The 264,339-nt window shown below is 42.6% G+C and overlaps 6 protein-coding genes across 10 annotated transcripts; 2 read left to right on the top strand and 4 right to left on the bottom strand.

Moving 5' to 3' along the window:
• The first annotated feature begins 48,924 nt into the window (after window positions 1-48,924).
• lrp2b (low density lipoprotein receptor-related protein 2b) lies at window positions 48,925-129,367 on the top strand. 3 transcript variants are annotated; one of them, XM_061707978.1, is made up of 81 exons: window positions 48,925-49,167; window positions 51,180-51,290; window positions 51,410-51,532; window positions 53,094-53,210; window positions 53,312-53,422; window positions 54,839-54,955; window positions 55,064-55,180; window positions 56,288-56,431; window positions 56,774-56,890; window positions 59,084-59,212; window positions 60,320-60,489; window positions 62,893-63,116; window positions 64,428-64,634; window positions 65,365-65,567; window positions 66,915-67,055; window positions 67,425-67,634; window positions 67,750-67,942; window positions 73,360-73,485; window positions 73,596-73,726; window positions 73,941-74,078; window positions 74,243-74,521; window positions 76,003-76,242; window positions 76,323-76,445; window positions 76,561-76,677; window positions 77,324-77,701; window positions 78,754-79,002; window positions 79,233-79,441; window positions 79,821-80,005; window positions 81,598-81,826; window positions 82,534-82,711; window positions 83,665-83,793; window positions 84,478-84,644; window positions 84,809-84,952; window positions 86,213-86,322; window positions 86,527-86,704; window positions 88,262-88,475; window positions 89,475-89,711; window positions 89,799-89,990; window positions 90,802-91,274; window positions 92,058-92,505; window positions 94,163-94,328; window positions 94,445-94,603; window positions 95,394-95,683; window positions 97,598-97,801; window positions 98,994-99,236; window positions 100,017-100,142; window positions 100,233-100,352; window positions 100,453-100,584; window positions 101,363-101,564; window positions 102,629-102,924; window positions 105,609-106,125; window positions 106,609-106,764; window positions 107,604-107,774; window positions 108,529-108,752; window positions 108,827-109,004; window positions 111,655-111,851; window positions 111,991-112,236; window positions 113,345-113,473; window positions 114,586-114,705; window positions 115,331-115,447; window positions 115,526-115,642; window positions 115,872-116,009; window positions 116,855-116,977; window positions 118,095-118,223; window positions 120,191-120,322; window positions 120,481-120,606; window positions 121,324-121,467; window positions 121,571-121,736; window positions 121,882-122,010; window positions 123,081-123,301; window positions 124,283-124,465; window positions 124,543-124,662; window positions 125,654-125,741; window positions 125,822-125,886; window positions 126,003-126,192; window positions 126,397-126,460; window positions 127,527-127,658; window positions 127,872-127,967; window positions 128,090-128,164; window positions 128,569-128,625; window positions 129,002-129,367. In XM_061707978.1, the coding sequence occupies exons 1-81, from the start codon at window positions 49,101-49,103 to the stop codon at window positions 129,038-129,040; spliced, it is 13,902 nt and encodes a 4,633-aa protein (XP_061563962.1). In that variant the 5' UTR covers window positions 48,925-49,100; the 3' UTR covers window positions 129,041-129,367. The 3 variants fall into 3 exon arrangements, with proteins under 3 accessions (XP_061563962.1, XP_061563963.1, XP_061563964.1); XM_061707979.1 differs by having other exon boundaries at window positions 128,572-128,625; XM_061707980.1 differs by having other exon boundaries at window positions 127,890-127,967.
• Window positions 129,368-131,832: 2,465 nt separating this feature from the next.
• LOC133419002 (MAGUK p55 subfamily member 3-like) lies at window positions 131,833-163,349 on the top strand. The gene is made up of 19 exons (XM_061707981.1): window positions 131,833-131,957; window positions 143,342-143,496; window positions 145,113-145,231; window positions 145,360-145,437; window positions 145,874-145,954; window positions 146,438-146,575; window positions 149,077-149,158; window positions 149,628-149,713; window positions 149,817-149,891; window positions 152,188-152,384; window positions 152,457-152,521; window positions 153,059-153,076; window positions 156,695-156,736; window positions 160,462-160,620; window positions 160,712-160,792; window positions 161,314-161,407; window positions 161,524-161,632; window positions 161,960-162,079; window positions 162,738-163,349. Exons 2-19 carry the CDS (start codon window positions 143,460-143,462, stop codon window positions 162,915-162,917), a joined length of 1,761 nt encoding a protein of 586 aa, XP_061563965.1. The 5' UTR covers window positions 131,833-131,957; window positions 143,342-143,459; the 3' UTR covers window positions 162,918-163,349.
• Window positions 163,350-163,366: 17 nt separating this feature from the next.
• On the bottom strand, window positions 163,367-168,220 carry psmc5 (proteasome 26S subunit, ATPase 5). Its single transcript, XM_061707983.1, has 12 exons — window positions 168,150-168,220; window positions 167,047-167,118; window positions 166,881-166,950; window positions 166,647-166,744; window positions 166,507-166,563; window positions 166,160-166,390; window positions 165,869-165,995; window positions 164,695-164,885; window positions 163,985-164,083; window positions 163,799-163,909; window positions 163,632-163,718; window positions 163,367-163,532 (listed from the first exon to the last, which is right to left on the bottom strand). Exons 1-12 carry the CDS (start codon window positions 168,171-168,173, stop codon window positions 163,479-163,481), a joined length of 1,221 nt encoding a protein of 406 aa, XP_061563967.1. The 5' UTR covers window positions 168,174-168,220; the 3' UTR covers window positions 163,367-163,478.
• A 4,746-nt stretch (window positions 168,221-172,966) lies between these two features.
• On the bottom strand, window positions 172,967-190,749 carry smarcd2 (SWI/SNF related, matrix associated, actin dependent regulator of chromatin, subfamily d, member 2). Its single transcript, XM_061708234.1, has 13 exons — window positions 190,185-190,749; window positions 187,732-187,952; window positions 186,831-186,873; window positions 185,993-186,115; window positions 183,810-183,929; window positions 183,011-183,106; window positions 182,164-182,265; window positions 181,912-182,073; window positions 179,745-179,842; window positions 179,215-179,350; window positions 178,976-179,098; window positions 173,949-174,050; window positions 172,967-173,861 (listed from the first exon to the last, which is right to left on the bottom strand). The coding sequence occupies exons 1-13, from the start codon at window positions 190,308-190,310 to the stop codon at window positions 173,808-173,810; spliced, it is 1,506 nt and encodes a 501-aa protein (XP_061564218.1). The 5' UTR covers window positions 190,311-190,749; the 3' UTR covers window positions 172,967-173,807.
• Window positions 190,750-194,471: 3,722 nt separating this feature from the next.
• atxn7l3b (ataxin 7 like 3b) lies at window positions 194,472-203,958 on the bottom strand. 3 transcript variants are annotated; one of them, XM_061707812.1, is made up of 9 exons: window positions 203,858-203,958; window positions 203,360-203,402; window positions 202,676-202,801; window positions 202,395-202,527; window positions 199,790-199,961; window positions 199,357-199,457; window positions 199,236-199,258; window positions 199,071-199,116; window positions 194,472-195,482 (listed from the first exon to the last, which is right to left on the bottom strand). In XM_061707812.1, the coding sequence occupies exons 3-9, from the start codon at window positions 202,724-202,726 to the stop codon at window positions 195,475-195,477; spliced, it is 534 nt and encodes a 177-aa protein (XP_061563796.1). In that variant the 5' UTR covers window positions 202,727-202,801; window positions 203,360-203,402; window positions 203,858-203,958; the 3' UTR covers window positions 194,472-195,474. The 3 variants fall into 3 exon arrangements, with proteins under 3 accessions (XP_061563796.1, XP_061563794.1, XP_061563795.1); XM_061707810.1 differs by having other exon boundaries at window positions 194,473-195,442; XM_061707811.1 differs by lacking the exon at window positions 203,858-203,958 and adding an exon at window positions 203,805-203,827 and having other exon boundaries at window positions 194,473-195,442.
• A 507-nt stretch (window positions 203,959-204,465) lies between these two features.
• Window positions 204,466-222,476, bottom strand: LOC133419015 (upstream-binding factor 1-like protein 1). The gene is made up of 17 exons (XM_061708001.1): window positions 222,334-222,476; window positions 222,057-222,232; window positions 217,432-217,500; window positions 215,099-215,245; window positions 214,951-215,015; window positions 214,782-214,851; window positions 214,582-214,631; window positions 214,314-214,461; window positions 213,639-213,680; window positions 213,499-213,564; window positions 211,067-211,122; window positions 210,770-210,959; window positions 210,589-210,636; window positions 207,300-207,368; window positions 207,091-207,159; window positions 206,847-206,909; window positions 204,466-205,336 (listed from the first exon to the last, which is right to left on the bottom strand). Exons 1-17 carry the CDS (start codon window positions 222,365-222,367, stop codon window positions 205,277-205,279), a joined length of 1,422 nt encoding a protein of 473 aa, XP_061563985.1. The 5' UTR covers window positions 222,368-222,476; the 3' UTR covers window positions 204,466-205,276.
• Between the last annotated feature and the right edge of the window lie 41,863 nt (window positions 222,477-264,339).

Raw genomic sequence — 264,339 nt, forward strand, 5'->3', positions numbered from 1 at the left:
CCAATAACTTTTAAATGGTTTGACATAGAGAGTCATGGGTGGTGTCATTGGACTCTGTATCGAATCCTTGACCTTCATTGGTGCAAATTAGCCCCGCAATCATCCGGCAGTAGTCCCGTGGCACTTCAAAATTTCCCGGGAATTTTGTCTAGTTATGGGCATGCCAAGTAGTGGCATGACCATATTGCAATCGTCCAGAATGGCCCAAAAGGCAATGTTGCTAGCGTTTCGCTAACATGCTAAAGTCGCAAAGGTCCCACTGCGCACCAGCGGGTGTAAAGCATGACCCCGCTCTGTTGTGGAAAAAAAAAATCCCCAAAAAATGAAACACGGCCGAGAAAACCAGAAAAATGAAGGCGTTAAATTAGTATCTAGAAAGGTTTCCCTTTTCTTATTATTATGGGCATGCCAAGTAGTGGCATGACCATATTGCAATCGTCCAGAATGGCCCAAAGGGCAATGCTGCTAGCATGCTAAAGTCGCAAAAGTCCCACTGCGCACCAGCGGGTGTACAGCATGACCCCGCACTGATGTGGGAAAAAAAAATCCCCAAAAAGTAAAACACGGCCGAAAAAATGAGGAAAAACATGAAAATGAAGGCGATATATTAGTATCTAGAAAAGGTTTCCCTTTTCTTATTATTATGGGCATGCCAAGTAGTGGCATGACCATATTGCAATCGTCCAGAATGGCCCAAAAGGCAATGTTGCTAGCGTTTCGCTAACATGCTAAAGTCGCAAAGGTCCCACTGCGCACCAGCGGGTGTAAAGCATGACCCCGCTCTGTTGTGGGAAAAAAAAATCCCCAAAAAATGAAACACGGCCGAGAAAACCTGAAAAATGAAGGCGTTAAATTAGTATCTAGAAAGGTTTCCCTTTTCTTATTATTATTATTATTATGGGCATGCCAAGTAGTGGCATGACCATATTGCAATCGTCCAGAATGGCCCAAAAGGCAATGTTGCTAGCGTTTCGCTAACATGCTAAAGTCACAAAGGTCCCACTGCGCACCAGCGGGTGTAAAGCATGACCCCGCTCTGTTGTGGGAAAAAAAAATCCCCAAAAAATGAAACACGGCCGAGAAAACCTGAAAAATGAAGGCGTTAAATTAGTATCTAGAAAGGTTTCCCTTTTCTTATTATTTTTATTATTCTTATTATTCCGCACTTTTTTTCGTCCGTTAATACGGCCCGAACCGCAACGTGCACCCATGCATGGCATACATCATTGGATGCGTCTCCATCGTGATTCGATGGGTATTACTTTTCTCAGTAATAGGGGTTACCGTGGCAACGCTAGTTGCCAAAAAGCAAAAAAAAAGGCGAAAATTCCCGCGCTTATTGCTCGGCCGAACTTTATCGTAGAGACATCGTTCAAACTTTGAAACACTCGGCCCGATAGTCTTTAAAGGACCATACAACTACATCATTCTAGTTATTACGGTTTTTGCGATATTTAACTTTCAATTTAAAAAAAAAATCTCTTTTATTTTGGACGTTTGTTGCTAGGCAACGGTTTATCGTACAGACATCATTACAACATTGACAAACCCGGGACGCTTTGTACTGCAACATATTTTAGTCTCGTCAAGCTAGCTATTACGGTTTTTGAGATATTCCATGTTGCTCATTTTGACGCTAACGGAATTTTGGACGCTTGTTGCGCGGCAACGCGATATCGTAGAGACTTTGATTCAACGTTAAAATACTCAGCTTGATGTGGACTACAACATACTGAGGTCTCATTACGCTGTCGTTTACAGCTTTTGAGATATTGAAGCCAAATTGTCCCATTCTATCCTATGGGGCTTGTTACTATGGCAACAAAAACCAATGCATTTGTATGGGGGACCATGTGAATAAACAATCTGTTAATGCTGCCCGAACCGGAACGTGCACCCATGCATGGCATACATCGTTGGATGCGTCTCCATCGTGCCTCGATGAGCATTACTTTTCTCAGTCAAAAGTGTTACCGTGGCAACGCTAGACGCCAAAAAGCAAAAAAAAAGGCGAAAATTCAGACGCTTATTGCTCGGTCGAACTTTATCGTAGAGACATCGTTCAAACTTTCAAACACTCGGCCCGATTGGCACTAACGGACCCTACAAGCTCATTATGCCAATTATTAAAATTTTTGCGATATTGACCTTTCATTTTTCTTTTTTATTTCCATTTGACTTTGGATGCTTGTTGCTAGGCAACAGATTATCGTAGAGACATCGTACAAATTTCCCCTGACTCGGCACGCTGTGGACTTCAACATACTAAAATCTCATGAAGCTGGGATTTAAGGAAATTTTATGTCAAAATCCAGGCCAAATGGCCCCATTCATTCGGATGGGGTTTTGTACCATGGTGAAAAAAAAAACCTATCCGTTAACGTAGCCTGAACCAGAACGTGCACTCATGCATGGCATACATCGTTACATGCGTCTCCATCTTGCCTCGATGGGCATTACTATTCTCAGTCAAAAGCGTTACCATGGCAACGCTAGATGCCAAAAAGCGCGCCCCATTAATAACTATTGGGAGCACAGGAATGAATGAAATACAAGCGTAAAAACACCTCAAACTGACATAGAACCACCCCGAACACAACCACTACAGCCCCAAACCAAAGCAGCGAGAGGGGACGAATGGGCGGTAGGGCATGCCCATATCAAAATTTCCAGAAATTTTCTAGTTATTATTATTCTTATTCCGCACTTTTTTTCGTCCGTTAATGCGGCCCGAACCGCAACGTGCACCCATGCATGCCATACATCGTTGGATGCGTCTCCATTTTGCCTCGATGGGCATTACTTTTCTCCGTAATAGGGGTTACCGTGGCAACGCTAGTTGCCAAAAAGCAAAAAAAAAGGCGAAAATTCCCACGCTTATTGCTCGGCCGAACTTTATCTTAGAGACATCGTTCAAACTTTCAAACACTCGGCCCGATAGTCACTAAAGGACCATAAAACTTCATCATGCTAGTTATTACGGTTTTTGCGATATTTAACTTTCAATTTAAAAAAAAAATCACTTTTATTTTGGACGCTTGTTGCTAGGCAATGGTTTATCGTACAGACATCATTACAACATTGACAAACCCGGGACGCTTTGTACTGCAACATATTTTAGTCTCGTCATGCTTGCTATTATGGTTTTTGAGATATTCCACATTGTTCATTTTGACGCTAACGGAACTTCGGATGCTTGTTGCGCGGCAACGCGGTTTCGTAGAGACTTGGTTCCAACGTTAAAAGACTCAGCTTCATGTGGACTACAACATACTGAGGTCTCATTACGCTGTCGTTTACAGCTTTTGAGATATTAAAGCCAAATTGTCCCATTCTATCCTATGGGGCTTGTTACCATGGCAACAAAAACCAATGCATTTGTATGGGGGACCATGTGAATAAACAATCTGTTAATGCTGCCCGAACTGGAACGTGCACCCATGCATGGCATACATCGTTGGATGTGTCTCCATCGTGCCTCGATGGGCATTACTTTTCTCAGTCAAAAGTGTTACCGTGGCAACGCTAGATGCCAAAAAGCAAAAAAAAAGGCAAAAATTCAGACGCTTATTGCTCGGTCGCACTTTATCGTAGAGACATCGTTCAAACTTTCAAACACTCGGCCCAATTGTCCCTAACGCTACGTACAACCTCATTATGCTAATTATTACAGTTTTTTGAGATATTGGCCTTTCATATTTTTCTTTATTTCCGTTTGACTTTGGACGCTTGTTGCTAGGCAACAGATTATCGTAGAGACATCCTACAAATGTTCCCCGACTCGGCACGCTGTGGACTTCATCATATTCAAATTTCATGAAGCTGTTATTTAAGGAAATTTTATGTCAAAATCCATGCCAAATGGCCCCATTCATTCGGATGGGTTTTTTTTACCACGGTGAAACAAAAACCTATCCGTTAACATAGCCTGAACCGCAACGTGCACCCATGCATGGCATACATCGTTAGATGCGTCTCCATGTTGCCTCGATGGGCATTACTTTTTTCAGTCAAAAGTGTCACCGTGGGGGGCGCTAGACGCCAAAAAGCGCGCCCCATTTTTAACTATTGGGAGCACAGGAATGAATGCAATACAACCGTAAACACCTCAAACTGACATAGAACCACCCCGAACACAACCACTACAGCCCCAAACCAAAGCAGCGAGAGGGGTCGAATGGGCGGTAGGGCATGCCCATATCAAAATTTCCAGAAATTTTCTAGTTATTATTCTTATTATTCCGCACTTTTTTTCGTCCGTTAATACGGCCCGAACCGCAACGTGCACCCATGCATGGCATACATCGTTGGATGCGTCTCCATCGTGATTCGATGGGTATTACTTTTCTCAGTAATAGGGGTTACCGTGGCAACGCTAGTTGCCAAAAAGCAAAAAAAAAGGCGAAAATTCCCGCGCTTATTGCTCGGCCGAACTTTATCGTAGAGACATCGTTCAAACTTTGAAACACTCGGCCCGATAGTCTTTAAAGGACCATACAACTTCATCATGCTAGTTATTACGGTTTTTGCGATATTTAACTTTCAATTTAAAAAAAAAATCACTTTTATTTTGGACGCTTGTTGCTAGGCAACGGTTTATCGTACAGACATCATTACAACATTGACCAACCCAGGACGCTTTGTACTGCAACATATTTTAGTCTCGTCATGCTAGCTATTACGGTTTTTGAGATATTTCACTCTTCTCATTTTGATGCTAACGGAACTTCGGATGCTTGTTGCACGGCAACGCAGTATCGTAGAGACTTGGTTCCAACGTTAAAAGACTCAGCTTGATGTGGACTACACCATACTGAGGTCTCATTACGCTGTCGTTTACAGCTTTGGAGATATTTAAGCTAAATTGTCCCATTCTATCCTATGGGGCTTGTTACCATGGCAACAAAAACCTAATGCTGCTCGGACCGCAATGTGCACCCATGCATGGCATATATCGTTGGATGCGTCTCCATCGTGCCTCAATGGGCATTACTTTTCTCAGTCAAAAGTGTTACCGTGGCAACGCTAGATGCCAAAAAGCAAAAAAAAAGGCGAAAATTCAGACGCTTATTGCTCGGCCGGACTTTATCGTAGAGACATCGTTCAAACTTTCAAACACTCGGCCTGATTGGCACTAACGGACCCTAGAACCTCATTATGCCAACTTTTAAAGTTTTTGCGATATTGACCTTTCTTTTTTTTTTAAATTTCCGTTTGACTTTGGATGCTTGTTGCTAGGCAACAGATTATCGTAGAGACATGATACAAATGTTCCCCGACTCGGCAAGCTGTGATCTTCAACATATTCCAATTTCATGAAGCTGTGATTTAAGGAAGCTTTAATGTAAAATCCATGCCAAATGGCCCCATTCATTCGGATGGTTTTTTTTTACCACGGTGGAAAAAAACCCTATCCGTTAACGTAGTCTGAACCGGAACGTGCACCCATGCACGGCATACACCGTTAGATGCTTCTCCATCGTGCCTCGATGGGCATTACTTTTCTCAGTCAAAAGCGTTACAGTGGGGACGCTAGACGGCAAAAAGCGCGCCCCATTAATAGCTATTGGGAGCACAGGAATGAATGCAATACAACCGTAAACACCTCAAACTGACATAGAACCGTCCCGAACACAACCACTACAGCCCTAAACCAAAGCCGCGAGAGGGGACGAATGGGCAGTAGGGCATGCCCATATCAAAATTTCCAGAAATTTTCTAGTTATTATGGGCATGCCAAGTAGTGGCATGACCATATTGCAATCGTCCAGAATGGCCCAAAAGGCAATGTTGCTAGCGTTTCGCTAACATGCTAAAGTCGCAAAGGTCCCACTGCGCACCAGCGGGTGTAAAGCATGACCCCGCTCTGTTGTGGGAAAAAAAAATCCCCAAAAAATGAAACACGGCCGAGAAAACCTGAAAAATGAAGGCGTTAAATTAGTATCTAGAAAGGTTTCCCTTTTCTTATTAGTGCCACGGCTGCGCCACGTGGCACGCCTCCTCCATTGAGCTGCGCAAGCTCAATGGAGGAGGAGTGCCTCGTGCGCAGCACGAGGCACTCATACTATTGCTCAGGCTTATTAGTGCCACGGCTGCGCCACGTGGCACGCCTCCTCCATTGAGCTGCGCAAGCTCAATGGAGGAGGAGTGCCTCGTGCGCAGCACGAGGCACTCATACTATTGCTCAGGCTTATTATTTATTAGTGCCACGGCTGCGCCACGTGGCACTCCTCCTCCATTGAGCTGCGCAATGGAGGAGGAGTGCCTCGTGCGCAGCACGAGGCACTCTTACTATTGCTCAGGCTTATTATTTATTATATATTCTTCCGTAAAAACTTCGGCGCGTAACTAGTCCCACAGCTTTGAGAAAACGCGAAAAGTAAAAACGTAGAAACGTGCGCCTTAATCGGGAATCGATGGGTATGACTTTTATAAGCAATTGGCGTGCACGTTTTTGCGCAACGTGCACAAACGTGCGCTTTTTGCCCCATCCGGAACGCATTGCGTGAACTTTGGGGCCTCACCACTCGCACACCGTTACTCGAAAAATTCTGAACCGATTTAGAAAGTTGTAGGCCCTGAATTTATCTACAGTCCTGTGGATTTTCAGAACGATGGCACGAATAGTTTTTGCACGAAGTGCAAAAACATTTCCAAATTTCCAAACTAATGGGGAAGATTTTCCCATGCATTTCAATGGCGCCATTATAAGCGGATGGGAAAATGTTGAGAAAAAAAAGACAAAATTCACCTTTTTTCCGAGTCACGTATCTTTCTCACACTTGGACGTAGAAACGTCATTCAAACTTCAAAACGGAGGAAAATTTCTCTTCTCTCTCCAAACCCCGGACTGTTTTTTGCTAAAATGTACACTTTTCAAGATATGAGCGCTCAAGCGAGGACTGGAAATCACTTTTTTGTCAAATCTACAGTGCGGTTCTAATTCATTAGAGTGTGGAAACGTTAAAAAAATTATCATAATTTTTATTTGTAACTCGAGCTCACGGGCAAACCGTAAAAGGTAGACAGATCATTTTTTGTCAGAATATAGACATAGGTGTTGTGATTTATAAAATGTGACTTTGACAGGCGTGGTGTGCACAAAATTTTAACGGGGGGCCCAACAGACGCGCCAATTCCTGTCTCGCTGTTCATTGACTCCCATGTTAAAAAACATTTTCTTAAAAAAAATCTCATTTTTGTTTTCGAATTGCCGTTACTAACACATTTTAAGGAATATCTGAATGAAAATAAGATTGACAGAATGTTCTGGGTTCTCTGTCTCTCACGATGTTTTCATATTTCTGCTAAGAGCTACGGTTTGACCGCAAAGTGGAGTGATTTGAGTTTTGTCACAACCGAAAATCTAGCTGTCATTCCCGCTCCCTCTGTATCAGGTTCTTGTTGCCCCTAACAACCAGAGCACAGCTGTGCTGATTAGACTGACCCAGACCTGGTCACATGACACAGTCATTACAGACTTCATGTAATATAACCTGGAAAATGGAGGAATCTGAACCCTGACCTTTTGACCTTACATGATCCCCAGTCCTGCTGGGAACAGGTTCATTGGATATATATGTATATTATTATTATTATACATATAAATATTTACATTTGTATATTATATATACAAATTAGCCCCGCCCCTTCTTCTGATTGGCCGATACGTTATTATCCAATATCTTTTGAATGGTTTGACATACAGAGTAATGGGTGGTGTCAAATGACTAAGTATCGAGTCCCTGACCCTCATTGGTGCAAATTAGCCCCGCCCCTTCTTCTGATTGGCCGATACGTTATAGTCCAATATCTTTTGAATGGTTTGACATAGAGAGTAATGGGTGGTGTCAAATGACTAAGTATCGAGTCCCTGACCCTCATTGGTGCAAATTAGCCCCGCCCCTTCTTCTGATTGGCCGATACGTTATAGTCCAATATCTTTTGAATGGTTTGACATAGAGAGTAATGGGTGGTGTCAAATGACTAAGTATCGAGTCCCTGACCCTCATTGGTGCAAATTAGCCCCGCCCCTTCTTCTGATTGGCCGATACATTATAGTCCAATATCTTTTGAATGGTTTGACATAGAGAGTAAAGGGTGGTGTCAAATGACTAAGTATCGAGTCCCTGACCCTCATTGGTGCAAATTAGCCACGCCCCTTCTTCTGATTGGCTGATACGTTAAAGTCCAATATCTTTTGAATGGTTTGACATACAGAGACATGGGTGGTGTCAAATGACTAAGTATCGAGTCCCTGACCCTCATTGGTGCAAATTAGCCACGCCCCTTCTTCTGATTGGCTGATACGTTAAAGTCCAATATCTTTTGAATGGTTTGACATACAGAGACATGGGTGGTGTCAAATGACTAAGTATCGAGTCCCTGACCCTCATGGGTGCATCCCGCGATCATCCGGCAGTAGTCCGTGGCACTTCAAAATTTCCCGGGAATTTTGGTCTAGTTTATTTATTTATTCTTCCGTATAAACTTCGGCGCGTAACTAGTCCCACAGCTTTGAGAAAACGCGAAAAGTAAAAACGTAGAAACGTGCGCCTTAATCGGGAATCGATGGGTATGACTTTTATTAGCGATTGACGTGCACGTTTTTGCGCAACGTGCACAAACGTGCGCTTTTTGCCCCATCCGGAACGCATTGTGTGAACTTTGGGGCCTCACCACTCGCACACCGTTACTCGAAAAATTCTGAACCGATTTAGAAAGTTGTAGGCCCTGAATTTAACTACAGTCCTGTGGATTTTCAGAGCGATGGCACAAATAGTTTTTGCACGAAGTGCAAAAACATTTCCAAATTTCCAAACTAATGGGGAGACCATTTTGCCATGTATTCCTATGGCGCCATTCAAAGCGGATGGGAAAATGTCGAGAAAAAAGACAAAATTCACCTTTTTTCAGAGTCACGTATCTTTCTCATACTTGCACGTAGAAACGTCATTCAAACTTCAAAACGGAGGAAAACTTCTCTTCTCTCTCTAAACCCCGGACTGTTTTTTCCTAAAATGTACACTTTTCAAGATATGAGCCCTGAAGCGAGGTCTGGAAATCACTTTTTTTCAAATCTAGAGCACGGGAGTCAGTTCGCTAGAGTGTAGTTACACTGAAAAAAAAACATGATTTCTTATTTGTAACTCGAGGTCACGGCCAAACCGTAAAAGGTGGACAGATCATTTTTGGTCAGAATATAGACATAGGTGTTGTGATTTATAAAATGTGACTTTCACAGGCGTGGTGTGCACAAAATTTTAACGGTGGAGCCAACAGACACGCCAATTCCTGTCTGTCTCTTCATTGACTCCCATGTTAAATGAAGTTTTCTTAAAAAAAATCTCATTTTTGTTTTCGAATTGCCGTTACTAACACATTTTAAGGAATATGTGAATAAAATTAAGATTGTCAGAATCTTCCGGGTTCTGTCTCTCTCACGATGTCTTTGTTTTTCTGCTAGGAGCTACGGTTTGATTACAAGGTGAAGTTATTTGAGGCTTGTCAAATCCAAAAAACTAGCTGAGTCATTCCAATACAATATACACTACCATACTTCCGGGTCATGTGACCCAGAACTGGTCACATGACACATCAATGCAGACTTCATAATACTTTACCTTGGATAATGGAGGAATCTGAACCCTGACCTTACATGATCCCCATTTTATTTTTATAGGATGTTAGTGTTATTATGGGATGGCAGGTGTTTTTATAGGATGTTAGTGTTATTATGGGATGGCAGGTGTTTTTTTTAAGGTTTTTAGCGTTATTATGGGATGGCAGGTGTTTTTATAGGATGTTAGTGTTATTATGGGATGGTAGGTGTTTATTATGGGATGGTAGTGTTATTGGTGTTAGCGGTCCCGTTAGCGGTTCTGTTAGCGGTCCTGTTAGCGATCCCGTTAGCGGTCCAGTTAGCGATCCCGTTAGCGGTCCAGTTAGCGACCCCGTTAGCAATCCCGTTAGCGGTCCCGTTAGTGGTTGTTAGCGATCCCGTTAGCAATCCCGTTAGCGGCTCGGTTAGCGGTCCCGTTAGCGATCCCGTTAGCGATCCCGTTAGCGGTCCCGTTAGCGATCCCATTAGCGGTCCCGTTAGCGGTCCCGTTAGCGGTTCCGTTAGCGGTTGTTAGCGGCTCGGTTAGCGATTCCGTTAGCGGCTCGGTTAGCGGTCCCGTTAACGGTCCCGTTAGCGGTCCCGTTAGCGATCCCATTAGCGGTCCCGTTAGCGATCCCATTAGCGGTCCCGTTAGCGGTCCCGTTAGCAGTCCCGTTAGCGGTCCCGTTAGCGGTTCCGTTAGCGGTTGTTAGCGGCTCGGTTAGCGATTCCGTTAGCGGCTCGGTTAGCGGTCCCGTTAGCGGTCCCGTTAGCGGTCCCGTTAGCGGTCCCGTTAGCGGTCCGTTAGCGGTTCCGTAAGCGATCCCATTAGCGGTCCAGTTAGCGGTCCCGTTAGCGGTTCCGTTAGCGGTTGTTAGCGGCTCGGTTAGCGATTCCGTTAGCGGCTCGGTTAGCGGTCCCGTTAGCGATCCCGTTAGCGATCCCGTTAGCGGTTCTGTTAGCGGTCCAGTTAGCGGTTCCGTTAGCAGTTGTTAGCGGTCCCGTTAGCGACCCCATTTGCGACCCCATTAGCGACCCCATTAGCGGCTCGGTTAGCGGTCCCGTTAGCGGTCCCGTTAGCGGTTCCGTTAGCGATCCCATTAGCGGTCCCGTTAGCGGTCCCGTTAGCGGTTGTTAGCGGCTCGGTTAGCGATTCCGTTAACGGCTCGGTTAGCGGTCCCGTTAGCGGTACCGTTAGCGATCCCGTTAGCGATCCCGTTAGCGGTTCTGTTAGCGGTCCAGCTAGCGGTTCCGTTAGCGGTTGTTAGCGGTCCCGTTAGCGACCCCATTAGCGACCCCATTAGCGGCTCGGTTAGCGGTCCCGTTAGCGGTCCCGTTAGCGGTACCGTTAGCGATCCCATTAGCGGTCCCGTTAGCGGTCCCGTTAGCGGTCCCGTTAGCGGTTCCGTTAGCGATTCCGTTAGCGGTTGTTAGCGGCTCGGTTAGCGATTCCGTTAGCGGCTCGGTTAGCGGTCCCGTTAGCGGTCCCGTTAGCGATCCCTTTAGCGATCCCGTTAGCGGTTCAGTTAGCGATCCCGTTAGAGGTTCCGTTAGCGGTTCTGTTAGCTATCCCGTTAGCGGTCCCGTTAGCGGTCTTGTTAGCGGTTCTATTAGCCTATTACATATTTTCTGTAATAACTTTTGAATGGTTTGACATAGAGAGTCATGGGTGGTGTCAAATGACTAAGTATCGAGTCCTTGACCTTCATGGGTGCATCCCGCGATCATCCGGCAGTAGTCCGTGGCACTTCAAAATTTCCCGGGAATTTTGTCTAGTTAGTGCCACGGCTGCGCCACGTGGCACGCCTCCTCCATTGAGCTGCGCAAGCTCAATGGAGGAGGAGTGCCTCGTGCGCAGCACGAGGCACTCATACTATTGCTCAGGCTTATTTATTATTTATTATATATTCTTCCGTAAAAACTTTGTCCGGCTACTCCTCCTACAGCTTTGAGAAAACGCGAAAAGTAAAAACGTAGAAACGTGCGCCTTAATCGGGAATCGATGGGTATGACTTTTATTAGCGATTGGCGTGCACGTTTTTGCGCAACGTGCACAAACGTGCGCTTTTTGCCCCATCCGGAACGCATTGCGTGAACTTTGGGGCCTCACCACTCGCACACCGTTACTCGAAAAATTATGAACCGATTTAGAAAGTTGTAGGCCCTGAATTTAACTACAGTCCTGTGGATTTTCAGAACGATGGCACGAATAGTTTTTGCACGAAGTGCAAAAACATTTCCAAATTTCCAAACTAATGGGGAGCTCATTTTCCCTATGTATTCCTATGGCGCCATTCAAAGCGGATGGGAAAATGTCGAGAAAAAAGACAAAATTCACCTTTTTTCTGAGTCACGTATCTTTCTCATACTTGCACGTAGAAACGTCATTCAAACTTCAAAACGGAGGAAAACTTCTCTTCTCTCTCCAAACCCGAAACAGTTTTTTCCTAAAATGTACACTTTTCAAGATATGAGCCCTCAAGCGAGGACTGGAAATCACTTTTTTTCAAATCTAGAGCACGGGAGTCAGTTTGCTAGAGTGTAGTTACACTGAAAAAAAAACATGATTTCTTATTTGTAACTCGAGGTCACGGCCAAACCGTAAAAGGTAGACAGATAATTTTTGGTCAGAATATAGACATAGGTGTTGTGATTTATAAAATGTGACTTTGACAGGCGTGGTGTGCACAAAATTTTAACGGGGGAGCCAACAGACACGCCAGTTCCTGTCTCTCTCTTCATTGACTCCCATGTTAAATGAAGTTTTCTTAAAAAAAATCTCATTTTTGTTTTCGAATTGCCGTTACTAACACATTTTAAGGAATATCTGTATGAAAATAACATTTAGATAATCTGGTAGGTTCTCTGTTTCTCAAAATGTTTTCGTTTTTCTGCTAAGAGCTACGGTTTGAGCGCAAAGTGGAGTGATTTCAGGTTTGTCACAACCAAAAATCCAGCTGAGTCATTCCCGCTCCCTCTGTATCAGGTTCTTGTTGCCCCTAGCAACCAGAGCTCAGCTGTTGACTGATTAGACTGACCCAGAACTGGTCACATGACTCACTCAGTACAGACTTCATAGTATAACCTGGAAAATGGAGAAATCTGAACCCTGACCTTTTAACCTTAGATGAACACACACACACACACACACACACACACACACACACACACACACACACACACACACACACACACACACACACACGATAGGTGTTATTATGGGATGTCAGGTGTTTTTATAGGATGTTAGTGTTATTATGGGATGTCAGGTGTTTTTATAGGATGTTAGTGTTATTATGGGATGACAGGTGTTTTTATAGGATGTTAGTGTTATTATGGGATGTCAGGTGTTTTTATAGGATGTTAGTGTTATTATGGGATGGCAGGTGTTTTTATAGGATGTTAGTGTTATTATGGGATGGCAGGTGTTTTTATAGGATGTTAGTGTTATTATGGGATGTTAGTGTTATTATGGGATGGTAGGTGTTTATTATGGGATGGTAGTGTTATTGGTGTTAGCGGTCCCGTTAGCGGTTCTGTTAGCGGTCCTGTTAGCGATCCCGTTAGCGGTCCCGTTAGCGGTCCAGTTAGCGATCCCGTTAGCGGTCCAGTTAGCGACCCCGTTAGCGGTCCCGTTAGCAATCCCGTTAGCGGTCCCGTTAGCGGTTGTTAGCGATCCCGTTAGCGATCCCGTTAGCGGCTTGGTTAGCGATCCCGTTAGCGGCTCGGTTAGCAGTCCCGTTAGCGGTTCAGTTAGCGATTCCGTTAGCGATCCCGTTAGCGGTCCCGTTAGCGGTCCCGTTAGCGGTCCAGTTAGCGATCCCGTTAGCGGTCCAGTTAGCGACCCCGTTAGCGGTCCCGTTAGCGGTTCCGCTAGCGGTTGTTAGCGATCCCGTTAGCGGTCCCGTTAGCGGTTCAGTTAGCGATTCCGTTAGCGATCCCGTTAGCGGTCCCGTTAGCGGTCCAGGCTGCGCCACGTGGCACGCCTCCTCCATTGAGCTGCGCAAGCTCAATGGAGGAGGAGTGCCTCGTGCGCAGCACGAGGCACTCATACTATTGCTCAGGCTTATTTATTATTTATTATATATTCTTCCGTAAAAACTTTGTCCGGCTACTCCTCCTACAGCTTTGAGAAAACGCGAAAAGTAAAAACGTAGAAACGTGCGCCTTAATCGGGAATCGATGGGTATGACTTTTATTAGCGATTGGCGTGCACGTTTTTGCGCAACGTGCACAAACGTGCGCTTTTTGCCCCATCCGGAACGCATTGCGTGAACTTTGGGGCCTCACCACTCGCACACCGTTACTCGAAAAATTATGAACCGATTTAGAAAGTTGTAGGCCCTGAATTTAACTACAGTCCTGTGGATTTTCAGAACGATGGCACGAATAGTTTTTGCACGAAGTGCAAAAACATTTCCAAATTTCCAAACTAATGGGGAGCTCATTTTCCCTATGTATTCCTATGGCGCCATTCAAAGCGGATGGGAAAATGTCGAGAAAAAAGACAAAATTCACCTTTTTTCTGAGTCACGTATCTTTCTCATACTTGCACGTAGAAACGTCATTCAAACTTCAAAACGGAGGAAAACTTCTCTTCTCTCTCCAAACCCGAAACAGTTTTTTCCTAAAATGTACACTTTTCAAGATATGAGCCCTCAAGCGAGGACTGGAAATCACTTTTTTTCAAATCTAGAGCACGGGAGTCAGTTTGCTAGAGTGTAGTTACACTGAAAAAAAAACATGATTTCTTATTTGTAACTCGAGGTCACGGCCAAACCGTAAAAGGTAGACAGATAATTTTTGGTCAGAATATAGACATAGGTGTTGTGATTTATAAAATGTGACTTTGACAGGCGTGGTGTGCACAAAATTTTAACGGGGGAGCCAACAGACACGCCAGTTCCTGTCTCTCTCTTCATTGACTCCCATGTTAAATGAAGTTTTCTTAAAAAAAATCTCATTTTTGTTTTCGAATTGCCGTTACTAACACATTTTAAGGAATATCTGTATGAAAATAACATTTAGATAATCTGGTAGGTTCTCTGTTTCTCAAAATGTTTTCGTTTTTCTGCTAAGAGCTACGGTTTGAGCGCAAAGTGGAGTGATTTCAGGTTTGTCACAACCAAAAATCCAGCTGAGTCATTCCCGCTCCCTCTGTATCAGGTTCTTGTTGCCCCTAGCAACCAGAGCTCAGCTGTTGACTGATTAGACTGACCCAGAACTGGTCACATGACTCACTCAGTACAGACTTCATAGTATAACCTGGAAAATGGAGAAATCTGAACCCTGACCTTTTAACCTTAGATGAACACACACACACACACACACACACACACACACACACACACACACACACACACACACACACACACACACACACACACGATAGGTGTTATTATGGGATGTCAGGTGTTTTTATAGGATGTTAGTGTTATTATGGGATGTCAGGTGTTTTTATAGGATGTTAGTGTTATTATGGGATGACAGGTGTTTTTATAGGATGTTAGTGTTATTATGGGATGTCAGGTGTTTTTATAGGATGTTAGTGTTATTATGGGATGGCAGGTGTTTTTATAGGATGTTAGTGTTATTATGGGATGGCAGGTGTTTTTATAGGATGTTAGTGTTATTATGGGATGTTAGTGTTATTATGGGATGGTAGGTGTTTATTATGGGATGGTAGTGTTATTGGTGTTAGCGGTCCCGTTAGCGGTTCTGTTAGCGGTCCTGTTAGCGATCCCGTTAGCGGTCCCGTTAGCGGTCCAGTTAGCGATCCCGTTAGCGGTCCAGTTAGCGACCCCGTTAGCGGTCCCGTTAGCAATCCCGTTAGCGGTCCCGTTAGCGGTTGTTAGCGATCCCGTTAGCGATCCCGTTAGCGGCTTGGTTAGCGATCCCGTTAGCGGCTCGGTTAGCAGTCCCGTTAGCGGTTCAGTTAGCGATTCCGTTAGCGATCCCGTTAGCGGTCCCGTTAGCGGTCCCGTTAGCGGTCCAGTTAGCGATCCCGTTAGCGGTCCAGTTAGCGACCCCGTTAGCGGTCCCGTTAGCGGTTCCGCTAGCGGTTGTTAGCGATCCCGTTAGCGGTCCCGTTAGCGGTTCAGTTAGCGATTCCGTTAGCGATCCCGTTAGCGGTCCCGTTAGCGGTCCAGTTAGCGATCCCGTTAGCGGTCCAGTTAGCGACCCCGTTAGCGGTCCCGTTAGCGGTTCCGCTAGCGGTTGTTAGCGATCCCGTTAGCGGTCCCGTTAGCGGTTCTGTTAGCGGTTCTGTTAGCGGTCCTGTTAGCGGTTCCGTTAGCGGTTGTTAGCGGTCCCGTTAGCGATCCCATTAGCGGCTCGGTTAGCAATCCCGTTAGCGGCTCGGTTAGCGGTCCCGTTAGCGGTTCAGTTAGCGATTCCGTTAGCGATCCCGTTAGCGGTACCGTTAGCAGTCCAGTTAGCGATCCCGTTAGCGGTCCAGTTAGCGACCCCGTTAGCGGTCCCGTTAGCAATCCCATTAGCGGTCCCGTTAGCGGTTCCGCTAGCGGTTGTTAGCGATCCCGTTAGCGGTTCTGTTAGCGGTTCTGTTAGCGGTCCCGTTAGCGGTTCTGTTAGCGGTTGTTAGCGGTCCCGTTAGCGATCCCATTAGCGGCTCGGTTAGCGGTCCCGTTAGCGATCCCGTTAGCGATCCCGTTAGCGATACCGTTAGCGGTCCCGTTAGCGATCCCGTTAGCGGTCCCGTTAGCGGTTCCGTTAGCGGTCCCGTTAGCGGTCCCGTTAGCGGTTCCGTTAGCGGTTGTTAGCGGCTCGGTTAGCGATCCCGTTAGCGGCTCGGTTAGCGGTCCCGTTAGCGGTCCCGTTAGCGATCCCGTTAGCGATCCCGTTAGCGGTTCAGTTAGCGGTTCTATATTTTCTGTAATAACTTTTGAATGGTTTGACATAGAGAGTCATGGGTGGTGTCATTGGAATCTGTATCGAGTCCTTGACCTTCATGGGTGCAAATAAGCCCCGCGATCATCCGGCAGTAGTCCGTGGCACTTCAAAATTTCCCGGGAATTTTGTCTAGTTTATTATATATTCTTCCGTAAAAACTTTGTCCGGCTACTCCTCCTACAGCTTTGAGAAAACGCGAAAAGTAAAAACGTAGAAACGTGCGCCTTAATCGGGAATCGATGGGTATGACTTTTATTAGCGATTGGCGTGCACGTTTTTGCGCAACGTGCACAAACGTGCGCTTTTTGCCCCATCCGGAACGCATTGCGTGAACTTTGGGGCCTCACCACTCGCACACCGTTACTCGAAAAATTATGAACCGATTTAGAAAGTTGTAGGCCCTGAATTTAACTACAGTCCTGTGGATTTTCAGAACGATGGCACGAATAGTTTTTGCACGAAGTGCAAAAACATTTCCAAATTTCCAAACTAATGGGGAGCTCATTTTCCCTATGTATTCCTATGGCGCCATTCAAAGCGGATGGGAAAATGTCGAGAAAAAAGACAAAATTCACCTTTTTTCTGAGTCACGTATCTTTCTCATACTTGCACATAGAAACGTCATTCAAACTTCAAAACGGAGGAAAACTTCTCTTCTCTCTCCAAACCCGAAACAGTTTTTTCCTAAAATGTACACTTTTCAAGATATGAGCCCTCAAGCGAGGACTGGAAATCACTTTTTTTCAAATCTAGAGCACGGGAGTCAGTTTGCTAGAGTGTAGTTACACTGAAAAAAAAACATGATTTCTTATTTGTAACTCGAGGTCACGGCCAAACCGTAAAAGGTAGACAGATAATTTTTGGTCAGAATATAGACATAGGTGTTGTGATTTATAAAATGTGACTTTGACAGGCGTGGTGTGCACAAAATTTTAACGGGGGAGCCAACAGACACGCCAGTTCCTGTCTCTCTCTTCATTGACTCCCATGTTAAATGAAGTTTTCTTAAAAAAAATCTCATTTTTGTTTTCGAATTGCCGTTACTAACACATTTTAAGGAATATCTGTATGAAAATAACATTTAGATAATCTGGTAGGTTCTCTGTTTCTCAAAATGTTTTCGTTTTTCTGCTAAGAGCTACGGTTTAAGCGCAAAGTGGAGTGATTTCAGGTTTGTCACAACCAAAAATCCAGCTGAGTCATTCCCGTTCCCTCTGTATCAGGTTCTTGTTGCCCCTAGCAACCAGAGCTCAGCTGTTGACTGATTAGACTGACCCAGAACTGGTCACATGACTCACTCAGTACAGACTTCATAGTATAACCTGGAAAATGGAGAAATCTGAACCCTGACCTTTTAACCTTAGATGAACACACACACACACACACACACACACACACACACACACACACACACACACACACACACACACACACACGATAGGTGTTATTATGGGATGGCAGGTGTTTTTATAGGATGTTAGTGTTATTATGGGATGGCAGGTGTTTTTATAGGATGTTAGTGTTATTATGGGATGTCAGGTGTTATTATGGGATGTTAGTGTTATTATGGGATGGTAGGTGTTTATTATGGGATGGTAGTGTTATTGGTGTTAGCGGTCCCGTTAGCGGTTCTGTTAGCGGTCCTGTTAGCGGTCCCGTTAGCGGTCCCGTTAGCGGTCCAGTTAGCGATCCCGTTAGCGGTCCAGTTAGCGACCCCGTTAGCGGTCCCGTTAGCAATCCCATTAGCGGTCCCGTTAGCGGTTGTTAGCGATCCCGTTAGCGATCCCGTTAGCGGCTTGGTTAGCGATCCCGTTAGCGGCTCGGTTAGCGATTCCGTTAGCGATCCCGTTAGCGGTCCCGTTAGCGGTCCCGTTAGCGGTCCAGTTAGCGATCCCGTTAGCGGTCCAGTTAGCGACCCCGTTAGCGGTCCCGTTAGCGGTTCCGCTAGCGATCCCGTTAGCGGTCCCGTTAGCGGTTCAGTTAGCGATTCTGTTAGCGATCCCGTTAGCGGTCCCGTTAGCGGTCCAGTTAGCGATCCCGTTAGCGGTCCAGTTAGCGACCCCGTTAGCGGTCCCGTTAGCGGTTCCGCTAGCGGTTGTTAGCGATCCCGTTAGCGGTCCCGTTAGCGGCTCTGTTAGCGGTTCTGTTAGCGGTCCTGTTAGCGGTTCCGTTAGCGGTTGTTAGCGATCCCATTAGCGGCTCGGTTAGCAATCCCGTTAGCGGCTCGGTTAGCGGTCCCGTTAGCGGTTCAGTTAGCGATTCCGTTAGCGATCCTGTTAGCGGTACCGTTAGCAGTCCAGTTAGCGATCCCGTTAGCGGTCCAGTTAGCGACCCCGTTAGCGGTCCCGTTAGCAATCCCATTAGCGGTCCCGTTAGCGGTTCCGCTAGCGGTTGTTAGCGATCCCGTTAGCGGTTCTGTTAGCGGTTCTGTTAGCGGTCCCGTTAGCGGTTCTGTTAGCGGTTGTTAGCGGTCCCGTTAGCGATCCCATTAGCGGCTCGGTTAGCGGTCCCGTTAGCGATCCCGTTAGCGATCCCGTTAGCGATCCCGTTAGCGGTCCCGTTAGCGGTTCCGTTAGCGGCCCCGTTAGCGGTTCCGTTAGCGGTTGTTAGCGGCTCGGTTAGCGATCCCGTTAGCGGCTCGGTTAGCGGTCCCGTTAGCGGTCCCGTTAGCGATCCCATTAGCGATCCCGTTAGCGGTTCAGTTAGCGGTTCTATATTTTCTGTAATAACTTTTGAATGGTTTGACATAGAGAGTCATGGGTGGTGTCATTGGAATCTGTATCGAGTCCTTGACCTTCATGGGTGCAAATAAGCCCCGCGATCATCCGGCAGTAGTCCGTGGCACTTCAAAATTTCCCGGGAATTTTGTCTAGTTATTATTATTATTATTATTCTTATTCCGCACTTTTTTTCGTCCGTTAATGCGGCCCGAACCGCAACGTGCACCCATGCATGCCATACATCGTTGGATGCGTCTCCATTTTGCCTCGATGGGCATTACTTTTCTCCGTAATAGGGGTTACCGTGGCAACGCTAGTTGCCAAAAAGCAAAAAAAAAGGCGAAAATTCCCACGCTTATTGCTCGGCCGAACTTTATCTTAGAGACATCGTTCAAACTTTCAAACACTCGGCCCGATAGTCACTAAAGGACCATAAAACTTCATCATGCTAGTTATTACGGTTTTTGCGATATTTAACTTTCAATTTAAAAAAAAAATCACTTTTATTTTGGACGCTTGTTGCTAGGCAATGGTTTATCGTACAGACATCATTACAACATTGACAAACCCGGGACGCTTTGTACTGCAACATATTTTAGTCTCGTCATGCTTGCTATTATGGTTTTTGAGATATTCCACATTGTTCATTTTGACGCTAACGGAACTTCGGATGCTTGTTGCGCGGCAACGCGGTTTCGTAGAGACTTGGTTCCAACGTTAAAAGACTCAGCTTCATGTGGACTACAACATACTGAGGTCTCATTACGCTGTCGTTTACAGCTTTTGAGATATTAAAGCCAAATTGTCCCATTCTATCCTATGGGGCTTGTTACCATGGCAACAAAAACCAATGCATTTGTATGGGGGACCATGTGAATAAACAATCTGTTAATGCTGCCCGAACTGGAACGTGCACCCATGCATGGCATACATCGTTGGATGTGTCTCCATCGTGCCTCGATGGGCATTACTTTTCTCAGTCAAAAGTGTTACCGTGGCAACGCTAGATGCCAAAAAGCAAAAAAAAAGGCAAAAATTCAGACGCTTATTGCTCGGTCGCACTTTATCGTAGAGACATCGTTCAAACTTTCAAACACTCGGCCCAATTGTCCCTAACGCTACGTACAACCTCATTATGCTAATTATTACAGTTTTTTGAGATATTGGCCTTTCATATTTTTCTTTATTTCCGTTTGACTTTGGACGCTTGTTGCTAGGCAACAGATTATCGTAGAGACATCCTACAAATGTTCCCCGACTCGGCACGCTGTGGACTTCATCATATTCAAATTTCATGAAGCTGTTATTTAAGGAAATTTTATGTCAAAATCCATGCCAAATGGCCCCATTCATTCGGATGGGTTTTTTTTACCACGGTGAAACAAAAACCTATCCGTTAACATAGCCTGAACCGCAACGTGCACCCATGCATGGCATACATCGTTAGATGCGTCTCCATGTTGCCTCGATGGGCATTACTTTTTTCAGTCAAAAGTGTCACCGTGGGGGGCGCTAGACGCCAAAAAGCGCGCCCCATTTTTAACTATTGGGAGCACAGGAATGAATGCAATACAACCGTAAACACCTCAAACTGACATAGAACCACCCCGAACACAACCACTACAGCCCCAAACCAAAGCAGCGAGAGGGGTCGAATGGGCGGTAGGGCATGCCCATATCAAAATTTCCAGAAATTTTCTAGTTATTATTCTTATTATTCCGCACTTTTTTTCGTCCGTTAATACGGCCCGAACCGCAACGTGCACCCATGCATGGCATACATCGTTGGATGCGTCTCCATCGTGATTCGATGGGTATTACTTTTCTCAGTAATAGGGGTTACCGTGGCAACGCTAGTTGCCAAAAAGCAAAAAAAAAGGCGAAAATTCCCGCGCTTATTGCTCGGCCGAACTTTATCGTAGAGACATCGTTCAAACTTTGAAACACTCGGCCCGATAGTCTTTAAAGGACCATACAACTTCATCATGCTAGTTATTACGGTTTTTGCGATATTTAACTTTCAATTTAAAAAAAAAATCACTTTTATTTTGGACGCTTGTTGCTAGGCAACGGTTTATCGTACAGACATCATTACAACATTGACCAACCCAGGACGCTTTGTACTGCAACATATTTTAGTCTCGTCATGCTAGCTATTACGGTTTTTGAGATATTTCACTCTTCTCATTTTGATGCTAACGGAACTTCGGATGCTTGTTGCACGGCAACGCAGTATCGTAGAGACTTGGTTCCAACGTTAAAAGACTCAGCTTGATGTGGACTACACCATACTGAGGTCTCATTACGCTGTCGTTTACAGCTTTGGAGATATTTAAGCTAAATTGTCCCATTCTATCCTATGGGGCTTGTTACCATGGCAACAAAAACCTAATGCTGCTCGGACCGCAATGTGCACCCATGCATGGCATATATCGTTGGATGCGTCTCCATCGTGCCTCAATGGGCATTACTTTTCTCAGTCAAAAGTGTTACCGTGGCAACGCTAGATGCCAAAAAGCAAAAAAAAAGGCGAAAATTCAGACGCTTATTGCTCGGCCGGACTTTATCGTAGAGACATCGTTCAAACTTTCAAACACTCGGCCTGATTGGCACTAACGGACCCTAGAACCTCATTATGCCAACTTTTAAAGTTTTTGCGATATTGACCTTTCTTTTTTTTTTAAATTTCCGTTTGACTTTGGATGCTTGTTGCTAGGCAACAGATTATCGTAGAGACATGATACAAATGTTCCCCGACTCGGCAAGCTGTGATCTTCAACATATTCCAATTTCATGAAGCTGTGATTTAAGGAAGCTTTAATGTAAAATCCATGCCAAATGGCCCCATTCATTCGGATGGTTTTTTTTTACCACGGTGGAAAAAAACCCTATCCGTTAACGTAGTCTGAACCGGAACGTGCACCCATGCACGGCATACACCGTTAGATGCTTCTCCATCGTGCCTCGATGGGCATTACTTTTCTCAGTCAAAAGCGTTACAGTGGGGACGCTAGACGGCAAAAAGCGCGCCCCATTAATAGCTATTGGGAGCACAGGAATGAATGCAATACAACCGTAAACACCTCAAACTGACATAGAACCGTCCCGAACACAACCACTACAGCCCTAAACCAAAGCCGCGAGAGGGGACGAATGGGCAGTAGGGCATGCCCATATCAAAATTTCCAGAAATTTTCTAGTTATTATGGGCATGCCAAGTAGTGGCATGACCATATTGCAATCGTCCAGAATGGCCCAAAAGGCAATGTTGCTAGCGTTTCGCTAACATGCTAAAGTCGCAAAGGTCCCACTGCGCACCAGCGGGTGTAAAGCATGACCCCGCTCTGTTGTGGGAAAAAAAAATCCCCAAAAAATGAAACACGGCCGAGAAAACCTGAAAAATGAAGGCGTTAAATTAGTATCTAGAAAGGTTTCCCTTTTCTTATTAGTGCCACGGCTGCGCCACGTGGCACGCCTCCTCCATTGAGCTGCGCAAGCTCAATGGAGGAGGAGTGCCTCGTGCGCAGCACGAGGCACTCATACTATTGCTCAGGCTTATTAGTGCCACGGCTGCGCCACGTGGCACGCCTCCTCCATTGAGCTGCGCAAGCTCAATGGAGGAGGAGTGCCTCGTGCGCAGCACGAGGCACTCATACTATTGCTCAGGCTTATTATTTATTTATTTATTTATTCTTCCGTATAAACTTCGGCGCGTAACTAGTCCCACAGCTTTGAGAAAACGCGAAAAGTAAAAACGTAGAAACGTGCGCCTTAATCGGGAATCGATGGGTATGACTTTTATTAGCGATTGACGTGCACGTTTTTGCGCAACGTGCACAAACGTGCGCTTTTTGCCCCATCCGGAACGCATTGTGTGAACTTTGGGGCCTCACCACTCGCACACCGTTACTCGAAAAATTCTGAACCGATTTAGAAAGTTGTAGGCCCTGAATTTAACTACAGTCCTGTGGATTTTCAGAGCGATGGCACAAATAGTTTTTGCACGAAGTGCAAAAACATTTCCAAATTTCCAAACTAATGGGGAGACCATTTTGCCATGTATTCCTATGGCGCCATTCAAAGCGGATGGGAAAATGTCGAGAAAAAAGACAAAATTCACCTTTTTTCAGAGTCACGTATCTTTCTCATACTTGCACGTAGAAACGTCATTCAAACTTCAAAACGGAGGAAAACTTCTCTTCTCTCTCTAAACCCCGGACTGTTTTTTCCTAAAATGTACACTTTTCAAGATATGAGCCCTGAAGCGAGGTCTGGAAATCACTTTTTTTCAAATCTAGAGCACGGGAGTCAGTTCGCTAGAGTGTAGTTACACTGAAAAAAAAACATGATTTCTTATTTGTAACTCGAGGTCACGGCCAAACCGTAAAAGGTGGACAGATCATTTTTGGTCAGAATATAGACATAGGTGTTGTGATTTATAAAATGTGACTTTCACAGGCGTGGTGTGCACAAAATTTTAACGGTGGAGCCAACAGACACGCCAATTCCTGTCTGTCTCTTCATTGACTCCCATGTTAAATGAAGTTTTCTTAAAAAAAATCTCATTTTTGTTTTCGAATTGCCGTTACTAACACATTTTAAGGAATATGTGAATAAAATTAAGATTGTCAGAATCTTCCGGGTTCTGTCTCTCTCACGATGTCTTTGTTTTTCTGCTAGGAGCTACGGTTTGATTACAAGGTGAAGTTATTTGAGGCTTGTCAAATCCAAAAAACTAGCTGAGTCATTCCAATACAATATACACTACCATACTTCCGGGTCATGTGACCCAGAACTGGTCACATGACACATCAATGCAGACTTCATAATACTTTACCTTGGATAATGGAGGAATCTGAACCCTGACCTTACATGATCCCCATTTTATTTTTATAGGATGTTAGTGTTATTATGGGATGGCAGGTGTTTTTATAGGATGTTAGTGTTATTATGGGATGGCAGGTGTTTTTTTTAAGGTTTTTAGCGTTATTATGGGATGGCAGGTGTTTTTATAGGATGTTAGTGTTATTATGGGATGGTAGGTGTTTATTATGGGATGGTAGTGTTATTGGTGTTAGCGGTCCCGTTAGCGGTTCTGTTAGCGGTCCTGTTAGCGATCCCGTTAGCGGTCCAGTTAGCGATCCCGTTAGCGGTCCAGTTAGCGACCCCGTTAGCAATCCCGTTAGCGGTCCCGTTAGTGGTTGTTAGCGATCCCGTTAGCAATCCCGTTAGCGGCTCGGTTAGCGGTCCCGTTAGCGATCCCGTTAGCGATCCCGTTAGCGGTCCCGTTAGCGATCCCATTAGCGGTCCCGTTAGCGGTCCCGTTAGCGGTTCCGTTAGCGGTTGTTAGCGGCTCGGTTAGCGATTCCGTTAGCGGCTCGGTTAGCGGTCCCGTTAACGGTCCCGTTAGCGGTCCCGTTAGCGATCCCATTAGCGGTCCCGTTAGCGATCCCATTAGCGGTCCCGTTAGCGGTCCCGTTAGCAGTCCCGTTAGCGGTCCCGTTAGCGGTTCCGTTAGCGGTTGTTAGCGGCTCGGTTAGCGATTCCGTTAGCGGCTCGGTTAGCGGTCCCGTTAGCGGTCCCGTTAGCGGTCCCGTTAGCGGTCCCGTTAGCGGTCCGTTAGCGGTTCCGTAAGCGATCCCATTAGCGGTCCAGTTAGCGGTCCCGTTAGCGGTTCCGTTAGCGGTTGTTAGCGGCTCGGTTAGCGATTCCGTTAGCGGCTCGGTTAGCGGTCCCGTTAGCGATCCCGTTAGCGATCCCGTTAGCGGTTCTGTTAGCGGTCCAGTTAGCGGTTCCGTTAGCAGTTGTTAGCGGTCCCGTTAGCGACCCCATTTGCGACCCCATTAGCGACCCCATTAGCGGCTCGGTTAGCGGTCCCGTTAGCGGTCCCGTTAGCGGTTCCGTTAGCGATCCCATTAGCGGTCCCGTTAGCGGTCCCGTTAGCGGTTGTTAGCGGCTCGGTTAGCGATTCCGTTAACGGCTCGGTTAGCGGTCCCGTTAGCGGTACCGTTAGCGATCCCGTTAGCGATCCCGTTAGCGGTTCTGTTAGCGGTCCAGCTAGCGGTTCCGTTAGCGGTTGTTAGCGGTCCCGTTAGCGACCCCATTAGCGACCCCATTAGCGGCTCGGTTAGCGGTCCCGTTAGCGGTCCCGTTAGCGGTACCGTTAGCGATCCCATTAGCGGTCCCGTTAGCGGTCCCGTTAGCGGTCCCGTTAGCGGTTCCGTTAGCGATTCCGTTAGCGGTTGTTAGCGGCTCGGTTAGCGATTCCGTTAGCGGCTCGGTTAGCGGTCCCGTTAGCGGTCCCGTTAGCGATCCCTTTAGCGATCCCGTTAGCGGTTCAGTTAGCGATCCCGTTAGAGGTTCCGTTAGCGGTTCTGTTAGCTATCCCGTTAGCGGTCCCGTTAGCGGTCTTGTTAGCGGTTCTATTAGCCTATTACATATTTTCTGTAATAACTTTTGAATGGTTTGACATAGAGAGTCATGGGTGGTGTCAAATGACTAAGTATCGAGTCCTTGACCTTCATGGGTGCATCCCGCGATCATCCGGCAGTAGTCCGTGGCACTTCAAAATTTCCCGGGAATTTTGTCTAGTTAGTGCCACGGCTGCGCCACGTGGCACGCCTCCTCCATTGAGCTGCGCAAGCTCAATGGAGGAGGAGTGCCTCGTGCGCAGCACGAGGCACTCATACTATTGCTCAGGCTTATTTATTATTTATTATTATTATATATTCTTCCGTAAAAACTTTGTCCGGCTACTCCTCCTACAGCTTTGAGAAAACGCGAAAAGTAAAAACGTAGAAACGTGCGCCTTAATCGGGAATCGATGGGTATGACTTTTATTAGCGATTGGCGTGCACGTTTTTGCGCAACGTGCACAAACGTGCGCTTTTTGCCCCATCCGGAACGCATTGCGTGAACTTTGGGGCCTCACCACTCGCACACCGTTACTCGAAAAATTATGAACCGATTTAGAAAGTTGTAGGCCCTGAATTTAACTACAGTCCTGTGGATTTTCAGAACGATGGCACGAATAGTTTTTGCACGAAGTGCAAAAACATTTCCAAATTTCCAAACTAATGGGGAGCTCATTTTCCCTATGTATTCCTATGGCGCCATTCAAAGCGGATGGGAAAATGTCGAGAAAAAAGACAAAATTCACCTTTTTTCTGAGTCACGTATCTTTCTCATACTTGCACGTAGAAACGTCATTCAAACTTCAAAACGGAGGAAAACTTCTCTTCTCTCTCCAAACCCGAAACAGTTTTTTCCTAAAATGTACACTTTTCAAGATATGAGCCCTCAAGCGAGGACTGGAAATCACTTTTTTTCAAATCTAGAGCACGGGAGTCAGTTTGCTAGAGTGTAGTTACACTGAAAAAAAAACATGATTTCTTATTTGTAACTCGAGGTCACGGCCAAACCGTAAAAGGTAGACAGATAATTTTTGGTCAGAATATAGACATAGGTGTTGTGATTTATAAAATGTGACTTTGACAGGCGTGGTGTGCACAAAATTTTAACGGGGGAGCCAACAGACACGCCAGTTCCTGTCTCTCTCTTCATTGACTCCCATGTTAAATGAAGTTTTCTTAAAAAAAATCTCATTTTTGTTTTCGAATTGCCGTTACTAACACATTTTAAGGAATATCTGTATGAAAATAACATTTAGATAATCTGGTAGGTTCTCTGTTTCTCAAAATGTTTTCGTTTTTCTGCTAAGAGCTACGGTTTGAGCGCAAAGTGGAGTGATTTCAGGTTTGTCACAACCAAAAATCCAGCTGAGTCATTCCCGCTCCCTCTGTATCAGGTTCTTGTTGCCCCTAGCAACCAGAGCTCAGCTGTTGACTGATTAGACTGACCCAGAACTGGTCACATGACTCACTCAGTACAGACTTCATAGTATAACCTGGAAAATGGAGAAATCTGAACCCTGACCTTTTAACCTTAGATGAACACACACACACACACACACACACACACACACACACACACACACACACACACACACACACACACACACACACACGATAGGTGTTATTATGGGATGTCAGGTGTTTTTATAGGATGTTAGTGTTATTATGGGATGTCAGGTGTTTTTATAGGATGTTAGTGTTATTATGGGATGACAGGTGTTTTTATAGGATGTTAGTGTTATTATGGGATGTCAGGTGTTTTTATAGGATGTTAGTGTTATTATGGGATGGCAGGTGTTTTTATAGGATGTTAGTGTTATTATGGGATGGCAGGTGTTTTTATAGGATGTTAGTGTTATTATGGGATGTTAGTGTTATTATGGGATGGTAGGTGTTTATTATGGGATGGTAGTGTTATTGGTGTTAGCGGTCCCGTTAGCGGTTCTGTTAGCGGTCCTGTTAGCGATCCCGTTAGCGGTCCCGTTAGCGGTCCAGTTAGCGATCCCGTTAGCGGTCCAGTTAGCGACCCCGTTAGCGGTCCCGTTAGCAATCCCGTTAGCGGTCCCGTTAGCGGTTGTTAGCGATCCCGTTAGCGATCCCGTTAGCGGCTTGGTTAGCGATCCCGTTAGCGGCTCGGTTAGCAGTCCCGTTAGCGGTTCAGTTAGCGATTCCGTTAGCGATCCCGTTAGCGGTCCCGTTAGCGGTCCCGTTAGCGGTCCAGTTAGCGATCCCGTTAGCGGTCCAGTTAGCGACCCCGTTAGCGGTCCCGTTAGCGGTTCCGCTAGCGGTTGTTAGCGATCCCGTTAGCGGTCCCGTTAGCGGTTCAGTTAGCGATTCCGTTAGCGATCCCGTTAGCGGTCCCGTTAGCGGTCCAGGCTGCGCCACGTGGCACGCCTCCTCCATTGAGCTGCGCAAGCTCAATGGAGGAGGAGTGCCTCGTGCGCAGCACGAGGCACTCATACTATTGCTCAGGCTTATTTATTATTTATTATATATTCTTCCGTAAAAACTTTGTCCGGCTACTCCTCCTACAGCTTTGAGAAAACGCGAAAAGTAAAAACGTAGAAACGTGCGCCTTAATCGGGAATCGATGGGTATGACTTTTATTAGCGATTGGCGTGCACGTTTTTGCGCAACGTGCACAAACGTGCGCTTTTTGCCCCATCCGGAACGCATTGCGTGAACTTTGGGGCCTCACCACTCGCACACCGTTACTCGAAAAATTATGAACCGATTTAGAAAGTTGTAGGCCCTGAATTTAACTACAGTCCTGTGGATTTTCAGAACGATGGCACGAATAGTTTTTGCACGAAGTGCAAAAACATTTCCAAATTTCCAAACTAATGGGGAGCTCATTTTCCCTATGTATTCCTATGGCGCCATTCAAAGCGGATGGGAAAATGTCGAGAAAAAAGACAAAATTCACCTTTTTTCTGAGTCACGTATCTTTCTCATACTTGCACGTAGAAACGTCATTCAAACTTCAAAACGGAGGAAAACTTCTCTTCTCTCTCCAAACCCGAAACAGTTTTTTCCTAAAATGTACACTTTTCAAGATATGAGCCCTCAAGCGAGGACTGGAAATCACTTTTTTTCAAATCTAGAGCACGGGAGTCAGTTTGCTAGAGTGTAGTTACACTGAAAAAAAAACATGATTTCTTATTTGTAACTCGAGGTCACGGCCAAACCGTAAAAGGTAGACAGATAATTTTTGGTCAGAATATAGACATAGGTGTTGTGATTTATAAAATGTGACTTTGACAGGCGTGGTGTGCACAAAATTTTAACGGGGGAGCCAACAGACACGCCAGTTCCTGTCTCTCTCTTCATTGACTCCCATGTTAAATGAAGTTTTCTTAAAAAAAATCTCATTTTTGTTTTCGAATTGCCGTTACTAACACATTTTAAGGAATATCTGTATGAAAATAACATTTAGATAATCTGGTAGGTTCTCTGTTTCTCAAAATGTTTTCGTTTTTCTGCTAAGAGCTACGGTTTGAGCGCAAAGTGGAGTGATTTCAGGTTTGTCACAACCAAAAATCCAGCTGAGTCATTCCCGCTCCCTCTGTATCAGGTTCTTGTTGCCCCTAGCAACCAGAGCTCAGCTGTTGACTGATTAGACTGACCCAGAACTGGTCACATGACTCACTCAGTACAGACTTCATAGTATAACCTGGAAAATGGAGAAATCTGAACCCTGACCTTTTAACCTTAGATGAACACACACACACACACACACACACACACACACACACACACACACACACACACACACACACACACACACACACACGATAGGTGTTATTATGGGATGTCAGGTGTTTTTATAGGATGTTAGTGTTATTATGGGATGTCAGGTGTTTTTATAGGATGTTAGTGTTATTATGGGATGACAGGTGTTTTTATAGGATGTTAGTGTTATTATGGGATGTCAGGTGTTTTTATAGGATGTTAGTGTTATTATGGGATGGCAGGTGTTTTTATAGGATGTTAGTGTTATTATGGGATGGCAGGTGTTTTTATAGGATGTTAGTGTTATTATGGGATGTTAGTGTTATTATGGGATGGTAGGTGTTTATTATGGGATGGTAGTGTTATTGGTGTTAGCGGTCCCGTTAGCGGTTCTGTTAGCGGTCCTGTTAGCGATCCCGTTAGCGGTCCCGTTAGCGGTCCAGTTAGCGATCCCGTTAGCGGTCCAGTTAGCGACCCCGTTAGCGGTCCCGTTAGCAATCCCGTTAGCGGTCCCGTTAGCGGTTGTTAGCGATCCCGTTAGCGATCCCGTTAGCGGCTTGGTTAGCGATCCCGTTAGCGGCTCGGTTAGCAGTCCCGTTAGCGGTTCAGTTAGCGATTCCGTTAGCGATCCCGTTAGCGGTCCCGTTAGCGGTCCCGTTAGCGGTCCAGTTAGCGATCCCGTTAGCGGTCCAGTTAGCGACCCCGTTAGCGGTCCCGTTAGCGGTTCCGCTAGCGGTTGTTAGCGATCCCGTTAGCGGTCCCGTTAGCGGTTCAGTTAGCGATTCCGTTAGCGATCCCGTTAGCGGTCCCGTTAGCGGTCCAGTTAGCGATCCCGTTAGCGGTCCAGTTAGCGACCCCGTTAGCGGTCCCGTTAGCGGTTCCGCTAGCGGTTGTTAGCGATCCCGTTAGCGGTCCCGTTAGCGGTTCTGTTAGCGGTTCTGTTAGCGGTCCTGTTAGCGGTTCCGTTAGCGGTTGTTAGCGGTCCCGTTAGCGATCCCATTAGCGGCTCGGTTAGCAATCCCGTTAGCGGCTCGGTTAGCGGTCCCGTTAGCGGTTCAGTTAGCGATTCCGTTAGCGATCCCGTTAGCGGTACCGTTAGCAGTCCAGTTAGCGATCCCGTTAGCGGTCCAGTTAGCGACCCCGTTAGCGGTCCCGTTAGCAATCCCATTAGCGGTCCCGTTAGCGGTTCCGCTAGCGGTTGTTAGCGATCCCGTTAGCGGTTCTGTTAGCGGTTCTGTTAGCGGTCCCGTTAGCGGTTCTGTTAGCGGTTGTTAGCGGTCCCGTTAGCGATCCCATTAGCGGCTCGGTTAGCGGTCCCGTTAGCGATCCCGTTAGCGATCCCGTTAGCGATACCGTTAGCGGTCCCGTTAGCGATCCCGTTAGCGGTCCCGTTAGCGGTTCCGTTAGCGGTCCCGTTAGCGGTCCCGTTAGCGGTTCCGTTAGCGGTTGTTAGCGGCTCGGTTAGCGATCCCGTTAGCGGCTCGGTTAGCGGTCCCGTTAGCGGTCCCGTTAGCGATCCCGTTAGCGATCCCGTTAGCGGTTCAGTTAGCGGTTCTATATTTTCTGTAATAACTTTTGAATGGTTTGACATAGAGAGTCATGGGTGGTGTCATTGGAATCTGTATCGAGTCCTTGACCTTCATGGGTGCAAATAAGCCCCGCGATCATCCGGCAGTAGTCCGTGGCACTTCAAAATTTCCCGGGAATTTTGTCTAGTTTATTATATATTCTTCCGTAAAAACTTTGTCCGGCTACTCCTCCTACAGCTTTGAGAAAACGCGAAAAGTAAAAACGTAGAAACGTGCGCCTTAATCGGGAATCGATGGGTATGACTTTTATTAGCGATTGGCGTGCACGTTTTTGCGCAACGTGCACAAACGTGCGCTTTTTGCCCCATCCGGAACGCATTGCGTGAACTTTGGGGCCTCACCACTCGCACACCGTTACTCGAAAAATTATGAACCGATTTAGAAAGTTGTAGGCCCTGAATTTAACTACAGTCCTGTGGATTTTCAGAACGATGGCACGAATAGTTTTTGCACGAAGTGCAAAAACATTTCCAAATTTCCAAACTAATGGGGAGCTCATTTTCCCTATGTATTCCTATGGCGCCATTCAAAGCGGATGGGAAAATGTCGAGAAAAAAGACAAAATTCACCTTTTTTCTGAGTCACGTATCTTTCTCATACTTGCACATAGAAACGTCATTCAAACTTCAAAACGGAGGAAAACTTCTCTTCTCTCTCCAAACCCGAAACAGTTTTTTCCTAAAATGTACACTTTTCAAGATATGAGCCCTCAAGCGAGGACTGGAAATCACTTTTTTTCAAATCTAGAGCACGGGAGTCAGTTTGCTAGAGTGTAGTTACACTGAAAAAAAAACATGATTTCTTATTTGTAACTCGAGGTCACGGCCAAACCGTAAAAGGTAGACAGATAATTTTTGGTCAGAATATAGACATAGGTGTTGTGATTTATAAAATGTGACTTTGACAGGCGTGGTGTGCACAAAATTTTAACGGGGGAGCCAACAGACACGCCAGTTCCTGTCTCTCTCTTCATTGACTCCCATGTTAAATGAAGTTTTCTTAAAAAAAATCTCATTTTTGTTTTCGAATTGCCGTTACTAACACATTTTAAGGAATATCTGTATGAAAATAACATTTAGATAATCTGGTAGGTTCTCTGTTTCTCAAAATGTTTTCGTTTTTCTGCTAAGAGCTACGGTTTAAGCGCAAAGTGGAGTGATTTCAGGTTTGTCACAACCAAAAATCCAGCTGAGTCATTCCCGTTCCCTCTGTATCAGGTTCTTGTTGCCCCTAGCAACCAGAGCTCAGCTGTTGACTGATTAGACTGACCCAGAACTGGTCACATGACTCACTCAGTACAGACTTCATAGTATAACCTGGAAAATGGAGAAATCTGAACCCTGACCTTTTAACCTTAGATGAACACACACACACACACACACACACACACACACACACACACACACACACACACACACACACACACACACGATAGGTGTTATTATGGGATGGCAGGTGTTTTTATAGGATGTTAGTGTTATTATGGGATGGCAGGTGTTTTTATAGGATGTTAGTGTTATTATGGGATGTCAGGTGTTATTATGGGATGTTAGTGTTATTATGGGATGGTAGGTGTTTATTATGGGATGGTAGTGTTATTGGTGTTAGCGGTCCCGTTAGCGGTTCTGTTAGCGGTCCTGTTAGCGGTCCCGTTAGCGGTCCCGTTAGCGGTCCAGTTAGCGATCCCGTTAGCGGTCCAGTTAGCGACCCCGTTAGCGGTCCCGTTAGCAATCCCATTAGCGGTCCCGTTAGCGGTTGTTAGCGATCCCGTTAGCGATCCCGTTAGCGGCTTGGTTAGCGATCCCGTTAGCGGCTCGGTTAGCGATTCCGTTAGCGATCCCGTTAGCGGTCCCGTTAGCGGTCCCGTTAGCGGTCCAGTTAGCGATCCCGTTAGCGGTCCAGTTAGCGACCCCGTTAGCGGTCCCGTTAGCGGTTCCGCTAGCGATCCCGTTAGCGGTCCCGTTAGCGGTTCAGTTAGCGATTCTGTTAGCGATCCCGTTAGCGGTCCCGTTAGCGGTCCAGTTAGCGATCCCGTTAGCGGTCCAGTTAGCGACCCCGTTAGCGGTCCCGTTAGCGGTTCCGCTAGCGGTTGTTAGCGATCCCGTTAGCGGTCCCGTTAGCGGCTCTGTTAGCGGTTCTGTTAGCGGTCCTGTTAGCGGTTCCGTTAGCGGTTGTTAGCGATCCCATTAGCGGCTCGGTTAGCAATCCCGTTAGCGGCTCGGTTAGCGGTCCCGTTAGCGGTTCAGTTAGCGATTCCGTTAGCGATCCTGTTAGCGGTACCGTTAGCAGTCCAGTTAGCGATCCCGTTAGCGGTCCAGTTAGCGACCCCGTTAGCGGTCCCGTTAGCAATCCCATTAGCGGTCCCGTTAGCGGTTCCGCTAGCGGTTGTTAGCGATCCCGTTAGCGGTTCTGTTAGCGGTTCTGTTAGCGGTCCCGTTAGCGGTTCTGTTAGCGGTTGTTAGCGGTCCCGTTAGCGATCCCATTAGCGGCTCGGTTAGCGGTCCCGTTAGCGATCCCGTTAGCGATCCCGTTAGCGATCCCGTTAGCGGTCCCGTTAGCGGTTCCGTTAGCGGCCCCGTTAGCGGTTCCGTTAGCGGTTGTTAGCGGCTCGGTTAGCGATCCCGTTAGCGGCTCGGTTAGCGGTCCCGTTAGCGGTCCCGTTAGCGATCCCATTAGCGATCCCGTTAGCGGTTCAGTTAGCGGTTCTATATTTTCTGTAATAACTTTTGAATGGTTTGACATAGAGAGTCATGGGTGGTGTCATTGGAATCTGTATCGAGTCCTTGACCTTCATGGGTGCAAATAAGCCCCGCGATCATCCGGCAGTAGTCCGTGGCACTTCAAAATTTCCCGGGAATTTTGTCTAGTTATTATTATTATTATTATTCTTATTCCGCACTTTTTTTCGTCCGTTAATGCGGCCCGAACCGCAACGTGCACCCATGCATGCCATACATCGTTGGATGCGTCTCCATTTTGCCTCGATGGGCATTACTTTTCTCCGTAATAGGGGTTACCGTGGCAACGCTAGTTGCCAAAAAGCAAAAAAAAAGGCGAAAATTCCCACGCTTATTGCTCGGCCGAACTTTATCTTAGAGACATCGTTCAAACTTTCAAACACTCGGCCCGATAGTCACTAAAGGACCATAAAACTTCATCATGCTAGTTATTACGGTTTTTGCGATATTTAACTTTCAATTTAAAAAAAAAATCACTTTTATTTTGGACGCTTGTTGCTAGGCAATGGTTTATCGTACAGACATCATTACAACATTGACAAACCCGGGACGCTTTGTACTGCAACATATTTTAGTCTCGTCATGCTTGCTATTATGGTTTTTGAGATATTCCACATTGTTCATTTTGACGCTAACGGAACTTCGGATGCTTGTTGCGCGGCAACGCGGTTTCGTAGAGACTTGGTTCCAACGTTAAAAGACTCAGCTTCATGTGGACTACAACATACTGAGGTCTCATTACGCTGTCGTTTACAGCTTTTGAGATATTAAAGCCAAATTGTCCCATTCTATCCTATGGGGCTTGTTACCATGGCAACAAAAACCAATGCATTTGTATGGGGGACCATGTGAATAAACAATCTGTTAATGCTGCCCGAACTGGAACGTGCACCCATGCATGGCATACATCGTTGGATGTGTCTCCATCGTGCCTCGATGGGCATTACTTTTCTCAGTCAAAAGTGTTACCGTGGCAACGCTAGATGCCAAAAAGCAAAAAAAAAGGCAAAAATTCAGACGCTTATTGCTCGGTCGCACTTTATCGTAGAGACATCGTTCAAACTTTCAAACACTCGGCCCAATTGTCCCTAACGCTACGTACAACCTCATTATGCTAATTATTACAGTTTTTTGAGATATTGGCCTTTCATATTTTTCTTTATTTCCGTTTGACTTTGGACGCTTGTTGCTAGGCAACAGATTATCGTAGAGACATCCTACAAATGTTCCCCGACTCGGCACGCTGTGGACTTCATCATATTCAAATTTCATGAAGCTGTTATTTAAGGAAATTTTATGTCAAAATCCATGCCAAATGGCCCCATTCATTCGGATGGGTTTTTTTTACCACGGTGAAACAAAAACCTATCCGTTAACATAGCCTGAACCGCAACGTGCACCCATGCATGGCATACATCGTTAGATGCGTCTCCATGTTGCCTCGATGGGCATTACTTTTTTCAGTCAAAAGTGTCACCGTGGGGGGCGCTAGACGCCAAAAAGCGCGCCCCATTTTTAACTATTGGGAGCACAGGAATGAATGCAATACAACCGTAAACACCTCAAACTGACATAGAACCACCCCGAACACAACCACTACAGCCCCAAACCAAAGCAGCGAGAGGGGTCGAATGGGCGGTAGGGCATGCCCATATCAAAATTTCCAGAAATTTTCTAGTTATTCTTATTATTCCGCACTTTTTTTCGTCCGTTAATACGGCCCGAACGGCAACGTGCACCCATGCATGGCATACATCGTTGGATGCGTCTCCATCGTGATTCGATGGGTATTACTTTTCTCAGTAATAGGGGTTACCATGGCAACGCTAGTTGCTAAAAAGCAAAAAAAAAGGCGAAAATTCCCGCGCTTATTGCTCGGCCGAACTTTATCGTAGAGACATCGTTCAAACTTTGAAACACTCGGCCCGATAGTCTTTAAAGGACCATACAACTTCATCATTCTAGTTATTACGGTTTTTGCGATATTTAACTTTCAATTTAAAAAAAAAATCACTTTTATTTTGGACGCTTGTTGCTAGGCAACGGTTTATCGTACAGACATCATTACAACATTGACCAACCCCGGACGCTTTGTACTGCAACATATTTTAGTCTCGTCATGCTTGCTATTACGGTTTTTGAGATATTTTATTATTATTATTCTTATTCCGCACTTTTTTTCGTCCGTTAATGCGGCCCGAACCGCAACGTGTACACATGCATGGCATACATCGTTGGATGCGTCTCCATCATGCCTCGATGGCCATTACTTTTCTCCGTAATAGGGGTTACCGTGGCAACGCTAGTTGCCAAAAAGCAAAAAAAAAGGCAAAAATTCCCGCGCTTATTGCTCGGCCGAACTTTATCGTAGAGACATCGTTCAAACTTTCAAACACTCGGCCCGATAGTCACTAAAGGACCATCAAACTTCATCATGCTACTTATTACGGTTTTTGCGATATTTAACTTTCAATTTAAAAAAAAAATCAATTTTATTTTGGACGCTTGTTGCTAGGCAACGGTTTATCGTACAGACATCATTACAACATTGACAAACCCGGGACGCTTTGTACTGCAACATATTTTAGTCTCGTCATGCTTGCTATTACGGTTTTTGAGATATTCCACATTGTTCATTTTGATGCTAACGGAACTTCGGATGCTTATTGCGCGGCAACGCAGTATCGCAGAGACTTTGTTCCAACGTTAAAAGACTCAGGGTGATGTGGACTACAACATACTGAGGTCTCATTACGCTCTCGTTTACAGCTTTTGATATATTAAAGCCAAATTGTCCCATTCTATCCTATGGGGCTTGTTACCATGGCAACAAAAACCTATGCATTTGTATGGGAGAGCATGTGAATAAACAATCTGTTAATACTGCTCGGACCGCAATGTGCACCCATGCATGGCATATATCGTTGGATGCGTCTCCATCGTGCCTCGATGGGCATTACTTTTTTCAGTCAAAAGTGTTACCGTGGCAACGCTAGATGCCAAAAAGCCAAAAAAAAGGCAAAAATTCAAACGCTTATTGCTCGGCCGGACTTTATCCTAGAGACATAGTTCAAACTTTCAAACACTCGGCCCGATTGGCACTAACGGAGCCTAGAACCTCATTATGCCATTTTTTTAAGTTTTTGCGATATTGACCTTTAATTTTTTTTTAAATTTCCGTTTGACTTTGGACGCTTGTTGCTAGGCAACAGATTATCGTAGAGACATCATACAAATGTTCCCTGACTCGGCACGCTGTGACCTTCAACGTATTAAAATTTCATGAAGCTGTGATTTAAGGAAAGTTTAATGTAAAATCCATGCCAAATGGCCCCATTCATTCGGATGGGTTTTTTTAAACCATGGTGGAAAAAAAACCTATCCGTTAACGTAGCCTGAACCGGAACGTGCACCCATGCATGGAATACATCGTTGGATGCGTCTCCATCGTGCCTCGATGGGCATTACTTTTCTCAGTCAAAAGCGTTACCGTGGGGACGCTAGACGGCAAAAAGCGCGCCCCATTAATAGCTATTGGGAGCACAGGAATGAATGAAATACAACCGTAAACACCTCAAACTGACATAAAACCGCCCCGAACACAACCACTACAGCCCCAAACCAGAGCAGCGAGAGGGCTCGAATGGGCGGTAGGGCATGCCCATATCAAAATTTCCAGAAATTTTCTAGTTATTATTATTCTTATTCCGCACTTTTTTTCGTCCGTTAATGCGGCCCGAACCGCAACGTGCACCCATGCATGCCATACATCGTTGGATGCGTCTCCATCTTGCCTCGATGGGCATTACTTTTCTCCGTAATAGGGGTTACCGTGGCAACGCTAGTTGCCAAAAAGCAAAAAAAAAGGCGAAAATTCCCACGCTTATTGCTCGGCCGAACTTTATCGTAGAGACATCGTTCAAACTTTCAAACACTCGGCTCGATAGTCACTAAAGGACCATAAAACTTCATCATGCTAGTTATTACGGTTTTTGCGATATTTGACTTTCAATTTAAAAAAAAAATCACTTTTATTTTGGACGCTTGTTGCTAGGCAACGGTTTATCGTACAGACATCATTACAACATTGACAAACCCGGGACGCTTTGTACTGCAACATATTTTAGTCTCGTCATGCTTACTATTATGGTTTTTGAGATATTCCACATTGTTCATTTTGATGCTAACGGAACTTCGGATGCTTGTTGCGCGGCAACGCGGTATCGCAGAGACTTTGTTCCAACGTTAAAAGACTCAGGTTGATGTGGACTACAACATACTGAGGTCTCATTACGCTGTCGTTTACAGCTTTTGAGATATTAAAGCCAAATTGTCCCATTCTATCCTATGGGGCTTGTTACCATGGCAACAAAAACCTATGCATTTGTATGGGGGAGCATGTGAATAAACAATCTGTTAATGCTGCCCTGACCGCAATTTGCACCCATGCATGGCATATATCGTTGGATGCGTCTCCATCGTGCCTCAATGGTCATTACTTTTTTAAGTCAAAAGTGTTACCGTGGCAACGCTAGATGCCAAAAAGCAAAAAAAAAGGCGAAAATTCGAACGCTTATTGCTCGGCCAGACTTTATCGTAGAGACATCGTTCAAACTTTTCAACACTCGGCCCGATTGGCACTAACGGACCGTACAAGCTCATTATGCCAATTATTACACTTTTTGCGATAATGACCTTTCATTTTTTTCTTTATTTCCATTTGACTTTGGACGCTTGTTGCTAGGCAACAGATTATCATAGAGACATCCTACAAATGTTCCCCGACTCGGCACGCTGTGGACTTCAACATATTCAAATTTCATGAAGCTGTTATTTAAGAAAATGTTATGTCAAAATCCATGCCAAATGGCCCCATTCATTCGGATGGGTTTTTTTTACCACGGTGAAACAAAAACCTATACATTAGTGTAGCCTGAACCGCAACCTGCACCCATGCATGGCATACATCGTTAGATGCGTCTCCATGTTGCCTCGATGGGCATTACTTTTTTCGGTCAAAAGTGTCACCGTGGGGGGCGCTAGACGCCTAAAAGCGCACGCCTTTAATCACTTTTGGGAGCACAGGAATGAATGAAATACAAGCGTAAAAACACCTCAAACTGACATAGAACCACCCCGAACACAACCACTACAGCCCCAAACCAAAGCAAGAGGGGTCGAATGGGCAATAGGGCATGCCCATATCAAAATTTCCAGAAATTTTCTAGTTATGGGCATGCCAAGTAGTGGCATGACCATATTGCAATCGTCCAGAATGGCCCAAAAGGCAATGTTGCTAGCGTTTCGCTAACATGCTAAAGTCGCAAAGGTCCCACTGCGCACCAGCGGGTGTAAAGCATGACCCCGCTCTGTTGTGGGAAAAAAAAATCCCCAAAAAATGAAACACGGCCGAGAAAACCTGAAAAATGAAGGCGTTAAATTAGTATCTAGAAAGGTTTCCCTTTTCTTATTATGGGCATGCCAAGTAATGGCATGACCATATTGCAATCGTCCAGAATGGCCCAAAGGGCAATGTTGCTAGCATTTTGCTAACAAGCTAAAGTCGCAAAAGTCCCACTCCGCACCAGCGGGTGTACAGCATGACCCCGCTCGGATGTGGAAAAAAAAATTCCCCAGAAAATAAAACACGGCCGGAAAAACGAGGAAAAACATGAAAATGAAGGCGATATATTAGTATCTAGAAAAGGTTTCCCTTTTCTTTTTATTATTATTCTTATTCCGCACTTTTTTTCGTCCGTTAATGCGGCCCGAACCGGAACGTGCACCCATGCATGGCATACATCGTTGGATGCGTCTCCATCATGCCTCGATGGGCATTACTTTTCTCCGTAATAGGGGTTACCGTGGCAACGCTAGTTGCCAAAAAGCAAAAAAAAAGGCGAAAATTCCCACGCTTATTGCTCGGCCGAACTTTATCGTAGAGACATCGTTCAAACTTTCAAACACTCGGTCCGATTGTCCCTAACCGACCGTACAACCTCATTATGCCAAGTATTACAGTTTTTGTGATATTGACCTTTATTATTTTTTTTTTTTTCCGTTTGACTTTGGACGCTTGTTGCTAGGCAACAGGTTATCGTAGAGACATCGTACAAATGTTTCCCGACTCGGCACGCTGTGGACTTCAACATACTCAAATTTCATGAAGCTGGGATTTAAGGAAATTTTATGTCAAAATCCAGGCCACATGGCCCAATTCATTCGGATGGAGTTTTTTACCGTGATGAAAAAAAAACCTATCCGTTAACATAGCCTGAACCGGAACATGCACCCATACATGGCATACATCGTTGGATGCGTCTCCATCGTTCATCGATGGGCATTACTTTTCTCAGTAAAAAGTGTTACCGTGGCAACGCTAGACGCCAAAAAGCAAAAAAAAAGGCGAAAATTCGGACGCTTATTGCTCGGCCAAACTTTGCCGTAGAGACATCGTTCAAACTTTCAAACACTCGGCCCGATTGTCCCTAACGGTACATACAAGCTCATTATGCCAAGTATTACAGTTTTTGTGATACTGACCTTTCAGGTTTTTTTTTAATTTCCGTTTTACTTTGGACGCTTGTTGCTAGGCAACAGGTTATCGTAGAGACATCATACAAATGTTTCCCGACTCGGCACGCTGTGGACTTCAACATATTCAAATTTCATGAAGCTGGGATTTAAGGAAATTTTATGTCAAAATCCAGGCCAAATGGCCCCATTCATTCGGATGGGGTTTTGTACCATGGTGAAAAAAAAACTATCCTTTAACATAGCCTGAACCGGAACATGCACCCATGCATGGCATACATCGTTGGATGCGTCTCCATCGTTCCTCGATGGGCATTACTTTTCTCAGTAAAAAGTGTTACCGTGGCAACGCTAGACGCCAAAAAGCAAAAAAAAAGGCGAAAATTCGGACGCTTATTGCTCGGCCGAACTTTATCGTAGAGACATGGTTGAAACTTTCAAACACTCGGCCCAATTGGCACTAACGGACCCTACAACCTCATTATGCTAATTATTACAGTTTTTGCGATATTGGCCTTTCATTTTTTTTAAATTTCTGTTTGAATTTGGAAGCTTGTTGCTAGGCAACAGGTTATCGTAGAGACATCTTACAAATGTCCCCTGACTCGGCACGCTGTGGACTTCAACATACTCAAATTTCATGAAGCTGGGATTTAAGGAAATTTTATGTCAAAATCCAGGCCAAATGGCCCCATTCATTCGGATGGGGTTTTTTACCATGGTGAAAAAAAAACCTATCCGTTAACGTAGCCTGAACCGGAACATGCACCCATGCATGGCATACATCGTTAGATGCGTCTCCATCTTGCCTCGATGGGCATTACTATTCTCAGTCAAAAGCGTTACCGTGGCAACGCTAGATGCCAAAAAGCGCGCCCCATTAATAACTATTGGGAGCACAGGAATGAATGAAATACAAGCGTAAAAACACCTCAACCTGACATAGAGCCACCCTAAACACAACCACTACAGCCCCAAACCAAAGCAGCGAGAGGGGACGAATGGGCGGTAGGGCATGCCCATATCAAAATTTCCAGAAATTTTCTAGTTATTATTATTATTATTATTCTTATTCCGCACTTTTTTTCGTCCGTTAATGCGGCCCGAACCGCAACGTGCACCCATGCATGCCATACATCGTTGGATGCGTCTCCATTTTGCCTCGATGGGCATTACTTTTCTCCGTAATAGGGGTTACCGTGGCAACGCTAGTTGCCAAAAAGCAAAAAAAAAGGCGAAAATTCCCACGCTTATTGCTCGGCCGAACTTTATCTTAGAGACATCGTTCAAACTTTCAAACACTCGGCCCGATAGTCACTAAAGGACCATAAAACTTCATCATGCTAGTTATTACGGTTTTTGCGATATTTAACTTTCAATTTAAAAAAAAAATCACTTTTATTTTGGACGCTTGTTGCTAGGCAACGGTTTATCGTACAGACATCATTACAACATTGACAAACCCGGGACGCTTTGTACTGCAACATATTTTAGTCTCGTCATGCTTGCTATTATGGTTTTTGAGATATTCCACATTGTTCATTTTGACGCTAACGGAACTTCGGATGCTTGTTGCGCGGCAACGCGGTTTCGTAGAGACTTGGTTCCAACGTTAAAAGACTCAGCTTCATGTGGACTACAACATACTGAGGTCTCATTACGCTGTCGTTTACAGCTTTTGAGATATTAAAGCCAAATTGTCCCATTCTATCCTATGGGGCTTGTTACCATGGCAACAAAAACCAATGCATTTGTATGGGGGACCATGTGAATAAACAATCTGTTAATGCTGCCCGAACTGGAACGTGCACCCATGCATGGCATACATCGTTGGATGTGTCTCCATCGTGCCTCGATGGGCATTACTTTTCTCAGTCAAAAGTGTTACCGTGGCAACGCTAGATGCCAAAAAGCAAAAAAAAAGGCAAAAATTCAGACGCTTATTGCTCGGTCGCACTTTATCGTAGAGACATCGTTCAAACTTTCAAACACTCGGCCCAATTGTCCCTAACGCTACGTACAACCTCATTATGCTAATTATTACAGTTTTTTGAGATATTGGCCTTTCATATTTTTCTTTATTTCCGTTTGACTTTGGACGCTTGTTGCTAGGCAACAGATTATCGTAGAGACATCCTACAAATGTTCCCCGACTCGGCACGCTGTGGACTTCATCATATTCAAATTTCATGAAGCTGTTATTTAAGGAAATTTTATGTCAAAATCCATGCCAAATGGCCCCATTCATTCGGATGGGTTTTTTTTACCACGGTGAAACAAAAACCTATCCGTTAACATAGCCTGAACCGCAACGTGCACCCATGCATGGCATACATCGTTAGATGCGTCTCCATGTTGCCTCGATGGGCATTACTTTTTTCAGTCAAAAGTGTCACCGTGGGGGGCGCTAGACGCCAAAAAGCGCGCCCCATTTTTAACTATTGGGAGCACAGGAATGAATGCAATACAACCGTAAACACCTCAAACTGACATAGAACCACCCCGAACACAACCACTACAGCCCCAAACCAAAGCAGCGAGAGGGGTCGAATGGGCGGTAGGGCATGCCCATATCAAAATTTCCAGAAATTTTCTAGTTATTATTATTCTTATTCCGCACTTTTTTTCGTCCGTTAATGCGGCCCGAACCGCAACGTGCACCCATGCATGCCATACATCGTTGGATGCGTCTCCATCTTGCCTCGATGGGCATTACTTTTCTCCGTAATAGGGGTTACCGTGGCAACGCTAGTTGCCAAAAAGCAAAAAAAAAGGCGAAAATTCCCGCGCTTATTGCTCGGCCGAACTTTATCGTAGAGACATCGTTCAAACTTTGAAACACTCGGCCCGATAGTCTTTAAAGGACCATACAACTTCATCATGCTAGTTATTACGGTTTTTGCGATATTTAACTTTCAATTTAAAAAAAAAATCACTTTTATTTTGGACGCTTGTTGCTAGGCAACGGTTTATCATACAGACATCATTACAACATTGACCAACCCGGGACGCTTTGTACTGCAACATATTTTAGTCTCGTCATGCTTGCTATTACGGTTTTTGAGATATTCCACATTGTTCATTTTGATGCTAACGGAACTTCGGATGCTTGTTGCGCGGCAACGCGGTATCGCAGAGACTTGGTTCCAACGTTAAAAGACTCAGCTTCATGTGGACTACAACATACTGAGGTCTCATTACGCTGTCGTTTACAGCTTTTGAGATATTAAAGCCAAATTGTCCCATTCTATCCTATGGGGCTTGTTACCATGGCAACAAAAACCAATGCATTTGTATGGGGGACCATGTGAATAAACAATCTGTTAATGCTGCCCGAACCGGAATGTGCACCCATGCATGGCATATATCGTTGGATGCGTCTCCATCGTGCCTCAATGGTCATTACTTTTTTAAGTCAAAAGTGTTACCGTGGCAACGCTAGATGCCAAAAAGCAAAGAAAAAGGCGAAAATTCGGACGCCTATTGCTCGGCCGGAGTTTATCGTAGAGACATCGTTCAAACTTTCAAACACTCGGCCCGATTGGTACTAACGGATGTTACAAGCTCATTATGCCACTTCTTACACTTTTTGCGATATTGACCTTTCATTTTTTGCTTTATTTCCATTTGACTTTGGACGCTTGTTGCTAGGCAACAGGTTATCGTAGAGACATCGTACAAATGTTTCCCGACTCGGCACGCTGTGGACTTCAACATACTCAAATTTCATGAAGCTGGGATTTAAGGAAATGTTATGTCAAAATCCAGGCCAAATGGCCCCATTCATTCGGATGGAGTTTTTCACCATGGTGAAAAAAAAACCTATCCGTTAACATAGCCTGAACCGGAACATGCACCCATACATGGCATACATCGTTAGATGCGTCTCCATCATGCCTCGATGGGCATTACTTTTCTCCGTAATAGGGGTTACCGTGGCAACGCTAGTGGCCAAAAAGCAAAAAAAAAGGCGAAAATTCGGACGCTTATTGCTCGGCCGAACTTTATCGTAGAGACATTGTTGAAACTTTCAAACACTCGGCCCGATTGGCACTAACGGACCCTACAACCTCATTATGCTAATTATTACAGTTTTTGCGATATTGACCTTTCATTTTTTTTTAAATTTCTGTTTGAATTTGAACGCTTGTTGCTAGGCAACAGATTATCGTAGCGACATCGTACAAATGTTTCCCGACTCGGCACGCTGTGGACTTCAACATACTCAAATTTCATGAAGCTGGGATTTAAGGTAATTTTATGTCAAAATCCAGGCCAAATGGCCCCATTCATTCGGATGGAGTTTTTTACAATGGTGAAAAAAAAACCTATCCGTTAACATAGCCTGAAACGGAACATGCACCCATACATGGCATACATCGTTAGATGCGTCTCCATCATGCCTCGATGGGCATTACTTTTCTCCGTAAAAGGGGTTACCGTCGCAACGCTAGTTGACAAAAAGCAAAAAAAAAGGCAAAAATTTGGACGCTTATTGCTCGGCCGAACTTTATCGTAGAGACATTGTTGAAACTTTCAAACACTCGGCCCGATTGGCACTAACGGAGGCTACAACCTCATTATGCTAATTATTACAGTTTTAGCGATATTGACCTTTCATTTTTTTTTTTTTTTTCTGTTTGAATTTGGACGCTTGTTGCTAGGCAACAGGTTACCGTAGAGACATCGTACAAATGTCCCCTGACTCGGCACGCTGTGGACTTCAACATACTCAAATTTCATGAAGCTGGGATTTAAGGAAATTTTATGTCAAAATCCAGGCCAAATGGCCACATTCATTCGGATGGGGTTTTGTACCACGGTGAAAAAAAAAACCTATCCGTTAACATAGCCTGAACCGGAACATGCACCCATGCATGGCATACATCGTTAGATGCGTCTCCATCTTGCCTCGATGGGCATTACTATTCTCAGTCAAAAGCGTTACCGTGGCGACGCTAGACGCCAAAAAGCGCGCCCCATTAATAACTATTGGGAGCACAGGAATGAATGAAATACAAGCGTAAAAACACCTCAAACTGACATAGAACCACCCTAAACACAACCACTACAGCCCCAAACCAAAGCGGCGAGAGGGGACGAATGGGCGGTAGGGCATGCCCATATCAAAATTTCCAGAAATTTTCTAGTTATTATTTTTATTCCGTACTTTTCTTCGTCCGTTAATGCGGCCCGAACCGCAACGTGCACCCATGCATGCCATACATCGTTGGATGCGTCTCCATCGTGCCTCGATGGCTATTACTTTTCTCAGTAATAGGGGTTACCGTGGCAATGCTTATTGCTCGGCCGGACTTTATCGTGGAGACATCGTTCAAACTTTCAAACACTCGGCCCTATTGGCCCTAAAGGACCGTACAACCTCATTCTTCCCATTATTACAGTTTTTGTGATATTGACCTTTAAATTTTTTTTTTTTTTCCGTTTGGACGCTTGTTGCTAGGCAACAGGTTATCGTAGAGACATCGTACAAATGTTCCCCGACTCGACACGCTGTGGACTTCAACATACTCAAATTTCATGAAGCTGGGATTTAAGGAAATTTTATGTCAAAATCCATGCCAAATGGCCCCATTCATTCGGATGGGGTTTTTTACCATGGTGAAAAAAAAACCTATCCGTTAACGTAGCCTGAACCGGAACGTGTACCCAAGCATGGCATACATCGTTGGATGCGTCTCCATCGTTACTCGATGGGCATTACTCTTCCCAGTAAAAAGTGTTACCGAGGCAACGCTAGATGCCAAAAACCAAAAAAAAAGGCGAAAAATCAGACGCTTATTGCTCGGCCGAACTTTATCGTAGAGACATCGTTCAAACTTTCAAACACTCGGCCCGATCGGCCCTAAAGGACCGTACAACCTCATTCGTCCCATTATTACAGTTTTTGTGATATTGACCTTTAAATTTTTTTTTTTTTTCCGTTTGGACGCTTGTTGCTAGGCAACAGGTTATCGTAGAGACATCGTACAAATGTTCCCCGACTCGACACGCTGTGGACTTCAACATACTCAAATTTCATGAAGCTGGGATTTAAGGAAATTTTATGTCAAAATCCATGCCAAATGGCCCCATTCATTCGGATGGGGTTTTTTACCATGGTGAAAAAAAAACCTATCCGTTAACGTAGCCTGAACCGGAACGTGTACCCAAGCATGGCATACATCGTTGGATGCGTCTCCATCGTTACTCGATGGGCATTACTCTTCCCAGTAAAAAGTGTTACCGTGGCAACGCTAGATGCCAAAAAGCAAAAAAAAAGGCGAAAAATCGGACGCTTATTGCTCGGCCGAACTTTATCGTAGAGACATCGTTCAAACTTTCAAACACTCGGCCCGATTGGCAATAACGGACCCTACAACCTCATTATGCTAATTATTACAGTTTTTGCGATATTGACCTTTCATTTTTTTTTTTATTTCTGTTTGAATTTGGACGCTTGTTGCTAGGCAACAGGTTATCGTAGAGACATCGTACAAATGTTCCCCGACTCAGCACGCTCTGAACGTCAACATATTCAAATTTCATGAATCTGTGATTTAAGGAAATTTTATGTCAAAATCCATGCCAAATGGCCCCATTCATTCGGATGGGGTTTTACCACGGTGAAAAAAAACCTATCCGTTAACGTAGCCTGAACCGGAACGTGCACCCATGCATGGCATACATCGTTAGATGCGTCTCCATCGTGCCTCGATGGACATTACTTTTATCAGTCAAAAGCGTTACCGTGGGGACGCTAGATGCCAAAAAGCGCGCCCCATTAATAACTATTGGGGGTACAGGAATTAATGAAATGCAAGCGTAAAAACACCTCAAACTGACATAGAACCACCCCGAACACAACCACTACAGCCCCAAACCAAAGCAGCAAGAGGGGTCGAATGGGCAGTAGGGCATGCCCATATCAAAATTTCCTGAAATTTTCTAGTTCTTCTTAAAGTAGTAGAAGTGCTGCTGTACTTTTTGACTCTTACACTAGAGGGCACTAACTCTTAATTAAAAATCCATCCATCCATCCATCTATTATTTTGCTGAAATATTGAATCTAAGTGGGTTGTGAGGAACCAAAGCATGTGTGCATTTATCATTTTTCCTTTCCAGACACAATTTTTAATATATGACCTCAAAATAAAATCCGATATTATTAGATTATAGATTGACAGCCTGCTCAGTTAGAGTATACTATTTCTCAGAAGCCCGTCAGTTCATCGTTCAGCAAACAGATGATTTCCATTGTTTTCTGATGCAATTTCCTCTCATTCTACTAAAAGTGATAGCCTGATACACCAGAAAGACTTCAGCTCTTTCATGCATACACTGTTTGTCATAAGTCATCAGGCATTGATTAAGCTAAAGTTTAAATTGCACAGGTAAAACATTGACAGATTCTTTTCTGCTGCAAAGCTATAAACAAACTGAAAGATATTGCCTTGACAATACCATACGCTGTAAAATCCAATAAAGAAGTCAGCAGAAGCTGCCCATCATCAGTTTCAGTCATCATAAATGTGATAATGTGTCAATAATGTGTCAATAAGCCGATATAAAAATACATCCGATATATATAACTATATATAATTTAACTGATCACCTCGAAAAAAAATGGAAATCGTGTGGATATCAAATATCTATACAGACGTAATGCAAAAAATGACACGTGTGGTCACTTCTAAGCAGAGCATGGGAATCTACATCTTCTTCAAAAAGCATGTCAGGTGCCAAAATGTCAGAGATATCTCTGGGAACCCAGAAAAAGAGTTGTTAAATTTCCGAAATTTGGGAAATTTTAAACAAAATAATTTCCAAAGTAGTTTTCTTCAGTCCTCGGGACTGAACTGCAGTGTCATGTTTTAGATGGTGCTCTGCTCCAACACAGCTGATTGAAAAGAACAAGGTTTTTACACGTCTGTAAATGAGTTGGACTGGATTTTCTTGTATTTGATTGATTTGAAGTTTTATGGTTTGGCGACGGGAAGGAAATGCACCACCTGTCGAACTCATCTGTGAAATAGAGGTGGAAGGATCATGGTTTGAGCCTGCTTTCTTGCCACGTTGCTAACACTCATTCCTAACAACATAGACAAACCTTGTTTCAAGAAAATTAGAAGACTATTTTATACTATTTTTCCAGTTTTTAGAATTATAGTCAAGAAAAAAATTCTTACCGCATTGGTAGAGAAATTCTGCTTAAAATAAGACAATTTTGGTCTTGATTTTTGATCAAGCAGGTATAGAAAATAAGTGAATGAATGATGGTTTTGACTAGATTTGGGAATGTAAGGCTTATTTCTAAAGGGGCTGTTTTTGCACTGCAGGTAGGCTTGGTATCTCTGATGAAACAGTCTGTTCTGAATATGTGTGAATTCTGAAGAAAAACAAACACCAGAAATTGTTAAAGAAACTGATATTAGGAGAAAGTGGAAAACATCCAAGCTCTCAAAGTTTTCTAAGAGTCTTTATCACAGACTGAGCTTAATGCACTGCGTTACTGCCTCTGTCCTCATCTGTTTGCGGTGAACTTCCCGTGATACTTTTACACAAATGTTAGTAGTTACTTTTTTAGCTGATGTAGACAACATCCCAAAAGGTAAAAGTTAATCTTAGATGAAGTTTATGTAAAGGAGGGAAGCCATAAAAAGCTGTTTCATTCCCAGTCACATTACTGACCTCCCGGCTTCCTGGAGTTGAACACCTCAATCCCAGAGTCATTACCTTCCTCACAGTCATTTGGTTTTAGAAAATGATTCGTGCAGATTGAGCATGAGAGCGCACACTTTGGTAAACTAACATCCAAGCAGCGAAACTCAAGTGCACCGAGGAGGAAAACTCGATGCTGAATTATGGACCTTAAAGGTCTCCATCTTCTGACTCTTCTGCTGGCGTCTCACGGACTACAACTTGTTCAAGGTAGGAATCTGCTTCGGATTTCGAAGCAGCTCGTATATGACACATGCTGATAGAAAATGTAAAAATTGAAACAAAGGAATTAAAGCCATGGTACCTGCAGAATATATCGATTTTTGTTGGGGTTTATTTTTTTGTTTTTGATATTTTATTCAAAGAGAGAATTTCAATGAAATAAGTTCATTGATATTACTGTAAATTTTGGGGTGTACAAAAAAAAATCATTAGCTCGCACTTTCATTTTAAATTGACTGTTACAAAAATAAACTTTGTTACATTATTGGCAATTTTAGCTCTTTTCGAATTACATCATATGTTGGCAAGTGTGGAAAAGCTGCAGATGGTTAGACCCCAAGTAGAAGGTTAAAGGTTGACCGAGGTGTATTTTGGACGGACGCTGAATCCTGCTTTTTCCCCCCAAACACAAAGGTTTCATGAGCAAGGGTTAACGTAGTTCTGGACTCTGGACTGGATAAACCTGGATGGTTGTGTCAGGAAGGGTCTCCAACATTATACCAATGGCAAAGAAATACATAGAAATCAGTGATCTGCTGTTGGGAAAAAAGCCTTTGTTTTCTTTTTCAAAGTCATGGAAATACATTTTTTAAAGAACTAGATGTATCAGTTCAGGTACAATGTACAGAAGTATACAGGACTGTCTCATAAATTAAAATATTGTGATAAAGTCCTTTATTTTCTGTAATGCAAAAATGTCATACATTCTGGATTCATTACAAATCAACTGAAATATTGCAAGCCTTTTATTATTTTAATATTGCTGATCATGGCTTACAGTTTAAGAAAACTCAAATATCTCAAAAAATTAGAATATTCTGGCAATCTTAATCTTAATGTGAAGCCATAATCAGCAATATTAAAATAATAAAAGGCTTGCAATATTTCAGTTGATTTGTAATGAATCCAGAATGTATGACATTTTAGTTTTTTTAATTGCATTACAGAAAATAAAGAAGTTTATCCCAATATTCTAATTTTCTGAGACAGTCCTGTATATGCATTTACAATAAAACCGAAAAGATGTATTGTAATATTTTAGCACACACTTTATTATATGATCTAGAACGACACTTGGAGAGCACGTCCCTTTGAAAGACAAGTGTCCCATTTTCTAACTGCAGGTTTTAAAGAAAAACCTGGATCAGCATCAAACTGTGTGTTCCTCTTTTGCCAGTGCAATAACTGAATTACCTTTAATTCTGTTTCAATATCTTCTTGAGAAGCACACAAACAGGCCATCAAACAGCACTAACGTGGAACTGATGAATAGATTTAAATCTGATGAAAGTTACAAAAAGAGAATACATTTTCTATTTTTTTGATTCCGATAATTGACTTTAAATGACAACTTAACATGACCCAAGGTCATGAGAAAGACTCTTCCTGCATGGTGAAGAATTAACTTTACTTTAGAGGCTAGATCACATGCTTTAAGGTTCAGATGCTGCATATGGAGAAAACATGAGTGTTTACGACAGTCATAAACATTGTCATTCATTTGTCAAACAAACTGCGGAATGTCACTTGTAACAGAAGCAAACATTTCAAAAGTGACATAAAACAGTCAAAAACACTGCAATTTCCTATTCTCCTGCAATGGTAAGTTTATACATTTTTGATTATTTTGCAAAAGCAATGTCTTTTTGCAGATCTTTGCAGACCTCATTCAAGAATTAATTTACTCCCATTAGCCACATTAGAATCTCTTGTTCAATTGATGTCCTTTTAAGCACAAAATGTGGCAAATTAAAGAAAAAGTATCCCTCTTAATCTGTAAACAGTCTTTCAGGTGAAAATGAAGTTTACACAAGTGATCAGTACCTTGTAGACCCTGATACCATCATTATATAGTCTGTGTGATTGATTCTGAATCAGCAATCAAACACTCACCAGCCACTTTACACCAGGCTTATCAACTCATCTCGTATAAAAGTAAAAAAAAAAAAAAAGGTTTGCATCTACAAATCTTTCTGCCTTTATGTGTATGTTGTCTGCAGGAAGTTGCGACAGTGACGAGTTTCAGTGCACCAGTGGACAATGCATTGACATGGACTGGAGGTGTGACGGGACCAAAGACTGCACAGATGACTCCGATGAGCTCAACTGTCGTGAGTATAACAACCAAACACGTGCGAATTGGCAGTAATTGGTTAAACTTGGTGAGTGAAAGCCGTAGCAGCATCAAGCCTCGTTGTAAAGGAGTCCACTGCTCTGTGTCACGTGACAGCGCCTGCGGCCTGCACCTCGCAGGAGTTCAAGTGCGTGACCAGCGGGGAATGCATCTCATCCGGGTTCGTCTGTGATGGGGAGGAAGACTGCATTGATGGTTCCGATGAGCAAAGAACCTGTGGTACAGTACACATGCCATCTTTCTTTTAAAGTTGGATTTTGAAGTAGGTCATGCTAATCTGTCATATCAATGGCACATGTTGTGTAAGTGTGGCCACTCCTGTTAAACTTAAAACTGAACTTCAGTAGAAGCAATATAGAAGTGTACAACTTAATAACATACATAGTACATTTTTGAGACAACAAGGAAGGGGAAAAACTTTTTCAAGTTAAAAGAACCGTCCTTGTTTGGACCATAGGTACGGATTTACGCCATCTTGTAAAAAGTCCGTACAAACGGACTAGAGTTCATGCTTTTCTTTTTTTTGTCTGCATACATATTAATGGTTGGTAAAAACCTAAAGCATATATATGCATTTTAATATATAATAAATTTAATATATATCAGATGTAATTTTTTTTAAATATATATATATATATATATATATATATATATATATATATATATATATATATATATATATATATATATATATATATAAATATATGGCTTCTTTTTCTGTATAACTAGATCAGTACTTGGATATTTATTTTAAACGAACAGGGACTTGCTAGAATCAACACTAACACTACGTGTAATGACATATTGAGTGCTGAGTCATTTCGACGTAGCCCCATAGGGGCTTAGTCAGCATTTTGATGTAAACAAATTGATCCAAAACTCAAATTAACGTTGTGTTGGTCCCCAATGAAAGTTTTAATTCCTACTAAATACTATTGGACCCAAGGTTGTTTTAGCTTTTTCTCTCAGATCTAAGTCGCTTTGGATAAAAGCGTCTGCTAAATGACAGTAGAAGTAGCTCCCAGATATAATAGAATAATCGTTAGAAAATGTATGATATATTTTCTTCTACCAACTGAGTTAAAACAAAAAAATATTTTCATTAATTTGTATTTTTTTTCCTGAATCACTGAAATGAAGTATTTTAGAGCAGTGGCCCTCAACCATTTTTCAGTGATGTTCCCCCTGTGAAATATTTTTTCAGCCAAATACCCCCTAACCAGCGCAAAGCACTTTTGGTTGTAAAAAAAGACCTAAAACAGAGCACTGTGCCATCAGTAACTGATTTATTAAACATACAAATATTGCTGCTACGCTTCAACCACGACTCCATCGTTGGTCCAAGTGATTGACAGGTGAAGCCAGGTGATTGACAGGTGAAGCCAGTGATTGACAGGTGAAGCCAGTGATTGACAGGTGAAGCCAGGTGATTGACAGGTTAGGTTGAACCATCCTGGTGTGGGGGATATTCTGCAGTTTTAGGATAATAAGTTGAATAGCCTACTCCTGAAGATAAAATTCATTTTATGAATTTAGACTTATATTTTCCTCAATTATTTATGAAATGATTATTTTTAAAGGATTTTTGTATGGATGCTACTTTTTAAGTATATGTATATTTTAAAATCTCTTTAACAGTAATAACGACGGCTCTCATCAAGTGTTTGCAGGCGTTGTGGGTCATCCTTACAATCACTGTCATGAATGCAAACACTGGTTAGAAATCACATTCCCATGCAGTACAACTTTTACAACAAGACCCACTCAAGTCTGGTTTCAGGTGGACGGACTTGTAGTCCAGACCAGTTCACCTGCCACGAGGGCCAGTGTATCCCCAGAAAATACACATGTGACCGTGTGAAGGACTGCCTGGACAACTCGGATGAGAACAGCTGCAGTAAGACTTCTGTTTGACCTCCCTGTACCGGACAGCTCAGAATCAGATCCCTCTTTCATGCTTCCAGTCTCATCGGTATAAAGTAAACTTGTCTTTTGCAGATTATCCAAGTTGTACAGAGAAGACATGTGCTAATGGGGCCTGTTACAATCACTCTCAGCATTGCAACGGCCTGCAAGATTGCAGGGACGGTTCTGATGAGTTCAACTGCAGTGAGTACACTGAACACAGCAAACCTCTTTGGGGAAACTTTCACTTCCTGTTGTTGAACTGCAGACACTTTTTTTCTTCGCCGTTACATGATTTATTGGCATTTTCATTTGTGCTAAAAAACAAAAACAAACAAAAAAAGCAAAAGGTGTGAATCGATGGAAGGCGGTGGATGAGAATGGCAGTGAGGACTTTTATGGCTTTAATCCCACACTTTTTTTTTTCTTTTGACTTTTTTGACACATGAATCTTTCATTTACTTAACTTTTGTGTCTTTGCAGAGGTTGCAGATATTAAGTTATTTGATTTTTTTTACCAGAAAAACCCATGGCAACAGATCATGTGTCTTATATATATATATATATATATATATATATATATATATATATATATATATATATATATATGACATTGGCTCCTCATTGCCTTTGAACACAAACTTAACCAACCAAATAGTTTAAAAGAAATATTCCAACAGAGGAAATGGATAACATATTGAAAAAATATACATTTAAATCAAATCAAATAATGAATAAATATACTCATTTGATACAAAAACTACGGAGCCCCTCTGGTGACATTTGAAAAAAATAAAATAACTCGTGGCCACGAGATAATCAATGCGTGGCCACGAGATTATTAATGCGTGGCCACGAGTTATTAATGCGTGGCCACGCATTATTTTACTTTTTTCAAATGTCACATGTTATTACTACACTCGCCATGACAATACTCTTGCTCTTTAATATAAATAGACTATAATTACCGTTATTAATGATGAATAACCATCCCACCAAGGAAGTTGCATCCAGAAAGTCCAGACAGTAGGTTATAATGCCATCCACGAGTAAAATAATGCGTGGGCACGAGTTATTAATGCGTGGCCACGCATTATTTTATTTTTTTCAAATGTCACCAGAGGGGCTCCGTAAATAACATTATTATTACAACAAAATAATTTACACCACAGCAACAAACTTGGAAAATATTTTGCAAATCAAATAAATAAAAAGTCAATAAGATCATGTAATTCTGCTGCAATTCATGAAACGCTAAATAAACAGACTGGAATAAAGTATGACACGAGATGATGTCTCTTCCGTGTTAAAAGCCAAGCTGTGTATAAGAAACACCTGATCCCTGAGGGGATCCACTAATGAACTCTTCAAACACTTCTGGTGTGTTTTTATCTCCACTCTACTTCAGAATGATCAAAACAACAATCCACACATTCGGTTACCATGGTTTCCACCAGGGTTTCCTGTCTTCTCAAGCTTATAAAGATCCGTCTCTATCAGTGAAATTGAAACCTGTTCATCCCTGTTGCTCTTCTTTTTCTTTAATCTATAGTGGTTTCTAATCATTTGAATTTTATAGTTTTGAGTTTTGTAAATTGTGTCACTATTTCTTATTTCCAGCAAACCAGCACTGCCCTCTGCACCAGTTTCAGTGTGCAAATGGCTACTGTGTCCCACATTCATTTGTGTGCGACCACTGGGATGACTGTGGCGATAACAGCGATGAGCAAGGCTGCGGTGAGGATAACAGCTGAACACTCAAATGCTTGCAACACAACTTATTGCTTTTATTTTGGAATGATCAACTGGTCCACTCAATGCGGTTGTGAACTATTGATCCTTTAGTGTACCCCAGCTGCAGTGGCAGTGAGTTCACCTGCACCAGTGGCCGCTGCATTCCTCAGAATTGGGTTTGTGATGAGTTCAATGACTGCGGGGACTTCAGTGACGAGAGAGGATGTGGTGAGAAAACTTGTTTGGACATCAGTTCTGTTCAGTGTGTTTGTGTGTCTGACATGTTTCAGTCATGAGCATCAAAACTTTATTATAAACATGATTTGAACGAATATCAAATTCTGAAAAAAAGGGATCATGGTAGGTGAATAGAAAAAAGGTAAAGATGGTATAATACAACTACTGTAGCAGTGTATATTATTAGGTTAAAGATGGTTTGCATATTCACATCTTTTAAAAAGTATAGGCAGTACTGGAGTTGAGGGGGGATGAGGGGGGATGAGGGGGGATGAGGGGGGACGGCATCCTCCCTGAAATCAAAACGGTCCAAATCATCCCCCCCTGAAATAAAAACGGTCCAAATCATCCCCCCTGTAAAACTGTCATCCCTCCTTTCCATCCCTTATGTCATTTCATCAATGAATGTGGTTTTACTGCTATTTCAACATTTAGAGTCATCACCAGAAAAATAACACCAGAAAAATAACTTATTTGACAATTTTCACCTGTTTCAAGTAAATTTTCACTTGAAATAAGTAGAAAAATCTGCCAGTGGGACAAAATTTATCTTCTCATTACAAACAAAAAAATCTTGTTCCACTGGCAGATTTTTCTACTTATTTCAAGTGAAAATCTACTTGAAACAGGTGAAAATTGTTGTTTTTTCCAGTGATGAGTCTTGTTTTAAGTGTAATGAGATTTTTTTACTAAAATGAGACATTTTAACTAGAAATAAGACAAATATTCTTGTTAAGATTTTGAGTTTTTGCAGTGATCCATTTTACTTATCCTGTGAAGGACAGAGTCATATTGATAAGTTCAGAAAAGTGTTTTTATTGTTGTGTTTTGATGTATTTGATGTAAGCCCAGTGGATATTTAAAGCTTACAGAAGGCTGCATTTAACTGCTGCTATGTCATTCCTGCAGTATTTCTGCAGGTGTTTTGGTCACTGCTATTATTTGTTATATATTATATTATTTGTAATCAGCACAAATGATCTGTCCCCATATGATAAAATCCACCATCCCCCCTGATTCTTTTTTACAACTCGAGTACTGAGTATAGGTATAAGGTATATTTCTAAATTCATATATGTTTCTGCCTGTGGCTTTTAGATAGTAACTCCCGAGCCTGTTACCCTGGTGAGTGGGGATGCCCGGGCTCAACAGTGTGTATACCATTGGGTAAAGTGTGTGATGGTAATCCTGATTGCCCTGGAAGTACAGATGAGACCAACGCCACAGCGCAGGAAACCTGCGGTAAGTCTGACTTCTCCTAACTGAATTCAGATGAATTGCATCATACGGGTCCTCACAGGAGCGTTGCTTCCTTATCGTGAAGGTTGTGTGTCCTCAGCACTTTCATTAGCCTGTAAATTGAGCCTTAAGGGGTTTTAAACCCGGTGTCCTCGTATAAAATGTTTATCAGAAGTCAGCTGCTGAGACTGCAATATAGTCATTACTTTTGACTTCTTTATCACGGCTACACCTGGTTTAAGATTAACTATTTTGGTTTACTATTTTCTCTAAACGATGGCTACAATTTAGTCACGCTGATTTTCTTGTGATGAGGTTCTGATGCTGGTTAATGTTTCCTCACAGGCCTGGATCGATGCTCCACCTTGAGCTGTGAGTTTCTCTGCCACCCTTCTCCTCAAGGTGGTACATGTTATTGTCCCGATGGCTTTATAGTCGGAAATGACAGCCGCTCCTGTGTAGGTGAGTGCCACATTTGTATTTCCATCTGCATTCGTGGCAAAAACCGATCATGGCTCATGTTAGAAGCTGAGAGAAGTTACCGGCTGAAACCCGCAGTGTAGGTCTGGTGTAGATCTTCCCCTGCTGCTTTTAAAGCAGCACTACGTAACTTTTCCAGCTTAATCTAATATTTCATCATGATCATTGTGATGGTACATCAACTTCCAACAGGTTTAATGAACCTCTGTCATGGTCTGAGGGGTCTGTATCTCCTTCACTGGACTATGTAACTTTGAGGTGCATGGTAGGAACCCTGCCACACTAAAAAACTACACATTTTTACAGCTTTGACTGCTTTACGGCATACGTCACTTCCCCCTCCTTCCCCATTCGTAGTGGAGACCAAAGCTGGGCGGGACGTGGAGCGCAGAGCTCAGCAGAAGCTGGTGTCATGGCTGAAGCAGCAGAAAAACCCAAGAAATAATAATTTAAGTAATAATAATTTAATAATAATAAAAGTTTTATCGGAGGAGGCGAAAAAAGAAAGCGGGAGAGTAACAAGCTAAATGCCCGGACAAGAATAAACATTGGCCCGGCGTTCACTCGCTGGCGTGAGCTGAAAGACGAGGAGGGATGTCCAACAAGAGAGACAGAATTGTTATGATACAAATGTAAATGTAGAGTTCTATGTTCAATAAGGCCGCGTTCAGACTGCAGGCAAATCTGATATATATCTGATTCCTTCTCATATCCGATTTTCAGGGCTGACTGTCCACACTGTTTTTAGCAAGTGTCCATATCGGATCTGGCTCTGTTCAGACTGGGCCATATCATTGACTGATCTGACGGGTTGCCGTAGCAACGACGTCGGAGCGGAGGCGTCACCCAGCGCGTGTATTGTGTGAAGTCATGTATTTCTTTTATATATATAAAAAATCCCAAAATATCTGTAGCCTACCGTTTCTGATTGGGTCGGCACTGCGCATCATTTTTAGACATAACAATGAACGCATACAGCAAAAGTTGTGTCACGGCGGAGGGACCCGGCGTCCCAGCAAAATGAGAAACAGAGAAAGGTGTTCAGAACAAAACCACCAGCAAACTAACAAACCAACCAACAAAGCTCAGAGTTAACAAAACAAACCAGCAATTAATAACTGGCAGCCCCGCTCCATAACCTCTCCTCCTAGGAGGAGAGGGGCTGACGAGCTGCAGGTTCAGGCTCACAGCGCGACTGAAGGCTGATTTATGGTCCGCGTTACACCAACGCAGAGCTACGGCGTAGGGTACGCGGCGACCCGCACCTACGTGGAAATGCGGTCTTTTTTTCTGCTATTAAAACATGATTTGTAATGTGAATTTGCAACACTTAAACTACAAATAATAGTTTTTGACGTGACATCAGAGATTGTACATGCTCTCTGTGAAAGGATGAGTAGCTCCACAACTGGAAATGGGCGGGTGGTTTGGAGCGTCTGGGACAGTCATATCCGATCTGAGTGTTTGGAGCTGTTCAGACTGACACGCATCTGCCCAAATGAGATATGGATCGGATATGAAACTACCTCCTGGAGGTGGTTTCCATCTGGTTTGCAAAAATCGGATATCATGCGGTTTGGGACTGTTCAGACTTCAAAAGAGTCATCCAGTTTCAATCTGGATGGGCTAAAAATCGGATATTTTCCTGCAGTCTGAACGCGGCCTAAGAATCAATGGGCATTCAGTTAATCACAGGTTATAAAGTATTTTTTTATTTTGTCAGTAAGTATGTTGGACTACTAATTTATGACGAAATCCCTCTAAAAAACGTGACAGGAAAAAGGTGCAGAGCGTATGAGTTTGTAGGGCGCATTATCTCGCTGAAACAACTTAATAAAACCAAGTTGAACTTAGTGATTTTCAACATCGTCATATTATATTGTTTAGCCAAAAATAGATACATTACCTCTTCACTATCCATCCTGCAAACGACCGCTGAAAACAGAAAAGTAGTGTTGAAAGTCCGTCCCGTCTTATTTCATTCATTATCAAAACAAATGCAGCGACGGGGACAGGAGTTTTCCAGCAGTACGCGCTGGTGCTCATGGGAAATGTAGTGTTCTTTCTGGTAAAGCACTACCGCTTTTGTACAAAGGAGCCGCCAAACTCAACAAAAGCTGAAAGTTACATTGTGCTGCTTTAACATGAAACACGGCTGCTTGCTCTGTTGTCCAGACTACAATGACTGCCAGATCTGGGGGATTTGTGACCAGCTGTGTGAGGATCGTCCCGGGACGCACCACTGCAGCTGTGCTGATGGATACTTCATGGAGCAGGGTCACGTCTGCAAAGCCAACGTTTCTGGTACCAACACATGGCACAGGGCTTTTATGTGACACTGATTGACATGTGTGGCGTTCAAATATAAAGAATGTATTTAGTGCTTTTATAGATATAGGGCTGCACTACCTCAGCAATAAATGATAGTCTATTATTTTTAAGTGACATTAATTCGGAATGCAAGTGATATATTGAGGTGGAAAGATACTGGCTGAGATCCCATTTTAGAAGCTAAATAACACAAATAGGGATGTTGTTGCAGGATGCAGTTACAGGACTGTCTCAGAAAATGTGAATATTGTGATAAAGTCCTTTATTTTCTGTAATGCAAAAATGTCATACATTCTCAATTCATTACAAATCAACTGAAATATTGCAAGCCTTTTATTATTTTAATATGGCTGATCATGGCTTACAGCTTAAGAAAACTCAAATATCCTATCTCAAAAAATTTGAATATTCTGGGAATCTTAATCTTAAATTGTAAACCATAATCAGCAATATTAAAATAATAAAAGGCTTTCAATATTTCAGTTGATTTGTAATGAATCCAGAATGTATGACATTTTTGTTTTTTTAATTGCATTACAGAAAATAAAGAACTTTATCACAATATTCTAATTTTCTGAGACAGTGCTGTACATATTGCATTTCCTGCTACTACTTATTTCCCGTTATTTTCAAGCTGGGTAGAAAGATAGATTGTTGCATTGTCCCAAAAAATTACTGATGCGCATAATTCATTAGATCCAACTCACATAAGTTATGCTTTATAGGCTCTGCTACTATGTGTGAGCTACATAAACAAAGTAAAGGAAATGCAGCTATATTACTGCAGAAAAGAACCTTGTATTTGATGACATCATCACTGAGTGACATAAACAACACAGGACATGTAAAAATGCCAACTACAATGTACGTAGTTGCATCACAACCAGAATATTGTATGTTGCTTGTTTTCCAAATCTTGTGTAGCCTTATAAAACAGTATGAAACTCTTCATTGGCTATAATGTATCTTTAGCTCCGTATTTAAAAAAAGATATGCCCGCACGCTTAATGTTTTCACTTGCATGAATTTACTGTTGCGACTGTTGTTTTTGAAAATGGATGTGGCGTTTGTGTTTCTCAGCGGGATTACCACAGCTCATTTTCACCAACGGCGGTGAAGTGATGATGGCTGACATACACGGACGCTTGGTCAGAACTTTGGTGCCGACCCAGGGCAGAGGTTACGCTGTGGGAGTGGCCTTCAACTGGCGGAGCGACCTCATCTTCTGGAGCGACACATACACCAAGAAGGTCAGTTGTGTTCACCGTCCACTGACTACGTCAGTGTTCTTTCATCTCCACTTTTTAGGAAGGAGGGAGAGAAGAAGGGAGGAAAGAAGGAAGGAAGGGAAAAAGGAAGGAAGGAAGGAAGGAAGGAAGGAAGGAAGAAAGAAAACAAGGAAAGAAGGAAGGAAGGGAGAAAAGAGGAAGGGAAGAAGGAAAGAGAGAGCAGGAGGAAATAAGGAAGGAAGGGAAAAAAGAAGGAAGGAAGGAAGGAAGGAAGGAAGGAAGGAAGGAAGGAAGGAAGGAAGGAAGGAAGGAAGGAAGGAAGGAAGGAAGGGAGGAAGGGAGGAAGGAAGGGAGGAAAGAGGACGGGAAGAAGGAAAGAGAGAGCAGGAGGAAATGAGGAAGGAAGGGAAAAAAGAAGGAAGGAAGGAAGGAAGGAAAGAAGGAAAGAGAGAGCAGGAGGAAAGAAGGAAGGAAGGGAAAAAGGAAGGAAGGAAGGAAGGAAGGAAGGAAGGAAGGAAGGAAGGAAGGAAGGAAGGAAGGAAGGAAGGAAGGAAGGAAGGAAGGAAGGGAGGGAGGGAGGGAGGGAGGGAGGGAGGGAGGGAGGGAGGGAGGAAGGAAGGAAGGAAGGAAGGAAGGAAGGAAGGAAGGAAGGAAGGAAGGAAGGAAGGAAGGAAGGAAGGAAGGAAGGGAGGAAAGAGGACGGGAAGAAGGAAAGAGAGAGCAGGAGGAAATGAGGAAGGAAGGGAAAAAAGAAGGAAGGAAGGAAGGAAACAAGGAAAGAAGGAAGGAAGGAAAGAAGGAAGGAAGGAAGGAAGGAAGGAAGGAAGGAAGGAAGGAAGGAAGGAAGGAAGGAAGGAAGGAAGGAAGGAAGGAAGGAAGGAAGGAAGGAAGGAAGGAAGGGAGGAAGGAAAGAGGACGGGAAGAAGGAAAGAGAGAGCAGGAGGAAATGAGGAAGGAAGGGAAAAAAGAAGGAAGGAAGGAAGGAAGGAAACAAGGAAAGAAGGAAGGAAGGAAAGAAGGAAGGAAGGGAAGAAGGAAAGAGAGAGCAGGAGGAAAGAAGGAAGGAAGGGAAAAGGGAAGGAAGGAAGGAAGGAAGGAAGGAAGGAAGGAAGGAAGGAAGGAAGGAAGGAAGGAAGGAAGGAAGGAAGGAAGGAAGGGAGGGAGGGAGGGAGGGAGGGAGGGAGGGAGGGAGGGAGGGAGGAAGGAAGGAAGGAAGGAAGGAAGGAAGGAAGGAAGGAAGGAAGGAAGGAAGGAAGGAAGGAAGGAAGGAAGGGAGGAAAGAGGACGGGAAGAAGGAAAGAGAGAGCAGGAGGAAATGAGGAAGGAAGGGAAAAAGGAAGGAAGGAAGGAAGGAAGGAAGGAAAGAAGGAAGGAAGGAAGGAAACAAGGAAAGAAGGAAGGAAGGAAGGAAGGAAGGAAGGAAGGAAGGGAGGAAGGGAGGAAGGAAGGGAGGAAAGAGGACGGGAAGAAGGAAAGAGAGAGCAGGAGGAAATGAGGAAGGAAGGGAAAAAAGAAGGAAGGAAGGAAGGAAGGAAACAAGGAAAGAAGGAAGGAAGGAAAGAAGGAAGGAAGGAAGAAGGAAAGAGAGAGCAGGAGGAAAGAAGGAAGGAAGGGAAAAAGGAAGGAAGGAAGGAAGGAAGGAAGGAAGGAAGGAAGGAAGGAAGGAAGGAAGGAAGGAAGGAAGGAAGGAAGGAAGGAAGGAAGGGAGGGAGGGAGGGAGGGAGGGAGGAAGGGAGGGAGGGAGGAAGGAAGGAAGGAAGGAAGGAAGGAAGGAAGGAAGGAAGGAAGGAAGGAAGGAAGGAAGGAAGGGAGGAAAGAGGACGGGAAGAAGGAAAGAGAGAGCAGGAGGAAATGAGGAAGGAAGGGAAAAAAGAAGGAAGGAAGGAAGGAAACAAGGAAAGAAGGAAGGAAGGAAAGAAGGAAGGAAGGGAAGAAGGAAAGAGAGAGCAGGAGGAAAGAAGGAAGGAAGGGAAAAAGGAAGGAAGGAAGGAAGGAAGGAAGGAAGGAAGGAAGGAAGGAAGGAAGGAAGGAAGGAAGGAAGGAAGGAAGGAAGGAAGGAAGGAAGGAAGGAAGGAAGGGAAGAAGGAAAAGGAAGGAAAGAGGAAGGGAAAAAGGAAGGAAGGGAAAAGGAAGGAAGGGAAAAAGGAAGGAAGGAAGGAAGGAAGGAAGGAAGGAAGGAAGGAAGGAAGGAGGAAGGAAGGAAGGGAGGGAAGAAGGGAAGAAGGAAGGAAAGAAGGAAGAAAGGAAGGAAAGAAGGAAGGAAAGAGGAAGGAAGAAGGAAGGAGAGAGCAGGAGGAAAGAAGGTCAGGAGAATTAGGTCATTTTGACCCAAAGACAGTACCAGGGTTAAGCAGTAAAAACATTTCTTAGTGACCAGGAACTTGGCTCGTATGTCTTTCCTAAACCCTTCAATGCCTTCGTCAGGTTTATTCTGCCAACTACAACGGGGAAAATATCAAGGAGGTCCTTACTGTTGCAGTTGCCAATGTCCAGAATCTGGCCGTGGACTGGGTCAACATCAAACTGTATGTGTTGGAGGCCAGGGTGGAGCGCATCGATATGTGTGACTTTGACGGAGGGAATCGAGTGACGCTGGTGGCTGAAAACCTGGTGACTCCTCATGGCCTCGCCCTGGATCCCACAGTGGGGTGGGTTTGCATTATTGAGCCTTTCAGAGCTTGCCTTGACTATGAAACAGTTTATGAAACATGAAATCATCTTTGACATAGTATGCTCTTATCTAATATCTACTTGAATGTAACGTCCCTTCACGTTGCCCATATTGTCATTATTGTTTGTTATATTGCAGTTGCGTAGTGGCTCTTTTAATTAATTTATTTATTTAAAGGTTTAGTTATCAGGGACAATGCACATTAATAATACATTTAAACAAATGTAAAATATGCCAGAATTAGCCAAAAAGGCAATTTTGCATCTGCTGTCCCTGGACTGGTGTAAAATAGTCAACCTAAAAGAAAAATTATTAAGATATAGTCAATAAAACATTTCCAAATAAGAAGGCTACATCAGAATAAAGGTAATAGACTAAGCTAAAATACATACACACACAGCCTAACATGAGCTCAACAACAGATAATTGCTACAAACGAAAACAGAAACAACATGAAGCAGCAACAGTAACATCAACATTAATAACACAAGACACAGTAACACACTAACAGGCCAGAAACAAACAAGACAAAAGCACTAAACACAGAATAAAAAGCCATGCACAAAAAGCAACAGTGTAACTAGACAAACTAATAGGCAACATGACAGGCAGGGCAGCAAGCCAGGAAAATGAAGCACTCAAATGTAATGTTGACAGCCTTGGCCACTAATTAACCACTTTTTTAGATAAAATTTAAAAGAAGCATAATTTGATTGGTTTCTAATCTCAGTTGGTATGAAGTTCCACTCATTCACTCACTTTACCGTATTTTCCGCACTATAAGGCGCACCTAAAAGCCTTTAATTTTCTCAAAAACCGGCAGTGCGCCTTATATATGATCATGACGGTAATTTCTGTTACTGTAGTCAGAGGGATTGTGGGTAATGTATTTGGTGTCGCCGAAGTGATGGCGCTAAAAACGTCAGGAATCGTCACAGACGTTCAAGACAACAGCAGCGACGCTGACTCGCATAATGGAGACTTTGACGAGACGGAGCAAAGCTGGTTTTTATTTTGTTAATAAAGTTTGACATACGGTACTTTTCTTCTTCGTTTTTTTTTGCATTTACTGTAGGATTTTGTAGCATTTCCTGTAGCTCAGCTCCATCAGGTAGTTACGTAACTCAACCCCAGCCACTATAGTACGGTATTTTACCATATATTTAGTGTGCCTTATAATGCGGATAACGCCTTATATATGAAGGGTGTTTTAAAAGAGGCCATTTATTTACGGTGCGCCTTATAGTGCGGAAAATACGGTAATTGTTTACTTCTTGTTTTCTTGCAGCTACATGTTCTTTACAGACATGGGCAGTAACAACGAGCAAACCAAACTTGAACGGGCCTTCATGGATGGCAGTAACCGTGTAGATCTGGTCAAGGACAGACTGGGGACACCAACAGGAATTACCCTGGATATTGTCACCCGGAGGGTCTACTGGTCTGACAGTCACTTTGACACACTGGAGACCGTCACCTACAGCGGTCTGGACAGGTAACGCTTCCATATGATAAAAGCAGTCATTATGTGACTGTGACTACGTTTACATGCAGTTAAAATTAGGGTTATTGCTAATATTCCGGTTACTGAAACATTGGGAATATTCCGTTTACATGGTAATTAATCATTTGGGATATCTGGATCAAACCAGCGACCAGGGAGAACATCATGACGCAATTCCTGTCATTTCCGCTTCTTCTTCCTGTATCCAAATTCAAAACAAATGCTGCTTCGTGCAACTTTTCTCTCACCTTCTTGTAAATCTTCTATCCCGGTACTTTCTACCGTCTACAAATGCAGAAATGTTCATATCCTTCATTACATTTATGAAGTGATTAGTCTCCTCCTGGTCTTGGTTTCTCCGTGTTTATAAGAACTTCCTGGACTCAAAAGACCAGGATTCCTTGTGAACAGAGCATGTGCAGAAAACAAATACCTGTTCCGTTTGATGGGGATATCCCCTTTGGCGTTTACATGACGGAATATTAAGGTTTTAAAAGGAGTAACCCAGGGGTCATATTCGTGTTTTAAAAACCAGAATATGAGCAAATTCGGGTTATTCAAAGGGGTTATTGGTGTTTACATGGCCGTGCAAATTCGGGTTATTGCCAATATTCGGGTTTTAAAAGGGTCATTGATGCATGGAAACGTAGTCAATGACCTGAGAGATTTTGCATTTTGTTTTTTCTCAATGGCGTTTTTTTTACATGCGGTTGTTTTTCAGGAAAGTAGTCCTCAACGGTGCGACGCAGTCTCCACACCCTTTTGGGATGGCCGTGTTTGAAAATCACGTGTTCTTCACTGACTGGACCAAGATGGGTGTGATCAGAGCCAATCGCTTCAACGGCAGCGACCCAGCACTCCTCTATCGTACCGCCAAGCGGCCAGGCCACGTCGTCGTCTCACACCCTGTCCTTCAGCCTTTTGGTAAAGACACTCACTCTTTCTGGAACAAGTGGGACTTGAGCATTCAGTCTGTTTCTTCTCGTATGAACTGAATACTGAGTTTATGACAGTTTAACCCGGGTCAAGGAAGGAGGAATGGAAGAAGGAAAGAAGGAAGGGAGAAAAGAAGGATGGAAGGAAGGGTGAAAAGAAGGAAGGGAGGAAAGAAGGAAGGGAGGGAGGGAGGGAGGAAGGAAGGAAGGAAGGAAGGAAGGAAGGAAGGAAGGAAGGAAGGAAGGAAGGAAGGAAGGAAGGAAGGAAGGAAGGAAGGAAGGAAGGAAGGAAGGGAGGGAGGGAGGGAGGGAGGGAGGGAGGGAGGGAGGGAGGGAGGAAGGAAGGAAGGAAGGAAGGAAGGGAGGGAGGGAGGGAGGGAGGGAGGGAGGGAGGGAGGGAGGGAGAAGGAAGGAAGAAAGGAAGGGAGAAAGGAAGGGAGAAAACAAGAAAAGAAGGAAGGAAGGGAGAAAAGAGGAAGGGAAGAAGGAAGGAGAGAGCAGGAGGAAAGAAGGAAAGAAGGAAGGAAGGAAGGATGGAAGGAAGGAAGGAAGGAAGGAAGGAAGGGAGAAAAGAGGAAGGGAAGAAGGAAGGAGAGAGCAGGAGGAAAGAAGGAAGGAAGGAAGGATGGAAGGAAGGAAGGAAGGAAGGAAGGAAGGAAGGAAGGAAGGAAGGAAGGAAGGAAGGAAGGAAGGAAGGAAGGAAGGAAGGAAGGAAGGAAGGAAGGAAGGAAGGAAGGAAGGAAGATGGAAGGGAGAAAAGAGTAAGGGTGAAGGAAGGAAGGAAGGAAGGAAGGAAGGAAGGAAGGAAGGAAGGAAGGAAGTAAGGAAGGAAGGAAGGAAGGAAGGGAGAAAAGAGTAAGGGTGAAGGAAGGAGAGAGCAGGAGGAAACAAGGAATTTAAGGAAGGAAGGAAGGAAGGGAGGGAGGGAGGGAGGGAGGGAGGGAGGAAGAAGGAAGGAAGAAAGGAAGGGAGAAAACAAGAAAAGAAGGAAGGAAGGGAGAAAAGAGGAAGGGAAGAAGGAAGGAGAGAGCAGAAGGAAGGAAGGAAGGAAGGAAGGAAGGAAGGAAGGAAGGAAGGAAGGAAGGAAGGAAGGAAGGAAGGAAGGAAGGAAGGAAGGAAGGAAGGAAGGAAGATGGAAGGGAGAAAAGAGGAAGGGAAGAAGGAAGGAGAGAGCAGGAGAATTAGGTCATTTTGACCCAAAGACATTACAAGGGTTAAGACAACTCAGAACCTTTGAAGGTCAAAAAAGGCGTCACATGAGCTGTTTAAATACATGTAGACTATTGAGCTTGATAAAAGTGTCAGGAGGACTGAGAACATCCGTCTGGTCCTGCAGTGAGGAGCCCCTGCGGCAGACACAACGGTGGCTGTCAGCACATCTGCGTGTTAAGTCACCGCACCGACAATGATGGTTTGGGCTTCCGCTGCAAGTGTCGCTATGGCTACGACCTGCAATCTGACCGGCAGACATGCTTTAGTGAGTATCCTGTTTATTGACAGCAGAATTACCTATTGTCTCTTTTCACAATGTCAACTTGGCTTTTTTATGTAATGAATAAAACTGTGAAATTATGTCATAAAGTTAATCTTATCCAATCTGGAAGTTTCTCACCCTGTGATGATGGCGGTCATGAAGTTTTGTGTAGATTATTAAGCCTGACATTTAAGTCGTCCAGGTTATACAGCTGCTAAATGCAATATGGTAAAATGTTTGTTCCCATTATATTTAAGCAAAAACATTCATCTTCATGGCAGTTGTCCTACAAAACAAGAGTAAAACATGACGGGATTGTGTTGAACATAGAACATGAAGGCTTTCTAGTAACTGCAGCCGTTCTTTGTGTAGAGGTGAAGGATTACTTGTTGATGGCGTCCTCTGTGGCGGTGCGAGGAATTCCCCTGAACGTGTCCCTCCAGGAGGACGTCACCCTTCCCCTCTCAGGACTCGGATCATCTTTTTCTGGCTCTGCCGTAGAGTTTGATGGGAACGAAGAGGCCATATTTTACAACGAAAGGTCTAGAGGACTCGTCTACAAGTCAAACCTCAATGGCACCGGTGAGTTTTGAATGACGCTAGTGCAATGTAGCATCATTAAAAAGTCATCAAGTGACCTCCACCCTCCTAATGCTGCCGTTCTCTCCTCACTCTTAATCTCTGCATGCGCCTTCAGTTCAGCAGATTCTGACGGGCTACAGGGTGGGGACTGTTGATGCCATGGCTTACGACTGGACATCCAAGGTTTTGTTTTGGACCACGAGCACCTACAGGTCCGTGGTGGCCTTCAGAGTGACAGACAAGTCCAGACGGGACATTGTTACTGGACTGAGGTATCCAAAGGGAATTGCAGTGCATCCCAGTGCTGGGTGAGTGCGCAAATTTATGAAGACTATACCCTAAAAAATGAGCAGATTTGATCTTTCTATGACAGCAACACGGCTACAGCATATTATTAGTGCTGTCAGGCGATTAAAAAAATGTATCTTATTAATTGCAGGATTTATAATTAATTAATCTAATTAATCGCATTTTAATCCCATATCTGCTAAAGGTTCCCAAATAAAGAATTAGAATTCTAGGACATTGCAAAATTGCAGTGCGTGACTAATCAATTGAATACACTAAGAAGAGAAGATTTGAAATCCACATTTTTATTGGTGAAGTGTTTCATAAATGAAATTCAAAAGAAAAAGCTCAAGCACATCAGCAAACCAGTTAGGCCAGGTGCATTATTCAAAAATGCATACAAATACAGTTAAATAAATAAAATTCAGAAATAAAATAAGGCTGAGTCTCAAATAGTCACTTAAGCAGACTCTCAATTCAAAATTAAAACTAAAGCTGACTCAATACAGCAATTCAAGTACTAGTACCTGTAACGTTTACAGTGGAACTGTTTAGCGTTTAAATGATAATTTAGGCTGGAGCAGCTCCGGTGATAGGAAAATTCTCTTTTACAAAATGTACAAATCACTGCGTTCTTGTTGATAGTCCTGTCTTCTTTCTTTTTATACATAAACTTACCGTACCCTAGCAAAGATTTGCTGAGTCGCTCCCCTGAGTCGTCCAGGTCTGTCACCTGCTTTGTTAAGCTGGGCATACACTGTGCAATATTTTAAATCGTTTGAGACTTCCCCATCTCACACTGCACGACTAGATCGCGGAGTTCAAAAGTTCACAGCCCACGATTTATGGTCTCACACTGTACGACCCGATGCTCGGATGCGACCCGTCTGCTCACACTATACGATCATAATCCTCACGTCGGACTTCTGTGTACTGGAACTCGAGGCCGGTTTTGGGGCAGGGGTGGGCTGTGCCCAAACGTGCGTCCTGCCCACCCGATCAAAGGTTATGGGGATCCTTTATTTTTTTATAATTACATTTTTTTATATATATAAAAAAAAAAATCCCAAAATATCTGTACCGTTTCTGATTGGGTGGGCACTGCGCATCATTTTTAGACACAACAATGAACGCATACCGCAAAAGTTGTGTCTCGGCGGAGGGACCCGGCGCCCCAGCAAAATTAACACTTCTTTGTGTTCAGAACAGCGCAGAGCGCACACTGTTAAATAGCAACATTTATAAGGCGTTATAAATAACAGGGGGGCTGTGCCTGGGCCGGGACTCGTGTTTGCAGAGGCAGATTGTGACGAAGGCTGATTTATGGTTCCGCGTTACACCAACGCAGAGCCTACGGCGTAGGGTACGCGGCGACGCGCACTGTACGTGGGAAATGCGGTGCTATTAAAACATGATTTGTAATGTGAATTTGCAACACTTAAACTACAAATAATAGTTTTTGATGTGACATCAGAGATTGCGCATGCTCTCTCTGAAAGGATGAGGCAAATCGGGTCAACTGTGCTTCAACTGTGATTCCTTCACGAGGAGCGACCAGGATTTCAAACACGCTTGATTTTCTTGCGACTTCACGATTTGTGATCGGGAGCTCGTCGTGAGGTGTTAATCTCTCGTCGTTACCCCACGTTTACTGCACGAGACACGAGCAACGATTGGGTCAAAATCCGTCCCAATCCAAAAAATTATCGCACGACTGGAAAATCGTCTCAAAACGAGCCGATAATCGCACAGTGTCTGCCCGGCTTTAGTTTGACTAGCAGCAGGAGGGAAGTGACCTGCCACTGCCAAGTGGCTACGGGTCCCTCAATGGGACAAATTTAAAATACTCGCGCATTTTGCCACTCATAATTAATTGCGTTAATTTTCAGTGTAATTAATTAATCTAATTAACACGCTAAACTGACAGCCCTAAATATTATACAAACAAAATAATATCAACATGTTTCATAGGTGTCCTTTTTTCACCGTCCTTTATTAGCTGGGAGGGAATATGTCAAAAATCATAAAGATTGTGCACTTGGTGACAAGTTTTTGATATTTGGCATGGTGTTAGGTATGGACATAAGGTTTTCAAAAACCACCGCAAACAAATTGGGACGGCCCCCTAGTGGCTGGTTTGCAGAAAATTCAAAATGGCTCCCGCTGAAAAGACCAAAGGTCATATCTCAGCTTCTCTTAGTCCTAGATTATTGTTTATTGTCACTTTCTCTACTTGTTTTGGTGCTAGGAATTCAATTCTGAGATATATTTCCTATTTCATGTTGAAGGTCAAATTTAATTTTCAAGGTCATTTTTTGCACAAAAAACTCCATATCTCTAGAATTAAGTCACATAGAAAGATTATATAGGGCTCTAGACCCCTATTTTCACCCCCAAGGAATGCAATTTTCTGTTTATTGGACAGGTCACTGGGTTGCTTCCAGCTTGCCATGCTGGAATAAGGCGTGCTGGGTCGGGGGGATTGAATCCAGGGACTTGAGGCTATGGGTGAAAACAAGCTTCCTGGCTTCATTGACTGACTCTACACTGCAGTCCTTGCTATACATTAGAACAGTCCAGCGTTCGAGATGTCGCATATGCACTGATTCCAGTGTGACGCTGGTTGGGTCTTGGGTGATTTCAATGAGGGTGTTGGTGACTTCAGGAAAAGCTGTCCATGCATTCCATGTGGGTTTTTTTTGCCAACTCAAAACATTGCTGATACAACGTTACAGCCGGTGAATGCGTGGAAGAAGGGCAGTGCTTGGCATTTTTGAGGTCCCAGCATTTCTGAGATGTGGTGAATTGGAATATCTTTATATGCTTTTTCCTGATCCAAAGCCAATCCACAGTTCTGAGAGGCCCGGCTCCTTGAACAGGTTGATGGCCAGCACCACTACATCACTATCTACTGTCTTTAGGTAAGCCTTGGAGCATGGATTCAATGTGCTCAAATACATAAACAAACAAAACAAACAAAAAGGCTTGTAGGTTAGTTGGTTTGTTGCTCAGGACAAGGTCAGCCTTTGTTGTGAGAAGGTGGTACTCTGAGCCAGCTGTGATCTCTTGAAGGTTCTGACTAAGGTACTGAAACAGCTGGTCTTTATTTTGACTGTCCTTGAGGAACTTCTGCCATTGAGCTCCCTTTGGCAGAGGCATTGACATCTTAGCAGACACTCATGTTCGACACCCTGCAGTCCCACCCCGCTTGACACGAGTTTGGGATTTGAGACTTGCCTCTATATATGTATTCCAGACCGCATCCACTCTTGTCGTTCTGTCAGTCATCAGGCTGCGCAAGTAGGGTAGCAAGTGCATTTGAGTGTACTCTCCAAACACTCTGGCACGCTGGGTCTTGATGATATATATTACTGCTGCCATATCAAGCACAACTACAGAAGCCTCTTTGGCTGATGGAGAGGGGCCAGGACCAGGCATTCCTGGTAGGCATTCCAGAATATCTGACTTGGTTCCTGACCGGAGCTTGCCTTGATCAGACAAGGATGGAGGCTCACGCTGATTCTCGTGCTCAAAGAATTCATCGATGTCTAGATCAGGACAGGCTTGTAGGGACAAGAAGACCTTGGTGTTTAGAGCTGTATTTGCCTTGGCAGAGCCCAGCTTGCTTGCAGGCCACCTCAAACTCATCAATGGCCCGTAGGAAACTAGGTTTCAAGAACTCGATGATCTCCTTCTCCTCTTGCTGACCATAGAGGCCTTTGATCCACTATCTTCCTTTAGACATTTGATGCTGTGCTTCTGACTTTGATCAAGTGCCATTAATGTGAACTTCTTTTCACCACGTTGTACAACAAACTTGCCCTCCATGAAAGCCTCATGTACTGATGGGTGGGTAGATAGTGGGTAGACGTGCCATCTTTCAAGAAGACTGGCATCCAGCGGGCATAGTTTGTATGTCCAAAGGCAAATAACCATGGCCACAGATCCTCACAAGCTTTCAGGGTTAGTGGCCAATTGCCCACTCGCTAACCCCGGATGAGGCGGCAGTTGATCATCAGGTAGTCTATCACTGTCAGCCAGTAAGAGATTTTTGGAGCATTACTCATAAGTTGATTCTCCCACATCTCCATGGTTTCATGAGGCCCATAGCCCTCTTGGCAGTATTCATCATATGCCTGTACTTTGAGTACATGGAGCCAGGCAAGAGTAAGCTGGTATGCATACCGTGTACGTTTGACATGCTTGCCACTTAGAAGAGATGCTGCAACACCAGTGTTGAAAATTTTGCCAGGGAAAACACCCGTTCCCAGCCAGACCCAGCCAACAGCTTACGCCCAGACTCTTGGGACATCATCTTGATGTGAAGGAAGCCCATGAAGCACACCATCTTTGATTCACCAACCTCATTAGGGAACTTCCACTGACATTTTTCTGTTGGGCATACAGAGGACAGTCATCCACTATGACTGGAATCTGGCCAGGATTCACAAACTCTGTTGCCTTCATGACCACAAGCATTGAGTGTTTCTGCGCCCAATGCTTGACATCTGCATGGCTTTGGCCATATCAGATGAACCCAGAGTAGGTCACTGGTGTGTCTTGAAGTGTTCCATCATTTTCTATCAGGACCTTGTGGACATGGTCTAGCCATGCTTCGTCAAGCACCCCTGCTCGGTTGTTTTAAGAAAAAGTTGGTCTGGCTGTTCCAACTAGAATTGATGAAAGCTTGATTTCCCCAGCATATTCAGCTATATACGGCACAAAGGCAAAGTCATCCGGAAGCTTGATAGTGGTGCCTTCAGAAGTTGAAGGCACCAGTATCCCCCCCATGTTGTCACATGTCAGATGGTTAGTCAGGGATATAGCGGTGCCATGGAGCTCAAATCGACCACACTCGTCAATATTATCAACTCCACCAGTACTTTCGTTGTGGCTTTGTTCTGAAGTTGAGTTCATCTTAAGCCTGAACGATGGCCATAATGCTCACCCAATTAGATTATTGATACTACAGCGACAGTGACCTGTCCAATAAACAGAAAATTACATTTCTGTGGGGTGAAAATAGGGGTCTAGATCCTTATATAAGCTTTCTATGTGACTTAATTCTAGAGATATGGAGTTTTTATGTACAAAAAATGACCTTGAAAATTAAATTTGACCTTCAACATGACCTTGAAATAGGAAATCTATCTCAGAATTGAATTCCTAGCACCAAAACAAGTAGAGAAAGTGACAAGATACAACAATCTAGGACTAAGAGAAGCTGAGATATGACCTTTGGTCTTTTCAGCGGGAGCCATTTTGAATGTTCTGCAAACCAGCCACTAGGGGGCCGTCCCAATTTGTTTGCGGTGGTTTTTGAAAACCTTATGTCCATACCTAACACCATGCCAAATATCAAAAACTTGTCACCAAGTGCACGATTTTCATGAATTCCCTCCCAGCTATATGTATGTTAATAAATATTGATCCACAGCTACTTGTTCTGGTCGGACTGGTATCGTCCAGCGGTCATAATGAAAGCCTTTACCGAGGGCAGCCATGCTGTTCCTCTGGTCAACACCACTCTGGGATGGCCATTTGGACTCGCTCTCGACTATGCGTAAGTACAGTGATTCCTTCATACAATTCAATTGCTGCTTTTAAGGCGATAGAAGTATCCGTGCTGTGATGGCGTTCCCAGATCGATCCCTGCTGGTCGCTGTGTTTCAGGATGGACCGGCTGTACTGGGTGGATTCCCTCCTGGATCAGATCGGTCACATTGACATTGAAGGAACTGACAGAAAGATGTTTAGCAACATTGGCCAGATCACTCAACCCTTCTCATTGACTGTTTATTCAGGTGAATGTCAAGGTCCTTTTTGGGGATTTGTGTCGTACCAAGGTTTTCACATTTTCAAAAGACTTTGTTTCATCTTTTGTTTGGCTTTTTTAACCAGGTATTGCTGTAGTTCTTTTTTTTCTCCATTTGACAAGTAAAGGATGTCCTAAAATTACTAATGCAAGCAAGAAGACCGGCCCCTAACAATACTAACGTAGCTGTTTGTGTCTTGTAGACTACTTGTATGTGTCTGATACGAGGACGAGGGCAATATTTGAGATGAGGAAGAGGGATGGAGGAGGAAACGTTATGATCAGGAAAGGAATCACCGGCATCATGAACATCAAGGCCTACACAGCCGACGTCCACAGCAGTGAGTTCACACACAGCCGGAGAACGGATCACCCAGTTCGATCCCTAGGACTATTCTTATTATTATTCAATCCAGAACGATCTATGACTGTGTGGCGTGGACAGTATTTGAACTGACTCGGGCAGGAATAACAATAACGTTCCTGCTGACTTTTTCTCCTGCAGCCTACACCAGTCGATGTAACACGGTGCCCAACGGACGCTGCAGCCACTTCTGCTTCCCACTCCCCAGCTTCAACCGGGTGTGCGGATGTCCGTACGGCATGAAACTTGGAGACAATAACAGGGACTGCATTAAAGACGACTCTGTTTCTCCACCTGACAACATCTGTGGCGACTTCGCCTTTGAGTGCGACGAAGGACGCTGCACGCCCAACTCTTACCGCTGCGATGGGATGTTTGATTGCGTGGATAAGACTGATGAGGTCAACTGCACTAACACAGGTGCGTGTGTTTGTGAAGCAGCAGAGGATGACAACATTTGGGGTAAACAATTAGGGGTGTAACAATATATCGTGCCACGGAATTTCGCGATACAACAATGTCACAATACGTGTCGTGGAGGTGACAAATTGTATCGCGATATTGGGTTATTAATATTAATCTATTGTGTTGACTAGTAACGCGCATCCGACCGCGACTCAACCCGCGGACCAAAATCTTCCTTCGCTCAGAAGAAACTAGTACCGTTTTGGTCCCGATCACGGGACTCTTGCAGGTTTTGAGCTCTGAACTTTTACTTATGTAAGGCTGGTGTAGAGTTAGGCCTTACCTTATTAAATTAAACCTTTTTGGGGTCATGAGTAGGATAAACACGGGGACAACTTCTGCTGAGTTCCAGTGTACTTTAAAGGAGCTTGAGGCAGGATTGAGGCAGGATTTATGAAATAAATTTGTATACGTTTTAAGTTTTCTAGTAATAATGTCAGATGAAGCGTTCCAAACCAAAAAGAATGATCCCTCTAGTGTATCTCTCCGTTGCCTTGAACAGGCTGTGTGCTGCAAAATGTGCTGCAATTCGGAGGCCGAATTTCCCGCACTGTCTTGCGGATGTGACGTCACATGACGCTGCATGTGCGTTCTCCCCGTTCTCCCGTGCCGGCTTCACTGTTGGCTGCAGTACCCCCGACGGCCGTCGTGGCGAAGGGTGGCGCTAGAGAGTCTCATTTCTTAAAAGGAGCCTCATGCTCCTTTAATGTCCCTCAACAGTGTAGGATTTTAGAACATCAACACAGCACCTAGTGCCGTACTGTGGCGTATCACTCCGCCCAATCTAAAACAGACTAATCACTACAGATAAACTGACTAGTGTCATTATAGTCCCTGAATTACATCAGAATATAAAGAATATATTTATAAAATAATGAACCCTGAATTACCAAAATAACCTTCTTAACAAAAATAAATCTCCTCTTACACTTATAAGGTGAGCATGAATCAATCTTTTTTATGATGTAAAATTGTATGTATTTATTTACTTTTATTTATTTTTTAAATTTTAGTTGTTAAATTTCTGGAAAAGAAAAAAGTCAAATCATACATGAGAGAAACTATTCAGTTTGTGGTAAAATATTGTACTTGTATGAAACTGAAGATGCGATAATGCAAACCTGACATTTACTTTTAGTTCAGTTTGTGGAAAATGGTTGGCCTGGCTTTCTCTTTAAAACTTAAACAGTTATAAATCATTACAAACTGTAACAATAGGTTTTTAGTTTTGTATTTTGTGTCTTTCAAATAAAAGACAATTTTTTCCAGTCATATGTTCCTCATGCAAGGCTGTTAAAAAAATACTGCTATAATATCGTATTGTTATCGTGACCTCAATATCGTGTATCGTACCGTATCGTGAGATTAGTGTATCGTTACACCCCTATAAGCAATATTTGATCAAAGCGACCGATGGCCTGGTATGTTTTCACTAGGAGGCACCTGCTCACCGCTGGCCTTCACCTGCAACAACAAGCGCTGCATCTACTCCAGCTGGCGCTGTGATGGCATAGACGACTGTGGGGACGGTTCTGACGAAGCCAACTGTCCCACTCGCGGCCCCACCACTTGTGGGTCTGACTACTTCACCTGCGACAACAACAGGTGTGTCTCCAAAAGATGGGTGTGTGACGGTGACAATGACTGCGGCGATGGCTCTGATGAACACAACTGCAGTGAGTACTTCATCATTCACGCGCTCAGATTTCACGCTCGAAATTGTTGGGAAAAGACTTGAACCCTGTGTGGTTGGCAGATTCGACCATCACCACATGCCCGCCGGGCTACTTCCTGTGTCCCGAACACCGCTGTATCAACCACTACTACGTGTGTGATGGAGACCAAGACTGCTTGGACGGTTCAGATGAGAATAACTGCGGTAGGAATCGGATATTTTTGGGGTTCAGAAAGTTTACTGTAAAAAAAGAACTAATATTTAAAATGTTCTGTTTTCTCATCTCTTTATTCTTCTTTCTTTCCTGTTCTTCTGTCAGAGTTTAACTGCCAGTCCTACGAGTTTGCTTGTGCCAGTGGAGACCAGTGTGTCAGTTCATCATATCGCTGCGATGGCGTGTACGACTGCAGGGACCATTCGGATGAACGAGAATGCCGTACGTTAACTGCTAACTTTACACTGCAAAAACTCAAAATCTTAACAAGAATATTTGTCTTATTTCTAGTTAAAATGTCTCATTTTTAGTCAAAAAATCACATTTCACTTAAAACAAGACTCATCACTGGAAAAAACAACAATTTTCACCTGTTTCAAGTAGATTTTCACTTAAAGGAGCATGAGGCAGGCCTGTGCCGGCTTCGCTGTTGGCTGCAGTACCCCCGACGGCCGTCATGGCGAAGGGTGGCGCTAATGAGTCTCATTTTTTAAAAGGAGCATCATGCTCCTTTAAAATAAGTAGAAAAATCTGCCAGTGGAACAAGATTTTTTTTGCCTGTAATGAGAAGATAAATCTTGTCCCACTGGCAGATTTTTCTTTTCCAGTGAAAATTTGCTTGAAACAGGTGAAAATTGTCAAATAACAAGTTATTTTTCTGGTAATGACTCTTATTTCAAGTGTAATGAGATTTTTTGACTAAAAATGAGACATTTTAACTAGAAATAAGACAAATATCCCTGGTAAGATTTTGAGTTCTTGCAGTGTGCCCTTCTGCTCGTGAACTTCTGGACTTTCTCAGAGAAAGCCACATCGTTGTCATGTCTAAAAGCCATTTTTAAATATGAAACATCTCCGGCCCCTGCAGCTACTCGAGCTCCAGGCCTTTGCCACGACCACGAGTTCCAGTGCCAGACCGACGGTTTGTGCATACCGGCCGAGTGGGAATGCGACAGCCACCCGGATTGTGAGGACGGATCCGATGAACACAACACGTGCCCCGTGGTCACCTGCAGGTCCAACTATTTCCAGTGTGACAACAAGATATGCATTCCCATGAGCTGGTTGTGTGACGGCGACAACGACTGCCGTGACATGAGCGACGAGCAGAACTGCCCCGCTCCTCCCTTCAGCTGCCCCTCTGGACAGTGGCTGTGCCCCACCGACCAGGTGTGCATCGACCTGGACAAGCTGTGCAACGGGCAGAGAGACTGTCCCAATGGAGCAGACGAGTCACCTATTTGCAGTACGTGTCCCGTAAAGTAATTGTGTAAAAAAAAAAAATTCATTGCCATATAACACACAAGGTGCGTTAGAAACAGGTAGGTATACCGTATTGGCCTGAATATAAGACGGTGTTTTTTGCATTGAAATAAGACTGAAAAAGTGGGGATCGTCTTACATTCGGGGTATAGACGTTATACCCATTTACACCGCTAGATGGAGCCATATATCTTTAAGCGAATGCTGAACTTAACTCCCCAGGCCAAAGCGAACCCCTGTCACGAAGAAGAAAAAGAAAAAATAGTATAAGAAAGAAAAGAGAAGAAAATAAGAGAAGAGATATCAGAAAGGGGAGAAACGTAGCGACAATCTGGAGAAAAGTGGGTGGAAGTTCGGCAGGTAAACCGGCAGCTGAGGAGAAGTTATGATGCAAACTTCAAGATAATGATTTCAAATAGTCAAAATAACATGCTTTTTCTCTCGAATATATTGTTATAATCATTTGTTTCAGATGTACTGTAATTATTTTCTGTATAAAAATTGAATTTTGTGTTCAAAAAGTCTTTCTTCAAACTTGAGTCTTGAAAAAGAGGGGGTCGTCTTATAATCAGGGTCGTCTTATATTCGGGACAATACTGTCACTCTGTTCCTGAACAGGAAAGATGATGTAGTGTTTGTGATCTAAATGTTGTTGAGGATGAACTTCATTTTTTGTCTTATTGTCCATTATATGATGAAGCCAGGCAGCTTTTATTTCAGAAAATGCAAGATTTGAAACCTGAGTTGTTCTGGACTGAGGATGATGCTAAATTGGAATGGTTTTTCAGAGAGAAGGTTTTCTTTATCGCTACCTTTATAAAGAGAGCCTGGAAACAGAGAAAGGATCTGTAATTTGATCTGTAATGTATAAGTGGAATTTGGTTCCAGTTTGTAGCAGCTGATGTTTGTTTGCTGGCGTAGTGTATGTGTCTTGTAAGCCCTTATAGGCTGGAACCTTAGAGGTGTATGACACATTAATAGACAACAATTCATTCATTAATTCATTCACAAGGTTTTTCTTGTGCTTTCGTGAAGACCAAGATGACTGTGCACTGAACAACGGCGGTTGCAGCTACGATTGCGTCCAGGGTCCGTACGGGGCTCAGTGCACATGTCCTCCGGGATTCCAGCTCCTCAATGACTCCAAGACGTGTGACGACATCGACGAGTGCCTGATCCCCGGTTTCTGCAGCCAGCAGTGCTACAACGAGAGAGGAAGCTTCAGGTGCCACTGCTCGGACGGTTATCTCCTGGGGCCCGATGGACGCACCTGCAAAGTTGAAGGTGAGCAGCAAGAAGAGGAGTATAAGAATGGTGGATTGATGTGAGATGTTATGGCAGGTAAAGCAGTGCCTTAATTATTTATGGTCTCAGTAGAAGATCCATGAATGGTTTTTGCAGCATTAAAGACACTTGAGCTAAATTTACATAAAATGTAATAAAATGATCGAACTATTCATTTGCACAGTTGAAGTTGTGTTACCTTTGCCCGTGTACAAATCGCCTGCCCTCAGACCCACTGGTAGCCGTGCTTTTGGTGGCCAAGCGTAGCCAGATCATCGCTGATCGGCTCAACATGAGGCCTCCCCAGACACGACCGGTCGTCAGCGGTTCCAGCATCGTGACCGTGGACTTTGACCGCCCGACGTCCAGGATCTACTGGGCTGATGCTTCACAGAAAAAGATATGGAGTGCCTTCCAGAACGGCACAGACAGACGGGAAGTAAGTAAACATATCAGCAACACGTGGTAGCGGTGAAAATAGAACCGTCGGCCCGGTACACTGCAAACACTCAAAGAAAAATCTGCCAATGGAACAAGACTTTTTTGCTTGTAATGAGAAGATGAATCTTGTCCCACTGGCAGATTTTTCTACTTATTTCAAGTGAAAATTTACTTGAAACAGGTGAAAATTGTCAAATAACAAGTAATTTTTCTGGTAATGACTCTTGTTTTAAGTGTAATGAGATTTTTTGACTAAAAATTAGACATTTTAACTAGAAATAAGACAAATATTCTTGTTAAGATTTTGAGTTTTTGCAGTGTAGACACAGAAAATGTTTCCCCCAACATCAAAGTTGTGCTACGTGTGCCTCTTCTAGGTCTTCTCCACTGGTCTGATGGCTCCTGAGAGCATTGCAGTGGACTGGGTGGCTCGGAACGTTTACTGGACCGACTCCGTCATGGAGAACATCGAGGTGTCCACTCTGGACGGACGCTTTCGGAAGGTTCTCCTGAACGAAAACGTCACCAGCCCGCGTGGACTCGTTTTAGACCCCCGCAACTAGTGAGAACATGTTCTAACATGGTTTTTTATTTTGATGACATTTTCATTACTTTAGATTTCATGTAAAATGAAGATTTGATTTGATTTGATTTGATTTGATTTGATTTGATTTGATTTGATTTATTTTATTTTTGTACATGTAAAAAAAAAAAGAAAAAAAAAAAAGAGAAGTTTAAAGGAGCCGTCTGTAAGAAATGTCCAAAACTGGTACTGCAGTCACTTTCAAAATATTGTTGAGCAGCGTGTACCTCCCCCTCCTCCCCCCGACCAGAGGTTGCCAGGTAGGCTGCAGAATGCAGCAGGAACGTAGGCTGCCATGGCTGCCATAATTAGAGCCAAGCTGGCAACCCGGATGCCGAAACAATACTGACTTGGTGATTGGAAGATAGGTGGAGGGTGGAGCTTCAGAAACAATACTGACTTGGTGATTGGGAGATAGGTGGAGGGTGGAGCTTCAGAAACAATACTGACTTGGTGATTGGGAGATAGGTGGAGGGTGGAGCTTCAGAAACAATACTGACTTGGTGATTGGGAGATAGGTGGAGGGTGGAGCTTAAGAAACAATACTGACTTGGTGATTGGGAGATAGGTGGAGGGTGGAGCTTCAGAAACAATATTGACTTGGTGATTGGGAGATAGGTGGAGGGTGGAGCTTCAGAAACAATACTGACTTGGTGATTGGGAGATAGGTGGAGGGTGGAGCTTCAGAAACAATACTGACTTGGTGATTGGGAGATAGGTGGAGGGTGGAGCTTCAGAAACAATACTGACTTGGTGATTGGGAGATAGGTGGAGGGTGGAGCTTCAGAAACAATACTGACTTGGTGATTGGGAGATAGGTGGAGGGTGGAGCTTCAGAAACAATACTGACTTGGTCATTGGGAGATAGGTGGAGGGTGGAGCTTCAGGCCAAAACAAAAAATGACAACATAAACATCAGTTGAGGGCTGCAACTCCTCTTTTTAAACTGGAATATCCTGGCTTGAGTGCTGTTGTCAGTGACATAAGTATTTGAAATGAACATGATTTTTAAATGTCTGTTGACATATCGGGGTCATTTTATGATTCGTTTTATTATTGCTCTTACATACAGCTCCTTTAAGAAAACAAAACAACAAAACAAAGAATTTCATCCTTTAAAACTTGCTATCTTAATTTACATGTGCCAAAAAAGTAGTAGGAAGAAGTGTAAACTTATTTAGTCCTACCTCCATTCACTGATCATTTAACCTTTATAAATATTCACACACTGTACTCACACTGCTAAATAACAGTATTATTATTATTATTATTATTATTATTATTATTATTATTATTATTATTATTATTATTATTATTATCATTATTATTATATACTGTAATTATACTCACACACATACTTATACATGCATACATACATACACATAGTTGAATATTTCTAAATATTTGTACACACACGCCCATATAAATATTTATATAAATATACTTATTTACACTATACTGTCTCTATTAACTGTATCTGCTCTATATCTATTTATATATCTACTTACACACATAGTCACACACATTATATATATATATATATATATGTACCCATACGTATTTTCCTCCAGCACCTACCTGATGTTCTGGTCAGACTGGGGTCAGAACCCCAGGATTGAGCGAGCCAGCATGGACGGATCCATGAGACAGGTCATCGTCAGCACTAAGGTCTACTGGCCCAACGGACTGGCCCTGGACTACACCAGCCGCAGAGTCTACTTTGCTGACGCCTTCCTGAAATACATCGACTACTGTGACTATGACGGAAACAACCGCCATCAGGTCATGGCGAGCGACATGGTAGGTCAGGCTTCGGAGAAAATGCCGCATTAGATGATTTTGCAAACTTTGTCTTCCTAAATGTGTTACTCCGAGCTGCTCAGGAACATTATCCTCATGTGTTGGTCAAATATGTCCAAAGTTGTGAAACTCTGTGGTGTACACCCTGATTTTTGACATGGAGAACATTCGTCGATCAACTAACTTCCAGGTTGATCTTTATTTTTCTAATATTTATCACTTCAGAACTCTGACCTGTGGGATTTAGCTCAGTCTTAATTCTACTCAAACAAAAATCGGTTTAATTTAATCACCTAAATCGTACAATTCTAATCCTTTGATCCTGTTTTGGTTCCTTCTCAGGAGTTTCAAAGATGGTTTGGATTGAGAATAATTTTTGTTTGTCTCGGTCCGTTCGTTGATGGGAGGGCAAACTTTTGTTTTTGTTTCATCTAGAATTAGTTCTGTAGGCGTGAAAGCACTCTAAATTAGTCATAAATCCTCATTTAACTACCATTCAGTACATAAGATTTGTCCTCCCTTTTTTTTTTTTTTTTACTTTTTCCTGGAGATTATCTTTAACATTTGAGACAGGACTCACTCTGCAGAACTAAAACATGAGAAAAAAAGTAATAATACTGTACATGGATCATTCATTCAGTATAAATTGAGAATAAAGTTTTCACTTGGTATATGAAGTGTAATGAGAACACTTGGCCTCCCACCAGGTTCTCCAGCACCCACACGGCATGACCATCTTTGAAGACAACGTCTACTGGTCCGAGCGTTACACCAGCAAGGTGATGAGGACGAACAAGTTCCACGGCGGGAACATCACCACCCTGATGAACAATATCTACCAACCCATGGGCATCGTCATCGACCACCCCGTCAAACAGCCCGCAGGTACGATGCAGGCAGCACATTTTCCTTCCTGAAGGTTATTTACTAAATTGCCAGTGTCTGTAAATCGAGAGGAAATCCAAACACAGAGCATGTAGAAATGAGCCACATTTCAGTTTCAGTGACATATTCAGTACTGGAGTTGAGGGGGGATGGGGGGGGATGAGGGGGGATGAGGGGGGGTGGCATCCCCCCTGAAATAAAAACAGTCCAAATCATCCCCCCTGAAATAAAAACGGTCCAAATCATCCCCCCTTTCCATCCCTTATGTCATTTCATCAATGAATGTGGTTTTACTGCTATTTCAACATTTAGTCATCACCAGAAAAATAACTTATTTGACAATTTTCACCTGTTTCAAGTACATTTTCACTTGAAATAGGTAGAAAAATCTGCCAATGGGACAAGATTTATCTTCTTATTACAAGCAAAAAAATCTTGTTCCACTGGCAGATTTTTCTACTTATTTTAAGTGAAAATCTACTTGAAACAGGTGAAAATTGTTGTTTTTTCCAGTGATGAGTCTTATTTTAAGTGTAATGAGATTGTTTGTTACTAAAATGAGACATTTTAACTAGAAATAAGACAAATATTCTTGTTAAGATTGTGAGTTTTTGCAGTGATCCATGTTACTTATCCTGTGAAGGACAGAGTCATATTGATAAGTTCAGAAAAGTGTTTTTTATTGTTGTGTTTTGATGTATTTGATGTAAGCCCAGTGGATATTTAAAGCTTACAGAAGGCTGCATTTAACTGCTGCTATGTCATTCCTGCAGTATTTCTGCAGCTGTTTTGGTCACTGCTATTATTTGTAATATATTATATTATTTGTAATCAGCACAAATTATCTGTCTCCATATGATAAAATCCACCATCCCCCCCTGATTTTATTGATAGTATTTACATGGTGGAGTGTTATTTTCAGTCTGAAGGTGGCACTGTGCTTCTGCTTTCAGCCTTGAACCCATGCAGAGAGCATTTGTGCAGTCAGCTGTGCCTGCTGGCAGGCATCAGACCCAGGTACTACACCTGCCACTGCCAGTCTGGCTGGAAGCTGGATGCTGACAAACGCACGTGCATCAAAGGTAGGCGTGCAGCACGGCTCCGCACAGCCCTGAATCAAGCTGAAAGGAGTAAATCTGTGAGCTGTGAATTCATATTAAGAGGTTTTGATCTGTAGGGTGTATAAAAACGAGCTTACAAGTATAAGCAGTATAATTTCAATCAATCAATCAATTACTTTATTTGTCCCCAAGGGGGCGATTAGTTTCGCGACAGGAGAAGCTCACAATGGTAAATATACATCAAATATACATAATAAGTTACAATAGGTTACACATCATAGTATAGACCTACTGTAAGCTTAAGAGGGAAGGCTTTTTCACCCACTACCTTTTCATTCCGGCATTTAAAAGAACAATAGTGGAGGAACAAAGGAGTGTTTGTATCTGTTTGTCTTTGCAAAAGGGAGTGTAAGCAGTAACTGATGGTAGAAACTGAAACTGTTTATTCAGGGATGTGAGAATCAGACAACATGGAGTTCTTGATCAGCTGTTTGTTATAAAGTTCTTGTAAAGTTTGTTGAGCCAACCCAATGATTTTACTGCTTAGACTGACAACCTTGTTGAGCAAGTTTCTGTCTTTGACCTTCAAGGATTGAAACCAACAAATGAAAGAAAAAGTGATAACAGATTTGATGAAAGAACGATAAAACATAGACATCAGGGAAGAATCCACCTGGAATTTAGAAAGTTTTCAAACTGTTCCAGATGAGACTCCCTTCTTGATGGTCGTCAGGGATTCAGTGATTTTTGGGATTCCTTTGGACCCCGCTGACCAAGCCAACAATGCCATGGCCCCCGTGTCCGGCATCACGCAGGGCCGAGACATCGACTTTGACGACCAGGAGCAGTTTGTCTATTGGGTGCAGAGCAGCGTGAGTGGAGACATGTTTTATAACCTTTTGAGGAATTAACTTATTATTCTATTCTGTGTTATTACATGAGGAGAAAAAAAACAACCTTTTCCATGTTGATTTTCTACCTATATGCAAAATGTCTTGCTTGAGTTGCATGGTGTGTTATTGTGCTCTGATATCAGGGTTCAATTTGGCGAGTGAAAACCAGTGGCACCAACAGGTCTGAGTTTGCTCCAGCTGCTTACATGGGCTCGCCGTCCGGTCTGGCTTTTGATTGGATAAGCCGAATGATGTATTACACCAACCCCACTGGAAAAACAATTGAAGTAAGAACAAAAAAAAAGAGCAAACCCCTTTTTTTCTTTTTTTTTGATATAGTGCTGATATATTTTATAGTTTTCAGTCCTCATGGAAGCATATTCTACGAATGTTTCAGGCCTCTTAGATATTAATATTTTGTATAAGTATTTTTATTGAACATTGACAATTAAAGGAGCATGAGGCTCCTTTTAAGAAATGAGACTCTCTAGCGCCACCCTTCACCACGACGGCCGTCGGGGGTACTGCAGCCAACAGTGAAGCCGGCACGGGAGAACAGGGAGAACGCACATGCAGCATCATGTGACGTCACATCTGCAGGACAGCGCGGGAAATTCGGCCCCAGAATTGCAGCACATTGTGCAGCACACAGCCTGTTCAAGGCAACAGAGAGATACACAAGAGGGCTCATTCTTTTTGGTTTGGAACGCTTCATCTGACATTATTACTAGAAAACTTAAAATGTATACGAATTTTTTTTCATAAATCCTGCCTCAATCCTGCCTCATGCTCCTTTAACAAATGCATAACAGGCCGCTGGGCTGCTCGGTGGCGCAGTGGGTTAAGCAGCGGCTCATATACTGAGGCTACAGTCCTCCTGCAGCGGTCGCAGGTTCCCGGCCTGCGCACCTTTGCTGCATGTCATCCCCGATCTCTCTCTCTACCCCTTTCATATCTGCAGCTTGAATAAAGGGCCACTAGAGCCCAAAAAAATCTTAAAAACAAAAAAAAACAAAAACAAATGCATAAAAGAAGCAATATCATTGGAACACACACACACATACACACAGATACATTAAACCCCCACTCCCCCACCCCGCCCGCTAAGGGCTCATCCAAAGAAAGAAGGGAGTTTTACATTGAGGAGCATAACTGAGAGAAAACACTGCTCAGTGAAGATGTTTGTAGCTTTATCCACCAGGCAGGACGTTTTGCGTCACTTTTTTCCATTTTCACATTAATTTCTGCAGCATGACAGCTACTACACACACCGGCATCAAAGACGTGTAAACACTTGCTGGAAAAACTAGCAGAATAACTGCATTTCCACATGATGTGGTCAATGTGGGATTACATAATAACAAACTCTGCTGAGAAACCCGTAAATCCACAGCTGAACTGTAGCAAGTCCTCCAAGATGCTTAAAACCTTTGATTGCTGTTTTAGATTAGATTTAGGATTAAAGCGGGACAGATTTTCATCTTAATCTTGATCTTTTGTCGTTTTTCATGTTTATCACTTTATATTTGTATTTATTTTCTATGTAGGTTATCCGCGTAGATGGAAATGAGAAATATAGGAAGACCCTCATCGCTTCAACTGGTAAACCGGAGGGAACTGGAGAGCCCGCTGGACTCGCCCTGGATCCGGCCCGAGGGTACAGGAAAAAATAAAATAAAATATTGGGAATTACTTGTCTGCTTTGAAATAGCTGGCTTGGATCAAATAATCAGTCAATCACATTATTGACAGTTTCTATTTATGAAATGATAAAATACCAGTATTAAAATGTTCACATAGTTCAACGTGAACAGACGACATGTGTGAAACTTGAGCCGTTTGCCGTATTTAATCTCTACAGGAAACTATTTTGGACGGACAAAGGATCAGACAGTGGAGTTCCTCCCAAAGTTGGCAGCGCCGACATGGATGGAGGAAACCTCAGGAACCTTTACACCGGCAGCTTGGAAAATATCGGGTTTATCGCGGCTGACATCGCAGCCATGAAGCTGTACTGGGGTGTTGCAGGCTCAGGGGTGGTATGTACCAAATACTACCTAACACACATATTACACATATTACTGCCTGCCTCTACATACTTTATCAACCATTGAAAAAAAGAGAATCCACTCCTTCATTCCCTCCATAGATAAACAAGGTTTTGTGTAAATGTCAAAGTAATATCCATTTTAGTGCCATTGTCAATCCAGGATATGTTGATTGGACAGTTTCCAAAAGCACTGACGGTGCATCAGTCAACATTTCAATAGAAGTGAAAAGTGACATTTGGCAAAGTGAAATCAAAGAGAAACTTCTAACTTGCAGTTTTCACTCAATGGTGAGCAAACATAGAAAAAAGTCCAATACGAAGTAACAGCAGTCGTTTCAAAGAAGCCTAAAGTTTACCCTTTTTTTAACACATGTATGTGGGCAATTTTTGCTTGTGAGGTAAAACTTTAAACTAATCTTTATGGGAAAGGCTTGTGGATCCTAAAGAGGCTACACAATTTCATCTGGAGTTAAGGATTGTCTTTCAATAGCAATTCAATTTAATTCAATTTTATTTATATAGCGTCTATTACAACAGAGGTTGTCTGTAGCCGCTTTCCAGAGACCCAGAACATAAACCCCGGAACCGCTGTTTCAAACGATGCTCCAGTGCATTGTCAGTCTGAGTCAACTTTAGGTCGCCATTTAATTCAATTCATTTCAATTTTAGTTATATAGCGTCTAATACAACAAAAGTTGTCTCTAGACGCTTTCCAGAGACCCAGAACATAAACCCCCGAGCAGTTATAATATAAACAATGGCAGGTAAAAACTCCCCTAGTGGGAGATAAACCTTAAGCCGTGGCAAGAAAAACTCCCCTTTAGGAGGAAGAAACCTGGACCAGGACCTGGATGGGTCAGGGACGGCAGCAGCACAGCAGGCAGGTGGAAGCAGCAGCGGGATGACCAGGGGTGGGGACCGCAGGCCAGCACGCAGCTCCCGAAGCTCCGGCCCAATCATCAAGTCCCAGGTTAGGTGCAGGGTCGGGGAAAGGTTGAGAAGGGGCAGGGCCAGGGAGAGGAGTCTTGAGGGACAAACCTTCTCCCCCGCCCAAAAGGGGCCGTTACCCTGCCCCTCTCACTCCCACGCTGCAGGTTCCGGTGTTGTGCATTCAGAGATACTCTTCGCCACCGGCAGAGGATGCTGCACCATGTACAAAAGAGAAAAAAGAGAAAAAAGGGGGGCCAGCACAAGAAACTACAGGAGCTACTCTAACACACTAAAGTTTACACTACCTAGAGATTTACCAACACCAGCTAGAGGTTTACTAAACACTAACTATAGGCTTTACTAAACAGAAAGGTTTTAAGTTTAGTTTTAAAGGTGGAGGTGGTGTCAGCCTCCTTAACCCAGATTGGAAGTTGGTTCCAAAGTAATGGTGCCTGATAGCAGAACGCCCGCCCTCCAAATCTACATTTGGATACTCTAGGAACTACGAGTAAACCTGCACTCTGAGAGCGGAGAGCTCTGACAGGGTGGCCATGGAAACCATTCATTACTATTAACGTCTTTGTTTGCTCATTACTCTAATTGTTTTTTTGTCCAGATCGAGTGCGGTACGATGGACGGAGTGAGTCGTTCGACGGTGGTCAGTGGCCTGTCTCATCCATGGGGGCTGACGATCCACCAGAGCCACCTGTACTACACCGACCTGGACTACGAGGTCATCGAGAGGGTGGACAAGGCCACCGGCGCCAACATGGTGGTGATGCGGAGCGGCATGTCTGGGCTACGTGCCCTCAAAGTGCACGCCAGAGACAGTACGTCCATTTATGGAATTTTACTGTACTTTCTGGATTCGATTTTTATGTCGATGAAGACTTTTAGAATTATATATACACAAACATAATATTTAAAACATGTTTCAGGCAGATCATCATTTGTTGTTGCATATTTTGTTGTTGGAGGTGCCCAGGTCAAAGTTGAAGCGCTGGGGGGGCCCGAGTCAATATCACTATAAAGTGCCTTTGAGACATTGTAATTCTGATAAAGAATCTGTAAGATTTATCATTTAAATTTATAATTCTGTCATTAAGCTACCCCTAGGATGTTTAAAATACATATTGGTCAAGCTTAAACACTTTTTATGAATTAAATACAGAATGTTGCAAAATATGTCCACCCTGTCGGGGACAAATGCTAGCTTCAGCTATATGTTCTTTATTACATAATTATAATAAAACATACTTTTTACTGCTTTTTGGTGCTTTGGAAATATCTTTGGTCCCTTTCTAATTAATAAATATCAGATAATGGGAAAAATGTTTGGGGAATAGTGGAATTAGAGTAAAATTACAGTTCATCTACACCGATCGCCATAGGTCTTCTTTGTTTTTAAAATAAATTGATAAAAACAACTGTATCCAGCAAACTTTTTTAAGGATTTTGTTTGGTCATCATTTGATGACCAAACAATCTCTCCGTTGCCTTGAACAGGCTGTGTGCTGCAAAATGTGCTGCAATTCTGGGCCGGAATTTCCTGCGCTGGGCTCCGGATGTGACGTCGCATGACGCTGCATGCGCGTTCTCCCCGTTCTCCCGTGCCGGCTTCACTGTTGGCTGCAGTACCCCCAACGGCCGTCGTGGCGAAGGGTGGCGCTAGAGAGTCTCATTTCTTAAAAGGAGCCTCAAGCTCCTTTAAAAAAAAAAGGATAATATTACCCCTGACATTCTTTTCTTTATTTAAATATCACACGCCGCTCTGTGGGATCCTTTTATCTGGTAAAGCTCTCCTTCAACACTGTCTGTCTCTGTCTCAGACTCAGCAGGGACCACCAACGCCTGCAGCGCTAATAATGGAGGCTGTCCGCACCTCTGCCTGCCTAAACCAAGCAATCAGAAGACCTGCGCCTGCACCACGGGATTCTCCCCCTCTCAGGATGGCACCCGCTGTGAACAGTATGAATCTTTCGCCATCACCTCGACCCAAAAGTATATCCGCGGCTTCCACATAAACAGCAATGACCACTCTGAGGCCATGGTTCCTGTTGGGGGAAGTATGTTTGCTTCACGTTGTTTTGATTTGTGTTTTCAACAGTGGTTTTGAACACACCAACTTAGTGTTTGACCATTTTTTTTTGCAGCTTCATATGCCACCAAGGACAAGCTGGACCTGCATATAGCATCTGGGTTTGTTTACTGGACTGAAAACAGCACCTCCACCTCGTACAGGGGGATCTTCAGAGCTAAAACAAACGGCGGGAGTTACAGCCGTTTCGTCACCTCGGGTGTTGGACGAAGAGGCATTCAGGGCCTGGCTGTGGACTGGGTTGCAGGTATGAGCCTACTCAACTGTGTTTGCACCGATCGGATACTTTTACGAGTATGCGTTGTGACCAGTACTGGAGTTGAGGGGGGGTGAGGGGGGATGGTATCCCCCCCCTGAAATAAAAACGGTCCAAATCATCCCCCCTGTAAAACTGCCATCCCTCCTTTCCATCCCTTATGTCATTTCATCAATGAATGTGGTTTTACTGCTATTTCAACATTTAGAGTCATCACCAGAAAAATAACTTATTTGACAATTTTCACCTGTTTCAAGTAAATTTTCACTTGAAATAAGTAGGAGAATCTGCCAGTGGAACAAGATTTATCTTCTTATTACAAGCAAAAAACTTATTTCAAGTGAAAATCTACTTGAAACAGGTGAAAATTGTTGTTTTTTCCAGTGATGATTCTTGTTTTAAGTGTAATGAGTTTTTTTTTACTAAAATGAGACATTTTAACTAGAAATAAGACAAATATTCTTGTTAAGATTTTGAGTTTTTGCAGTGATCCATGTTACTTATCCTGTGAAGGACAGAATCATATTGATAAGTTCAGAAAAGTGTTTTTTATTGTTGTGTTTTGATGTATTTGATGTAAGCCCAGTGGATATTTAAAGCTTACAGAAGGCTGCATTTAACTGCTGCTATGTCATTCCTGCAGTATTTCTGCAGGTGTTTTGGTCACTGCTATTATTTGTAATATATTATATTATTTGTAATCAGCACAAATGATCTGTCCCCATATGATAAAATCCACCATCCCCCCTGATTTTTCTTTTACAACTCGAGTACTGGTTGTGACAATGCTGTACTTTCTCAGGTAACTTGTACTTCTCCAACGCGTTTGAGACGGAGACGTTCCTGGAGGTGCTGGCCATCAACACCACCTACCGAATGGTGCTCCTGAAGAGCGTGCAGGACCAGCCCAGGGACGTGGCGGTCAGCCCCAAGCTCCGCTACCTGTTCTGGACCGACGGGGGCCAGGCACCAAAGATTGAGCGGGCACTGCTGGACGGCACGAACCGCACGGTGCTGACATCGGAAAGCCTGGCGTCGCCTCGCGGCCTGACGGTCGATTACACCAACGACTTCCTCTACTGGACGGACGACGTTCTTGACATGATCTCCCGCATGGCCGTAGATGGAAGTCAGAGGCAGATTATTCGCTACGGGAGCCGATATCCATCTCCGACTGGGATGGCTATTTTTGGGAACAACATGCTGTGGGTGGATAGAAGACTGGGAAAACTCTTCCAGGCCAGCAAGGACCCGAGCAACACCGATCAGCCAGAAGTGAGCAAATTAGTTTCATTTAACAATCAGTTTTATAAACACAGCACACAAAAATATACCTGCAAATTACAGGGATTATTGCAAATTCTTCTTTTTATCATTACAGGACTGTCTCAGAAAATTAGAATTAGATACAGTTTACAGTTTAAGATTAAGATTCCCAGAATATTCTAATTTTTTGAGATAGGATATTTGAGTTTTCTTAAACTGTATGCCATGATCAGCAATATTAAAATAATAAAAGGCTTGCAATATTTCAGTTGATTTGTAATGAATCCAGAATGTATGACATTTTTGCATTACAGAAAATAAAGGACTTTATCACAATATTCTAATTTTCTGAGACAGTCCTGTATATGCAGTTAAATATTTGTTTTCTTCATCTGAGCAACAATTATTTTCCTGAAAGAATCTGTTAAATTGATTGTTTAGTATTTAAAAAGCACAAAAACGGAATATACATATTGAAATTTTAAATAATTAATGACTAAAAAGATAAAGATCATTTTTCAAAATAATAGTTTTTACTCAACAATGGAAATGATCAAATCATGTATCACGTAGGTAAAATGGTTGAATATATTTTCTTCAGTAAAATGTACCATGAATAAATAGCAATTAGCGCCATAACATATTAGTTAAAAACAATATGATGTGTTTTGTTTCCAATCTAATGAAACAACTAAAGAAAATCCTCTTGCAACAGTAATTTTATACACCTGATGATACTAATCTGAATGCTGTCAGTCCACTTAACATCAAACATATTTACATTGTCCCCAGGTAATCCGGGACAGTCTGGACGGGCTGATGGACGTCACCGTGTTTGACTCTCACGTGCAGCCCACGTCTGCCAACCAGGTGGGCTTCAACCCGTGCCAGGACAACAACGGCCGCTGCCAGCAGCTCTGCTTCGCCCTGCCCAACCAGGAGAAACCCAAATGCAGTTGTGCACACGGGTCGCTGCTCAGTAACGGAGTAACGTGCGGTTACGGACTGGACGAGTTTCTCATCTTCACAACAGACTACACGCTGAGCAGCCTGCGGCTCGACCCCACAGATCACAGCACCCCTTTCCCAGCCGCCACCTTGGGCTACAGCGTCATAGCGCTGGATTACGACTTCAGGGAGAAGCGGATTTTCTTCACCCAGTATATGGGAATAGGTCGGAGCAGGATCGGTTACGTCACCACGACATCTGCCACAAGCCCCCCCGTCATAATTGCCTCAAGTGAGTTCAGCAATAATTTCCACTGTTTGCATTTATTAGTATAATAATAAATCTTTATTACGCACTCAGAAGGTCCACACACATCCAACATACACAAACACACAACCATTACAAACTGTATTTTCCGCACTATAAGGCGCACCACATTATAAGGTGCACCTTCAATGAATGACGTATTTTAAAACTGTTTCCATATATAAGGCGCATCGCATTCTAAGGCGCTACAGTAGAGCTGGGGTTACGTTATCATCCATTAGACCAGGGGTCGGCAACCCGCGTCTCTTTCATCCTTATACTGCGGCTCCGAGTGGTTTGGAGAAATAAATTACAAAAAAACAAAAAATAAGTATTTAATTGAAGTGTATTTTATTTGTGTTAGTTCTTTAATATTTTAGTTCTGAATTGGAAGATTATTGTGATCTTGACATATTAGAATAAATATATTTTATTGTTTTTCGTCGCTCAAAATAAACATCATACTCGTGAAAGCCGGTATTCATATATATAAAGCCGGTATTCCCGCCAAAACGCCATCCATTCGTCGCGACTTTCAACCCCAGCAAGGCCAAGTATGGAGAAATGTAAGAAAAGAAAAATATCTGAAGAAAATGGAACATTCAATGATGCCTGGGCAGATTCATCTGCATTTAGCTCTGATGAGAGTGGCCTACCAGTATCTACCAGTATGCCTAATTTGTGGAGAAAAACTGTCTAAAATAAATGGTCAAATGTCGCAAGACATTTTAACAATACACACAGAGCCTTTGCTGAAAAATATCCAGAGGGAGAAGAGGGAAAAAAGCTGTTTCAGAACTGATGCGGAAGGCTGATCTGATGAAAAAATCACTTCAAGAAGTGGGTGAAGTTGCGGCTCAATATTGATCCATATATAAGGCGCACCGGATTGTAAGGCGCATGGTCAGCTTTTGAAAAAATTGAAGGCTTTTAGGTGCGCCTTATAGTGCGGAAAATACGGTACTTTTATAAAAAAAAAAAAACATTTCATCACTGTACAGAAAAAAGGTGCCAGCTATCATGCCAGTGCTTTGGAAGCCTGGATGTGAACCAATAGCCATCATAGGGCTGGTTAAGGCCATAATGATGCTATTTTCTGTCATATCCAGTCGACACGTAAAATTAAACATTAGCTTTGGTAACAGTACCTGACATGTTGGTACATTAGAGGACACAAATAACTGGCTGGCACTGTGCCACCTAGGAACCCGGAGCAGCAACCTCACGGCATCATTATATGCCACTCTAAGCTTCTGCATACTTTACACTCTGTTATAAGACCAGAGATGAGCTGTATATAACGGGGTGATATAAGCCCCAAACAGAGCACATTTAACATCTGTAGAACACATAAAACATTTCCTCAACAAAGTATTGGCCTGTGCATATATTTTACAGTATTGATAGCGGATGTCACTGTCATCCATAAGATCATGTGAGAAGACATGTACAAGATATTTCAATTCCTTAGTCATATCTAAAGAACCATCTGAAAGGTGGAAGGCAGGAAAAAACAACTTCTTGTCCTCTCTAGATCTCACGACCATGACCTTCCTTTTTTTAGCGTTATAGTTAATATCAAATCCCCTGCCTATTATTATTGTCCCTGTATTTAACATCACGTCATCTACTTCCTGTTTAGACCTGAACGACCCTGAAGGACTGGCCTACGACTGGATCCACAAGCGCCTCTACTTCACCGATTCCTACAGCCGCAATGTCCAGGCGATGGCGGCGGATGGGTCGAACCGCTCCATCGTGGCTCACGCCAACCGGCCCAGAGGCATCGTGGTGGACCCGTGCTACGGGTACAAACCGCTCGCTTTTATTCCATATGAAGACTGGGAATGATTGTCAAGCATCAATGCTGAACATCCAGTCTAGCTACACACTTCTCCCTCTTCTCCTGCGTTTCTGTTCCCAGCTACATGTACTGGACTGACTGGGGCTCTCCAGCCAAGATTGAGAGGGCCACGCTGGGGGGAAACTTCCGGACGGCCATCATCAACAGCAGCCTGACGACGCCTAATGGCCTGTCTCTGGACTACGAGGAGAGGATGCTCTACTGGGCTGATGCCTCTCTGTAAGTACAATCCTTTCTACAGAGGTGTCTTCAGTATTCACATTCATTACTCAGGTAGAAGTATAATACTAGAGTTTAAAAATACTCCTGTAGAAGTTGAAGTATCAACTCAAGTTTTTTACTCAAGTAAAAGTATAAAAGTACTGGTTTCAAAACTACTTAAAGTATAAAAGTAAAAGTAATGTAAGGGGGAAAAAAGCCATTAAGGACCAAAGCCATTGAAAATGAATGTATCTTAGTATAATGTAAATATATTAAAGAACCATATATGTGTACTATTGAGCATTAACATGTGTTTCAGAGAGCAGGAGATATGATGACTAGTTGCCTATAAGTATTGTAATGGTGCAAAAAGTCAAACTTCAGAGGCATGTTATCATTTATCCTAACCTTTATTGGAATGTACATCCAAGTTTAGTTGCAGGAATCTGAGGGAACGGATGTAAGAACAAAACTGGACAAGAACATCTGAAACAACCACAACCAAATTCACTCTATCCGGATGGAGCAATTTAACTGGATAGTTTTTATTAAAGGCTGAAATGAAATAGAGTAACAAGGCTGTTTTTAAAATGTAAGGAGTAAAAAGTACAGATAATTGTGTGAAAATGTAAGGAGTAAAAGTAAAAAGTCGTCTGAAAAATAATTAGAAAAAAATAATAAGTAAGGTAACGAAGTATTTGTACTTTGTTACTTGACACCTCTGCCTTTCTATGTCATCAATTAGAATGAAAGGAGGACAAATAGTCCTATTTTACATTTTTTCTTGATGTTTAAATATTTCCTGCAGGGACAAGATCGAGCGATCCACGCTCACTGGGGGAAACCGTCAGGTAATCCTGCGAGGAGTCCAGTATCCGTTTGCCATGACCGTCTTCCAGCAGGACATCTTTTGGACCGACTGGACAGAGAGAGCTGTCTTTAGGGCCGGGAAGGACGACGGCTCTGGGGTCACGGTGTTGGCGCAGGACCTCCAGTACCGAGCCAATGACATCCACGTCTACACCGCAGCCAAGCAGGAGAACTGCTCCAGCTCGTGCCAGCAGTTCAACGGGGGCTGCAGTCACGTCTGCGTTCCCGGTAAGAACAGATGCATCCCTCTGTTTGTTTGTGTTTGTTGGGGTTTCTTTTTCAGAAAAAAGGCATCAAATCAACCAAAACTATATACTACTAGACACTAGATCACTAATTCAGTCCCTTTTGTTACATTTTGCTTGACACTTGTAAGACATTCGGTTTGGGGTTCAAGTGTGTGAGTTATGGCACTTTTCCACTAGTAGCTACTCGGCTCTACTCAACTCGGCCAAGTTTCTTTTCCACTACAATTAGGCAGCTGGAGCAGAAGTAGGAGGTTGGAGTGAAGCTGCTGTGACGTATTTGATTGTGTGATCTAAATGAAGAAGACAACAACACTAAAGATGTAGAACCTGGAGGAGATGATAGATGTGCTGTTGGGTCTGTGACTTTTGTTCGATATCAAGTTAAAGGAGCTGTATGTAAGAGCAATAATAAAACGAATCATAAAATGACCCCGATATGTCAACAGACATTTAAAAATCATGTTCATTTCAAATACTTATGTCACTGACAACAGCACTCAAGCCAGGATATTCCAGTTTAAAAAGAGGAGTTGCAGCCCTCAACTGATGTTTATGTTGTCATTTTTTGTTTTGGCCTGAAGCTCCACCCTCCACCTATCTCCCAATCACCAAGTCAGTATTGTTTCTGAAGCTCCACCCTCCACCTATCTCCCAATCACCAAGTCAGTATTGTTTCTGAAGCTCCACCCTCCACCTATCTCCCAATCACCAAGTCAGTATTGTTTCTGAAGCTCCACCCTCCACCTATCTCCCAATCACCAAGTCAGTATTGTTTCTGAAGCTCCACCCTCCACCTATCTCCCAATCACCAAGTCAGTATTGTTTCTGAAGCTCCACCCTCCACCTATCTCCCAATCACCAAGTCAGTATTGTTTCTGAAGCTCCACCCTCCACCTATCTCCCAATCACCAAGTCAGTATTGTTTCTGAAGCTCCACCCTCCACCTATCTCCCAATCACCAAGTCAGTATTGTTTCGGCATCCGGGTTGCCAGCTCGGCTCTAATTATGGCAGCCATGGCAGCCTACGTTCCTGCTGCATTCTGCAGCCTACCTGGCAACCTCTGGTCGGGGGGAGGAGGGGGAGGGTACACGCCGCTCAACAATATTTTGAAAGTGACTGCAGTACCAGTTTTGGACATTTCTTACAGACGGCTCCTTTAAAAAATGACAGTGAGGGAAGCTTCAAGCTGCAAGGCTTTTTAATTTTTGTTTGTTTGTTTCGGTGCTGCTGAAAAGTCATCTGGAGCCGTGAGCAGCTATAAGAGACAGAGCTCCTGGTGGATCTGGTCGTTCCTTATCTCCGTCTAGATCCCTTTTTAATTCTCTCCTCAGCACCAGGTTTATGAACATCTGACCCTCAGAGTTGGATCATGAAACAGACTTTTGCTGCCGTTGCTGGTTGAATAAAATGAACAAGAATCCGTCAGAGTCTCTTTCTCTGATTTCCTCCTCCTGACTCAGACGTCTGACTCCAACCCCCCGACCAATCGGTGGTCTGTAATGTGATGATGTCAGATACAGCCCACTCAGCAGCTTAGAACCTCGGCAGAATAGATACAGAAAAGTATCTACTCGGCACGTTAGACCCCTAGTGGAGAAGAACCAAACCGAGGCGAGTCGAGTCGGGCTGAGTATGTGCTAGTGGAAAATAGAATAGAATAGAATAGAATAGAATAGAATAGAATAGAATAGAATAGAATACTTTATTCTCAATATACCTGGGTACAGTGAGATTGAAAGCAGCATTACTCTAAATCAAAGCTTTCATCTGAAGTCCAGGGCCTATGAACGTCTAATACAGCATAAAGAGACACACAGTGATGCTCATTAAGAAGACAGATTATCTCTGGTGCATTAATAAATCCTCTAACCTTCCCATAATCTCTCTGGCAGGTCCGCTGGGCCCTGAGTGCCAGTGCCCTCATCAGGGGAACTGGTACCTGGCCAACAATGGCAAAGACTGCATCCCAGACACTGGAGAACGCTGTAAGCCGCTGCAGTTCACCTGTCTCAACGGAAACTGCATCTCCTCACGCTGGAAGTGCGACGGCTACAACGACTGCCAGGATAACTCGGATGAGCTGGAGAGAGTGTGTGGTGAGAAATCTGGATTGTATTTTACTTTAAAGCAGCACTATGTAACTTTTCCACCTTAATCTAATACTTCCAGAGTCATTGTGATGGTACATCAACTTCCATTAGGTTTAATTTCTCCTCTGTCATGGTCTGAGGGGTCTGTATCGCCTTCACTGGCACTATGTAACTTTGAGGAGCATGGTAGGAACCCTGCCACACTAAAAAACTACACATTTTTACGGCTTTGACTGCTTTACGGCATACGTCACTTCCCCCTCCTTCCTGATTCGTAGTGGAGACCAAACTGGGCGGGGCGTGGAGCTCAGAGCTCAGCAGAAGCTGGTGTCATGGACGAAGCAGCGGAAAAACCCGAGAAAATAAAAGTTTTATCGGAGGAGGTGAAAAAAGAAAGCGGGAGAGTAACAAGCTAAATGCCCGGACAAGAATAAACATCGGCCCGGCGTTCACTCGCTGGCGTGAGCTGAAAGACGAGGAGGGATGTCCGACAAGAGAGACAGAATTGTTATGATACAAATGTAAATGTAGAGTTCTATGTTCAATAAGAATCTAAATTAGAATGTTTTCACATACAGGGGATTCGTCTTGGGTTCTAGTATTTTTCCTGAGAACTGTAAAATTGTGCAGGGCTGATCTGCAAAATATAAGGAATGGGCATTCAGTTATTCACAGGTTATAAAGTATTTTTTTATTTTGTCAGTAAGTATGTTGGACTACTAATTTATGACGAAATCCCTCTAAAAAACGTGACAGGAAAAAGGTGCAGAGCGTATGAGTTTGTAGGGCGCATTATCTCACTGAAACAACTTAATAAAACCAAGTTGAACTTAGTGATTTTCAACATCGTCATATTATATTGTTTAGCCAAAAATAGAAACATTACCTCTTTGCTATCCATCCTGCAAACGACCGCTGAAAACAGAAAAGTAGTTTGAAAGTCTGTCCCGTCTTATTTCATTCACTATCAAAACAAATGCAGCGACGGGGACAGGAGTTTTCCGGCAGTACACGCTGGTGCTCATGGGAAATGTAGTTCTTTCTGGTAAAGTACTACCGCTTTTGTCCAAAGGAGCCGCCAAACTCAACAAAAGCTGAAAGTTACATTGTGCTGCTTTAAGTATGGTAATTATTGTTATTGTTAGTGTAAAAAACGGTAGTTTCTTCTGCAGTTACATTGGAGCTTTCTCTTACCCAGCCTTCCACAGCTGCTCGGCCATGGACTTCTCCTGTGACAATGGCCGCTGCGTCCCGCTAAGCTACACCTGCGACTACATGGACGACTGCGGGGACAACAGCGATGAGCGCGGATGCCCCTTCCCCACGTGTAACCCCGCCACCGAGTTCACCTGCGGCAACGGCCGCTGCATCAGCGCCGCCTTCGTCTGTGACGGCCACAACGACTGTCGAGACAACGCTACCTCGGATGAAATCAACTGCCGTAAGTGATGACGAGGCTGAAGAAGAGCTTGGGTCATTTAATGATGGATTAATGCATTAATTACTACAAAAAATGTTGCAGTTTTAGTGTTTTCTCTTGGTCTTTCTCTGTGGCTAAAATTGAGTTGTTCTTATTATTTTTTTTAAACTTTATTTTTAGTTTTATAATACTGAATTTTGTGTGCTGTAAAAAAAAACATGACATAAATCAAACAGGACGGAACATACAGGTCAACGAAGGGGGTGTATTATGGTTTTATCAAAAAACAAAACCAAAAACAGATATTGCCAAAAACACAAAAAACAAATATGTCTGGAGCCGCAAAAAATGAAGAGTCTTGTATAAGACTCTTCATTTAGAATGAAGGCAACACATGTTGCATGTATCTATATTAGTTATAACTGGGAGATTATATAGATTAGATTATAAATGGGAGAGGGGAAGATTTTTTGTTCATTATGCACTTCGAGAAAAAAGTTGAAATGTCGAGAAAAAGTTGAAATTTCGAGAAAAAAGTTGAAATGTCAAGATTGATGTTGAATTACAATCTTGAGAAAAAAGTTGAAATGTCGAGAAAAAAGTTCAGTTCAGTTGGTAGATTACACAAATATACAGATTTCAAGCTATCCTCAATTTCAAAGCCAAGAATTGATTGTATCTCTAGCTACATCCAGCCAGTAAGGTTGGATCACTGGGCAACACCAAACATGAGTTGTGCTTATTTTTAAACGCCACCAGACCCCGTGTGTCTTATCTTCTGTACTTCTTTATCTTCTCCAGCTGACCGCACATGCCCTGACGGCCAGATCAAGTGTGACGGAACCAACATCTGCATCTACCCGGTAAATCTATGCGACGGCTACAACAACTGCGGGGACAACAGTGACGAGAATCCTCTCTTCTGTGGTAAGATGAACAACGGATTGGAGAATCTGAGTAGAATAACGTTTTTAGAGATGTAAATATATTTGTGGTCTCTGTGTTACTGCTCTCCAGCGGGTCGCACGTGCGCTCCAGATGAGTTCCGCTGCGATGCAGGAAAGTGCATCCCTCCGTCCTGGGTGTGTGACTTCATCAGAGACTGCAGTGATGGAACGGATGAACCTCCCTCTTGTGGTGGGTTTTCTGGTTTTTACACAACTGACTGGGAGAATTATCCTCAACCTAAGCTAGAAATAAGTTAGGAAATTGATTTCTGTCCGTGTCCGTGTTGCAGAGGATCTAATCAGGACATGCCATCCGGACCAGTTCACTTGTACCAACGGGAACTGCATCCCTCAGACGCTGGTGTGTGACGGCAACAACGACTGCTGGGACAACAGTGACGAGGCTCCAGAGCTGCAGTGTGGTGAGACAGTAGTTACACACAGTACTCGAGTTGTAAAAAGAAATCAGGGGGGGTGGTGGATTTTATCATATGGGTCAAAAACACAACAATAAAAAAACTGTTTTCTGAACTTATCAATATGACTCTGTCCTTCACAGGATAAGTAAAATGGATCACTGCAAAAACTCTAAATCTTAACAAGAATATTTGTCTTTTTTCTAGTTAAAATGTCTCATTTTAGTAAAAAAATCTCATTACACTTAAAACAAGACTCATCACTGGAAAAAACAACAATTTTCACCTGTTTCAAGTAGATTTTCACTTGAAATAAGTAGAAAAATCTGCCAGTGGAACAAGATTTTTTTGCTTGTAATAAGAAGATAAATCTTGTTCCACTGGCAGATTTTTCTACTTATTTCAATTGAAAATTTACCTGAAACAGGTGGAAATTGTCACATTTTTCTGGTGTTATTTTTCTGGTGATGACTCTAAATGTTGAAATAGCAGTAAAACCACATTCATTGATGAAATGACATAAGGGATGGAAAGGAGGGATGGCAGTTTTACAGGGGGGATGATTTGGACCGTTTTTATTTCAGGGGAGGATGCCATCCTCCCTCATCCCCCCTCAACTCCAGTACTGGTTAGACATTTATAACAATCCCATTTAGATCTTTAATTTTGAATGCACCTACTGCTGATAAACAGTTTTTAATGCTCTGTGTGTGAATTTTGCAGATTTGTGCGATGTGATTTAGTTTATTTAAATGTGATCTCTCTCTTCCTCTGCCTCTCGTAGGCCAGCGTACCTGCGGCCCAGGTCAGTTCACCTGCCCCACCTGGTACCCGGGCAGCCCCCGGTGTGTGCCGCTCAGCTTCGTGTGTGACGGGGAGAGAGACTGCGCCAACGCGGCCGACGAGCTCCACAACTGTCCCAACCGGACCTGCCATATGAACGAGTTTGCCTGTTCCAACGGGCTCTGCATCCTCATCCCCTACCAGTACGTGTGTTGCAAGCAGACGTCAGTTTAACTAAATGGAAATAACGTCTTTTGTCAGCAATTGAAGAGGTTTTTTCCTGTTTCACAGGCATCCGCACAGGCATTGTGACGTAGAATTGTCAAATTGGTTTAATTCACCGCACGAATCGGCACAGATTACTTTTGTAATACTGTATTTGACCCGGTCTTTGTACGTTTTAACCGTATAGAAACGTAATTCTCGTCAGTTGTGTGAAATAAGACCTGGAAACAGGCATTGTGGCATACAATTGTCAAATTGGTTTAATTCACCGTATGAATTGTTACAGATTACTTTTGTAATACTGTATTTGACCCGGTCTTTGACTACGTTTACATGCAGTCAAAATTGGGGTTATTGCTAATATTCCGGTTACTGAGACATTGGGAATATTCCGTTTACATGGTGATTAATCATTCAGGATATCTGGATCAAACCAGCGATGCACAGAGAACGTGATGACGCAATTCCCGTCATTTCTGCTTCTTCTTCCTGTATCCAAATTCAAAACAAATGCTGCTTCACGCAACTTTTCTCTCACCTTCTTGTAAATCTTCTATCCCGGTACTTTCTACCGTCTACAAATGCAGAAATGTTCATATCCTTCATTACATTTATGAAGTGATTAGTCTCCTCCTGGTCTTGTGTTTCTCCGTGTTTATAAGAACTTCCTGGACTCAAAAGACCAGGATTCCTTGTGAACAGAGCATGTGCAGAAAACAAATTCCTGTTCCGTTTGATGGGGATATTCCGTTTGGAGTTTACATGACCTAATATTCAGGTTTTAAAAGGAGTAACCCAGGGCTCATATTGGGGTTTTTAAAAACCAGAATATGAGCAAATTCCGGTTATTCAAAGGGGTTATTGGTGTTTACATGGCCGTGCAAATTCGGGTTATTGCCAATATTCGGGTTTTAATTTTATTTCATTGTATTTGTTATTTACTGTTTAATTGTGTCTTGCTGCTTTTAATGTTGATGTAAAGCACTTTGAATTAGCTTGTGTTGAGTTGTGCTGTACAGATAAATCTGCCTCTCCTCCACAGCTGTGACCGTGTGAACGACTGCGGGGACGGCAGTGACGAGGTGAACTGCAAGTACGACACGTGCAGCAGCAGCCAGTTCACCTGCGGTAACGGCGTCTGCATCCCCGCCTCCTTCGCCTGCGACGGGGAGAGCGACTGCACGGACGGTTCGGACGAGGCGGCCAGCCTGTGCACCACGCCACAGCCGACCTGCTCTCCCCAGCACTACCTGTGCAAGTCGGGAGAGTGCATTGAGGTCAGCAAGGTGTGCAACGGGCAGAAGGACTGCCAGGACAACAGCGATGAAAAGGGCTGCGGTGTGGATCCTCTGTTCTCCTTCCTTTAACCCAGGGGTGGACATTCCTGGTCCTCGAGGGCCGGTGTCCTGCATGTTTTACACGTTTCCCTGCTTTAACACACCTGATTCTAATTTTCTGGACTATAAGCCGCTACTTTTTTCATAGGTTTTCAACCGTGCAGCTTATACAAAGGTGCAGCTATTCTGTGTATTTTTCTTCCACCGCTCGGGGCGCTCTAACCGGACTTAGAATCAAAACTAAGACAAAATAAATGCAAAGAAGAATACGCTACTTCTTCTTTAGCAGATAGAGGTAGAAGCAGATTTCAAACAGATAAATAGATAAATAAATACTGTTTATTTTCTCTTGGTTCTGATCCGTTTTAATCAGCAAAGTTGCTGCCGTGTTAAAGGGAACCCTGCGTATTAAGACATGTAGGTCTTAAAAGATAACTGTTGGTATCAATTATAACAATGTGATATAAAAAACCTTTTTAATGTCTTCGTTTTTATAAAATTTGAAAATATAATTTAACTCGTAGGTCGCCATTGTTGTTTACACCGCAATGCATTCTGGGTAGTGACGTCACACGGTTGCACCTGCTGGCCCCCGAACACTGTTGTGACTGTTCAACCAAATAATCCAGAGGATAAACATGTCATCTGTTCAGCCGTTTCAATTTGAACCCGAGCACAAGGTCAAGGAGGAAGACAACACTGAAAACATATCTCAAAACGAGCCAAATGAAGACCAAAAAAGACGGGATGAGGCGAGAGTGGGACAAAATCCCAGCAACTGCGTCTCAATGCAAACAGAGGAGTAGAGCGTTTGCTGTCAAGAGCTCGTGTTTTTGTCAGCAGCTGTTCACTTTAAGCTATTGTGTGATAAAACGTATTCCAATATCAATAATTTTGGAGATTATTAGCATCCACCGCTGTCCTATGCTTTATAAATCATTAGGACAGGTGGCGCCGCCAGGATTCAATTTCATAATAGGCACAGAAACAGTCCGTCCACTGCTCTATTTCAAGTCGTGCGCATATTACCAGTGCATTAAACTGTATATAATGCAGCGGCGCAGCAGCCGGAATCCTGTACGCACTGTGCATACCCTTTTTTTGAAGGATTTATTTTTGGTACGTGCTGTGTCCACCGTTTGATGACAGACCAGAGGCTGAGGGGACTGGCCCGGGACTTTGACGAAACGGGAGGCACAGACTTCGCGTCAAATAGGCAAGAACATCTTTATTTAATTTAATGACGCCAGATCTGGCTGGGGTTTTTATTGTAGCATCGGCTATGAAACGTGTGGTCGGTTAGTCTATCTGAGTTTTATGGTGTTTTTATAGTTCATGCTTTATGGTGCTGTATTTTTTTATTTTTTTTTTTTACTTTTTTGTAGGTGCGCCGTCACCTTAATGTTTTTAGCTGCATTTTCATCTGGGTTTCTGTTGCGCCGCCACCTGTTTAGACGTGTTTTCATTCGTTTCTGGGTGCGCCATCACCTTTAATGTTTAGTTGTGTTTTCATCTGTGTTTCTGATGCGCTGACACCATGTTTGCATCTGTGTGGAGGTGCGCATAATAATGTCACCATGTGTAGTGCGCACTTTATCCAATTTGTCACTGCAAAGTTTTGTTTGAGGAAAAAAGATCTTTGAAATACTTATTGAACACTGAATAGCCAACCAACCTATCCTCTCCCTAATGGATAGTGTAATATTCAGGCCGAGTGAGACTCTGAAATAGAGCAGTGGACGGACTGTTTCTGTGCCTTTTACGAAATTGAATCCTGGCGGCGCCACCTGTCCTAATGATTTATAAAGCATAGGACAGCGGTGGATGCTAATAATCTCCAAAATTATTGATATTGGAATACGTTTTATCACATAATAGCTTAAAGTGAACAGCTGCTGACAAAAACACGAGCTCTTGACAGCAAACGCTCTCCTCCTCTGTTTGCATTGAGACGCAGTTGCTGGGATTTTGTCCCACTCTCGCCTCATCCCGTCTTTTTTGGTCTTCATTTGGCTCGTTTTGAGATATGTTTTCAGTGTTGTCTTCCTCATTGACCTTGTGCTCGGGTTCAAATTGAAATGGCTGAACAGATGACATGTTTATCCTCTGGATTATCTGTTGAACAGTCAAAACAGTGTACGGGGGCTAGCAGGTGCAACCGTGTGACGTCACTACCCAGAATGCATTGCGGTGTAAACAACAATGGCGACCTACGAGTTAAATTATATTTTGAAATTTTATAAAAACGAAGACATCAAAAAGGTTTTTTATATCACATTGTTATAATTGATACCAACATTTATCTTTTAAGACCTACATGTCTTAATACGCAGGGTTCCCTTTAAAAGACACTGTTAGGAAAGGATCTAGTTAGGTACAAACATGTACATCATTTACAGTTCAAAATCCTTCTGTACATGTAGTAAATAGAGAGGATGCGGCTTATATGCAGGTGCGGCTTATAGACCAGAAAATACGGTAATCATCGTCATTAGCTTGTCAACCAGGGCTGCACAATTCTGTTAATGACACAGTCACTTGTATCATGGTGCAATGAAGCAGGGAAACATCTAAAACCTGCAGGGACACCGGCCCTCGAGGACCAGGATGGCCCACCCCTGCTTAACCTCTCTCTCTGACTAATATTCAACAATGTGATCTCATTTGAAATGTTTTTCTGTTTAGGAGTCAATGAGTGTCGCAGCCCATCCGTTCACCGGTGTGCTCAACTCTGCACCGACACCCCCACCGGTTATTACTGCTCCTGCCACCCGGGCTACCGGCTCATGCCGGATGGCAAAGCGTGCGAGGACCTGGACGAGTGTCTCAGCACGCCTGCTGTCTGCAGCCAGATCTGCGAGAACGCCGTTGGCTCGTACCACTGCAAATGCGCTCCGGGGTACATCCGCGAGGCGGACGGACGCACCTGCCGTCAGAACAGCGGCATCGCCCCATACCTGTTGTACAGCAACCGCTATTACATCCGCAACCTGACCACCGACGGCTCACACCTGAGCGTAGTCCTGCAGGGGCTGTCCAACGTGGTGGCGCTGGACTTTGACCACTACGAGAAGAGACTGTATTGGGTGGACGCCGGGGCCGGAAGGATCGAGAGGATGCGTTTTGACGGAAGTGATAGGGAGACGCTGGTGGAACACAATGTTTATGGAGCTGAAGGCCTGGCGCTGGACTGGGTGGGAAGGTGCGTGAAAATGGGGAGGTTTAGCCAGAAATAGGAGATAAAAGATTGCACAACTCATCTTGGAGTACAAATATATACAGGACTGTCTCAGAAAATTAGAATATTGTGATAAAGTTCTTTATTTTCTGTAATGCAATTAAAAAAACAAAAATGTCATACATTCTGGATTCATTACAAATCAACTGAAATATTGCAAGCCTTTTATTATTTTAATATAGCTGATTATGGCTTACAGTTTAAGATTAAGATTTCCAGAATATTCTAATTTTTTGAGATAGAATATTTGAGTTTTCTTAAGCTGTAAGCCATAATCAGCAATATTAAAATAATAAAAGGCTTGCAATATTTCAGTTGATTTGTAATGAATCCAGAATGTATGACATTTTTGCATTACAGAAAATAAAGGACTTTATCACAATATTCAAATTTTCTGAGACAGTCCTGTACACATATATATTTATTTTTTGTTTGTTTGTCTTGCAGGAAGGTTTACTGGGTGGATGGTTATTATGGCTCTATTCACGTGATGGAGCTGGATGGACGCAACCAGAGGAAGCTGCTGTCAGGAGACTTCAAAACTGGAAATGACACTTACATTATCAGCCGACCACGTGCTGTGGCTGTCAACCCTAAATACGGGTAAACACATACACATACACATACACATACACATACACATACACATACACATACACATACACATACACATACACAGCCCCACACACGCCTTAGAGGTGTCTGTCCATTATTGCAGCAGTGAGATCTAGTTCATAATCTAGTTAATAAAAATGGCTCCAAGAATAGAATAACAGGTGTATGGAAGAGTATCAGGGCCAGGCAGGAGAAAAATAAAAATAATATTTTAGAGGAGGAAGATTTTTTTTTCATTATGCACTTATGCAAAAGTCTAAATGTCCAGAAAAAAGTTGAAATGTCGAGATTAATGTTGAGGTACAATTTCGAGAAAAAAGTCGAAATGTTGAGAAAAAAGTCAAAATTTCAAGAAGTGGCTTTCTGATATTGATTTGAAACACATATCACACATATGCAGTTGCATAACTTCAGAAACGTACCCTTAACGTTCCACTCCAAGGATGTAAGTTACATTAGTTAGTTACGGCTGCTGCTGCAGAGCTGTCAGTCTCTCTAACTGGATTTGATGGGCCAGAGGAGACATTTACACTTTATTCACCAAATTGTATTTCAATATTAATCTCGACATTTCGACTTTTTTCTCGAAATTGTATTAACATTATTTTCCACATTTTTGACTTTTTTCTCGAAATTGTATCAACATTAATCTCTGAAGTGCACAATAAAAAAAATCTTCCCCTCTCAAGTATTTTTTCTCATGCATGGCCCTAATACTCTTGCATACAGGTGTAAACTGCTTTTGGGTAAATATTTATAATGTGAAACCTTTTGTTTGAACTCATCCCTCCTGTTTTCTCCATTTTATTTTCTATTTTTTTCCTCAGATGGCTCTATTGGACGGACTGGGCAGATGCAGCGTATATTGGCAGAGTTGGCATGAATGGAGAGAATATCAGCGCCATTATTACGACCAAGCTGGAGTGGCCCAGCGCTCTGACCATCGACTACACCAACAACAAGATCTTCTTTGCTGATGCACATCTTAACTTCCTGGAGTGAGTTGTGGGATTCAAATAGATGTTGATCGTACATGCGTATCTGGTACTACCAGTACTCAAGTTGTAAAAAACAATCAGGGGGGATGGTGGATTTTATCATATGGGGACAGATCATTTGTGCTGATTACAAATAATATAATATATTACAAATAATAGCAGTGACCAAAACACCTGCAGAAATACTGCAGGAATGACATAGCAGCAGTTAAATGCAGCCTTCTGTAAGCTTTAAATATCCACTGGGCTTACATCAAATACATCAAAACACAACAATAAAAAACACTTTTCTGAACTTATCAATATGACTCTGTCCTTCACAGGATAAGTAACATGGATCACTGCAAAAAAATCTTATTACACTTAAAACAAGACTCTAAAAAACAACAATTTTCACCTGTTTCAAGTAGATTTTCACTTGAAATAAGTAGAAAAATCTGCCAGTTGAACAAGATTTTTTTGCTTGTAATAAGAAGATAAATCTTGTCCCACTGTACTTGAAACAGGTGAAAATTGTCAAATAAGTTATTTTTCTGGTGTTATTTTTCTGGTAATGACTCTAAATGTTGAAATAGCAGTAAAACCACATTCATTGATGAAATGACATAAGGGATGGAAAGGGGGGATGGCAGTTTTTCAGGGGGGATGATTTGGACCGTTTTTATTTCAGGGGAGATGCCATCCCCCCTCATCCCCCCTCATCTCCAGTACTGGGTACTACCGGTCCTTAAGTGTCCTGCATGTTTGGTTTCAGCTTTGCAGACATGGATGGCCAGAACCGGCACCGGGCCATGGCTGGTTCACTTCCACACGTGTTTGCAGTGTCCCTGTTTGAAGACTGGGTGTTCTGGACGGACTGGAACACGCACACGGTGGAGAAAGCCCACAAGTACACGGGCGAGCAGCGCAGCGTCATGGGCAACAACACTCACCGGCCCAACGACGTCCACGTGTACCACCCCTACAGACAACCCAGAAGTACGGACGTGTCTCCCAGCGTCTCGGCACATCCCAGCACACGTGTCTCTGTTGGTAACCACCTTTCGTTCCAGGTGAAAACCCTTGTTCGTCCCATGACCTGACCTGCAGTCATCTGTGTTTGATCGGCCCCGGCGGGCAGCGAGCTTCCTGCGAGTGTCCGGATCATTTCATTGCCCTGGCTGTGGGATTCAGGATCCAGTGTGTGGCCGACTGCTCCAGCACCCAGTTCCGCTGCGGGGACAACGAGAGGTTAGTGGAGGTTAGGGTTAGTTTTATGCTGGTGAACAACTGAACAAGTATGAAGAGTAAAGTATGGAACGACAATCAGATGATAAAATCAGTTTAGAATAAAGTAAGGCAAGTCAAGGCAAGTTTATTAGTATAGCACAATTCAACACAAGGTAATTCAAAGTGCTTTACATCAACATTAAAAGCAGCAAGTCACAATTAAACAGTAACAAGTCAATTAAAAAAGGAAATAGAAATAAGAAATAATTAAATTAAATAATTGAACGGGCCCTCGCACCCTTGTGCACGTTCAGGCTGCAGTGGAAGTTTGTATGACTTGCATGTAGATTCTTCAGACCTGGACATTTAGTGGATGAAACCAGCCACAACTCTTTGTATCAAACCATTCAAAAGTTATTGCAGAAAATAGGAACTATCAAATATGGACCAATCAGAAGAAGGGGCAGGGCTAATTTGCACCAATTATTTCAAGGACTCAAAACCGAGTCCGATGACACCACCCACGACTCGTTATAAAACCATTCAAAAGTTATTGCAGAAAATAGGAACTATCAAATATGGACCAATCAGATGAAGGGGGGACGCGCTTTTTGGCGTCTATCGTCGCCACGGTAACGCTTTTGACTGAGAAAAGTAATGCGTATCGTCGCAGGATGGAGACGCACATTTTGATGTATAACACACCTGAGTGCACGTTACGGTTCGGGCGAAGAAGCGGCTGAAGAAATGGCATAAATTGCGCCAAAATTACACGATTGGCCGACTTCCTGTTTGGTTTCGGCCATGGCGCCAAGAGACTTTTCTTTAAGTTGCGACATGATACAGGTGTGTACCGATTTTCGTTCATGTACGTCAAACCGTATTGTGGGGCTTGAGGCACAAAGTTTTCTAGGGGGCGCTGTTGAGCCGCTAGGCCACGCCCATTAATGAAAACCATTAAAGGAGCATGAGGCAGGATTTATGAAAAAAATTAGTATACGTTTTAAGTTTTCTAGTAATAATGTCAGATGAAGCGTTCCAAACCCAAAAGAATGAGCCCTCTAGTGCAGTGGTCCCCAACCTTTTCTGAACCGCGGACCGGTTTAATGTCTGACAATATTTTCACGGCCCAATCTAAAGGTGTAGCTGATAAAAACTAAATAAAATGACCGGCATTAAAAACTGTGGTATTTTCGCTATAGTAGTAGTAATGATAATAATATTAATAATAATGATAATAATAATAATAATAATAATAATAATAATAATAATAATAATAATAATAATAATAATAATAATAATAATAATAATAATAATAATAATATTAATAATAATAAAAAAACATCATTTTTTAAGAAATAAAATGAAATAATGGAAATTGTAAATTACCTATAATATCAGTGTTTCTATAAATGTGTTTTTATGTTTGTTTTCTCATTAACGTTATTTAAAGCCAGGATTTTATTTTATTGTTATATATTAAGTAGACTGATATTTAGTGCTTTTATTTTGAAGGCGTCTCACCGAGACCTCGTAAACATCCGGCGCTTCGGAATTTAAGGGTAAAAGTTTAATGGCTGTAGAAAGTGTGTCTGAAAGACTAAACTAGTGTCGGGAATGCTAAAGTGGAGCCTAACTGACACAAAAAGCACCTGCTGATGAGGATTTGTGCAAATTTTATACCGTATTTATGTCCAGCTTGAGTTTGGTCGCTCATGTATTGTGGTAGCTTTATTGCCAACCGAGCGAACAGCTGCGTCGGTCTGTATTTAAGTTAAACTTATATGAATGTAAAAAGACTAACTATTTTATTTTATTTTATTCCTTTATAGCTCTTACGGTGTGTTTGCAGTGTATTTACATCCAAGGAATAAAAACATTGTGAACCATCAGTTTGAGAGTCATCCATCATCAGTCGGGGATTCTACAGAAATTATTTTTTAATAAAAAAAAAAAAAAAAAATTTCTCTCTGTGCGGCCCGGTACCAAATGACCCACGGCCCGGTACCGGGCCGCAGCCCGGGGGTTGGGGACCACTGCTCTAGTGTATCTCTCCGTTGCCTTGAACAGGCTGTGTGCTGCAAAATGTGGTGCAATTCGGGGCCCGAGTTTCCCGCGCTGTCCTGCGGATGTGACGTCACATGACGCTGCATGCACGTTCTCCCCATTCTCCGGTGCCGGCTTCACTGTTGGCTGCAGTACCCCCGACGGCCGTCGTGGCAAAGGGTGGCGCTAGAGAGTCTCATTTGTTAAAAGGAGCCTCATGCTCCTTTAAATATCAAATTTTTCGCCAGGCCTGGCTTGGTGCAAAATTTGGTGACTTTTGGGGCACGTTTAGGGGGAAAAAAGGCCCTCATTTCGTTGGAAAGGGGGGCGATTCCTACAGATACAATAGGGCCTTCGCACTGTCAGTGCTCGGGCCCTAATAATACAATACAATGAAATAAAATTTAATAAATAACAAATAAAATGAAATAAAATGATAAGAAAAGAGGTAGAATAATAAAAAGCAAGTTGTTAAAAAGTAAGGGCAGTAGAGTCCAGCAGGTAAGTGTTTAATTTAAAAGTATGCTTCAGTAAACAGTAATGTTTTTAGCCCTGATTTAAATGAAGAATCATTTTGCTGGATTATTTCCACCTTGAATATATTTGTAATTCCTCCCGTCCTTAGATGTGTGCCTATATGGTGGAAGTGCGACGGCCAGTCAGACTGCGGCGATGGCTCTGATGAGCCGCAGACCTGCCCCCCTCGCTACTGCCCCGCCGGCCAGTTCCAGTGTCAGGATGGAAACTGCACCTACCCCGGATTCCTCTGCGACGGCGATAACGACTGCCCCGACAGTTCGGACGAGGACGCCGCTCTCTGCAGTACGGAAACAAAAATAGTCGCTAACGAAACATTTCCTTGCAGACAACAATTTAGAAATCTACAACTGAAGGGATTTGCACTGGCTGAATTTAGATTTCAGATTGTTGCTTAAATCTGGATCCTTGTCCCTTTTTTTAGGTGATCACCGGTGCGAGCCAAACCAGTTTCAGTGTAAAAACAAGAAGTGCATCCCTGTTTCCTGGCACTGCGACGGAGTGAGCGACTGCTCAGACGGCAGCGACGAGGATGCAGAGACCTGTGCACAGAGGACCTGCGCCCCGGGGCAGTTCCAGTGTGCCAACGGCCGCTGTGTGCCATCCAGCTACGTGTGTGACGCTCAGGACGACTGTGGAGACGGATCTGATGAGCCGTATGAAACCTGCAGTGAGTGCTGCAGCAGCACGTTAAAGGGGACCTATTATGAAAAACAGGTTTTTTCTTGCTTTAACATATATACAGTGGTCTCCCCTCAGCCTGCCAACTCAGAGAAGGAGGAAAGCAACCAGATTCTGCAGTGTCTGTACAGCCGTCCGGATGATCCGTACAGTGTGATGTGGATCTACGAGCAGTTCAGATTTGCGCATTTTCGTTATGTAACCAAAATGCAAACCACGCCCACAACTATAAAACCGTGTAACTGCATGAGCGTCCGACTATCGTAGCACTGCGTGACATCGTACTCTCTGTCCATCTCCCTCCAGCAGCTGCCACTTTATTGAGGTTTTTGTAGTGAAATGAGGAGGTATCATAGAGATAACTTCTCATTTCAACTAACTGGATCAGCCGTTCCTCATCATGACTGTTTCCTACAGCGCTTTCAACCGGCTTTCAACGCGAGCGGCAGGAAGAAAATAGAAGCAGGGCGTCCGACAAATGTTCAGCTCAAAACGGCACCGCGTGTCTTTGCGTCCAGTTAGGACAGTCCAATAGAAAATAAAGCAAATGGATGGATGGAATTGATTTTGTCGCTGACGCTCGCTCGCATCGCATGCATGACACGGTATAAAGGCTGATTTATGGTTCCGCGTTACACCAACGCAGAGCCTACGGCGTAGAGTCTGTGTCGATTTAACCCAGAACCATAATTCAGGCGTAACTCCGCCGGCTGGAGCTTCCACCATTTTTTCGTAGCGGTGTATCGCGTCATTCAGCCAATCAGCACAGAGCCTCATTATCATAGCCCCGCCCACTCAGAATCCTGCATAGATAATGAGGTTAGAGAATGGGAAGATAAAGACATGGCTCAGAGGCTGAATTTCTAATTTATTTAACAAAAACAATCAAAAGCTTGTTTTTAACACATTCAAGGCCTGTTTAAAATAGGGATTAGATGCCATAATAGGTCCCCTTTAAGTTTACACAGATGATTCACCTCATTTCTATCAATAGAGCTTTTGAGAAGACGGAACAAGTTCCTCTGTTAAACCCCCACCTTCGTCTCACCTGTCTTGTCAGATTAAATCTCTGTTATCTCTGTGTTTTTCTTCCTCAGTGGGTCCAGACCACAAGTGTGACGAGGACACGGAGTTCTCCTGCAAGACGAACTACCGCTGCGTTCCTCAGTGGGAGCGCTGCGACGGCACCAACGACTGCATCGACAACAGTGACGAGGAAGGCTGCGGTCAGTGTAGAAAAATCTGCCAGTGGAGATTTTTTCGCTTGTCTCAGAAGATAGATTTTCTAGTTAAAATGTTTCATTTTAGTAAAAAAATCTCATTGCCATCTCCCCTCATCCCCCCTCAACTCCAGTACTGGTCATATCCAGTCTAGGACTTGTGAAGTTCAAGAAAAAGCCACTGTACAGGAAAGAAAGCTATAATGTGTAACCACTTGCCTTTCAAGATATTTTCTTAATTTATTAAGAAATTCAGATATATCTACTGTTTTACTACCTTGTACTATATATCTGTGGGCTTTGTACTAAAGACAAAAGGAAATACACCTACTTTGATTTGGAATAATGCATCAGCACTGGTGGACCGTTTATGCAGCTCAGTAATAAGATGAATCATTGATTTGTTTTGGTTGATGCCATGTTTTTATTTCAGCTCATCCAGAAAGTTGCAAAGTCCTGCAGCAAAGACAAAACGGTTTGAGATCATCTCAAAAGTCCTATTATTCTTTAAAGCAAACAGCACAGTGATTTGAATAAAAGATGACCCCACCTGTAGGACCAGCACCCCCCTCCCAACTCACAAACACTTCTGGAAACAGAACCAAATCTTGTAGATATTTTTTTCTTGGGGAACTACAAAACACATTGGAGACCAACTCTGTGGGTTTCATTTAAATAATAAGTCATTATTTTGTTTTTCAATCACATCCCGAGTAATGTCCCATCAGGCTCGTGGAAGCAGCTGTTTTAGGAACCAGTCTTTATTGCTGTACATTACACTCTGATACCTTTTGCTACCTGCTGGATTCTTCGCCGTCATCTTAAAACTAGCGGTGAAACTTTGCTCACTTCCTCTCCCCTTGAGCCACTTTCTTCACTATCTTTCTCCATCTTTCAAGCCTCCAGCAGTTCAGGTTGCAGGTACCTGGTATAAACTTTTAAACATCTCGACTTTAAATATCGGGCATCCTACATGAAAGGGAAGCCTTCAGAATAAACTTCCCAGCTCAGTTTTAATGAGTTTTAAACCTTTAATACTACAATGTTGTCATTGGTAGACTATTTTCTTATATTTAAACTGTTTCTTATGCTGCTTTCTGACTGTATTGCTCCATCAGAGGGGGTGACTTGCGACCCTCACGGAGATTTCCGCTGTGACAACCACCGCTGTGTTCCCATCCGCTGGAGGTGCGATGGAAACAACGACTGCGGCGACGGCTCGGATGAGAGGAACTGCCGTAAGTAACTCCGAACTCAGTCCGTGCAGAACGTTTGCAAACAAGGACAAATTAAAGGGAAAAATGTCCACTGGACACCATTTGTCTTGTTTTTAGGGCCCGAGCACTTACAGTGCGAAGGTTCTATTGTAGGAATTCTTTCTTTCTTTATTCTTCTGAAGAAATGAGGGCCTTTTTGCCTCCCTAAACGTGCCCAAAAAGTCACCAATTAAAATTTTGCATGCAAGCCAGGCCTGGCGATAAATTTGATATTTCATGGTTTGCATTAATGGGCGTGGCAAAATGGCTCAACAGCGCCCCCTAGAAAAATTTTCTCCGCCATAACTTTTGAATGGTTTGACATAGAGAGTCGTGGGTGGTGTCATCGGACTTAGTTTTGAGTCCTTGACCTTAATTGGTGCAAATTGCACGCGTGAGGGCCCGTTCATCGCTGCTTGCAGCTTTAATTTGTTTTTTGAATTTGCCCTTTCATTGAGATTATGAATGATAAACCACTTCATTCATTCATTCATTGGAGCGTAACGCCGCCTGTTTCTCTGTAGAAATAAAGCCCTTGCAGGATTCTGGGGAAGCAGTCGGACTGCTCACTGATCCTAATGTTTATCTCTGTGATTGTGCTTTCCAGAGCCAAGGCCGTGCTCTGAAAGCGAGTTTCGGTGTGACGACGCACACTGCATCCCTGGAAATTGGGTATGTGACCATGACAATGATTGCGGAGACAACTCAGATGAGCGAGACTGCGGTGAGCTGCGTGCACACTCCCTTCCCCGGTGTCCTGGTTCCCACAGAGCCACACGTTAACACCTCGCCTCTCTTCCAGAGCTGCGCACGTGTCGCCCCGGTTCCTTCCAGTGCGACTCGGGTCACTGCATCCCTGCTGCTCTGCAGTGCGACGGCCGGGCCGACTGTCAGGATCTCTCAGACGAGACCAGCTGTCGTAAGTAAACAACATGAAACCTCCTGGCAAAGCTTCATCGCTCACGCCGTCTTTTACAGCACTGCGATTTAAGAAGATTATATTCATCTTCAAAGCCAAAAATAGAAACACTCATTTCAAAAACAAGTCTAATAATAAAAAAAGTGAACCCCATCCAAAATGTTAAAATAAATGGTTTTTAATTTTGCAACAAAGTAAAAACATCCCTTTTATCCTGTCGACCGTCCAGCTACGCGTTACCCAGGGGGCCGTTGGTGTCCTCCAAGTGAGTTCCAGTGTGCAAACCGGCTGTGTGTGAGCCAGAGCTGGGTGTGTGACGGCGATGACGACTGCGGGGACCGCTCTGACGAACAAATCGGACTATGCTGTGAGAAAAATATCAGATTGAAATGTTTCATCCTCATCTAAATGTTGTTTTTTTTGTCTTTTAATGCTGACTTTTGTCATCTTAGGATATATACTGTATATAAAAAAAATTATTAAAAAAAAATGTATATATATATACATTGTTTCTTTCTTTCATTCTTAAAATCCCTCAAATCAAAGAAGGAAATAAATACTGCAGGAATGACATAGCAGCAGTTAAATGCAGCCTTCTGTAAGCTTTAAATATCCACTGGACTTACATCAAATACATCAAAACACAACAATAAAAAACACTTTTCTGAACTTATCAATATGGATCACTGCAAAAACTCAAAATCTTAACAAGAATATTTGTCTTATTTCTAGTTAAAATGTCTCATTTTAGTAAAAAAAAATCTCATTACACTTAAAACAAGACTCATCACTGGAAAAAACAATTTTCACCTGTTTTAAGTAGATTTTCACTTGAAATAAGTAGAAAAATCTGAGATTTTTTTGCTTCTAATAAGAAGATAAATCTTGTCCCACTGGCAGATTTTTCTACTTATTTCAAGTGAAAATTTACTTGAAACAGGTGAAAATGGTCAAATAAGTTATTTTTCTGGTGTTATTTTTCTGGTGATGACTCTAAATGTTGAAATAGCAGTAAAACCACATTCATTGATGAAATGACATAAGAGATGGAAAGGGGGGATGGCAGTTTTACAGGGGGGATGATTTGGACCGTTTTTATTTCAGGGGGGGATGCCGTCCCCCCTCATCCCCCCTCAACTCCAGTACTGTGAATATATATATATGAATTTTGAAGCACATCTTCTTGAGCTCACGTTTGCGTGTGTTTAACAGTGAACATCACCTGCGAGATGCCGTCCAGGTTCCGCTGTGCCAACGGCTACTGCATCTACTCCGGCCTGCTGTGCAACAAGAGGGACGACTGCGGAGACGGCAGCGACGAGCAAGAAGACCTGTGTAGGTCTCCTGCCTCCCCACCAGCCTGAGCTGGTAGAAACTAACATACTCTGCTTGTGTGCGGCGCGCTTTCGCGTGCAGGGAATCAAGTTAAGTGCACCGTGCCCTAACACAGGCAGGCCAGATCTGGAGTAAGTTGAGGCGGCGCGGAGGCAACGCTTGGGATGAGTGTCTGAATTGGCCAGCTTTACTCCAAGCCGCACTAAAGCGCTCAACCATGCTCGTTGCAGTTATCGAAATGGAAAATCCTGTCGTGACATCAGTGACAGGTGACAAAGCCCCAAACATACAGGGGATAAGGAAACAGCTTATTTTATGGAAATGTTTACAATCAGCTTAAATATCAATCAAATTATTTCAGAGATTTAATAGGAAGGTATGGAGTGGAGGTTGGATCTAAATCCACGGATTTTTTTAATGCAGGAAATGGTAAAGACACTATATCGTATCTCAACAATCTACCGTACATGTGTGCATATGAGCGAGTACGCGGGTCATCTGGTGGTCATGAAGATGAACAAGTTTAGCTTTAGTTTAGTTTAGTTTTATTTAGCACATACAATAAAAATAACATCACACAAATAAGTGCAGTTAAAAGAAACTGTGCAGGGAGGAGCAAGCAAGCCAGTAGGCTTATGAGGAGCCCCCACCTAATAACATTTAACAATATAGTTATGAGGATACAAAATCATAAAAATAAAAATAAATAATATATCATAAAAATTGCATGCAGAACATGAATGAAAATAAAAAAATTACTGTTGTGTTGACCTATAAAGACATGATCATGAAAATATGAATATTATGCTGAACAAGTGGCAACACAGAATATGAAGTACAAAAGAAACATTAACAGTGGGAAAAGCAAGAGCTTTCTTGGCTACACTGTTGAATTAAATGTTCTCTTGAGACTTTTGAAGATGGATAGGGACCTACAATTGTTTGCAATCTGGTACCAACTATTCCAGACTTTGACACCTCTATACCTAAACAAAAATTGGCTTCTAGATTCCAGACATTTAGGCGGATGTAGGGCTAGGGAAAGCATTCAATCTTGTAGCAGTAACATTTCTTCGGATGAGTTGTACAAACGTTTCCCTGTGACTGTGTTTTCCAGGCCGCGAGCCCACCCTGGCCCCCTGCACGCTGGACCAGTTTAAATGCACCAATGGACACTGTGTGTCCCTGCCGTACGTCTGTGACCACAACGACAACTGTGGGGACCGCACTGATGAGATGGGCTGCAGTGAGTAGCACACACATTTAGAAACGGAACAAAAGAAGAAGGAACACACCGACAGGACCCTGATTACTCAGATAAGACTTGCTTTCTCCCATGAAAGTCCACATCATCTTAAATAACAGAATGTATCTTATACTTCCAGATAAGGGATTATGTTAAGAGTGTTCTTTCACAGTTCCCCAATAAACCCTCTAAATCTATCATAGATGACATCATGTCATTTAACCCAACAAAGAAGGGGGCAATCTCACAGATTCTCAGGCTATTCTCAGAATTAGACTCCCCCTCCTTGGCTAGAATCAGGATTGCATAGGAAGAAAACCTCCAAACATGAATAGATGACGGAACCTGGTCAAAAATTGCGAAAAGAGTTCACTCGTCTTCGATGTGTGCACGACACTAACTAGTCCAATTTAAAGTGATACACAGGGTGCACCTTTCAAAAGCAAAACTGTCTCAAATAAATCCACAAATTAACCCCATATGTGACAGATGTAAATTGGAGGACGCAACATTAATCCACATGTTTTGGCTCCATCTGAAGTTAAAGGGGTATTGGGAGGCTAAGCTCTCTCCACGGTGTTAGCAGTTAAAATCCACCCAAACCCTCTGGTGTCTATATTTGGGATTATTCCTGACGGGATGAAGCTACCTGTAGGGGGACACAAAGTAATGGCTTTTACCACCCTTCTGGTGGTGATACATTGGGGTGGAAGGAGGCCGCCCCCCCTCAGTTTCCCACTGGGTAAGGGATGTGCTGTGCTTTTAAAGTGTGGAGACCTTTTTTGACCTTTTTTGATAAACCCTCCACACAAGTGTAGTAGTTAATTTTTGACAGATACCCGTCATTGGTTGCTGACGTCTCAGACCTTGTCATGCTGCTTCTACAATCCATTTTAGTTTTCAATTATACTGTGTTTCACTAACGTCATTGAGTGACAGCAGGGGTAGGGGAAGTTCGTTGTGGGGAGGGAATGTTTAATGTTTTGTTTATGTGTAAGTGAAAATCAATAAAAAGAACTATGAAAGAAAGAAATAACAAAAGGTATCTTGCGGTCATGAACGGATCTTAAGGTTTAAAATTGCGAAATTTCCTAAACAGAAACAGTAATTGAAGAGAGTGGAAGTCACATTTGTGGAATTTATTCCGTGTTTTTCATCAGAATTTCTCGAGGGGTCATCAGGTGTGCGATCATCGTTGCACAGCTGTTGTCTAAGTTCAGCGGTTTCACGCCTCAGTATCCTGGTGGCGCGGAGTACCGCTGATGAAATGCTGAGCGTTTCCTCAACAAGGAGGAGAGTTCAGTGTGTTGACACTGGCCCTATTCAATTCAATTCAATTTTATTTATATTGCATCTATTACAACATAAGTTGTTTCTAAGATCTTTCCAGAGACCTAGAACATGACCCTTGAGCAATTATTACATAAACAATGGCAGGTAAAAACTCCCCTAGTGGGGACCCTCCTGCCGAAGGCCAGACTGGGCAGAGCAGGAAAAGAGAGAACAGACGGAGAATGAAGAACAGAGAAAGGAGAGGGGGCAGGCTAAGACGTCAGCAAGCACACAACAGACATCCCCACAGACAGGTGGAAGCAGCAGTGGGATGATCAGAGGGGGGACTGCAGGTCAGCGTGCAGCTCCTGAAGCTCCGGCCTGCAAACTACACAAAAGAGAAATAAAGGGGGCAGCAGACCAGCACAACACAACAGTGGACAAAAATGATGGCTATGAGATATGTTATATTATATGAATATTATATTATGTAATATATATATTATATATATATATTATATTTATTATATTTTAGCCTCCTCTCTCATATGAAGGAACAAATGCTGTCAAACGTTAATTAGCCCAGCTGCCGTGAGCCACCTAAACGTGACTGTGATTGAGTAAATGACTGTATACCTCATGACCTCATGTGTCTCTCAAGACGAAACTAATTGTTCTGTGCCGTCTCCGTCTAGACTTTGGCCATGACCGAAACTGCGATGAGAAGCTGTGCCAGCACGAGTGCACCAACCTGAACGGCACCGGCTTCATTTGTTCCTGCAGACCCGGATACAGCGTGGACCCAGACAGCACGTACACATGCCTGGGTAAACACACACAGACACACAGACACACACACACACAGTAGTTGGACATCAGGGGGTTAAAACTATCCATGAGATCTACGGAGAAGAGCAAATATGATCAAAGCAGTGCTTTTGTGCTCCTTTCTGAAGTTACCGCTCACATGTCATCCCTCTTTCAGACATCAACGAGTGTGAGGAGTATGGTACCTGTCCTCAGGCCTGTAAAAACACCAAAGGCAGCTACGATTGTGAGTGTGTACCCGGCTACAGGAAAGTGGGCGACGGCAACATGTGTGAGGCTGAGGGTGAGAACAATCTTTTTTTTTTTTTCATGTTTCTTTATTGGGTAGTCGATGTAATGCTTATTACACAATAAACATTTTTTAAAGGATTCGACAGATTACCCCATTTTATATTTTACCACACACACACAAAACAAAAAAAGTTAAATAAATAAAGACACAAAACTTAACATAACAAACCCCTCAAAACACACACACTGTAAAGTACATAATTATAAACAGGTCCCAAAGTAAGTACCAATTACCAATCAAACTCTGACTGAAGACGATAATAATAGGAAAAAAAAATATAGGAAAAATAAAGAAATAAAATAAAATACAGGACACACAAAACAACAAAAACAAAAATAATTTAAAAAAATAAAATAAAATAAATAAATAAAAATTAAAATAAACAGACATAAGAGGAACCCTAAATAAAATAGACATGGTTAGCAGTATCATACTTCCCTATAATTAAATTAAATTTCCAAGGATGCCAAAGAATTAACAAAAGAAAGAATAGGTTCCCAAATATGAGAAAACTTGTCAGAGCAACCCCTAATACCGTATTGAATTTTCTCTAAATATAAAGGACATCAGGTCTTTCAACCAAGAACAATCTTTTTACGTGAAAGAATAACTTTTCCCTGTGGTTCAGTGTGAGGAACAGCCCAAAGCTTAAACTCAGCCTCTCCAACTCTACTCAGTCCTGCTGTCTCGTTAAATCTCCTCCTGCAGGATCTTCTCCGCTGCTGCTTCTACCAGAGAACATTCGTATCAGGAGGTTCAACCTGCAGACGGAGGGTTACCACGACTACCTGCAAGAGGAGGAGCGCATCATGGCTCTGGACTACGACTGGGACCACAACGGCACCGGTTTCAGTGCGGCACATTGTTTGATCTCGCAAGGAAAACAGAGGAAACTTTCTCTTTGGGTCTTATACGATATAAAGAACTCTTATATCGTGTTTGTTTTTTTCTTCAGGCATGGTGTACTTCACCGTTGCTGGGAAGGACTCTGCGGCAGGCGCCATTAAAAGAGCATACATACCCTCAGTGGACGACGGCAGTAATAACATCGCCGCTGCCGTTGAGCTGGACATCAAATACATCACGTCGCCAGACGGCATCGCTGTGGACTGGGTCGCCAGGTACGTCTGTCACCTCTTTCTCTCACTTGCCTGAATGTAAATTGTGCTCTCACAAATTCCCAGACGGTTTAATAACTCTAGAAAAGATGCAAATACGCCAACATGGGTTCATATTTTGTAGACATGAGCTGTTTTCTGTCTCTAGAAACCTTTACTGGGCAGACTCGCGGCTGAGGAGGTTGGAGGTGGCTCTGCTGGACGGACGCTACAGGAAACATCTCGTCAAGACCGACCTGGGTCATCCATCTGCAGTGGCCATCAACCCTCGACTGGGGTAAAACAGACATGATCACCTATACGCTTTACGTTACAATAATTTCAGTCAATCAACTCAAGCAGTGGAGATTTTTTTATTTTTTTTTGTATTGATTTTATTTTATTTTGTACATGTAAAATAGAACAATTAAAAGGGAAGACAAGAAAACAAAACAAAAAAAACTAAGAATTTCATCCTTTAATACTTAATATCTTAATTGACATGTGCAAAAAGGAGTAGGAATAAATGTAAACCTATTTAATTCTACCCCCATTCACTAATCATTTATTAACAAGTATTTATAATAACTAACTATACTATAATTATACTCACACACTTACCTATACATACATACACATACACGCCTTTTGGTCCTTGGTGATTTGCTAGAATTGTATAAGATTGTATGTATATATACTGTATATATATATATATATATATATATATATATATATATATATATATATATATATATATATATATATATATATATATATATATATATATATACAGTATATGTACAGTATATATACATACAATGTATACACACCAAAGATTATATATGTTGTTTTTTTTGTATGGCACCGACAAATTGCACCTGTACTGGGAATTGAAAAGGACCAATAAACTAAACTAAACTAAAAAAAATAGTTGAATATTTCTATATATTTGTACACACATGCCCATATAAATATTTATATAAATATACTTATTTACATCATACTATCTCTATATTAACTCCATCTGCTCTATATCTATATATATCTACATATACACATATACACATACATATTCACACACATACATCCATACATTATAGATAATTCCATACATACATAATTAGCTGCCCCTAAAAGCCGCTAAACCCCTTCCTCTTTGTACTTCGTAAAAATCATGTTTTTATATTTGTTTTTAAACTGGTTAAGGTTTGGACATTGTTTTAATTCTGACGTCAATGCTTTAATAATCAATCACTCTCTCATTTTGGTTCAGATCAAACCCATTTATAAGACTTATAATAGCATAGCAATATCAGGGTTGTTAAGTTAGCATTTGGATTATCTAAAGTGTGGCTGGGATTTCTGCAGGATGCTCTATTGGGCAGATCGAGGGGACACAGCTAAGATCGAGTGTTCCTGGCTGGACGGACAGGAAAGGAAAGTTCTGGTGGCCGACGGCCTGGGCTGGCCCACCGGCCTGGCCATCGATTTCACCAACGACGACAGGATCTACTGGTCCGACTCCAAGGAAAGCCGCATCGAGTCCATTCTGCCCTCGGGGGAGCAACGTAAAACTGTCGTTTATATCGGTGAGGAACAGAAAAGCAGGAACTTAAAGCGGCGTCAGTGGAGATGAGTAATACTCTTTGGCCTGGAGCCGGTTGACCAGTACTGGAGTTGAGGGGGGATGAGGGGGGATGGCATCCCCCCTGAAATAAAAACGGTCCAAATCATCCCCCCTGAAATAAAAACGGTCAAAATCATCCCCCCTGAAATAAAAACGGTCCAAATCATCCCCCCTGAAATAAAAACGGTCCAAATCATCGCCCCTGAAATAAAAACGGTCAAAATCATCCCCCCAGTAAAACTGCCATCCCTCCTTTCCATCCCTTATGTCATTTCATCAATGAATGTGGTTTTACTGCTATTTCAACATTTAGAGTCATCACCAGAATAATAACTTATTTGCCAATTTTACACCTGTTTCAAGTAAATTTTCACTTGAAATAAGTAGAAAAATAGTCAGTGCCAGTGGAACAAGATTTATCTTCTCATTACAAGCAAAAACATCTTGTTCCACTGGCAGATTTTTCTACTTATTTTAAGTGAAAATCTACTTGAAACAGGTGAAAATTGGTGTTTTTTCCAGTGATGAGTCTTGTTTTAAGTGTAATGAGATTTCTTTACTAAAAATAGACATTTTAACTAGAAATAAGACAAATATTCTTGTTAAGATTGTGAGTTTTTGCAGTGATCCATGTTTCTTATCCTGTGAAGGACAGAGTCATATTGATAAGTTCAGAAAAGTGTTTTTTATTGTTGTGTTTTGATGTATTTGATGTAAGCCCAGTGGATATTTAAAGCTTACAGAAGGCTGCATTTAACTGCTGCTATGTCATTCCTGCAGTATTTCTGCAGGTGTTTTGGTCACTGCTATTATTTGTAATATATTATATTATTTGTAATCAGCACAAATTATCTGTCCCCATATGATAAAATCCACCATCCCCCCTGATTTATTTTTTACAACTCGAGTACTGCGGTTGACAAACGACTGTTTCCCTGCTCAGATGTGAGAAACCCCTTCAGCGTGAGCGTGTTCGAGGACCACGTCTACTGGAGCACGCAGGAGAAGGGCGAGGTGTTTCGACAGGACAAGTTTGGCGGCGGAGACAAGACCAAGCTGCTGACGGCAGGTCCCTGGCTGACCCAGGTCTCCGTGTACCAGCAGCAGAGATACAACTCCATCGCCGGTAAGATCCACGCTCACGCGTCACAAAACTCAGCATAGAAGGAAGAAGAAATGCAGCTAGCATCTTTGTACTTGCAGTGAAGAACCCGTGTAAGGGGACGTGCAGCCACCTGTGTCTGGTCCGGCCGGGAGGATACACCTGCGCCTGCCCCGAAGGCACCAGCCTCGTCTCCGGCAGCAGCACTGAATGCGATGCAGGTATTTCATAGCAAAGCGGTCGAAACATTGTTTTTCCCACATTATATTTTGTAGTAAATCGTTATATAAATAAGTGAATCTGATTAAGCAGACATTAAGGCCCAGTCCCAATCCCCCCCGGGTAGTGGTGTCCTCATTCCTCTTTTCACCTAGGGGGAGTGCACATACGGTATCTAGGGCTAGGGTGTATGATTCTGGCCATTCAGAGCGAGGGATTTCAGATGCTGACTCGCCGACGGAGGGCCAGAGAAAATTTCCCAGAATGCTTTATGTCATCATTTGCAGACTGAATCAAACAAAAAAACATGGCGGACATTTCTCATTTTTTAGTGAATAAAATCAATATTTTGAGTTAGTTTCTGCATAAAAATGCATTTTGATTACATTTCTAGTGAGAAATATATATTTTACTTTCATAATATTCACTCAGTGAATGTACATAATCACTCGCTGGCTCGTTGCGAAGTCTTTTCAGATCTCGCCAGAATAAAGGCTGATTTATGGTTCCGTGTAACCTACGCCGTAGGCTCTGCGTCGATTTAACGCAGAACCATAATTCAGGCTTAATGTGAAGCTGCAACGTTTTCATCCTGATCTCACAAAAATGAAAAAATTTAAATGGCCAGGACCTCTTAAGTAACTCGAACGTAAACCACACAGTGACGTAGCAAGTGACGCCTGTGGCTTCATTTTGAGGGCTAGTGGTAGTGAGTGAGGGCTAGTGGTAGTGAGTGAGGGCTAGTGGTAGTGAGTGAGGGCTAGTGGTAGTGAGTGAGGGCTAGTGGTAGTGAGTGAGGGCTAGTGGTAGTGAGTGAGGGCTAGTGGTAATGAGTGAGGGCTAGTGGTAGTGAGTAGGGTGAATATTGGGATTGGCCCTAAGAATCGAGGATACAGTGATAGAGTTTTAATTGGAGCGTTACAGAAACCTGTTCCTGATGCAAAATAAAAATCCCTCTGCTCATTAATTCTGCTCATCTCCTCTCCCCGTCAGGGTTTGAGCCACCGCCCACCATGCCGCCGCCATGCCAGTGTCAGAACGGAGGCACCTGCTACTTTGACGACAACAAGGCTCTCTGCATGTGAGGCTGCTGACCGCGCCCTGCACAGTCTCCCTTCACCAGCAGTATTATGGACTGGGCTTGTTTTCTTTCTCCTGCAGTTGTCCCCCGGAGTGGAAGGGAGAGCACTGCCAGACTAATGTGTACAACGTGGTGGCATCCTCAAGTATGTTTGATTTTACTCCCAGAGGCTTGACACAGTGAAAATGCAAGTACATTCTCGGTTAACCAGCGTCTTTGTGCATCTCTTTCTTTGCTTCTTTCCTGATTCATCACTGGCAGTCGGAATAGCCATCGGGGTGACGGTGTTGATTGTTGCTCTGCTGGTTGCTCTGGTTTATGCTGCCAGGAGCAAGTCTAACGTGCTGGAGAGGCTGAGGAGCAGCATGCCCAGCATGCCCAGCATGCCCAGCATGCCCAGTATGCCCAGTATGCCCAGTATGCCCAGTATGCCTAATTTCTCAGGCTTCAGGTGAGACAGAGACAGAAAAGAAAATCTTAATACTGCGGTTGTTTAAAGCAACAAAAAGCATCTGCCAGATCAGACTGACAGCCGCTGACTTCATTGTACCTACATGGATGCTGGCAGAGTTTAAATGTGTGTTTTCAGAGTTATGTCAGACATCATTTACAGTGCACTGACTACTACTACTTTTGTGTGCTCATCATTTTTCAGGAATGGTTTCACCCAAAATGGAGCCAATGCTGAAGGCGGTGAATCAAGCCAGAGCTCAGAACCGGTCAGTTGTCGAAGTTCAATGTTATTTTCCAGATTTAACTCCTTATAGTAAGGGAAGCGTCTAAAAAACTGGGAACTAAATCGTTAATAAGAAATCTCTTCACCAATGTGTTTCTCAAGGTGTCTAATAACATGTCCTAAAAAGTTGAAATTCAACTCCTGGGGGAAACCTCGTAAAAGCTGCACAAAGTCGGGTACCAATAACCGATTTTTGAAAAATCAAAAATGCTTAATTTGGTCAAACTAGGGTTTTTTTTATGATTCTGAGTTCATTTATAGCATTTGTTTTTCACTACAACCATTCCTTAGTGGAAAAACTGCCACACCCTTTTTTGCATTTACATAAGATTGCATTTATTACAATTCGTTTCACATTAGTCAGAGCAAACAGGAATGCTTTATGAGTGAATGTCTGAGTATTCCTCATCAATGCCGTCATCATGAATAGCATTTTTGCAGGTAATGCCTTGACAGACTCCACAAACTGAGATGTACTTGCATTTTCAAATTTTCGAAAATCGGTTATTGGTACCCCGACTTTGTGCAGTTTTTTACGAGGTTTCCCCCAGGAGTTGAATTTCAACTTTTTAGGACATGTTATTAGACAACTTTAGAAACACATTGGTGAAGAGATTTCTTGGTAACGATTTAGTTCCCAGATTTGCCAAATATCCCATAAGATGACCTTACTATGAGCATGTTAGTGTCAATAACCTGGTTTGCCTCTTGCTCGGGTGCATCGCCATGGCAACTTATACTTGAGATGAGATAAGAGAAAATGAGATAATAAAAAAGGAAATCAGTGTATAGATGTCTAAGTTTCTTCCCTCGTCATCTGTCTCAGACTGAAAAGGTTTAGTTTGAATGTCACTAAGAAGCATCTTTATGAGAGATGAGAGAGTGCATTTGTTAATATTATCTAAGCCAGTTCACCTAAAGAAACCCTGGATATGTTAAACCCGCTTCATCTTCCTGGCGCCTATTTAATCCTCTTTCTGTCATTTCATGTAGATAAACAGTGGAAAGGAACCTTTATCTGTTTTCTTTTGGTTTTTTCCTGGCGTCAGGTTCCCTGCACGTCGGTGTCCATGGACGACGCCGGGGGAAAGAGCTTTGAGAACCCGGCGTATGAAGCCGGAGAAGAGCCGACCTCCGCCGGCATCCCGGCTGTCACCCCCACTCCTGCTGAAGCAAACAAGGTCAGTAAACAGAAATCACTGCTACCATGAAGACGGTATTGATTCTGCTCACACCTCTGCTCGCTGGAATATTTCCCCACCGCCAGCGCCGAGCCGAGCAGAGCAGAGCAGAGCAGAGGTGTGAGCAGAATAGAGAATCCTGCTGGAGTCCACCTCATAAAAGAGGAGATAAGCAGTTTAATGTCATGAGGCTCTGTGTTTTGATGAGATCAGTTCTCTGCCCCGGTTCAGGAGGCTCCTCAGGAGAACATGAATAATCCCCTGTATGAGGAGTCTCAAGCTGCGGATGAATCGGCAAAAGCGTACCAGGTTGGTTTCTTGTGTCTTGTTTTTGGTCAAAAAGTCATCCATCATCAAGAGCGCATTGATACTTCCTGAAAATACATATCATCTTCAATTGGGTTAATATTCCTGAACTGAATCTTCTACAGGAGCCTTCTGAAAACCAGCTTCTAGACTCAGTAGAAAGCACCACATCTGCAGATCCAGCTGTGTCCACATCACAGGTATCCATGGAGATAAACTGGCTTGGCTTTTAACACACAGCAAGACAGTTGACTTTATTTTATCCTTTTATTCTTTATTTTATTCTTTTATCTTTTATTTTATCCTGTTTTATTGATTGATGGTATGACTGTTACCTTTATTTTATGTCTTTTAACTTATTTTATTTATTTTATTTAACATTTTATGTCTTGAGCTGTTTTGTCTTGTTATTTATTCTGTACAGCACTTTGGTCATCTGTGGTTGTTTTAAATGTGCTTAACAAATAAAACTGGATTGGATTGGATAAATATGAAAATAGTACAGAAAGTTTACTATGGAACTACTGAAACCTGGGGGATTGTTTCATCTGAGTGGTGAAATCTGAGTGTGCGTTTTAAGACTGTTATTTCTTCTTTTTACCAGCAGTTCAGACCCGTAGCAGATGACAACTTGGTGACGTTCCAAAATCCCACATACACGGTGAGTCCTGTCACTAGATTACATTCTGGCCACGATTACACCGTTATATTCTACATATTCAATTCAATTCAATTTTATTTATATAGCGTCTATTACAACAAAAGTTGTCTCTAGACGCTTTCCAGAGACCCAGAACATAAACCCCCGAGCAATTTTTACATAAACAATGGCCGGTAAAAACTCCCCTAGTGGGAGAAAAACCTTAAGCCAAACAGTGACGAGTAAAAACTCCCCTTCATATGATGATGGCAACGATGTCTTTAAATCTGTTTTATTTTCTCTTAAGCCTTAGAGAATGATATGCAATATTAAACTTGTACAACATTTTAAAACCTCACGTAACGGGATATGGAAACATGTCCCTGTGATCCTGCAGGATCCCACACATGCACCTGCCCCCGAGTCCAGCGCCTGACGTGACCTCCGGACCAGAGATTACACGGGATCATTCTCAACAGGACGCTGATTAACCGAGCAGCTCCACGAATCGGACATGGACAAACACAACCAGACGGCTTGTACAAGACAAAACAACATTATTTTGTGATACTTTGCGAAACATGTGTAACTTTGACTTCAGTGTAATTAATATTGTAAAAAGAAAAATCCTAGAAAACAGTTCAATATTGATAATGTTAATTTGACTATGTAAAGAATGATTTAAATCAAGACTAGTGTTTGTGATTGAGTCTTCTTGTGAATGTGGATTGTGAGGAACTCAAATAAACTAATATAGACATCAGATTATGTCTCTTGCTATTACTCTTGAGTGTAATTAACCAAACGGCTTTTTCCTTGATATGATCAAGTCTTTTCTCATCTATCTCTCTGTGTTGGTTCACTTATAACCGGAAGAGTTGTTACAATCCGCCAACTGATCACAAAGAACTGTGATCCCGACCAGCAGAACTAATATGAAAGGCTTTGTCATCATCCATTTAACCACCCTGACCATTTGAGAGAGATGTGAGAGCAACAACAAGAATTCTGCTCATCTTCTCTCCCGCTGTCAGACGTGTCTGAACACATCAGGGTCTCCAAGCTCGTAACAACCAGTCCAGCCACATGAACGGAGGCACAAAAGAGAAGTGAAGGGGACAGATAAGAGGGATGGAGAGACTGAGGTGGAGAGGAGTGCATGGATAGTGGGCTGGTATCCGGGTGTTTCTGTTTTCGTGGTGATTCAGTCCATGTTTTCAAGCTGCTGGTTCCCCTACGCTGATCAGATAGAGTGTAGTGCCGTACTCCCTGAAAGGTGGAGATGTGAAAGGAGAGCATGAAGAGCAATGGAGGGATATAAGGAGCAGAGCGGCCTCACAGCATGTGCACACAGTGCTGCCTTCAGGGGCTGTCGGAAATGGTACCTATACCATAATTGTATATGATTCCAAAATTAGGAAGAATTGCTGGGGGAGTAAAACCAGTACCAGTACTAAAATAAAAACGGTCCAAATCATCCCCCCTGTAAAACTGCCATCCCTCCTTTCCATCCCTTATGTCATTTCATCAATGAATGTGGTTTTACTGCTATTTCAACATTTAGAGTCATCACCAGAAAAATAACACCAGAAAAATAACTTATTTGACAATTTTCACCTGTTTCAGGTAAATTTTCACTTGAAATAAGTAGAAAAATCTGCCAGTGGGACAAGATTTATCTTCTTATTACAAGCAAAAAAATCTTGTTCCACTGGCAGATTTTTCTACTTATTTCAAGTGAAAATCTACTTGAAACAGGTGAAAATTGTTGTTTTTTCCAGTGATGAGTCTTGTTTTAAGTGTAATGAGATTTGTTTTACTAAAATGAGACATTTTAACTAGAAATAAGACAAATATTCTTGTTAAGATTGTGAGTTTTTTCAGTGATCCATGTTACTTATCCTGTGAAGGACAGAGTCATATTGATAAGTTCAGAAAAGTGTTTTTTATTGTTGTGTTTTGATGTATTTGATGTAAGCCCAGTGGATATTTAAAGCTTACAGAAGGCTGCATTTAACTGCTGCTATGTCATTCCTGCAGGATTTCTGCAGCTGTTTTGGTCACTGCTATTATTTGTAATATATTATATTATTTGTAATCAGCACAAATTATCTATCCCCATATGATCAAATCCACCATCCCCCTGATTTTTTTTACAACTCGAGTACTGAGTAAAACAGAAACACTTATTTGATTTGAGGGATCTTAAGAATTAAAGAAATAAACATAATGTATATATACATATATAACTCCCCCAATTTCCTAAAGATGTATTGTCAAAAATTAGATCAGCTCCATTAGTTTGATGGTTCTTGTTCAGCAATTTGCTGAGTTGGAAGTTGTTTTGTTATTTATTTTTTTGTTGTTTAATTTGGAGTGATTTTAGCACAATGCAATTATTCTTGGTCCCGTAAACATTTATGTGTTGTATTTAAAACCTATTTCATCTAACTATCTAATTACTGGCTTTCCCAGAACCTAAACTGATAACTATTTTAACATCTCTGAGGCTTTGATGTAACTAAAATAAATAAATAAAATAGAATGATAAAAAGAATAAGAATTATGACTGAGTTTGGACTTTTTAGGAAATGTTACGAGACACTAAATAATCATAACTTTAAAATCATGTTTCTGACAACTTTGGGATTGCACGTTTTCCCATTCCCAGTGTACAGGACTGTCTCAGAAAATTAGAATATTGTGATAAAGTCCTTTATTTTCTGTAATGCAATTAGAAAAACAAAAATGTCATACATTCTGGATTCATTACAAATCAACTGAAATATTGCAAGCCTTTTATTATTTTAATATTGCTTATTATGGTTTACAGTTTAAGATTAAGATTCCCAGAATATTCAAATTTTTTGAGATAGGATATTTGAGTTTTCTTAAGCTGTAAACCATGATCAGCAATATTAAAATAATAAAAGGCTTGCAATAGTTCAGTTGATTTGTAAAGAATCCAGAATGTATGACATTTTTGCATTACAGAAAATAAAGGACTTTATCACAATATTCTAATTTTCTGAGACAGTCCTGTATATTTGTACCCTGTTAGTTTTGAATGAAGGACTTTCTATTAATAGCCCGTAAATGCCTCGTGAAGGGGGAATCTCCGAAATGGTGGAAGTTAAAGTTTCCGAGGGGCCCGTGAAGGCGTCGGGAGGAGAGCGCTGAGTGATTGACGGGCGGAGGGCGGAGGGGGAGCCTCGCTGGGATGGTCTGGATGGAGAAATACAACCTAGTGTGTGTCGGCCAGCCGGAGTGAACGCGGAGAGGGACGGAGGAAGAGCCGGGAGCTGCAGGCTGATCGTCCAGACAAAAGAAACGCGGAGAGGAGGCTGGAGCAGGTAAGATGTTTTACACGCTCCCCAGTGTCTGAGACTGGCGACAAAGAGACGCGGGGCTGCCGGACAATCTCAGATCACTAACACTAAGATCAGCAGGAAACACATCAGCTTCTTTCATTCAGCATTATAATGATCTAGGACAATAAATCAAGGTTTAAAATCACAGGTCTGGGAGGAAAAGCGTGATTCCTGAGGGGTGTGCACCACCTGTGATTGATTAGAGCCAATCATAGAGTAAAGGAGTCTTGCAGGATTGGTCTTAAATAAAGGAAATTAGAGAATAGAAAATATTGGAAGTCTAGTCGGTACCAGAGCAGACAGGAAACGCTTTTCACCTGCTTTTCTCCCAACCCAGACGGGCTTTGTTGATTTTCTTTATTTGCTCCCAGGAGAAGGAAAAGAGCCCGACAGGTTTGCTGAAGGTCAGAGTCCTGGATTCGGGTTTTAGTTAAAGATTGTCTATTTTTTTTTCGTTTTTATGAGTATGTTTCTGTATTACACTTTTTTTTTTTTTTTAATACAATTGATAAGTAGATGAATTAATCCATCCTTAAGTGGTTTCCATCCAACAGCCTCCTGGGTCCATGTGTGAGCTTCTGAATATGAATTTCCTTTTGCCTCAGAGATGTGCTCAATTACATAAAATAGACAGAAAGATAGCAGACATGCAAAGTAAATAAAATAAAGGGATTCAAAGCAACAAGTTGGGAAAAATTTGCACTGAGAAACAAATCAACCTTTACGATACACAAAATGATTACAGCTTAATTCAAATGGTCCCAAAGTGAAGTTAGATGACCTCATGCATAAATAACAGCAACAAGTACAACAATATCACAAACTGGATGAGATGCAAAACAATCACTGATAGATGTGCAGTTACAACAAAGAACTGGAAAACGACATTTAAAAAGTGCAAAATGACCTGATGATTACCTAAGTCACATGGGCAAGATTTAAAAAACAGATAATAAATAGGCACCAAATACCAGCACTGAGATGCACATGGATTACTGGGACACGGTTGTGCAGCGACCACGCGCAGCAGGTTGCAGGAGAGCGTCTCCTCCAGGCTGGCTGGCTGTCTGGATGGATGGATGGAGGAGCAGGGGGCTCTGCATGGTCTCATTATCCACTGTACCATCCCTTACGTGCAGGTCCTGCTCTGCCCCGTGAACTTTCTGTGTGGTCGTCTGAGTCTGTGATATTGCTTTGTGAGAGCAGCACACATGTCAGGAAACCAGCTTGGCTGTGAGTCAGAGGAAGTGTGAGCCAGCCTGAGCCTTTCTCCTGCTGCGTCAGTGTGGGCACGCTGAAGGTGTTTCTACTGATGTCCTTATAATCCTCCAAAAAGCTGTCTGGATCCTAGCATCCTCTTCACCACGTCTTATTTCGTTTGCAGTACATTTTACCCAAGCACAATGTATCATAATGTCATCTCATGATACCTGTTGTTATAATGAAAAATAATCTTAAATAATCTAATGTTTTTTTGCTCTTCAGAATAATCCATTCAAGATTTTTTACACTTCAAAAACGGCTCCTCTAGAAATAAGCCTAATATTCCACAAATCTCTTCAAAATTGTCTTATTTTAAACCAAAACATGTTTGGCAACAGGGTAAGCAATATTTTCTTAACTACAATTCTTAAAACTAACAAAATATTCTTGAAATAAGGCTTTTTTTTCCTTTCTTAGAAAATCAATTTTCCACTGTAAATCTGTTTTTAAAGCTTTTTTTTTCCTTACGTATACATATTCCAGCTTAATATGCACTGACATACACTGACTTTTTCCTCTGTACAGTGACAATGCAAATGTATTTAATGTCGTTTTAAAATGACAGGCAAAACCCAGTCTGAGATTATTTTGCTTCTGCACCATGTGCATCTGGCAATTTGTTTGTTTTGATTATTATTATTTTTTTCCCGGTGGATATTGGAAGGTAATCTGTCAAATCCAAATATGTGGGATGAGGCATGTGGGTGACATCCTGGGCGGTGCGCGGACTGCTCACACACACAAGTGTGGGGCAGATGGCTCCGGCAGCGTATGGGCGACCTTGCCCTCCGTCTCCCTCCTGAGACCCATCCGACAGCAGACGAGTGTGCGGAGCAGGTGGTGCTCACGCACGTCTGTGTGAGGGACGAGGACAGATATATGAGGTTAAACAATGTCAGGACTGGCTCTGTGCCATTATCCAGTTTGACAACATGAATCGTCCAAGTGAAAGTAGGTGATTTTACTGAACGTAAGCCTATTCATAACTGCATACTACAGTATGTACTGCAGTTACAGCGTAGTATGCAGTATGCTCTGTGTACTGGTCCGGCCACCCCGTGCAAACGGTGTCAAACAAACGTGACTGCTTCAACCCCCCCCCTGCACCTGTAGCCGTACATTGCATTAGGGCAGAGGTTTTCAACTGGTTTTGTCCCAGTCCCACCATTATAACCAAGAAGCAACTCATGGACCAACTGCTTTTGGGAATGTTTGTTTTATTTTGCACCTTGCTTTTAAATAAGAGTATGGGCATATATAGGCTATTTATTTGCATCAGTGTCTATTTTTATTTGCACCTTTTGCTATAAAAAAAAACAAAAAACAGTCAATGAACAATAGGAAGCCAAGAGGACTTTCAACGTTTGTCATTTGACATAATTTGGATGGGTAAATTATTCACAAAAATGAATAGTAAATGGAAAATAAATTGAGTCTAAAAAATAAATATATATTTTTTAAATTATTATTGTTTTCCATTTACAATTACACGGACCACCAGAGGCCCGCGGACCACCGGTTGACAATCCCAGAAGTAGCACACCATTGGGTATTTCTCACATACTGCGTACAGTTATTCACATACTGCATCCTTTTTTTTTTGACAAATATCTTTATTGACTTTTTCAATTACAGTACAAAGGCACAAAACAGAACAAGACACATTAATACGTACAAATAAGCACTTGAAGATATTCCAAATGTAGAGATTTAAGTGGTATATTTTACTGTTGTGGTAACTGACTGATTCTCATTATGGCGTTTAGGGAAAAGAAAAGGATAACGCTAATGAGTGACCAACATGTACACACACAGATGGAAACACATCGTGTACTTCTAGAATGCTCCCACCATCCAAAATGTGATCAGTGACCTTATTAGAAATAAACAATATGCATATATAAAAATAAGAATAAAAAGTGTATAATACAACAGTGGACTACAAAGCTGCAATAAAATCCTCCCCTTCCAGAAATTGCATAAAAGAGTCCCAAATCTTCTCAAATGTGTTATATTTCCCTTTAACAACATATGTAAGTTTCTCCAAAGCAAGGCATTGCAGATACTGCATACTTTTACACTGGTGGCAGCGGGTTTGTGGACTGGTTATTTTCCCAGGGATCATTGACCTTGAGCAATTCAATTCAATTTTATTTATATAGCGTCTAATACAACAAAAGTTGTCTCTAGACGCTTTCCAGAGACCCAGAACATAAACCCCCGAGCAATTATTACATAAACAATGGCAGGTAAAAACTCCCATAATGGGAGAAAAGCCTTAAGCCAAACAGTGGCAAGAAAAACTCCCCTTTAGGAGGAAGAAACCTTGACCAGGACCAGGCTCATAAGGAGGGACAGTCCTGCTGAGGACCAGACTGGGGGGTCGGGGACCTTCAGCAGCACAGCAGGCAGGTGGAAGCAGCAACGGGATGACCAGGGGTGGGGACCGCAGGCCAGCACGCAGCTCCCGAAGCTCCGGCCCAATCAGCAAGTCCCAGGTTGGGGTGCAGGGTCAGGGAAAGGTTGAGAAGGGGCAGGGCCAGGGAGAGGAGTCTTGACGGACAAATCTCTCCCCCGCCTGACCGGGCCGTTACCCTGCCCCTCTCACTCCCACGCTGCAGGTAGCGTTTTTCCATCTCCGTAATATTGCAAAGATTAGGAAAATCCTCTCGCAGAATGATGCAGAAAAACTAGTTCATGCGTTTGTATCTTCTAGACTAGATAACTGTAATGTGTTGTTAGCAGGATGTCCAAGTAATTTGCTGAATAGGCTCCAGCTGATCCAGAATGCAGCAGCACGAGTGCTGACAGGAATCAGCAGGAGAGACCACGTCTCTCCAGTGTTAGCGTCGCTCCATTGGCTACCTGTAAAATTCAGAATCCAATTTAAAATTTTATTACTTGCGTATAAAGCCCAAAACACCTTAGCTCCGCAGTATTTACAAGACCTGATAGTGCCTTATGTTCCTGGCAGAGCTCTCCGCTCTCAGAGTGCAGGTTTACTCGTAGTTCCTAGTATCCAAATGTAGATTTGGAGGGCGGGCGTTCTGCTATCAGGCACCATTACTTTGAAACCAACTTCCAATCTGGGTTAAGGAGGCTGACACCACCTCCACCTTTAAAACTACACTTAAAACATTTCTGTTTAGTAAAGCCTATAGTTAGTGTTTAGTAAACCTCTAGCTGGTGTTGGTAAATCTCTAGGTAGTGTAAACTCTAGTGTGTTAGAGTTGCTCCTGTAGTTCCTTGTGCTGGCCCCCCTTTTCTTCTCTTTTTTCTCTTTTGTACATGGTGCAGCATCCTCTGCCGGTGGCGAAGAGTATCTCTGAATGCACTTTTTTTGTTTTTAGGATTGTATTAATTGTTCAAATAATTGCTTGTCACATTCTTCTTCACAATAATCCACTTTGTATGGACCTAATAATCCATATTGTTGAAGCTAATCCTGATGTGGCCGAGTTTTGCCTCTAATTGACTCAAACTTGCTTCAGTCCTCAGTGATGCAACTGCCAGCTCTGCCATCCTGAATCAAAGAGGTTGGATAAAACCACCATATGGCCGGGGGGAAACCTTAAGTGAGTGGAGTCTGAGTGATGGAGAGAGGAAAAAAAAAACAAATCTGAAAGATGCTGAGTTTAAGCTCCAGTCTCTTGTCATTAGAGAGAGAGGCGGATGGGAGCGTAAGAGCGACGGAGAGAAAGAAGGACAGAAATGTGAGCCAAGTGGGCTGAATGAAAGCAAACAAACAGGAATTAAAAGGAACCTAGCTGTGTATTTTAAGATGGGTTTTGTCAGTTGAGTATGTACGGTGTATTAACATAAACTGCTGTCGTCACCTTGATGTCTCGCTGTGAAGGTTATTTTATCAGACAGCCTTGCAAATGTAAAACTCATGGCTGGTGCTTGTGTGTACTATTGATTAACATGTGCTGCTTCTACCTTTTAAACCTTTAGCTGTCTTAACCGGGGAAAAACATGTATTAAAAATGTCTCATTAGGAAAGCAGGCGTATTAAAAAAATATGTGAGAAAAGACACAGTAGGAGAAAAGATGTTAACGGCAGGTTAGACAGAAAACTCCCAGTACTTTCTACACCCACGCACTCAGAACATGCAACGCAGACATTTTCCTCACTTCCACGTAGGTTTCAGGAACAGATGGGAGTCTTGAAAGCAAAGATCTTTTTTTATTTTGAACGATATAGATATGGTTAAGCCTAGAAGAACTAGAAGTGTTATGATAGGAAGGCATATCTAAGTGGTTGTGGAAAACATCCAAGTACAACGATCACTGCTGCAAATACTCAAATAATAAGAAAAGAAAAGAAACTTTTACCGGAAGACTATTTGCATGAAGGCTGGGTGGTTGACCAACATTATAAGAGATACATATACTGTATATATGTATATGTGTGTATATATACAGGACTGTCTCAGAAAATTAGAATATTGTGATAAAGTCCTTTGTTTTCTGTAATGCAAAAATGTCATAGATTCTGGATTCATTACAAATACACTGAAATATTGCAAGCCTTTTATTATTTTAAAAACAATAAAAGGCTTGCAATATTTCAGTTGATTTGTAATGAATCCAGAATGTATGACATTTTAGTTTTTTTTTAATTGCATCACAGAAAATAAAGAACTTTATCAAAATATTCAAATTTTCTGAGACAGTCCTGTGTGTGTGTGTGTGTGTGTGTGTGTGTGTGTGTGTGTGTGTGTGTGTGTGTGTGTGTGTGTGTGTGTGTGTGTGTGTGTGTGTGTGTGTGTGTGTGTGTGTGTGTGTGTGTGTGTGTGTGTGTGTGTGTGTGTGTGTGTGTGTGTGTGTGTGTGTGTGTGTATATATATATATATATATATATATATATATATATATATATATATATATATATATATATATATATATATATATATATAATATATATATACACAAATACTGATATGCTTTTAATGTTGTGTTGACTTTTTTTGTTCTCTTTGCACCGTATGTATGGCTTCAAGTTAAAATCAATCATTTAACCCAAATAAAATACTGATTTATAATGTATATTGGTATTCAGCCAAAAGAAAAGTGGGATATGGGTATTAAATGTAATGTTTTTTTTGTTTTATTTTACATTTTAAAACTAAAATGTAAAAGTAAAAAGCAGTAAAAGTAAAATAACATCCCAGTGTCTGTGATGGAGCTCAGAGGAATAGTGTGACAGTAATAGTGTGTGACGGCTCACCTGTCGGAGGTCCCGGCCGACCGGACCGGTGTCACGACGAGTCTATAGTATGAATTATTAATGAAGTGATTACGCTTGTGCCTCAGGCGTAAACGTGCCCACTCTCTTATCTTCTGGGACGCTCGTGTGAGTCCAGCGTGCTGACGTTGACGACCCTGAATCGGCAGGTGTGGAATACATTCAGAGAAAAAAGACTTTGGGAACTAGATTAAGAAATAGGAGTGGGGTTGCTGGTGCTGCCCTGCATGTTCAGCTTTTCCTCAGTGTTGAAATGAACTGCTGTAAGACAACACTTTCTCACCTGGTGTCTTTTGTGCAGCAGAGAAGAAACCTCTGTTCTCTGGAACGACACACGGACTGATGCTGTACGGACGCAGGTCTGGAGAGGAAACGGGTGCTTGATCCCATTTCTCTCTCTTCTCTGTTCAGAACTTACTGGGAGTTCACTGGGAGACATTTGTGGTTTCCCCAAAGTACCATATTTTCTGGACTATAAGCCGCACCTGCATACAAGCCGCATCCGCTCTATTTAAAAAAAAAAAAAAATATGCAAGCCGCAGATATTTCTGTTGTTAGATTAGATATTTACTACATGTACAGAAGGATTTTGAACTGTAAATGATGTACATGTTTGTACCTAAATAGATCCTTTCCTAACAGTGTCTTTTAACACGGCAGCAACTTTGCTGATTAAAACGGGACAGAACCAAGAGAAAATAACCGGTATTTATTATCTATTTATCTGTTTGAAATCTGCTTCTACCTACTTCTTTCTGCTAAAGAAGAAGTAGCGTATTCTTCTTTGCATTTATTTTGTCTTAGTTTTGATTCTAATTCCGGTTAGAGCGCCCCGAGCGGTGGAAGAAAAATCCACAGAATAGCTGCACCTTTGTATAAGCTGCATGGTTGAAAACCTATGAAAAAAGTAGCGGCTTATAGTCCAGAAAATACGGTACTTAACTTCCCAAAAAGTCCAAAAGTAGACAATTGACGGTTTTGAATTGGCTCTAAAACTTGTGAAATTCTGATGTGAATCATTTTTTTTATTTTTTTTTAACACCATTCCTTATCAGGGATTTCCATGTAGCTGCTTCACAGGAAACAGATGAGATAAGTCTGAGCGCTGCTGCACAGCCAACAAGCTGATTAAGTCCCCCTTGCTTCCATTCATGGACTTCCCAGAGTGTTCACTGATGCACAACCGTAAGCCAGATTGATGTGTCAGTCTCGGAAAGTAAAGCTCAGGTTTAATTTGCTTGAGTTTTCTTTTTTCCTTTTTTTTTTTTAATCACCTCCTCCCTGCACATTTTTCATGTCATTGTCAGGTGATATAATGAATGTTAATTTGTCAGGTGCCGTCAGTGTGTGATCCTTTTAACAATAATGTCATATTCTAAAAAAGGGAGGCACATCCATGAAGGTTTGTGTCATGCTCAGCTGCTTTATATTATTGACTGGAATTTAATATATCAGGTGGTTGGAAGTAATTACTGTCCTTTGCAAGGGGAGAAATATAATTAAAATTCCAAATGCAGTTTTTATATTGTGAGAGCTGTCTCCTGTCAGGCAGGAGTTTGTGCCAGAGAGGAGACGGGCACACACTCCGGTGTTCTGGTGTAGTTGGACCTAGGGCTGGGCGATATGGACCAAAAGTCATATCTCGATATTTTCTAGCTGAATGGCGATACTCGATATATATCGATATTTTTTCTGTGCCATAATTGGGGTTTCCCCCAAAGCATTATAGCATAGCATCTCTGTTAGCATCTCTGTTAGCTTCATTTTTTCTGAGGCAAACCCTTAAAAAAACAGTCAGTTTTAATACAAAGCCTCGTGCCAAATGTCACACAGTTACCTTTATTAACAGAGGTCTGCACAATATCAAAATGTATAAAACAAATGAAATAAAAATAAACTGCCTGCATATATAAAATAAAAATGCTTCTTGAATAAAATAAAACAAATATTCCTTTCCTGCATAACAATTACATTAAAATACACTGTGCAATTAATACAATGTAACAGTAACAGGCAGACTTTTCCACTGAGGTTGACAGTTGTGCAAATAACAAAACATTTGTGCAAATCTCAAATAAAACATTCAAGTCAATTCGTCACAAAATAAGCTATATCAAAATTATATATATATATATATATATATTTTTTTTTTAAATCGATATAAACGATATTGTCTCGTACCATATCACGTTTGAAAATATATTGATATATATTAAAATCTCGATATATGGCCCAGCCCTAGTTGGACCTGATGGGAACAAGGTAGCTGTGCTTCTCCTTTGTGAGCTGCATGGTCTCTCTGCACTGCAAATAATGCAGGGCTGTGCTTAGAATAAAGATGTATTCTAGTCACTGTGTGTGTCCTCACCTGGCTCTTGGTGTGACCCTCCTACAGACATGCACGCTGACTTAAAGATGGAGTTTGGTCCTCCCACCCACACACGCAGCACTTCCAGCAGATCTTACACAATTAGAGCCGGTGCAACTGGGCTGTAGGAGTATCCTGATACTGCTGCTGATGTTCTACTGCTGGGGATGTTGGTTAGAGGCTTGAAGATGTCATGAGATACCAAATAATATTAGGAGTTAAATACTTAAATCTCCAGACTTTTAACAGATCCAGTGCCAGTTGTGTTTAGCACTGCAAGGAACTGCTTTTGCTGTTTTAAAAACATGTGACAAAGGTTCAAAAATGTTGACACTAGACGTTGATCTTTTCATGAGGGTTCACAGGGGGGTTTTATGCAAATCAGCACAAAGGACTTCTTTTTTCTTTTCATTTGAAGTAATATGTTCGTACTTTTCAGAAGTATCATTGAGCTCTTTCAGGCTCCCGTCCTTAATATCGTCAAAAAAAACAGCCAAAGTAACTTTTCATTCCCGTCCCTGTCGTCTCTTGCAACCACTGAAATTAGCCAAACCTATCTTTTGAGCTGAAAAATGTAAAAAACAAAAACAAAAAAAAACAGACTGTTGGTGCAGCTTTAAAATGAGAAGAACATGTCTAAACATCTAAATGGTAGAAGGGTGAAAAAGATCAAAAGGAGCAAAAGAAACGGCCGTCAATGATACTAAAAATATTCAGCAATAGTTTGAAGTAGAACAATAATACAAAAAAATGGTTACTCAAAACGTTCATACAACACTGATGGAAGACACATTTATTTGACTTTTCCTGCTTTTTTTTAAAGCTTCCCACAGCAGGTCCTGTTCTGCACACTGATCAAAACGGCTGTCTCGGCCAAGGCGCTCTGCAAAAACAATGTTTCTCCTTGGTCCAAAAATGGTTCAATAATAAATTGTCCATACATTTTTCTGCTGGATGCCTTCATGACACAAGCCTCCCTTAGGTCTGGGACCAGGATTTATAGAATCACCGGCTCGTTACCCGTTAGTAGCTGGATTTTTTGCAGCGTGGGTGGCAACTTGGGGTTTTCTTTTGTTTTATTTTGGATCCCCATTAGCGGACGCAAAACGCCAGCTAATCTTCCTGGGGTCCATGAAGATTAAAAGTACATTCACATAAAAGTACATTTACATATATACATCATATAATACTTTACACTTTAAATATATGAATACATAAATAAATACAATTACATCACTCCATTAACCTCACCCACATCATTACATTAGCAACGTCACTATAGTGGTAATTATCACAATTTCTAACTACATTGAGCTGTATATTTCATACACTATACAGTACATCACAAAATGTACAGGACTGTAAAAAAGAAAATTAGAATATTGTGATAAAGTTCATGCAATTAAAAAAACAAAAATGTCATACATTCTGGATTCATTACAAATCAACTGAAATATTGCAAGCCTTTTATTATTTTAATATTGCTGATCATGGTTTACAGCTTAAGAAAACTCAAATATCCTATCTCAAAAAATTAGAATATTCTGGGAATCTCAATCTTAAACTGTAAACCATAATCAGCAATAATAAAATAATAAAAGGCTTGCAATATTTCAGTTGATTTGTAATGAATCCAGAATGACATTTTTGTTTTTTTAATTGCATTACAGAAAATAAAGAACTTTATCACAATATTCTAATTTTCTGAGACAGTCCTGTATATTAAACATATATATTAGACATGTATGTATGCATGCATGTATGTCTGTACCAAAATGGAACCTTTTTAGTTGCTTTTGAAAACTGTCTCTGCTTGTTGCTTTAGTAACGGCACATGGCAACTGTGAGATAAATCTGGACATAGAAGTTATTTTCATTGCATTTATCTTGGTAAAGGACTGGAAACATGCTAACTGCTAACTTGTCTTGTCGTGTGCTCATGTCTGTCTTTGGAAAAGGTTGTTTTTGAGTACAGGCAGTTTGGTTGTTTAGACACAATTCTATTCCTGAATAATGTTAGTAAATGACGTGTTAATCTGTCCTCTACTTTCATCCAGGTGAGATCACAATGCATTTGGTCAACACCCTTTCTCATAGAACCCCCGAGTGCAAGGGGGTGCAGTCACACCCCCCAAGAGATTTCCACACACGGTGGCTAGGGATCGATATGCCCTTTTGGTTGTAGAGCAACCGACTCTACCCACATATCCACCAAATAGTGTTGCCATGGTGATGAGGGGACGTATCCTACTGGACAAAACTGACAGATTTTTATCTGATCTCGTATCCGTCACACAGTTTAAAATCAAATGAAAGTTTCATACATGGGATGTACATCAAAACCAATCGCTCTTGAAGCATGAGTGATCAATCACGTTCCATCAGATGTAATTGAGAAATCATGTGCCGTCTTGTGCCCTGCACTAGCGTTGTGTGAGGATTGTTTCACAACATGTGAGTTTCACTGTATTTTGTTTTCATTCGTAGCTGCGGTTATCAACTTCATCCACACCTGAGCAGCGGCAGAAAACACAGGGATTTGTGGGAAACCGACAGCTTTGCTTTGCCCCCCTCCCTGTTCTCAAGCCTCCTCATCCTCCTCTGAATGATTGACAGCATGCCCATCGTGTCTGCCAGCACAGGTAGGTGCAAACATATGCTCCATCTACATTTTCATCCTCTGATGGTGCTTTTCATGTGCTTATAAATAACACATAACATAACACATAAATAACACGTAATTCTGGTTTATAAATATCAATAAAACAAAGGAGGTTTAAATGAATAGTCTTTGGATTTGCAGTCCAGCGGAAGAAAGATATCCAAGATATCTGGGGCCTCATTTATAAAAGAGTGCGTAGGATTCATACTAAAAGTGCACGTAAACCCAAAAGCCGGAAAAATGGCAGACGCCAAAAAAAATCCTGATTTATAAAACCGTGTGCACGCACACTTGCATGCAATGTTCTCTTTATAAATCACAGTCCTGCTGGAAGGTTGCGCACGTGAATTCGCCTCATACCCCGCCTTCTACACGCCCACTGTCTACCAAGAATGGGTAATGCGAAGCACCTGGCGACTGTATTTGCATATAAATGAGCCTGCTGAGCATGCGCAGCGCCTGCTGCAGCCTGTTTCTGCTGCGCGTCAGGATGAATGAGACGTGTCAAACCGGTGTTGTGCCAAAAAGTGATTGCCTGCCAGAATCTGATTTCTTCTGATTTCTGGCCGCGGGAGCGCGCACAGCAGCCGTTGAGCGATAGCGCTAAAACGTCAGAATTTCAGATTATGAAGCTCAAGAATGAGATCAAGTCATATTTAGGCAGAAACAACTTTTAATTTAACTGTATTTGGCCTTCAATCAATTTTTGGCAGGTGAAAATGCCTATTTTGTGTTGTAATGGTCCTTTAAAAGAGTTAAAAGCAATCCTGTGAGCTCTCGTATTAATATTATGAAGCTCAAGAATGAGATCCAATCATATTTAGGTAGAAACAACCTTTCATTAACTGTATTTGGCCTTCAATCAATTTTTGGCAGGTAAAAAGGGGAGAAATCAGATTCTGGCAGGCAATCACTTTTTGGCACGACACCGGTGTTCTACCGAGGTGTCCTACCTCGGCAGAACATACTACCGTACGATCCCCGTTTCTTTTATCACAGTTTCTTTTTTTTCAAAGGCTTTTTCATGCAAATAGACAATTTAATAGCAGGAAATCAGAATGTGCTTCCACATAGATCTACGTGCACGACGCTTCGGCGGAAGAAAATACCCCATCAGATCACGCTTCCACATAGACCACGCTTCCACATAGACATCAACATTTATCTATGTGGAAGCGTGATCTGGTAGTATTTTCTGCCGAGGTAGGAGAAGTATATCATTTCATCCTACGGGTAGGACGATTGGCGGAGGTAGGACACCTCTGCAGAACACCGGCTTGGGTGTACATGGATCTATAAGTCTGATATGTGATGACATTAACAGTATGACATGAATCTGGCTTCATTTCACCACCTCTCCATCTGCGTCGCCAGTTCCCCATATCTTCAAAATGTTCCTACGGGAGGATCAGGGTTGGCGTAAAGATACACACATTTTTCGGTTAGTTTTTTCTTTTTAAATCCCAACCTTTGCGTAGAAGGTGGCTTGCACATCTTTCAAGCCCTGTTTTGTGCGCAAGCACACTTTATAAATGAGGCACCTGATTAATGTACGTTTTTAGCTGATGAAGGAAATGCTTGTTGCGTCAACCCCAGGGCTGCATGAGACCCTGGCCCTGCTCACCTCTCACCTCCACCCTGACGCCAACCACAAGGAGGACCTGGTCTTCCTCAAAGATGTCTTCAGCGAGAAAAGCCTCAGTTACCTCATGAAGGTAGAGGGCAGATATTTCATGTATTCTATTGCTGTTTTTGTAATCCCCATCTTGTTGTTGCCTACACGTTATATTTGTTTTCCTGCACGAGTGTTCACATCTGTCCTGGTTTTTCTGATTCGTTGAAGATCCATGAGAAACTGAAGCAGTATGTGAAGTACAGCCCCATTCCTGTCCTACACAGCGCCTCCTGCTTGGCTGAGGACGTACGTGCAATCACATTTAATCTCAAAACATACAGGACTGTCTCAGAATATTGGGATTTTCTGTAATGCAATTACAAAAACAAAAATGTCATACATTCTGGATTCATTACAAATCAACTGAAATATTGCAAGCCTTTTATTATTTTAATATTGCTGATCATGTCTTACAGCTTAAGAAAACTCAAATATCCTATATCAAAAAATTTGAATATTCTGGGAATCTTAATCTTAAACTGTTAACCATGATCAGCAATATTAAAATAATAAAAGGCTTGCAATATTTCAGTTGATTTGTAATGAATCCAGAATGTATGACATTTGTTTTTTTAATTGCATTACAGAAAATAAAGAACTTTATCACAATATTCCAATTTTCTGAGACAGTCCTGTAAATAAAATAAATTTAAAAATGAATATCTCTGATTTGGCTCCTCAGCTGGCAGAAGAGCTTCAGAACGGGCCGCTGGACGATGACGAGCAAGAACTCCTGCTCCTGCTGAGCACTCCTCACCTGAAGGTACACAGTGCATTTATTTATTTCCTTTTATCACATAAAAATACTGGAGTCTACTGGACAGTGCCCGCCTGTTCAGACCAGAAACTACGTAATTCCCTCTGAGGTTTGAGCTTTTTAACGCTGCCTCTCATTTCTCCCACCCAGAGCTGCTCTGATTCTCCTGTAAGTTGATTATTGATCACATAACACCAGCTTTGGAGCCTTTTTGCTTCCTTTCTCCATTCCCTAGACGCATGAAAGACTGCCAGTTTTCCTCTGATCCAGTGATCATGTTCAGCTTAATGGCTTTCTTGGGAGCTGTGGGGAAAATTATGGTTGTGAAACTTGAATGTTTATTTGCAGAAGTAACAGTTAAGGGATGTTAATCTTTGTGCATTTTGTGGTCTATTTTCATTCATTTTGTGGCCTTTTTTCCCCCTCTTGCATTTCTGTGTTCTGTCACACTAAAGTGTCAGTGTATCTATGTGTAAATGGCTCATGCAGGCGGTGCTGTCGGCTCACGACATCGTGGCCCAAAAGAAATTTGACCCAGTGCTTCCACCGTTGCCTGAGGATCCGGACGACGACCTGGAGGAGGAGTCCGTGAAGATCGTCCGTCTGGTTAAGAACAAGGAGCCGCTGGTGAGATGCCTCAGGGTGGAGAAAATGACAAAATAACAACTTGTCATTCTCTCAAAAGTCAGGCTTTTTTGGTTTCGTATTCCCATTTATTTACTTCATGCTCAGTTTAACCACTTAGCGTGGGAGTGAGAGGGGCAGGGTAACGGCCCGGTCAGGCGGGGGAGAGGTTTGTCCCTCAAGGAGCCTCCCTGGCCCTGCCCCTTCTCAACCTTTCCCAGACCCTGCACCCCAACCTGGGGCTTGCTGATTGGGCCGGAGCTTCGGGAGCTGCGTGCTGGCCTGCGGTCCCCACCCCCGGTCATCCCGTTGCTGCTTCCACCTGCCTGCAGTCCCCACCCCCGGTCATCCCGTTGCTGCTTCCACCTGCCTGCGGTCCCCACCCCCGGTCATCCCGTTGCTGCTTGCACCTGCCTGCTGTCCCCACCCCCGGTTATCCCGTTGCTGCTTCCACCTGCTTGCGGTCCCCACCCCTGGTCATCCCGTTGCTGCTTCCACCTGCCTGCAGTCCCCACCCCCGGTCATCCCGTTGCTGCTTCCACCTGCCTGCAGTCCCCACACCCGGTCATCCCGTTGCTGCTTCCACCTGCCTGCAGTCCCCACCCCCGGTCATCCCGTTGCTGCTTCCACCTGCCTGCAGTCCCCCCTACCCCCGGTCATCCCGCTGCTGCTTCCACCTGCCTGCGGTCCCCACCCCCGGTCATCTCGTTGCTGCTTCCACCTGCCTGCAGTCCCCACCCCCGGTCATCCCGTTGCTGCTTCCACCTGCCTGCGGTCCCCACCCCCGGTCATCCCGTTGCTGCTTCCACCTGCCTGCAGTCCCCACCCCCGGCCATCCCGCTGCTGCTTCCACCTGCCTGCAGTCCCCACCCCCGGTCATCCCGTTGCTGCTTCCACCTGCCTGCGGCCCCCACCCCCTGTCATCGCGTTGCTGCTTCCACCTGCCTGCAGTCCCCACCCCCGGTCATCCCGTTGCTGCTTCCACCTGCCTGCGGCCCCCACCCCCGGTCATCCCGTTGCTGCTTCCACCTGCCTGCAGTCCCCACCCCCGGTCATCCCGTTGCTGCTTCCACCTGCCTGCAGTCCCCACACCCGGTCATCCCGTTGCTGCTTCCACCTGCCTGCAGTCCCCACCCCCGGTCATCCCGTTGCTGCTTCCACCTGCCTGCAGTCCCCCCTACCCCCGGTCATCCCGCTGCTGCTTCCACCTGCCTGCGGTCCCCACCCCCGGTCATCTCGTTGCTGCTTCCACCTGCCTGCAGTCCCCACCCCCGGTCATCCCGTTGCTGCTTCCACCTGCCTGCGGTCCCCACCCCCGGTCATCCCGTTGCTGCTTCCACCTGCCTGCAGTCCCCACCCCCGGCCATCCCGCTGCTGCTTCCACCTGCCTGCAGTCCCCACCCCCGGTCATCCCGTTGCTGCTTCCACCTGCCTGCGGCCCCCACCCCCGGTCATCCCGTTGCTGCTTCCACCTGCCTGCAGTCCCCCCCACCCCCGGTCATCCCGCTGCTGCTTCCACCTGCCTGCGGTCCCCACCCCCGGTCATCCCGTTGCTGCTTCCACCTGCCTGCGGTCCCCACCCCCGGTCATCCCGTTGCTGCTTCCACCTGCCTGCAGTCCCCACCCCCGGTCATCCCATTGCTGCTTCCACCTGCCTGCAGTCCCCACCCCCGGTCATCCCATTGCTGCTTCCACCTGCCTGCAGTCCCCACCCCCGGTCATCCCGTTGCTGCTTCCACCTGCCTGCGGCCCCCACCCCCGGTCATCCCGTTGCTGCTTCCACCTGCCTGCAGTCCCCCCCACCCCCGGTCATCCCGCTGCTGCTTCCACCTGCCTGCGGTCCCCACCCCCGGTCATCCCGTTGCTGCTTCCACCTGCCTGCAGTCCCCACCCCCGGTTATCCCGTTGCTGCTTCCACCTGCCTGCAGTCCCCCCCACCCCCGGTCATCCCGCTGCTGCTTCCACCTGCCTGCAGTCCCCACCCCCGGTCTTCCCGTTGCTGCTTGCACCTGCCTGCAGTCCCCACCCCCGATCATCCCGCTGCTGCTTCCACATGCCTGCTGTGCTGCTGACGTCCCCGACCCCCCAGTCTGGCCCTCAGCAGGAGGGTCCCCCCTTATGATCCAGGTCCTGCTCAAGGTTTCTTCCCTCCTAAAGGGGAGTTTTTCTTGCCACTGTTTGGTTTAAGGTTTTTCTCCCACTAGGGGAGTTTTTACCTGCCATTGTTTATGTAATAATTGCTCGGGGGTTTATGTTTATGTTCATGTTCTGGGTCTCTGGAAAGCGTCTAGAGACAACTTTTGTTTTATTAGACGCTATATAAATAAAATTGAATTGAATTGAATTGAACTTAGTCAGCAGAGAAGCAGGTTTGGTTCTAACTGGTGCAACATGTGACCAAATACAGTTCCATGTTCTTCTGCACACCCACTCATCCCACCGATCACACTTAATGTGCGGAAGATTAAAATCTGATTTAAGGCTGGATCTGTGTTGCGGAGCAGGGAGCGACTATCCGGAGAGACGAGGCGACGGGTGCTGTGATTGTGGCCAGAATCATGCGGGGAGGGGCGGCCGACCGCAGCGGTGAGTGCCGTTGATCGTTACTGTCTGCTGGGTCCTCTGAGTTATGTGGGGAATAAAAAGGATTAACAGCACAGCTGCAGCAAAGGAGCACATGTAAATGACACTGTATCTCCTATAGAGCGAAGTGCAATAATCGCTTTCTCTTATTCGCTGAACGTCCATCTCCTCGGGGCTGCTGCACAGACAGAGAAGTGAGGAGATTACTCTGTGTGACCCTTAAACAGCCGACACACATCAAATCCTTGAGATTAGTGCCATGAGATTTTATACTTGAGATTACAAATAAGGTCTGCTCCTTCTAGTTGCCATGGAGATCCTGTAGACATCATGTCTTATTCATTTATTTATTTATTTATTCACTTATGCCTGATACTTTTAAAAAAAAAATATACAAAAACCAAACTTGCTCCTACAGTACATGCACCGGGAATTTGTTTTGGTTCCAAGTGGTTTGTTGTGCTGTTTGCAGGTCTGGTTCATGTCGGGGATGAGCTCCGAGAGGTCAACGGAAACCTGATAACGCACAAAAGGCCAGACGAGATTAGTCAAATTCTGGTAAAGAGAAAAGTCCTTTCCACCGCGGGATTATACAAGTTAAAAAGCAGTGTGTGGGTAAATCTTGGGTGTATGATGACAATACTGTTGTCTTTGATGTCAGTCTCAGTCTCAAGGATCAATCACCCTGAAAATCATCCCCGCTGTCGCAGAAGACGACAAACTGAAGGAAAGCTGGGTGAGGACTCTGCTGTGGCGTCTTCTCTTGACTCCACATCCACCCCATCTCTGAGGAGATCCGGTTATTTAATAGATAGTGAGCATGTCGTATCACTGACATTGGTTGCTGTAAAACATAGACTCTATCCATTTGTGGATATGTATGAATCATCTCGTTTTCGAGGGGGTCCAACTAAAAACATACAACACAATACAAAACAGTTATATACAACATACATAACACATAATACATAAGGCTCCACTGGTTTATTGATTTCTTTTTTGGTTAAATTTTAAGAAGAAAACACTCACATAATCAGTTACCTACGTAACTTCTGTTATTGCTCAATCCCTAACTGGCAAGTCAGTGCTGAGCATTTAACTAATGGTCCAGGCTTATAGATCAGTAACTAAACTGGAGTTTTGTTGGAGTTTGGGGTCATCATCCTGTTGGAGGACTCATGACCTGCAAGCGCAGCACATTTCACTCCAGAATGTCTTGAGACGTCATTGCACCTGCACTGATTCAAGACACTCTGTGATTGACGCAGCAAAGCAGCTCAGCAACATAACTGAGCCTTCTACATGTTTCACATTATGAACAACATTTTTCCAGTTTTGATTCCTCATGTCCAAAGGACATCCTCCCAGAAGCTTTGTTGTTTGGGGATGGTGTGATCTGATGCTGATGTATCTTGACACTTATCTTGAAACTCTTGAGTTGCTCTAGGATCATTGGTTACTTTTCATATTATCAGTTTTCTCTTCCTCTGATAACACCTTTCATATTATCAGTGACTTTCATGGATGCAGCCACATCCATGAAAGTCAGCTACAGTCCAAACGTCTGAATGAAATTTGCAGCTGTAGTCTACGGTGGCCGACAAGGGCCAAACTGCAACAGCCTATTGCGTCTCAGTTAAGGAAAACGGCTTCAAGTACAGAAACAATTCAAATTCACAAACTCAAAAGGAGGTAGAAAAAGAGGAACGTGGTGCAAATGAAAAAACGTGCTGCAAAAAACAAAGACAAATGTAGCATCATCAAACGCTGCAAATAAAGAAACGATGCAAAGCACAAAATGATATAAAACAAGAAACCATCTTTAAAAGAAAAACGCTTCATAACCGGTCACTACAACTGGAAGTGCTGCAAACCTGCAGGGGGCGCTTTCGGTTGTAGTGACCGGTCATGAAGCGTTTTTCTTTTGAAGAGGGTCTCTTGTTTTATATAGTTTTGTGCTTTGCATTGTTTCTCTTTTCTCTTTTTGTACCTTGTTTTGAGTTTGTGAATTTGAATCATTTCTGTACTTGAAGCCGTTTTCCTTAACTGAAAGGCATTAGGCCGTTGCAGTGCGTTTGGCCCTTGTCAGCCACCGTAGTAGTCACATAAACATCAAGCTGCTCGGAATTGGTCTTCCAACCTTTCCCTACGTAACCTCTCCTTTCCTTTCTCTGGTCCATGTTCAGCGTGGTGAACGCCACCACACCAAAGAGCAGAGCGACTTTTAACTATTTTAAATAGTCAGACCGACTGATTGAAGACACCTTTGGTGTTTGTTACAGGACACACTTTAGTTCAACAGGTCATAAGGTCACGTTATTTTTAGTTTTTTCTAGTTCCGCGCTAGTTTCAGTAGTTTCTTTTTTTTTTTCTTTTAAATTATTGTTTTAAAAGACAATTAAAAAGCAGTGTCTGTTTTTCATTCAATCAACTTTCAGTACATGACTTGTTATTACGTTTGCCAGTTTCAGGTTATTTTAGTGGCCCTTGTGAGTTTTCCTTTCTTTAATTAAGCGTTCCAGGTGTGTAGCTCTTAGCAGTGATTTTGTGAGAAAAGGTGCCAATGAGTGCTTGTCGTATTTGCAAATACGACAAGGACTGTCTCAGAAAATTAGAATATTGTGATAAAGTTCTTTATTTTCTGTAATGCAATTTAAAAAAAAATAAAAACAAAAATGTCATACATTCTGGATTCATTACAAATCAACTGAAATATTGCAAGCCTTTTATTATTTTAATATTGCTGATTATGGTTTACAGTTTAAGATTAAGATTCCCAGAATATTCTAATTTTTTGAGATAGGATATTTGAGTTTTCTTAAGCTGTAAGCCATGATCAGCAATATTAAAATAATAAAAAGCTTGCAATATTTCAGTTGATTTGTAATGAATCCAGAATGTATGACATTTTTGTTTTTGTAATTGCATTACAGAAAATCACAATATTCTAATTTTCTGAGTCAGTCCTGTATATCAAACTGTTCCTTTTCAGTACCATAGTTTCTAACGGGATATTTCCCTCTTGCCTAAAGGTTTATCTCCGGGCTCTGTTTGACTACACGCCTTTTGAGGACAAGGCCACGCCTTGCCAAGAAGCCGGACTTCCATTTAAAAAGGGCGACATTCTTCAGGTTGTCACCCAGGAAGACGCCACCTGGTGGCAGGCCAAGAGAGTGGGGGAGTGTAACCTGCGGGCCGGACTCATCCCCTCCACGCAGTTCCAGGAGAGGTGAACAGCCTTCCCAAAGATGTTCATGTGCATGCAAGACACGTAACTGACTCTCGATGTGTTTTTCTTTAGACGCCTGAGGTATAGAATGAAAATGGGTTCCCTACCCGGCCCTACGTCCCCCAAAACACCCACATGTAAGCAAGCACCACTAAACTCCAGCATGAACACTGCTCTCTCAGGACCAACAAGCAGAAATGTACAAGAAGCTTACATTGCAGTCCGACCTGCGGGTCAGATATAATCTTCGTGAGGAGATGCAGAAAGAGAGATTATAAAAAGACATGAGGTTAATCTTTGAAAATAGATGAAATATTAATCCAAATTAAAGGCACAAAAGGCAAGTCTTGACGTCTATCAGCTGCACAACATTAAAGCTGAACTTTTGAACTCTTGTTGAGCTTTATTGGTATTGTAAAAATACTTCATCTGAGTTTATAAAGGAATTTCTCCTAAATCGGCTTATGCTCTATAAGCTTGATTAAACAGATCTACTTAGCGTCATCTATAGCACGGTAGATGCAGAACAGCAGATATGAGAGTAACAACAATGAAACTCAAACGCTTGACTCTTTTAAGAAGGTGTTTTGAATTGAGATATATATTCAAGATGACATTTTCCATTGTGTGACTCTACAATAACATGTGCATTATTCTTGCATTGCTAACCTCAGATGTGCGGATTGAGAGAGGTACGTTACCAAAACCTCATGTTAGAAATCATCTCATATCCCTGTACCATGATGCTCTGCGGCCTGTTTCAGAGAGGAGTGTAGCACCCTATAATGTAATCATTTCCTATAATGTAATCATTTCCTGAAAATGTAATAAAATTTGCACTTAACTCAATCGAAAATGTAATAAAATCCAATAATGTAATAACTTCACCAATAATGTGATAAAATATCCTGACTGATATTCTAATAACATTTTTACCGATAATGTAATACCTTATTACGTTATTGGGAATTTATTACATTTTCAGGTGGGTCTTTTTTTTTTCTCCCCAAAACTGATAATGTAATACTTGACAAATAATGTAATATATATGTTCATTTTCAGTCCAGAGTTCTACATTTTGTGTTTTAAGTATTTAAGAATGTTATATACACTGGATTTGAAACACCAGAATGACTATTGGGTTAAATTCCAGACTTTGAGTAGCATGTAATAAATTCCCAATAACGTAATAAAGTATTAAATTATCGGTAGACATGTTATTACAATATCTGTCAGGATATTTTATTACATTATTGGTGAAGTTATTACATTATTGGGTTTTATTACATTTTCGATTGAGTTAAGTGCAAATTTTATTACATTTTCAGGAAATTATTACATTCTGGAAATTATTACATTATAGGAAATGATTACATTATAGGAAATTATTACATTATAGGAAATGATTACATTATAGGAAATGATTACATTATAGGGTGCTACAAGGAGGTTTAACAGAAATACCAAGATGAGAATCTCATAGTTTCCTGAGTTCCCAGAGTTTCAACACCTCAGTGTTTGTGTCAAACCAGGTGTTTAAAGTCTGTTCATTCAACTGAACCACAACTTCAAAAAGCCGTCATTAACGTAGTTGGATGCTGTGGTTCACCGGGGCAACCGTCAGCTCCACAGAACAGATGCTACTTCTCCTCGTTAGAATTACAGCTTTTCCTGCATCATATCAATCTGAGCGCACATTTCAGCAGAAAAGTAACACGGTTGCAGTGGCGATGGAAAGCGTTGGCACGGGGGACAAGTTGTAGAGTGACTGAATGTATGATTTAAATCTTAAACAACTGTTATAATATCGCATGAGTGAGCCTTTCATGTAGGTGGACTTGTGCTGATAGAAAAAACAAAATAAAACGTGGAAGCATTTAAAGATTATGTCGAATAAGGTAACTCAAATGGTTCATGGTTGTCACTCCCTTTTTAATTACATTTTGCCCATAGTAAAGGAATAATCATTTTAAGGAGCTTTGACATGTAATAACAGAAATCCAAAAGGAAAATGAATTCACTCACTGAGGAGGGAGCGAGAGCAAAGAAAGAAAACATTATTGACATTATTAACCATATCACTTTCCAAATCATGTACCCAAAATCCTGCACAATTCTTCATTTAATGGCTCTCTCGGGCTTGTGGCCAGGAAATAGCTACCAAGGTACAAAAGAAAAGAAAAGAAAGGAAAACCACACTGCTTGAGAGGAACAAGGGTGTTTTTCTTACAGATACTACTAGCGTGGTAGTAGGTCTGGCATCCCTGTGAGAAAACTCCATCACCATGATGGGGGGGTTGTGATGCAGGGATGAATAAGAAAAAGCCATTCTGATAATCAATATACTTCCCTGGCACAAATGCAGCACCATTCCAGTCAGTGCTGCGTCGTCATCACTGAAAGGGCATCATTGCTCACGTATGCGAGACCTTTTCCCCGGTGAAATGAAACCTCTCAGCCTAATGAAGAGGAGTGTTTATGGACCAAACCTGCTCTCTAACAGGTTGCATTCAGAGTAATGGCGCTTTTCCACTAGCACCTACTCAGCCCGACTCGGCTCATCACGCATCGTCCCGGGTGAAGCTGCTGTGACGTACTCGATTGCGCAACACCTTTGTTCATGTCGGCGCTGATGAGAAATCAGCTGGAGCCGCGAGCGGCTGAGAGTAAAACAGAGCGCCTGGTGGATCTGATCGTTCCTTATCGCCCGTCTACATCCCTTTTTAATTCTCTCGTCAGCCACCAGGTTTATGAACATCTGCACCTCAGAGTTGGATCACCAAACAGACGTTTGCGCTGTATAATAAAATCACCGCGAGCTGCGAGTCGCTCTCGCGCTGACTCCCGCTTCCTGATTTAAACGTCTGACGGCCCCTAACCCTAACCCTAACCCGACCAATCAGTGGCGAGGAGGGTGATGATGTCAGATATACTGCCGACTCAGCCCGGTTATGGCACTTTTCCACTAGTACCTCCTCAACTCGCTTCTACCCACCACGCCCCCGTCTTGCACTTTTCCACTACGGGCCGAGACGGGTGGAGCCGTGCCAAGCAGATCATTTTTCTGTATCTATTCTGCCGAGGTTCTAACCGGGCTGAGCCGGGACTATTTCTGACGTCACCACATTACAGGCCACTGATTGGTCGGGGGGCGGGGCCGTCATCACCCTCCTCGCCACTGATTGGTCGGGGGGCGGGGCCGTCATCACCCTCCTCGCCACTGATTGGTCGGGGGGCGGGGCCGTCAGACGTTTGAATCAGGAAGCGGGAGTCAGCGCGAGAGCGACTCGCGGCTCGCAGCGATTTTATTATACAGCACAAACGTCTGTTTGGTGATCCAACTCTGAGGTGCAGATGTTCATAAACCTGGTGGCTGAGGAGAGAATTAAAAAAGGGATGTAGACGGGCTGTTTTACTCTCAGCTGCTGGGTGGCTGCTGCGCGGCTCCAGCTGATTTCTCCGAGTACGTCACAGCAGCTTCATCCCACCCCCCCCCACTTCTCACCTGGCTGTGGAAAAACAAACGGGGACAAAACGGGTGAAGCCGGGATGAGGCGTGACGAGCCGTACCGAGGCGAGTCGGGCTGAGTAGGTGCTAGTGGAAAGGCGCCATTAGAACCTCGGCAGGATAGATACAGAAAAAGTATCTTCTTGGCGCGGCTCCACCCGCCTCGGCCCGTAGTGGAAAAGCACAAGACGGGGGCGTGGGGGGTAGAAGCGAGCTGAGGAGGTACTAGTGGAAAAGGGCCATAAGTTACCGTGGTAACTACATGTTTGAGTTAACCGTCTTTCTCAGGGTTAAGTTGGCATCCTCTTTGAAACAGAAAATGCAGAGTTTCCTGTCATCTCAGGTTTACGTGCGTTTGCACAAAAACTGCTTTCTTAAATGGGCTGCGAGGTGTGAAACACAACAACAAAACAACATGGAAAATCACAATATAAGAAAAAACACAGTGACATGTCACAGAACAGAAAAGGCAGTACCAGTTTTATTTTGCAGTTGATTTTTGTGACTGTATTTTCTGTGTTGCTTAGTGGTTTTCGTGCAGTGGTTTTGTGTTGCACATCTGGGGTCCACCATGGCTTTTTGGATGAACTGCAAATACAGACGAGCTACTTGAAATTCACCACTCTGACCACTTGTTCCTCAGCATTTGGTTGTTTTTTTTTTGTTATTTATTTCCTGAATTTGCAGGTACTGCTATTCTGCATGCCTCTTAACTGTAACTGCACTTCTTGCATCGAAGCCCCTTCAACATCTCCTCTTCCCCTCCTCACCTTGTCTCCTCTTCCTGCTTGCCATCCCACAGAAGACTGTGACAGTAAAGCAGCCCTGAATGGAAAGGATGTAGGTGAGGAAGCACAACTGGAATGTCCACAATCACCGCACCATCACTCATTTGCTCAGTCTGTGTGCTAATTCAGACTTTCTTTTTGAAGCTGCAGATTGTAATTGAGGCGTTAAAGTGGATTGGTGTTGACCTTTAGTCGCCTTGTAGAATAAGGGCAGATGATAACATTGTTGTCCAAATGTTGCTGAACCTCAGCTCTCCATTTAGCACATTTTTTAAAAACTAAAAGAAAGTCTTTTTGCACATAGAGTATTTATTAACTGAGATATGTCTGTGTTTGACAGACTTCCTGATTGTCTGTATGGATTTGTGACTGTGTGTGTGTGTGTTTTCTTTTCTTTCTGTGGAGTAGTTTCAACCAGGGGCCTCATTTATAAAATAGTACATCGGTTTCACTACAGTATTAACATATTCTCTTCACCAAAAATATGAATTTGTATCTCAAATCCCGAAGCGCTACTGGTAGGTAGACACAATTATTTCCTAACCATTTTTTTTTAATTTGGCATATCATCAGCCACTAAAAAAAAGGCCTGTCACATTTTTCTCAAGGTTTTAAAAATGAGATGTTATTTTTATAGCCTGTACTTACAACAGGAAGAAAAGTTTTATTGCCAGACTTGGCCAAATGAACCATTTAAGTCAGGTGACTTAAGACGGTCAGTGATGAGGAAGTCGTGTAAATAAAAGTACTGATCCCAAACTGTGCTGTTAATCAGGAAAATATACAAAAAGTTCGTATTTAATCAAATGTAATTTGTGACAGCTGTATTATAATTGATTTTAAGTAGTTTCATTATCAATTGGACATGAATACATACTGTGTGAAGCGTCATTGAAAGCCTCTATGTAGCAATACCACCACTGACCACATGGGGGCGTAATTATCTGCCGTGTTCCCAGAAGAGCCACTGACAATGAGTGGGGATGGGCAGCACATCTTCACTACTGTTGTATTATTTCTTGTGTATCCCCATTTTAAGCATTTTTCATTAGTTTATTTATAAAGCAAGCGTCCTAACTTTTGCAGTTGTTATAAATGAGGTTCTTGGTCTTTACAAGCTGTCATACAGATACCAGATATCATGATTTTAGTAGAAAGTTTCTACCAAAATCATGAGCAGGGGTCTACAGTCGATTTTTATTATCACATGACTTATTTTTTGAATGTTTTTTTTTTCATTTCTTTTGTTTCGTTTGTTTATTTTCTTTAAAGGAGGTGAATTACGCCCTTTTTTCAAAAGTTGCCTTTATCTCCCGAGGGCCTTAGGAAATGTTTGAGGCATGTTTTAGTCATTATACTAGTAGTATAATGAATGTAGTAACTACATAGAAACAATACAGAAGCTCCCTTTTCAACCACGTCTTCTTAGCTGTGTTCACAGCAGCTGGTTTTAGGGCTGGAGTGCACGACTTAACTCCACTCCACCATCCTCTTCTGCAGGCTGCACTTCCTTTAACAGCTGTTCAACAGCTTCAGTGACGCAGCAAACGCAGCAGAATTAGGTGAAGATCAAGAGACCACCCCAGGCTGGTCTTCAGCAGGAGGGTCCCCCCTTATGATCCAGGTCCTGGTCCAGGTTTCTTCCCTCCTAAAGGGGAGTTTTTCTTGCCACTGTTTGGCTTGAGGTTTTTCTCCCACTAGGGGAGTTTTTACTTGCCATTGTTTATGTAATAACTGCTCGGGGGTTTATGTTCTGGGTCTCTGGAAAGCGTCTAGAGACAACTTTGTTGTATTAGACGCTATACAAATAAAATTGAATTGAAGAGAAACTGGATCATTCTCCTCAGATCTGTGTCTCTGGTGGCACAGCACCCTTAAATCTGGAGTGCTCACTGAATGATGTATTTTTAGACTTTAGTGGTGCCAGACAAGTGGCAGGTTATAGTGACAACAACAAAATATGACTATATAGTCTATAATTAGAGCACACAAAGTACAATTTTATTCAATATATGTCCCCTTTACGACGAGTATCTGCATGTTATAGGGCGGGGGTCGGCAACCCACGGCTCTAGAGCCGCATGCGGCTCTCTAGCGCCGCCCTAGTGGCTCCTGGAGCTTTTTCAAAAATGTTTGACCTTTTTTTTCCTTTTTTTTCTCTTTTTTCTTTTTTTCTTCCTTTTTCCTTTCCTTTTTAATCTCGACATTTTTCTCGAAATTTTGACTTTTATCTCGACATTTCGACTTTTTTCTCAACATTTAGACTTTTTTCTCAAGATTGTACTTCAACATTAATCTTGACTTTTCGACTTTTTTCTCGAAATATCGACTTTTTTCTCTGGTGCATAATGAAAAAAAAAACCTTCCCCCAGTTATAACTAATATAGAAACATGCAGCATGTGTTTGTCTTCATTCTAAGGCTTATACAAGACTTACAAGACTTTTCATTTTTTGCGGCTCCAGACATATTTGTTTTTTGTGTTTTTGGTCCAATATGGCTCTAAAACATTTTGGGTTGCCGACCCCTGTTATAGGGGCTGTGAGCCAGATTGACATGTATGTACAGCTCTTGATTGGATTTCATTGTATGTTTGTGCATCTATGGGTCCCGGAGGATATGCTTGAAGGAATATGTAGCTCCATTTACTTTTTCCTGTTGTCCCTCCTCAAAAACTACAGTAAAATCTCTCAGCACCAGGTGGATGAAATGCTAAAACTTTTGATAGTGACTGCAGAGATGAAACTCGTTTAACTTTTCTCTGATGGATCAGAATCACAGATCCACCTCGCGCAGCTTTCGTGGATGTGATTCATGTTCCAGGATTTTGTTAGAAAAAGGTAAGACTGGCGGTTGAGTCGTCCGGCGTGCAGCAGCCACCCAGCTTCTCGGCGTGTTTGTGGCCTCATGGCTTCTCTCTGTGCATCACTAGCGGCCTGTCCTCGCCCCACATAACGCCAGCGCTGTCCGTGTGCTTAAATGAGAAGTAAACGCAGCACATGCATGGCTTCCACGCTTTTATTGTGTAAAGGATGTGAGCTGGCTAAATAAATGGTCTAATATAAGCTTTTAGTTTCTCCCAAGAGTAAGGCGGCCCCTGCCATCTGTGGCCATGCTTTCTCATGGGATTTTTACTCAGGTACTCTTACTGGTTTCTTATGATGTTGTTCACTGTTTGTGTTGTGTGATGTGCAGCACAGGACTTTACTTTTATCAGGCAAAGGGAGTAGTCTGATTTGACGTTGTGTTAAAATTTGTCTCTTAAAGTCAGGGTGCCATAGTGTGAGCTGTTGTGTTTTTATTTATAAGGACAAGTGTGGAAGTCTTTTTTTTATTTATTTGATGACAGGGACTGTACATGTGGATGAACACAGGTGTAAACATGTATGGTTATAGCCATAGGCTAATTTCCACCATTCGTCCCTGCGGCAAATCTATGCCAAACATAAAACATAAAATCAGACACCAGCAAACAAAGAAGACAAGATATAGCGACGAAAGACAACATTTAAAAACACGACTAAGCTAGATAAAATCAATAAGAAATAAGAACATGTTACAATTGATACCAGTAAGTGACCGTCATGTTTAAAGTGCTAAGTGCTTAAATGCAAGAGATTACAAGTGTTAATGCAGATTATACATCGTCCCATTATTTCTTTAAAGTGCTCCAATGCTCAGATGTATAAAGTGCTAATGCATATTGCACATTGATTTATATATTGGCATTTATATTCAAAGTTAACTTGCATTATCTGCCCGATTCCACGTTTCCACCGCAGCCAGCTTGCGTAGAAGTTTCCGCCTCAGGAAAGATCGCCAGGGTTCACCAGGAGAAGCACAAACTCCAGACGCCAATCACCCAGAGTTCCTCATTTACGAAGAAGTCACACAATATTTGGTGCATCCTGCTGAGAAGCCCCGCCTTATAGTCCTCATAGGTAAGGACATGAAAAGATGACATTTTCAGAAAAACTGAAGACACAGCAGACAGGATGGTTGCATCTAGATGTTTTCATCGTGTTCTCACAGGTTCATTAGGAGCTCGGATCACTGAGCTCAAGCAGAAGGTGATTGCCGAGCATCCTCGATGGTACAGTCTGGCTGTCCCTCGTAAGTCTTCTCCACTTTTTTCATTTTGGTCGTATACAGGACTGTCTCAGAAAATTAGAATATTGTGATAAAGTTCTTTATTTTATGTAATGCAATTAAAAAAAACAAAAATGTCATACATTCTGGATTCATTACAAATCAACTGAAATATTCCAAGCCTTTTATTATTTTAATATTGCTGATTATGGTTTACAGTTTAAGATTAAGATTCCCAGAATATTCAAATTTTTTGAGATAGGATATTTGAGTTTCTTAAACTGTAAACCATGATCAGCAATATTAAAATAATAAAAGGCTTGTAATATTTCAGTTGATTTGTAATGAATCCAGAATGTATGACATTTTTGCATTACAGAAAATAAATATCACAATATTCTAATTTTCTGAGACAGTCCTGTATATAATGTTAATATCTTCAGGTTGACACAATAAATGCAGGTTTACTCTGAGTTGCGTGACTTGAGCATAGAAACATGCACGCACCAGCCAGTGTCTGACTGTTCCCACCCCGTCTCCTGCAGACACCACCCGGGCCAGGAAGAGTCACGAGAGGGAAGGAGTGGAGTACCACTTCATCAGCAAAGCAGCTTTCGAGGCCGACATCCACAATGGCAAGTGAGTGTTGGAAACCATAAGGTACAATATTGACATCCCAGCATGCACCAGGGTTTCAGCCTGTGCAAAATAATACACTTTTCTGATTCATTGATTGTAGTGTTGCGTTTCTACAGGTTTATTGAATACGGGGAGTATAAAGATAATCTGTATGGAACCAGTTTGGAGTCCATTCACAGAGTTTTGAATCACAATAAGATGTGTCTAGTGGATGTGCAACCAGAGGTTAGTATCATAAGTAATTACATTTTACATTTACATTTAGTTTTTATGATGAAAATATGTATTTTGCTAAAAGCTAATGTGCTTTGTCTGTAGTTTCATGTGTATTACCATGTCCTTAGTAAACTGCTGACCAACTGACGCATTCATTAAAGACGTTAATTCTTACATCTGCTTCCATGAAAGTAACTACTAAGATCAGCTAACAGTTGCTCTAAAATGAGACACAAAAAGATTAGAATTTCTGAAGAATACCAGCTGTGAATAACAAGTTTTATGAGTCACGGGTCTAAAGTGGATACTGAGTTTCCACTTGGGTGTACTTTCCAGGCTCTGAGCGCTCTCCGAACAGCCGAGTTCAAACCTTTTATCGTCTTTGTGAGGCCTCGCATCTATGATGGTCAAAGAAAACAGTTTGGCTCCTCTTCCTCTCTCAGTGCAGGGATCACAGTGAGTCATACTAAACATGCTAGTTGGGACAAAAATAACTTCACATCCAAAAAGATCTATTTTTTTCCCCTAACATCTCAGCGTCAGTACTGAATCTACGGAAGAGTATTAGGGCCAGGCAGGAGAAAAATTTAAATATTTTAGAGGAAGATTTTTTTTTCATTATGCACTTCAAGAAAAAAGTTGAAATGTCGAGGAAAAAAGTTGAAATGTCGATTAATGTTGAAGTACAATTTTGAGAAAAAAGTCGAAATGTCGAGAAAAAAGTAAAAATTTCGTGAATAAAGTCGAAATGTTGAGTAAAAAGTCGAAATGTCGAGAATATTGAAGTATAACTTCGAGAAAAAAGTCGAAATGTCGAGAATATTGAAGAATAATTTCGAGAAAAAAGTCAAAATGTCGACTTTATTCACGAAATTTCGACTTTTTCCTCCAAATTGTATTTCAACAATCTCGACCTTTCGACTTTTTTCTCGACATTTCGTCTTTTTTCTCGAAGTGCACAATAAAAAAAAAAATCTTCCACTCAAATTTTTTTTCTCTTGCCTGGTCCTAATACTCTTCCGTATGAATCGATGTTACAAAATGTGCACAAATTACTATAATTTCAGTCATTAGCATCCAAGCGTTGAACTCCCTTCCCCTTTGATCTCGTTAGGAGGAGGATCTTCAGGAAATGATCCAGTCTGCAGAGCGGCTGAGCGAGCGTTACGGTCATTGGGTGGACTACGTCCTGCTGAAGGAGGACCCGGCCAGTGCCTTGGCAGAGCTGCAGGTGGTGCTGGAGCGGGTGCAGACGGAGCCACAGTGGGTGCCCGTGAGCTGGGTGAGGCGGTAGGACGATGCAAGACTGCGCTGCAGCTCTGCAGGGATCCGGTCTTCACTGCCATGTCATTCTACCTGTCCGGGTGTGTTGTAGCAGAGTGGTGTTGATATTGTAAAAGAACTTGTTTTTTTTCCCCCATCAGTTTGGACATCACAGCCCGTTGTAGACGGATCAGTGAAAGTGACATCAGTAGTCACACAGAGCCAGTACTGGTGTACATATTGTATATAGCAAGAGTGCAGTGGTAGAATTAAGACTCTAACAGGCATGCAGGACCAAGTTTAAGGCTAATCATTTAGGATCTGTACTGATTTATGAGGTCTGTTAGAACAGCAGCAATGATGTGAAGTGCCATATTGATCATAAAAATAAAGAAGTTTGCAGACTGTGTCCCTACTGGAGACCTATTACCGGTTGTCATGGATCTGAAAGAAAATAAATGATCTAAACCACTATTTTTTTGGAGGAAACCATTTAATTAAGGACTTTAGTTGTGTAACACTTACAAACCATAAACAAACAAAGGAAAATATACATATGCGGTTGTATTGTGTGAAGAATACACAAGACATTTTATTTCCACAGCTTCTTGATAGACATGTTCTTCTCGCTATCTTTCTGCATCACCTGATGAAGGAACAAGGACGTGTTAGTGGGAAAATACCAGTTTTTTGTTGATATAAAAAATATGCAGCGTGGGTTTTGCTTTTATCCTCTTAAACTAACCTTTGCCACTGCCATCTCGAAGTCCTCCTGGGTGACGTGAACTCTTCTCTCTCTCAGAGCATACATACCAGCCTCTGTACAAACTCCCTACAACACACAATCACCACATTTAAGTGCACCTTCAATTGACACTAAAATGCCCCCCACTTAATGAAGTAAAACCTCACCTTAACCTCAGCACCAGAAGCTCCCGGCATCAGCTCTGCGATCTTCCTCAGGTTGATCCCACGGGTCAGGTTCATCTTCCTGGAGTGGATCTTCAGGATGTCCAAGCGGGCCTGTTTGGGAGTTGCGGTCATGTTAAATGTAATTTGTTAACGGCTGTCAGGGGAATTTGTATGGCTGTTAACTACCTCTTCATTGGGAGGGGGAAACTCAATCTTCCTGTCAATTCTTCCTGGCCTGAGAAGAGCCGAGTCCAGAATATCAATACGGTTGGTGGCCATAATGACCTGCAGGGAGAGAGAGAGAGAGAGAAAGTTTTGTTCACGTCCCACAAGTGAGAAGAATGATAAGACATGTGCCTTCAGACAATGGAAACTCAGAAACCTAACTAGCCATGAAGTACAGGACTGTCTCAGAAAATTAGAATATTGTGATAAAGTCCTTTATTTTCTGTAATGCAATTAAAAAAACAGAAATGTCATACATTCTGGATTCATTACAACTGTAAGCCATAATCAGCAATATTAAAATAATAAAAGGCTTGTAATATTTCAGTTGATTTGTAATGAATCCAGAATGTATGACATTTGTTTTTTTTTTTTTTTTTTTTTTTTAATTGCATTACAGAAAATAAAGAACTTTATCACAATATTCAAATTTTCTGAGACAGTCGTGTATATCCTCATGTTGCTTTATCACAAGTGATCCAATTAAAAAAAATATATATAAATACATTCTGATGCTGCATTGAAAGAATAATGTACACGTGAATGAATGAAGGCAACCGTTATAATAAATGTTTACAGTCAGACAAGACTGTAACTGGTCATATCCAAAGAACTGACAAGTGAAGAACTAAATTCTACATGTATGACCAAATTAAAAATATCTGCGATACCTTGATGTTCTTTGTTGCCTCAAAGCCATCCAGCTGATTGAGCAGCTCCAACATTGTTCTCTGCACCTCGCTGTCCCCACCCGAGCCGCCCTCCAGGCGAGATGAGCCGATTGAGTCGATCTCATCCATGAAGATGATGGAGGGAGCGTGTTCTCTGGCCATGACGAACAGCTCACGCACCATGCGAGCCCCTGATGTGAGACCGGGATACAATTAGAAAGATGGTGGTAAAAGGATGGACATATGGCCCTTTTCCACTAGTACCTACTCTGCGCGCCTCTACTCGCCACGCCCCCGTCTTGCGCTTTTCCACTACGGGCCGAGATGAGTAGAGCCGTGCCATGTAGATACTTTTCTGTAACTATTCTGCCGAGGTTCTAAGCAGTTGAGTCGGCTGTATCTGACATCATCACACTACAGGCCACTGATTGGATTGGGTGGCGGGGCCGTCAGACGTTTGAGTCAGGAAGCGGGAATCAGCGCGAGAGCGACTCGCGGCTTCCTCATTTTATCCGACAGGCAATGGCAGCGCAAAAGTCTGTTTCATGATCCAACTCTGAGGTGCAGATGTTCATAAACCTGGTGCTGAGGAGAGAATTAAAAAGGGATCTAGACGGGCGATAAGGAACGACTAGATCTACCAGGAGCTCTGACACTTCTCAGGCGCTCGCGGCTCCAGCTGAAGCCTGATTTATGGTTCTGCGTCACACCAACGCAGAGTCTACGGCGCAGAGTCTACGGCGTAGGGTACGCGGCGACACGCACTGTATGCCGTAAGGCTACGCCGTTGATTTAACGCGGAACCATAATTCAGGCTTTATTTCTCATCAGCGCCGACAAACAAAAAAAAAAAAAGAGAAAAAAAAACGTTGCTGCTTGAAGCTTCTCTCACTCTCATTTTTGAACTTGATATCGAACACAAGCCACAGACCCAGCAGCACATCTATCATCTCCTCCAGGTTCTACATCTTTAGTGTTGTCTTCTCCATTTAGATACACAATCAAATACGTCACAGCTGCTTCGCTCCAACCTCCTACTTCTCACCTGGGTGTCTAAAAACAAACGAGGACAAAGCATGACGAGCCGCCCCGAGTCGGGGCGCGCTGAGTAGGTACTAGTGGAAAAGGGCCAATAGATTTGATTTAAGTGTCAGGGAGAAAGAAAGCAGCTTACCCTCTCCAATGAATTTCTGGACCAGTTCAGAGCCAGACACCCTGATGAAAGTACAGTCAGTGTGGTGGGCAACTGCTCTGGCCAGCAGGGTCTTCCCTGTCCCCGGAGGACCGTACAACAGCACACCCTGCAGGCAAAAACATGTGACTCATGCTGAAACTGATTTGTAAGGTGAGATATGACCATTTGAGATTTAAAATAAAAATGTTTAAATTTGGCTACTTTTCAGGATAATATCAATACATCAGAACCCCTTCATACTCAAGCAGCCTTTTTTTGATAACCACCCACCTTTGGCTGTGCGATTCCTAAAGCCTCAAACAGCTCTGGGTGCTTGACGGGCAGCTCAATCACTTCTTTGATCTCCTTGATCTGCTTGTCCAGGCCGCCAATCATTTCATAGGTGGAGTCTGGAACCTTCTCCACCATCATCAGGGAAACCAGAGGGTCCACCTTGTTGGGCAGGATCTTGTGCAGGGTGTAGCTGTCGTTACGCAGAGCCACACGGCAATTTGGAGTCACCTGGAGTAGAAGGAACAAAGGAATAAAGATGATATTTGTAAAACTACTTGAGTGTTTTTTTTTTTGTTTTTTTTTAAGCAATTACTAAAATAAAAAAAAAACGGTATGAAGCTTACATCATTTATGTCGATGTTCTTGTCCACATCCACAACAAATTTTCCTTCAGGATGCACCTGAGTTAATGAAGAGACAAGTTAATTCAAAATGCACACCATTGATCAAACTAATAGTACCACAGTCCATAAACACAACCTACCTTAACCAGCACTTTCTTTTTATCCATAACCCTGACAACCTCTCCAACATATGATCCCTGTTCCTGCAGCAACTGCAACTCCTCACGCAGGAGACGAACTGAGAAGCAAAAAGAAGAACTTTAATGTTTTCGTCCAAGGACAACGCTTCTCTCGCCATTTTATCTAGAGTTTTAAGAAGAAAAAAAACAAAAACAAACCACATTGCAGTCTTGAAGGATATAAAAACAGCATACCTTTGGCATTGAGCTCATTTCTCTGTGCCTGAAGACGTCTAAGATTCTGGCTCTTCTCGTTCACTGTCAACTGTTGGGAAAACAGGATATCAGGATTGATGGGCAGGTAGAAGTTAAATCTACATCAAATAACAGATGGCAGCATGTAAGTATAATAATGTCTCACCTGTAGCTCCTCTATCTTAGACAAGTAGTACTGCCGGAGGCCTGATCCACCTTTATTGTCCCCCATCTCCATCTATGAAAATAACAAGAATTAAATCACCCACCCAACAGCACCTTTCTATTTTGTGAAATGTTTTCTCAGCCACATTTTTTATTTATGTTTTTTGCAATAGATGTGTCTAATGTTCTTTTTGGTCACATTTCTTGTCGTGTGCATTTAAAGACATACATTTGATTATGAAATAATGAGCCAAAAATGTATGTGTGCATTATTTTATCTTTGGGGCTGCATTAGTGCAAAAAATAAAATAAAATAAATGTTTTCGATCTTTTACGATTGAATCTTCAGTTTTAGGTCTGTAACAAGTGATTTACTGAAGAAATAATATTGAATCATTAACCACCAACTGCTTCAAATATCATGCTCAAAACAGACAATCCATCAAATGTAGGATGGTGCTAAAAACCTTTGCAACAAAGTTGTTTGGAAACATGAAACCTAATATCTGATCTGGAAAGGTTAGAAATGTTATATCAAGTTGTATAGTTTTAGTTATTATATTAATTTGACGACTGATTTTAATAGTTTAGTAGATGAATTATCCACACACAAAACAATGCATAACTCACTGAGCTTGAAAATAAATAATAAAGAAACCATTATCCAAAAGAAAGCTGGAAAACTAAATATTTAAGCTTGTTCAGGATGCTTAAATGATGCTTTCTTTCATTGGTAGCATGAGCTAGTGACACATACGAATCAAACAACACTTTATAAACTATAATGCAAACTACAAGCTCTCAGCAAATGGGATAATCGTGCATTTAAATCAAAAATAAAAGGTCCTTATCGTTAACCGAAGGTACCCGGGACTGATTAAAGCTCGCAGCAGCTGGAGCCGCCTAGCCGCGTTAGCTACAATGAGACAGCACAACAACACACTCCTTCCTCTAACTACCGTTAACGCTCAAATCACGGCTGCAGAGTTATACCATATTAAAGGCGATTTAATTATTAGTGTTTGCCTGAAGACACAACAGTTTTATCTCCTTGCTAACACGCCAATAAAGCAATAAAATACGAGGAGAAAAAAAGCCACCTACTTTGACGATCCTGTCCACCTCCATCTCGGAGCTGCTACTTCCGGTTCAGGGAAGTTCTTCCGGTGTTCTGTCAATTTTTGCTGCTTTGCCAAAAAATGCTACCTAGTGGTTTTCTACCTTTGTATAGCTTCAATTTTACTGTGTTTTACTCCCTAGCCCACTTCCTTTTCCCCCCCAAGTGGTCCTTGTCTCTTGCCAGGCCGTTATTGTAAATAAGAATGTGTTTAATGACCTGCCTGGCTAAATAAAGGCGAATGACTGAATGGATATCAAATAAAGCGATATAATTGTCTTTTTTCCCTCTTTATCGTATAATGTTCACAAAGTGTAATGCAATTCATGTCATGGGTAGTGTATTTTGAAGGATCAAATACTCAACATCCCATATTATCAATTTTACATCGTGCAAGAAATCATGGACGTGCCAATCAAACTTTGAAAATCCACTGTGCGCATGCGCAGAATCACAAAGTAGCATTTCTCGGCAGGGAGCAAGGATTGGCAGAACACCGGTTCGCTACCAGAGACATGTCGGCTGATTTATGGTTCCGCGTTACACCAACGCAGAGCCTACGGTGTGCGCTACGCCGTAGGCTCTGCGTCGATTTAACGCGGAACCATAAATCAGGCTTAATAGTGGGGTCGTTTAAGGCTTAGTCATTTCAAATTGGTGTTAAAGTTTGGTTTTCACTTCCAAGTTGAAGTTTAGGGTCTATAGAAAAATTTGAGTCCGAGTGTCAAACACATAGATAAAAAATGGCCTCTAGGGGGCGCCGTAAAATATGTAAACTGTTACAACTTTTCATTAGATTATCCAATTTTAACATATGAGGCATGTATGGATTCAGAATTAAAAGGAGAAACATGTATACCAAGCATTTGGTGACCAGATTAAAAAGAAATACACTTTTAGCCCAATATATTAAATGGACACAAGCAAAATTGTGCTTTTTTTGAAGATAAAGTCTGGGAATGTCCTCAAAGTTGCTATGAAACATGATTTTTAAAGTTATTGTAAATAAATGCTGTGTAATGACTCAACTGGATTTAAGATTTTTGTTCAGAATATCCCTATAGCATAAAGATAGCTAGGATACCCATACACAAATATGGCTGCATTTAGCCGACGTGATATGAAGCACCCAAATTGCAGGCTAGGCCTTTTGTTATTGTTGCACTTCTTAATTATTTGACTGTTTTCATCCATATAGATAATACTGTGATTTTTCAAAAATAAGGTTATGGTAGAGTTAGTGTTAGGGTTAAGGTTAGAGTCCTATTCAACAAGGTCTTCTGCCCAAGAGTTCAACGTGACTTGAAAAGATCAACACGAGTGGACATCGTCTGGGACCAATATCGTGCTTTGACAATCAAAGGAGGAACAAGAGAAAAACGAGGATCAGGCACCCGACAACGCATCTCTGGCACTGCCAAAGTCCCAAGAGATTGGCAGGCATTTCTGGAAAATGGAGATAATAAGACAGAACTGTTTTCATTCCTGTCAACTGTGGTTGTAACAAATGGACAGTTCCCAGATGACAAAGATGTCTTCATAACAGCAGATGATTGCGTCCACCATGTTGGAAACAGTCCTCCAATGGATCGCTGCAACCACGAGGAAGCTGACTCTCGTGTCCTAGTGCATCTTCTCCATGCCCTCCAAACAGCATCAGTTGGGATGGTCTACACAGATGTTGTCGTAATCCTGCTAATTTCCATCATATCAAGGCTTTGAATGCAACTGCAGAAATCTGGATCTGCTTCAAAACTGGAAAGACATCAAGAATGATTTACCTGAACACTTGCCACAAAACTGGGCACAGAAACATGTAAAGCCATGGCTCTCTTCCACGCATTCACTGGATCAGACAGCACATCTTCTTTCAAGTTCAGGGGTAAGCGATCCTTCTGCAAATTGATGCACGAAGTTCCACACTTGACAGAGGAGTTTGCAACTATCGTTGAGACTCCATTCCAAACCTCTCCAAGGCTGAAAGAAGTTGCAATAAACTTTGTCTGTAGGCTGTACTCCAGTGAATCAAATGAGGACAATGATGTTGATCTTCTTCGAATGAGACTATTCTCACAGAAGACGAGGGATGTTGAAAGAATCCCCCCAAAAATGGCTGCTTTGGATCTACATCTCAAAAGGAGTGTCTTCCAAGCAAGCATCTGGACGACAGCCCACATGTAAGTATGCACCTGTATGGATTTGAGTATTGTAGTATATATTCACAAAAAAAATAATGCATTTATTAATTCATTCATGTAGGTCAACAATGCCTGTCAACAACCCCACTGACCATGGGTGGAAAGAAGAGGACAGCAAACTTCTTCCCATTTGGACTACGCTACCACTTGCAAAAGACGTATTCCAACTAGATGTTAAGTGCGGTTGTACAAGTACTTGTAGCCTACAAGTCGACCTGCCAGTTCTCGGTGCAAGTGCATGAAGGCAAAGTTAAAGTGCACACATATGTGCAAGTGCACATGTCAGAACTTCTAAGACTGACATAGAATAAATCAAAGCAGTAAACCATAGTTATCATTGTAGAGTGAAGTTCTCAGAATAAATGTTAGCCCTATGGTCCTCTGTTCATTTTTGAATGCCAGAAAAACTATTGTTTCTCTTCTTATTGTTATTGATTTACTTTCTTCCAGATATAAAGTTCTTTAGTGGAAATTTCTTGTGTATAAAATGATGGCGTGATGGCTTGATTGATTGATTGAAAAAAGTTGGGACTCTTGATCCTAAATCCATACATACAAAGATTATGGCTGTTACTACATTTTGGGCATAGAATAGAAGAGTGAGGAGCATTTTGATTTCAGTTTAATCGCCACACAGTATTGACTTAATGAAATAACATTAAAAAGTAAAATTCCTTAGCAACTGTGAGGATATTTTCAGACTTTATCTTTAAAAAAGCATAATTTCGCTTGTGTCCATTTAATATTTTGGGCTAAAGGTGTATTTATTTTTAATCTGGTCGCCAAATGCTTAGTATACCAGTTTCTCCTTTTAATTCTGAATCCTATACCTCATATGCTAAATTTGGCTAATCTAATCAAAAGTTGTTGCAGTTTACATATTTTACGGCGCCCCCTGGAGGCCATTTTTTATCTATGTGTTTGACACTCGGACTCAAATTGTTCTATAGACCCTAAACTTCAACTTAGAAATGAAAACCAAACTTTAACACCAATTTGAAATGACTGAGAAAAATTACATATGCATCCAACCCCACTATAATCCAAAGCAGTCCATTGCCCCTGTAGTCGGTGTTTCTATGTTTAAAGTGTCTGACTGTGTCATGTGCCTACAACTAGGGTTGCCAACCGTGCCCCGAAAAACTGAATCGTCCCGTATTTATAAACTAAAGTACGTCCCGTACTGAGCTAAAAAGGGACGCACTTTGTCCCGTATTACTGTGAGAGTCAAAAAATAGTCATAAAATGCCAATGGAAAATGGCATTGAGCTGTTGAGTTCATAAATTATTTTAAAATCTTTTACTCCAACTGTAGCTACAGTCATGGCCTTTGAGGCACAAATATGTTTACAAGTTTTCTACAGACTTTCTGTTTGCACTTTTGTTATTGCACTAAAAATGTGCACTATTACAGAATGGATGTTCTGCTTTCTTTCTATTGTTTTATATTAATTTATACAATTTTAAGTTAAGCAGGACAGGTTTCTGTTTAAAAAAGATACTTATTTTATTCAGTTCATTTTGTTATTTTGTATTAAAATGAATTGCTGGAAAATATTTTTTTTTTCCTTGTCACAATAAATTAAGGCTGTTCTTAAGGCAAAAGAGGGTCAAACCTGGTACAAGCAAGGTGTAGAGACCTGTGAGTACACATATTTCACATTAAAAAAAATGTCAGGTTACTTTAGGTCATATATGGTCAATAATAAAAACAAACATTGTTGTAAAGTGACTTTCGTTTGAACCAGTGTCACCGTGCGAGCTGAGGTGATGGTACTCAGCACGATCCCGAGTGCTGTTTCAGTAAAACCAGATATACCTGTTGAGGCAGCTGCTCTGCAGCAGCAACTGAGCTCTGCAACCAGCCCAAACACGCACAGCCCCAACAGTTTTTCTGTAACGGCAGACGGATTACATTTCAAACACAAGCCTCAATCATTAACGATAACGAGTATACAGTGTAGACTTGTTATATAAAACGGCTACTTTCGCTGGACGTTCTGCATTAAATGATACAATACAATAAACATTTGTAAGTATATTTATTGTAAAAAATACTTCAAATGTATAAAAGATAGACTTTTGACAGATAAACAACATAAAAACATCTTACAAAGAAGCTGCACAAAAATATTTGTGCATTACATTTCTCAGAATTTATTATCTTCACAAAATGCATTTTGGCACATTAACGTGGAATGTTTCAAGAAATTCTCATACAAAACTGAAAAAATTGCATTTCAATTAAACTTTTCACAACGGCATTCACAAGATGCATTCCTATTTTATCATCAATATCAATTAACCTGTTGGGGAGGTAAAAATGTTTTCATTCCACAAAATCTGCCCCTCTACCTCTTTCTGGTGTTATACACAAATGAACAGCAATAAAAAAAAGAAGATAAAAAGAGCATGTAAACATTAAAGTGGGGAAAAAGAGCTGCGAAATAACAACTGGACACAGTGGATTTGTCCATGTACAAACAAGTTTTTTTTTGTTTTAAGAGTTTTTCTGAGAGAAACCCACCCCATAAAACAGGAAGAAAAACAACAATATTGTAAAATTACCCTAGATATAAAAAGTTTCCCCATTTACACTCCCCCCCCCCCCCCCCCCCATATAATCCAACATTTCTGTTGTAAATATGTATTACTATAGATACACATTTAAATGAAATGTTAACATCCCAATTATTGTAATCGCACATCAGGCACATTTTTTCTTTAAAATCTAAACCGTTATGGCTTTTAAAAGAGAAGGTAAAACAAATACCCCCTCATAATGGCACGTTGTTGGTAGAGGCACCTCAACAGCACTAGTGCTTCAACAGTTTTCAGCATTTTGTATCATTTTTAAAACATAGCAAAACAAGGCAAATATGATTTGAACAGGCTCAACATTACATGAAAGGAAAAAACAAAGTAAAGGACACCAATCAGCCGTAACATTTAAAATGAGTAACTCAGCTAGATTGATACAATTCAACGATCTCCTGGCAAAGCCTGCATCCAGGAATTCAGACTGATGTTACTCTGGAAATCCCTCCTCCCGGTATTGCAATTGCACCATCGTGCAGGAGCAGCCTCCTCCCAGCAGGACTCCAGCACACCCCAGAAAAAAAAACCAGACTGTTGAGGAATGTTTCAAACAAAGAAGCAAAGACAAAGAGTCTAAAAACTCAACTTATGCCAATCTGACGATCCTCCAGAAACACTGAGATGTGTTCTGTCTTTGTCCCGACTGGATCAGACCAGCACATACTAAATATTAGAAAAGGTGTTCGGAATTTTATGGCTGATCAACGAAAATCACCACTTTGGTCCCTATACTCGGAGAGTAAGTGAAAATACAAATTGCAACATTAACCAATTTCTTTCCAGTTTCAAATGAGAAGACGTTAATATTTGATCCGTAAACTTAAACCTTGACCCTTCTGGAGTAATTCCTTAGGTGAGTCTGATTCCCAACACTTGCTCCAACTCTTGTCGCCTCTGCTGTACCTGTAATAAAGAAGGAATGTGTCTGTACAATTTAAAACCGCAGTGATAGTTACTTTACTTGGTGTTTTAGCAACTATTTGTACTTACTTTGGAGTAAACGTATCTGCCCACAGCCTCTGGCATCCAGGGTGCCTGGTAGAAATCAGCCCTCCTCTCCTCTTCCGGGTTTCCGGTCACATCTGTCATCAACTGATGAAACAGAAACGTATCACTAAACACAATGACCCCCAATTTCATGAGCAGGGGGGGAAAAAAAAGACTGAAATCCAAAATCCAAAACCCTTTCTATAAAAAATTGTGAAGGTATTTATTCAAAAGATAAAAGTACAAGATGATTTTCAGTGTCTCCTATTAACAATTTAAGCGTTAAGAGTTTTTTGGACACAAGCTTGTTTCAGATGGACAGAAAGACGGTAGACGTGGTCTGTGATCTCATTAAATTATGCTTCAGCTTAATTTTGAGAAAACTCTCCATCTGTTATCTGAAAAAGGTGCAGTGAGTGATGGCATGGGTGTTTGTGGGTGAAGGTAGCATATATACGGAGGTGTGTATAGGAATTTTGAGGAGACTTATGTTACTACTAGGAAGTAGGGTTGCACGGTATACCGGTACCAGTATAGTACCGCGGTACTAGAGTTTTGAAAACGGTACTATACCAGCATTTAAAAACAAACGGTACTTTTATATATTTTTTCTATGCAAACGAATTGGTAAATTGGAGCCTGTCTCTTTAAGCACGGCAAGGTCCGCGAGTGTGACGTAGTTGCAGAAGCAGAGCCGCCTCCCCCTCCCACTCCCATGCGGAGGAGAGAGAAACGAGAAGTCGCGTGTTATTAGACAGACAGAGCGGGTTGAAATAAAATTGAAATAAAAAGAGATGGCAGCTGCAGAAAAGCCCGTACTTTTGGACAAAATGGGGGCCCGAAGTACGCTGTGGAAATATTTCGGGTTCAAACCGAGCGATAAGGGCGAACCACTGAACCAGACGCACCGCAGTGCAAGCGCTGCTACAACGCGTGTCTCGCAAAAGGAGGCAACACTTCAAACTTGTCCAAACGTTTAAAGGAGAACCACGCGGACTTGTTCCACGACTTCAGTCAAGAACGACAGCTGATAACTTTGTTCACAAGTTCACTGCACTGTCATGTCAATGAAAGAGCCTCTCCCAGCCCGTAGTAAACCTACAGCAGCCTATACAGAGAGTTAAAACATGTCCATGGTTAATAAATGCAATTTTTAAAATATTTTTTAAAAAAAATGACATTCTTAAAATATTTAAATAAATTCCACAGACTAGAATATAACTTTAATATATTTTTTATATTTTAATATTATTTAATGTTTCATATATATTATAAACCATTAAGGCAATGAATTATATTAATTAATATTATATATTAAAACACACTTTTGTAAAACATTCCATTAGCCTACAATATCTAATCCTATCCTAGAGGACTGTCTCAGAAAATTAGAATATTGTGATAAAGTTCTTTATTTTCTGTAATGCAATTAAAAAAACAAAAAAAATGTCATACATTCTGGATTCATTACAAATCAACTGAAATATTGCAAGCCTTTCATTATTTTAATATTGCTGATTATGGTTTACAGTTTAAGATTAAGATTCCCAGAATATTCAAATTTTTTGAGATAGGATATTTGAGTTTTCTTAAGCTGTAAGTCATGATCAGCAATATTAAAATAATAAAAGGCTTGCAATATTTCAGTTGATTTGTAATGAATCCAGAATGTATGACATTTTTGTTTTTGTAATTGCATTACAGAAAATCACAATATTCTAATTTTCTGAGACAGTCCTGTAGATAATAGAATGATCCTCAATTTATTTTTCTAGTTATGCCCATTTAATGTTTCATGTGGCCTATAGTTTCAAAACACAAACCTTTTGAACAATGAGAACAAGTAAAATAAAGCAATGGAATTCAAATTAAAATGACCATGTTAATTAAAATACTGTACCCCCTCCCTCCCCCAATTCCAGAAGTCCAGTGCTCCTGGCTCAGAGAGGGTGACACCACCCACTCAGAAGCAGGAGTTTTTGCTGCTACAGTATTTTATTTAACATCGTGACTTTAATTTGAATGGCATTGCTTTATTTTACTTGTTCACACTGTTCTAAAGGTTTGAACATTTTAATATCCCATGCCAATTATTTATTTTATTTATTGTTGTTATTGTTCCCAAAGTCTGCTTTAAAATAAAGGAAAATATTGACATTGAGAGAGTTCCACCTTTTTACAAAAAGTATCGAAAAGTATCGAAAAGTATCGAAATACATATTGGTATCGGTATCGAAACAGAAATTTGGTATCGTGACAACCCTACTAGGAAGGTGACGTTCTTCAATTGGAGGCCTGTGATTATTTCAGCACGACAATACCAGATCTTATTTTTAGACTTCTAACAGGAAGATTTCATAGATGAGGTGTGTGTGCTTGAGTGTGTAAAATTCAGATCTGCCTCCTACTGAAAATACTTGGTACGTTTTAAAGAGGAGAATCAGACAATGACGACCAATGACTGTGTTTCCATGCAGTCAATAACCCTTTTAAAACCCGAATATTAGCAATAACCTGAATTTGCACGGCCATGTAAACACCAATGACCCCTTTGAATGACCGGAATTTGCTCATATTCGGGTTTTTAAAAACCTGAATATGACCCCTGGGTTACTCCTTTTAAAACCCGAATATTCGGTCATGTCGCCAAACGGAATTTGTTTTCTGCGCATGCTCTGTTCGCAAGGAATCCTGGTCTTTTGAGTCCAGGGAGAAACACAAGACCAGGAGGAGACTAATCACTTCATAAATGTAATGAAGGATATGAACATTTCTGCATTTGTAGACGGTAGAAAGTACCGGGATAGCGTTCTTGGGAACCACAACAAACCAGATCCAGATGAACCTCAGGGGTCTGGGAGCTTCATAGGAACTAACAGATCAACCATGTATTTTGTTCCAAGACCATTCAGGTCTTTGTAGACCAGCATGAAGATTTTAAACTATCTGTGGCAGGGTGGAGAGGTTGATGGGCCACACCTGTGACCCATCACCTGAGTGGCTGCAGCTCCTCCACCCTGCCACACTTTCCTTTAACTCACTGGAAGCCAGTGTAGTGATTTCATGACTGGTGTAATGTGGTCCAGTTTCCTGGTTTAATGTGGTCCAGTTTCCTGGTTTAATGTGGTCCAGTTTCCTGGTGTAATATGGTCCAGTTTCCTGGTGTAATATGGTCCAGTTTCCTGGTGTAATGTGGTCCAGTTTCCTGGTGTAATGTGGTCCAGTTTCCTGGTTTAATGTGGTCCAGTTTCCTGGTGTAATATGGTCCAGTTTCCTGGTGTAATATGGTCCAGTTTCCTGGTGTAATGTGGTCCAGTTTCCTGGTGTAATGTGGTCCAGTTTCCTGGTGTAATGTGGTCCAGTTTCCTGGTGTAATATGGTCCAGTTTCCTGGTGTAATGTGGTCCAGTTTCCTGGTGTAATATGGTCCAGTTTCCTGGTGTAATGTGGTCCAGTTTCCTGGTGTAATGTGGTCCAGTTTCCTGGTGTAATGTGGTCCAGTTTCCTGGTGTAATGTGGTCCAGTTTCCTGGTGTAATGTGGTCCAGTTTCCTGGTGTAATGTGGTCCAGTTTCCTGGTGTAATGTGGTCCAGTTTCCTGGTGTAATGTGGTCCAGTTTCCTGGTGTAATGTGGTCCAGTTTCCTGGTGTAACGTGGTCCAGTTTCCTGGTGTAACGTGGTCCAGTTTCCTGGTGTAACGTGGTCCAGTTTCCTGGTGTAACGTGGTCCAGTTTCCTGGTGTAACGTGGTCCAGTTTCCTGGTGTAATATATGGTCCAGTTTCCTGGTGTTTGTAAGGACTCTGGCCGAAGTGTTCTGGATTTAGCTGGAGAAAATTCTGGCACATCCACTCATTGATTTGGTGAATACAGTTACTCAATGAGAGTAGGGGACTGTAATTATGTGGTGACACTGAAATATAGAGCTGAGTGTCATCCGCATAAGTATGGTAGGAAATGTTGTGATGTTCCATAATCTGAGCTAGGGGTAGCATATAGATGTTGAATAGAAGCGGTCCGAGAATGGACCCTTGAGGAACCCCACATGTGATCTTGGTTCTCTCAGACTCATGGTTCCCTATTGACACAAAGAAGGCCCTATCTTGCAAGTAAGATTTAAACCATTGAAGCACAGTGCCGGTCCAACCCACTTTTCCAGTCTGCTGAGAAGAATGTTATGATCAACTGTGTCAAATGCACCACTGAGATCAAATAATACCAGAACAGAGGATTTGCCTGCATCATTATTCAGATGAATAGCATTTAAGATGTTGATGAGTACAGTCTCAGTGCTGTGGCCGAAATCCAGACTGAAATGTGTTAAAAAGGTTGTTTTGCATCATAAAAGTATGGATTTGTTGGAAAACAACCTTTTCAATGATTTTCTCCAAAAATGGCAGATTTTATATTGTTGTAGCATCCAGATTTAATATTTTTAGAAGAGGTTTTATTACTGCAGTTTTCAAGGCCTGGGGAAACTGGCCTGTTTGAAGAGAAGTATTTATTATCTGCAATACATCGGGAGCTATGCAGTTAAAAACTGTTTTAAAAAAGTTCGAAGGCAGAATATCAAGACAGCATGTTGTGGGCTTTAATTTTGAAACCGTTTCCGTTAGGGTTGTATAATCTAAGAGGCTGATAAGGGGTATACAAATGCAATGAAACTGATAAGAGAAGAGACTGAAGGTTATTTCCCTTTTACATGTTAGGTTATCTGTTAATATGTTTGTTCATTGCATGTTCATTTATTTGGCAGAGCCAAAGGAACTCAGACGTGCTGAAGCTGCAGGGAGTTATCGTTCTGACCGGTGTGAGCTGATAAATAACTACCACATCATACAAAATAATTCAGGAATATTATGAAAGGCAACATCCTTATGACAAAAAATGTGAAATCAACCAATAAAAAAGGCATAATTTTAACTCAGAGAGGAAGAGGAAACTGTTTTATACTAAAACCTCAAACTGAAAAACTTCAAACGACTCGTTTGGATGAGCTTGTCAATAGAGTAAAAGCTGGAACACACATTTACCTTCAGATCTCTGCTCTGAGACTTCAGCCAGTCCTGGATGAAGTCCTGGGGATTATTGCTGAAGCTCAGCATGAAGTCTCTCTCAGTTTTCAACTGGTTGATGTACTCAATTGTTTCATGAATCTGATGCAAATACAAACAGTAAAGGGACAGTTTTAAAACAAATCTGTTTTCTTTTTAAAGTCCAATTTAAAATAACATTTCCCCAAAATATCTGGGTTGTACTGGTTAGACCCAACCTTCATCTCGAGAGCAGCAATTTCCTGTTGGTTGGTTGTGGAGGACAGGAAGCTGTTCATCTGGCCTTTCAGAGGGTCGTCCACCTCCACATCGATGTCATAACATGCCGTCTTCTTCTGATCCGTGGGGTCCACACTGCTCAAGATGGAGGAGGAAAGCTTCTGATTAATACATGTGTCTTTCATTGACAAAAAGAATTTAAATTTAGCGAATCCAAGACCACAGGAACGTTTTTCCAATCCAAGTACGTGCATCTTACATTAGCTCACGTCCAGAAGGGAGAATTTTCTCAATCTTGTGCATGCCTTTTCTTTTCTTTGAAAACTACAGTATATTCTTTGGTGTAGCAATGAACTACACTGACAACGATTCTAAGATTAATTCATTAAAACCGCATTGAAATAACAGCATTTCTTGAGAGAGAGAAAAAAAAAAAGTCAGACAAAGGAAACAAACACATTTTATTAAATCTTCACTTTATTGTAGCCAAACTGGTAGAACAAAGTCATAATGATCAGCAGTCCCCTACCTGATGATATGATTGATGATAATGGGGTCTGGGTGCTGCAGCAGGCCAGCCAGTTTCATGGGAATCTCAGAAAACCTCATGCGCAGACAGGCGAAGATCTGAGCATGAACACAACACAAGTTTGACACCCTAAAAGATAACGGTTGTGCACCCTATGAAAAATGAACAGACCTGAAATCATGGCTATAATATTAATTAATTGAAAGTGATGTGTCAGTCTCACTCATAAATTCCTGATCTATAATTATACATTATGCCACTCAGTGATACTTTGAATCAAAAAGTTCAAAGCATTCCTTTCATTTTCAATTATAAACATTATTTAACACATATGGGCTGCGTCCGAAACTCCATACTTCCACCCTAATGAGTAGCAAAATGAGTATGTGAGATTTTTTAGTGCGCCCGAAACATTAGAACGTACTCAATACTATGCTCTATCCATACTCATTCTGGAGAAATTTATTAGTTTATTTATTATTTGATGGACACTAGCTAAGCAGAAACTTCCCACGATGCAATGCAGCGGTGTTTGGTTGCTAAGTGATACGTATAATATTAAGTATAACTAGAAAATTTCGGGAAATTTTGATATGGGCATGCCCGAATGCCCATTCGTCCCCTCTTGCTGCTTTGGTTTGAGGCTGTAGTGGTTGTGTTAGGGGTGGTTCTATGTCAGTTTGAGGTTTTTACGCTTGCATTTCATTAATTCCTGTACTCCCAATAGTTATTAATGGGCCGCGCTTTTTGGCATCTAGCTTCCCCACGGTAACGCTTTTGACTGAGAAAAGTAATGCCCATCGAGGCACGATGGAGACGCATCTAACGATGTATGCCATGCATGGATGCACGTTCCGGTTCAGGCTACGTTAACGGATAGGTTTTTTTTTCACCATGGTAAAAAAACCCTTCCGAATGAATGGGGCCTTTTGGCATGGATTTTGACATAAAATGTCCTTAAATCACAGCTTCATGAAATTTGAGTATATTGAAGTCCACAGCGTGCCGATTCTGGGAACATTTGTACAATGTCTCTACGATAACATGTTGCCTAGCAACAAGCGTCCAAAGTCCAACGGAAATTTAAAAAAAATGAAAGGTCAATATCACAAAAATTGTAATAATTGGCATAATAAGTTTGTACGGTCCGTTAGTGCCGATCGGGCAGAGTGTTTGAAAGTTTGAACGATGTCTCTGATAAAGTTCGGCCGAGCAATAAGCGTCCGAATTTTTGCCTTTTTTTTTGCTTTTTGGCATCTAGCGTTGCCACGGTAACCCCTATTACTGAGAAAAGTAATGCCCATCGAGGCACGATGGAGACGCATCCAACGATGTATGGCATGCATGGGTGCAAGTTGCGGTTCGGGCCGTAAAATTGTGCGGAATAAGAATAATAAGGAAGAAAAGGGAAACCTGGGCTGCTCGGTGGCGCAGTGGGTTAAGCAGCGGCTCATATACTGAGGCTACAGTCCTCCTGCAGCGGTCGCAGGTTCGAATCCCGGCCTGCGCACCTTTGCTGCGTGTCATCCCCGATCTCTCTCTATACCCCTTTCATATCTGCAGCTTGAATAAAGGGCCAGTAGAGCCCAAACAAATCTTAAAAAAAAAAAAAAAAAAAGGGAAACCTTTTCTGTATACTATTATATCGCCTTCATTTTCATGTTTTTCCTCATTTTTTCGGGCGTGTTTTATTTTTTGGGGATTTTTTTTTTCCACATCAGAGCGGGGTCATGCTGTACACCCGCTGGTGTGACCTGGGACTTTTGCGCCTTTTTTTTCCCTTTGGGCCATTCCGGACGATTGCAATATGGTCATGCCATTACTTGGCATGCCCATATAATATTAATATTATAATATTCGTATATAATAAAATTATATAATGTCATCTTGTTTGGGCCAGAATAAATGGGAAATAGCGGAGCGGTGCTGCTACTGCTGCTGTTACCATGGTAACAGCTGCTACTGCTGCTGTGAAACGTCACTTCCTCCCAACGGCAGGAAGTGACGTGTGCGCTCTTAATAGTACGTCCGAATTAATGCACACTACTGATATTTACTCAAAAGTGTGCCAAACTTAAGTATACTTTTTAGTATATACTTTTTAGTATGGCATTTCGGACGCAACGATGGACTTGTCTTGTCACGTCCCCTAAAACTAAATCATTACCTGTTTGAAATAGCGGTTGCAGTTGATGTACTCCTTCTCGTGACAGTCCTGCAGCTTGTTGTTCTTGATGTAGAGCCAGAGAGCCTGCATGATGCTGGCCCGCGTCTGAGTGTGCACGCCCAGAAGACGAGCCAGGCGGGGGTCCAGTTTGTACTGCGGGGGCTGAGCAGAGGGGGGTTGTTGGGAAAAGGCAACAAAGTCAAATCATCAGGGAATACAACTACTCGCGAGCTGCAGCAGAGTAAGAGGTACCTGGTGGTCGAGCATGAGCAGAAGAGTGCATTTAACGTTCACGTCCCCGGGCCTTTTGACCTGGAAACCATCCGTCTCCTGAGTGGTCGGCATTCTATGCCACTGAAAGATAAACATGTGGAAAACAACTAAATCACACTAGCAAAGGATGTCCAGTTTAGGCTTAAATGACACAGAAATACAACAAATATATATTTATTATATATATTTATTCAATAAACTCATGCAAGTAAATATTCAGTTTGGCTGACTTAGTTGGATTTATACACAATCCACGAGAGGCTGTTCCTTTATGTTTGTGAAAATCAAAAAATCTAAAAATACTGCTTCAACTAAACTGGTATAGGACAAGTTTAATTTTACAGGACTGTCTCAGAAAATTAGAATATTGTGATTTTCTGTAATGCAATTACAAAAACAAAAACGTCATACATTCTGGATTCATTACAAATCAACTGAAATATTGCAAGCCTTTTATTATTTTAATATTGCTGATCATAGCTTACAGTTTAAGAAAACTCAAATATCCTATCTCAAAAAATTTGAATATTCTGGGAATCTTAATCTTAAACTGTAAGTCATGATCAGCAATATTAAATTAATAAAAGGCTTGCAATATTTCAGTTGATTTGTAATGAATCCAGAATGTATGACATTTTTTTTTTTTTTTTTTTTTTTTTTTTTAAATTGCATTACAGAAAATAAAGAACTTTATCACAATATTCTAATTTTCTGAGACAGTCCTGTATCTGTAGAAAATAGTTGAGTTGGGCTGGTAACCCATTCAAATCTTAAAGGACTTTGGTTGTTAATGTGCTTACAATATTCTAGGTGAATCGTATCATACCTCTACTAAGTGATTGTCGGGTCCATAGAGCTCCTTATCAAGCTCAATCACCAGGCTTTTGAAAAAAGAGGAGAACTTCCTCTTCTGCTTGCCGGCCTGAGAACACAGAGAACACGAGAGACTGTGAGAGTACAGCCCTCCAAGACTGCCATCAGTGTTTCCTCACTGCGCAGTGTCAGGCTGCAGCTGCATTGTTCAGCTCTGACCACATCGGGGGTGAGGAACCAAACTGTTGAGTAGAAAAAGCTGTTGCACCCCCCGCCCCCCTCTCCACTCCCCTTCCCTTCCAAAGTCTGTTTGCTCAACATGGGCCCTTTCACTTCTTCCCTGCCATCCATTCTTTTTCTGTTACTCCATGCAGCGCTCCTACGCACGGCTAAACCAATGAGCAAGAGGAGCAAAATTAACAGGAAAAAAACAAAAAAAAAACTTTCTGTGGCCCCAGATGACACAATGAGCTGAGCTGGAATTGATGGAGGGAGGGGAGGCATGTCAGCTCATGGTATGCAACGGCCAGTGGTTTCAATTCTGTATTTCAACAGAGCATGATCCTACATGTGTGTGAGTGTGAGTGTATCTGTGTGAGTGTGTGTGTGTGTGAGAAAGAGAGAAAGAGAATCTGTTAGCAGTCATGGGGTTGAATGGCGAAAGCTGTAAACACACGTCTGGCTGCGTGGTCTGAGCCAAAGATACAGGCCAAGTGAAGTTTTTAGAAACACAAAAGTGGACTGAAAAACTTTTGAGTCAGAACAAACAGAGACTATGGTGAAATCAGAAATAGCAGCTGTTATTCACTTACTTCCTCCAGCAGTTTGCCTTCCACCCTCAGCTCCCAGGAAGAAACCTTCTCTGCCTCTTCTCCGTCAGGCTTGCTGGGAGTGAAAGTGTTGGAAATGTAGATCCTCAGCTTGCGCTTTTGCTGTGTCACACAAAGAAAGAAGCAAGTCTAAATTTTAGGTCAGGACTTTTTATGGAACTGACAGCTTTTGTTGCTTGAGCTAATTATACCAAAGTTACAGAATATAATAATAAGGGTGATGGTGTCGGGACTTTCAGCTGTAATTTAAGAGCATTCACATTCACAGCTAAGTTGGTTTAAGAATTATAGCTCTTCAGTTGACAGAACCCTCTTATTCAAGTGTTCAAATATGATTACTAACATTACAAAACTATAAAAAACATTCAAATTGTTATATTTTGTCATAAAAGTTGATATAAACTAAGAATATGTTTCCTTGTATGTGGTAATTTGTCAGGCCTTTAGTGCAATTGTCTGATGTTTGTTTGTAGGTCTTTAATTTGTTCGTTTTCAGTATTTAAAAAGCAGTTTGCTGATGATAGAAACACTGAAAAATATCCCCCCTCTTGGCCTACAAAATCCCCTGGCTTATTGATCATCTGGTAGATTTTATCCCCTGAGCTCTTATCTGACCTTTAGTATCCTTGATGCTTAGAAGTTGTGTGCACCCTCCATATCTATTTAAGATACGTTTTAAAAATCCTCTTTTTATGGTATATTTGATACATCTATGTGTCATACAATGTATAGTATACAGATATAAATGTCTGTCCATGTCTTATACAGTGTTCTTGATTTCGCTCAATGTTCTCAAGAGCTTTTATTAATCATGGAATAGATGCTGCAACTAATTATATTGGGAATTCCTGTACGACTAACTCTCAAAGTAAGTAGGTTCGCAATTTCAAATGCAATTATTACATGTGGAAACCACTATTCCACCATTCCGAGCAGATGCAACATGATATCCGTTTTAGACGTAGGAGTGTCAGTCCTCTGTTTTTTCTAAAACGGCTCCAGACAAATGACAGCTTGTTGCAGTAGCTCGTCCTGGTCTTACTTTGTGTATCTTTGAATTATCTTGACATTTTTCTACTGAATTGTTTCCTTGAAACACTTTTTTTTGTAATGCCGGTCTGGATCCTGTGCTGCTTGAGGGATTTCTGCTGGTACTTCTTGGCATGTTTCTGCATCTGTTATGATAAGTTACCATAACAACGGGAAAGTTATTTACAAGAGGCTCCAGCTGACTGAGCTTTCAAAAGCCCCCCCCCCCAAAAAAAAAACAGAAAGAGATCCCAAATCCATGTACGAGTTAAAGAGGAGACATCACAGATCTAGAGCAAGAGAAAAACTTCCTTTTGCGAGACAAAAGGAAGTTTAAACCATTTCTTTTCCCATTCATAATAGGGAATTTAAGATAAGTAGCCAAGAAGATGGATGAGCTTGCAGTGATGAGAAGGACACAGGGGGAATATCAGGAATGCAGTATTGTGTGTTTTACCAAGATGTGGATGCAGGAGCATAAAATCTCAGGAAAGCTGAGGGGGTTGGTGGGGAGGGGGCGGGGGGCGTGGTGGGTTTTTGCTTAGGTCTGTTCTGGAGCTCCTGCAGCTGAATGTAAGAAGGAAAATGCTGCACAAAGTGCAAACCATAATGGAGGACACGGCATACTCTTCACTACACAGTTATTAAACAATAGTTTCTTTAGAGACAACCTTCTTCAAATGTGTGCACTGAAGAATAGTACAGAAAAGTGACTTTGACTTACTACTGCAAAATATAATTTAACTTTGTGGATTATTAAAGCATCCATGAATTTAATTGTGGGTTTTTCATCATTTTTTTTTAATTTGTTTGGTTACACCAATGGTGTCTAATTCAAGCCCTTAAGGCTGCTGCCCTGCATCTTTTAGGTATTCCCCTGCTTCATCACGCCTGATTTAAATAAATGTGTCGTTAGCAGTCTTGTGCAGGCCTTGATGACAAGTCGATGTCGGCGTTTTTATCTGAATCAGGTGTGTTGAATCAGGGAAACATCCAAAACATGCAGGAAAGCTCCTTGAGGAGCAGAATTGGTTCCACTAAAAACATAACTGCTGTGTGTGTATCAGCTAGCACTTCTTTACATCTAAAGATCCTCTTAAGAAAAAAAGAATAACACAAGGGTTCATGGAGAATACCATAATGGGCTTCTTGATGGCCTCCTGAATCTCCATGCGCTTGCGGGCGATGGTCTGATCCAGTTTCCTCTCAAAGGCCAGGAGATCCATGTAGGCCTGTGACTCAGGGACCAGGTCTCGGATCTACAAAACACAATGTTGAGTGGTCATTGTCTCTATAACTCACTGCAGTTCATTTCTTTTGATTATTCAGTGGGACACTGACTGTGTGTCCATGCATCAATAACCCTTTTAAAACCCGAATATTGGCAATAACCTGAATTTGCACGGCCATGTAAACACCAATAACCCCTTTGAATAACCCAAATTTGCTCATATTCTGGTTTTTAAAAACCCCAATATGAGCCCTGGGTTACTCCTTTTAAAACCTGAATATTAGGTCATGTAAACGCCAAACGGAATATCCCCATCAAACGGAACAGGTATTTGTTTTCTGCACATGCTCTGTTCACAAGGAATCCTGGTCTTTTGAGTCCAGGAAGTTCTTATAAACACGGAGAAACACAAGACCAGGAGGAGACTAATCACTTCATAAATGTAATGAAGGATATGAACATTTCTGCATTTGTAGATGGTAGAAAGTACCGGGATAGAAGATTTACAAGAAGGTGAGAGAAAAGTTGCGCAAAGCAGCATTTGTTTTGAATTTGGACACAGGAAGAAGAAGCGGAAATGACGGTAATTGCGTCATGACGTTCTCCGTGCGTCGCTGGTTTGATCCAGATATCCTGAATGATTAATTACCATGTAAACGGAATATTCCCAATGTTTCAGTAACCGGAATATTAGCAATAACCCCAATTTTGACTGCATGTAAACGTAGTCACAGTTTACTTACCCTCTGTGGCAGAACCTTGTCAGACATCTTGCGTCTTTTTGCTCTAAATTAAACAGAAAGGATCACACAGGTCATTTCCTTGTACTCTATCTACAGTTTTAACAAAAAATTTTGACAAAATAAATGTCATTCTATAAAGCAATCTAAAGCACATTCCCATTTCTAAAAGAAATCACAGCCTCAAACAAGGCACTGCTATGTTGTGTCTCATCATTCCTTGGTTAACCAATTTGCAAGGAACGCACACCGACACATGATACAAGATTAACTTAAAGACCATATTTGATTATCAATTATTTGTGAACGGTTTTACGGCGGGATAACACAATATTTGCCAATGTTAGCTCTTCTGAAAGTTTTCCTAAGGCTTCCACTTACCACGATCACTAAATGCACAAGAGCTAGCTTTGTTTCTTTAATGAATTTATACAGTTTTCCCCTCATTATGACCTCATTCCAAGATGCTTTCAGGATAAATTAGGATGCCGCTTTGAGCCCTGTGGCTCAACAATCCTCCAATACTGAGCATTTTTGTTACAACATAAGTGTTACAACACAACAGCTTCATTGTGGAAAAGGCAGTAAATGCAGCTTCACATTATGGCTCGGCTCATTTATAAGCATGCCGTCACTGAGTAGCTTGAAGTCAAAAATACCCACATGTGTCTGCTGTTTAGAAAGCAAAGGCCAGTCATGAGATGCTGGTATCCTCGTGTCTGTGAGAGCTGACCTTTACTAACATAGAAACTTTAAAAAAGCACTGAGGGACTTTTGTAGATTTTTTTAGATCAGCAAAACTAAATAAAACAACTGAGGCAAAAACTATTTTTAATTTAACTTTTGCCCATCAGCCTTGGCATCAGTCCTCTCCTGTTCTTACATAAACCTCCCCACAGCTCACCCTCGTCTCAAGCTCCCCAGCGCCTCTTGCTGCTGCTGCTGCTGCTGCTGCTGCTGGTGTTGATGCTGCTGATGAAGGAACCGTTTCCTTGAGGCGTCCATGCCAGGGGATCCCATGCCTGGCCGCATAGGAATGTTGCCTCCACCATAAGAGGGACCAGGCAACTGGCCCCCCATTAACCCCATGGGGCCCCCTCCTCTGTTGGGTGGCATCCCAGGCCGCTAGAGGAAAAAGAAGGGAAAGTTGGTTATGTGATTTCAAGTTCATAAAAGTGTAAGAAGACTGAAAATACACTTGTAACTTAGGCATTTTTTTTATAATTGATGAAAGTTTATGTTTGTAGCATTCACTCCTTTCTAAAAAAAAAAGAGAAGAAAAACAAAAGAGCATTATTCTTCTCTGCTCGAAGAGTTTTCTTTTAAAGGAAATGGATTTTTATTGTTGTGAGATCACTATCAGGATCCAGGCTATTAGTTTGTAGCCAAAACAGAAAAGTTTGGACAGATCAGCATCTTGGTGTTTAGGTGAAACAGTCATCAACAACACCAGCTTCTATGTACTGATTAAACTGGACCGGTTGGGTCCCATCAATAGTTGGAAATGTGTTCATGATAATTATATGCATTTACAGACTTCATCCCATTATTAATATAGGCTTCAACCACATGCTTAGAATTTCTAAAGCATCTTCAATTTCCCAAACATTTAATAGAGACTTTCCCTAAAGTTATTTTAAAACAATTTATCTGGCGTATCACATTACTAAAACTGCTCATGCATTAAAAATTATACAACCGATAGACATTAAAAATGGCTGGTGGGCTTCAAATTTCACAACTATTCAAACATTTAAAAATACATCAGCACTGAAACAAAGTGATGTAATAAAATTGATATTCTTTAAAATATCACAAAAACTATTTAGCATGGGGGAAAAAATTAATGAATCTTTTTTTTTTGCATTATCCCCCAAAAATGATTTGAAACTTCTGCAAAAACCACAGGTACGATTGATGAAAAAAGGAATCGTGACCATCAATGGACTTTAATAAGGCTCCAAAGAAAGTTCAAAATATCTATTTAAGTTCTAAAAGCCTATTAGTTTAAACATAAATGAGAAAAGGAACTAATAAAAAGGGTGGGATAAAAACCAAGTTGTGTGATTGTAATTATTCATCAAATTGTACTTCACTTCTCCAAGGTTTCATAATTGCAAACCGTTTGTATTTTCTTTTCCAGCTACATGAATTGGTACAATAGGGGGGGTTCTAAATATTTAATCTTCCAAACTCATTTAAACCTTCAATAAAAATCACATCAATGAAAAATCACAAGACCCATATATTCTACACTGCTTTTGTCTTGTCGTCACCACTGATCGGTGAAACAGGAAAATGTTGAGCCCACCGTAAAGTGCCAGTCAGAAGACAGTTGTAACTGCCTGTCAGCCACAACCAAATGAAGCTGCAGATGGTTTCTAAACTGGGATAATGTATGCAGGCTTTCCCCAGGGCAGATGGTGCTCATGATGAACTTACTTTTGTTTTCACCAACTGACAGGAGGCCTGGGGTAACCACGTGGTTTTCTGGTTCAAACTTGAGCAGAACATTTTTTTTTTTTCAAATTTCAATTAAATTGTCAAACTAGATTAAGGACATGTCTACAACTTTACCTATGGAAAAGATTACTTACATTATAAAGGGGAAATTATCATTATTTCAAAACATTTGGGGTCCTTTTATTGAAGTGTGGATTTAAGCGGTGTGGGGAGGAGTAGTTACCACTGATCCTGTGCAGTGTTCTAGAACAATTTCCTTTCTTTTGATACTTGATTTCTTTATTCTGTGTTAATTGTGCATTCGAGTTTGTATTTCTGAACTATGCACAACAGTGAAATAGTTTGGGCTAACCCTTGTTTGGGGTTTTATTTATTTTATTTTTTCTTTCTTTCTTTTTTCTCATATAAAACTAAACTGAGTGTTGCTTTATGATATCTCATAAATACCTGACTTGTAAGGAAATATGCTGGACAATAATTCAGCTGCCCTTGAAGTTTCCTTTTATGTCAGAGCACTCTTATTTTTGTTAATCTTTGGAAGGATTTTGAAAACCAAATAAAGATAAAGTTGAAAAAAAAATTGCCAAACTATTTCAAAAAGCTACACTATAATGTATCCATTTCCAGGCTACATTAAAGCGAGTCCCAGTACCGACTGAGGTCAGGAAGTGTGTACAGACCCTTGATGGCGGAAGTAACGCCCAAACGAGGATATTCTAAACTATCCAGCTTTAATTACTCTGGTTCTGTGTAGTTTTTTTTTTTTTTTGTATGAAAATTAAACTAAAAAACAACTTGGATATTTACTCATACACGTAATTATGAAGAAACACAATGCAATCCCCAACTTCCTTCTTGTCTATTCTCCCCCCCCCCCGGCAGATCGAGCCCCACCTGGGTGTAGTGGCCCATGCCCCGGTAGCCGGCCGGGGGCTGCGGGAGCCCGGACAGCCTCATGCCCGCGGAGAGAGCCGCGCTCACGGGGCTCGGGTGCCCCGGGAACCCCCCTCTCGAAGCCATCCCGGATCCACAAGTGGCTCCGAACACACAGATCTACAGCCCGGGTGAGAGACCCGGAGGGGCTGGCGGGTGGATGGGTGTCCGTCCCTCGGGTCCAGCAGCGGCTCCGTCCCCCGGCTCGTCCCCGGGTTCCTCTCCGGCTCCGGGGCTCTGACAGCCGGGCAGCCTGTCAACAAAAAGCTAGCGCACTTAGCTCCTCGGCCGCTCCAAGTTCCGGGATCCGCTGCTGCGGCTCTGGTGCTCTGCTGGTCGCCCGGGTGTTGCTGTCCTCCCGCCCGGTTCTCTGCTCCAGTAACGCCCACCCCGGGGTTTCACCGGGAGGTAGAGGGTTGCGGAGGAAAACGTGGGACTTCTCGTTAAAGTTAGAGTTAAAGGAGAAATAACCGAGAGAAGTCGCTCGGATCTGATCTCCGCGCCTGTCCAAACGCTGCCTTCACTGCCGTCGGAAATCCCGAAACTCATGTCACCAGACCAAAATTATTTTTAATAACTTATACAGGACTGTCTCAGAAAATTAGAATATTGTGATAAAGTCCTTTATTTTCTGTAATGCAAACATGTCATACATTCTGGATTCATTACAAATCAACTGAAATATTGCAAGACTTTTATTATTTTAATATTGCTGATCATGGCTTACAGTTTAAGAAAACTCAAATATCCTATCTCAAAAAATTAGAATATTCTGGGAATCTTAATCTTAAACTGTAAACCATAATCAGCAATATTAAAATAATAAAAGGCTTGCAATATTTCAGTTGATTTGTAATGAATCCAGAATGTATGACATTTTTGTTTTTTTTAAATTGCATTACAGAAAATAAAGGACTTTATCACAATATTCTAATTTTCTGAGACAGTCCTGTATTTCTCACTTTTTGTGGCAAACACAATTTAAAAAAATAAATAATTCTGAATATAATGTAGTATGCTTCATTGTCTATTGCTTCAATGTAAGATATCACTTTCTTATGCGCTTAAGCTCTTATATCAACTTTATCAACTCGTGCATTTTGAAAAATCCTAAATTTGAAGACGCATTTCTTCATCCAACTTATCATTGTTTAGAGCAGTGTTTCCCAACCCTGGTCCTCGAGGCTACACTGTCCTGCATGTTTTAGATGTTTCCCCGCTTCAGCACACTGTGATACAAGTGGCTGTGTCATCAACAGAGTTGTGCAGACCTTGATGACAAGCTAATTAGGACCATTAATTAGAATCAGGTGTGATGATGAAGGGAAACATCTATGCAGGACAGTGGGCCTTGAGGATCAGGGTTGGGAAACACTGGTTTAGAGCAGGGGTTCTTAACCTTTCTGACCTTGGGGCCCAATTTTTTCAGTACAGAGTGGCCCGAGGCCCGTTAAATATTAACACTGTATAGCAGCGAAGGTCCAGAACATCATAATAAATAAATAAATATATATATATATATATATATATATATATATATATATATATATATATATATATATATATATATATATATATATATACCATTGCCATTAACATGTGTAACTTCAATTACACATTTTTTTCTCTTAAAAATAAAATAAATAAATAAGATTTTATTTTATTTTTCAAATGCTATCTTAGTTTATTTCTTTACCAGCAGTTTGAATTTCCCCTTTTCTTTGTTAATTGTCTCAACACATTTTTATAATAAATTAATATAAACACATCTTAGCAATTTAAAAGTTTTGCAGTTTTTCTTTCTTCCCCTTAATCTTATGCCCCCACTTTCTGTCGTTCAGTGAGAGAACTGAGCTCTAATTTCTCCTGCCAGGACTTTAAATCTGGGCTGGATGGTGTCAGGTTCTCATACACATGTGAAGGTGCTCATTGATGAACCTGGAACGATATTTAGTTTTAATTATGTTCATTGTGGAGAAAGCTGCTTCACAGCTGTATGTGGACCCAAACATGTTTAAGATGGTCAGCTTATTTTCTGTGACTTCAGTTCAGACTTGAGTGGATATGTTTGATGAAAAACTTTGTGTTTTGTTTCAGTGGCGTTTTACTTTCGCACTTTGAACGCCACGGTCTCTGAACGTATGAGACACTGGTTTTGTCCCAGTGTGAAGACTGAACAGGATGAATCTGTCCATTCCAGGTTGAACTTCCCTTTCCACCTGTTAGGCTTCTCATCTCTGTAAGAGTCAAGCTAATTACTTACTAAGTAACTTACTAAGTTTTATTTACATTAATAAGTTGTCAGGACTGCGCGTGTCGGATTTCATCCGAGCCTGATCAGCTGAGACGGCCGGGCAGAACCCGCAGCTCTCTGGCCGCTGCAGCAGAGTCACTTTCCGATGCTTTTGCGAGCCCGAACAACAGTCCAGTCCAGCAGACACATCTACATGTACGATCCTTCAGCAGTAACGATGGAGCCCACCGCCCGAGCGGCACCGACCTCCCCGGCTGCGCGGACGAGTCAGGATAAATGATCACGCCGCGCTCGCTCGCTCTGGGCGCAGACCCAAGTAATCGATCCCTGATCCTGGCGGATCTAAACCTACTCTGTGCAAAATGAAGGATTTTCTCTATAAATACACACCATTTCTCTTACTATTACACCTAGAGCTAGCTGAGGGTCTTCTTCTCCTCATTTGGTCGGGAGTTGCTATGCAGTCCCGCGGCCCACACGTACAAAACTGAATTTTTTTCGCGGCCCACTAGATGGCGCTCGCGGCCCAAGTGTGGGCCGCGGCCCTATGGTTAAGAATCACTGGTTTAGAGGGCCTTTTTGAGTGGCCCTAAGATAAACAGATAAACAGAAACAAACCACCAACGGTACAAACATAAAACCTTCCTGCCAGCATCCGCGTGGGTGTGGGCCATTTAAGATGTAATTTGGTCAGAAAAAATGGCTCCATGTGGGAATTGTCAGCTGGTTTCATTTTGGGCAAATGCAGCCAACCCATTTGGATTCACTTATGTACTTTGTCCAACTCCACATGGGTCCTAGATTATTCATTATCCAAAATACTTGAGCATAACTAGTCTGAACAATTTACAATTATGGAAATATGGAATCAATCGACAGTCCCATGTGGTGCCACATTTTTTAGTCCATATAGGTAGGCTTTATATACTATATATACACACAATATGTACACTATACACAATGTATTTCAGATGGGCTCCAGATGCAAATGTTGTACTTACTAATAATGATGGTATGATTTGCCATTTATTTGTTGCATTTTTGTGAAATTCTCAATTTCCATTTGAGTCCACTGAAGTTTGCAATTGATCAAACTTGAAAAACAGTAATAATATTGGCTGTTTTAAGTCTGTCTCCATTTCAGACAGTATTTGCCACTATGCTGTCGTCAGTGTCAAGTTAAAGTATGTTAAATGTCACTAGGGTGAGTGGCTGGAAATTGGAGCAAAGTTTGATCTACAGCATGCTTTATAGATTAGAAATTAAGTCAGGGATATTTTTTATTTTTTTAATATTAGTAATTGTAATAGAAAAACTTTTTTGAGATGCAATAAACTATGTATTAACAGATACATTGTAAATAAAATGTTTTGGGGCATTATGGTTTGATATTAAACAGCTGTTCAACATTTCTAATCTTTGCATTTTTACTTATTTTAGCTTCATATTTGATCTTTTAATATTTTCCAAATGTGTTCACCTCTACCTTTGTTTGATAACACTTTGTACTTTTATCACAGTTTCCACTTAGAATTAGAATTAATTAATGACGAGTCATGTCACTATCAACCGTGTAAAATGTGCAATAATAATAATACACAAATAAAATGACATGATATGCCTATATCAGTGTTTCTCAATCCTGGTCCTCGAGTACCACTGTCCTGCATGTTTTAGATGCTACCCTGCTTCAGCACACCGTGATACAAGTACCTGTGTCATCAACAGAACTGTGCAGACCTTGGTGACAAGCTAATTAGGACCTTTAATTAGAATCAGGTGTGTTGGTGCAGGGAAACATCTAAAACATGCAGGACAGTGGTACTCGAGGACCAGGATTGAGAAGCACTGGCCTATATCATACGAACAAGTTTTACACTGAATTTGTTTAGTCACTGTTGAGAGTCACAAATCAGGTGTCTAAAAAATAAGGTTTATGTGATTTGCTCAGCAGCACCTCCTGTTGGTCAGTGTGTGAATGTCTCCTCCTGCTCCAATGAGCACACAACCTTATTACAGGTAACAAATCATTTATTATGCTAGACAGATGAACAAACTGAGCCTTGATAGCAGCATTTCAACTATTAGAATATTTACACTATCACATCACACCGAGGATAAATGTAACCCTTTACAATGTAAACACATGATACAAAGACATATTTGATGCTAGAAAACAAGCTGATCTAGCCACCAAAATAGAAGCCAAAAAAAAAAAAAAAAACCTGCTTCCAGCAGCAAATACCATTTTGTACAATTAATTAGAGGTTCATTCACTGAACATTTTAAAACAAAAACATCCACAGGTGAATGACAAGAGTTGTTTGCATTGTGATTTAGCTGGACGACTACGACCCTGACGATGAGAGTGAAAATAAAAGACAAACCATTAACGATGATTGTCTTTGTCATTATTATTTTTTTCTCTAAACGAATGAAATGTTACAAAGGTGAGGATATATCCGTATACTTGATGCCTGATCTTTTTGGTGCTGTAAAAAGACAAAACACTGTTCGTCCACGCTGTGGTGCTTGCAAGACTACGTCTGCTCAGCTGCTGAATCACTTCAACCAGACTTTCTCTGTGCAGTTAAGTTGCAAAATGGTGATATTCATTATTTGAGACTGGAACTTAAACAAAAGGAAAAAAAAAAATAGAGTATTGGTACAATGATTCAATGAATAAAAAATAAAAATTGTCAAGTATAGAGTGAGGAGCTGAGGAACTGCTTCTGCAAAGCAGCAAACGCCACAAATGTCACCTATAACATCAATGTTCATTTGTTTGACCGCAAAGAGCCAAAGCTGAGGTGCTGTTGGTCTCCCTGGTGTGTGTGTGTGTTCACACACAATGGTAAAAGAATGCGTGTTTGTGGCCGAGTGCACTACTGAGAGAATGCCTCGTCTTTAATCAGCATGCGCGGGCTCTCCTGGTTGTCCATACGACGCCTGGGGCCCATCATGCCTGGAGAGAAATGAGAGCAGCTCGTCATTCCTTCATTCACCTGGACACGGAAGAATTAAACATCAGTTTAATTTCACGTTAATTTAAAGGAGGTTTGAGAACAGTGTGTTTACACAAAATAAGAGGATACATGAAGTAATACATGTAAATAAAATAGCATCCTATGACTAGCAAACCCCTTATCTAACCTAAATAATAGTCCAAAGACAATGTACGGTATAAAATATTGAACCCTATTTCACACACACACACACACACACACACACAAAAAGGGTGTTTTAATGATGGACAGAGGAGATGAAAAACTATTATGTGGTCTGACGAATATAAAAAGAAGAAAAAAAATGAATTAACAGACACTATTTCCTGCTGTGAAAGCAACATTAACACAAACTATATAAATGCTCTGGAGAAACATTTACCGCCACCCCCACAAAGTCTTTTTTTAGTGATGGTCTTGCTTATTTTAGCAGGGAAAAGGCAAACACATTTTGCCTTCCCACCAATCACCTAATCTTAGCTTGTGTCCGTGGACAAGTGCACGTATCTCAAACATACTCTGGTATGTTGTTTGTTGTTTTAGGCAAACAGGTAAAGGCAGCTCTACAATTTGTTATCAAAAAGAACCTGAAACTGAACAAAATAAAAGTAGAGTGAATATATATGTGGGTGGAGAGTGACATCATGTTGGCTGTGTTTTTGTTGGACAGGTAATTGTTCTTGATATGTTCACTTACTGCGCATGATTCAGTTGGTTTGATGTATTGTCACATTAGGAAAGAAAAAAAAAAAAAAAAACCCCAACCCTTAACCCCACGTTCCTGCAATAATGTAAGGATGACGCAGGTCCTGCAGCCTGGGGTGGTGAGTGTTCATGCGTCGTGGAGACGTGGTTTTTGATTAGGGCTGAACGATTAATTGCATTTGCGATAATATCGCGATGTGATAAAACGAGATTTTCTAACACGTGATCTGGTCACGATGCGAGTGAGCAGAGCCGGCAGGGAAAAAAAGTCAACAGTGCCGCGTGTCACCTATCTACCATGGCCTCAGCATTAGGGCTCGGCCAGGCGGGGCTTTACAAATATATGGGCTTTATAAATGTATTAAATATACGAGCGCGGAGTCGGCGTGGCGAGGAGCTGCGCGCGGCGATGAGCCGGGCGCGCGTCGGCGGACTGTGGAGTCTGTGAAGCCTGAATTATGGTTCCACGTTAAATCGACGCAGAGCCTACGGCGTAGGCCTCGGCATAGGTTACGCGGTACGCGCTCTGTACGGTGCGCGTACCGTGTAACCTACGGCGTAGGCTCTACGTCGATTTAACGAGGAACTGTAAATCAGCCTTGAGCCACACCTGCAGCCCGTCAGCTCATCAGCAGGAGAGGTTAAAGGTTAAGGAGCGGGGCTGCCAGTTATTCATTGCTGGTTCGTTTTGTTAACTCTGAGCTTTGCTGGTGTTTTTTTTTTCCTCTCTATGATTTTTGAGTTATTTGTGAAGAAGTTCTGAGTTCCCTGTGAGGAAGGTTTTTTTGTTCCCTGTGGGAGTTTTTCTGTTTTTCTATTAAACTACGCCTGGTTTTGGCTAAAGTTTAACCCGGTTTGGTGTCGTGTGATTGGGTTCAGAGAGAACGACCCATAACACTCGTGTGTACAGACGTGTGTAGACGTGTTAAAGAGGTAAAGCCACAGATTTGTTTTCTTATTGTTGTAATCTGTGCTTTAAATAAATCTGACATTGGCCGGGTTTCCCAGATCCGACCTCTCTTAAGGATTTAAGAGAGGTTCAAAGAAGGTTTCACTTAAGAAAGAACCCTAAGATACGGGTGTTTCCCAGATGACTTCTTAACACCGTTCTTTAGTTTCGCTCTTTCAGAAGCTCTTTGGAGCAGCTGTCCCGTTCTGAAACCAAATCAATCGATGCCAGGCAAATCGATCACCGATCACTATCAGCGCATTTTCACACGCAGCACTGCTACCTAACGCACTAATTCACTGCTGCCTGTGCGTTATAATAAAAAATTAAGATGATAAATATAATTCAATGACCCTTTTTCATCCAAACAGTGCGTTACTCCGTTATTTCTGGCTACAGTGAGGCTTTTTTTCCCCACACGCAGAGACCGGGAGGAAACGTGGTGGGCGTGTGTGTGCGTTCAAAAACATGACGGTCAAGAGGCAAGAGAATGCGAGTTTCGCAAATCGCAACGTGGAATTACAGCAATCCCTGGTTTTTCGCAGGGGTTATGTTCCAAAAAGAACCCGTGATAAGTGAAATTCTTTTTTACAATTATAGAGGGCTTTGTAATTGCGGAGATCAGAACCGCCTCGCACGTATACCTCCTCTTCTGAATGATGCTGCATCCCGACTCGTGTCTTTTTATCCTAAACCCCGCGGTGGGTTTTTTTCAAGAGAAGAAAATAGTTATGGGTCGTTGTCTTCGCTCTTTTTTCTTCTGGGCAAAAAGATTCTTTAATATAAACCGACACCATTGATTATATTTGAGACTGCAATGAACGATTCATCAAAGAATTTCCGTTCTTCGGCTGCTGATTCCCTGTCATCACATAGGTGCGCTCGGGCTCGGGCTCGGGCAGGAGGATCGGTGTGACGGCTGCCTGGACAGCCCGGTCCGACAGAACGTCCAGGGGACTGAAGTACTGACGCACGAATGCGTTCATAAAAACAGTTCTGCTTCGCGCACGGCGACGCGGTTGATTTGCAGCGAGAACATGCTGTATAGCAGCCAAATTATCAAATAAATGATATTCATGATGATCGTTTTATTTGTGCGTAATGCATAAAGCATATACAGGAACACACTTGTTATTCCTTATTTTTCTTTTTTTTTTTCCCCCTTTGCTGTCACCAATAAATGCTAAACAATATAAATCTAAAGTATAAAATAGATCAAAATTTGTGCGTGGTGCATTGTTTTAATATCTCATTGCTTGGTGTAATATTGTTTTGCCTGACGCGGCTGGATCTGTGAGTCTTTGTTCACTAAGATGGTTGTAAAGACTGGGTCAGCAGCATCTTTCATTTCCTTCTTAATGAAAGAGATACTTAAGCTAAGAGCGACTCTGGGAAACGCGATTTTCTTTCACAGGCTCCTTAAGAAGGTTTGAAAGAAGTCTTTCGCTGTTAAGAACTACTTAACTCATCTGGGAAACCCGGCCATTGTTTATTATAAAACAGACTGATTTATTGCTTGTGTAGTTGAAAAATACATGAGAACCGGACCTTGAAAAAATATTCACATATTAAATCGCAATCGCAATATTGAGGAAAAAAATCGCAATTAGATGATTTTCAAAAATCGTTCAGCCCTATTTTTGATGGAGGTTAAAGGAAAATTCATCTCATTCTGGGAAAGTTCCCAGGCTCCTTGGGACCTCCAGCATACAGGGCCGAACCCTGTGTTCTAATCAGCACTGATTTATGGTTACGAGTGGTCCCTCACAGCAGATTTGGTATTCAGGTACATGTAAATACTGTAACTGTGAAAGGAACCTTTTCTCTACCTCGCAAGTAGATTACTGCAAAGATATAATTGCCTGCAGTGAAGTAAATTATACGATGCAGCGGGTGTGTGACGTGATAGGCAGAGAATAAAGATGTGCACTTACTGCTTTTATGCTTGAATGATTTGGATCTTCTTGGAGAGTTTGGATTCTGAAAGAAGACAGAGAATGTATTTTGTTTGAACTGATGAGTTTATGTTTTCATAAATAAAATAACGTTATGTGAAATAAATATATTACGTAATCATTCAAAATATAAATATATAGCACCTTATCTGATTTCCGTTTCTTTGCTGTAAAAACAAAAACAAAAAAAACATTTGAAAGTTAATAAAAACAACATCTCAATTAATTCACTTCTGGGAATTTTTAAGGAGAGGTAGAGCATCACCTTTCTTTTCTGCCCCGTAAGACCAGTCGTTATCGTTGACGTCATCATTGTCCTCTTGGTCACTCTCTGATTTATTGTTGGTGTTATTGCCTGTGACTATTCTGTAAAAGAACACGATACACAATGACTCAGCATTACTCGTCATCACCAATAGTTTGATCACAAAGCAAAGACATTCCAAGATGAAAGTACTTTCTTTTTTTTTTATATATATAATATATATATATATATATATATATATATACACAAGATTCAAATGTCTTTTCTTTTGTTGCCCAGGAGCATTCCAGTGACCACCTGCATCACCATAACACAATATACATGTTCCTGAAATGTTGTCTCATAAGAGGAAGCTGGGTGTTGTAGGAGTAGATAAGTGGACAGTCTTTGAGATGCCAGATGAGTTGGCTCGTGGGTGGTTTTCCCGGTGTACCTGCGGTTGGCTATCCGGCTGCTGTTCCGTCCCATCCCGAGACATTTCTCTAGGTGCGGGGCAAAGCGTGAGGCAGCAATGCTCCGGCTGCAGTTGGGACACACACACTCTTTGTTTTTCCACTGATTGTACACTTGGCCAAACACATCCAGTCCCGGCTGGTCCACGATTTCTGGAAATGGAAGTCAAGCTTAAAAACCGAGCTGCATTCGACACAGGTTTAAAGTATTAATGATTGACAAGGATCTTAATTGGAGCACGCCTGTGACAAATGTCTGTGTTAGGATCCACCAGCGCATCCATTTTTTACGTAGGCCTTAGAGTGTTTGGTGTCTGCAAAAACATTATGTTGATTTTTTTATAGAGCGACGATAGAGTCTATCGTACGTTATGGCATCACCAGCTGGTTTGGGAACCTAACTGTCAAATCTAAATCCCAGATAGTTAGCCTGGTCAAAACAGCAGGGAAGATCATGGGAATACCGAATGTTCGGTAACCGAAATTGTTCGGCCGGAAATGGAAAAAAAAACACTTTCGGTGTTCAGTGGAATAAGTGGGGAAAAAAAACGAACAATTAATAACGGCGTATGATGACGCAATCAAACAGCGAACAGCGTGGAGTGAGGGGGGAGCGGTGTTAAATGCAGCAAACATGTCAGCATGTCAGATCATTACTTGGATGTGGGAAAAAGCAGAGGACACGAGAAATGATTGTGAAGAGAAATGAAGGCTGAGTTGGACTTGGAAAAGCCGCTTGGTGATGGAGACGGTGACGGGACACACAGCGCAGGAGATCGGGGAAAGAACGCAGAAAAAAGGGCCCGTACTACAGATGCAGTGCGCGAACCCTCACTGTCTGATATGACCAGATCCTCCAAGAAAATAACCCAGATTTTTACAATTATTATACAAGGCTTCAAATTGCGAAGATCAGCCCCACCACGACCCGATTAACTGGATTTGAACGGGAGAAAATGAAAAAGGATTATGAGGAAAAATACAATAAGTACAGTAAGACAAATTGTGACTGGCGGGTATTTCACTGCACATTTATTTGATTTATGCAATGGTGAAAAAATTGGCAAAATAAATGAAAAACTGCAAAGAACCGGTTCGGTATTATTCGGTATTCGGCCAAGTGTTTATTTAAATTTTCGGTTTCGGCCACAAATTTTCATGTCGGTGCATCACTACTTTGAACAGTCCACTATTCAGCAGGCCAACCAGATCCTGTCTGACCCTCCCATGTGCTGAACCCTGAGTCTGAGCTGATGAGCTCTGGCAGGAGATACAGGCTCCCCCTGTGGAAGAACAATAAATACAAGCACTCCTTTGTTCCACAATCAGTCAAACTTATCAATGAGCTCCCCCGAGTGGTTAGAGGGAAAGATAGGAGGCTGAGATAAGCCAGCCCACAGGGATTGGTTAACAACTGCTGCTGAGATCATGTACAGGAAGGTTAAAAAAGACTGATGATACCAGCATCCTTTTTAACAATTTGCACTAAATGTATTGGTTTGCACAGCGCTATTGCAAGTGTTTGCACATGCCTCCGATAATGTTGATGGTGTTGATGTTTTTATTGTGCCGTCTGCGTCTGTCTGTACTGCAGCATTGTGGCCTTTTACTCCGAGACCAATTTCTCCCGCGGGAGATTAATAAAGTAAACCTTGACCTTGACCGTCAGCAGTTTGTTGCAGCTCCCCTTCCTAAATGTAATTTTACATGCCAACACTCTTTTATTCTACCATTTTTTCCCTTGAACTCTTCAAATTAAATCATTATTTCTTCGAGGAAGTTGTCCTCACCACAGTACTGGAGTTGAGGGGGGATGAGGGGGGATGGCATCCCCCCCTGAAATAAAAACTGTCCAAATCATCCCCCCTGAAATAAAAACGGTCCAAATCATCCCCCCTGAAAAACTGTCATCCCCCCTTTCCATCCCTTATGTCATTTCATCAATGAATGTGGTTTTACTGCTATTTCAACATTTAGAGTCATTACCAGAAAAATAACACCAGAAAAATAACTTATTTGACAATTTTCACCTGTTTCAAGTAAATTTTCACTTGAAATAAGTAGAAAAATCTGCCAGTGGGACAAGATTTATCTTCTTATTACAAGCAAAAAAATCTTGTTCCACTGGCAGATTTTTCTACTTATTTCAAGTGAAAATCTACTTGAAACAGGTGAAAATTGTTGTTAAATTGTTGAGTCTTGTTTTAAGTGTAATGAGATTTTCTTTACTAAAATGATACATTTTAACTAGAAATAAGACAAATATTCTTGTAAGATTGTGAGTTTTTGCAGTGATCCATTTTACTTATCCTGTGAAGGACAGAGTCATATTGATAAGTTCAGAAAAGTGTTTTTTATTGTTGTGTTTTGATGTATTTGATGTAAGCCCAGTGGATATTTAAAGCTTACAGAAGGCTGCATTTAACTGCTGCTATGTCATTCCTGCAGTATTTCTGCAGCCGTTTTGGTCAGTGCTATTATTTGTAATATATTATATTATTTGTAATCAGCAGAAATTATCTGTCCCCATATGATAAAATCCACCATCCCCCCTGATTTTCTTTTACAACTCGAGTACTGCCTCACCAAAGTCTCTCATGCTTTCTTGGTCTGTGTCATCCAGGAAGAAGTAGCCCTGCTTCACAGCCCGGTGCACGTCGAAACACAGACCCAGGCATGCATCCTCCACCAGGTCAGACAGGATGTCCTGAGCCAGACCCTGCCCATGAGAGAGAAAACATGTCACCGTGTGTGTGTTTGCATTGCAACAGTCCTGCAGCAGATCCTGCAGCCCGATGGGATGTGACTGTTCAAGTGTGTGTTTGCAATTGCAGTGTCATCATCACACTGTAAGTTAGTCACCGTACCTCCAGCTTGCTGTTGTCCAGGCTGGACATTGAAACCTCCTCCATTTTCATTTGCCAGAACTACCAGATGATCAGACAGTGCTGTGGTCATGCTGTAGAGCAGCAAAGCCTCGGCCCAGAACAGGGCTGCAGCAGCAGGGAGAGAGGCACATGGTTAAGGCTGATTTATGGTTCCGCGTTACACCGACGCGTAGCCTACGGCGTAGCTCTGCGTCGATTTAACGCGGGACCATAAATCAGGCTTCATGCTGCGTTCCATTTACCTCGGAACTCGGAACTGGGAATGACGTCACTGCCGAGTTATCAGCGTTCCAGTTACAAAGTAGGTAAACAAGTTTGTAATTCGCATATACCACATGAAAAATGTAAATTACACTATAGCATCATATATATGCCGAACAATACTTGTATACGACTGATTTAGTGTGACCAAAACTAGAATGAAGTGCTACGAATTTTTACAGAGCTCTCTTCTACTGTTTACAACCGGGGCAGCCATCTTGGAATGTGAACTCGGGGGTGGTGAAGACTCTCCCACTTTCCCAGTGGGAAATCCCACTTCGAGGGGCGTTCCAGTTGAAAATTCCGACTGGGAACTGGGAAATCCCCACTTCCGAGGACAAATGGAACGCGGCATTAGCACTGAAACAATGGATGCTCGTGGGTGTGATGCAGGTAACTCACAACTTCCACACGGCGCCAGGGACCAACTCCTTACAGCTACGACCTGAAACCAACACAATAAAGAAAAATAAGTGACCAGAGGTTTTAGGAGACTGCATTCCACGTGTTGGCGGAGAAAGCCCGGGTGTTAAATCAGAGTAGCTTAGCTGGAGCTGGAGAAAACAAAGAGCAGCTCTGCTGCTGCAGCAGCGGAACAGCAGAGCTGCTCTCCCCGGGAACCGAGCCCTGTCTGCGGCAGCAGGGGCAGCAGGGACCCCCGGGACCCCCGCACCAGCCCGGGCTCAGTCCGGGCTCAGTAACAGCCGGGACGGGGTTTAATGGGTTGGTTCTCAGCCGATGAAGCGCGTCTCTCCCCGGGACGAGCCTGCTGGTCCCGGGGCGCTGCTGCGGCTCGAGACTCCCCCCGACACAGACAGCACGGCCCCCAGACCCCGGCAAGCCTCACCCTCCAGTCCCGGAGCAGCGAGGCTCCACCAGCCCGTGATTCAGTTTATTTACCTGTTTCGGCAGGCGTCCATCTTTATCAGACACAGGCAGGAGCAATCGATCCCCGCACGATCCCACGATGCGCCTCCTCCCCCTCCTCCTGTTCTTCTTCCTCCTCCTCTTCCTCCTGTTCTTTCTCCTCCTCCTCCTGTTCTTTCTCCTCCTCCTCCTGTTCTTCCTCCCCCTCCTCCTGTTCTTCCTCCCCCTCCCCCTCCTCCTGTTCTTCCTCTTCTTCTTCCCCCTCCTTCACCTCCCCCTCCTTCTCCTCTTCCTCTTCCTCCTCCTCCTATTCCTCCTCCTCCTTCACCTCCTCCCCCTCCTCTTCATTCCCCTCCCCCCTTCACCTCCTCTTCCTCCCCCACCCCTCTTCTTCCTCCTCCTCTTCCTCCTTCACCTCCTCTTCTTCTCCCCCCCCTCCTCTTCTTCCTCCTCCTCTTCCCCCTCCTACTTTTTCCTCCTCCTTCACCCCTTCCTCTTCCCCCCTCTTCTTCTTCCTCCCCCTCCTCCTTCACCTCCTCATCCTCCTCCTTCACCTCTTCCTCTCTCCCCCCCCCTGCTGCTGCAGACCCACTCCCTCTGTTTGTCATCCAGACAGCGTGTGACCATCAATGCACCTCAACATTTACTTTGCATCATTAAAACTTCCTCCCACTGTTCTGTGTAAAGTGATTGAACATTAAAATGAATATACTTTATTCTATACAAACCCCATAAGAAAAATCTTGATAATTCGTTGTATTATTACATTCCATTTGATTTCAAAGGCCTCTACAGTAAAGTAAACACCAAAAAGAGAGAAAATGCACTTCTGCATTTCATAAAATATCCTTTTAGTCTCTTTTTCTTTTATATTTCAGTTTAATTATGACCTTCAGATATTTAACTCCAACATATAAAATGCATTGATGTTCATTAATGCTCAAAAGACAAAGTAGAATAAAGATAAAATGTAGATAAAACCCCCATATAAATGGAACATGAAGAAGTGCAGCAGCGTGGTTGGATTGGCCAGCTGCAGCAGGACAGTCATGTCTGAGTCTCTGGAGTCTTTAGGTGGAGTTTGTACGTCCAACCAGAGGCTGCAGAGTTTCTCTCCAGGCCTTCTGGTTTCCTCCACCCAACTCAAATATATATATATATATATATATATATATATATATATATATATATATATATATATATATATATATATATAAAAATCAGCCCTTACGGTACAGTCCCTGCAGAGGGCTTCCAGGCTGAAAGCTGGAAAGTGCAGGCTGTGTGCGACATGCTTTGGATTATTTCAAAGTCTATCTTCTTTTTCTTAGATCCAGCCTTGAACACTGCACAAAAGAACACAGCAGTGGCAGACTTCTCCCAGCAAGTCAAACTACGTGTCCGTAAGGTCATCTTTCCCAGTTCTGCAGTTTTTTTTCTTCTCCATCATCATTAAATCTCAAACATGATGTCATCCGCATAGCAATCCTCGTCGTCGTCTTCCCCCACACACTGTGCATGAAAAATAAATATTTTACATAAAAAAATAATAATAAATACATTCTTAGACCCCTTTTCAGGTGAGTTGAGAAGCTTTCTAAAAATGCAACAAGAGAAACTGTAATTTCCTTTGAAACTTTAAAGTAGTTTGAAGGAAATTACCATCTTTTCATTGACCAATTTAATTACATTTAGAGAATAAAAATAAGTCTAAAATGTGATTCCTGTAATGGAAGTGACCCGTTTCCCTTTGAGTCCCATCATCCTTCCTTTTAACTATCCTGTAATTTTCTTGGGATTCAATTTTCTGTTTTGGAATAGTAATTATGAGTCATTCATTTACACTAAGAGACAGATCTGTCCAGTGTGAAGGCCAGTAAAGCACACAAGCCATGATTGTTATTTTGGATCTACTAAGATAAGTGATAACATGTCTCTCCAAAATTACAATGTACACCTCTGCAGTGACGATACTTTCACAGATATGCGTGCCACCCATCCCAGGGTTACTACTGCACCACAAAACCACAGATGATTGCTTTTACCAGCTTTTGCAGGTAACAACCAGAGGCGTCAAGTAACAAAGTACAAATACTTCGTTACCTTACTTAAGTAGAAATTTTGGTTATCTATACTTCACTGGAGTAATTATTTTTCAGATGACTTTTTACTTTTACTCCTTACATTTTCACACAATTATCTGTACTTTTTACTCCTTACATTTTAAAAACAGCCTTGTTACTCTATTTCATTTCAGCCTTTAAATAAAACTATCCAGTTAAATTGCTCCATCCGGATAGAGTGAATTTGGTTGTGGTTGTTTCAGATGTTCTTGTCCAGTTTTGTTCTTACATCCGTTCCCTCAGATTCCTGCAACTAAACTTGGATGTACATTCCAATAAAGGTTAGGATAAAAGATAACATGCCTCTGAAGTTTGACTTTTTGCACCATTACAATACTTATAGGCAACTAGTCATCATATCTGCTGCTCTCTGAAACACATGTTAATGCTCAATAGTACACATATATGCTTCTTTAATATATTTACATTATACTAAGATACATTCATTTTCAATGGCTTTTGTCCTTAATGGCTTTTTTCCCCCTTACATTACTTTTACTTTTATACTTTAAGTAGTTTTGAAATTGAAACCAGTACTTTTATACTTTTACTTGAGTAAAAAACTTGAGTTGATACTTCAACTTCTACGGGAGTATTTTTAAACTCTAGTATCTATACTTCTACCTGAGTAATGAATGTGCATACTTTTGACACCTCTGGTAACAACCTGGATGAACTTTCATGTGTGCAGTTTGGGTTCAGCTCTGCACATCCCAGCATGTTTCCATGAGTCTGCTGCTGGCATCAAATTCTACACGTGTGTAATTAGAGTTGGTCAGTGAAGACCCTAGTAATCATTTGATTTGTATTTGCTACACCTTAAAACAAATTAGCGTTATGGCAGATTTAAATACAGAAGTTTTAAAAGGAGGAGAAAAAAAACATTTGGAGCAACCTACAAAGGTAATGAAGTTTCCCTCTTCCTCACTGCTGCTGATCTCAATCAATTCATCTTCTGAGTCCTGTTTTGACAAACAAAAAAGGATTACAATTGGAAGAACAGCATACTTGTATTTAGTATTTACATTGATTTTCATCGTCTCCGTACAATAATCAAATTATAATTTTAACTGACTTCAACCCTTTCCTGAAGTAACAACAATAAATGTGTATAACAAGGCGTGCTCATATATTTCAACGTACCGATGGAAGGTTTAAATGTAGTTCTTCCAATTCCATGTTTCCCCGCTTTGCCTGGAAGTATTGGGGTTTCTGTAAAGCAAAGTGTATTTTGTTTCTTTAAGAAGAACAGCTTAGCATGAGCATTATAATTTTAACTATGACTTCAACCCTTTCCTAAAGTAACAATGAATGTGTAAACCAAGGCGTGCTCTACATATATTTCAACGTACCGATGGAAGGTTTAAATGTAGTTCTTCCAATTCCATGTTTCCCTGCTTTGCCTGGAGGTGTTTGGCTTTCTGTAAAGCAAAGTGTATTTTGTTTCTTCAAGAAGAACAGCTTAGCATGAGCATAAAAATGCAGACGGTCATGTGAAACAGAAAGTTCACCCTCGGTGCCTTGCAGTGGTGTAAAGTAACGAAGTACAAGTACTTCGTTACTGTACTTAAGTAAGATTTTTGAGAATTTGTACTTTTATTGATACTTTCATTTTTCTGTACTTTTACTTCGTTACATTTTCAAGGGAAAAAAAAAATCGTACTTTTAATCCACTATATTTAAAATTGGACACGTTGTTACTCGCTACAAATTAAAGTCTTACATTAAATGAAAATGTAGGCTATTGCCGTGAGAACAGCACAGCGGATTTATGGTTCCGCGTTACACCGACGCTTGTGGAACAGCTTTGGCAGCAGTAAGTTGACACATTTATTCTCTGTATTTTTCCTCTCAGGAATTTTACTTCAGTTTAATGAGGTTTGGGGGAATCAGTTCAAATGAAGTTATGGGAAGGACACGCTTTCGCTTTTCAGTCTAATTGAGGTTTGAACGTTAGGGTCATTGCAAAACCTTCATTCACATGTGTAAATACTTATGTGTAGGTCATTTTCAAACAGCTTTTTACAGATGTTTCTGCATTTGTTAATGGCCCACCCTTGAAGGTTAAACATTTTTATACAAATGTGAATGTTTCATCATATGGGTGGTACTGCACAAAAATGTAAAAATGAGTCCAATTCATACGGTAATTTAGCATTCAGTTTAAAATACTAGAATCTGAATTCTCCATATCAGTGTTGACACTTGCTAATGATCACTTAAAATGCATTGATTCGTTGTATCAGTCTGCTAAGCAAAACAATCATGTTATTCAATAAAATAATGACACTGACTGATATTCCCATTTTATTGTTCATCTGAGGCATAAATGAACCCAGTGCTTCCCGACCCTGGTCCTCGGGGCACACTATCCTGTATTTTTTAGATGTTTCCCTGCTTCAATTCACCCTGATACGAATGCTGTTCCATTACCAGAGTAAACATTGACAACTTTGGTGACGACTTCGTTTGAATCAGGTACGACGTACGTTGATGCAGAGAGACGTCTAAAACATGCAGGACAGTTTCCCCCGAGGACCAGGGTTGGGAGACACTGAATGTTCATGTTCGTATGATTTAAAAAATATATATATACACAGTATATATATATATATATATATATATATATATATATATATATATATATATATATATATATATATATATATAGTTCTTATTATTATTTTTGTTTGATCCTGACAGGTGAATTCTTACAAACTTAAAAATAAAATTAAAGCTGCAAGCAGCGATGAACGGGCCCTCGCACTCACGGCCACCGCCCCCATAAGCATATCAGAAATGACACCACCCATGACTTCCTATATCAAACCATTCAAAAGTTATAGCAGAAAAAAGGGACAACCAATCAGAAGAAGGGGCGGGGCTAATTCAGGCCAATGAAGGTCAAGGACTCAATACAGAGTCAGATGACACCACCCACTACTCTCTATGTCAAAACATTCAAAAGTTATAGCGGGAAATAGGGACAACCAATCAGAAGAAGGGGCGGGGCTAATTTTCACCAATTATGGTAAAGGACTCAATACCGAGTCCCATGACACCACCCACGACTCTTTATGTCAAACCATTCAAAAGTTATGGCAGAGAATAGTATTCTAGGGGGCGCTGTTGAGCTGTTAGGCCACGCCCATTAATGCAAACCATGAAATATCAAATTTATCGCCAGGCCTGGCTTGCATGCAAAATTTGGTGACTATCAAATATGGACCAATCAGATGAAGGGGGGGGCGCGCCTTTTGGCGTCTAACGTCGCCACGGTAACACTTTTGAAAGAGAAAAGTAATGCGCGTAGTCGCAAGATGAAGACGCACATTTTGATGTATAACACACCTGGGTGCACATTACGGTTCGGGCCGTATTAATTGCCGAAGGAATGGCATAAATTGCGCCAAAATTACACAATTAATTCAAAATGGCCGACTTCCTGTTCGGTTTCGGCCATGGCTCCAAGAGACTTTTCTTTAAGTTGTGCCATGATACAGGTGTGTAGCGATTTTCGTGCATGTACGTCAAACCGTATTGTGGGGCTTGAGGCACAAAGTTTTCCGGGGGGCGCTGTTGAGCCATTTTGCCACGCCCATTAATGCAAACCATGAAATATCAAATTTATCACCAGGCCTGGCTTGCATGCCAAATTTGGTGCCTTTTGGGGAACTATCAAATATGGACCAATCAGATGAAGGGGGGGTGCGCTTGTTGGCGTCTAGCGCCGCCACGGTAACACTTTTGAAAGAGAAAAGTAATGCGCATAGTCGCAGGATGGAGACGCACATTTTGATGTATAACACACCTGGGTGCACGTTACGGTTCGGGCCGTATTAATTCTCGAAGGAATGGCTCATATTGCTCCAAAATTACACGATTAATTCAGAATGTTCAAAATGGCCGACTTCCTGTTCGGTTTCGGCCATGGCACCAAGAGACTTTTCTTTAAGTTGCGACATGATACAGGTGTGTACCGATTTTCGTTCATGTACGTCAAACCATATTATGGGGCTTGAGGCGCAAAGTTTTTTCTGTCTGAACCAACCAGATGAAGGGTGGGCGCGCTTTTTGGCGTCTAGCGTCGCCACGGTAATGCTTTTGAAAGAGAAAAGTAATGCGTGTTGTCGCAGGATGGAGACGCACATTTTGATGTATAACACACTTGGGTGCACGTTACGGTTCGGGCCGTATTAACTGCCGAAGGAATAGCATAAATTGCGCCAAAGTGACACGATTAATTCAAAATGGACGACTTCCTGTTCGGTTTCGGCCATGTCGCCAAGAGACTTTTCTTTAAGTTGTGTACTGATACAGGTGTGTACTGATTTTCGTGCATGTACGTCAAACCGTATTGTGGGGCTTGAGGCACAAAGTTTTCCGGGGGGCGCTATTGAGCCATTTTGCCACGCCCATTAATGTAAACCATTAAATATCAAATTTTTCGCCAGGCCTGACTTGCATGCAAAATTTGGTGACTTTTTGGGCACGTTTAGGGGGAAAAAAAGGCCCTCCTTTCGTCAGAAGAAAGAAAGAAAGAAAGAAAGAAAGAAAGAAAAATTCCTACAGATACAATAGGGCCTTCGCACTGAAGGTGCTCGGGCCCTAATAAGGGCCATTGAAACCTGAAGCACTTACTCTGGGGTTGGATTCCTGATATTCTCTCTGCTGTTGTGGTGTCAACGTCTAAATAAAGAAAAAGGGAAAGGTGGACAATTTTAACTTCTAAATTAAGGTTTAAGCCTTGGATTTAACATTAGCAATATACGATAGCTATATCATAATATATATACACACATTTATTTTTTTGACTTTATACCTTAAACCAGTTCCGTAACTCTTCTGTGTATTTTCTCTTCTTGTCTTTCACTTCATTGTTATACTGCTCTTTCTCCACGGCAGGGAGATGACTCCACATTTTGTTAACCATGCCGAAGCGCTCTTGGGTAATTGGGATCTTATGTTTCATAATTTCCATCTGACGTTGACAGAAAATTACACTCCCAGATCTGGAAGACAAGAAAGTTTACTGTTTTCAGAAACTCACACGGCAAGACTCGACTTGTCTAATGGAACCCTTTAAAAGACAAAGTGGACGTTTAACAGCCCTACTTACTTGGGCGGCATCTTGGGCTCATTGGGCAGTACTTCCCCACATCTCACCTCTTTCAACTGTGCAAAGCAATTTCAAAGAAAAAAAAACAATGTTAATCATCTATTTGAATTTGAATTTGAATTTGTTGACGCAAAGTTCACGAAAGCTATCCACACTGGGTTGAAGCTGATGCCTATACTGATGAGAAGTGAGAATTAGAAGTATATTAATGATTTATATGGTCAATGAATGTGTCACAGTGGAAAATGTTACATTAAATATATATATATTTTTTTTAAACTCATCATCCCACCAGCTCAGGGGTCGGCAACCCAAAATGTTGAAAGAGCCATATTGGACCAAAAACACAAAAAACAAATATGTCTGGAGCCGCAAAAAATGAAATGTCTTGTATGTACTGTATAAGCCTTAGAATGAACACATGCTGCATGTATCTACAGGACTGTCTCAGAAAATTAGAATATTGTGATTTTCACAATATTCAATATATTGAATGCAAAGAAAACTCAGATATCCTATCTCAAAAAATTAGAACATTCTGGTAATCTTAAACTGCAAGCCATAATCAACAATATTAAAATAATAAAAGGCTTGCAATATTTCAGTTGATTTGTAATGAATCCAGAATGTATGACATTTTTTTTTTTTTTTTTTTTTTTTTTTTTTTTTTTTTTTTTTTTTTTTTTTTTTTTTAAATTGCCTTACAGAAAATAAAGAACTTTATGACAATATTCTAATTTTCTGAGACAGTCCTGTATATTAGTTATAACTGGGGGAAGATTTTTTTTTTCATTATGCACTCCGAGAAAAAAGTTGAAATGTCAAGAAAAAAGTCGAAATGTTGAGAAAAAAGTCAAAATTTCGAGAAAAAAGTAAAAATGTCGAGATTGATGTTGAAGTACAATCTTGAGAAAAAAGTCGAAATGTTGAGAAAAAAGTCGAAATGTCGAGAAAAAAGTCGAAATGTCGAGATTGATGTTGAAGTACAATCTTGAGAAAAAAGTCGAAATGTCGAAAAAAAAGTCGAAATGTCGAGAAAAAAGTCAAATGTTGAGAAAAAAGTCAAATGTTGAGAAAAAAGTCAAATGTTGAGAAAAAAGTCGAAATGTCGAGATTAAAAAGGAAAGGAAAAAAGAAAAAAGGAAAAAAAGGAGAAAAAGAAAAAAAAGAAGAAAAAGAAGAAAAAAAAGGGAAAAAAAAGCACCAGCTCCCTGAGATTCAGAGGACTCAAAAGCGCACTGTGAATGTGACGTGCAGCACAATCCTGTACTTTTGTGAAGGAGATGAATGACCAAGAATAGTTTTGTAAATTAAAGTATGCTAATAATCTGTTTAGTACAGCGATGCTGTGTGATAAATGCCAGTTCTCCTTGGTGCAGTGCATTAAGTTTTGGTGTAAACAGCCCTAAAGTTAGTGACAGTAATCCATTTGTATTCAGAAGTCAGACACTCTCAGGTCTTAGTTGTAAGTTTTAACTAGAAAAGCTTCCTGGGGTCAACAGCTTGGTATGTTGGAAAACCCTCACCATCCCCAACTTTGGAGTCCAGTGACTACTCGCGTCAACAAAGTAAACACTCAGTCACTGGTTATGATCCTAATATCTTATGTGACTCACATTCAGGCAGACTAGGAATGGGCGATATTTTACCGCTCACGATAAACCGTCCAAAAAATTCCCCACGGTTAGAATTTGTATCTCACGGTAAAAACGATAAATTCCCGTTGATGACGTTTTTGTGTAAAGAAAGAAAGAAAGAAAGAAAGAAAGAAAGAAAGAAAGAAAGAAAGAAAGAAAGAAAGAAAGAAAGAAAGAAAGAAAGAAAGAAAGAAAGAAAGAAAGAAAGAAAGAAAGAAAGAAAGAAAGAAAGAAAGAAAGAAAGAAAGAAAGAAAGAAAGATTCCCATTGATGACATGTTTGTGTAACAATGTCATTCCAGTTTTGCAGTAGAGGTGTAACTCATTGAATTGGTTTTTATTACGCTGCTTGTGTGTGCTCAATATCACATACAGCATTGTTATAATTCACTGGAACACCAGGACAGGACAGGGGTATAAGTGAACGAGACGCTTTAAACAAAGACAGTACTTGGTGCGGCGTTTGCCATCATTCATGCTCCATGAGAAAGAAAACAGCGCTAGTAAAAATCAGTGATCAAAGCAAATTGTGATCATGTCATAGTTAAATAGATCACCTTCTAGTCATGTGGCCACAGCTGACTGAGATACTAATGTAACCTGATCCGACTCCTGATTTTTTATCAAACTGATCATCTATGGAAAGAGCTGAAACCTCCAGTCGTGAAATTTGAGAGAAAATAAACCGGACGAAGTATGATGAAAATTGATGGATGACCTGATTAAAAGTCAAAAGCAAAACGTTTGTTCCTGCACAACCGCAAGACACCAGAGGAACCATGAAAGTGAGTCTCACCTTCATTGTATCTAAGTTGATGTCATTCTCTCTGAGGATCTGTTGCCGTTTCTTTCCATCAAACCTCTGTGAACACACAAACATTGTCACACAAAGTCTATCTGGATCAGCTATAGAAACTCTTATGACAACTTACTTACATCTACATATAAACACAGCTTGGTTTTGTATTCCTTCTTCATCTGAAACAAAACAAATGCATTCATTAACTGCAATTAAAGGCATTTTTACCGTGGCCGAGACCCGCCATTGCTGAAAATAAAAGTAACGCTGCAAACAGAAACAAATGCCGCTGCAAATTAAAGAAACACTGCAAATAAAAAGAAAGGCAGCTGAAAATAAAACGACGCAAATAAAAAAACCACAACGGAAGTGAATTACCGGGGACTATTTTTGCTGATGCACTTGTGTTTTTTACGTGAGAGGAAAAGTCCCTGACCACCACACACAGCTTCAACTTCACATTCATCCAAATGACTATTGTTACCCACGCTTTAGATTATTCTTGGCATTATCATTAATGATAAAAACAACAAAAACAACAACACCTCTCACATAAAAACACCGGTGCATCGGCAAAAACAGCCTCGGGTAATTCACTTCCGTTGTGGCTTTTTTATTTGCGTCGTTTTTTATTTTATTTGAAGCAGGGTTTCTTTATATTTTCAGCGTTTCTTTTATTTGCAGCAGCGTTTCTATTCGTTTGCAGCGTTACTTTTATTTTCAGCAACGGCGGGTCTCGGCCACCGTACATTTTTTATGTTAAAATGTTGAAGAGCAGCCTTTAAACACATCTGTTACATTAGCGTTCACACCTCATTGGAACGTCTAATGTATGTCGCCTTCTGGTTTGGACTCATTTCTCGCCAGAGTCGGCCCCACTCCTTAATATGCTGGGATTTTTGACCTTTACGACCCCTGGTGGATGAACGTTGCTCCTTGCAGAACAATACAAAGCCATTGCTGGAAAAAAAAGCAACCAAAGACAAAATTATGGCAAACATTTTCCTATTACTGCCAACGACCAGATTATTAGTTTAAACATGTCCTCATACATAGAAACCCATGAGCAGTGCAGCTTACTTAGGGGGTTTGGGAGGGAAGCCTTCTTCTTCATTCGCACCACCTTCCTTCTGCAGGAGAGGTCACATATATACAACTCAAATCTAATGCCAATGCTATATGGATCAAATATTTGATATCAAGTTGTTATTTGCCCAGTTAACCATACGAATGGTACACTGAACCTCAAAGCCAAGACTGACCAAAGAGACCGTACTTACATCTGCACGGACTTTTCTCTTTTTTTTCTGCCATGTTTTTGACACAGATGGATAGCTTGGGTTTTGTTCACTGAAAGCGAAAGAATTTGCTTTAAAACCAATGAACATTCATAGCCTCCTTTGCCAAATACCATGTGCACAGATTGAGACATTTGAGTCGATCTGTTACCAAAACTTCTGTTTCTGGTCTTGGTATTCTTCAGTTATGAGGGTGCATTTCTTTTTATACATATCCTGTAAAAAGTCAAAAGATATTTTATGAGCCTTTACGACTAAGCAGCATGTTTATTGTTCTTGTTTTGTTTTTTTAAGCAGACCTTCTCCTCAACTGGAAGCATTTTGAATTTCTCGTTTGAAATCTTCAAAAGCTGTTGTGCGTTCATTTCTGGGTGTTCTTTTTTGAACTTGGCAGCGTTCTCCTTAAAGAAAGTAGCATTTGGAGGAGCAGGTTTCTTCGGATGGTACTGTTGGAAAAACATTTACTGAATATTCATACACTGTAAAACGTAGTATAAGCTGGGAATTTTCCTGGTAGATGATATTTAAAGAGCATATTGCAGGTTAGAATTTTTTCAAAAATGATACCTGACCTTATGTGAAAATGACTATGTGAGAAGTTAATGTAGGATTTAATATATTTTACAAGACATAAGGGCATGTATTCAGAGGAAAAAGTGGCTGATTTTAGCCAAGCTCCTACAAACGCTTTTTTTTCCGAACACCGCGTCATATGACGCAGCAGCAAGGAGACGTCTCCACAGCTGCCCCATCTGACTGCCCAGACCCCGTACACAGGTAGCCGGGTATCTGCTTAACCGAAGATATTTTCCTACGTTTGGACCTGTCATCCACATGAAAACGCAAATAAACGAATGTTTAAAAAAACTCCGGGCAAAGTGAAGATTTTTGAAAACTCAGTTTATGTAGATGCATGTAGACAGAGACAGAGAGCAGTTTTGCATTTTCGAACGTCACATTATGCTCCAAAACGACAACAAATCTGCTCTGAGTCTGACGTCTAACGTGCAACCTTTGTTTACAACAGAACTACAGATGATCCACCATCTGTCCTCCAAGCTATTTATTAAATAAACGGTCTCTGCTCTGGACAGCCGTTTACTGCGTTACACCGACACAGAGCCTACGCCGTAGGGTACGCGGCGACGCGCAGCCCTACGCCGTACCCTACGGCGCAGGGCTGCGTCGATTAAAGGTGCGGGTATGCTTCTGCGTCACACACACGCAGAGCACACGGCGCACCCGTGACGTCGTCACGAATCCTTCGGACTTCTCCGTCTCTCCATTTGATCGCGGTGCAGTACCCCCCGCGGCCACTAGTTAGCGATCTTTTTCTGAATGGTTTATCCGACTTTTTCCGGTCACAGTAAATCAAAGAGATAAGGACAACTATTGTGCAAAAAACAAAAACAAAAAAAATCACATATAAACGAAGAAAAGAGCCCTGGAAGTTCACTACTGATTCAAACCGGAAACCGGAAATGCTTCGCTTTCAAACGAACCAATCACAGCCCTCTCGGTCTGCGTGTGGTCGGCGTCTCCTCGACGCGTAGTTACAATTTTCAGGAGGTGCACGTCACTGACGGCGCATGTGACGGCGTGTCCTCTGCGTGTACAAAAACCACACGCCGTAGACACGGCGTCGTTTTGACGCAGAAGTATAATTCAGCCTTAACGCGGCAGCTCCGTGGTGGGACACGGGGGGACTCGGGCTCGTTACCAGAGAAGGAGACGCCGCTCCCGGGGAAACTGCGCCGCAGAGGCGTCCCGGAGGCCGGAAGAACAGATGATCTACAGGTTTGGAATGCTTATGAATGTGGTCGAAAACGCAGATCTTCGGTTATGTGTGGAAGGTTTTTTTTTTTTTTTTAAACAACGATGTAATGTGGATAAACGAAGGGGGGGAAGTATTCGGTTTTAAAAATACCCGGCTATTTCGGATGCATTTAATCAGAAAAAAGAGAAGATAATAAGCCAGTTTTCTGTTTAGAAAGTACAAACGTAGACAGATTACAAGTACTCACCCATTTTTAAGGAGTTATTTTCGGAGTTTCTTTCAGGAGCACGGAGCAGGAGTGCTGCAGTGAATAAAGGCTGATTTATGGTTCCGCTTAAAATCGACGGCGTAGCCTACGGTGTAGGGTACGCGGCGCACGCAGCGTTCGGTGCGTCGCCGCGTAACCTACGCCGTAGGGTCTGCGTTGGTGTAACGCGGACCCATAAATCAGCCTTTTAAAAAGCAAGTTTCAGCTGTCAATCAAAAGAACGTGGGGGGCCTAACGCGTTCGTAATTATAAGGCTGTGGCCCGTCATATTGGTGTGAATACACATTCACAACCTCTTCAGTGTCACAACTAACATTAAGATCCATTATTTTTCCTATTGTTGAAATTCACCGCGCTCCCTCCCGATACGTCACTTCCGGTTCAGCTTTTTCAGATGCGGAAGTAAAATACTCTCACAAAAACAACTCCGGAGGTCACTGTAGTATATATTTATGCGTATTTCAATGAAAATTCAGTTCCTACATTATTTTCCTACACATTGATTCACAGGGGTCTCCAACCTGCAATATGCTCTTTAGTTAAAATACAGGCTTCACATGACCTGGGCTTAAATGTGCGGCACTTACCTTGTCAAGGGTCAAAATAACATCTTCAGCTTCAACTATGAGCTCCGTAAGGGACCGAGTCTTGCGGATCTGAGTAACAACAAAAGATATTTCAAATATATTACACTGTCTTTTAAAGTATTTCTGTCAGTAGTGTCTGTTGACTTCTTATTTTGTTTCTTCTGGCTTCTCTCTTTAGACCACTGTGGATCATCAGTTTCCAAACTTCACCTGTCTTCCACATCTTCTGTCACACCAACCAGCTGCATATGCTTTTGCGCCAGATCCACAAATATCGTCTTTATTCTTCCTTTTTACATTTTCTCTTGCTTTTTAAATTTTTTCTTAACTTGCAGCTCCATCACCAGCAGCCTTCTGCCAGTGCCTTCACTATAACTCCTATAACCACTATAACGTATCAAACCATCTCAGTCTAGCATTTCTTGCTTAATGTCAAAGATGTTGAGCCTTGGCTGGTACTCTGATTCTTAATCTTGTCTTGAAACAATGTGTGCGTGAAATGAGATGGAAGGGGTCAGTCACATTCATTGTGCTCATATTAATAAAAAGCGGTACTTTCATACAAGCACGCGACCTGAAAAAGGGGGAAATGTTTTGCAAAGAAATTAGAGAATAAGCGCCCAATTACAGTCTCGTGAGACCAGCCTGTCTTTACAGGTTTTAGACACCAGCACTGACCAGGATATTTAGTCTTTTTTTTTTTTTTTTTTTTTTTAAATATTGGCCAAATCTGCACAATACAACCAGTGTCTCCTGTTGGTAGCAGAAGAGAAAGAAAAGATAAGAATAAACATCATGATTTTAAGTCTCCTCTTCGCAGTTTTCCTCCATTAATATACAGTATGTTGCCAAAAGTATTCTTGACTCGCATACGAACTTAAGTGATGTCCCATTCCTAATCCATAGGGTTCAATATGACGTAGGTCCCCCTTTTGCAGCTTCAACTCTTCTGGGAAGGCTGTCCACAAGGTTTGGGAGTGTGTTTACGGGAATTGTTGACCATTCTTCCAGAAGCGCATTTGTGAGGTCACACACCAATGGTGGACGAGAAGGTCTGGCTCTGATTCATCAGGTTGACGTCAGGCCGGTCATGTTCATCCACACCAGACTCTCTCTTCATGGACCTTGCTGTGTGCACTGGTGCACAGTCAAGCTGGAAAAGATCCAAACTTTCCCCACAAAGTTGGGAGCATGGAACTGTCCAACACCTCTTGGTATCCTGAAGCATTCAGAGTTCCTTTCACTGGAACTAATGGCCCTTGTCCACTAGTACCACCTCAGCTCGCTTCTACCCGCCTCGCCCCCGTCTTGCGCTTTTCCACTAGGGGCTGAGGCGGGTAAAGGCTGGCCAAGTAGATACTGTTTTTGTACCTTTTCTGCCGAGGTTCTAAGCGGGCTGAGTCGGCCCTGGATCTGATGTCATCACCCTCCACGTCACTGATTGGTCGGGGGGCAGGGCCGTCAGACGGGGAGTCAGCACGAGAACGTCTCGCAGCGTTTTTTATTATACAGCGCAAACGTGTTTGGTGATCCAACTCTGAGGTGCAGATGTTCATAAACCTGGGGGCTGACGAGAGAATTAAGAAGGGATGTAGACGGAGATAAGGAACGATCAGATCCACCAGGAGGTCTGTTTTACTCTCAGCCGCTCGCGGCTCCAGCTGATTTCTCATCAGCGCCGACATGAACAAAGCGGTTGCGCAATCGAGTACGTCACAGCAGCTTCACCCCAACCCCCCCACTTCTCACCTGGGGGGGGGGGAAACAAACGAGGACAAAGTGGGTGGAGGCGGTACGAGGCGTGACGAGCCGTCCCGAGCCGCGCTGAGTAGGTACTAGTGGAAAAGGGCCATAAGACGCCAAGCCCAGCTCCTGAAAAACAACCCCACACCTTAATTCTCCTGCCACCAATCTTTACACTTGGCACAATGCAGTCAGACAAGTACTGTTCTCCTGGCAACTGCCAAACCCAGGCTCATCCATCAGATTGCCGGATGGAGAAGCGGGATTGGTCACTTCAGAGAACGCGTCTCCGCTGCTCTAGAGTTCACAGTGGCGGCGCGCTTTACACCACTGCATCCCACGCTTTGCACTGCACTTGATAATGTACGGATTGGATGAAGCTGCTCAGCCATGGAAACTCATTCCATGGAGCTATCTGCGTACTGTTCTTGATCTAATCTGAAGGTGACACATAGGGCCAGTCCCAATCCCCCCCCACTACCCCTACTTTTCAGCTCTACCCCTAGATTTTGCCCGTTCCCGTGAGGGTAGTGGTGTCCCAATTCCTCTTTGCATGTAGGGGTAGTGGACATAACGAGGGTTAGTGGGTATGAATCTAGCCCTTAAAAGCGAAGGATTTCAGATGCTGACTAGCCGACGGAGGCCCAGAGAATATTTCCCAGAATGCTTTACGTCATCATTTGCAGAGTCAGACTGAATCAAACAAAAAAACATGGTGGACATTTCTCATTTTTTAGTGAATAAAATCAATATTTTGAGTTAGTTTCTGCATAAAAATGCATTTTGATTACATTTCTAGCGAGAAATATATATTTTTCTTTCATAATATTCACTCAGTGAATGTACATAATCACTCGCTTGCTCGTTGTTGCGTTGCATCTTCATATCTTGCCAGAATAAAGGCGGATTTATGGTTCCGCATTACACCAACGCAGAGCCTACGGCGTAGGTTACGCCGTAGGCTCTGCGTCGATTTAACGCGGAACCATAATTCAGGCTTAATGTGAAGCTGCAACGTTTTCAACCTGATCTCACAAACATCCGTGAAATGCCCAAGACCGCTTACGTACCCGAACGTAAACCACGCAGTGAAGTAGCAAGTGGTGTCCCAATCCCTAGGGAAGATCACAAAGCCCTACCGCTTGTGGCTTCATTTTGAGGGTAAAGTGGTAGTGAGTGAGGGCTAGTGGTAGTGGGTAGGGGGAACATTGGGATTGGCCCTAAGTTTGGAGGTCTGTAGCCATCGACTCTAAAAAGTTGGTGATCTCTTTGCACTATGCGCCTCAGCATCCGCTGACCCCGCTCCGTCGGTTGGTGGCTGAGTTGCTGTCATTCCCAAACTCTTCCATGTTCTTATAATACAGCTGACAGTGGAATATTTAGGAGCGAGGACATTTCACAACTGGATTTGTTGCACAGGTGGCATCCTATCACAGTTGGAATTCCCTGAGTCTCGACAGTGACCCATTCTTTCACAAATAGCTGTAAGAACAGTCTGCACGCCTCGGTGCTTGATTTCATACACCTGTGGCCTTGGAAGTGATCGGAACATCTGATTCAGATTATTTGGAAAAGAAGTGAAAAGTGAATGAATACTTTTGGCAATAAAGTATATCTTCATGTACCTGTGCTCAGCTCAAAACTGAGCTGAGCTTAATTCTTTTGTAAAGGGTAAAGGGTCTGAGCGTTAACTCCTGAAACATAGTATGTATTTGACCATGTATGAAACAGATATTTAAAAGCAGCCGACAGCTACATTTTTGACAAGTGGTATATTTGTTAATAAGTAAAGCCAGTACTGGAGTTGAGGGGGTATGAGGGGGGATGGCATCCCCCCTGAAATAAAAACGCTCCAAATCATCCCCCCTGAAATAAAAACGGTCCAAATCACCCCCCCCCCGAAAACTGCCATCCCCCTTTTCCTTGTCATTTCATCAGTGAATGTGGTTTTACTGCTATTTCAACATTTAGAGTCATCACCAGAAAAATAACACCAGAAAAATAACTTATTTGACCATTTTCACCTGTTTCAAGTACATTTTCACTTGAAATAAGTAGGAAAATCTGCCAGTGGGACAAGATTTATCTTCTTATTACAAGCAAAAAGTAGATTTTTCTACTTATTTTAAGTGAAAATATACTTGAAACAGGTGAAAATTGTTGTTTTTTTCCAGTGATGAGTCTTGTTTTAAGGGTAATGAGATTTCTTTCCAAATCATCCCCCCTGTAAAACTGCCATCCCTCCTTTCCATCCCTTATGTCATTTCATCAATGAATGTGGTTTTACTGCTATTTCAACATTTAGAGTCATCACCAGAAAAATAACTTATTTGACAATTTTCACCTGTTTCAAGTACATTTTCACTTGATATAAGTAGGAAAATCTGCCAGTGGGACAAGATTTATCTTCTTATTACCAGCAAAAAAATCTTGTTCCACTGGCAGATTTTTCTACTTATTTCATGTGAAAATCTACTTGAAGCAGGTGAAAATTGTTGTTTTTTCCAGTGATGAGTATTGTTTTAAGTGTAATGGGATTTTTGAGTGATCCATGTTACTTATCCTGTGAAGGACAGAGTCATATTGATAAGTTCAGAAAAGTGTTTTTTATTGTTGTGTTTTGATGTATTTGATGTAAGCCCAGTGGATATTTAAAGCTTACAGAAGGCTGCATTTAACTGCTGCTATGTCATTCCTGCTGTATTTCTGCAGGTGTTTTGGTCACTGCTATTATTTGTAATATATTATATTATTTGTAATCAGCACAAATTATCTGTCCCCATATGATAAAATCCACCACCCCCCCTGATTCTTTTTTACAACTCGAGTACTGAGTAAAACTAATAGCTAGATTTGCTGGTGGGGTTTGATCAGCTGCTCACCTTGGCCATCACCTCCATCCACTTCTGCTGGCATTCCTCGGCAGAGAAAGGAGGAAACGTCACTTTATTCCAGTCTACAGCTTTCAGTCCAGCAAGGTAGCCGCTCCTCCTCCCACGGTTTGCTAAACAAGCTTTCATTGCAGTAAAAAGCCTCTGTAGGTTTTCTGTGGTCCATCCTGTAATAAGGACACAGTGAACCAGGTTTATCCCAACAAGCTGAGACTCTGCTCTCACGTGGGGAACATTTCTCAGAGTGGATTTTGATACATTTACCCACCAGATTCCGCAGTCCCGGGTTCTTCTGAAGACATTTCCAAAACCAAAATCGTTTCCTTTAAGTGTACTGAAATTCAGCTCAGCTACAAGCTGAGAACAGTCTAACATTAGAAATACACAAGGAAAAGAGAAATACTGCAGCCAATGGGCTTCTTCTTCTTTGCCTCTCAGTTTGTTGATAAAGAATATTGGCGGATTCCCTATGGCAGAGTAAGACAGACGCCCCCTATCGACCGGGAGGTGTAAAACAAAATGTTGTACCTCATCGGACGATGCCGAACTCATCTCCCGGTACCAAAACGCCGACATATGCAGCATACAGGACTGTCTCAGAAAATTAGAATATTGTGATTTTCTGTAATATAATTACAAAAACAAAAATGTCATACATTCTGGATTCATTACAAATCAACTGAAATATTGCAAGCCTTTTATTATTTTAACATTGCTGATCATGGCTTACAGCTTAAGAAAACTCAAATATCCTATCTCAAAAAATTAGAATATTCTGGGAATCTTAATCTTAAACTGTAAACCATAATCAGCAATATTAAAATAATAAAAGGCTTGCAATATTTCAGTTGATTTGTAATGAATCCAGAATGTATGACATTTTTGTTTTTTTAATTGCATTACAGAAAATAAAGAACTTTATCACAATATTCTAATTTTCTGAGACAGTCCTGTATACTGCACACATGCAAATGTCTCTCAAATGTATATTTTTATCATTTTAGGTCTGTGCAGCCTATCTGATAGTTTTTTTTTTGTTTTTTTAAATGTTTTTTTGTTGTTGTTTTTTCACTGTATGACTGCACTATACTGTATTTTTATGTTCAGGACCCCAGGAAGACTAGAGGCACATTTGTGTGCTTCTAATGGGGATCCTTAAATAAACTAAACTAAACTAAAACATTCAGCATAATGGACAGTTTTCAAACTCCCTTAAATAATATGATTTTTTTTTTTGTTAAAGATTAAATTAAGCCGTTCGTCATAAACATTTGAAACTAGTTAGAATTTTTTTTCAGACCACTTGTGACTTTTGGCCATATTGTCACACAATTGTATTGCTAATTTTAATCTAATAAAATCCCTTAACAAAAACATGGAACATTTCAGGCATATATTATCTATTTTAGGTCAGGGTGTCTGTCATAATAATTTTCATAACATATAAATAGCAGCTTTATGTAAAGGTTCTTCTGCCCATACCTGTCAAGTTTTGGATTTAAAAATACAGGAAATTGTCTGCCGCTGTCCCACCGGCCCAACCAGAGTCCAGTATCTTACATGTTAAGACAGATTTACGTTAAATCTAAAATAACTACCTGTCAAACCTTTATAAACTACAATTATGTGCTGAGAATCTGACCTGAATCTGGCCTATCTTTGTTGACACTGAAATGCTGTGGATATTCCTATGCATGTAATTCCTATAATAGAGCCTACACAAAAACACAAAAGTGGATTAAAGCACATTTATTTATTTTGAATATTTTCAGTTAATATACACATTAATTGTCTTCAAGTGAAACATTTACATTTTCTTTTAAGTTGTCATTTTCACTCATGTGGCTCTCTGGCATTCACTGACTGATGACACAGACACATGTTTCTATATCTTATCTTTAGGAAAGTAAATTTGGTTTCCCATTTTTAGAGATATTTACACCAAGTCTTCTTCTTTTTTGTCATAAATATCTTCACTCTGTTTACATCCATCCATATCTGTTTGTTCCAGTTGTTGCCACTAACCTCCAGAGAACTGCCACCCAGGGTGCAGCGGGTGGCAGTTCTCGCGAGGTTAGTGGCAATTCAGTTTGCTGTTCAAAAATTATTATATTATAAAACTGGAAATTTACGGGAAAATACTAATACGGGAGGATGGCGAGAAAGAGGGGTGAAATATGCCACCAAGCTATAATAAACTCTATAACATATTAGACTTTAAATGATGTAAACATCAACCAAATACATGTAATTGTTAAAAAATATATATATTGATGCCATGTTTATGGGGGGGTGGGTGGTGGGGTTGGGCGAGACAGCGGTCTGCCTGCATACAAATATCCTGCCAGTAGGTGGCAGTGTCACTCCGTGTAACTCATGTATTCTGGATACACACAGCAGTTCTTCTCCTGACTCCGTTAAGTAAATACTGTTTCTGAAGTAACTTGCCTGCTAGCCTTCTTTCATTATTACTACACAACAAGGAGGAACTAATGTTTTGACGCCGGAACCGCTGGGCTACGGCGTTGTTCACGGCGGAACAGTTAAACAGCGTTCAGGCAGTGTGTACAGGTTGTTGGCTACGCTGTTCAGGTGCAAAGGATGGAGACATTTTTGACAGGGATGAAAAGAAAAACATGCGATGCTTCTGAAACAAACAAGACAAAGAGCTCAGCTGACAGTCATCAACCAAAAACCAAGACCAGAAAATGTGATGAAGCCTAACTTGCTCTTGGGTTCATGGTGAATGTGGTGGGAGATGAGGAGCGACCCATTTGTGTTTTATGTCTGAAAACTCTGGCAGCTGACAGTATGAGACCCAACAAATTAAAAAGACACTTGGAGACATTACACCCCATCCACGTTAACAAGCCACTTGAGTTTTTTCAGAGAAACCTCGGCGAATACCGTCAGCGGGAACATAGTTTTGTAAAAGCTGCATCAGTGAACAGCAAAGCCCTTTTAGCATCATACATAGTCGCGTACAGAGTTGCGCAGTGCAAGAAGCCACACACGATCGCAGAGCAGCTCATCCTCCCCGCAGCTTTAGATATGGTGTCAACAATGCTTGATGAGAAAAGCGCAGAAAAATTGAAGGCCATCCCACTTTCCAATGACACGGTCGCGAGACGTATAAGCTAGGGACAGGAGTTGCAAATTAGCAATAGCTATAAACTCTATGTGCAGAACATCAGTGGCTGTCATTGTACTGAAACTATGTTTAAACTGCATTGTCCCTATCAACTAAACCAATAAAATAAAAAAAAGCGACATTTCAGAGGATCTTGAAGAACAACTTCTTGAAAAAACGAAAGACTAACGTTTTGCCATATAAGTGGATGAGGCTACCGACAGCAACCTACCACTCACTTTGTGAGGAGATGGGAGCGCAACATACAGCTGTGGGGTTTCACAGCGAGGCCAGGTGGCTCTTCCAAGGGAAAGTGTTGTCACGCCTCTACGAGCTCAGACAGGAAATTCAGATGTTTTTGGAAGAGGAGAAAATGTATGAAGCTGCAAGCAAATTTGGTGATGAACAATTTCTGGTGAAACTGGCCTATCTTAGTGATATATTTGGAAAGCTGAATGAATTAAATCTTCAGCTTCAAGGGAGAGACAAGCACCTCCCTCACCTGGCAGACAAGATCAGCGCATTCACTCGTAAGCTGGAGATGTGGGGCAGGAGACTTGATCAGGGGAACACAAACTGCTTTGAGAATCTGACTGAATTTGCTGAAACAAGTGAATCTGGCGCTGGGTTCCAGAGCCCAAGCTATGTGTGGAGGTGAGCCCGACTATCTCTAACCGGTATCTCTCAACCTCACGCACAAGCTCCGGCTCCTTCCCTCCCAGCGAGGTGACATTCCATGTCCCCACTGTGAGGGTTTTAGTCCAGGGATTGGGTCGTCGCGGCACCCCGCCACGACTGCTACCCAGATCACATGGCACCACCTTGTCATGGACCTTCCTGCGGGTGGTGGGCCTACGGGAAGGCGGGCCCACGTCGCCGTTTCGGGCTGAGCCCGGCCGGGTCCCACAGGCAAAGACCCGGCCACCAGGCGCTCGCCTACGAGCCCCAACCCCAGGCCTGGCTCCAGGGCGGGGCCCCGGTGACACCGATCCGGGCGACGTAGCGGTCCTTGGTCTTTTCTTCTTCATGACAAGCTTGTGAACCGCTCTTAGTCTGGCCCGTCACCTAGGACCTGTTTGCCATGGGAGACCCTACCAGGGGCGTAATGCCCCCAACAACATAGCTCCTAGGATCACTCGGGCACACAAACCCCTCCGCCACAGTAAGGTGGCGGTTCAAGGAGGGGTATATACCTCTATACCCTCCGCAGGCTGCTCGAGGGTTCATGGGAATTTGCCCAACCAGTCTACATGTGCTTTGTGGATCTGGAGAAGGCATTTGACCGTGTCCCTCGTGCCATTCTGTGGGGGGTGCTCGATGAGTATGGAGTCCGGGGCCCTCTATTAAGGGCTGTCTGGTCTCTATATGATCGGAGCAGTAGTCTGGTTCTCATTGCCGGCAGTAGATCAGACTTGTTCCCGGTGCATGTTGGACTCCGGCAGGGCTGCCCTTTGTCACCAGGGGCCGGAGGGGATCCGGTTTGGGAACCACGGGATTTCGTCTCTGCTTTTTGCGGATGACGTTGTCCTGTTGGCTTCATCGGATCGGGACCTTCAGCATGTGCTGGGGCGGTTTGCGACGCGGCAGGGATGAGAATCAGCACCTCCAAGACCGAGGCCATGGTTCTCCACCGGGAAAGGGTGGCGTGCCTTCTCCGGGTGGGTGGAGAAGTCCTGCCTCAGGTGGAGGAGTTCAAGTATCTCAGGGTCTTGTTCACGAGTGAGGGAACGATGGAGCGTGAGATTGACAGACGGATCAGTGAAGCGTCCGCAGTTATGCGGTCGATGTACCGGACCGCCGTGGTGAAGAAGGAGCTGAGTCGAAAGGCGAAGCTCTCGATTTACCGGTCAATCTACGCACCTACCCTCACCTATGGTCATGAACTTTGGGTAGTGACCGAAAGGACAAGATCGCGGATACAAGCGGCCGAGATGAGTTTCCTCCGCAGGGTGGCTGGACGCTCCCTTAGAGATAGAGTGAGGAGTTCGGTCACCCGGGAGGAGCTCGGAGTCGAGCCGCTACTCCTTCACATTGAGAGGAGTCAGCTGAGGTGGCTTGGGCATCTGTATCGGATGCCTCCTGGATGCCTCCCTAGGGAGGTGTTCCAGGCATGTCCCACCGGGAAGACCCAGGACACGCTGGAGAGACTATGTCTCTCGGCTGGCCTGGGAACTCCTCGGACTCCCCTCAGAGGAGCTGGAGGAAGTGTCTGGGGTGAGGGAAGTCTGGGCATCTCTGCTGAGGCTGCTGCCCGCGCGACCCGGGAACAGATAAGCGGCGGACGATGGATGGATGGATGGATGGAAGTGAATCTGGAGCCACCTCCGTGATTCCATGTATTCAGGAGCACATCTCTTCCATGAGAGAGTTGTTTCAAAAATACTTCCCAAACAACAGTATGTTGGGGTTTGGTTTGCTAGGACCCAAGTGCAGGAGACAGAGGGAGGCTGGAGGCAGGGTTTTAATCCAAAAAGGCAAAAACAAAGCGCTGCAGAGCAGGATTAACTAAAAACCAGGAACAGGAAAAAAACGACGAGGAGACATTCAATTCAATTCAATTCAATTTTATTTATATAGCGTCTAATACAACAGAGTTGTCTCTAGACGCTTTACAGAGACCCATACCCAGAACATGACCCCCGAGCAGTTATTACATAAACAATGGCAGGTAAAAACTCCCCTAGTGGGAGAAAAACCTTAAGCCAAACAGTGGCAAGGAAAAACTCCCCTTTAGGAGGGAAGAAACCTTGAGCAGGACCAGGCTCATCAGGGGGGACCCTCCTGCCGAGGGCCAGACTGGTGGGTCAGGGACGGCAACAGCACAGCAGGCAGGTGGAAGCAGCAACGGGATGACCGGGGGTGGGGACCGCAGGCCAGCACACAGCTCCCGAAGCTCCGGCCCAATCAGCAAGTCCCAGGTTGGGGTGCAGGGTCAGGAAAAGACTTGTGCTCCGTAATGCAAGCTACAAGCCACCCACGGCCACCTGCAGGACAAAAGAGAGAAAAGGGAGGAGAAGGGGGGGCCAGCAACGGGATGACCAGGGGTGGGGACCGCAGGCCAGCACGCAGCTCCCGAAGCTCCGGCCCAATCAGCAAGTCCCAGGTTGGGGTGCAGGGTCGGGGAAAGACTTGTGCTCCGTAATGCAAGCTACAAGCCACCCACGACCACCTGCAGGTTCCGGTGTCCGGCAAAGGATGCTGCAACATGGACAAAAGAGAGAAAAGGGAGGAGAAGGGGGGGCCAGCACAAGAAACCACAGGAGCGACTCTGACACACTAAAGTTTACACTACCTAGAGATTTACCAACACCAGCTAGAGGTTTACTAAACACTAACTATAGGCTTTACTAAACAGAAATGTTTTAAGTTTAGTTTTAAAGGTGGAGGTGGTGTCAGCCCCCTTAACCCAGATTGGAAGTTGGTTCCATAGTAGTGGCGCCTGATAGCAGAACGCCCGCCCTCCAAATCTACATATAGATACTCTAGGAACTACAAGTAAACCTGCACTCTGAGAACGGAGAGCTCTGACAGGAACATAAGGCACTATCAGGTCTTGCAAATAATGCGGAGCTAAGCCGTTTTGGGCTTTATACGCAAGTAATACAATTTTAAATTGGATTCTGAATTTTACGGGTAACCAATGGAGCGACGCTAACACTGGAGAGACGTGGTCTCTCCTGCTAATTCCTGTCAGTACTCGTGCTGCTGCATTTTGGATCAGCTGGAGCCTATTCAGCAAATGACTTGGACATCCTGCTAACAACACATTACAGTAATCTAGTCTAGAAGATACAAACGCATGAACTAGTTTTTCTGCATCACTCTGTGAGAGGATTTTCCTAATCTTTGCAATATTACGGAGATGGAAAAAGGCTATTTTACAAACCTGATTGACATATGGTTTAAACGACAAATCCTGATCGAAAATAACACCAAGATTTCTCACAGTTGCACTGGAAGCCATCGCAACACCATCTAATCCCTTCCTAAGATGCTCTGGACCAAGAATGATAACCTCTGTTTTATCTGAATTTAGAAGCAGGAAATTTCTGGACATCCAGTCCTTGATGTCCCTAAGACATGCCTGAAGTTTAACTAACGGTTCTGTTTCATCCGGCTTCATAGACAAATAGAGCTGCGTATCATCAGCATAACAATGAAAGTGTATGCCGTGATTCTGGATTATACTTCCCAACGGCTGCATGTATAAACTGAACAAGATTGGCCCTAGCACTGAACCCTACGGAACACCATAACAGACCCTTGACTGTTCTGAAGAAACCTCATGTACATGAACAAACTGGAACCTGTCAGATAGGTATGATTTAAACCAACATAGAGCTGTCCCTTTAATCCCAACAACATGCTCTAACCTGTGCAGTAAAATGCCATGATCTATAGTGTCAAAAGCAGCACTGAGGTCCAGTAGAACCAGTATGGACACTAATCCCTTATCTGAGGCCATAAGGAGGTCATTCGTGACTCGAACAAGTGCTGTCTCTGTGCTATGATGCATTCTGAACCCTGACTGAAAGACTTCAAACAGATCATTTCTATACAAATAGTCACATAACTGGCTTGAAACTGCCTTTTCCAGAATTTTAGACACAAATGGAAGGTTGGAAATTGGTCTATAATTAGCTAAGGTGTCTGGGTCAAGAGAAGGTTTTTTAAGTAAAGGTTTAATTACTGCGACTTTGAAAACCTGTGGTACATATCCTAAACTTAGGGATAAGTTAATTTGGTCCAGTATTGTCGTACCAATAAGAGAAAAAATATGTTTGAATAGTCGAGTCGGGATGGGGTCTAACATACATGTGGTTGACTTAGCTCTATTAACGAGTGAAGTCAGCTCAGGGAGGTCTATAGGATCAAAACAGTCTAGAGACAAGTCAGAGCCTAGGGAAGTCGCTAAAGCTGAAGAAACACCTACAACCATGGAGGAAGAACCAGTACGGACCGGCAGGGAACCAAGGAATGACAAGACAAGATATACTGAAGGGATAACGAGACATGACGAGACACAGGTGCAGACACAATCAGGGCAGATGGGACACAGGCGGGGCAAGACAGAAACTGAAAGTCACAAACTGGGGAGAAGTGCCAAACCCTGACACAGTGCACAGTATGACTGGGCGAGAGATCCTTTTAACTCAGCGGCAGCTGCTGATTCAGCCCTGCCGAGCCCTGTCATCGAGATGACATCAGACTCCGCCCTGAGGATGCGGTTTACATCCCTGACACTGACTGAATTTTGGCTTGGTGTGGAGAGAGAGCATCCACTCATTGGGCAGAGGGCTGTGGGAATTCTGCTTCCTTTCGCCACATCTTATCTCTGTGAGATTGGCTTTTCAGCTGTTGCGACACTGAAAACAAAGTACAGATCTAAGCTCCACATTGAGTCTGGCCTGCGAGTGGCAGTATCAAGCCTGCAACCCCGTTTTGAGATGATGTGTAGAGCAAAACAGGCTCATTGCAGCCACTAATACACTCACAAGTAACTCTCACAAACTGTCTCACAACTCTTGCCAAATATTTGCATTTGTTCTTTTTTTGTACATACATACTCAATTGTTTTTGTTCTTACAAAGTGAATGAATCATTCATTTTGATGTCACAAAAGTGGTTTGCCAAATCGTTTTTTGGAAAACAGAAAAGTGAAAAGAATGTTCATATTAAAGGAGACATATTATGGCATTTAATGTATATTTTAAACAGGCCTTGAATGTCTTAAAAACAATCTAAAGCTTGTTTTTTCTACATAAATCAGAAATCCAGCCTGTGAGCCCTGTCACTAGTTTTACCGCTTCTAACCCCTTTTTCTGTGCCTCATTCTAAGGGAAGGGGGGGGGTATGATAATGAGGCTCTGTGCTGATTGGCTCCCTGAATGACGTGTAGCAGGGGAGGAGAATAAACCTTGCTCCGCCAGAGCAGCCCGAGCCTGTAAATAAATCACAACACTGAATTTTCACAAATGGCAACTTTATTGTTAAAAAAATAAAATATGAGTTGTATATAAATAACATTTATGCACTATTTCAGCCAGATCTGCCCGGCGGATGCTGAACGCTGGCCCTGCAACCCCACGGCGGGCGCCCTGCGCATGGCTCCGCGGCGCATGGCTCCGGGGCGCATCGCCCGTTACCGGTGATCAAACCGACAGATTTCGCTGAAAATCTCGGAGGGTGAAGCTGATCCAGCCTGGGACGTACCCCAGAAATCCCTGCTTCCAAAGCGGCTGGGAACCTGGACAATTTAGTCGGAAACCCCGCTTTGGGAACCATAAAGTAGGCTGGAGCAGCGCGCATCACCGCGGCTTTAACCGGGGAATCTGACCGGTTCCGACCGGCCGGGACCGCAGGAACCCGCCTAGACTGGTAGCAGGGACTCCCGGGGACCGACCAGCGGAATTTCAGCCGGATCTGCCCGGCGGATGCTGTGCGACGGGCGCCCGGCGCACAGATCGGCTCCGGGGCGCATCCTCTGCGCATCGCCCGTTACCGGTGATCAAACCGACAGATTTGGCTGAAAATCTCGGAGGGTGAAGCTGGTCCGACCTGGGACAGACCCCCGAGGACCCAGCTCCCAAACCACCCGGGAACCTGGATGATTTAACCCGGATCCGCTCCGCCGCGGCGCCGCGTCCGACTGGCTGAAGGAAGCACCGCTCCAGCCTGCGGAGAGAGCTGGTTGTGGGCGTGGTTTCAGCAGCGGAGGCCAAACCTCTGCGCCTAGGGTGACGTCACCCTAGGCGCAGATTTTAATCGAGAAAAAACAAGAAAAAACGTGTTTTTCATAATAGGTCCCCTAAAAAAACTAATGTTCATGATTTTGATATCACAAAGTAGTTTGCTAAAGTTAGTTTTTTCCACAACATAAATTACAAGAGAAAAGTGAAATGAATGTTCGTAATAAAAATTCAAAAAAGGAATGTTCATGATAAAAAAAACTAATGTTGATTTTGATGTTACAAAAGTGGTGTGTTAAATGTTATTTGCACAACATATGTTATTTGCACAACAGAAATGACTAAAACAGGTGAGACAAGTGGTCATTTTTTTGATGTTGTATCAATAAAGTTACTGTAAAAACAGCCTATTTTGTCACCAGTTTGTCGGGGCGGGGGGCATGAAAAATTTGCTTCCTCAAAAGGGGGGGACGACAGAAAAAGTTTGAGAACCACTGCTTTAAATCAAGGTTGAAAATATTTTTATTTACTGCTGCATTTCAGTAATCCCCCATAAAGCACTATAACCTTTGTTTCTTGCATCTCATTTGTTTGATTATTTTTTAACTTATGTCTTTCTGTCCCTAATTTCTGCTTTTAAAACTTTTTTTGTTTTGTTCTATTTTGTTTGATTTTATTGCTGATTTGTTTAAACTTAAATCATGCTTTTTATTTCTACCATGTGATGTTTTAATGTCTCTGTAAAGCACTTTGAATCACCTTGTTGTTGAATTGTGCTATACAAATGAACCCGCCTTGCCTTGTAATACTAACACTTTGCCACACTACACTGAAAAAAATAAATCTATCCATCCATCCATCCATCCATCCATAATCTATACCCGCTTTATCCTTTGCAGGGTCACGGGGGTCTACTGGAGTCTATCCCAGCTATTTTCAGGCGAGAGGAAGCCTGGACAGGTCACCAGTCCATCACAGGGCCACATACACAAACAACCAGACACACTCACACTCACACCTACGGGCAATTTAGAATCACTAATTAACCTAATATGCATGTTTTTGGACTGTGGGAGGAAACCGGAGTAACCGGAAGGAACCCACGCAAGCAGGGTGAAAAATAAATCTAAGCGCATGTAAATATAACATATTTAAATCTGTGACATTAACAATTAAAAATGAAGTTTGTTGCTTTACATGAATGCATCTAGTTTTGAACTTAATCTGCATTTGTTCAAAAAACAAGACATTGTGCGGTCATTCTTCCAAACCGGTGCAATTTAGACATTGACATTCTCAAATTTTTTACCCAAATGTATTAATATTCTGAATACTTCACAACTTTAAGATCATATTAAAGTTGTAGAAAATCATATTTTCCCACCTCAGGTTGCAAATCGTAATCATTTTTGGTCATTATTGTGGGATGTGGGCACTATTTGGCCTCAACTCCGTTATGGACACTATGGAATTGGTCTGAACTCTATTAAAACATATTATTGTAATTAAAACATAATTTTTCTATGAATCAGATGTCCCTCACTCTAATTCAATAATTGAGAACATAAAAAATGCTGACAATATCACACATTTGCTATTCCTCCACCTGAAATAGCATTTTTTTTAACCAAGGGCCTCCTGGACTTTGAGTTAAAGTTGTTTTAACTTCAGAATGTGAGTCAAAAAATTATATTTGTATGATCTTCTAAACATTTCAGACAACCTCCAACCATCAATAGCTGATGTTTTCATAAACAATGATAAATAATTGATAAAAAATGTATACGTGTGACAGAGTTGAGCCTTGCGTGACGGAGTTGAAAATCGTAACGGAGTTGAGGAAACAAACAAAGCTTACCATACCAATCTTTTTTAAACTGTCAAATCTACCCTCAGATTTTCTATAGAGTCTGTCCAGAAAAAGTAAGTCTCTAGGCCATTCCAGACAGAAGTTATGACGGTTAAAACACATATGCTCAACTCCGTCACATTCAAACACGTAACAGAGTTGAGTGTGATGGAGTTGGATTTTTTCCTCAAGATGACCGCTGCTCCCCACATGGTGGGTAACAAAAGAGCACATGGCATGCATGAAATTAAGGTATAATATATATACTTACAATGACAAATATAAATTTGAAAAACAATACCTCTCTATCTTTTTTTCATGTAACTGAGTTGAGTTGTTATGATTGACGACCACAGTATCACAGTATAGATCACTGAAATAAGTTATGAAAGAGCACACTTAAATTTTGTCTGAAGTCTGTTGTCTGAAGGCTTGTATGATGCAACTTCCTGTTTGTGATTTCATATGGACTGGTCCAATTTTCGGGGAAGGGGAGGGGGGTAATGATTTGTGGGACGGAGTTGAGCGAATACTAGGGGACGGGACTAAGTACTGTGATTTTACTGAAAAATCATAAATATATTTTGAACAAAAATATTGCAAACAAAAAAGCACAGACAGATGCACATTTTGATGCGGTCATTTATGTTCTTTAACTCCATTATATTGTTCATATCACAAGTACACTTTCATGGAAGGCTATCGGGGACATGAAAAAATAGGTGGTGTCAGCTGGAAAAAAGACACGTAATTTCTGATAGAAACTTAGTATTTATATATGTTTTATACTGTATTAAAGGGGACATCTTTGTGCATAAGGAGAGATGCTAAACATAGATTTTGGTGAAAGATTGGATAAAATACACTTATAAACATCAGTGGGACAGGAAATGCACCGGTTTGGAAGAATGACCCGTAAATCTATCCATCCATCCATCCATCCATCCATAATCTATACCCGCTTTATCCTTTGCAGGGTCACGGGGGTCTACTGGAGTCTATCCCAGCTATTTTCAGGCGAGAGGAAGCCTGGACAGGTCACCAGTCCATCACAGGGCCACATATACACAAACAACCAGACACACTCACACTCACACCTACGGGCAATTTAGAATCACTAATTAACCTAATATGCATGTTTTTGGACTGTGGGAGGAAACCGGAGTAACCGGAAGGAACCCACGCAAGCAGGGTGAAAAATAAATCTAAGCGCATGTAAATATAACATATTTAAATCTGTGACATTAACAATTAAAAATGAAGTTTGTTGCTTTACATGAATGCATCTAGTTTTGAACTTAATCTGCATTTGTTCAAAAAACAAGACATTGTGCATTTTTTCCTTAACCAGCAGTATTTCTGTAATCCCAGGTAATCTTTTCATTTACACACAAACAACAAGCAATGATCTTGTTATGGGCATGCCAAGTAGTGGCATGACCATATTGCAATCGTCCAGAATGGCCCAAAGGGCAATGCTGCTAGCATGCTAAAGTCGCAAAAGTCCCACTGCGCACCAGCGGGTGTACAGCATGACCCCGCACTGATGTGGAAAAAAAAAATCCCCAAAAAGTAAAACACGGCCGAAAAAATGAGGAAAAACATGAAAATGAAGGCGTAAATTAGTACCCAGAAAAGGTTTCCCTTTTCTTATTATGGGCATGCCAAGTAGTGGCATGACCATATTGCAATCGTCCAGAATGGCCCAAAGGGCAATGCTGCTAGCATGCTAAAGTCGCAAAAGTCCCACTGCGCACCAGCGGGTGTACAGCATGACCCCGCACTGATGTGGAAAAAAAAAATCCCCAAAAAGTAAAACACGGCCGAAAAAATGAGGAAAAACATGAAAATGAAGGCGTAAATTAGTACCCAGAAAAGGTTTCCCTTTTCTTATTATTATTAGTGCCACGGCTGCGCCACGTGGCACGCCTCCTCCATTGAGCTGCGCAAGCTCAATGGAGGAGGAGTGCCTCGTGCGCAGCACGAGGCACTCATACTATTGCTCAGGCTTATTAGTGCCACGGCTGCGCCACGTGGCACGCCTCCTCCATTGAGCTGCGCAAGCTCAATGGAGGAGGAGTGCCTCGTGCGCAGCACGAGGCACTCATACTATTGCTCAGGCTTATTATTATTTATATATTCTTCCGTAAAAACTTTGTCCGGCTACTCCTCCTACAGCTTTGAGAAAACGCGAAAAGTAAAAACGTAGAAACGTGCGCCTTAATCGGGAATCGATGGGTATGACTTTTATTAGCGATTGGCGTGCACGTTTTTGCGCAACGTGCACAAACGTGCGCTTTTTGCCCCATCCGGAACGCATTGCGTGAACTTTGGGGCCTCACCACTCGCACACCGTTACTCGAAAAATTCTGAACCGATTTAGAAAGTTGTAGGCCCTGAATTTAACTACAGTCCTGTGGATTTTCAGAACGATGGCACGAATAGTTTTTGCACGAAGTGCAAAAACATTTCCAAATTTCCAAACTAATGGGGAAGATTTTCCCATGCATTTCAATGGCGCCATTATAAGCGGATGGGAAAATGTTGAGAAAAAAAGACAAAAATCACCTTTTTTCTGAGTCACGTATCTTTCTCATACTTGGACGTAGAAACGTCATTCAAACTTCAAAACGGAGGAAAACTTCTCTTCTCTCTCCAAACCCGAAACAGTTTTTTCCTAAAATGTACACTTTTCAAGATATGAGCCCTCAAGCGAGGACTGGAAATCACTTTTTTTCAAATCTAGAGCACGGGAGTCAGTTTGCTAGAGTGTAGTTACACTGAAAAAAAAACATGATTTCTTATTTGTAACTCGAGGTCACGGCCAAACCGTAAAAGGTAGACAGATAATTTTTGGTCAGAATATAGACATAGGTGTTGTGATTTATAAAATGTGACTTTGACAGGCGTGGTGTGCACAAAATTTTAACGGGGGAGCCAACAGACACGCCAGTTCCTGTCTCTCTCTTCATTGACTCCCATGTTAAATGAAGTTTTCTTAAAAAAAATCTCATTTTTGTTTTCGAATTGCCGTTACTAACACATTTTAAGGAATATCTGTATGAAAATAACATTTAGATAATCTGGTAGGTTCTCTGTTTCTCAAAATGTTTTCGTTTTTCTGCTAAGAGCTACGGTTTGAGCGCAAAGTGGAGTGATTTCAGGTTTGTCACAACCAAAAATCCAGCTGAGTCATTCCCGCTCCCTCTGTATCAGGTTCTTGTTGCCCCTAGCAACCAGAGCTCAGCTGTTGACTGATTAGACTGACCCAGAACTGGTCACATGACTCACTCAGTACAGAATTCATAGTATAACCTGGAAAATGGAGAAATCTGAACCCTGACCTTTTAACCTTAGATGAACACACACACACACACACACACACACACACACACACACACACACACACACACACACACACGATAGGTGTTATTATGGGATGTCAGGTGTTTTTATAGGATGTTAGTGTTATTATGGGATGTCAGGTGTTTTTATAGGATGTTAGTGTTATTATGGGATGACAGGTGTTTTTATAGGATGTTAGTGTTATTATGGGATGTCAGGTGTTTTTATAGGATGTTAGTGTTATTATGGGATGGCAGGTGTTTTTATAGGATGTTAGTGTTATTATGGGATGGCAGGTGTTTTTATAGGATGTTAGTGTTATTATGGGATGTTAGTGTTATTATGGGATGGTAGGTGTTTATTATGGGATGGTAGTGTTATTGGTGTTAGCGGTCCCGTTAGCGGTTCTGTTAGCGGTCCTGTTAGCGATCCCGTTAGCGGTCCAGTTAGCGATCCCGTTAGCGGTCCAGTTAGCGACCCCGTTAGCGGTCCCGTTAGCAATCCCGTTAGCGGTCCCGTTAGCGGTTGTTAGTGATCCCGTTAGCGATCCCGTTAGCGGCTTGGTTAGCGATCCCGTTAGCGGCTCGGTTAGCGGTCCCGTTAGCGGTTCAGTTAGCGATTCCGTTAGCGATCCCGTTAGCGGTCCCGTTAGCGGTCCAGTTAGCGATCCCGTTAGCGGTCCAGTTAGCGACCCCGTTAGCGGTCCCGTTAGCGGTTCCGCTAGCGGTTGTTAGCGATCCCGTTAGCGGTCCCGTTAGCGGTTCAGTTAGCGATTCCGTTAGCGATCCCGTTAGCGGTCCAGTTAGCGATCCCGTTAGCGGTCCAGTTAGCGACCCCGTTAGCGGTTCCGCTACCGGTTCCGCTAGCGGTTGTTAGCGATCCCGTTAGCGGTCCCGTTAGCAGTTCTGTTAGCGGTTCTGTTAGCGGTCCTGTTAGCGGTTCCGTTAGCGGTTGTTAGCGGTCCCGTTAGCGATCCCATTAGCGGCTCGGTTAGCAATCCCGTTAGCGGCTCGGTTAGCGGTCCCGTTAGCGGTTCAGTTAGCGATTCCGTTAGCGATCCCGTTAGCGGTACCGTTAGCAGTCCAGTTAGCGATCCCGTTAGCGGTCCAGTTAGCGACCCCGTTAGCGGTCCCGTTAGCAATCCCATTAGCGGTCCCGTTAGCGGTTCCGCTAGCGGTTGTTAGCGATCCCGTTAGCGGTTCTGTTAGCGGTTCTGTTAGCGGTCCCGTTAGCGGTTCTGTTAGCGGTTGTTACCGGTCCCGTTAGCGATCCCATTAGCGGCTCGGTTAGCGGTCCCGTTAGCGATCCCGTTAGCGATCCCGTTAGCGATCCCGTTAGCGGTCCCGTTAGCGATCCCGTTAGCGGTCCCGTTAGCGGTCCCGTTAGCGGTCCCGTTAGCGGTTCCGTTAGCGGTTGTTAGCGGCTCGGTTAGCGATCCCGTTAGCGGCTCGGTTAGCGGTCCCGTTAGCGGTCCCGTTAGCGATCCCGTTAGCGGTTCAGTTAGCGGTTCTATATTTTCTGTAATAACTTTTGAATGGTTTGACATAGAGAGTCATGGGTGGTGTCATTGGAATCTGTATCGAGTCCTTGACCTTCATGGGTGCAAATAAGCCCCGCGATCATCCGGCAGTAGTCCGTGGCACTTCAAAATTTCCCGGGAATTTTGTCTAGTTAGTGCCACGGCTGCGCCACGTGGCACGCCTCCTCCATTGAGCTGCGCAAGCTCAATGGAGGAGGAGTGCCTCGTGCGCAGCACGAGGCACTCATACTATTGCTCAGGCTTATTAGTGCCACGGCTGCGCCACGTGGCACGCCTCCTCCATTGAGCTGCGCAAGCTCAATGGAGGAGGAGTGCCTCGTGCGCAGCACGAGGCACTCATACTATTGCTCAGGCTTATTTATTATTAGTGCCACGGCTGCGCCACGTGGCACGCCTCCTCCATTGAGCTGCGCAAGCTCAATGGAGGAGGAGTGCCTCGTGCGCAGCACGAGGCACTCATACTATTGCTCAGGCTTATTTATTATTTATTATATATTCTTCCGTAAAAACTTTGTCCGGCTACTCCTCCTACAGCTTTGAGAAAACGCGAAAAGTAAAAACGTAGAAACGTGCGCCTTAATCGGGAATCGATGGGTATGACTTTTATTAGCGATTGGCGTGCACGTTTTTGCGCAACGTGCACAAACGTGCGCTTTTTGCCCCATCCGGAACGCATTGCGTGAACTTTGGGGCCTCACCACTCGCACACCGTTACTCGAAAAATTATGAACCGATTTAGAAAGTTGTAGGCCCTGAATTTAACTACAGTCCTGTGGATTTTCAGAACGATGGCACGAATAGTTTTTGCACGAAGTGCAAAAACATTTCCAAATTTCCAAACTAATGGGGAGCTCATTTTCCCTATGTATTCCTATGGCGCCATTCAAAGCGGATGGGAAAATGTCGAGAAAAAAGACAAAATTCACCTTTTTTCTGAGTCACGTATCTTTCTCATACTTGCACGTAGAAACGTCATTCAAACTTCAAAACGGAGGAAAACTTCTCTTCTCTCTCCAAACCCGAAACAGTTTTTTCCTAAAATGTACACTTTTCAAGATATGAGCCCTCAAGCGAGGACTGGAAATCACTTTTTTTCAAATCTAGAGCACGGGAGTCAGTTTGCTAGAGTGTAGTTACACTGAAAAAAAAACATGATTTCTTATTTGTAACTCGAGGTCACGGCCAAACCGTAAAAGGTAGACAGATAATTTTTGGTCAGAATATAGACATAGGTGTTGTGATTTATAAAATGTGACTTTGACAGGCGTGGTGTGCACAAAATTTTAACGGGGGAGCCAACAGACACGCCAGTTCCTGTCTCTCTCTTCATTGACTCCCATGTTAAATGAAGTTTTCTTAAAAAAAATCTCATTTTTGTTTTCGAATTGCCGTTACTAACACATTTTAAGGAATATCTGTATGAAAATAACATTTAGATAATCTGGTAGGTTCTCTGTTTCTCAAAATGTTTTCGTTTTTCTGCTAAGAGCTACGGTTTGAGCGCAAAGTGGAGTGATTTCAGGTTTGTCACAACCAAAAATCCAGCTGAGTCATTCCCGCTCCCTCTGTATCAGGTTCTTGTTGCCCCTAGCAACCAGAGCTCAGCTGTTGACTGATTAGACTGACCCAGAACTGGTCACATGACTCACTCAGTACAGACTTCATAGTATAACCTGGAAAATGGAGAAATCTGAACCCTGACCTTTTAACCTTAGATGAACACACACACACACACACACACACACACACACACACACACACACACACACACACACACACACACACACACACGATAGGTGTTATTATGGGATGTCAGGTGTTTTTATAGGATGTTAGTGTTATTATGGGATGTCAGGTGTTTTTATAGGATGTTAGTGTTATTATGGGATGACAGGTGTTTTTATAGGATGTTAGTGTTATTATGGGATGACAGGTGTTTTTATAGGATGTTAGTGTTATTATGGGATGTCAGGTGTTTTTATAGGATGTTAGTGTTATTATGGGATGGCAGGTGTTTTTATAGGATGTTAGTGTTATTATGGGATGGCAGGTGTTTTTATAGGATGTTAGTGTTATTATGGGATGGTAGGTGTTTATTATGGGATGGTAGTGTTATTGGTGTTAGCGGTCCCGTTAGCGGTTCTGTTAGCGTTCCTGTTAGCGATCCCGTTAGCGGTCCCGTTAGCGGTCCAGTTAGCGATCCCGTTAGCGGTCCAGTTAGCGACCCCGTTAGCGGTCCCGTTAGCAATCCCGTTAGCGGTCCCGTTAGCGGTTGTTAGCGATCCCGTTAGCGGCTTGGTTAGCGATCCCGTTAGCGGCTCGGTTAGCGGTCCCGTTAGCGGTCCAGTTAGCGACCCCGTTAGCGGTCCCGTTAGCGGTTCCGCTAGCGGTTGTTAGCGATCCCGTTAGCGGTCCCGTTAGCGGTTCAGTTAGCGATTCCGTTAGCGATCCCGTTAGCGGTCCCGTTAGCGGTCCAGTTAGCGATCCCGTTAGCGGTCCAGTTAGCGACCCCGTTAGCGGTCCCGTTAGCGGTTCCGCTAGCGGTTGTTAGCGATCCCGTTAGCGGTCCCGTTAGCGGTTCTGTTAGCGGTTCTGTTAGCGGTCCTGTTAGCGGTTCCGTTAGCGGTTGTTAGCGGTCCCGTTAGCGATCCCATTAGCGGCTCGGTTAGCAATCCCGTTAGCGGCTCGGTTAGCGGTCCCGTTAGCGGTTCAGTTAGCGATTCCGTTAGCGGTTCCGCTAGCGGTTGTTAGCGATCCCGTTAGCGGTTCTGTTAGCGGTTCTGTTAGCGGTCCCGTTAGCGGTTCTGTTAGCGGTTGTTAGCGGTCCCGTTAGCGATCCCATTAGCGGCTCGGTTAGCGGGCCCGTTAGCGATCCCGTTAGCAATCCCGTTAGCGGTCCCGTTAGCGGTTGTTAGCGATCCCGTTAGCGGCTTGGTTAGCGATCCCGTTAGCGGCTCGGTTAGCGGTCCCGTTAGCGGTCCAGTTAGCGACCCCGTTAGCGGTCCCGTTAGCGGTTCCGCTAGCGGTTGTTAGCGATCCCGTTAGCGGTCCCGTTAGCGGTTCAGTTAGCGATTCCGTTAGCGATCCCGTTAGCGGTCCCGTTAGCGGTCCAGTTAGCGATCCCGTTAGCGGTCCAGTTAGCGACCCCGTTAGCGGTCCCGTTAGCGGTTCCGCTAGCGGTTGTTAGCGATCCCGTTAGCGGTCCCGTTAGCGGTTCTGTTAGCGGTTCTGTTAGCGGTCCTGTTAGCGGTTCCGTTAGCGGTTGTTAGCGGTCCCGTTAGCGATCCCATTAGCGGCTCGGTTAGCAATCCCGTTAGCGGCTCGGTTAGCGGTCCCGTTAGCGGTTCAGTTAGCGATTCCGTTAGCGGTTCCGCTAGCGGTTGTTAGCGATCCCGTTAGCGGTTCTGTTAGCGGTTCTGTTAGCGGTCCCGTTAGCGGTTCTGTTAGCGGTTGTTAGCGGTCCCGTTAGCGATCCCATTAGCGGCTCGGTTAGCGGGCCCGTTAGCGATCCCGTTAGCAATCCCGTTAGCGATCCCGTTAGCGGTCCCGTTAGCGGTCCCGTTAGCGGTCCCGTTAGCGGTTCCGTTAGCGGTCCCGTTAGCGGTCCCGTTAGCGGTTCCGTTAGCGGTTGTTAGCGGCTCGGTTAGCGATCCCGTTAGCGGCTCGGTTAGCGGTCCCGTTAGCGGTCCCGTTAGCGATCCCGTTAGCGATCCCGTTAGCGGTTCAGTTAGCGGTTCTATATTTTCTGTAATAACTTTTGAATGGTTTGACATAGAGAGTCATGGGTGGTGTCATTGGAATCTGTATCGAGTCCTTGACCTTCATGGGTGCAAATAAGCCCCACGATCATCCGGCAGTAGTCCGTGGCACTTCAAAATTTCCCGGGAATTTTGTCTAGTTTATTATATATTCTTCCGTAAAAACTTTGTCCGGCTACTCCTCCTACAGCTTTGAGAAAACGCGAAAAGTAAAAACGTAGAAACGTGCGCCTTAATCGGGAATCGATGGGTATGACTTTTATTAGCGATTGGCGTGCACGTTTTTGCGCAACGTGCACAAACGTGCGCTTTTTGCCCCATCCGGAACGCATTGCGTGAACTTTGGGGCCTCACCACTCGCACACCGTTACTCGAAAAATTATGAACCGATTTAGAAAGTTGTAGGCCCTGAATTTAACTACAGTCCTGTGGATTTTCAGAACGATGGCACGAATAGTTTTTGCACGAAGTGCAAAAACATTTCCAAATTTCCAAACTAATGGGGAGCTCATTTTCCCTATGTATTCCTATGGCGCCATTCAAAGCGGATGGGAAAATGTCGAGAAAAAAGACAAAATTCACCTTTTTTCTGAGTCACGTATCTTTCTCATACTTGCACGTAGAAACGTCATTCAAACTTCAAAACGGAGGAAAACTTCTCTTCTCTCTCCAAACCCGAAACAGTTTTTTCCTAAAATGTACACTTTTCAAGATATGAGCCCTCAAGCGAGGACTGGAAATCACTTTTTTTCAAATCTAGAGCACGGGAGTCAGTTTGCTAGAGTGTAGTTACACTGAAAAAAAAACATGATTTCTTATTTGTAACTCGAGGTCACGGCCAAACCGTAAAAGGTAGACAGATAATTTTTGGTCAGAATATAGACATAGGTGTTGTGATTTATAAAATGTGACTTTGACAGGCGTGGTGTGCACAAAATTTTAACGGGGGAGCCAACAGACACGCCAGTTCCTGTCTCTCTCTTCATTGACTCCCATGTTAAATGAAGTTTTCTTAAAAAAAATCTCATTTTTGTTTTCGAATTGCCGTTACTAACACATTTTAAGGAATATCTGTATGAAAATAACATTTAGATAATCTGGTAGGTTCTCTGTTTCTCAAAATGTTTTCGTTTTTCTGCTAAGAGCTACGGTTTGAGCGCAAAGTGGAGTGATTTCAGGTTTGTCACAACCAAAAATCCAGCTGAGTCATTCCCGCTCCCTCTGTATCAGGTTCTTGTTGCCCCTAGCAACCAGAGCTCAGCTGTTGACTGATTAGACTGACCCAGAACTGGTCACATGACTCACTCAGTACAGACTTCATAGTATAACCTGGAAAATGGAGAAATCTGAACCCTGACCTTTTAACCTTAGATGAACACACACACACACACACACACACACACACACACACACACACACACACACACACACGATAGGTGTTATTATGGGATGTCAGGTGTTTTTATAGGATGTTAGTGTTATTATGGGATGTCAGGTGTTTTTATAGGATGTTAGTGTTATTATGGGATGACAGGTGTTTTTATAGGATGTTAGTGTTATTATGGGATGGCAGGTGTTTTTATAGGATGTTAGTGTTATTATGGGATGGCAGGTGTTTTTATAGGATGTTAGTGTTATTATGGGATGGCAGGTGTTTTTATAGGATGTTAGTGTTATTATGGGATGGCAGGTGTTTTTATAGGATGTTAGTGTTATTATGGGATGTTAGTGTTATTATGGGATGGTAGGTGTTTATTATGGGACGGTAGTGTTATTGGTGTTAGCGGTCCCGTTAGCGGTTCTGTTAGCGGTCCTGTTAGCGATCCCGTTAGCGGTCCCGTTAGCGGTCCAGTTAGCGATCCCGTTAGCGGTCCAGTTAGCGACCCCGTTAGCGGTCCCGTTAGCAATCCCGTTAGCGGTCCCGTTAGCGGTTGTTAGAGATCCCGTTAGCGATCCCGTTAGCGATCCCGTTAGCGGCTTGGTTAGCGATCCCGTTAGCGGCTCGGTTAGCGGTCCCGTTAGCGGTTCAGTTAGCGATTCCGTTAGCGATCCCGTTAGCGGTCCCGTTAGCGGTCCCGTTAGCGGTCCAGTTAGCAATCCCGTTAGCGGTCCAGTTAGCGACCCCGTTAGCGGTCCCGTTAGCGGTTCCGCTAGCGGTTGTTAGCGATCCCGTTAGCGGTCCCGTTAGCGGTTCAGTTAGCGATTCCGTTAGCGATCCCGTTAGCGGTCCCGTTAGCGGTCCAGTTAGCGATCCCGTTAGCGGTCCAGTTAGCGACCCCGTTAGCGGTCCCGTTAGCGGTTCCGCTAGCGGTTGTTAGCGATCCCGTTAGCGGTCCCGTTAGCGGTTCTGTTAGCGGTTCTGTTAGCGGTCCTGTTAGCGGTTCCGTTAGCGGTTGTTAGCGGTCCCGTTAGCGATCCCATTAGCGGCTCGGTTAGCAATCCCGTTAGCGGCTCGGTTAGCGGTCCCGTTAGCGGTTCAGTTAGCGATTCCGTTAGCGATCCCGTTAGCGGTACCGTTAGCAGTCCAGTTAGCGATCCCGTTAGCGGTCCAGTTAGCGACCCCGTTAGCGGTCCCGTTAGCAATCCCATTAGCGGTCCCGTTAGCAGTTCCGCTAGCGGTTGTTAGCGATCCCGTTAGCGGTTCTGTTAGCGGTTCTGTTAGCGGTCCCGTTAGCGGTTCTGTTAGCGGTTGTTAGCGGTCCCGTTAGCGATCCCATTAGCGGCTCGGTTAGCGGTCCCGTTAGCGATCCCGTTAGCGATCCCGTTAGCGGTCCCGTTAGCGGTCCCGTTAGCGGTCCCGTTAGCGGTCCCGTTAGCGGTTCCGTTAGCGGTTGTTAGCGGCTCGGTTAGCGATCCCGTTAGCGGCTCGGTTAGCGGTCCCATTAGCGGTCCCGTTAGCGATCCCGTTAGCGATCCCGTTAGCGGTTCAGTTAGCGGTTCTATATTTTCTGTAATAACTTTTGAATGGTTTGACATAGAGAGTCATGGGTGGTGTCATTGGAATCTGTATCGAGTCCTTGACCTTCATGGGTGCAAATAAGCCCCGCGATCATCCGGCAGTAGTCCGTGGCACTTCAAAATTTCCCGGGAATTTTGTCTAGTTTATTATATATTCTTCCGTAAAAACTTTGTCCGGCTACTCCTCCTACAGCTTTGAGAAAACGCGAAAAGTAAAAACGTAGAAACGTGCGCCTTAATCGGGAATCGATGGGTATGACTTTTATTAGCGATTGCCGTGCACGTTTTTGCGCAACGTGCACAAACGTGCGCTTTTTGCCCCATCCGGAACGCATTGCGTGAACTTTGGGGCCTCACCACTCGCACACCGTTACTCGAAAAATTATGAACCGATTTAGAAAGTTGTAGGCCCTGAATTTAACTACAGTCCTGTGGATTTTCAGAACGATGGCACGAATAGTTTTTGCACGAAGTGCAAAAACATTTCCAAATTTCCAAACTAATGGGGAGCTCATTTTCCCTATGTATTCCTATGGCGCCATTCAAAGCGGATGGGAAAATGTCGAGAAAAAAGACAAAATTCACCTTTTTTCTGAGTCACGTATCTTTCTCATACTTGCACGTAGAAACGTCATTCAAACTTCAAAACGGAGGAAAACTTCTCTTCTCTCTCCAAACCCGAAACAGTTTTTTCCTAAAATGTACACTTTTCAAGATATGAGCCCTCAAGCGAGGACTGGAAATCACTTTTTTTCAAATCTAGAGCACGGGAGTCAGTTTGCTAGAGTGTAGTTACACTGAAAAAAAAACATGATTTCTTATTTGTAACTCGAGGTCACGGCCAAACCGTAAAAGGTAGACAGATAATTTTTGGTCAGAATATAGACATAGGTGTTGTGATTTATAAAATGTGACTTTGACAGGCGTGGTGTGCACAAAATTTTAACGGGGGAGCCAACAGACACGCCAGTTCCTGTCTCTCTCTTCATTGACTCCCATGTTAAATGAAGTTTTCTTAAAAAAAATCTCATTTTTGTTTTCGAATTGCCGTTACTAACACATTTTAAGGAATATCTGTATGAAAATAACATTTAGATAATCTGGTAGGTTCTCTGTTTCTCAAAATGTTTTCGTTTTTCTGCTAAGAGCTACGGTTTGAGCGCAAAGTGGAGTGATTTCAGGTTTGTCACAACCAAAAATCCAGCTGAGTCATTCCCGCTCCCTCTGTATCAGGTTCTTGTTGCCCCTAGCAACCAGAGCTCAGCTGTTGACTGATTAGACTGACCCAGAACTGGTCACATGACTCACTCAGTACAGACTTCATAGTATAACCTGGAAAATGGAGAAATCTGAACCCTGACCTTTTAACCTTAGATGAAAACACACACACACACACACACACACACACACACACACACACACACACACACACACACACACGATAGGTGTTATTATGGGATGTCAGGTGTTTTTATAGGATGTTAGTGTTATTATGGGATGTCAGGTGTTTTTATAGGATGTTAGTGTTATTATGGGATGACAGGTGTTTTTATAGGATGTTAGTGTTATTATGGGATGTCAGGTGTTTTTATAGGATGTTAGTGTTATTATGGGATGGCAGGTGTTTTTATAGGATGTTAGTGTTATTATGGGATGGCAGGTGTTTTTATAGGATGTTAGTGTTATTATGGGATGTTAGTGTTATTATGGGATGGTAGGTGTTTATTATGGGATGGTAGTGTTATTGGTGTTAGCGGTCCCGTTAGCGGTTCTGTTAGCGGTCCTGTTAGCGATCCCGTTAGCGGTCCCGTTAGCGGTCCAGTTAGCGATCCCGTTAGCGGTCCAGTTAGCGACCCCGTTAGCGGTCCCGTTAGCAATCCCGTTAGCGGTCCCGTTAGCGGTTGTTAGCGATCCCGTTAGCGATCCCGTTAGCGGCTTGGTTAGCGATCCCGTTAGCGGCTCGGTTAGCGGTCCCGTTAGCGGTTCAGTTAGCGATTCCGTTAGCGATCCCGTTAGCGGTCCCGTTAGCGGTCCCGTTAGCGGTCCAGTTAGCGATCCCGTTAGCGGTCCAGTTAGCGACCCCGTTAGCGGTCCCGTTAGCGGTTCCGCTAGCGGTTGTTAGCGATCCCGTTAGCGGTCCCGTTAGCGGTTCAGTTAGCGATTCCGTTAGCGATCCCGTTAGCGGTCCCGTTAGCGGTCCAGTTAGCGATCCCGTTAGCGGTCCAGTTAGCGACCCCGTTAGCGGTCCCGTTAGCGGTTCCGCTAGCGGTTGTTAGCGATCCCGTTAGCGGTCCCGTTAGCGGTTCTGTTAGCGGTTCTGTTAGCGGTCCTGTTAGCGGTTCCGTTAGCGGTTGTTAGCGGTCCCGTTAGCGATCCCATTAGCGGCTCGGTTAGCAATCCCGTTAGCGGCTCGGTTAGCGGTCCCGTTAGCGGTTCAGTTAGCGATTCCGTTAGCGGTACCGTTAGCAGTCCAGTTAGCGATCCCGTTAGCGGTCCAGTTAGCGACCCCGTTAGCGGTCCCGTTAGCAATCCCATTAGCGGTCCCGTTAGCGGTTCCGCTAGCGGTTGTTAGCGATCCCGTTAGCGGTTCTGTTAGCGGTTCTGTTAGCGGTCCCGTTAGCGGTTCTGTTAGCGGTTGTTAGCGGTCCCGTTAGCGATCCCATTAGCGGCTCGGTTAGCGGTCCCGTTAGCGATCCCGTTAGCGATCCCGTTAGCGGTCCCGTTAGCGGTCCCGTTAGCGGTCCCGTTAGCGGTTCCGTTAGCGGTCCCGTTAGCGGTTCCGTTAGCGGTTGTTAGCGGCTCGGTTAGCGATCCCGTTAGCGGCTCGGTTAGCGGTCCCGTTAGCGGTCCCGTTAGCGATCCCGTTAGCGATCCCGTTAGCGGTTCAGTTAGCGGTTCTATATTTTCTGTAATAACTTTTGAATGGTTTGACATAGAGAGTCATGGGTGGTGTCATTGGAATCTGTATCGAGTCCTTGACCTTCATGGGTGCAAATAAGCCCCGCGATCATCCGGCAGTAGTCCGTGGCACTTCAAAATTTCCCGGGAATTTTGTCTAGTTTATTATTTATTATATATTCTTCCGTAAAAACTTTGTCCGGCTACTCCTCCTACAGCTTTGAGAAAACGCGAAAAGTAAAAACGTAGAAACGTGCGCCTTAATCGGGAATCGATGGGTATGACTTTTATTAGCGATTGGCGTGCACGTTTTTGCGCAACGTGCACAAACGTGCGCTTTTTGCCCCATCCGGAACGCATTGCGTGAACTTTGGGGCCTCACCACTCGCACACCGTTACTCGAAAGATTATGAACCGATTTAGAAAGTTGTAGGCCCTGAATTTAACTACAGTCCTGTGGATTTTCAGAACGATGGCACGAATAGTTTTTGCACGAAGTGCAAAAACATTTCCAAATTTCCAAACTAATGGGGAGACCATTTTGCCATGTATTCCTATGGCGCCATTCAAAGCGGATGGGAAAATGTCGAGAAAAAAGACAAAATTCACCTTTTTTCAGAGTCACGTATCTTTCTCATACTTGCACGTAGAAACGTCATTCAAACTTCAAAACGGAGGAAAACTTCTCTTCTCTCTCTAAACCCCGGACTGTTTTTTCCTAAAATGTACACTTTTCAAGATATGAGCCCTCAAGCGAGGTCTGGAAATCACTTTTTTTCAAATCTAGAGCACGGGAGTCAGTTTGCTAGAGTGTAGTTACACTGAAAAAAAAACATGATTTCTTATTTGTAACTCGAGGTCACGGCCAAACCGTAAAAGGTAGACAGATCATTTTTGGTCAGAATATAGACATAGGTGTTGTGATTTATAAAATGTGACTTTCACAGGCGTGGTGTGCACAAAATTTTAACGGTGGAGCCAACAGACACGCCAATTCCTGTCTGTCTCTTCATTGACTCCCATGTTAAATGAAGTTTTCTTAAAAAAAATCTCATTTTTGTTTTCGAATTGCCGTTACTAACACATTTTAAGGAATATCTGAATAAAATTAAGATTGTCAGAATCTTCCGGGTTCTGTCTCTCTCACGATGTCTTTGTTTTTCTGATAGGAGCTACAGTTTGATTACAAGGTGAAGTTATTTGAGGCTTGTCAAATCCAAAAAACTAGCTGAGTCATTCCAATACAATATACACTACCATACTTCCGGGTCATGTGACCCAGAACTGGTCACATGACACATCAATGCAGACTTCATAATACTTTACCTTGGATAAAGGAGGAATCTGAACCCTGACCTTACATGATCCCCATTTTATTTTTATAGGATGTTAGTGTTATTATGGGATGGCAGGTGTTTTTATAGGATGTTAGTGTTATTATGGGATGGCAGGTGTTTTTTTAAGGTTTTTAGCGTTATTATGGGATGGCAGGTGTTTTTATAGGATGTTAGTGTTATTATGGGATGGTAGGTGTTTATTATGGGATGGTAGTGTTATTGGTGTTAGCGTTCCCGTTAGCGGTTCTGTTAGCGGTCCTGTTAGCGATCCCGTTAGCGGTCCAGTTAGCGATCCCGTTAGCGGTCCAGTTAGCGACCCCGTTAGCGGTCCCGTTAGCGGTTGTTAGCGATCCCGTTAGCAATCCCGTTAGCGGCTCGGTTAGCGGTCCCGTTAGCGATCCCGTTAGCGATCCCGTTAGCGGTCCCGTTAGCGGTCCCGTTAGCGGTTCCGTTAGCGATCCCGTTAGCGGTCCCGTTAGCGGTTCCGTTAGCGGTTGTTAGCGGCTCGGTTAGCGATTCCGTTAGCGGCTCGGTTAGCGGTCCCGTTAGCGATCCCGTTAGCGATCCCGTTAGCGGTTCAGTTAGCGGTTCTGTTAGCGGTCCTGTTAGCGGTTCCGTTAGCGGTTGTTAACGGTCCCGTTAGCGACCCCATTAGCGGCTCCGTTAGCGATCCCGTTAGCGATCCCGTTAGCGGTCCCGTTAGCGGTCCGGTTAGCGGTCCCGTTAGCGGTCCCGTTAGCGGTCCCGTTAGCGGTCCCGTTAGCGGTTCCGTTAGCGATCCCATTAGCGGTCCCGTTAGCGGTCCCGTTAGCGGTTGTTAGCGGCTCGGTTAGCGATTCCGTTAACGGCTCGGTTAGCGGTCCCGTTAGCGATCCCGTTAGCGATCCCGTTAGCGGTTCAGTTAGCGGTTCTGTTAGCGGTACTGTTAGCGGTTGTTAGCGGTCCCGTTAGCGACCCCATTAGCGGCTCCGTTAGCGATCCCGTTAGCGATCCCGTTAGCGGTCCCGTTAGCGATCCCGTTAGCGGTCCCGTTAGCGGTCCCGTTAGCGGTTCCGTTAGCGATCCCATTAGCGGTCTGGTTAGCGGTCCCGTTAGCGGTCCCGTTAGCGGTTCCGTTAGCGGTTGTTAGCGGCTCGGTTAGCGATTCCGTTAGCGGCTCGGTTAGCGGTCCCGTTAGCGGTCCCGTTAGCGATCCCTTTAGCGATCCCGTTAGCGGTTCAGTTAGCGATCCCGTTAGAGGTTCCGTTAGCGGTTCTGTTAGCAATCCCGTTAGTGGTCCCGTTAGCGGTCTTGTTAGCGGTTCTATTAGCCTATTACATATTTTCTGTAATAACTTTTGAATGGTTTGACATAGAGAGTCATGGGTGGTGTCAAATGACTAAGTATCGAGTCCTTGACCTTCATGGGTGCAAATAAGCCCCGCGATCATCCGGCAGTAGTCCGTGGCACTTCAAAATTTCCCGGGAATTTTGTCTAGTTATTATTCTTATTATTCCGCACTTTTTTTCGTCCATTAATACGGCCCGAACCGCAATGTGCACCCATGCATGGCATACATCGTTGGATGCGTCTCCATCGTGATTCGATGGGCATTACTTTTCTCAGTAATAGGGGTTACCATGGCAACGCTAGTTGCTAAAAAGCAAAAAAAAAGGCGAAAATTCCCGCGCTTATTGCTCGGCCGAACTTTATCGTAGAGACATCGTTCAAACTTTGAAACACTCGGCCCGATAGTCTTTAAAGGACCATACAACTTCATCATTCTAGTTATTACGGTTTTTGCGATATTTAACTTTCAATTTAAAAAAAAAATCACTTTTATTTTGGACGCTTGTTGCTAGGCAACGGTTTATCGTACAGACATCATTACAACATTGACCAACCCGGGACGCTTTGTACTGCAACATATTTTAGTCTCGTCATGCTTGCTATTACGGTTTTTGAGATATTCCACATTGTTCATTTTGATGCTAACGGAACTTCGGATGCTTGTTGCGCGGCAACGCGGTATCGCAGAGACTTGGTTCCAACGTTAAAAGACTCAGGTTGATGTGGACTACAACATACTGAGGTCTCATTACGCTGTCGTTTACAGCTTTTGAGATATTAAAGCCAAATTGTCCCATTCTATCCTATGGGGCTTGTTACCATGGCAACAAAAACCAATGCATTTGTATGGGGGACCATGTGAATAAACAATCTGTTAATGCTGCCCGAACCGGAATGTGCACCCATGCATGGCATATATCGTTGGATGCGTCTCCATCGTGCCTCGATGGGCATTACTTTTCTCAGTCAAAAGTGTTACCGTGGCAACGCTAAATGCCATAAAGCAAAAAAAAAAGGCAAAAATTCAGACGCTTATTGCTCGGTCGAACTTTATCGTAGAGACATCGTTCAAACTTTCAAACACTCGGCCCGATTGGCACTAACGGGCCGTACAAGCTCATTATGCCAATTATTAAAATTTTTGCGATATTGACCTTTCATTTTTTTTTTAAATTTCCATTTGACTTTGGACGCTTGTTGCTAGGCGACAGATTATCGTAGAGACATCGTACAAATGTTCCCCGACTCGGCACGCTGTGGCCGTCAACATATTCAAATTTCATGAAGCTGGGATTTAAGGAAATTTTATGTCAAAATCCATGCCAAATGGCCCCATTCATTCGGATGGGATTTTTTTACCACGGTGAAACAAAAACCTATCCATTAATGTAGCCTGAACCGCAACGTGCACCCATGCATGGCATACATCGTTAGATGCGTCTCCATGTTGCCTCGATGGGCATTACTTTTTTCAGTCAAAAGTGTCACCGTGGGGGGCGCTAGACGCCAAAAAGCGCACACCTTTAATAACTATTGGGAGCACAGGAATGAATGCAATACAACTGTAAACACCTCAAACTGACATAGAACCACCCCGAACACAACCACTACAGCCCTAAACCAAAGCAGCTGGAGGGGTCGAATGGGCCGTAGGGCATGCCCATGTCAAAATTTCGTGAAATTTTCTAGTTATTATGGGCATGCCAAGTAGTGGCATGACCATATTGCAATCGTCCAGAATGGCCCAAAAGGCAATGTTGCTAGCGTTTCGCTAACATGCTAAAGTCGCAAAGGTCCCACTGCGCACCAGCGGCTGTAAAGCATGACCCCGCTCTTTTGTGGAAAAAAAAAATCCCCAAAAAATGAAACACGGCCGAGAAAACCAGAAAAATGAAGGCGTTAAATTAGTATCTAGAAAGGTTTCCCTTTTCTTATTATGGGCATGCCAAGTAGTGGCATGACCATATTGCAATCGTCCAGAATGGCCCAAAGGGCAATGCTGCTAGCATGCTAAAGTCGCAAAAGTCCCACTGCGCACCAGCGGGTGTACAGCATGACCCCGCACTGATGTGGAAAAAAAAAATCCCCAAAAAGTAAAACACGACCGAAAAAATGAGGAAAAACATGAAAATGAAGGCGTAAATTAGTACCCAGAAAAGGTTTCCCTTTTCTTATTATTATTATTATTATTCTTATTCCGCACTTTTTTTCGTCCGTTAATACGGCCCGAACCGCAACGTGCACCCATGCATGGCATACATCGTTGGATGCGTCTCCATCGTGATTCGATGGGCATTACTTTTCTCCGTAATAGGCGTTACCGTGGCAACGCTAGTTGCCAAAAAGCAAAAAAAAAAGGCGAAAATTCCCACGCTTATTGCTCGGCCGAACTTTATCGTAGAGACATCGTTCAAACTTTCAAACACTCGGCCCGATAGTCAATAAAGGACCATAAAACTTCATCATGCTACTTATCACGGTTTTTGCGATATTTCACTTTCAATTTAAAAAAAAAATCAATTTTATTTTGGACGCTTGTTGCTAGGCAACGGTTTATCGTACAGACATCATTACAACATTGACAAACCCGGGACGCTTTGTACTGCAACATATTTTAGTCTCGTCATGCTTGCTATTACGGTTTTTGAGATATTCCACATTGTTCATTTTGATGCTAACGGAACTTCGGATGCTTGTTGCGCGGCAACGCGGTATCGCAGAGACTTTGATTCAACGTTAAAATACTCAGTTTGATGTGGACTACAACATACTGAGGGCTCATTACGCTGTCGTTTACATCTTTTGAGATATTGAAGCCAAATTGTCCCATTCTATCCTATGGGGCTTGTTACCATGGCAACAAAAACCAATGCATTTGTATGGGGGAGCATGTGAATAAACAATCTGTTAATGCTGCCTGAACCGGAACGTGCACCCATGCATGGCATACATCGTTGGATGCGTCTCCATCGTGCCTCGATGGGCATTACTTTTCTCAGTCAAAAGTGTTACCGTGGCAACGCTAGATGCCATAAAGCAAAAAAAAAGGCGAAAATTCAGACGCTTATTGCTCGATCGAACTTTGTCGTAGAGACATCGTTCAAACTTTTAAACACTCAGCCCGATTGTCCCTAACGGTACGTACAAGCTCATTATGCCAAGTATTACAGTTTTTGCGATATTTACCTTTCAGGTTTTTATTAAATTTCCGTTTGACTTTGGACGCTTGTTGCTAGGCAACAGGTTATCGTAGAGACATCGTACAAATGTTTCCCGACTCGGCACGCAGTGGACTTCAACATACTCAAATTTCATGAAGCTGGGATTTAAGGAAATTTTATGTCAAAATCCAGGCCAAATGGCCCCATTCATTCGGATGGGGTTTTGTACCATGGTGAAAAAAAAAACCTATCCATTAACGTAGCCTGAACCGGAACATGCACCCATGCACGGCCTACATCGTTAGATGCGTCTCCATCTTGCCTCGATGGGCATTACTATTCTCAGTCAAAAGCGTTTCCGTGGCAACGCTAGATGCCAAAAAGCGCGCCCCATTAATAACTATTGGGAGCACAGGAATGAATGAAATACAAGCGTAAAAATACCTCAAACTGACATAGAACCGCCCCAAACACAACCACTACAGCCCCAAACCAAAGCGGCGAGAGGGGACGAATGGGCGGTAGGGCATGCCCATATCAAAATTTCCAGAAATTTTCTAGTTATTATTATTATTCTTATTCCGCACTTTTTTTCGTCCGTTAATGCGGCCCGAACCGCAACGTGCACCCATGCATGCCATACATCGTTGGATGCGTCTCCATCTTGCCTCGATGGGCATTACTTTTCTCCGTAATAGGGGTTACCGTGGCAACGCTAGTTGCCAAAAAGCAAAAAAAAAGGCGAAAATTCCCACGCTTATTGCTCGGCCGAACTTTATCGTAGAGACATCGTTCAAACTTTCAAACACTTGGCCCGATAGTCACTAAAGGACCATAAAACTTCATCATGCTAGTTATTACGGTTTTTGCGATATTTAACTTTCAATTTAAAAAAAAAATCACTTTTTTTTTGGACGCTTGTTGCTAGGCAACGGTTTATCGTACAGACATCATTACAACATTGACAAACCCGGGACGCTTTGTACTGCAACATATTTTAGTCTCGTCATGCTTGCTATTATGGTTTTTGAGATATTCCACATTGTTCATTTTGATGCTAACGGAACTTCGGATGCTTGTTGCGCGGCAACGCGGTTTCGTAGAGACTTGGTTCCAACGTTAAAAGACTCAGCTTGATGTGGACTACAACATACTGAGGTCTCATTACGCTGTCGTTTACAGCTTTTGAGATATTGAAGCCAAATTGTCCCATTCTATCCTATGGGGCTTGTTACCATGGCAACAAAAACCAATGCATTTGTATGGGGGACCATGTGAATAAACAATCTGTTAATGCTGCCCGAACCGGAACGTGCACCCATGCATGGCATATATCGTTGGATGCGTCTCCATCGTGCCTTAATGTGCATTACTTTTTTCAGTCAAAAGTGTTACCGTGGCAACGCTAGATGCCAAAAAGCAAAAAAAAAGGCGAAAATTCAGACGCTTATTGCTCGGCCGGACTTTATCGTAGAGACATCGTTCAAACTTTCAAACACTCGGCCTGATTGGCACATACGGATCCTAGAACCTCATTATGCAAATTTTTTAAGTTTTTGCGATATTGACCTTTCTTTTTTTTTTTTAATTTCCATTTGACTTTGGACGCTTGTTGCTAGGTAACAGGTTATCGTAGAGACATCGTACAAATGTTTCCCCACTCGGCACGCTGTGGACTTCAACATACTCAAATTTCATGAAGCTGGGATTTAAGGAAATTTTATGTCAAAATCCAGGCCAAAGGGCCCCATTCATTCGGATGGGATTTTGTACCATGGTGAAAAAAAAAACCTATCCGTTAACGTAGCCCGAACCGGAACATGCACCCATGCACGGCGTACATCGTTAGATGCGTCTCCATCTTGCCTCGATGGGCATTACTATTCTCAGTCAAAAGCGTTACCGTGGCAACGCTAGATGCCAAAAAGCGCGCCCCATTAATAACTATTGGGAGCACAGGAATGAATGAAATACAAGCGTAAAAACACCTCAAACTGACATAGAACCCCCCCGAACACAAACACTACAGCCCCAAACCAAAGCAGCGAGAGGGGACGAATGGGCAGTAGGGCATGCCCATATCAAAATTTCCAGAAATTTTCTAGTTATGGGCATGCCAAGTAGTGGCATGACCATATTGCAATCGTCCAGAATGGCCCAAAGGGCAATGTTGCTAGCGTTTTGCTAACAAGCTAAAGTCGCAAAAGTCCCACTGCGCACCAGCGGGTGTACAGCATGACCCCGCTCTGATGTGGAAAAAAAAAATCCCCAAAAACTAAAACACGGTCGGAAAAACGAGGAAAAACATGAAAATGAAGGCGATATATTAGTATCTAGAAAAGGTTTCCCTTTTCTTATTATTCCGCACTTTTTTTCGTCCGTTAATGCGGCCCGAACCGGAACGTGCACCCATGCATGGCATACATCGTTGGATGCGTCTCCATCATGCCTCGATGGGCATTACTTTTCTCCGTAATAGGGGTTACCGTGGCAACGCTAGTTGCCAAAAAGCAAAAAAAAAGGCGAAAATTCAGACGCTTATTGCTCGGCCGAACTTTGTCGTAGAGACATCGTTCAAACTTTCAAACACTTGGCCTGATCGTCCCTAAAGGTACGTACAAGCTCATTATGCCAAGTATTACAGTTTTTGTGATATTGACCTTTCATTTTTTTTTTTTTTTTCCATTTGACTTTGGACGCTTGTTGCTAGGCAACAGGTTATCGTAGAGACATCGTACAAATGTTTCCCGACTCGGCACGCTGTGGACTTCAACATACTCAAATTTCATGAAGCTGGGATTTAAGGAAATTTTATGTCAAAATCCAGGCCACATGGCCCCATTCATTCGGATGGAGTTTTTTACCATGGTGAAAAATAAACCTATCCGTTAACATAGCCTGAACCGGAACATGCACCCATACATGGCATACATCGTTGGATGCGTCTCCATGGTTCCTCGATGGGCATTACTTTTCTCAGTAAAAAGTGTTACCGTGGCAACGCTAGACGCCAAAAAGCAAAAAAAAAGGCGAAAATTCGGACGCTTATTGCTCGGCCGAACTTTATCGTAGAGACATGGTTGAAACTTTCAAACACTTGGCCCGATTGGCACTAACGGACCCTACAACCTCATTTTGCTAATTACTACAGTTTTCGCGATATTGACCTTTCTTTTTTTTTTTTTTTCTGTTTGAATTTGGACGCTTGTTGCTAGGCAACAGGTTATCGTAGAGACATCGTACAAATGTCTCCTGACTCGGCACGCTGTGGACTTCAACATACTCAAATTTCATGAAGCTGGGATTTAAGGAAATTTTATGTCAAAATCCATGCCAAATGGCCCCATTCATTCGGATGGGGTTTTGTACCATGGTGAAAAAAAAAACCTATCCATTAATGTAGCCTGAACCGCAACGTGCACCCATGCATGGCATACATCGTTAGATGCGTCTCCATGTTGCCTCGATGGGCATTACTTTTTTCAGTCAAAAGTGTCACCGTGGGGGGCGCTAGACGCCAAAAAGCGCACGCCTTTAATAACTATTGGGAGCACAGGAATGAATGAAATACAAGCGTAAAACACCTCAAACTGACATAGAACCACCCTGAACACAACCACTACAGCCCTAAACCAAAGCAGCGAGAGGGGTCGAATGGGCCGTAGGGCATGCCCATATCAAAATTTCATGAAATTTTCTAGTTATTATTATTATGGGCATGCCAAGTAGTGGCATGACCATATTGCAATCGTCCAGAATGGCCCAAAGGGCAATGTTGCTAGCATTTTGCTAACAAGCTAAAGTCGCAAAAGTCCCACTGCGCACCAGCGGGTGTACAGCATGACCCCGCTCGGATGTGGAAAAAAAAAATCCCCAAAAACTAAAACACGGCCGGAAAAACGAGGAAAAACATGAAAATGAAGGCGATATATTAGTATCTAGAAAAGGTTTCCCTTTTCTTATTATTCCGCACTTTTTTTCGTCCGTTAATGCGGCCCGAACCGGAACGTGCACCCATGCATGCCATACATCGTTGGATGCGTCTCCATCATGCCTCGATGGGCATTACTTTTCTCCGTAATAGGGGTTACCGTGGCAACGCTAGTTGCCAAAAAGCAAAAAAAAGGGCGAAAATTCCCACGCTTATTGCTCGGCCGAACTTTATCGTAGAGACATCGTTCAAACTTTCAAACACTCAGCCCGATTGTCCCTAACCGACCGTACAACCTTATTATGCCAAGTATTACAGTTTTTGTGATATTGACCTTTCATTTTTTTTTTTTTTCCCGTTTGACTTTGGACGCTTGTTGCTAGGCAACAGGTTATCGTAGAGACATCGTACAAATGTTTCCCGACTCGGCACGCTGTGGACTTCAACATACTCAAATTTCATGAAGCTGGGATTTAAGGAAATTTTATGTCAAAATCCAGGCCAAATGGCCCCATTCATTCGGATGGAGTTTTTTACCATGGTGAAAAAAAAACCTATCCGTTAACATAGCCTGAACCGGAACATGCACCCATACATGGCATACATCGTTGGATGCGTCTCTATCGTTCCTCGATGGGCATTACTTTTCTCAGTAAAAGGTGTTACCGTGGCAACGCTAGACGCCAAAAAGCAAAAAAAAAGGCGAAAATTCGGACGCTTATTGCTCGGCCGAACTTTATCGTAGAGACATGGTTGAAACTTTCAAACACTCGGCCCAATTGGCACTAACGTACCCTACAACCTCATTATGCTTATTATTACAGTTTTTGCGATATTGGCCTTTCATTCTTTTTTAAATTTCTGTTTGAATTTGGACGCTTGTTGCTAGGCAACAGGTTATCGTAGATACATCGTACAAATGTCCCCTGACTCGGCACGCTGTGGACTTCAACATACTCAAATCTCATGAAGCTGGGATTTAAGGAAATTTTATGTCAAAATCCAGGCTAAAAGGCCCCATTCATTTGGATGGGGTTTTGTACCACGGTGAAAAAAAAAACCTATCCGTTAACGTAGCCTGAACCGGAACATGCACCCATGCATGGCATACATCGTTACATGCGTCTCCATCTTGCCTCGATGGGCATTACTATTCTCAGTCAAAAGCGTTACCGTGGCAACGCTAGTTGCCAAAAAGCGCGCCCCATTAATAACTATTGGGAGCACAGGAATGAATGAAATACAAGCGTAAAAACACCTCAAACTGACATAGAACCACCCCGAATACAACCACTACAGCCCCAAACCAAAGCGGCGAGAGGGGACGAATGGGCGGTAGGGCATGCCCATATCAAAATTTCCAGAAATTTTCTAGTTATTTTTATTATTATTATTCTTATTCCGCACTTTTTTTCGTCCGTTAATGCGGCCCGAACCGCAACGTGCACCCATGCATGGCATACATCGTTGGATGCGTCTCCATCTTGCCTCGATGGGCATTACTTTTCTCCGTAATAGGGGTTACCGTGGCAACGCTAGTTGCCAAAAAGCAAAAAAAAAGGCGAAAATTCCCACGCTTATTGCTCGGCCGAACTTTATCGTAGAGACATCGTTCAAACTTTGAACCACTCGGCCCGATAGTCTTTAAAGGACCATACAACTTCATCATGCTAGTTATTACGGTTTTTGCGATATTTAACTTTCAATTTAAAAAAAAAATCACTTTTATTTTGGACGCTTGTTGCTAGGCAACGGTTTATCGTACAGACATCATTACAACATTGACCAACCCGGGACGCTTTGTACTGCAACATATTTTAGTCTCGTCATGATTGCTATTACGGTTTTTGAGATATTCCACATTGTTCATTTTGATGCTAACGGAACTTCGGATGCTTGTTGCGCGGCAACGCGGTATCGCAGAGACTTGGTTCCAACGTTAAAAGACTCAGCTTCATGTGGACTACAACATACTGAGGTCTCATTACGCTCTCGTTTACAGCTTTTGAGATATTAAAGCCAAATTGTCCCATTCTATCCTATGGGGCTTGTTACCATGGCAACAAAAACCAATGCATTTGTATGGGGGACCATGTGAATAAACAATCTGTTAATGCTGCCCGAACCGGAACGTGCACCCATGCATGGCATACATCGTTGGATGCGTCTCCATCGTGCCTCAATGAGCATTACTTTTCTCAGTCAAAAGTGTTACCGTGGCAACGCTAGACGCCAAAAAGCAAAAAAAAAGGCAAAAATTCAGACGCTTATTGCTCGGTCAAACTTTATCGTAGAGACATCGTTCAAACTTTCAAACACTCGGCCCGATTGGCACTAACGGACCCTACAAGCTCATTATGCCAATTATTACAATTTTTGCGATATTGACCTTTCATTTTTCTTTTTTATTTCCATTTGACTTTGGACGCTTGTTGCTAGGCAACAGATTATCGTAGAGACATCGTACAAATGTCCCCTGACTCGGCACACTGTGGACTTCAACATACTCAAATCTCATGAAGCTGGGATTTAAGGAAATTTTATGTCAAAATCCAGGCCAAATGGCCCCATTCATTCGGATGGGGTTTTGTACCATGGTGAAAAAAAAAAACCTATCCGTTAACGTAGCCTGAACCAGAACGTGCACTCATGCACGGCATACATCGTTACATGCGTCTCCATCTTGCCTCGATGGGCATTACTATTCTCAGTCAAAAGCGTTACCATGTCAACGCTAGATGCCAAAAAGCGCGCCCCATTAATAACTATTGGGAGCACAGGAATGAATGAAATACAAGCGTAAAAACACCTCTAACTGACATAGAACCACCCCGAACACAACCACTACAGCCCCAAGCCAAAGCGGCGAGAGGGGACGAATGGGCGGTAGGGCATGCCCATATCAAAATTTCCAGAAATTTTCTAGTTGTATTTACTTTTCCTTTAACAATTTTAATCTATTGGGCAGATTGACCAACGTTTAGATGAAACATGCTTTATTTGTTTAAGTAGAACAACCACAGTAAACAATATCTTGCTTGATTTACTTTAAAAAAATTAAGGCAACTTTTTCGCATGAGATTTTTATGTAGATCAAGAAAGACTAGTCTTTGTATAAACTACTTAATTTTTAGTATGTACAAAATTCATTTGCAAGTAAAGTCAACTTAATTTTGGTAAATGAAGTGAACTTAATTTTTGCAAGTAAAGTCAACCTAATTTTGATAAATTAAGTAAACTTAACACAATTACCGTATTCTCGCGACCATAAGGCGCACATATTTTTATTTATTTTTTTTTAAATGTGCCGGGCGCCTTATGAAACAGTGCGCCGTGTCTATTACCTGAATTACGGTAATGTAAGGCCGCCCACCATGAGAAGGGGGCGGGTGAAGCCCCCGTGAGTTGCGACGTGAATGAGACTCCACTGAGCTGTTTAATGCGGAAACAGAAGATGAAGACTTTTAAGGATTTGCTTGATGTGTAAAGTGAAATAAAATACAATCAAACTAAGTTTTGCTCCCGCTATATTTTTAAACAAGCACACTTGTTCTGCAGCGCGTGTGTTTTGCATGTCGGGAAAGAGGATGCACCTGCCGTGGGGTTGCGGGTCCGATCGCCGCATCCCTGCGGCAGATCCGGCTGAAATGCCGGTGCTCTTTCCCCGGGAGTCCCTGCTACCAGTGCAGGCGGGCTCCTCCGGTCCCGGCCGGTCGGAACCGGTCACATTCCCCGGTTAAAGCCGCGGTGATGCGCGCTGCTGCAGCCCGACTTCCTGGTTCCCCAAGCGGGGTCCGATCGACCTGGTTCCCGGCCGCATAGCGAGCAGAGATTTCTGGGGTACGTCCCAGGTCGGACCAGCTTCACCCTCCGAGATTTCCAGCCAAATCTGTCGGTTACAAACCCAGTACCGGATCTCCGACATGCGCGCGTGTGTGTGTTCGCGGCGCGAAACACACACATTCTCATTTATGTGGTGCTTGCCTGCCGCGCTGATTCCAGGTCTGGAAATTCAGACTGGCGCAGCTGAATTAGCGGAGCGGAGCTCCTGTCGGATACAACCGGGTACCAGCGCGGGGGACCCGGGTCCCGGTACCAGCGCGGGGGACCCGGGTCCCGGGACCCGGGACCCGGGACCCGGGACGCGGGACGCGGGACCCGGGACCGCCGCGGTCGGGATCCGCAGCACAACGGGGTATGAAAAGTTTATTTACTCTTGTGCTTGCCTGCCACGCTGATGGACAGAAACTGCCGGCTATGGTGATTTTTAAAAGAAAAGCTTTTTTTAAAAACTTTTCCAGCCAGAGTGAAATGAAAAGGGCTGGTGGCTGAGACAGGTTTATGTGCGGCGCCCCGGTGGTTTTTTTTTTATTCTTTAATGCGGAAACAGAATATGAACCTTTTGAAGGGTTTGATTGATGTGAAAAGTGAAATAAAATATCAAACTAAGTTTTGCTTCAGCTCTATTTTTAGCGCGTGTGTGTTTTGCAGCGCGCGCGTGTGCAGCTCCGTCTCTGTAGACGGCGCCTTTTGGGTCGGTGCGCCGTATGTGTGTTTTAAAACCAAAAATGACACACAAAACTGAGGGTGCGCCTTTCCACACGGTGCGCCATATGGTTGTGAAAATACAGTAAGTTGACTGTACTTGCAAAATGTATTATTTACATACAAAAAATTAAGTAGTTTATACAAAGACTAGTCTTTCTTGATCTAAATAATAATCTCATGTAAAAAGTTGACTTATTTTTTTAAGTAGATCAAGCACAATATTTGTATCAGTGTAGAGGCGATACTTACTGTAACAACCTGCATTCTCACGGTACTAAAACGCCAACATATGCAGCATATACTGCATACATACACCACAGTGGACAGTTTTCAAACATATGACTCCCTTAAATTATATGATTTTCTGTGTAGATATATCTGTTTCTAGATGTCAAGATAGCTAACATGACAATTATCTGAAGAGGTTACAGGAATCCCTTTTGATCTACAACCAACGACACAGCGGGAATGGATGCTGTCTTTTGTTATCAGCACACAGTTTGGAAACCACCTCGGCGACTGCCTCCCCACCAGCGACACCTGCTCCGATACAAAAACCATGTTCCGAGTCAAAGTGAGACAGTTAAAAGAAAAATAAAGAGGCAAAATTAGGGCCAGTATCGGTTTTGCTTTATTCTGCAGTTTGTTTTGTGTGAACACAGGGCATGCCTTATGGATTGTCATCTTGGAAAGAGGGAGGCACTGTGCACTTCATTGTGATGCATAAACGTCCTGCGATATGCTGCCCCCATCTGGTCTGGAGTGGTACACTTGTATGGTGTGCCTTTAACTAAAATGATGTGAATATTTCCTTCATCTCTCATTTCGGCATGTTTGACATTCTACATTACATGGCAGCAAGGAGTTTGTGGTTCTGAAGCAGATCAGCCATTTTGTGCGTTGTACTGCCCCAGTCTGGCACTGGTAGTGTTTCATAGATGCCAATTAATGCTTTATTAATAAAAGAACATGGAGGGAAAATTATTACGCCAGGGTTTCTTACAGTCACAAATAGCCAAACACCAACAAATAGGTCTTGCATCATCGTTTTTGTTTGTTTTTTAATTATTTACACAGAGCTCTTAAGAAGGCAGCAGTGCAACATATTATACAAAACATGTAGCTTTCCTCAGCACTGCCACACAGTGGTGTTGTTAGTGTTTCATTTCTGATATGAGTTAAGCTTCTAAATCTTTAAAAAATAAATAACATTTCTGGGGGTAATTTTGCATCATATATAAACCAGAAAATGTCTGGCTTCGGGAGGAAATGGGAATGACAGAGTGACAGTTGAAAAATGGCGCAGCAATATTTGTAGATGTTATCGGTGCTATCATGACACAACACTTAACACAATTAACACGTTTGTAGTTATCAATAAACCAATAATAAAAAAGGACACATTATCAATCAGAAAAAGGGGGCTTTGAATCATATATTTGATTTGCAACTAAAAGAAATAAAGGCCTTTGTCATGTTGTGATTTTAAACTGTGTTGCATTCACTGTTACCTGGAAGTGGAAGAATTTTATTTTTACTTTTCTTTGCTGCTAACAGCACTTTCCTATAACCAACTTTAAGTCACCAAACTGAAGAAAGTTATGAAATAATAAGGCTGCTGGATGACTTTATAACATCCAGGAAATCTGATGCCCCATCTGTCTGCACGAAGACTTAGTAGAAGCACCTGTATCCTCAATACTTTTAAAACAAGAAAGGGGGAGAAAAAAAAGCTTGTGAACAAACTTTTCCCATAGAAGCAATAGTTATTTATATTAGCCTCTAAATTTGTAAGCACTAA

This window comes from Cololabis saira, chromosome 19 (assembly GCF_033807715.1).
Source record: "Cololabis saira isolate AMF1-May2022 chromosome 19, fColSai1.1, whole genome shotgun sequence".
NCBI classification, from domain to species: domain Eukaryota; kingdom Metazoa; phylum Chordata; class Actinopteri; order Beloniformes; family Belonidae; genus Cololabis; species Cololabis saira.

Excerpts from the sequence above, each read along its gene's own strand:
- lrp2b (XM_061707978.1), top strand. The coding sequence starts at position 49,101 with ATGGACCTTAAAGGTCTCCATCTTCTGACTCTTCTGCTGGCGTCTCAC. Across the intron at positions 79,442-79,820 it reads ACGGCACAGACAGACGGGAA|GTCTTCTCCACTGGTCTGAT; the intron begins GTAAGTAAACAT and ends TGCCTCTTCTAG. Across the intron at positions 83,794-84,477 it reads CAAACGCACGTGCATCAAAG|ATGAGACTCCCTTCTTGATG; the intron begins GTAGGCGTGCAG and ends AAACTGTTCCAG.
- LOC133419002 (XM_061707981.1), top strand. The coding sequence starts at position 143,460 with ATGATTGACAGCATGCCCATCGTGTCTGCCAGCACAG. Across the intron at positions 149,159-149,627 it reads AGGGGCGGCCGACCGCAGCG|GTCTGGTTCATGTCGGGGAT; the intron begins GTGAGTGCCGTT and ends TGCTGTTTGCAG. Across the intron at positions 149,892-152,187 it reads ACAAACTGAAGGAAAGCTGG|GTTTATCTCCGGGCTCTGTT; the intron begins GTGAGGACTCTG and ends TCTTGCCTAAAG.
- psmc5 (XM_061707983.1), bottom strand. The coding sequence starts at position 168,173 with ATGGAGGTGGACAGGATCGTCAAA. Across the intron at positions 166,564-166,646 it reads AAAAGAAAGTGCTGGTTAAG|GTGCATCCTGAAGGAAAATT; the intron begins GTAGGTTGTGTT and ends TCATTAACTCAG. Across the intron at positions 164,084-164,694 it reads AGGCAACAAAGAACATCAAG|GTCATTATGGCCACCAACCG; the intron begins GTATCGCAGATA and ends CTCTCCCTGCAG.
- smarcd2 (XM_061708234.1), bottom strand. The coding sequence starts at position 190,310 with ATGGCTTCGAGAGGGGGGTTCCCGGGGCACCCGAGCCCCGTGAGCGCG. Across the intron at positions 182,266-183,010 it reads CCGACAATCACTTAGTAGAG|TGGCATAGAATGCCGACCAC; the intron begins GTATGATACGAT and ends TTTATCTTTCAG. Across the intron at positions 179,099-179,214 it reads TTGCTGCTCTCGAGATGAAG|ATTCATGAAACAATTGAGTA; the intron begins GTTGGGTCTAAC and ends TATTTGCATCAG.
- atxn7l3b (XM_061707810.1), bottom strand. The coding sequence starts at position 202,726 with ATGAAAATGGAGGAGGTTTCAATGTCCAGCCTGGACAACAGCAAGCTG. Across the intron at positions 202,528-202,675 it reads TGGACAACAGCAAGCTGGAG|GGTCTGGCTCAGGACATCCT; the intron begins GTACGGTGACTA and ends TCTCATGGGCAG. Across the intron at positions 199,962-202,394 it reads AGAAAGCATGAGAGACTTTG|AAATCGTGGACCAGCCGGGA; the intron begins GTGAGGCAGTAC and ends TTCCATTTCCAG.
- LOC133419015 (XM_061708001.1), bottom strand. The coding sequence starts at position 222,367 with ATGTCTTCAGAAGAACCCGGGACTGCGGAATCTG. Across the intron at positions 214,632-214,781 it reads AGAGAAAAGTCCGTGCAGAT|AAGGAAGGTGGTGCGAATGA; the intron begins GTAAGTACGGTC and ends CCTCTCCTGCAG. Across the intron at positions 207,369-210,588 it reads ATCAGGAATCCAACCCCAGA|AAAGCCAAACACCTCCAGGC; the intron begins GTAAGTGCTTCA and ends TTTGCTTTACAG.